The 219,040-nt window shown below is 46.0% G+C and overlaps 27 protein-coding genes, 1 long non-coding RNA gene and 2 other non-coding genes across 48 annotated transcripts in view; 11 read left to right on the forward strand and 19 right to left on the reverse strand.

Annotated features, from left to right (window-relative positions):
- The window catches only part of LOC124476333 (epithelial discoidin domain-containing receptor 1-like), an 11,768-nt gene extending 9,857 nt beyond the window's left edge, over positions 1–1,911 (reverse strand). Inside the window, 5 exon segments of the mRNA XM_047033428.1 lie at positions 8–199; positions 497–548; positions 551–630; positions 1,106–1,216; positions 1,500–1,911. Coding sequence (XP_046889384.1) covers positions 8–199; positions 497–548; positions 551–630; positions 1,106–1,216; positions 1,500–1,560 — 496 coding nt within the window. The 5' untranslated portion in view covers positions 1,561–1,911.
- Positions 1,912–2,489: 578 nt separating this feature from the next.
- Positions 2,490–3,246, reverse strand: LOC124476746. Its single transcript, XR_006957059.1, has 2 exons — positions 3,202–3,246; positions 2,490–3,147 (listed from the first exon to the last, which is right to left on the reverse strand). It is a non-coding gene; the product is annotated as an uncharacterized LOC124476746 (long non-coding RNA).
- A 9-nt stretch (positions 3,247–3,255) lies between these two features.
- Positions 3,256–17,914, reverse strand: cd4-1 (CD4-1 molecule). Its single transcript, XM_047034023.1, has 11 exons — positions 17,807–17,914; positions 10,559–10,665; positions 8,426–8,496; positions 7,904–8,056; positions 7,576–7,722; positions 7,172–7,432; positions 6,652–7,035; positions 5,601–5,870; positions 4,509–4,615; positions 4,311–4,360; positions 3,256–3,778 (listed from the first exon to the last, which is right to left on the reverse strand). Exons 3-11 carry the CDS (start codon positions 8,481–8,483, stop codon positions 3,748–3,750), a joined length of 1,461 nt encoding a protein of 486 aa, XP_046889979.1. The 5' UTR covers positions 8,484–8,496; positions 10,559–10,665; positions 17,807–17,914; the 3' UTR covers positions 3,256–3,747.
- Positions 17,915–18,895: 981 nt separating this feature from the next.
- LOC124476737 (peroxidasin-like) lies at positions 18,896–22,901 on the reverse strand. Its single transcript, XM_047034057.1, has 9 exons — positions 22,814–22,901; positions 21,709–21,743; positions 21,426–21,605; positions 21,074–21,208; positions 20,317–20,550; positions 20,125–20,187; positions 19,859–20,040; positions 19,458–19,525; positions 18,896–19,280 (listed from the first exon to the last, which is right to left on the reverse strand). The coding sequence occupies exons 2-9, from the start codon at positions 21,731–21,733 to the stop codon at positions 19,175–19,177; spliced, it is 993 nt and encodes a 330-aa protein (XP_046890013.1). The 5' UTR covers positions 21,734–21,743; positions 22,814–22,901; the 3' UTR covers positions 18,896–19,174.
- Positions 22,902–23,246: 345 nt separating this feature from the next.
- On the reverse strand, positions 23,247–33,992 carry usp5 (ubiquitin specific peptidase 5 (isopeptidase T)). 4 transcript variants are annotated; one of them, XM_047033933.1, is made up of 20 exons: positions 33,733–33,992; positions 32,942–33,070; positions 32,684–32,750; positions 32,463–32,590; positions 32,145–32,290; positions 31,571–31,755; positions 31,299–31,393; positions 30,241–30,434; positions 29,803–29,874; positions 28,612–28,702; positions 28,389–28,514; positions 28,131–28,284; positions 27,239–27,413; positions 26,933–27,021; positions 26,613–26,741; positions 26,051–26,194; positions 25,636–25,781; positions 24,937–25,087; positions 24,641–24,725; positions 23,247–24,022 (listed from the first exon to the last, which is right to left on the reverse strand). In XM_047033933.1, exons 1-20 carry the CDS (start codon positions 33,838–33,840, stop codon positions 23,929–23,931), a joined length of 2,508 nt encoding a protein of 835 aa, XP_046889889.1. In that variant the 5' UTR covers positions 33,841–33,992; the 3' UTR covers positions 23,247–23,928. The 4 variants fall into 4 exon arrangements, with proteins under 4 accessions (XP_046889889.1, XP_046889872.1, XP_046889881.1 ...); XM_047033916.1 differs by having other exon boundaries at positions 26,556–26,741; XM_047033925.1 differs by having other exon boundaries at positions 26,556–26,741; positions 32,684–32,747; positions 33,733–33,974.
- Positions 33,993–34,102: 110 nt separating this feature from the next.
- p3h3 (prolyl 3-hydroxylase 3) lies at positions 34,103–40,175 on the forward strand. The gene is made up of 16 exons (XM_047033954.1): positions 34,103–34,888; positions 35,036–35,220; positions 35,401–35,559; positions 35,958–36,150; positions 36,321–36,452; positions 36,605–36,738; positions 36,918–37,007; positions 37,183–37,235; positions 37,319–37,398; positions 37,671–37,798; positions 37,892–37,987; positions 38,160–38,310; positions 38,478–38,595; positions 38,975–39,050; positions 39,214–39,354; positions 39,650–40,175. The coding sequence occupies exons 1-16, from the start codon at positions 34,588–34,590 to the stop codon at positions 39,815–39,817; spliced, it is 2,205 nt and encodes a 734-aa protein (XP_046889910.1). The 5' UTR covers positions 34,103–34,587; the 3' UTR covers positions 39,818–40,175.
- Positions 40,176–42,650: 2,475 nt separating this feature from the next.
- On the forward strand, positions 42,651–48,758 carry gnb3a (guanine nucleotide binding protein (G protein), beta polypeptide 3a). 2 transcript variants are annotated; one of them, XM_047034045.1, is made up of 9 exons: positions 42,651–42,690; positions 45,080–45,202; positions 45,422–45,567; positions 46,285–46,348; positions 46,460–46,622; positions 46,795–46,861; positions 47,124–47,325; positions 47,641–47,857; positions 48,382–48,758. In XM_047034045.1, the coding sequence occupies exons 2-9, from the start codon at positions 45,146–45,148 to the stop codon at positions 48,486–48,488; spliced, it is 1,023 nt and encodes a 340-aa protein (XP_046890001.1). In that variant the 5' UTR covers positions 42,651–42,690; positions 45,080–45,145; the 3' UTR covers positions 48,489–48,758. The 2 variants fall into 2 exon arrangements, with proteins under 2 accessions (XP_046890001.1, XP_046889991.1); XM_047034035.1 differs by lacking the exon at positions 42,651–42,690 and adding an exon at positions 44,158–44,308.
- Positions 48,759–50,121: 1,363 nt separating this feature from the next.
- Positions 50,122–53,016, reverse strand: cdca3 (cell division cycle associated 3). The gene is made up of 6 exons (XM_047034011.1): positions 52,931–53,016; positions 52,286–52,457; positions 52,085–52,190; positions 50,762–51,976; positions 50,596–50,672; positions 50,122–50,463 (listed from the first exon to the last, which is right to left on the reverse strand). The coding sequence occupies exons 2-6, from the start codon at positions 52,439–52,441 to the stop codon at positions 50,365–50,367; spliced, it is 1,653 nt and encodes a 550-aa protein (XP_046889967.1). The 5' UTR covers positions 52,442–52,457; positions 52,931–53,016; the 3' UTR covers positions 50,122–50,364.
- A 1,803-nt stretch (positions 53,017–54,819) lies between these two features.
- pex5 (peroxisomal biogenesis factor 5) lies at positions 54,820–62,796 on the reverse strand. 5 transcript variants are annotated; one of them, XM_047033975.1, is made up of 17 exons: positions 62,580–62,796; positions 60,792–60,949; positions 60,573–60,611; positions 60,329–60,446; positions 60,072–60,218; positions 59,848–59,932; positions 59,345–59,435; positions 58,884–59,006; positions 57,997–58,110; positions 57,505–57,588; positions 57,277–57,396; positions 56,997–57,140; positions 56,727–56,797; positions 56,392–56,613; positions 55,937–56,102; positions 55,558–55,715; positions 54,820–55,081 (listed from the first exon to the last, which is right to left on the reverse strand). In XM_047033975.1, exons 2-17 carry the CDS (start codon positions 60,903–60,905, stop codon positions 54,835–54,837), a joined length of 2,043 nt encoding a protein of 680 aa, XP_046889931.1. In that variant the 5' UTR covers positions 60,906–60,949; positions 62,580–62,796; the 3' UTR covers positions 54,820–54,834. The 5 variants fall into 5 exon arrangements, with proteins under 5 accessions (XP_046889931.1, XP_046889922.1, XP_046889941.1 ...); XM_047033966.1 differs by having other exon boundaries at positions 62,577–62,796; XM_047033985.1 differs by lacking the exon at positions 62,580–62,796 and adding an exon at positions 61,811–61,868.
- A 101-nt stretch (positions 62,797–62,897) lies between these two features.
- LOC124476341 (GTPase IMAP family member 4-like) lies at positions 62,898–66,841 on the forward strand. Its single transcript, XM_047033440.1, has 4 exons — positions 62,898–63,141; positions 65,316–65,420; positions 65,759–66,090; positions 66,212–66,841. Exons 1-4 carry the CDS (start codon positions 63,108–63,110, stop codon positions 66,659–66,661), a joined length of 921 nt encoding a protein of 306 aa, XP_046889396.1. The 5' UTR covers positions 62,898–63,107; the 3' UTR covers positions 66,662–66,841.
- A 318-nt stretch (positions 66,842–67,159) lies between these two features.
- On the reverse strand, positions 67,160–87,637 carry clstn3 (calsyntenin 3). Of its 2 annotated transcripts, XM_047033896.1 has the most exons (19): positions 87,371–87,637; positions 86,333–86,393; positions 84,469–84,591; positions 83,429–83,639; positions 83,002–83,210; positions 81,354–81,503; positions 80,886–81,071; positions 80,256–80,543; positions 79,293–79,405; positions 78,082–78,241; positions 77,161–77,220; positions 76,875–77,023; positions 76,214–76,362; positions 74,927–75,153; positions 74,024–74,185; positions 71,678–71,823; positions 71,150–71,285; positions 69,594–69,778; positions 67,160–69,388 (listed from the first exon to the last, which is right to left on the reverse strand). In XM_047033896.1, the coding sequence occupies exons 2-19, from the start codon at positions 86,391–86,393 to the stop codon at positions 69,248–69,250; spliced, it is 2,856 nt and encodes a 951-aa protein (XP_046889852.1). In that variant the 5' UTR covers positions 87,371–87,637; the 3' UTR covers positions 67,160–69,247. The 2 variants fall into 2 exon arrangements, with proteins under 2 accessions (XP_046889852.1, XP_046889860.1); XM_047033904.1 differs by lacking the exon at positions 86,333–86,393.
- A 369-nt stretch (positions 87,638–88,006) lies between these two features.
- On the reverse strand, positions 88,007–98,293 carry lpcat3 (lysophosphatidylcholine acyltransferase 3). The gene is made up of 13 exons (XM_047039763.1): positions 98,143–98,293; positions 97,174–97,281; positions 96,063–96,169; positions 95,571–95,664; positions 95,173–95,210; positions 94,090–94,268; positions 93,627–93,735; positions 93,190–93,276; positions 92,748–92,914; positions 91,998–92,145; positions 89,822–89,977; positions 89,566–89,696; positions 88,007–89,351 (listed from the first exon to the last, which is right to left on the reverse strand). Exons 1-12 carry the CDS (start codon positions 98,225–98,227, stop codon positions 89,577–89,579), a joined length of 1,398 nt encoding a protein of 465 aa, XP_046895719.1. The 5' UTR covers positions 98,228–98,293; the 3' UTR covers positions 88,007–89,351; positions 89,566–89,576.
- Positions 98,294–99,683: 1,390 nt separating this feature from the next.
- On the reverse strand, positions 99,684–99,739 carry LOC124483764. Its single transcript, XR_006957901.1, has one exon. It is a non-coding gene; the product is annotated as a U7 small nuclear RNA (small nuclear RNA).
- Positions 99,740–100,510: 771 nt separating this feature from the next.
- On the reverse strand, positions 100,511–100,566 carry LOC124483801. The gene has a single exon (XR_006957917.1). It is a non-coding gene; the product is annotated as a U7 small nuclear RNA (small nuclear RNA).
- Positions 100,567–101,095: 529 nt separating this feature from the next.
- tpi1b (triosephosphate isomerase 1b) lies at positions 101,096–104,640 on the forward strand. Its single transcript, XM_047043039.1, has 7 exons — positions 101,096–101,279; positions 102,639–102,762; positions 102,962–103,046; positions 103,307–103,439; positions 103,525–103,610; positions 103,747–103,834; positions 103,943–104,640. Exons 1-7 carry the CDS (start codon positions 101,171–101,173, stop codon positions 104,059–104,061), a joined length of 744 nt encoding a protein of 247 aa, XP_046898995.1. The 5' UTR covers positions 101,096–101,170; the 3' UTR covers positions 104,062–104,640.
- A 139-nt stretch (positions 104,641–104,779) lies between these two features.
- LOC124481200 (low affinity immunoglobulin epsilon Fc receptor-like) lies at positions 104,780–106,749 on the reverse strand. Its single transcript, XM_047041073.1, has 4 exons — positions 106,132–106,749; positions 105,823–105,974; positions 105,435–105,556; positions 104,780–105,351 (listed from the first exon to the last, which is right to left on the reverse strand). The coding sequence occupies exons 1-4, from the start codon at positions 106,610–106,612 to the stop codon at positions 105,192–105,194; spliced, it is 915 nt and encodes a 304-aa protein (XP_046897029.1). The 5' UTR covers positions 106,613–106,749; the 3' UTR covers positions 104,780–105,191.
- Positions 106,750–111,602: 4,853 nt separating this feature from the next.
- atn1 (atrophin 1) lies at positions 111,603–122,847 on the reverse strand. Of its 2 annotated transcripts, none has more exons than XM_047042958.1 (10): positions 122,564–122,847; positions 120,664–120,790; positions 120,049–120,150; positions 119,571–119,690; positions 116,477–119,337; positions 115,871–116,087; positions 114,139–115,672; positions 113,768–113,911; positions 113,292–113,472; positions 111,603–112,283 (listed from the first exon to the last, which is right to left on the reverse strand). In XM_047042958.1, the coding sequence occupies exons 2-10, from the start codon at positions 120,688–120,690 to the stop codon at positions 112,250–112,252; spliced, it is 5,220 nt and encodes a 1,739-aa protein (XP_046898914.1). In that variant the 5' UTR covers positions 120,691–120,790; positions 122,564–122,847; the 3' UTR covers positions 111,603–112,249. The 2 variants fall into 2 exon arrangements, with proteins under 2 accessions (XP_046898914.1, XP_046898922.1); XM_047042966.1 differs by lacking the exon at positions 122,564–122,847 and adding an exon at positions 122,114–122,544.
- Positions 122,848–124,342: 1,495 nt separating this feature from the next.
- Positions 124,343–130,137, reverse strand: LOC124478270 (gamma-enolase-like). The gene is made up of 13 exons (XM_047036506.1): positions 130,022–130,137; positions 129,185–129,270; positions 128,968–129,063; positions 128,816–128,874; positions 128,649–128,718; positions 128,419–128,552; positions 128,040–128,262; positions 127,055–127,252; positions 126,350–126,426; positions 126,054–126,178; positions 125,480–125,588; positions 125,047–125,105; positions 124,343–124,749 (listed from the first exon to the last, which is right to left on the reverse strand). Exons 2-13 carry the CDS (start codon positions 129,267–129,269, stop codon positions 124,680–124,682), a joined length of 1,305 nt encoding a protein of 434 aa, XP_046892462.1. The 5' UTR covers position 129,270; positions 130,022–130,137; the 3' UTR covers positions 124,343–124,679.
- Positions 130,138–131,678: 1,541 nt separating this feature from the next.
- Positions 131,679–135,924, reverse strand: mlf2 (myeloid leukemia factor 2). 4 transcript variants are annotated; one of them, XM_047029607.1, is made up of 8 exons: positions 135,389–135,924; positions 134,710–134,821; positions 134,589–134,624; positions 134,377–134,430; positions 133,701–133,829; positions 133,076–133,235; positions 132,476–132,683; positions 131,679–132,200 (listed from the first exon to the last, which is right to left on the reverse strand). In XM_047029607.1, the coding sequence occupies exons 1-8, from the start codon at positions 135,430–135,432 to the stop codon at positions 132,188–132,190; spliced, it is 756 nt and encodes a 251-aa protein (XP_046885563.1). In that variant the 5' UTR covers positions 135,433–135,924; the 3' UTR covers positions 131,679–132,187. The 4 variants fall into 4 exon arrangements, with proteins under 4 accessions (XP_046885563.1, XP_046885579.1, XP_046885555.1 ...); XM_047029623.1 differs by having other exon boundaries at positions 132,469–132,683; XM_047029599.1 differs by having other exon boundaries at positions 133,701–133,832.
- A 711-nt stretch (positions 135,925–136,635) lies between these two features.
- Positions 136,636–141,290, forward strand: cdc42l (cell division cycle 42, like). Its single transcript, XM_047029637.1, has 6 exons — positions 136,636–136,719; positions 137,931–138,035; positions 138,245–138,317; positions 139,621–139,730; positions 139,933–140,130; positions 140,243–141,290. The coding sequence occupies exons 2-6, from the start codon at positions 137,931–137,933 to the stop codon at positions 140,330–140,332; spliced, it is 576 nt and encodes a 191-aa protein (XP_046885593.1). The 5' UTR covers positions 136,636–136,719; the 3' UTR covers positions 140,333–141,290.
- wnt4b (wingless-type MMTV integration site family, member 4b) lies at positions 141,012–146,995 on the reverse strand. The gene is made up of 9 exons (XM_047029559.1): positions 146,402–146,995; positions 145,851–146,098; positions 145,267–145,420; positions 144,823–144,907; positions 144,503–144,634; positions 144,107–144,249; positions 143,793–143,933; positions 143,195–143,357; positions 141,012–142,516 (listed from the first exon to the last, which is right to left on the reverse strand). Exons 2-9 carry the CDS (start codon positions 145,937–145,939, stop codon positions 142,347–142,349), a joined length of 1,077 nt encoding a protein of 358 aa, XP_046885515.1. The 5' UTR covers positions 145,940–146,098; positions 146,402–146,995; the 3' UTR covers positions 141,012–142,346.
- A 4,237-nt stretch (positions 146,996–151,232) lies between these two features.
- On the forward strand, positions 151,233–169,694 carry chd4b (chromodomain helicase DNA binding protein 4b). The gene is given in 41 exon segments (XM_047029536.1): positions 151,233–151,562; positions 151,883–152,099; positions 152,689–152,804; positions 152,981–153,253; positions 153,375–153,490; positions 153,585–153,684; positions 153,963–154,173; positions 154,283–154,404; positions 154,576–154,696; positions 154,965–155,137; positions 155,799–155,996; positions 155,998–156,048; positions 156,704–156,907; positions 157,231–157,442; positions 157,551–157,682; positions 157,784–157,883; positions 158,335–158,526; positions 158,814–159,014; positions 159,466–159,603; positions 159,847–159,968; positions 160,294–160,467; positions 160,586–160,727; positions 160,842–160,973; positions 161,108–161,225; positions 161,350–161,474; positions 161,634–161,868; positions 162,059–162,228; positions 162,630–162,807; positions 163,878–163,964; positions 164,410–164,501; positions 164,609–164,742; positions 164,920–165,064; positions 165,165–165,321; positions 165,596–165,675; positions 165,759–166,008; positions 166,105–166,161; positions 166,254–166,418; positions 166,668–166,776; positions 167,342–167,474; positions 167,897–168,092; positions 168,320–169,694. Coding segments are annotated over 40 exon segments (5,928 nt in total). The 5' UTR covers positions 151,233–151,562; positions 151,883–152,035; the 3' UTR covers positions 168,523–169,694.
- A 94-nt stretch (positions 169,695–169,788) lies between these two features.
- On the forward strand, positions 169,789–184,563 carry ptpn6 (protein tyrosine phosphatase non-receptor type 6). Its single transcript, XM_047029661.1, is given in 22 exon segments — positions 169,789–170,275; positions 172,159–172,183; positions 173,847–173,969; positions 174,290–174,484; positions 177,162–177,351; positions 178,233–178,349; positions 178,438–178,563; positions 179,454–179,550; positions 179,735–179,760; positions 179,762–179,808; positions 179,995–180,076; positions 180,078–180,149; positions 180,288–180,335; positions 180,337–180,357; positions 180,359–180,435; positions 180,837–180,879; positions 180,881–180,981; positions 181,740–181,807; positions 182,472–182,539; positions 182,541–182,624; positions 183,085–183,149; positions 184,359–184,563. Coding segments are annotated over 22 exon segments (2,055 nt in total). The 5' UTR covers positions 169,789–169,998; the 3' UTR covers positions 184,462–184,563.
- Positions 184,564–185,072: 509 nt separating this feature from the next.
- Positions 185,073–188,455, forward strand: rbp5 (retinol binding protein 1a, cellular). Its single transcript, XM_047029648.1, has 4 exons — positions 185,073–185,651; positions 186,087–186,271; positions 186,896–186,997; positions 188,011–188,455. The coding sequence occupies exons 1-4, from the start codon at positions 185,576–185,578 to the stop codon at positions 188,062–188,064; spliced, it is 417 nt and encodes a 138-aa protein (XP_046885604.1). The 5' UTR covers positions 185,073–185,575; the 3' UTR covers positions 188,065–188,455.
- Positions 188,364–194,119, reverse strand: LOC124473865 (tumor necrosis factor receptor superfamily member 14). 3 transcript variants are annotated; one of them, XM_047029579.1, is made up of 8 exons: positions 193,388–194,119; positions 192,943–193,071; positions 192,417–192,563; positions 192,213–192,303; positions 191,919–191,995; positions 191,655–191,768; positions 189,684–189,818; positions 188,364–189,047 (listed from the first exon to the last, which is right to left on the reverse strand). In XM_047029579.1, the coding sequence occupies exons 1-8, from the start codon at positions 193,464–193,466 to the stop codon at positions 188,869–188,871; spliced, it is 951 nt and encodes a 316-aa protein (XP_046885535.1). In that variant the 5' UTR covers positions 193,467–194,119; the 3' UTR covers positions 188,364–188,868. The 3 variants fall into 3 exon arrangements, with proteins under 3 accessions (XP_046885535.1, XP_046885526.1, XP_046885544.1); XM_047029570.1 differs by having other exon boundaries at positions 189,684–189,821; XM_047029588.1 differs by lacking the exon at positions 192,943–193,071 and having other exon boundaries at positions 189,684–189,821.
- A 94-nt stretch (positions 194,120–194,213) lies between these two features.
- Positions 194,214–199,762, forward strand: c1s.2 (complement component 1, s subcomponent .2). The gene is made up of 11 exons (XM_047029546.1): positions 194,214–194,345; positions 194,597–194,795; positions 195,023–195,203; positions 195,329–195,454; positions 196,045–196,238; positions 196,556–196,703; positions 196,918–197,039; positions 197,401–197,482; positions 197,686–197,817; positions 198,490–198,564; positions 198,659–199,762. The coding sequence occupies exons 1-11, from the start codon at positions 194,293–194,295 to the stop codon at positions 199,459–199,461; spliced, it is 2,115 nt and encodes a 704-aa protein (XP_046885502.1). The 5' UTR covers positions 194,214–194,292; the 3' UTR covers positions 199,462–199,762.
- Positions 199,763–201,366: 1,604 nt separating this feature from the next.
- Positions 201,367–205,095, forward strand: c1r (complement component 1, r subcomponent). Its single transcript, XM_047033453.1, is given in 15 exon segments — positions 201,367–201,382; positions 201,471–201,685; positions 201,880–201,945; positions 201,947–202,064; positions 202,426–202,566; positions 202,866–202,909; positions 202,911–203,009; positions 203,011–203,073; positions 203,166–203,314; positions 203,579–203,697; positions 203,838–203,916; positions 204,203–204,337; positions 204,458–204,532; positions 204,695–204,903; positions 205,003–205,095. Coding segments are annotated over 10 exon segments (1,008 nt in total). The 3' UTR covers positions 203,676–203,697; positions 203,838–203,916; positions 204,203–204,337; positions 204,458–204,532; positions 204,695–204,903; positions 205,003–205,095.
- A 797-nt stretch (positions 205,096–205,892) lies between these two features.
- Positions 205,893–209,295, forward strand: tapbpl (TAP binding protein like). 4 transcript variants are annotated; one of them, XM_047040859.1, is made up of 9 exons: positions 205,893–206,293; positions 206,456–206,668; positions 206,758–207,036; positions 207,280–207,480; positions 207,760–207,927; positions 208,149–208,252; positions 208,660–208,888; positions 209,021–209,084; positions 209,119–209,295. In XM_047040859.1, the coding sequence occupies exons 1-9, from the start codon at positions 206,167–206,169 to the stop codon at positions 209,120–209,122; spliced, it is 1,389 nt and encodes a 462-aa protein (XP_046896815.1). In that variant the 5' UTR covers positions 205,893–206,166; the 3' UTR covers positions 209,123–209,295. The 4 variants fall into 4 exon arrangements, with proteins under 4 accessions (XP_046896815.1, XP_046896807.1, XP_046896831.1 ...); XM_047040875.1 differs by having other exon boundaries at positions 205,903–205,972; positions 206,184–206,293; positions 209,021–209,295; XM_047040867.1 differs by having other exon boundaries at positions 205,914–205,993; positions 206,184–206,293; positions 209,021–209,295.
- Positions 209,296–210,796: 1,501 nt separating this feature from the next.
- On the reverse strand, positions 210,797–216,869 carry vamp1b (vesicle associated membrane protein 1b). Its single transcript, XM_047040886.1, has 6 exons — positions 216,675–216,869; positions 216,102–216,412; positions 214,859–214,997; positions 213,387–213,545; positions 212,683–212,734; positions 210,797–211,854 (listed from the first exon to the last, which is right to left on the reverse strand). Coding segments are annotated over exons 2-6 (369 nt in total). The 5' UTR covers positions 216,104–216,412; positions 216,675–216,869; the 3' UTR covers positions 210,797–211,837.
- A 556-nt stretch (positions 216,870–217,425) lies between these two features.
- Positions 217,426–219,034, reverse strand: mrpl51 (mitochondrial ribosomal protein L51). Its single transcript, XM_047036561.1, has 3 exons — positions 218,977–219,034; positions 218,695–218,802; positions 217,426–217,816 (listed from the first exon to the last, which is right to left on the reverse strand). Exons 2-3 carry the CDS (start codon positions 218,780–218,782, stop codon positions 217,620–217,622), a joined length of 285 nt encoding a protein of 94 aa, XP_046892517.1. The 5' UTR covers positions 218,783–218,802; positions 218,977–219,034; the 3' UTR covers positions 217,426–217,619.
- Positions 219,035–219,040: the final 6 nt, after the last annotated feature.

Consider the following 219,040-nt stretch of genomic DNA (forward strand, 5'->3'; position numbering starts at 1 on the left):
ATATAACTGAAACACGGACAGAGGCACACACATACACACATACTTACATGTTGTTCTTTGCTGTGCAGTATAGTCAGATGGCTTCCCATAGTTGTGCAACTTTGGCTGCTACTCAACCAGTCCAGCTTTTTATTACTGAACTTGTAGCATTTGTCTGCTAAATGTGTCCATTCTTCAGGGCACTCTCGACACTTCTTCACTGTTCTTAAAGAGAAAACATTATTTAAAGGATGGAGGTGATAGTTAATCTGAAAATTTGTCATGTGAACTAAAGTGAAACTGAAGTGAATTCAGTTCACTAAAAGTAAACTGAATTTGGCCTACTTCTTGGGGCTAAACCACACATCAAGAACACATTGTGGACTGCAAGGGCATTGGTTTGGTTTTGAACATTTGTGGAAACATTTAATGCTCTCTTGATACAGGGAAGGACATGTCTAAATGAATAAATGTAAATGTCTAAATCTAGGCCTATTGTGGATAGGCCTGTTCTGACCTGTCTTGGAGCAGCTTTGTCCCAGCATGGTGTAGGTCTTCACAGAGGCTGAGGGTACCGGCTCTGTACAGAGTTTAACCTCAGGGTCATGGCTGTAGTCTCTTGAGGAACATTGGCCGAGAGCCTGGTGAAAACTGAACAGAAGAAAAACTGAAGAGAAGCTGTGCACGGGGTAAATAAACCTGACATTGTGCAAGAAGAGATGACGTTGAACGAGACGTTAAACGAGGACAAACTGGTGTTTGTTTTAGGGTTAGGGAACACGATCAGCTTGTTCTCATCAAACACCAGGAGTTCTGTGAGGCCTGACATTTCACAGTAATGGAGATTAATGGCCATTAGTGACATTGTTTCAATGGGAGAGAGAAGAAGAGTGATCAAGCAGGGGAGGAGTAGGAGAAGTCTGACACAGACAGACAGATAGGCAAGCAGACAGAGACAGACAGGCACAGGCACAGACACAGAAACAGACAAGCAGGCAGACAGGCAGGTATGAAGTGGCACTGCCCATTGTCTTTGATCAACATCATCATGAAGAGGGAAAGGAGGATGGAAAGTACACAAACTGACATATAAGCAGTAGTATCGTCATGTACATCATTTACTTACGAAGCACGCTCAGTACAATGTTGGCACAGACAGAGACCAGGAGGCCAATGAGCACAAATAGTGCAGTTTCCCTCCGTAAACACTCAGACCCCCTTTTCAGTCCCTGTGTGCCTGAGGGGATTGATAATGACTCAGGTCAAATAATCAATTTAGAAAGAAACTTAAAAGTTGTATTTTGTGTGTCAAAAAATCATGTCAAATGTGTCAAATTACAGCAATTTACAGTTTCTGTAGACTAGGTGCCACAGGCAAAGACAGACAGATTGACTATAAATCACATTGATTTTTCTTTCAAAATAACATGTCCTTTAAAAGCAGGTCGAACATTCTTCATGGCTGAACACACAAACACACACGTACTTACTGTTGTTGAGGTACAAAATAGGTTTGTTACCTCTGGAGGACAAGTCTTCAGTAAACTCCTGCAGACTGGTGTAGTCCTCTGCGTTTTCCATAATTGCCAATCTTTTCAAAACAATTGAATAAATCTTCACAGCTTAGGCTACTGATTTGAAATCGTTTTTTCTTGGTCTAATATTCAATCGAAATACTTGTCCTTTGGTGTGTTTGCCGCACCTGTTGCATTCAGCTCTGAGTTACTCCAGGATCCTCGTTTAAGCTTTATGCTCGGGCAGCTCCCTAAGTATTGCACAAAATGGGCAGATTAAAACTTACTAAAAACTTTCATGCTCTGTTTTACTTTCCCTTTCTCACTCTCTTTCTCTGGCGTTCACTGTGTGTTTGGAAAAGGTACTGATCTGATATTATGAGGAGGAGGTGCGTGTGTGTGTGAATGTGTGTGTGTGTGTATTTGTGTGTGAATGTTTGTGTGTGTGTATTTGTGTGTGAATGTTTGTGTGTGTGTATTTGTGTGTGAATGTTTGTGTGTGTGTGTTTGTGTGTGTGTGTGCAAGCGGGGAGACACAGCATAGCTCAGGGAAACATGACTCAGGAAAATGCAATCCATTTCAACACAACTCTCTACAACAACAAGTTGAATTCTGGCAGGAACACAGTTTGGATGCTGTTAGTGTGTGATCATCAAAACATATGGGAACACTGATGGTCTGACTGTTCCAGGAAGGTGGGGGCGGTCATTGTGAGTGTGTGTCTCTGTGTGATGCAGCTCCTCGTGGAGTATAAGACTTAACAAGTCAAGCTGTAGAAGGTTCCAGCACAAAGTGTCCTGAAAACGCAGTCATGGTTTCTTGGTAGCTCTAAAGTGTGATCAAACTGTGTGATAAAACTGCCAGATCATGCTTAGGATTTGAGAGAGGACTCTGATCCGTCAGCCATAAGTAAATAATGATCAAACGTAACATCTCCCCACAATCCCAATTAAACAGAGGGTGATGCAATATTAGGACATTCAATCCAAGTTTCGTTTTTCAATCAAAGTTTCCTTTATTTGCTCACATAGCTTCCCATTCCAGCCTCCTGTCTCTGATCCAGTAAGTTTCTGAAATCTGTACTTTCCAATGTCCTCGCTACATAAACACTCTCAGAGCTGAATAATATGTTCAGCCTAGCAACACCGGACCTGGCCGACCTTGGAACCTCGGATGCCTTCACATCTGTCAGATGGCGTCCGTCCAAGCCAGGGAGCCAAGCTGTTCCCAGCACCACGGACCAAGGAGGAACCCCAGAGCTACTGTGTTGTCTCCCCATGGTGTTCTCACCCTTCTGGTGTGCACTACTTACAGTAACTTTACACAATATTCAGAAGTTTCCAGACATAAATCAAATAACCTTTTGAACTCTTACACTGCTTGTTTTTTTTTTCTCATTTGAGGTCGTGAAGGTACTGTCGGTAATATCTTCTTCGAGTGTTTATTTAATTTGGCAAAATATTAAAAAATGTAATGGGGTCTATAAGTTCTATATGGATACACTGATATGTACATATACGTCCTTAAAGATATATGTATATGTGTATATACGCTGCAGTAACCATGGAGCTCACAGGCTTGGACTCGGCCAGTGAGCGGGAAACTGTGATACTTCCCCTGGATCACCTGACCCCAGGCTCCAGGGTCAATCACCTGACCCCAGGCTCCAGGGTCGATCACCTGACCCCAGGCTCCAGGGTCGATCACCTGACCCCAGGCTCCAGGGTCGATCACCTGACCCCAGGCTCCAGGGTTGATCACCTGACCTCAGTGTCCAGGTTTGCCAAAACACATATACTTCTATGTATATAAGATAAAAAGCACAAAAACATGTTTTGTATGTCTTTCTGGCATTATTCAAAGTCAGAGGAAAGAAACTTTGTAAAAAATTAATGGTTTTTGCATCTCAGCAGGCGGCCATTTTAATTCATGATTAAATTAAAGCTTGTAGCCTAAAACCCTTATTAATCTCTGTGAAAACACCACGAAAACAGCAAAATAAAATTATATGCAATTCAATAAAATCAGTAGAACAAGAATATATACAATACAAACTGTGTGTCCAGATGATTTACATAGTATGCTCTCATGAATAATTCATCCCCAAACATCCATATCCGTTCTATTTTCTCTCTCTTGACCCGTCTTTCATTAAAATCGTATTTCACATGTGTAGACCTGATGGCAATGTCATCTTGAACTTGTGAGCACTTGTTCCTTTGCGGTGGTGTTCTAGAATCTCTGTTAGACGCTCTAGGTCCTGTAGAATCCCTTGGGCTTCGGCCTGTATCAGAATCAAAACAGTTTCAGTCAGCAGAGCAAGACAGAAAAACCTTCCTCTCGCCTCCCCAGGGGGGCGCTTTGGAGCCAGTGGCAAAAAAAAAAAAAGTGATTACAAAATTGCATTAAAATTCAGGCTAACTTGTTTAATTATTCATTTTGTTTTAAGGGACTAAAATCATGAAAACATGGTCTGTTCTGATCCAGTCTTCTGACGTCAATATCTAAGTACTTAAATGAAATCCACTAAAGTCAACATTTGAAATTAAGAATGTATTAACGGTTTTGCTGGCGAAGGGGCCAGCCTTGTCTATGGACTAAACCTAATCATATGCAGTGAGGATCAACAAAAATGGGATGAAAAGGGATAGCTAGAAATGCAGGGAGGAAGGCAACACAAGGGAACTAGATTTTGTGGCTTTATTGAGACCGAAGGCTGACCTATGTAGGACAGACTAGATATGCAGTACATCTTTCAGAAACCGCATCACCTTCAAGGTCATTGGCCAGCTTTAAAACAAGAAATGACTACTCACTCTTTGCAGCGGCAGAATTTGTGCTTCCTTCGCCTTGGCATCGTCCCTCGCTAGAGACCGACACACACACACACCAACACACACATTTATGTGTACAGTATATATACTGTATGTGTATACGTGAGTGTATATAAATAAAGACAGAAAGAAAGATGAACATTTTTCATGTCTTGAGTCAAATATATCTGACAACTTTACCTGTTGCCGCCGCCGGAACAGAATGACGGTGAGGATGAGGAGGAGGATGAAGATGACAGTGGCAGCACAGATCGTCACCAGCAGCCACACGTCCATGGGGGCTCGCTCTGTCAACAACAGACACTCGTCATCATCACACAACACAGACTAACGTTTTGGCTACACATCTGAATTCATTTTCTCGGTCAGGCACACACACAAAGTATACATGCGTATTTAAAGCAGTGGTATAGTGGCTCAGTCACATTCTACTAGAAAAAACACCTTTGCAAAGAAAAAATAGTTTATATATATTTCTGCCTTAAATATTTATGGTAGAGACAGTTTGTTTTGGAGAGGACAGGAAATGTGGGGAGAGGGAGGATGGGCTAGTAAGGGTCTGGATTCAAACCCAGGCCACCATGAGGCCTCAGTCTACATGAGGCCTCAGTCTACATGGTGCCTCAGTCTACATGAGGCCTCAGTCTACATGGTGCCTCAGTCTACATGAGGCCTCAGTCTACATGAGGCCTCAGTCTACATGAGGCCTCAGCCTACATGAGGCCTCAGTCTACATGAGGCCTCAGTCTACATGGTGCCTCAGTCTACATGAGGCCTCAGCCTACATGAGGCCTCAGTCTACATGAGGCCAATCTACATGAGGCCTCAGCCTACATGAGGCCTCAGTCTACATGAGGCCTCAGTCTACATGAGGCCTCAGTCTACATGAGGCCTCAGTCTACATGAGGCCTCAGCCTACATGAGGCCTCAGTCTACATGAGGCCTCAGTCTACATGAGGCCTCAGCCTACATGAGGCCTCAGTCTACATGAGGCCTCAGTCTACATGAGGCCTCAATCTACATGAGGCCTCAGTCTACATGAGGCCTCAGTCTACATGAGGCCTCAGCCTACATGAGGCCTCAGTCTACATGAGGCCTCAGTTTACATGAGGCCTCAGTCTACATGGTGCGCACATTGGTCTGGTGAGACATCTGGGCGCCCCACCTTGGCAACACATTTACGACCACACAGCACCACGCCCTGGCCGCATGGAGAACGTGAAACACAATAACGCGGTTCTCTCTCCTTCCGCTTCCACTTCCTGAGCTCACCGATCTTCAGCATGATCTCGGCTGTCGTCAGCTTCTCCTCCTTCCTCCACAGCTCGCACTTCCATCTGCCGCAATCACCACTGCCCACTTCCTGGATGGCGAGGTGGGTGGTGTTGAGGGCAGGCCTCTGAGAGTGCGAGGAGGTTGGGCTTCCTCTTTGAGTCGGACGAATCCACTTGACGCTCAGATCAGCGGACATGGGACGGCCCAGGCTGCAAGTGAGGTTGACATCCTGACCAATCAGAAGCTGTGGCCCACGAGAGGATATAACTGTCACCGGGAGAGAGAGAGGGGGGGGGAGAGAGAGAGAGAGAGAGAGAGAGAGAGAGAGAGAGAGAGAGAGAGAGAGAGAGAGAGAGAGAAAGAGAGAGAGAGAGAAAAACAGAGAGAGAAAAAGAGAGAGAGAGAGAGAGAGAGAGAGAAAGAGAGAGAAAGAGAGAGAAAGAGAGAGAAAGAGAGAGAAAGAGGGAAAAAAAAGAGAAAACAAGATGATTGAAATGGGACATAAAACAGGCAAATACATGAAAAAGATCAGGTTAGCATTCTTTCTGTTCTAGTTAGCAGAGACGAAAGAACTGGCAAGGTGCAACAAACAGAATCAACAGACACTTAGGGAATGACTAGTACCACAAGCCTGATCCAATACTAGATCATGAAGAACAGTGCAGGAGATTACAGAAGAAAAGAATAGGTAAGAGTAGAAAAAGTAGTGGTGGGCATAGCTACTTTTTTTAAATCTAGATTAATCTCACTATAATCTTGGCGTTAATCTAGATTAAAATGGCTCATTTGAATTCCGCCGATCATCATAGATTGCGTAGTATAGACCCAGCTCCCAACCCAGCTTTAAGAATAGATTAACGGCAATATTTTTGTTATCTCCCAATAAGAGTCTCACGTTGACGCAGCACGTTAACGCTGATAACGGCCCACCACTAAGAAAAAGACAAAACACGCAAATGCGTGACAAAACATGATTGCGGATCACTGATTGTGGGTTAGGGTGAGATTTTACAAGGTGTCTACAGAACTTTCACATCAGCTCACTCACCTTGCAGGACCTCCAAATGTATCACCCTCTTCAGCGTTTTGTCGCCTTTGAATTCCAGAGCACAGGTGTACTCGCCCCTGTCTCCCTCGGTCACCCCACTCCACTGGAGGGAGAAGTTGTGGTTGTTCTTCTGCAGAGCTGGGAGTTTTTTATCACTCTTCAGGAGAGACTCCCAGGCTGGAGGGGGCCCCAGGGCAAGGAGCTTCTTCGGCTCCCTCGAGGGGAGGCCCGAGGCTCGGTCCGGGGTGAAACTCCAGTAGGCTCCCTTGGTGTCTTTGGCCTTAAGCTCTTCCAAGGTCACGTAAGACGGGATTGAGCAGGGGATGAGGGGAGAGAGGGAGGAGGTAGAGGAGTAGATAGGTTGTTTTGGTGCAAGGGAGAGATCTGATGAGCACGGGGGGAGGAAAAAAGAAAGAAAAAGAGAGAAAGAGAGAGAGAGAGGATAAGAGAACTGGTAAAATACGATAGCATGGTATAAGTGTGTCCTGCCATTACAGTTAGAGGCAGATCCAATACTCACCCACCACCACTACCGGGGCACTAGCACTGTACTCCTGGCTGCCAGATGTGACCACACAGAGCCACTGCCCATGGTCCTTTCCACTGACGTTCTTCACAGTCAGACTGATCCCATTGGCTCCCTGGACCCTGTTGTCCATGGATAGGTCTCTTGTCTGGGGACCCGACCATCTCACTGGCAGCTTGTTAGAACCCTGCAGATCACAGCGTAGAGAGAGAGTCTCCCCAGCCAATAGGGACGAGGCGGGCGGCCGCACACTCACTGAGGGAGGAAGAGGGGGCAGGGGGAGGGGAACACATCACATGGTCAGTACACTGTATCTGATCAATGAGCAGTTTTTATAACATGATGGCACATGATCGTACACTCTGTTCATTTATATTTGATCTTTCTTTGACTCTTACTGGTGCGGAGAGAGTATGTGGTTGTGGAGATGAGTATGTTCCCCATCTTCAGTTCACAGGTGAATGACTTGGTGAAGTCCTCCTTTCTGAGTTGTGAGATGCTCAGGGAGTATCTATCCAGAGACACGCGGTCTTTCCACTTGTCATCTGACAGGAAGGAATTCATAATTCTATTATAATTGTTTTAGATGTAATTATAAATATGTATGTATATGTTTTATTATATCTAGCTGCATTTTCTGAACAGTTTTTTTTAACAATTTGATAAACAAAATACCAAGAGCTACCACCCAATTGAAGAATACATCAAATTGACCATGTTCCTCACCCTTTTTCTCAACACCATGCGTGTTTTTAGATATTAGATCCTGTCCGTCCGAGGACCAGTATACGTACAAATTGGTCTTAGGATTGATGCCATTGAGAGTGATCTGTCCTCCAACCTCACCATACGCCACAACGTTCACTGCATCCACAGCCCCTGCAAGCAAATCATATCAAATGTATGTGTAGCCATTTTTACACGCAAGCATGTCACAGAGGGCTTTACATACGCCCATAGAACTGCTACTCAACCAACCTAAACCCTCAAGGGGTTTAGCACCGGACAAACAGAACATGGGTCATTTCATCTCCTGTCCTAATTGACATTTACATTTATTGAGGTTACATTTATAAAATATTGAAGCATAGCATTGCTTACATTTACTACAAACTGTGTCTAAACTATTCGTTGTCAGATAATAAAATGATTAGGGGTAGGATACAAATTTAACATATATTGACAAATCTCATTGTTTTTCTGCCTTTACCCAAGTGAAGAGGGACAATATAATCCTTATAATCTCACCTGTTGTTGAGATGAACAAAACTATGAGCATAGGAAGACGGCCCGAAAAATCCTTCATTTTGATCGCTGCACTATAAAACAAAAAACAACAAATCCAGATTTAGAGAGCCATGTAACATTTGATATCTGCTCATAATCATTGGAACACAACCGTAATTTAAGCCTATAGACAAAAGAAAATCATATATTTAAATCAATCCATTATGTAATCTGTATTGAGAAGCTATCAAAAAATATAAATCGCTGAGACGGTGTTCATCTTTATTTTATGCAGTAATTTTTTACTTTTAACAATTTAAAATGTGTTTTACATATATATATATATATGTTTTTTTAAGATTACACAAAAGAAGTAGCGGTCATGTGTACAGTCTGCTTATCTTTACGATGACGTTGATGACGAGGGTAAAAATAACGAGAGAGGAAGGGGTTTGTGGTGGTCTCTGATTTCAAGAGATTGTCAGAAAGAAACAGAAGAGGAAGAGCTGAGAAATACAAGAAAAAAGGCAGTAGCTTTTGTGGTGGGCTTCGGTTGAAAGATGTAAGGGGATAGAGAGTGTGTAGAGGGCGTGGGTTGTGGTGGGCCCTGATTTGGTGAGGTGTAAATTCCTACGCTTGTTTTACATCTCGTCTTCTCCCCCTCTAATTTACACCCCCTTCTTCCTCCTTTATTCCACGAAATGCGGATTTCTCCACGCTTGAGTTGTGAAAAAAAGAGACCACACTGCCGGTAGTGTAACAGGAGTGTGGTAAAGTGCGTTTTTTTAATGCATGTTTTGTACGTTTGAGTGATGCTTGTGGGTATGTAAAATTCTAGAGTATCAGAGTTCAGACAGACTAAATGTGATTTACCCAGATAAGAAAAGATTTACTGAGATGTTATTTGATGCTATTGGCATGATATTTTAAATAAGTAGAGATCCTGGATATTAGGAAGAGTAAGGACCATTCAGACTGGCAGTTCAAACACTTGAGTAGGGCCAAGCACAGAATAGTGCTTAAGTGAAAGAAGAGGAAGCAACAAAAAAAGAAAGAGAAGAGAGAAAGAGAGAGAGGGGGGGAGAGAGAGATCACAGCTGAAGAGCTAACCCAGAAAAGCACGATCAAGTCTGTGGTCAGGGCAGAGGTTCAGTAGCAGACAAGAAGAAGTGAGGGAGGGGGGAGGAGGGGAGAGGAGGGAGGACAGGGAGGATGAAGGGAGGGCAGGGGAGGGGAGGATGAAGGGAGGGGAGGGGAGGGGAGGGGAGGGGAGGGGAGGGGGAGGGGAGGGGAGGGGAGGGGAGGGGAGGGGAGGGGAGGGGGGGAAGAGGGGAGAGGAGGGAGGGCAGGGAGGATGAAGGGAGGGGAGGGGAGTGGAGGGGGGAAGAGGGGAGGATGAAGGGAGGGGAGGGGAGGGGAGGGGGAGGGGAGGGGGAGGGGAGGGGAGGGGAGGGGAGGGGAGGGGAGGGGAGGATGAAGGGAGGGGAGGGGAGGGGGAGGGGAGGGGAGGGGAGGGGGAGGGGGAGGGCAGGGGAGGGGAGGGGGAGGGAGGGGGGGAAGAGGGGAGAGAGGGAGGGCAGGGAGGATGAAGGAGGGGAGGGGAGGGGAGGGGAGGGGAGGGGAGGGGAGGGGAGGGGAGGGAGGGGAGGGGAGGGAGAGGGGAGGGGGGGGAGGGGAGGGGAGGGGGGAAGAGGGGAGAGAGGGAGGGCAGGGAGGATGAAGGGAGGGGAGGGGAGGGGAGTGGAGGGGGGAAGAGGGGAGAGAGGGAGGGCAGGGAGGATGAAGGGAGGGGAGGGGAGGGGAGAGGGGAGGGGAGGGGAGGGGAGGGGAGGGGAGGGGAGAGGGGAGGGGAGGGGAGGGGAGGGGAGGGGAGGTATACTGTAAAGAGAGAGGTGAATAGGAGGAGGCTGGAGAGACAGGGATGATTAGTCTGTAATCCCCTACGGATAAAACAATTGTTCTAATACATTGTACAATTTAGCTAACTTACAGATATTTTTCTGAAATGACGAATGAGTATCAGAAAACAATATTTCAGTTACATTCATTTCAATTTACAGATTCAAATCATTAACTACATTTATAGGAGAGGGTGGCAGCGCACCAACATAAAACAGACTAGTTAAAAAGACTGTTTAAAAGGTGTATACTCACAAGAAATCGTGGAATGTCACTTGCTGATGATTAAGATGCTAGTGTTGATCATCAGTGTAAAGACTCTGCTTTTATACCTTGTAGCGCTTCCGTCACAGCTGATTGGTCTATAACGTATCAGGAAACACACAATTATTGGTTAAGAACATTCGGATTCATAAATTACCTTATTGATTGGATGATGAGTTGGAACGGATGTATGTTAGTTGAATGTAAGTTTTCCTCTACCATAAAGCACCATCCGACCAAAACTAAAAGTACAATGTATGTTAATTTATTAACGTATTTTCACACTAACAGCAAATATTTAGGAAGAAATGTTTGCCAAATTGTCATGTTAATCAAATATATGCCATAAGTGCAGTACATGTTAACGCAGAGTCTAGCTGACATGGCGCATTATTACAAGGCATTACAAGGTCTTTTTAGCTTCAATTTATAAAAAGAATACATAATTTGGTACAAATGGCTATTATACAACAAAATGAATTATTAAAAATTTGTATAATGATTTAAAGGAGTGTACAGGTTATCAATTTACATGTGGTCATTACAATGTCTTGACATAATTGCAAAAGTAATTGTATACTTAATTACAACAGTTTGATACGTAATAATGATTTGATATGTAACTAACTACACAACAACAAATATGTAATGGCTGTTGAATGCATACAAACGTTGCATGAACACTTTGGATCCATTCAAAGCCAATTGTTTCAATAAAGACTATGGTTCCTAAAAGATGAGACAACCACCTGTCCAAGAGAAGGTTTTTATGAATTGTTTCCCAGGCAACTACTGACACAGCACATACCCAAATGCTTCCCCAAACTGTATGTACTTTTAAATGGTTGTCCGTTAATCGAATTGTTTCCACGGTAATGCTTTCATAGCCAACAAAACGTTCTACCAACAATCCAATTTTTTATCATAATATTAAAATGCTAAATTCTGATAATTAATCAATGAGCATTCCAGACAAAAGGTTTTTGACCAAATAATCAAATATGTAATAATAATACTGACATAATAAATTACATCAATTAATCAATGACAATTCCAGACAAAGGGTAACTTGCTATTGAGATGAAATTAAAAGTCAAATCCAAAGATTACTATATATTTTCACCTTCAAGGTAGAGTAATATTAATAGTAATGATCAAATTACTGTATGCAATAAGACGTCATATCAAAGTAACTGTCTCTAACGCTCCACCAACGTCTTTACTGCATTCAATTTTACGTTCCATTCCAAATCAAGCATATATTTATAAATACATGGAAATCAACTTGAATTTGGTCAGCAACAAAGCTTCTGTAGAACTTTTCAATTGTTTCAGGGAGCGTCGTCCACTGGATGGATTGACTTTCTCACACAATTAAGTTAATAGACTCTAAGATTCACCAGGATAAATAACTCTTATTAAGTTAATTAAAGCACACGACATGTACACTGCTGTCCACTGTATGTCGAGAGACACCTGCACATCTTCTTGACTCTCAAACTGAGGGTCCGGTTCACTCTCTGTACAACAGAAGCCTGCAACTTCTCTTCTTAAGCCTGCAACACGCTCCACCTGTGTTCCTCTGAGTTCTCACTGTAGTTACTTTCAGAGTTATCCACTTAAAGGCGAACTTCAGAAGTTCACAACAGAATTGTTACATTTGCTTTGGTCTGTATAGGTGTTGTTTTAAAACAGTGTGATGTTCTTTAGGGCTCTAGGCTTTTGTTCAGCTGCAGGGTCGCATGGTCCACATGACTACGGTCTATAGCGCATACACAGAGAGATGGTACAGAAAATGAAGAGATAGAGAGACACTACACCAATGTAGTCTCCAGCAAACTCCCATCTACGGTTTGCCCCATTTGCAAGCAAGGACAAAGGAGTTGCAGACTAGGGTGATATTCATTTTGGTTCAAAACTGATCGTTTCATGTTCTGTTTATGCATTTCTCAAGAGACTCAAACCAAGTTGGGTTTAAATTTGTAGTTTAAATGACTTTACGAAGTGCATTTCTGAGCATGCATTCCTAGTGTTGCCTGTCAGTGAGAACCTATGAATGTTCAGCAGATTAGAGGGTCTGTGTTCTGTGCTGTTCTGTTGAGACGGGACGCTCAAGCAGGTGGTTTAGCGACGTCAACCACAACAAGGACCGAACAAACATGTCAGTCGCGTCTCATCCATCTCACTGAGGTTTATACTCTTTTCATGCTCTACCTCTCTGCCTCGCTCTGTTCTGTGTTAAACAAAAAGAAGAAAAAAAAAGGTTGTGAACTTTCAACTGTCTCTCTCTCTCTCTTTCTCTCTCTCTCTCGCTCTCTCTCTCTCTCTCTCTCTCTCTCTCTCTCTCTCTCTCTCTCTCTCTCTCTCTCTCTCTCTCTCTCTCTCTCTCTCTCTGTCTCTCTTTCGACCTCTCCGTTTCAACAAGCTACCATGCATCAATTTTTCGGTTCAATGAAACAGAGCAAGGTTGTCGTAAAGGTTCTCGGCAGACGGCATGGTTTTTGTCAGATGTGCTGTGAACTGTCCTGTGAGCTAATTACCTTACAGAACACACACAGAGCATTCAGCTCCGATCAGCATCTCAGGTGCTGATCGATCTAAAGCAGAATGAGTCTGAGCTTGCTCATTTTCGGTTCGATGGAAAATACCTGAGAGTTGAGGACTCCCTGGTTAGTCAGGGCCCCAACGAAGTTGGCGTACACCACACAGAGTCATTACTGAAAAAGAAAAAGACTGATAGCGTGGGCTAGGGGAGAGAAAGAGGAGGTGATTCACTTTTTCGAGATGTCCCTGCTTCCTCACCATGACCTCCCACAGTCTTTCCTACATTGGGTCTCCCCTTGTTTTGCAATTGTTCGGTCTCCAGACATCTACACGTTTTAAACTTCCAAAAGCTCTCTCTCTTTCTCTCTCACTTTTAAAATGGCTATCTGGGGGGTCCACTGATGTTGGAACTGGAGTGTGTCTGTTCATCAAAAAGAACGAAAGAAACTTGAGAGATCTACAGACACAATTTGGTAAGCTTGTCTGTCTCTGGTTCAGTGATAGCTTGTGCTTCTCTAAATAGCTAAATGTCAGTGGAAACACAGGTTAAGGATCATAAACAAGTGACATTTTGGTCCAAATGATTGTGAAAACATTTTTTGTCTGTTGATTTTTAAGTGGAAGTTTATCATCAAGTGTTGTGCAAGAGAAGACAAATACAGACTGAGTGTTCCTTTCACGCTTTTTGGAACTAGTTGTGAGTTATTATGGATTATAAACTGTTCTAGTTACAGATAAACAAAAGGTAATGATTGTAGGCACATACCAACCAGGAAGACACTAAATAGATGTAATTAAGATGATGTGGCATCATATTTTGTCTTCTAACACACAAATGTTAACGCAAGTGGAAACACTGGAGGATGGAACAAACGTCAAACAAACCATCTCAGTTTCTGTTTGAATGGAGACTAATGGAGATGAAGGTTAAGAGAGAAAAGGGTGGAGAGGGGTGTATTTGTGTTCTTTGTGAAATTATGAAAAAGGGAATCCTTATGTCATATGCAATAAACACTCCCTCGCTCACCTAGTTTTGGAAAAACGAGAACATGTTTAGAGTGAGAGGAAGCACCTGGCTCAGCTCGACAAAAACTGGTGTGGCCATGTAGGGGGACTCCAGAACCATGCTTTTGTTTATGTAATGATAGTAACATATTTGATAGAGAGTAAGCTAATACTGTTATGAGAATAGTTCAAAGTAATTGGAATGATGAATGTGTGTGAATGTGAGTAATGTGTTATTAAATGGCCATGCCAATCTCCAATCCTAAAAGAAACAAGTTTTAAACCACTCGTTTGTTTACAGATTACTGAATTGGTTTACTTCCCACTACACGACAAGGTTGAAGAGATCGCATTGATTGGTAACTTTCAAGATGCAACCACATTATCTACTGTACATCCATGTTTACATTTGTTGTTAAAGTAATCCATGAGATACATGAGACCGATGCAACTGAAATATCTCAGAATCCCCCAAACGACACTTCTCATCAGATGCACATATATAGGTGTCATGTGGTGATTTTACAGAAGTCGTATTTGTGACACAATTCTTAATTAAAGAGAGCGCAGTGAATTCATTGGCCTGCCCAGGTCAAGGGTCAATTATTTATTTTTTTATCCTGATTTTTACTGCAATAAAGAAATACTAACAGAATATCTTTCTTTTATGAAAGTAGAAACTGTAGAACCCAGTCGCATTAAAAGTCCCTAACAAAAGGATTGTTGTTGATCTTACTTTGTAGAATGTATTATCGAAGAACTTCAGCTGTGAAAGCTCTTAATATGAGTTCTGTTTGCATTGATAATCCTATCTCTATGGTTAAACATTCCAAGAGGGATTATTTCAGTATACATGTAGAGGATGAGTCTAAATCTGGGTCCAGGTTAACAGGGTCGGACAGAGGGCCCATCTCATTCTGCAGAGCACAGTGTTGCGCGTATGTTTAGTTCCTGATGGGCATGTGAACCCTCCAAACTGGACAAATTCACATCTTGATGATTCACTAACACGTCATGAGTATCTCTGTGGGAATTTAGTTTATGTAGCAGATCGAATTCCCACAGAGATACTCATGACGATTTAGACTCATCCTCTACATGTATACTGAAATAATCCCTCTTGGAATGTTTAACCATAGAGATAGGATTATCAATGCAAACAGAACTCATATTAAGAGCTTTCACAGCTGAAGTTCTTCGATAATACATTCTACAAAGTAAGATCAACAACAATCCTTTTGTTAGGGACTTTTAATGCGACTGGGTTCTACAGTTTCTACTTTCATAAAAGAAAGATATTCTGTTAGTATTTCTTTATTGCAGTAAAAATCAGGATAAAAAAATAAATAATTGACCCTTGACCTGGGCAGGCCAATGAATTCACTGCGCTCTCTTTAATTAAGAATTGTGTCACAAATACACATCTTAATGGTTCACTAACACGTCATGAGTATCTCTGTGGGAATTCGATCTGCTACATAAACTGTTAAAAGTTTCAGTTGGCAAATTACAAAAAAAAAATTCAGGAACGTATTTGATTGCCTATCGAGTTTATCACCTCAGGTAGGACACAGACAAGTTAGTTATAACTGAGCTGTCAAACATTCTTGAAGTACGCGTTCAATGAGAGGTTGACGGTCACTAGTGCCTTTATTTAATTGAATTAAAATAATGTTGTTGACTGGTGTTGCTGTGGAGATCTGAACATGAAAAGTATAAAATATATATATTTTCTTTTTTAGTGTAGCCATGGCAGCCAAAACAGAAGGCGAACTGTAGCTTATCACAGAACATATTATGTGAAATTGTGTTGTACTTGATGAAAATCCTGTGAATCTCTGTATGAACAAACAAATGTGTTATTTATGCATTCATTTCAGTTAACAATGCTATCTTAAAAAAATATATATTTTTTTCAATTGAACGATAACCTTACCATTTTAGTAATCTTGTAGAATCCTTGAGTAGGATCTTGACTGCTACAGGTCAGTTACTAGCTTCAATATAGGTCATATTGAACATTGGCTATTGATGATGGTTGCATCATGATGTCAGAATTACTATAGAAAGGGTTTGGGAACATCTCTCAAAACCTCGATAAAAAATAAAATTCTAAAACTAAATTTCATTGCGAGTATCCACCATAGTACAGGAAGAGAATTATTACATAATATGTAAGAAAGAATTTTGAAAGAATTGTAATAACACCTATTTCTGTCTATATAAAGACTTGTACAGTATTATATTGTGTGGCGGTGAACGTATAAAATCAAGTATTTAAATAGTACTGGCAAAATAATATGCAGAGACACACCAACAAAGGAAATGTGTCTCTATTTTAAAGTTATTATAAGTCATGAAGTTTATAAAAGTCCAAATTAAAGATATTTTTTAAATGCAACGTGGCAAAGGGCGCAAACAAGCAACGAGCTCCACACATTCACAGAAAGAGTGCCAATGTACAAAAATACACATAAAAGTTTGCTTATGACAGTCCCTGGCATGTGGCCCCACAGCATGTCATCTGGGGCCCACAGCATGTGATCTGGGGCCCACAGCATGTGATCTGGGGCCCACAGCATGTGATCTGGGGCCCACAGCATGTGATCTGGGGCCCACAGCATGTCATCTGGACACTACAACAACTGGGTTCATTTCCAGCGTCCCCCATTTTCCCCCTCTTCCCCCAATCTTGCTCATCTGTCTAAACTAAAATACAAAATCCAGACTCCGACAAGAGCATGCGAGTGTCGTTCTCTCAGTTCTTGGACGTTCTACGGCGAGAGCCAAAGGTCAGCGGCCAGATTCAGAAGGATGCTGAACATGAATCCCGGATCTTGCTGCTCAGTCTCTGGAACTAACCCAACAACTGGGAGCTGTCTGATCTCACATCCTTACCCCCAACTCTGAATGTTTTATGATAAGACGACTAACCCAGTCAGTATCTGTTTACTTAGATCAATAGGAGAAATAGATCAAATAATCAGCAAAATTATAATTTCCTTCATGCCATACTTTCACTCATCCCACTTCCGCATGAGTGTTTTAGATTTGTGTGCCGTAAGCACAAGATTGTTTGGCGTAATGTGGATCAAATACATTTTTACAAATGAATGTTCTGCTGGAGCAACCAACTACAACTACTACAACAACTGCACATCCACCAGATCCAAAACATTGTGTTAGGACCTGCAGTATGTACACGGCAGCGTGTTTTCAATTTCCCTCTAAAGAATGGTAAGTAAATTAACAAGTTCAGTGACTAAACCCACATCTAATTTACTGGTATATACGTAGAATATGTGTTTAAGTATACAAGTTAGAACTCTGTACAGTATCATTCCATACCAACATAGACAATTGCGAAATCATCCACTTTTGCATGGCAGTTATTACACAAGTTCGTTTTGAGCTCTTCTCTACGTCCCCTGTAACAAAGTTCCCGGTTCCATCCTTTAAACTTCTCAGCTTTTTTGTCAGGCATTTAGGACCACAATCGTTAAAACCCAGAATTACCTCTAAAGCTCACCAGTGGCCAACAGGTAAGATATAACTAGACCATGTTCATGGCACTTATGCTTTATCAGTTCATTTATGAAAAGTCAATAGATGATGAAGGCCTATTACTGCCATGTCGGCAGTTGGACAAGTTTATCATCAAATGTGTGTATGTGTTAGAGCCGTACTCACCGCTGAGGTGTGTTCAGTGATGAGATATGTTCAGTGCTGAGATGTGTTCAGTGCTGAGATACGTTCAGTGCTGAAATGAATTCTGGTCTGACATCAGACTGTACACACACTGTAGTCACACAAACACACTCACTTAGAGACAGGAAGCTAGACTGTGCTGCGATCCTTTCCCTGTACCGAGGCTCTCTGCGTCACACACACACACACACACACACAGACACACACACACAGGCACACACACACACACACACACAGACACACACACACACAGGCACACACACACAGACACACACACACACACACACGGGCACACACACACAGGCACACACACACACACACAGACACACACACACAGGCACACACACACACACACACAGGCACACACACACACACAGGCACACACACACACACACACACACAGGCACACACACACACACACACACACAGGTACACACACACACATAGGCACACACACACATTCTTGCTCTAAAAACCTGATATCATACCAACTTATGTCTAGAACTGAACCATGCTAGAGGTTTCCTGGAGGAGCAGGCATTGTAGCGTTTCTACATAAATGAGGATCTGAATGAACATCGGAATCAGAATCTAAATTAGCTTTATTCGCCAAGTGAGTTTACAAAAACAAGGACTTCACTGTGGCAGGAAGGTGCATACAATAAACATATAAGAATCTTAAATATAAAAGTAGAAAAGGGTTAGGGTTAGGGAACTGAAGATCCAAAGTAGAGAAACAGGGAATGGATGTATCACCACAAATTCCAGAAAGTCTTCCTTGTCTTCGGTGTTTACTGTAACACACAGACCAGTGTGTTGTGTTCTGTTTGTCACAGGTGTTTGTGACTTTCTTTGTGTGTGTGTGTGTGTGTATGGTCGTGTGACCACTGTTACAAGCACCTGTCTGCATTTAACTGCACCAGTTAGCGATAGAAGGTATCTGTATAAAGGATAAAATGCTTGTTGTTGAAAGCAGACTGTGTTAAGGCAAAGAACAACAACCTTGTGAAACGTAAAAACAAAAACAAATATGTCGTCAACATTTATTGACCAGAAGAAAAAACATTCGGACACAATTATGATTCCTTTTATTTTATGTAAAGTTACACATTTAAAACATTGTCTAAATCTTCCAGCCAGTCCTGATACAGCGGTAATGTACTATATGAGCAGTATATTTCTTTTATGAAAACAAGTTACAAAAAAAAAATCTTTATTATGGACAGTTGTAAGGAATTTTGACCACATTCTCTCTCTCAACGTTTTTTTACACTTCATCCTTCCGCTTCAGTCTCTCTCTCTCTGACTCTCCCGTTCTCGCTCTCTTTTTCTGTCTCCTTCCAAGTCGATCTACCTTCCACTACCTACATTTGATCTACCTGTTGAGTGCTGTTGCTTGGCAACAGGAGATGGCTTCTCTCTTGGTCTTCCTTTTGGAGGGGGACCCACTGCCCTGCTAAACAAAAACAAAAAACACAGCAAACAAGTTTTAAAACTTTCCTCAATTTACAGTTCCTGTTGTACACAACGTACTTTTATTAACGGGTCACTTTCTCATCTACCATTACTACAAGTCCGTCTTGTCAGTTATATGGAATCTGAATTGGTTTAGGAAGTAATTTGGAGTATTTACTTGGTGCAGTGGCAGTATTCATTGGGCTTCAAAGGTTGTCGTACGGTTCTCAGCTTGTGGCCTCTCCTCTGCACACCAAGAAAAAAGGATTATAAAACAATACAAGCAAGTATTCGATTTCTTTATTTCTCAATTCCCTAAATACATTTGTCAATCAAGCATATGATCAAGCTTCAGGACTCCAATTGCTCGGTATTCCACTTTCCCGGATGCAGGGGCACCTCTAGGGCGTCTGGGCCCCCTGGCTAATTTGTACTCCGAGCCCCCAAAATTAAAACGATACAGTAAAGTATGGGGTTCCACTTTGCCCCCTGTGTGACCAGGGCCCTCATCTTGATCTTGCCCCCCGCTACGGCGCCCCTGCCTGGAGGTGAAGTGTTCGCACCCTGGCTTCACCCTACCTTCATCCTTCTGTTTCTGCGCTGCATGAGGACCACCAACACCACCAGCAGGATCAGCACCAGGCCTCCGGCCCCCACTGCTATCCACACCCACAGGCTCAACCCCCACAGGGACAGTCCCCCATGGCCGTGTACAACCACCTCCCCCCCTTCAGTCTCTCCAGGCTGGAGGACAGTGCTACCTGGGAGACACAGACACATAAAGGGTTTGTTATCATGGTATAGATTGAGGAAATTCGTTATGTGGTTCAGCCAGAGTTACTTACAGTTGGAGCATCGAGTCACTGAGACATCTTTTGGTCCAGAGGGTGGGACTGTGGGTTTGGAACCTGAGAAAGCACAGTCACTGTGTTATCAGCTACACTTTATATCGACAAAGAACCTTAGGTCTTACATATGACACCTGCAAATCAAAACCTGTTAGGAGTGGGGGTTTAGAAGTACTGAGACAACCGTACTTTGCACACGAACGTTCACGATCTCTTGATGGGTCTCCCCATCCTTAGAGATCCGACAGGTCCAGTCCCCAGCGTCTTTCAGGGTCACATCGCTGAGCTGGACCTGCCCAGAAGACTCAGTGAGCCCTCCGCCCGGACGCAGCCACTCCACCTTGGGCTTGGGCTCCCCGGTCACCTGGCAGTGGAGAGAGGCAGCAGTGCCCAGAAGGACATCACTAGAGGGGGTCACTGAGGCTGGAGTCAGCAGGGGGAGAATTGGGGGGAGGGGATGAAAAACAAAGTGTAAAGAAGCAAAGGAAGAGAGGAAAGAAAACAAGAGATGACTCTATAGCTATAACAAAGTTAAGTCTTGTACTCGTTGTGAAATATTTTACTTCTGATTGTTTCTTCTACAGGTACAGTCCTGCACTTTTTGTGGTTCATGTTGTTTTAATTTCTAACTTGTATAACTGCATGCTCTTATGGGTCTTCCCTTTTGGCACTTGTTTAGTTTTTTCACAATGTATGCTTCATGTTTTGGCTGCTTGCAATGTTTGGGACTACCTCGTTGTTATGATCAGTGACCTATGCTCTTTTGTAAAGCTCTCTCTTGGAAGTCGCTTTGGATAAAAGCGTCTGCTAAATGCATAAATGTAAATGTAAGTGAGAACCCAGAAATATCCCACGTCCAGTTAGCTGTCCCTTAGTCGTTTCCCGTGAGAGGGCGAGATGCAGGCGGTGGCATCCGTATAGACGTGACCCGTGAGAGGACTAGTACCTGTAACAATGTAGAGTCTGTGTTTATGCTCTGCTGAGTCCACCTTGCAGGTGTACAGTCCCACATCTCCACCTCCTACACTCGGGATCTCAAGATGTTCTCCCGAACGCTTTACCTGGATGTTGGGGATGTTGCCTAACATGGGGAAAAGACAAGGGCCATGACCACATCAATGAGAAGGGCAGAAAAGATGACCCTGCACAGATTTATCTTACCTATAAGTCTATTTATATTCCTTAATCTATATATTGTATATTTGGAAAGAACATGTGATATTGAAAGGTGTAACCTGCACAATTAGCAATATGCAATTTTGAATATGATTTTGAATAAGTCGTTCCTCATGGTTTACCTTTAGTCTGTTTTCCAGATCTCCCATTGATCCGTACGATCAAAGATTTCTGGTCTCCATATGTCCACTCTACATTCTGGTTTTTGATTTTGACCCCACAGTTGATTTGGGCGGACGCCCCTTGTTTCACAAACAAAATGATCCCTTCTAATGGAACTAGACCGAGAGCTGAAAGGAAGGCTGTGACACCAATGTAAAGTCGAGTTATTGTTATTGTGTCCAACACAGTGAAAATCTACTACAGTAATTGTACGTCAAAACAGTGGGTTATATTTTCACTCACCACAAAATAAAAACACGGTCTTCATTTTCTTCTTTCTGAAAGAAATTATGAGCAGAGATTTGAGAAACAACGATGCATCAGATCAAACTGTACGTCAGTGCTGTTGAAGTATCCATACTTCCAGGGTGAGAAGCTGCAACATTGTCACCACACACAGCTTCTGTTCTGTAGAATCAACATTTGAGGTGTCTGACCACATAGCGACTTCCTCTCTCCAGCTCTTTTACTCTCTTTATCTCTAGGTGAATGCATTTTGAAGAAATTAAGAAGAACATAATATTTTTGAGAGAAGTATATTTGTTTGTATAAATGACATGGCACGACACGTGGCATTGAAGCGGCCTATAACGAATAAATTACTAATACATTTTAAACTCGTTTGATAGGTTACATTGAAGGTAAAATGAACATTGTAATGGATTGATATTAAGCCTAATCCTAGAGTATCATAATACTGGTGATCGTAATGAATAAAATACGATTTCAATATTGGAAAAAGTCCCAGCAACATAGCAACATCTCAAACCTAAATAGGGCCAACTGAATTCTTTCAGTTAACAAACGTGGGTGAAGTTCGTTAAACTTTTAATAAGTGTACATGTTAATGAGTTATTGGTCAAATTGAGTAGGCACATTTGGCTGGAAACGATACATGTAAATCGTATGGAATATTTAAATAACCTATAAACATTTGATAAAATCGTAGGCTGTAAAAGCGTACAATAACTGCTCTCCGCGAGTAAACTGTAAAACAAACTAGAAATGGTCTAATGAAACCATCCATGACTTTTGTATATATTTTTGCCAACAATGTGAAACTCGAAAAAAACGTAATTTTCTATTGAAAATCGTGGTTTGGCATGACCACAGTTTTCCTCAATTTGCGTTTTGTTACCTATAGCCTACCTCGGAAAACCCATTCAAATTCAAACTTATACAAACATGAAAAATAATTAGGCCTTGTCTTCTTTTACAACCACTTTATTATGTGTGTATGTCTTAATGACAATTTTATCAGCTGATCATTCCAACTCTACAACATTGTCAGATCATCACAAAAATAGTAATTTATTTATGGTGATAAGTCTAGTTTGATATTTCTTACCTGCTACTGCAGCTGATCTTTTATTTCTTGCTCTGTTCGACACAACGCACTGATTAAGAAGACAGGGTAGAGGATTGAGGAGGTGAATATAGCGGAAGAGATCTGAGGAAACTGCAACTTGGAAAGCTGCAGCAGGAGATGCACAAACGAAACAGGGTCTATACTTTACTGCAAATGACAGGAATCCTTCCTTAACACATTGAAATGTAACGCAATTACACGCTACAAGCCTACAAGTAGGCTACAAGTAGGCTTGTGAGTAGGCACAGAAACTGCGTCTTTGTTTACGTCCTTTACTGAAAATACATTTAGATTTACTCGTAATTATTGTGGGTGTCAAAACCCAGAAAATTACAATAAAAACAGATGCGATCTGTAATAACGTAGTCTCTACCTTTCAAAAACGTTTCCAAAAAGTGAAGCAAGAGACAAGGACGGCAGAAAGACAAGTCTTTATTCGTCAGAGCAGAAGTAACAAAGGAATTCATTTATGCAAAATAAACAAAATAAAATGAAACCACCTTGCTAAATTACCATCACCCCACACTTCAAAGAACAACCAGTTCGGTTTGGTGTTTATTGAACTTTTTATTACAGTTTATTTTAAATACACATTTGAACTGTTTTTATCCTTTGTTTAATAGATATTTGGGATAGTGAATGTCCAACTGTTTCTTGTAACCAGGTGAAGCAGAGGAGGTGGTGTTTGGCTGAAGAAGCGATAACATCACAATGGCAGCTATCCAATAAGGGAGGAGATGAGAGTGTCTAGAGAAGTTTAGAGCAGGAAGGGGCAGTGTTCACCAGCCACAGATATACAATATCAACAGCCGCTTGAGTCAACAGAGGGGATGAATTTGTATTTGAAATGAACCAAAAGCCTGGCACCAAGACCTACGCTAACCCTTTGCGAAAGAGCACCCCTTGCAACACCGCCGAGAAGCGTATTTACAACCTAATTTTGTCAGTTCAGAAGCCTGTGTGAAGCGTTTTCTTAGCGGCCCGTTAAGAGTGAGAGAGTGCTTGCTTTGTGTGGGTTTCGGTGCTCTGCTGCTCTGGCCCCCCTCCCCCTCTCGCCCCCCCCCCACGAAAAACTTCCTTCCTCCCTCCTACGTTCACTCTGCCACTCTTCGGTAGAAGTACAGGTAACCCAGGTCCTTGGGAGGCTTCTCTGAGGCACACACCTTCTGATCGTTGAAGATAACCCACCTGGGAGAGGAAGAAGGAAGGACACAGAAGGAAAAGAAGAAGGAAGACCAGCAGATCAGTAACAGACAGGGTCAAAAGACAGCCAGTCTCTTGGATTTCTGTCTACCTCGCAAGTAACCATCGATCCTTAAGTAGGCTACCAACAGTTGTGCCCTTGCTTGCCTCCTACGTAGGACTCTTGTGAGGGTCTAAAGCTCTAAATCAGTGGTTCTCAACTCTAGTCCTCAGAGACCCACCGTCTGGCATGTTTTAGATGTTTCCCTGATTCACATGAATGGGTAGTTACGAAGCTCAGCAGAAGACTGATGACGAACATTCGTTTGAATCGGGTGTGTTACAAACTGCTCTGCATGATTAAGAGATTGTCATCGACAGGAAGGAGAGAGACACAGAGAGAGAGACACAAAGCGAGAGAGAGAGAGAGAGAAAGAAACAGAGACTAAGCGAGAGGAACAGAGAGAGACAAAGCGAGAGAGAGAGAGAGCAAGAGAGAGAGAGATAGATGAGAGAGAGAACAACAGCAACAGAGAGCATCAAGGTTGCATATGAATGAGTGTTCTCCCTCTGGCTCTACGGGAGGGTTTCCTCCTCCGGTCGTAACAGGAAGCAGTTACTCACTGCTGGTCCTTCTTGATGTGGCAGACGTAGTGGCCACACATGGTGCTGGTGCCCATGTGACTGACGAAGGCAAACAACTCGTACTCTAGAGACAGAACGAGAGATGGGTGAAGAAAAAAAAGATGGTGTGAGAGAGAGAGAGATAGAAAGATAGAGGAGAGAGAGAGAGAACAATAGCAACAGTGAGCATCAAAGTTGCATATGACTGAGTGTTCTCCCTCTGGTAAACTCCACACGATAGGGATCGAAACAATGCAGTGCTGTATCAACACTACAAGCAAACACACAGGACTTACTGCCAGGACCGTCTCTGACGCGTGGCCCAGGAGGAGGGTCCCTGCTGGCCTCGCTCTCAGCCGCAGAGCGCCCCCCTTCCGACACCTCCATGGACTCGAGGTCGTCCAGGTGGGAGAAGATCCAGTCAACTGCCCTCTCCAGAACATTACTCTGGCAGGAAAAAGAGAGAGAGCGAGAGAGAGAGGGTTAAGGTTCTTAGGGGTCTCTGTAGGTCACATGTTACTCCAAATGGTTGAACTGGGTGTGTAATAAAAACAAAACGGTTTTGTGTGGTGTGAGTAAACAAAGTTTTAGAGCACAGTTGCTATTCTGGGGTCAAGCACTCTAGTTATAAAGATTGCTTGGGTCGACAACATAAACTTTATGTTTAAAGCCAGTTTTTCTTCAGAAATGTGTTCCATCTTCCTTTTTTCCCTTCCCCTCTTCCTCTTTATTGTCCTTTCTCTTCCCCAAATCACACAGACGAGACTGAAAGAAAATTCTGCACACCTCGAATATGCGCGAATTTTCGGACATGGTTTACGATGAAAAAAGAACGGAAAAGTACAAAAAAAGAACTAGCGATCAGCGCTAATATACACAAATGAACGCAAGGCGAATATTCGCTTCATTCGCGCAAATAATTCGCTTGGCGTTTGGTGTGAGCACAGACCCCTTCTATCTCAGGCTGCTGGTTAGTTTGGTGTCCCGTGTCTCACCGTGGCCCTCAGCGCCCGTGTCGCCTGGTCTCTGCTGAAGCCCATGGATACGATGGTCGCCAGGTGCTCCTCGGGTACACTCTCAGCAGTGGGAGTGGTCCCGGGGGCGGAGCTGCAGCCTGGCAACACCAGGGGGGCGGAGAAATCTGGGGCCAATCACAAGAAGGAAAAAATATTTTATATTCAAAAAATATATATATTATATTACATTTACATTCAGCCATTTAGCAGGCGACTTACAGTAAGTACAGGGACATTCCCTCCGAGGCAAGTAGGGTGAAGTGCCTTGCCCAAGGACATGTCATTTGGCACGGCCAGGAATCGAACCAGCAACCTTCTGATTACTAGCCCCGATTCCCTAACCGCGCAGACACCTGACTCTACTTATATACATATATACGACTTAGTTACCCACCTGGGTCATCCATGTGGCCCATGACCCAGTTCATGGCGGCGTCGATCCCAGTGTTCCCAGTGTAGTACACAGCCTTCCTGCAGGCCTCCAAGGGGAATCCCATCTCACATAACTGGGACACAGTGGAGTCGTCCAGGACTGGGGCTGAGGCCAGAGGGAGCACATTTAAAACAAGAGGCAACAACTGGACACACAAAACTATACTTGATAAATAACTGAACCATTCTGAAAACTGAGTAATACTAAGAAAACGATATGTAACTAAAAAATGATATTAAAACAAATGTAACTAAATATAAATAAATGTCAACTTGAATGGCCTCCTTTGGTGCAAACTTAAGACAAATAATTTGAGGACGCTAACAGAGTCACAGACGAAATCCAGACAGAGAACAAGGAAACAGAAAAAGGCGGGAAAAAAGACAGCTAGAAAAAGATGGTGACGAACGACACGCGAGTCAGGAGGAGAAGGAAGGAAAGTAGCAGAAACGACAGACAAACTGACACAGCAGTGGAGAGTAGAGAGAGTCGTCCTCCTCGTTGCCGTGGAAACCCAGGATACCTTTGACCTCCACGTCAGGGGTCATGAGCGGAGGCGGGGCCACCTCCGGCAGAAGCTCCTCCCCCGGCTGCTGGCCGGTCCCACGGAGCGCGCTCAGATCCAACATGTCGGGAACATCGATGCTCACGTCTGTCAACACATCAGCAACACAACATGAGTCATTACAACCATCAGTTTGAGACCATCAGTAATTTTACTGTGGCAGGAAGGTGCATACAATAAACATATACGAATCTTAAATGTAAAAATAAAAAGTTGAAAATTAATTCACACAGTGTTTTCATTCAGGCACATTGTCAAGGGAAACGGCCACTGCCTACCCAGTTTCTTAGGGACCCAGTCCAACCCGAAGGTAAACTTCTTTATCTGGATCACCAAGTGATCAGGGAAGGAAGCGAAGCGCGTCGTTCTGTCGGAAGAAGACAGAAAATAGGTCATTATTATTTTATTTTTTTAATATATATTTTTTTAATGGCATTTATGCATTTATTATTATTCTCAATAGAGACAGTGTTTTTAAGGAGAGGACAGGAAATGTGTGGAGAGAGAGAGATGCAGTAAAAGGCCTGGGCCGGATTCGAACCCAGACTGCCCGCGAGGAGCACACAACGTGAGCGTGTCCCTACTTGGTGGCGCTGGTCTTGGCCTGCACGGCGGAGCTCCAGAAGTCTGTAAGCGTCTCCGGTTCGCTGAGGGCCGCCATGCACGCCGTGAAGGGGATCCGGGCACGCACGCTCGCCGGGGGCGGGGCGCCCGACGAGTCAGCCGCCTCGCGCTGCCTCTCGGCCTCATGCAGCTCCTCTGGTGACGGAGGGGGGGGGGGGGGGGGGGGGGGGGGGAAGAGTTAAGAGAGAGACCATCCATCGTTACTCCAACATCCTACTAGGGACGCCATTTCAGACGTATGTATATCTACAAATCTCCCCCCCCCCCCCCCCCCAGGTGATAGGTAACAGGCCAGGTGTGGACCCCCTGGGGCCAGGTGTGGACCCCCTGGGGGCAGGTGTGGACCCCCTGGGGGCAGGTGTGGACCCCCTGGGGCCAGGTGTGGACCCCCTGGGGGCAGGTGTGGACCCCCTGGGGCCAGGTGTGGACCCCCTGGGGGCAGGTGTGGACCCCCTGGGGCCAGGTGTGGACCCCCTGGGGGCAGGTGTGGACCCCCTGGGGACAGGTGTGGACCCCTGGGGGCAGGTGTGGACCCCCTGGGGCCAGGTGTGGACCCCCTGGGGGCAGGTGTGGACCCCCTGGGGACAGGTGTGGACCCCCTGGGGGCAGGTGTGGACCCCCTGGGGGCAGGTGTGGACCCCCTGGGGGCAGGTGTGGACCCCCTGGGGACAGGTGTGGACCCCCTGGGGGCAGGTGTGGACCCCCTGGGGGCAGGTGTGGACCCCCTGGGGACAGGTGTGGACCCCTGGGGGCAGGTGTGGACCCCCTGGGGCCAGGTGTGGACCCCCTGGGGGCAGGTGTGGACCCCCTGGGGACAGGTGTGGACCCCCTGGGGGCAGTGCCGGCCCTCACCTGTGTTGGTGGCCTGCTCCATGGGCACGGGCAGCTGCAGCATGTAGTCTACCCTCTGGGTGTACTTGGCTTTCTGGGACTGCTGGCACATGATCCGCTCCTCCACCAGGAAGCGAAAGGCTTCGGAAGGGTTCGCTCCTGAACGGCAGTTTCTCTACAGGAGAAAAAGCAAGAGAGAGAGAGAGAGAGAGTAAGAGAGAGTGAGAGAAGCAGGCGGCAGGTCGAGGGAGAGAGGATGGCGCGAGAGGAAGGGCTCACCTCGACCATGTTAATGAAGTGCAATAAGAACTCCTGTGCGTCTTGTTGCCGATTGGTGGAGAACTCGGGGTGGCCCCGCCCCACAAGTGCTTTGAACATGCGTGGCGCAATGCCAACCTGGTCGCCCTGGAAACAAAGAACGATTGCGATCAGCCACGGCAACAGCAAAAAAAACTAAACATCCAAGCCGTGTAGTAAGTTGATGACGCAGGGTCACGCCTACCCTGGGTTCAGAAGAGGCATTGGTCTCATCCCCAGGATCAAGGGCTGGCTTGGAGTACTCTCCTGACAACAGACCATAGCCCAGCTTAGCTCTGAGGGGACACAGAAGGCATCATTTTGTTTACGGGTAAACGACTGAGATAGTGTCTTGAATTGAATCTTGAATTAGTAATGAAGATGTAATTGTGAGCGTGTGAAGGATGACAGTGAGAACGGGTGCAGCGCTGGATGTTCCTCTGAAGCCATCATGTCCCACTTCTTAATAGAAGGTACCAAAGGATCAAGTGTGAGCCTGTGTATGTGTTGCTTGTGGGAGGGGTTAGAGTGTGCATTGCCATTTAAATAAAGATTTGGCATCGTTTTCAGTGTGTGAGCGATTAGTGACATCTACTGGTGAAACAGACAGCTACAACATTGCCGGAATGAGCATCAGCCTCAGATCAGTGGTTAGGAAGGTGTGTTGAACAGTCAGACCTCAGATCAGTGGTTAGGAAGGTGTGTTGAACAGTCAGACCTCAGATCAGTGGTTAGGAATGTGTGTTGAACAGTCAGACCTCAGATCAGTGGTTAGGAAGGTGTGTTGAACAGTCAGACCTCAGATCAATGGTTAGGAAGGTGTGTTGAACAGTCAGACCTCAGATCAGTGGTTAGGAAGGTGTGTTGAACAGTCAGACCTCAGATCAGTGGTTAGGAAGGTGTGTTGAACAGTCAGACCTCAGATCAGTGGTTAGGAATGTGTGTTGAACAGTCAGACCTCAGATCAGTGGTTAGGAAGGTGTGTTGAACAGTCAGACCTCAGATCAGTGGTTAGGAATGTGTGTTGAACAGTCAGACCTCAGATCAGTGGTTAGGAAGGTGTGTTGAACAGTCAGACCTCAGATCAGTGGTTAGGAAGGTGTGTTGAACAGTCAGACATCAGATCAGTGGTTAGGAAGGTGTGTTGAACAGTCAGACCTCAGATCAGTGGTTAGGAAGGTGTGTTGAACAGTCAGACCTCAGATCAGTGGTTAGGAAGGTGTGTTGAACAGTCAGACCTCAGATCAGTGGTTAGGAAGGTGTGTTGAACAGTCAGACCTCAGATCAGTGGTTAGGAAGGTGTGTTGAACAGTCAGACCTCAGATCAGTGGTTAGGAAGGTGTGTTGAACAGTCAGACCTCAGATCAGTGGTTAGGAAGGTGTGTTGAACACTTACACTTGAGTTTTAAAGTCCTGGGTGGGATCGCTGGGGGCTTCAGCGAAGATCTTTTCGATGTTGGAGACATACCTACGGCAAGGTAACATTACAGTTGGGTCACTTGGAAAACAAATTTGTTTCTACTGTTTTCTATCTGTCTTTTTTCAATATTGTCTTCTAATAAAAATCTGTCCAGCTCAGTGCTCTGAAGCCTGGGGAGGAGGGGGACGGTGAGGTACTGCCAGGGGGGTCAGATGGCTGAGCAGTTAGGGAATCAAGCTATTAATCAGAAGGTTGCCGGTTAGATTCCCGGCCGTGCATATGACGTTGTGTCCTTGGGCAAGGCGCTTCACCCTACTTGCCTCAGGGAGAATGTCCCTGTACATACTGCAAGTTGCTCTGGATAAGAGTGTCTGCTAAATGACTAAAATGTAAAAGTAAAATGTAAATACTGACTTGCTCTGGAAGTCTGGGACGGTGAAGAGGACTTGCATGACGGAGTTGAGGTAGCAGCTGTTGCCCAGGTTCTTCATCCCTGTCAGGCCAGGGCCGGACAGAGGCCTCAGGGTGGTGCCAGACTCCTGGATCATCTCCCACTCCCCCACGCGCTGGTTCACCGCTATCTCCAGCTCAGTCATCGTCCTTTCCGTCTGCAGGGCAGAGAGGAAACAAAGCCAATAAAAAGTATGAATAAAATCAATAAAAACTGGTGGTAGAGACAACGAGCGAATGGAAGAGAATTTTATTCTCCGGTTGCAGGAAATCAGGGAGGAAGAGGGTGAGAGACAGACACAGAGAGACACAAAGAGAGAGAGACAGAGAGAGACAGAGAGAGAGAGTCAAAGAGAGAGAGAGAAACAGAGAGAGAAACAGAGAGAGACACAGAGAGAGACACAGAGAGAGACACAGAGAGAGACACAGAGAGAGACACAGAGAGAGAGAGGAGACTCAGGTGGTGAAAGAGGAGGGATGAGCGAGCGAGAAGGTAAGAGAGACGTGCGAAGGAGATTGTGGGAGGGGAGTTGGGGAGAGAACAGGTGGATGTGATAATGGAGGACTGGGAATAGCAGCGGAGAAGGACAAAGGAAGAAGGGAGGGAAAGAGAACGAGGTAATAAGAAATGATCTGGAGTTTTTCTGAATGCTGTCCTCCCCCAGTGCAGTGTTCCAGCCTGCTGTTAGAACACAAATGCAGCTTTGAATCAAGGCCAGCTCTGGCACTATGGCAGACTGCCAACAAGGAACTGGCAAATGTATCTGTGTCACTGTCGCACACCAACCGACGTCGCAAAAAGCAGAAGGCTGGCTCTGTCCTCGCAAAAGATGGAATCATGATCAAAGCGAATCACAGCTAAGGGGGCTTAAGGTCAATTTCAACACACATTTAAGCCAGCCTGGTTTTTCAAGGTGATCAAACTAGCTCATTTGACAACGACTGACATTCCTGTCAGAGAGGCACAGCGAGCCGCTCTCTCCAGAGGGGGGAGACGTGCTGGCGGGCGTGCGAGATCCTACCTTCTCCATGGTCATCATGTCGATGCCGAAGTGGGCGAGGTGTTCCGGAAGCTTGGGGTCCAGCACCATGTCGTCTTCATCGTACGAATACACATCTGGAGACAAAACGGATGTTCAGCTCACAGGGCAGTGCTAAGAACGTCCCACCCGGAGGCCACGGGGGGAGACCGCGTCTGTGCTCCACCTCAGGCACACCGCTGCACGGCGTCTGTGCGACTTCCTCTTTTAATCCGGCGGGACAAGCGGCTGTGCGCGGTCCCTGGGGCTCTCACCTGCTCCGTCGGGGGTGATAGTGCCCAGTTTGACGGCAATCGGGTGTCCCGTCTGCTGGAAGTGCAGGAGGGCGTGGTTGTTCCCCCCCGTGCCGTCGAAATACCTCCGCCCACACAACACCATCCCGTCCGTCAGGTTCATCCACAAATTCTCTTGCAGGTCACACACCTCACAACGCCAGCCACTGCCACAGTCAGAGAGGAAGAGGGCGAGAGAGAGGGCAAGAGAGAAAATATTTGTTTTCATAGATCAGATGAGACAGTAATAACCTTAAAAAAGCTGTGAACACCACGAGCAGACCTCTACTGTCTAGTAAGTGAGCATCTCAAGTAAGTGAGATAAAAGCCAGGTGAGTCTGTAGAGGGGGTCAGATGGCTGAGTGGTTAGGGAAGCGGGCTATTAATCAGAAGGTTGCTGGTTCGATTCCCGACCGTGCAAAAATGATGTTGTGTCCTTGGGCACTTGACCCTACTCGCCTTGGGGGGAATGTCCCTGTACTTACTGTAACTCCCTCTGGATAAAAGCGTCTGCTAAATGACTAAATGTAAATGTAACGGAGCTCCCGGGTCCCACCTGGGGAGGATCTTGATGCCGTTGTCAAGCTGTTTGAGGCCGGCAGCGTGTCGGGACTCCTGTCTCACCTCCCCGTCCCACTGCTGCACCTGCAGGGCGTGAGACACTGAGTCTGCCGCCATCAGCCCAGCCATGGAGAGAGACACCTGCACCGATGTAACACAGACAGGTTATCACACTACTACCACCCAGTAATATGAAGACCTCTTCTGTGACGGTCGGAAGGTTCCGGATAAAGTTCTGACAGAAACTCTGAGCAGTTTGATTTTCACTGCTCAGCTCTGCCGCAGTGAGGTGTTTACAAATGCTGAGCCTCACCCGCTCTCTCACAACATCAGGCATTCTGCCGATGTCCTCAGCTGTCACTTCCTGTCTGTCAGGTAAGAGGACCACCTTCACTTCCTCCTCACACTGCTCCTGTTCCACATCGAACCCTCCTTCGATCCCTGACAGAGAGAGAGAGACCTAGATCAGTAGGAGAGGGGAAAAAAACATACTCATACCGCAGACTGTTTGTCTAAACTAAACACTTCTCTCACCTATGGCCAATCTGGTGGGTTTTTTCTTGGGTGGGTCTCCAGATCCAGAATTGTTGTCCTCTTCCTTCTAGAGAAAACCACAAATACTAATCAATATGTAGCCACTGTTGAATCAACAAATGTTGCGTCTCAGTAGCATCATACTTACATATCTACAACTCCCGATATCATTTGTAAAAATAACAACATGCAAGCAATATTTGCAATTCTCAGTGGACATAAAAAGATGACGGTAGTCAGCGAAAGAGCAATGGTTACCTGTGCTTTACGCGTCCGGGTGATGTGCAGGTACGCCCGCTGTCCAGTCCGGGTGTGGTGTCTGTCTACATACTGGCTGCCAAAGCCAAGGAAACTGTTCATGCACACGTACAGGCCTCCCTCACTCTCCTGAGAATAAAAAAATGGGTAAGGGACAAGTTGCTTACCTGTTCTGGCAACTTGGGTCAGTTTGGAACCACGTTAAGTGTTAATGTGACATTGCTACACTGGCCACCTGACATCATTAATATGCAAAAGATTATGGAAAAAGTGATCATCATATAAAATTAAACTTCTGTGTGGATGGCAAGCAATGTAACTAACTGAACACACTAGTTAGACAGCTATTCATTATATTAATGTGGTGTAGATAGCTTAGTTAGCTAATGTTTCTGCTAGAAGTTGGGCTAGCAAGCGTTCTAACACATGGGTATGAGTGAACTGAAAACAGTACTGTCATCCTGCAGTTAGTCTTACTAACGAGACAATTTGGCAACAACCGCTAGCATTAGCCACGCAGCTAACATTAGCTAGGAAGCTTAGCTAGCTAACTTTGCCTTCATTAGCCTACCGGCCACTACGTTCACTTGCATTAGCAAGCTATCTAGCAAGGCTAAACTAGCTAGCTAGCAAAACTAGCTAGGTATCGAACCAATATTATAACGTATAAATTGGATAGGATAGGGTAAGATCGGATAATAGGATAGACATATGCATTAACAATCACTGCATAACATCGGATATTTAAAGAGACAGTTTAAACGGAAATAACAGGATGATGGGTTGCTCACCGGAGAGGAAAATGACAAGGCGCATTCGTCTTTGTGAACACGGTCCCCGGGCCTCGGTACCCGAATTGTGGACAGAACTGACATCAGAATATCACTAACCTCCGCCATGTCAATCTATGTAAGTCAGCCTTTGAGTAGGACACTTGTTATTTTAGTTTAGACCCCAGCTTTGGATTCCTCAGCTCAAACGGCGTGTCTGGCGTTGGAATCGTTCGTATCCCCACTCACTGTCTGTCAAGCTGGCTAGCTAGCTATCCACTTTCGAATGAATAACTCACTGATGGACCTGTTCTGGGTTTCGTGCGCCGTCTGTCGACGCAAGGCCGAACGTGCACACAACATTCGCAAGTGATAACAAGTCCGCAGTCTTATGTAGCATGGAGTAGCTTAACATAAGATTGGTTAAATTCAATTTATCGCACATAACATTGGAGATCAAGGTCTTTGAGTTCAGTACAAGTAGCTATACGCAATGAAATTCTTAATTAATCAGAATTGTAGGCCTATGCTAGTTTAACAGCTTTGCGTGACAGTTTGAACTGTGAGAATGCCAAATATCGTCTGGCTAGGCAAATAAAAAATCTGCCTACAATTAAAGAATTTAACGGTAAAGGAGAGGTCAATCTGCCATAGCAAAAAAAAAAATATGCAACAATAAGTGTAATTCGAAACGTCAATTAATCGTTCCTGTCCATAGTGCATGCGGCATTGGGGAAAGAAGCAGATATATCGAGTTAACTTTACAGCCCACACCGTCGAGATGTTGGGACGTTTGATGATGCACGTCTTTCCTTCACTTGCTTTCCCACTTTCTTCGGTTCCTCCTCCCACTCCCTTCCAAAATAACTTGGGACGATGGCGCTGGACTCAAATGATTTCACTGTGTACGTGGCGCTGCACGTATCATTTCTTTCATTTTTACATTTAACTTCTCCTGCTGCAGGCAGTGGGGTCACGACAGGATCTGTGTCTGGACTATTATCCCCGTACGATGTCATATATTACAGCGGCGTTCGTGCATACTTTAACGAGCAGTGGGAGAAAGCTGCGGAACAGTTCGAGAAGTCGATATCAACACGAGAGGCACTTTTCCGAATCCGAAGGCAATGTCATGACGAATGTATAGGAGCGGGCAAAGACAGGCTGAACAAACTAGGTACTGGAATTTAATAAGACTTCGATAAAGTGTGTAAGGAGAGAGCTATACGTAGACTACCCGAGTGTGTGTGGAGGGGGGTGGGTGATTTCAGGGGTCTTTTCATGTGTAACTTCGCAACTATAAACGGTGTGGGTATATTTCCAGATTCGGAGGAGGGGGTTCTATGGGACTTGTGGGCACAGGACTGGGTGCAGCGGCGGGCGGAGTGTGTGCGCTTCTGCCTGGGAAGATATGTTACCCCCGCAGGACAGCTTCCTGTTTCCCTGGATATTGAATATGAGTTCAGCTCCAGGAACCCCTACAACTTCCTACAAGTCACCTACTATAAGGTATCACATATTCTGTACTGACCATATAAGCTTTTCGTAAAAACAAAACAAAAAATCCTCAAGGCAGGAGGCGACTACCGTACTTCTGCCTGACCGTTCTTCTCATTCATTGACCTTCATCTCCTCGTTCCTGGATTCTCTCTTCATCACGCACCCCTTCCCCCCCCTCCTCTTCCTCAGTTGGGGAAGATGCAGAAAGCTGCGTCTGCCGCACACACGTTCTTCGTGGCTAACCCCAGTCACCTGGAGATGAGGAACAACATTGAGAAGTACAGAAGGATGGAGGGAATGACGGAGGAGGCCTTCCAGGATAGAGAGACGGAGGCTGAGAAACACTGGGTAAGAGAGAGGGGGGGGGGGGGCTTGGCCTGTTTGCTGTAGTGATCATTTCAGTGGTGTTTTGATTGTGGCATCCATCCAGCTTTAGCGTTCAGGAACCTTTTGTGTGAAGATGTTTCTGTAGGTGGTGAAATTAAGGAGGCACTCCCACATGGCCTGGGGAGCCACATTCCTTCCTGTTTCCTTTACCTTCACTCTCCTAAATCTCACTCTGATAGCCACAATTGGAAACACACACACACACTATGTAACCTCTGCCTAGTATTCTTCTACTGGGCAATGAAATGTATATTGATACACTGTATATATGTATATATATTTGTTTTTACTCCTTCAGCTTTTTCTTCTGCATCCTTTTCTAATGTCCTCCTTTTCCTCTCCCTCTCCATCCACCACAGGTCTTCTATGACTCTGCGCTGCTCTCTGAGTCCTCGTCTGACTGGGTGCGTGCGGTGGAGAGGTGGGCGGGCTGTGTGGACCAGACCCTGAGGCAGACAGCGGAGTGCAGGGTGCAGTGCGAGGTGGCTTCTCAGCTGCTTCCGGAGAACCGAGGAGAGGATGGGGCGGAGGGAGTGTTTGAGAAGGCTGCAGGTACCAGCGGGGACGGCGAAGATGGTCAGAGAAGAAGGGCTGGTCGTGGGTTGCGATCGAGAAAAGTGACGAGGCATTTTGTGTCTTGATTGTGAAATGCTCTCTCGCGTATTGATTTCTCTCCTCCTTTTCTTCTTCTTCTTCTTCTTCTTCTTCTTCCATCCATCCAGCACTCTCTCTCTCCCTGCTGTCCTGCCAGCAGTCTTGTGTGACCCAGGTGGCGACGAGGCCAGGAAGGATCTCAGCTCAGGAGGACTTCTTGCCCATGCAGCTGGAGCATCTACACATCGCACAGTTCAAAGGTCAGAGAGGACCAGTTCACCTCTGGGTCAGAGGAAGATGTCATGAGATTCAATTTGTCTGTCTCGCTCACAGCTCACTTGGGGGTTTGTCCAGAATGAAACTGTGTCAAGCTAACGGCTCCTGTCTCTCTCTCTTACTGGCATTCCCACAGCGGGGGATATCCCAGGAGCTGTGCAAACCCTTCGTTCTCTCCTCCTCTTTTACCCCTCCGACACCGACTCCCTCAGCAACCTGCAGCTCTACTATGAGACACTAGGGGGAGACACAGAGATACAGCCCTCCCGGGTAACAGTGACTCAGGGCTAACGAGGACCCAGTCCTTTTGTCTCAATAGTCTAGTCTCAATATAGTCTCTACTATTATCATGCTTCTCTCTGTATCTGAGGCTATGAAGGAGAAATGACGGGAATTTATAGGCCTTTGTGTCTTTCCTTCTGTCCGCCTGTCTGTCTCTCTGCTCACAGGAGATCTCGAGGTATGTGAGTCGCTCATTGCAAGAAAAAAAGCTCCTCTACTTTGGGATGGAAAACCTGAACTTAAATTTCATTGACCCGGTGAGGAATAAATCTGTCTGGCTTTCTCACTGTCAAATGTTTGTTCCATAACTTTCAACGACCACATTTTCAAGTCATAACACCACATTGACATTAATGTGGAATGAATGTTAGCTCCGTGTGTTCCATGTGTTTTTCTGAAGATTCTTCTCTTGGTTTTTCTACCCACCTGTAGGATCTGTGGACACCAGAAGAAATTGTACCCGAGTCGCTCAGGGAAACATGGAGGTAAGAGTCAAGACGTGTCCAAACTAAGCTTTTGAAATGGTTTTGGTGGATAAATGAACAACTTCCCCGTCTTGTGTTTCCAGAGCTGAGAAACAGAAGCTGAATGAGAAAATGAAGGAGGGGGAGAAGATTTTGGAGACAGACGACAGTGGATTTTATGCAGGTAGTTATGTCTAAAGTTTGTCATGTATTTACTTGAATTTTTAAGTTCCAGACACTGGGTGTGTACATTGCTGTACAAGTCTTTGGCACAATAGTCCATAAAAAAAAAGAACAAATTTGAAAAAGGTTTTTAAAAAGAATCTATAAAATAATTTTTCAAAAATGCTGGGAGAAATAAGAATTAAAAAAACGAAAATAACGTTTGTCAACATTGCACTTTTGTGTCCTCCTTAGACTACGCTCCCTACTCACTTTTCAATGTTGTACTCTCAGGCGGGCCTGTTCCTCAGGTTGGCGTGACGATCACCATGGATGACGAGGCTTTGAACGGGACTAATCGGGTGGTACTGGATGGAGTCCTGTCTCAGAGAGAGTGTGACACAATACTCAACCTAGCAACTGTGAGTTCATGTTGGCATTTTATTCAATTCAATGAGACGACGATGATGATGATGATGATGATGAAATGAGCTGGTTTTGTGGCTCACTGATAGGTTGCTGCGTCAGTTGGAGATGGTTACCGGGGCAGACGTTCTCCACACACGCCTCACGAGAAGTTTGAAGGCCTGACTGTTCTCAGAGCTGTAAAAGTAAGAGAAACCCGGAAGAGAAAACCCCAAGAGGAACCTGGACTTGGACTGCAATTAAGCCTTTACTTTTACGAATCTTAGTTAATCTCTCTATTGTCTCTCCATCTTTTTCTCCCTCTCTTTTTCTACCTGTCGTCCTCCTTCTCCCCCCCCCCCCCCCCCCTCCTTCCAGTTGTCCCAGGATGGCTTGGTGAACCAGACAGACGCACGGCTGCTCCACGAGATGGGGGAGAGGGTGAGGAACCTGCTGCACTCCTACTTCCGAAGCCCTTCCGGACTATTCTTCTCCTACACACACCTGGTGTGTCGCAGCGCAATCACAGGTAACAGAGACCCTCTTAGGAACCCTCAGAGATACAGAGCCTCTCAGAGCTGTTGATAGTTCATATGTGCTTGTCAGGTACACCCGAAGCTCAATTAGATAGATAATCGAGCAGTTGGCATAACCTGTTGGTATAGCTGTGCCGACAGTGTTTTTCTGTCTTCTCAGGGGACCAGGAAGGAAGACTGGATCTGTCTCATCCTGTCCACGTGGACAACTGTCTCCTGGAACCAGACACCAGGCAGTGCTGGAGAGAACCACCAGCGTTCACACACAGAGACTTGAGGTACACACACACACACACACACACACACACAGAGACTTGAGGTACACAGACACACGCACAAGCACACGCACACACACACACACACACACACACAGACTTGAGGTACACACACACACACACACGCAGACACACACACGCACACACACACACACACACACAGACTTGAGGTACACACACGCACACACGCAGACACACACATTCACATGCAGGATTAAAAGGTACATTTCCAGTGTTGGTGTGCAGGTAGAAGTAATGTTTACTTGATTTTCAGCTTGAGAGGACAGGAATGGCATTTATTTGCCCCCTGAAACTTACGCTGTCAAACAACTTGCATAAACTGTCTCGAGTAGACCTGTGCTTATTGCTGGTTCCATTGCAGTGCCGTGCTCTACCTGAACGACAATTTTGACGGAGGAGAGTTCTTCTTCACAGACAGGGATGCCAAGACTGTAACGGTCAGTTGTATTTTACCCTGAAACGCCGTTACACCATTTGAACTGAAGTCTTGTGACAACTTCAATGATGGCCATGTAAACCATAGAGTCATGTCATGGACACCCAACTGTCAAATCATGTCCTCATCAATGCCCGACGACCCCTGACCTTTTCGCCCTCTAGGCCCGGGTGAAGCCCAGCTGTGGTCGTCTGGTCGGCTTCTCTTCGGGTCCAGTCAACCCCCACGGCGTTACCGCGGTTACCGCCGGCCGTCGATGTGCTCTGGCCCTCTGGTTCACCAAGGAGCAGCACCACAGAGACATGGTGAGGCTTATTATGGGATGTGGATCCCGTAGAAGGTTGTATCATATCATTAATAAAAGCAATATTCCGTCAGTATGACACATGAAGGAGACGGATAAGGAGCAGCATGTGATGATGATGTGTTCCCCACATGCGTAATAATTCTTAATATTGACACCATCCCCCCTCTCCCCAGAATCGCCCCTCGGGTAACACTTATGAAACCCCAGTGGTGCATGCGAAAAGCCGACAGCCAATTGGCTGGTGAGAGCCTTCTTTCTACATCCCTCTTTCCTGTCTGCCTTCTGTCCTTTAGGAGCGAGAGGAGGCGGAGGCCGCGTGGGCCGTGGATGGACAGAGTGGGACCAAAGAGCTGAAGGAGGAGGGAGAGCGTGCCCCCACGGCCCGGAGCAGCAGACGTCAGGGCTCCAGGGAAGGTGCCCAGGGGAGGGGCAGGGTGACCGGGGGCAAGGACGAGCTGTGAGATGGATTCATCCATCCGACGGGGGTACTCCTCTTCACACACAACCCATGCAGACCACAACCCTCCTCACTCCTCCTCCTCCGGCGAAAATACCATGAACTTCTCTATTTTTACACCAGGATTTTCGATCGCCACCTACGCAATCTCCCCCCCCCCCCCACCTCACCCCGGCTATCCTCTTCAGTGTGTCACTGTATTATGTGTGTATTTGTGGGATAGAAATGATCTCCCCTCTGTGTGTCTGTGTGAATTTCTCACTCCCACTGTGTGTGTTATTGCGTGTTGTCATAACTGGTATGTTTCGTCTGAAGGTAAAAGGGAATGGATTTTAAATGTGAATAAATATGTGGCCCTACAACGATGTGAGTGTTTTATGGCAGACCTAAACTCCAGCGAAACCGGGAGGGAAAGAGAAAAAGAGAGGATTCTGTATGAGAGACGGGATCGTGGAGGTTCAGAAAGTGTAGCAGTCCATTAACTGATTACCTCCATACTTCTCTAACCACGTAGACAAGCTGTCGATAAACAATGGGTTAACTGATGAGTGTGTGTCGAGTGGTGGGTGAACGTTTTTGTACGTTAAAAGGCATGTACTGTGTCAAAAGCAGGAGTGCATGGAAGGAAGAGGGGGTTTGTTAGTGGGGGTGCGAGAGAGATTGAGGTACGCAGGGGTGAAAACATGGATAGAATGAGAGATTACCGTTAATCCCGCATAAATGAGTGCATTTGTTTATGACGCTTAGAAAATCTCCCATTTAGAATATGGAATAGTAATCCAGCGAGAAATCATTTAATCATTCACATCCAGCACCACACGCACGGCTGCTTGCCCTCTCACACTCTCAACCACTACTTCCCATTTTCCCTCTCCCATTAAAACCAGCCACCCCCCCACACGCACACACACACACACACAGTTGCATTATCATGTCACAGCCAGTTAAACTGTGTATACGGCCCCTATTAACCCTCTCCCTCCGCCCCGTGTCATAACCATGATCACACCAGAGCCTGCAGAACTGGGTCACCAGGCCTGATAATGGAGGCCAGGATTTAACCTTCTTCCTTTCTCACACTCTCCTTACAGTCCTGCTCCCTAAAACACAGCCTTAATCACTGCCTTAATCGCAGTTTAGCAAGGCGTTACATGTATATAATTCATATAGGCACACATACTTACACTAAGTTGTCTCAAAATGTTCTCGTTCAAGTCCAGCTGGATCTAGGTATTTTTCTACGCCGTATTATTCTTTCCCAAAACTCACCAGACGAGCAGTTTATGCCGTGCAGGCAGATACAGAAGGATAAACTTTGCATTGCAATATTGTTGTTTTTATGTGTGTGATGCTTAGTGTCAAGCAGTTTCTGAGGTAAAGAGGATGTGGGGCCTGCTAGTTATTTAAACCACATGATTAGTCTAGAACCTAGACTGTCCATGTACATCATCCACATCTTCTTTGTTCTCAAACTGAGGGATCCACTCGTTTCCCCAAGTTTTGAAAAAAAAAACAACCTCACACAGTGACATTTCCATCTTTAAACGAGAGGTTGTATGTGAATTCCCCGCGCTGTTTGTGACATGTAATCCAGCTTCCCCCCTGACTCCACTCTCCATGAGAGACTGGGCTGGAGGGTCGCTAATGGATGGGCTGAACTCTACCCCAGCAGGAAGGCGGGCAGAAGGCCCAGGCCCGCTGCCGGCCCTGCTGGTCAAAGCTGCTTCGCTCACTAGGCTCCTGCTGCTGCTGACGTGGGGAGCGGAATATGCCGTCAGTCACAGACGACCACACAAAGCCTAATAGATGTTAATCCCCTGGCCTCGCTCTCTGTCTTTCCATTCCTCTCCCTCTTTACCGCCCTCCCCCCCCTTACCCTGTTTTTCTCACTTGCTCATTTTACTCATTTTCACTCGGTCATTCACTCACTTATTTCCTCACTCTGTCACTCACTCACTCTCCCATCTATCTCCTTTCATCCCACTGCCCTCACAAAGAGTTCAGTACAGCAACGAAATTACATCTCTGATCCATCCACAAACCTGAATTCAACTACTAAATTTAGCCTTATTCTCAACCCTTCATTCCCAAATTATGGTTGTGTAAAGGGTCACAATCATATTTACTGGATGAACACTATTGTTCAAAGCCACCTTGCGCCATGTCTGCGGAGGGAAAGTCTGGAGAGTATTTCTCCAGTGATATCTTTTTCTCTCACTGCCCACCTTCTCCCTCCAGCCACGATCTGTTCGGTCTACCCGTGTGTGCCATTTGGACTTTCTAAGATTAGACTATTCTCCCGTTTACAAAACACGACACCCCCTGCCTGGCAGTCAGTCACAGGCTTTTCCAGGACCATAAAAAGCCATGGCTTCAAGTCTTTTATTTACCTTTTTCTGGAGGAAAAATCGCCCCTTCCCACTCACTTTCCAATCCAGGGATTTCCATCCCTTAGTAATTTTTGTTTGGCACCCTTCTTTTAACCCTGTGGGCAGACACCGTTTGGTATACCCCCCTTCGTCAAACCTGTCTGTCTCTCTCTGTCTCTCTCTGTGTCTCTCTCTGTCTCTCTCTGTCTCTCTCTCTGTCTCTCTTTCCCTGTCTCTCTCTCTCTGTCCCCCTCGCTCACCCCCACCACCACCACTCTCTCTGCCCATCACAGGGTTTATCCCCTCATCCCTGATCTCCCTTCATCCCTCCAATCCTCATCTGTTTCCCGCAGGAGCACTGGAGAGAGTGTGTGTCTGACAGGACCACCCCGGCCGTGGATGAGACACGGAAAGTCTTGGACCAGAAGTGGTTGTGAACGTACCACAGCAGAGGAGAGAGACCCCTGGAAGAAGTGTGAACGCGGCCCCAGAACTCATCCGTACTTTGGTGAGCAGAGTCATATGTTATCAGTTATGTTTAAAATGTCAGTTGCTGTGTTTCATTCATCCTGTCGGTCGTTTGACTGATGTCTTAAACTTTCATAAAAATACGATGGAAATCATTTCCGTCCTTTAAAATGTAATAGGTGTGTCTGATTGCACAAAATCAGACACACCTATGTGGTGGCGAAGATTGGGGAGCATGCTTTTGTATTATGGTAGCAGCATGGCAGGTTTTGGCAGGGAGAAATGACAAAGATGAAATGCATGTAATTTCGTTTTATGGTATATCCCAAAGAATGTTTACATGGGATTTATATCATGATGTTACGTGATGTTGGTATAGTAGTACTAGCATCCAGCAATGCAACTAGATTATCTTCAAAGGGTCGCATTTTCTAACATTTACATGATTATGTCATTTGTTTAAGTGTTTTTTTTTACTCAGGATAAAAAAAGCACGTGATAATGATGATCATACTGACAAACTCTCTCTCTGTGATACTCTAGAAGAAGGGGAAACTTAGTGTCTGCGGTAAAAAACTCAAAAATAATATAAAAAATATAAATATTTGTGGAGTGTCCGTTTTCAACCTAATTAAAGAAGACAACATGCACAAGAGTCCTGGGTTACATGAGCTTGTGTCTTGTCAGGTTTTGACACATATCGGTTTCTTTTTTAACGCAAAAAGGTCATTACCACAGCAAGCCAAGTGGTGTCAAATATTCCTAGGATCGGTAGTCACACTCGAGTTCATTGGCCGTGTCACACGCTTCTGTCTGTCCATCATTCTCCTCCCCTCCCCCTTCCCTCCCCCATCTGCCCCCTCCCTCGTTTTCATCCCCCCTCCCTCCCTACGACTCTTATCCAGATGCAAAGAGCAGTCAGTAATCGGATGAGAGCAGATTTGATTCAAAAGGCTTCCCTTAAAATCTCAGCCACTAGGATTTAAACCCTCTCTCTCCTGTACTCCACCCTCATACATCTCCTCTCTCTCTCTCTCTCTTTCTCTCTCTCTCTCTCTCTCTCTCTCTCTCCCTCTCTCACTCTCTCTCTCTCTCCCCCTCCCTCTCTCCCCCTCCCTCTCTCTCTCTTGCTCTCTTCCTCTATCTGTGTTAATGCACTTCGCCGACCACCATTAGCAGCCATTTAATCACATGGAACCAAGTCAGGCTGCCAGACACAGAGACAAAAGGCCAATGGCACAGTAACACTCGGCTTAAGTTCTCCATATTTCAATGAAAGCAACTGAGCATGAGCGCTCCATCAGGTGTAAGGCCAGAATGTTTATTAAAGCAGGTGGTGTTGTTTTGTGTGAGGCAGGATTGGTTGTATATTATTGGCTTCCTATAGTAGTACCCATCCTTTATGGAGGGGAGAACATGGCGGTTTAACACAGCGAAAGCACAGATCAAGACAAACCACCGACAAACCACAATTGTGAGCTGATCTTTTTCTCTCATAGTCACTCCCTCTTCCTCCTCTTTTCTCTTTAAACAAATGAGAGTCAAATTAGTTTGGTCATGAGTTTTGGCACACACGGACACATTCAAATAGAGAGAGATTGCAGCAGAATCAAGTTGAATAATATCAAGAAAAGGATTCCATCTTACCATCTTTCAAGGTAAGATTAATTAAATATAATTTAACATGACTCTGTAAACAGAGTTTTAACAACTTTTTAAATGTAATTTTAACTACTGCATTTGTGATAGTAATTGGTCAATTGCTGCGTTTTACTATAACTACATAACAAAATAAGGATGCTTATACATATGTATAAAAAAAAATAAGCTTATGAGGATGACATAGCATTTATGACATAGTATGAATGTTATGTGGCAAACTGTAGTTTACACAATATTTGTCTTAAATTAGTTTTCCGAACACAAGGTGAGGATGGCATAACATGATGACAGCCTGGACAGGTTAGGGTTTGCTGACAGGGTGCGGATGTGTGTCATTAACAGTTTTAAGTTAATTTGAACAGCTTGTACATTTAAGTTGCATACATTTTTATTTACTTTGTGTACTTTTGAATGACAGTGTTTTGTGAAAGTTTGTGTGTTTCTGTGTGTGTGTGGTTGTTTGACTATGGATGTGGTCCTCTGTATATACAGGCACTTGTGTGCCTGTGTGTTCAAATACCTGTGCGTGCCGGCATTTGAAGGTTTGCAAAGTAGTCGAGGGAAGTTTGAATTGCAAAACAGATGCTGCTTTGACAACAGAAGACTAAGTCACAACTGACAAGCATGCTTCATACATTCTTAATAAATGTAAAGATGCTACATCAACTGCCTTATTATTTTCTTAATATCCATTGCCTCATTTTTTGCCATTTAATTAAAATGTTTCAATGTTACCCCTCCCTTGTCCTCTGCTCATCTGCCTGCAGGAGAATCTCTGCTCACCAGATTTCTCCTCACGTCTCCACCGGTGACAGTGCCTAACAACCGTTGCCATGGGTGAAATGGAGCAACTGCGAAAGGAGGCAGACAACTTGAAAGATCAGATAACCGTCAGTTACTCAAACAACCAGTGAATCGATTGAAGGCCCACTTGATTTTTGACAGATTGTCACAGAGATCTGATCCTGAAAGAATAGCACTTACCACCTTAAGACAAAAAAAGTGTTTATGACATTGTCCATAACCTTAACATGACATGTCCTGATTTTATAAAAAAAAAGAAAATGAAAGAAAAAATGAAAACGTGATTGTGTGTGTGTTCTCCATAGGCGGCAAGGAAGGCGGTGCAAGACACCACCCTGGAGGAGGCAGCGTCCGGCACGGCGGTGGTGAGCCGTGTGCAGCTGAAGACCAGGAAGACTCTGAGGGGACACCTGGCCAAGATCTACGCCATGCACTGGGGAGCTGAATCCACGTAAACACCCAGGCCTGATCACTGCAAACACACGTACACACGTACACACACGTACACACACACACCCTGGAGACTCCTGTACACTCACATGTACAAACTTTCAACGAGTTCTCACAAAAAACTCCTGAAGATGAACGGGCCTCGTCGAGATATCTCCAAGTGAACGCCATCTCACTCGAACGCTTTCGTCCCATCTTTTTCCTTTTAACAAGAAAACTGGAGCGGTCCTGTGTGAAGGAAGTCCATAAAGACAGTTTCCTGTTGACACTTTAAATAGTTGTGTGCACAGTTAGTGTGCTAATTGCTTGATTGGATTGGCGTAGAAATCTTATTGAGTGTTTTAATGGGATGAATTAGGATAAGCAACTAGAGAAGGATATCTGCTTGCCAGCAGTAGCATTACATTCTAGACTCGACACTTGTGTGACTGGAGTTGATTACCGTAGGTTTCACCAACACGCTGTCCATCTCCTCCCCTCTCTCTCACTCACTCTCTCTCACCCTCTCTCTGACTCTTTCTCATCCTCTCTCTCTCACTCTCACTCTCTCTCTCTTTCTCACCCTCTCTCTCTCTCTCTCTCTCTCTCTCTCACCCTCTCTTTCACTCTCTCTCTCTCTCTCTCTCTCTCTCTCTCTCTCACCTTCTCTCTCACTCTATCTCTCTCTATCTCTCTCTCCCTCTCTCTCCTCCACTTTCCTAATTTCCTCTGTCTTTAGGCTATGCGTCAGTGCCTCCCAGGATGGAAAGCTCATTGTGTGGGACACCATAACGACCAACAAGGTACATAACCACAACCCAACATTTCCCTGGTACACTACGACTTCAGTTGAGTAGAGTACAGTGTTGGACCAGAATGTAAAAAGGCTTCCTCTCTCCAACACTGCCACCCAGGTGAACGCCATTCCTCTGAAGTCATCGTGGGTGATGACATGTTCGTACGCGCCCTCAGGGAACATGGTGGCATGCGGAGGACTGGATAACATGTGCTCCATTTACAACCTCAAAGGCAAAGATGGAAACGTCAAGGTCATGCGTGAGCTGGCCGCGCACACGGGTAGGACACGCAAAACACTAGTGTAGTCCCTTCAGCTCACCTTGGCAGGAAAAGATACCAAATATTACAATCATCCCAAATCTGTAGTCATTCAGTTTATTAGAATGGGTCCATGATGTTTATGCTGTTTAGTCAATGATGTGGCTATAACATTGTGACTGTTGTTGCCTAGGTTATTTGTCCTGCTGTCGTTTCCTTAGCGACAGTGAGATCATCACCAGCTCTGGAGACTGTACCTGGTAAGGTCATGCACATAGGATGAAACACCCCTCTCACCTTGAGCTGTTAACTCAATCTACCAAACTATAACATTCCTACAATACCGTAATTGCTTGAATAGATACAAATTCTTTAGGAATGAGTCTGTCTAAATTCGTAAAATTTCTTGATTTATTTAATAAACCCCGGTATAATTTGACCCTCCTCATTCTCCTCTTTTTTCTCCTCCTCCTTCTCCTCCATCCAACCCCTTTCCTAACCCCCCCCCCCTCCTCTCTGTAGTGTGCTGTGGGACATAGAGACAGGGACACAGAAGACCATCTTCGCTGGTCACCTAGGAGACTGCATGTCCCTGGCCGTGTCACCTGACTTCAAGATGTTCATCTCGGGGGCGTGTGACTTCACGGCTAAGCTGTGGGACATCAGGGAGGGCGCCTGCAGACAGACCTTCGGAGGACACGAGAGCGACATCAACGCCATCGGGGTGAGAACGAGGAGAAGGACAATAAAAACATTGTTAAAACACTGAGCGGTTTGCTTGTAACAATCACACAAAGCATTTACATTTAGTGGACACTCTTATCCAAAGCGACTTACAGAAAGTACAGGGACATTCCCCCCGAGGCAAGTGCCTTGCCCAAAGACTCAACATCATTTGACACAGCTGGGATTCGAACCGGCGACCTTCTGATTAACAGACCAATTCCCTAACCGCTTAGCCATCTGACTCCCATTTATCTTTATCTTCACGTCTCTCTCTCTCTCTCTTTCTTTCTTGTCTCTGAATGTCTTCCTGTAGTTCTTCCCTAACGGCAACGCGGTGATAACAGGCTCAGACGACGCCACCTGCAAGCTGTATGACCTTAGGGCAGACCAGGAGCTTATCACCTACCAAGACTCCAGCATCATGTGTGGCGTGACCTCCCTGGCACCCTCCCTCTCCGGTCGCCTCATCCTGGCAGGGTACGACGACTTCAACGTCAACATCTGGGACTCGCTGAAGAACGAGAGAGTGGGTGAGTGCAGGACGGAAGGTTACAGTGTAAAAGTAGGTGAGACGGAGCACGTGGAAGAGAGCGAGTTACAGAACTCGCAGTGACAGGAAGGTAAAACTGTGGCTGCGAATGTAGATTGTTTAACATTTACATATTTAGCAGACGCTTTTATCCAAAGCGACTTCCAAGAGAGTTTTACAAAAGTGCAAAGGTCACTGATCAAACAACGTCTAGCCCCAAACATTGTGGGTAGCCAAACATGAAGCATACATTGTGAAACCAATTAAGTCCCAAAGGGAAGAACAATAAGAGCATGTAATTAGACGAGTTACAATTAAACAGCAAGAACCTCAAAAGTGCAAGAGTGTACCTGTGGAAAAAGCAAGCGACAATAATATATTTCACAGCAAGTACAATCATTTTAAGACAGTTATAACAAACCAAACAAGAGCAGCAAGTCTCTCAATAAGAGTCATTGTGATCCTGGGGGATCAATGATGTATGAACCGTATGTAAACGCCGTCGGTCTCTGCCTTCTGTTTCAGGAGTCTTGGCTGGTCACGACAACAGAGTGAGTTGTATTGGCGTAAGTTCTGACGGCATGGCCTGCTGCACAGGATCCTGGGATAGCTTCCTGAAGATATGGAACTGAGTCTGTCCCGACAGAGAGGAAGTTGAGAGAGGGACGGAGAGGGGGAGAGGATGTAGAGACAGGATATGAAAAACCTCCATGTGAGGGAGATGATTGGTAGAGAGAGAGAGGCTTGGAAGAGGAATTGGGGGGAAAACACATGGGATGAGAGGAGTGTATTTTTGCTGTGCCAAGTCATATCTAAAATTGAAGAGAGGGATAGTGATAAAAGGGAGACATTCTCTCCTCTTCTCACTTATCTCTCTTCTTTATTGAAACTCAAGTTGGGGGGGAGGGGGGGGTCAGACACAAAATGTTATCAATGATGATTTTGTGTTTTCATGGTTCAAACTGAAATTCAATCATTTCATTGTCATTAGATAATATGCATATTTATTCCTGCATCGAAAAAATTACCCATGTCATAAGAGCAGTTGCCAAATGGAAATGGTAGAGATTGAATGGAAATAGGATAAAATAACCAATAACAGCCTATGTAGGTTTACAATAATGATGTTGTTACATTTTATATAACAGGTAGATATGTTTGTTGAATGAATTTGTCTGCGTTGCTCTTTCGTTTTAAAAATATGTTTTTGGTTTTGTTAGAATCCCCTTAGTCGATGTTCCATGTTTGTTTGTTTGTTTAATTGGGTTACTTCTTTTTTCTTTTTTTAAGATTAGAATGGATTAGTTAGCCAGCTCATTTTTACTTTAGTGTCAGCGAGATGTGTGTATGTATGTGTTTCATAGAAGATATTTTTTCAAAAGTTTGGGCTGAATCTCTCGGTCTACTCCACAATAGTTAGATATGAAAAGATACTAGCGCTTGCAGCGAACCCTTAGGCTGACAGATGGGATGTTAAAATGTATCTCAAGGTTCACTTAGCACTTCCAAAAAAATGGGGATCTTTCAAATGTAAAGACACGACCCGTGTGTTTATGAGGTACCACGTCAGAGTTCTGGAGGAGTTCCAAGTTCATGGGTTGAATTAGTCTTAATTGATTTGGCAAATTAAAATCTAAATGAGTCTGTTCTGATGCTTATGTTTTGAGATCCTGGAAAAAAAATCTGAGAAATATGCCTAAACAGTCAAGAAAAGTTGGACAACTGAGTGAACAGCCTTTCAACATAAGGAAACACGCTATGCTTAATAAAGCCATATTATCTTTCTAGAAACTTTCTAATAAAATGTGAATCTGCTTTGGACTTATCTTAATTTTTTCTTATTGGAATATTTACATTTCACCATTTAACAGACGCTCTTATCCAGAGTGTACAGTAAGTACAAGGACATTCCCCCCCGAGGTAAGTCGGGGCCTTGTCCAAAGACGTCAATTGCACAGCTGGGAATTAAACCAGCAACCTTCTGATTTATAGCTCAATTCCCTAACCGCTCATCCATCTGACTTCCCTCTGAATATAGCAGAATAAATCCACTCTAGCATGTATGAAGTCTGAATGTCATGCAACTAATTTGCCTGGTCCATCATCAGAAACCAGTTTCTAAATACAAAACATCAAATTGTCCGGAAACCAAGATTACGAACGGCCTACCAAATGCAGCCAACCAGGACGTGAACACTGAATAAATAGCTTACCTAACTAGAACACTGACGTTAGGTAATGAAATCACAGCCAGAAAGCCACCAGGAAAATCAAATATTTATTTGTATTTACATAAAACAAAACCCTGATAGGAAGACCATATGGATATTTGCATAAAAACAACTCACAATTCATGTACACAAAAATACATCTCAACAGCTTTCACAAAAGGCTGTTATACATAAAAATAATTTTTCAAGAGTTAAAAGTGAAGACAGGAAAAATAATTTTTAGAGTTAAATGTTTAGACGGAAAAGAATGGCAGGTTTCTCAACAAATACGCGATGTCTATCTGTTCTCCTTATCCATGGTCATGGTCGTGGTCAGGACCCTGCGGTCCAGGTGGCTAGGTCTCTGCCTGTCTGGGGTAGACACCTTTAACTTGGTCTGGGGAGCAGGAGGACAAGGGAACATTCACTTAGACCAGCTGAGAACACAGACAGACAAGAACTCAGTGGTGAGAGCATGGGGGGAGGGGGATAAGGGAGAGCAGACACCTGGTCACACACACACACACACCTGTGAATGATGGTCCCTGGGAGAGTTGGTCGCCTTAAGGATTTGCAGTGGGGAGCGTCCTTCAGCCAGTGTCTTGCCTGTTGAAATTAGAGGATAAAACATAGAAGTTTTTTTTTATTTTTATAAAAAATCGTTACCCCTCTCCCACCAGGAACGTGTTACACACCTCTCTGCTTCTGCTTGGATGATGCCCTGTTCTCATTGGCTGCCTTCTTGGTTGCCACGCGAACCGAGAGGGGGGAGGAAGACGAAGCCCCCTTTCCTCCTCTCCCTCTGGCTCGGACTCCTGCGGTCCCAAACCCTTTACCCAACCACTGGGGCTTGAACACAACCTGACTAGGGCTCTTGGCGTCAAAGACGGGACAGCGGATCCCAGTTTGAGGCTGCAAGGTCAAGCCTGGGCTTGGACTACTAGCTTGGGTCCCCTCAATTGGCTCCGCCTCTACCGACGTCACTTCTACAGGCTCCGCCTCCACTGAGACAACTTCTACAGGCTCCGCCTCCACTGAGACAACTTCTACAGGCTCCGCCTCCACTGAGGCAACTTCTACAGGCTCTGCCTCCACCAAGACCACTCCTACAGGCTCCGCCTCCACTGGGACAACTTCTACAGGATCCGCCTCCACTGGGGCAACTTCTACAGGCTCTGCCTCCACCGGGGCAACGTCTACTGGCTCTGCCTCCACTGGGGCAACTTCTACATGCTCTGCCTCCACTGGGGCAACGTCTACATGCTCTGCCTCCACTGGGGCAACTTCTACATGCTCTGCCTCCACTGGGGCAACTTCTACATGCTCCGCCTCCACCAGTTCCTCAGGCCCTTGAGTAACATTTGCAACCACTACAACAGTATGTTGGCTAGGGGTCACATGGCTCATGAGGTCAAAGGTGATGGACGGGAGGGCATACGAGTGCTCAGGTCCGTCTGTGTGTGATTTGGTGTCAGCATAAGACAGAGGAGAAGGAGGATAGGCGTGGTGGACATCGGCAAAGACCTGGGCTGGGACGGTGCCTTCGAGGCAGGTTATCAAACTCATGCTCAGCCTCTTGTGGAGAGGAGACTCCCTGGCTTCTTCCGCTTCCTCGTACGTGAAGTCGGCCTCCATCTCTGCATCTGCCTCGGCATCTGCTAGGTGGACTAAGTGGCTTTGAACTAACGGGGTGTCACTACACACACTCTGAAGAGAAGGCAGCACAGGGCTGGAGGAGTCATCAGTCCTGGTGGCCTGGGAGGTAAGAAGGGCCTCACTGGAACCTTGCTCTCCATCTCCCAGCACCTCCACCTCTTCCACCTTGAGGTTGGACGGTGCAGAGGGCTTGGAGGGTAGAGAGTCTCCGAGGAAGAGCATACCCAGGCGACGAGCCAAGGAACCAACAGTCCCTGGAGGAGAGAGAGCAAGAAAATGTGATTCCGTTTTGTTGCCATGCGTCAAATGCTAATTAATAATTTGTAAGATAGCAGCATTTTTTCCAATCATTTGTAAGTTACCTTTTATTGGAGTGCGGGTAAAAACAACTGAAGGTGAACGCGGGTCACTGGTGGACAAGGTACACACACGATCCTCAATTGAAGTACGGATTACAGAACCACCAATCTGCAAGGAATGTAAAAGCACTTGTTTTAGTAAAGTTCCCAATCCAAAAGTTATGTCAGGGATAGTCTGAATGTATACGGCTAAAAATGGGTTACCTGTATGGGTGTGCGATCAATGTTCGTGGACGGCGAACGTGGGTCAAGTGGTCGATTGACCCGTTCATTTCTCAGACGCTGGATCTGGGTAGGATCTGGTTTGGGCGTGGAAGCCTCTTTAGGCTCCACGGCAATCTTGCTCTCACTGGATCCCATGTTCAATACTTAAAGTCTGTGAAACAAAATAAATCCCACCCAAATGGATTTCGTTATAGCGAGCAGAAAACATCCTTGCCTAGAGACAGAATATTATTTTTGTATTAAAATATTCACGTCAAACTATATCGTTTTCTAGTCAGCGTGAGCCAGCTGATATACAATTGAAAATAAATACATCAATGTTGCTTTAAAGAAATAGCCAACTCATACATATATTCCAGACCATTTTCATTGAAACAAAGAAACGAAATTTCAGTGCAACATTTGTTAGAGCTAGCTAACCCAGTTGCTAGCATGCCAGGCATTGGAGCTAACGCTAGTTACACCATTCATAAAAGTACACATTTATAAATGAAATAACTATTGTTCAAAACTAAGATAGCTTTACAGCCTGGGACTCTTTGGTTTAAACTTTCTTAAAGTTACGATTTAAGTATTTAGACGTGATGTGTGCAAAGATAACTTGCAAGCTAGTTTTTAACTTACCTTCCTATGTTGAGTTGAAAATGAATTGAAGTTCCCCACCACGTTCACGCAACAAAACATCAGCATTTAAATGTGGAAAAGCACGCATCCAGTTATTTTCAAACCAACCAATCGGCGAACTCAAAGATCCCGCCTCCTCGAATCGGATTGGCTCGTTGAACTCATCCATTGGAAGCGGGTATGGCGCCTGACCATAACAATTTTGAAATTTGAGTCATGTTTGTCATGTGTCAGAAACGTTGGCCATAATTACCAGTTTACAACCAGCTGTACCAGACACAAAGGATTTATAAAAATGTGTACTAGCCGTAAACTTCTACCTGCTATGTATATGTGGCCGTATAATTCTGTATGAATGAAAACAATTAAATGACAATTTCTTCTACCTTAAAAAATAAGTCTTTGAATGAACAAAAATGTATTTCTGGCCATGTGCTTCAACAGAAAGCAGATAAATAATTTGTAAGGAGATTCAGAGAATTTATACATAGTAATTATAGCAAAAAAGAAAGAAAAAAAAACTACATGTACAGAATCAAGAGTTTATTGCTGAAATATTACACAAACAACCATTACAGTTGGGATAACTATTTTTAAAACAGATAGGCCTATAGTGCAATAATTATAGTACAATACACAGTATGGCAGATAGCATTATTTTACAATTAAGCAAATTATTTTACAACAGAGCAATTGTTTACAGAGAAGAGGCTGGGGAGGTAGACAGCTGAGAGCACAGGGCTGTCCTTTTAGTGCCGTTAATATGACATGGTCTCAAAACAACCTCAGTGCATCACCTTCAGTCCTGCTGGTCGTCACTTGTCACTCTGGGGCTTTAAGGACTTAACAAATATGATCGATATTACCTTGTCGTCCATGTATCCGTCCGTCACTGAATAAAAACAAACCGAAAAATTCTCCTGCCATCTGAACATGGTGGACATGTATTGTGCATCAGGGCCCAGACCCAAAACAAACTGCTCCAAGCAGCATTTGTACTTTTTCTGATCAAGCACTCTTGATTTACTATGGGTGCCCTTTTACAGAGACACTGCAACAGTATCGTAGCTTCTGACTGGACTAACTACAGCATAGCTGGGAGAACCGAATGGGTAGTGTGGTACATGCCACGGCCCCTCGGAACAGTCAGAACATTCTGTAGTTCCACTGCAGAACTGTTCTGTCATTGGTTACTGACCACAGTGGGTGCATCTTTGTCGCCCGAAGAGGGCGTCCACATATATGATACACTATCTCTATGGTCTTCCCCAGTACATCCTTTCACATGCGTTCATCTGAATCAAATACTAAAAAGTGAAAGTACATTCACCACCCTGTTTCTTCAGATCAGATGGTCAAACTGAAGATAAAGAGATGAGCGTATGTGGAGATGGAGACACTGTGGTGAATATAACCAGAAGCTGATAGCTGTCAACAGGACATTGTCACAGAGATCGCCGGTCAGTCTACAGCCTCCAGGGAGAGAACGATACATACAAATAATAGTAGATGAAAGTCATAATGCGCATTAAGTGTACACTGTATGTAGCATAAAGTCCCTTATTTTACTGGATTAACAACGTCTCACTCCTCACACCTGTGTCTCTAGCGTTCCTCTCCTGTTCTCTTTCCCTGAAACCGTCCTCCAGCCAATAGTCACTGACAATGTCCCTGTCGGGTGTCCGACCACTACTCTCACTGTCTGCTCTCTCTCTTTCCCCCTCTCCTAATCTGTCTTCCTCCCCCCCCTCTCTCTCCCTCTCTCTCTTTCTTCCCCTCTCCTAATCTGTCTTCTTCCCCCCCCTCTCTTTCTGTCTCTCTCTCTCTGCCTCTCCCAAACACCTCCCTCCGCTCAACGCACACTCGCACTCTATCAGCACCCCCCCTTCCTCGGCCCCCCTCCCTCATTCGCCCCCCCCCTCCACGTCTCTCTGGCAGAAGTGCGTCAGCAGGGTGTCCAGGTCGCGGCGGTCGGCAGCCGTGTACAGCGAGCTCTCTCCCATCATGCTCAGCGCCATGCGCAGCGTGGACCAGATGTTGTCAGACATCATGGTGGCCGCCACTCCTCCGGGCCCCTTGGAGGCTCCGGCCCCCTCGCCAGAGGCCTGCCGCTGGAGAGACAAGGCCTCCAGGAAGTGCTCCACTGCCTCCCTGTCAGGGAGACAAGGACAGCATGCTGGATGGGTTATTTTGCATTCCTGCTGTGAAAATATGAACAATTATGAAAATATGTTGAATGAAAAAGCACGGTAAAGCCCAGTAGATACATAGACACAAGTAGATTAACCAACATGTAGGTTATCCTCCTAGTAGGTTATCCTACTAGTAGGTTATCCTACATGTAGGTTATTTTCCTAGTAGGTAATCCTACATGTAGGTAATCCTACATATAGGTAATCCTACTACTAGTGTGTTATCCTACATGTAGGTAATCCTTCTAGTGGGTAATCCTACTTCTAATAGGTAATCCTACATGTGGGTTATTTTACTGGTAGGTCATCCTACTTCTAATAGGTAATACTACATGTAAATAATTTTACTAGTAGCTAATCCTACATGTAGGTTATCCTACATGTAGCTAATCCTACATGTAGGTTATCCTACTAGTGGGTAATCCTTTCTCTGACCTGTGTGCTCCAAGGTTGACACAGCTGATTCCCAGATTGTATCGACTACGAATAAATCCTGGCTGAAGTTCCAGAGCTCTCCTGTAGGCGGCGACAGCCTCTTCCGAGCGGCTCCCATTGGCCAGAGTGGCTCCCAGTTTGTTCCACAGCAGATAGTCCTGTGGGGGGGGGCAGGGGGAGGGAGAGAAGAAGAGAAATTAAATATAAATAGACAAAAGAACAAATCAAAAGAGGGAAAAAAGAAAAAAGAAGACAGGGAGAAAGAGAGAGAATGGCTCAAATGTCACAACCGAAAACAGACAGGTCTTTTGCTACCGGGGGTGCAAAGGGGATGGAATCCTCAACGTTACATGGTCATGACTTAGGGTCGCTAAGTTACCTGTGGCGTGACGGAGAGGGCAGCAGTGAAGCAGTCCACGGCCTTGTCGTACTCCCCGCTCAGGTTGAAGATGACTCCCAGACCGCACTGCAGCTGAGGGTCCACACGGGCAGGGTCCGAGTTGGCCGCGCTCAGGAACATAGACTGCACCTCTGTAAACAGGGACCTGTGAAAGAGGCGGAGTTAGAGAGGGGAGAGAGAGCATGGTGCAGAATGACGAGGGGTAGGATTAGTATTTACGCATTTGGAATTTCCGATTTAGAACCACCACATAGGACTAACAGGTTAGAGTGCTATGGAACTGGAAAGAGGAGCAAAACAAAAGAGTTCCAGTGTTCCTGTACTTATTGGCAAACAACAAACAAACAAAATTGCTCATGAAGCTACATATCGTTGTTGAACCAGAGTTTCGGGACAAATAGCAGATGGAAGTATGCACGTGGTGCTTCACTCACTCTGGCAACAGCGACCCAAATCTCTCCCTCTCCTTGTCTCGTTCCCTGGCCCCGTCCTGCTCACGCTCCTGTTCGCTCTGCCCCAGGACTGGCTGGTACTTAGGATTGTGCCTGAGCCAATCACGAAGGGTCTCACAGGCCTGCCTGTGCAGTGATTCGTTGGTGAAGCTGACAGCCAGGGCCATCAGAGCGGTGAGGTTGTCTTTCTTCAGCTCTATGCATCTGATGGAGGGGACAAGGGAGGAAAATGGAGGATTTACAAAACAGTAGGGAAGAGGAGACGGAAAAAAAACGCGCTGTTGGGCTGATGCGCTGTTGCTATTCCCTGTACTCACTTCCGTAGGGCGCTAATAGCTGCAAATTCTTGTTCGTTTTCTGCCTGACAGGTGCCAAGGTATTGCCAAGCCTAGAAGAGAGCCAATACAAAACCCCTAAGTAACAGCCTGACATAGGCAGGAAGAGTTCCCGTGCGCAAAATTCATGGCAAGAAACATAGTCCACAAGGAAATTTTACTCTCAATTTAAGCTCTTGGATAACCGTGGTTTGAGATAACCGTGGTTTGAGATAACCGGGGTTTGAGATAACCGGGGTTTGAGATCCTCACCAGCTGGTTCTCTGGTTCTCTCTGCACGGCGCTCTCAAAGAGACGCACAGCTCCAGGGATGTCTCCCGCCTCCATCCTCCTTACGCCCTCCGCCAGTGGGTCCTGGTGGGCCAGATAGGGGTTGTCCTCCTCAAACTGGTACCCCTGAGGGGAGGAAGATAGAAGGAGGGAGATGATGTCAAGGCTCTCAAGAAGTATCGCCAAAACCGTCAACGAGAGGCACTGTTTACACACTTTACAAACAGAGGTTTGAGACGGTTTGGGACTCCAGGAGAGGTACCTTGTCGTAGGAGGTGGTGAGGAGCTGGTCAAAGTCTGACAGCCAGGGGTGACTCTCAGCATCTCGTTTGGCCATTTCTTCCCATTCCTGCTGCAGCTTCTCCCAGAAGTCTACGTCACTCTGACACACACACACAAGACACACACACAAGACACACACACACAATCAGTCTAAACCTATACACATAAATTCTTAACTTTGTCATTTTCCGTTAGGTCGTCACCTCACCTCCACTGCAGCTTTGGCCTGCTGAAAGTCTGGGCCAGACGCAGCAAACTCATCTACCCAGGATTCAGCTGACTCAACGGACACCTAGACCGGGAAGTGACAGCAAAGGTTCATGGGTACTCGTGTGTTTCACTCTATCGTACTGATAACTGATGAAACTGAGGTTGTGACGACACGTAAGCAGAGGAGGAAAATATGAGGAGAAGCAATGGAAAAGGCTGAAGGAAGAAAATATCAAAGCGGTAGGCAGCAAAACAGAGGACCTCTCCCATTCTCCCTTCCCACTCTTGGAGGAACAAGCACTCTACATACCTGTAGACTAAATTATTTCTTCCAGGGGTTTACGCAAGCACAAAAAAAAAAACTGCCTGTAACTAAACCCTGCAGTTCTATACAGCAAAATAAGTGGCATCGTAAACTCAGTTGCAACTGAGAAGCTTGTTGCAGCAGGGCCACAGGGTGGCGCTGTCGTGACGCCACGGGAGGTCGTACCTGCCTGGCGACAGTCGCCCACTGCCGGGCCTGTTTGGCCTTAGCTTTGTCAATCTTCTTATTGAACTCGTGGGATTCCAGAGGTAGACTCCCTCCCCCCGTCTTGACCAGGAACTATGGCAACCAGGGAGGTGGGAGGAGTTTATGGAGGGTTGGGTGCAGAGGGGAAGGGTGTTCAGGGAGATTTGTTTTGGGTGGTTGCGGTAGGATGGATTTCATGATGTATAAATGAATTGGGTTGTTAATAGAGGGAGAGGGTAAGCCAAGAATCCATAAGGGGGTCAGAGAGGGAGAAAGTAAATATCAGAGGTCTACCAGTGGCTACAGCACCACAGCCATGAACACACACTGAAAGGAAGAATATGCACTTGGTGGGATCCAATCCCTTAACTCAGCCAAATCAGGACAATTCCGTGAAACTCAGGTTTTTCATGACGTGAAATTCCTAAATTCACTTGACTGACATGACTGAAATTAAACGGAATTAGTCCAAGCCGCTAAGCAAAAACATGATTTCACAAAGGAAAGTGGGCGTGTCTTGAGATGAGAACATCTAAGACAGGCCCTTCAGACACAACATTGCGGACAGAAAGACTAAATAAACAGTAGAAAGACGAAGTAGAATTCATCTTAACATTCTTTCATAAATCCCAGTGAAACTTCTACCCGCAATGTTGCACGGCTTGGCCAAACACTCACATGACAGTGAGGGGGGGGGGTGGCCACAAACGACAAGTTAGCTCTGCTCGCAGGGAAACCTGTAACGCTACATAAAGGCCAAGGGGAACCAAATACAGGGGAAGGTGCGTTTCACAGGTCACGACATGAGGAAGGCGGAGCCTAGACGCGCCCTTCCTCCTGAGTGGCCGCAGCGAAGAGGCTCGTACCTGGTTGAGGTTGGAGGCCCAGTTCTGAGCCTCCTGGGTCTGTGCTCTATCTGTGTCCTGTTTGCCTGCTCTGTCCTCCACTGTGACACTGCCCTCGCCAATTTGCCTAATGAACCGCAGGAACTACACAACAAAAACAATAACACACATACAAATAGAAATTACTATGACTACGACGAATGGATCAAAACGATACAATGATCCATCGTGTCGATGAAAGAAAGAAGCTAAGGTACATTTGTAAACTCTAACTACAGGAGAGCCCAACACTCTGCAGCATGTCAGCAGAGCTGCTAGGTCCATGCTACCGCATGACTGCCCTTCTCAAGGCTAACACATTTAAAAGAATGAGGAGAGGGCAATGGAAATAGATATGTAAAAACAAAGAGTGTGAACGGGCCATACTGACGAGGCCCAGAAACCAGGGAACAAACACACACAGGGCAAACACACACGCTCACCTCTGTGTTCTGTAACTTGGGGTCGTCAACCTTTGAGACAAGCTCATTGGCTGTTTGCTTCAGCTCGTCTCCTGGTTGGTACTCCTTTGTCCTGTTGGATTTCCGAGTGCAATATTAACATCCTGCTACACAGTAACTTCTCTCTGTGGGCTATCCCGTCCTCCTTCTCCCCCCCTCTCCCTCCTTCTCCCTCCCTCTTTCCTTCTTCTTCTCTCCCTCTCTCCTTCTCTCCTTTTCTCCCCCCCCCTCTCCCTCCTTCTCCCTCCCTCTTTCCCTCTTCTTCTCTCCCTCTCTCCTTCTCTCCCCCCCCTCTCCCTCCTTCTCCCACCCTCTTTCCCTCGTCTTCTCTCCCTCTCTCCCTCTCCCTCTCTCTCCCCCCCCTCTCCCTCCCTCTTTCCTTCTTCTTCTCTCCCTCTCTCTTTCACTTTTCTTCTCTCCCTCCCTCCCTCCCTCCCTCTCTTATCTCCCTCTGTCCCTCTCTCTTCTTCTCTCTCCCTCCTCACCACTCATGCTCCTTCTCTCCGAGGTCTCCCAGCCACAGCTTCTCCTCCGACTGCTCCAGATACTCCTCTGCCCAGCGCCCTGGATCTGAGGGGGAAGGAGAGAGGACAACACACACAAACATAAACAGAGGAAGAAAATGAAGTAGGACAGGCGCCACTTTTAAAGATAGAGGAGAGGAAACAAAAGAGGGGTCAAGGGTCAAGGGAAGGAACACCAGACGCACCCGTGGCATCGGTGATGAACTCTTTGGTCCAATCAGCATCGGCCGTGTCACCGAGGCCCGCCTGCCCCGACGAAGAGGCGGAGTCTGCTCCTGACAGGAACTCGGACGCCCAATCGCCAGACAGCGCCAACGCAGCGACGCCCGGAGCTGCGGCGAATAGATATGATTCAATCCCACCGTCTGAGCCAATCACAGAGCAGACACATCCTGTACCCACTGAGACGTGTTGAAGTGTGTGTGTGCGTGCGCGTGCGTACCTCTCTGTGGAGCCGGTCTGTAGTTCTGCTGGTCGATCTGCTGCATTTCCTCCAGTAGCTGACCCATGTCAAAGCTGTGGGGGGGGCGGGCAGGGGACTGCAGAAACTCATTCACCAACTACAAAACGAAATCTCTCTTAGCTGATAAAACACACTCTCACACGCAACACCTTATGGAGAGTGCCAGTATGGAGGGTATCAGAGAGAGAGAGAGAACACTGTGAATAGAAAGCAGAACTCATACCTCCTCTTCAGTTGCAATTTCGATTGATGTTGGAGGAATCTTGGGAAGGGAAAATAGATTAGATTGATATCCTAAAAGATGCTTGTAATATATACCTGTATATTGCAGTTCTATCACCCAGTGGAGCTAATATGTCCTTGGACGTGCAGTTAAAAGGCCCACTGCAAAATTTACCCAATGGCATCAAAAATCAATTACTTATTTCAATTAATTACTTACCGTGGGCGTAGACCGGTGTCTCCAAGCCCCTCCCTCCTGGGTCATGTGACTGGTCAGCTTCATGAGGGGATTGGCTCCCCCACATTCCGCATCCACAAGCTCCCGCATCGCCATGGCAACAGTGGGCAGCACTCGGTCCGGATTGGGCCACCAAAGAGCTGAAGACAACACAGAGAAGTTGCATGAAAAAAAACATGTACTTGAAGAAGAAACAAATATTAAACCAAGCAGATGGCGAGTAGCAGAGATAAACCAGCCTAAGGCTACTTATGGTCCCGAAAGAGTCAAGGAAGTCGACAACAACTGGCCTGAGTAAAGTTCGACAGAGCTGCAGAGAGAGATACGGTGGTCTATTTGAGGCCGGGGGAGTCAGCCGGGCCAAGCTGAAATCTCTTCATGGGTGCCAAGTCACAGAGCCCCGAGCTGTCCTACACAATCACACACACACACACACACAATCACAGACACACACACACACAATCACAGACACACACACGATCACAAACAAGTCCACAAATCCACCCATGCACACACTCTCCATTCAGACACGAACACACCTGATGCCCTAACCCTCCAAGGAATGCCGATGCAAACGTCAGACAAACTGGCTCCAGATGGGTCGATTTGGACCGGGTTTGACTTTTAGTTTCCCTCAGCAAGGAAGCAAAGCAGGAAAGGAAACCAATAGACACCACGTACGTCTTTATCGATATCTTTAGATTGCCTCACCTCAATCCCCCTCGCCAATAAAGAGGGCTGGTGCCAATGCTGTCGAACGGAGACAACTCTTAACGCTCAAATAGCCTGACCTACATCTAGGTTAACAGATGCTCAAACTACAAATTGTTATGCCCACTGTCGGAACCTCTGAGGCACCCCCCAAAAAAAAGAATGAACATTTCCATAATGCACATTCCCAAAAAATAGATTTTCAGCTCTTGACATTTCGCTGACATTAACTGTTACCATAAATGCTAAGCACCTGCAAACAAATACATGAAATAAGACCACTCTCTCACCGAACGTCCAGAGCAAGTTGGACAACAATGCCGTCCTGACCACAGGTGTTTGGCTAACGTGTATCTCAGCTTTGATAAACGTTAAGGATATTTGTTCCACTGACCAAACAGCTTCTGTATGATTAGGGTCACACTAAGAGGATTATAGAAAGATATTAATAAACACACAACAACACTCAACTGATAGACAACAGACCAAGATGACATCACCCGTTGGTGCATTCACATGTATACAACCGTGTTGGTTGGGTGCAGATCACTGAGGATTACTGGAAAAGGCTTTGGTGATACTCCAACAATGACCAACACACTCATAGTCCTTCACAACATATCTGGGTATTGTGGCAGTGGTGTACCACCTATTAACACCAATTGTTAAGAGTAGAAGACTTTTCCACCTATTAAACACTAGGCTACCTCACAATAATCCCAGTGTGTGCATGCTGTTTTCATACCACTGTTAGACTGAAATATGCACTTACATTGTAAGCACTGTCTTCCAAGAATCCCTTCAGAGATACTAGGAAACACAATCCAGATAATAAGCTATGTGGTGCTACAGTACCGAACTGCTAAGTTGCTAGCGGTAGCCTTTAGTGTTGAGGAAAGCAGTGGACAAGAATCCAGTTATCTGAGCGATTCAAGTTCGGAAATTCAGTAAGGTTACATACCTTACAAGATGCGCATCATGACATGACGGAGAGCTAAAATTATGAGTAGATAGTATATAGACGGATTGATAGCATAATATTAATGTTTGTCTCACCACCTCCTGCTGGTGTCTCTCCTCCGCTTTCTTCTTTTACAGTACTGTCAGATTTGAAGCTCCGGTTGCTAAGACTAGATTCATGCGCATTAGAGTCGCTTGACTCTCCAGCAAATAAAAAGTAAAGGTTTAGTTAACGTTTGGTAAAGCCTTGTTTATTTACGCGTGTCTCTTTATTTACCTCCTTCCCCCATGACCCACAAAATCTACACACTGAGCACGGATACGCTTGCTAATCGTGTGCATTGTATTCTCAAACAGAGTTTACGTGCACGTTGAATGACGAAGATACGACGGTTTTGGTGTTCGGAATGCTGTCGGCTTTTAGCGGTTTGTGAGAACAAGAAGGAACTGGCGGCGATACAAAAAAGAAGATGGCTATCCAGTATTTTTAAATACAATACAACACATGCAGTTATGATACTTATGCCAGCCTACATCTGACAAATGAAACAAAAGAGGCGTAACACTGACCTTGATTGACGGTTTCGAACTACGTAAAATGTTTTGCGTGTTTTGCGTAAGGATTGAATGCCAAGTCCAAGAATGAAGTCGGTGGCCTACAGTAAACATAATTTTCTGTCTGTTAAAATTTTATTTTTATTTTTTTAATTGAAGTGTTTACAGCAGAATATCACACAATACATAATAATGTAACTGTTAGCATCAAGTGTGTGCTACGTTCACATGCAAGTAGATAAATTGTGACCTTTTTTTCTGTTTGGGGGGTATCTAATGCCAGGGATCTCCGTCTGTCTGTCTGCTGTCTGTGTATCTGTTTATCTGTTTGAGTGGGCAGCGAGTTTCCAACGACTCTATCTCGAGAACCGGGCACTCTGCAAAGTTATTTTTAAAGTTATTTTGCAAAGTCCTTTTCATAATCCAATGGACCTTGGTACCAAAACCACTGAGAATAACTGTCAACACTAACTGCATCACGGCACTGCACTCTCTATCTATAACCTTCAGGGCCGTAACTACCATTGAGGACACCGAGGTCGTGTCCTCTGTATTTTTTTTTCGTATTTCTGTATTTTTTTTTTGCTTAAATTGTGGTATATAAACTCAAAATAAAGTACACGTGAAACTGACTGCAGGACGATGATCTTGGTCTCCCACAAACCGTAACGTGATTTTATACTTAAAGAGCCGAGTAGCTCAAGAGTTTGGACATACGTGCTGGGCGTCATCAACAAAACGTACTGTCGTTATGGTAACCACCAAACACAAGTCGGACGCTGATGTTACCGCCATAGACATACCGCTACTGTTAGTGAATAGCCTATGTTAGTTAAAGTCACTGGAAGAGGAGCGCAGCAAACTAAACATGTAGGTTAAGAGAAGTTTAAGTGGCAGATGACTGTGAGAAGAAAGATTCATTTTCATGTGGAAATATTTGTATTGCAGCAGCGTACTACTCAGATAAGGAAACATCAAATCAAAGTTTGGTTAACTCCGTCAGTACCGGTTGTCAATCAATTTCCACCGGTTGAATCAACATTCATTTTGCGATTAATATGTCATTGATGTGATTGATTGAAAATGAAATTCTGTGGCAATTGGGAAATATCAAACTGACTCGCTATCGCTCGGTCGATACGTTCCAGCCTCAGTTTGATATTTCCCGGCATGACCGAACGGTCGAGGTTAGTAAGTAGTTTATTATATGGCAATTTTAGATTATTTTCATTTTGTAAACGAAAATAAATGGTACCTTTAGGCTAATTGTAGCTAGCTCTCAAGTCTTCTCACGGTGTGTTTCATGTGTTGCCAAGCAACTCATTGCTTTTGATAGAAAGCGGACAACATGGTTCTGCTAAAATGGCTTTAATTTCATCACAAAATAACGACACAAGTGATTCAAAGAGTCTGGTCTTCATCCTCACTTTCGATGACAAAGCTTTTCAGCATCATCTGGATAGTCAAACTCAGCAGCTGACTCGTCGATATCGCTCATTTTGAAGCTGACGTCAGAGGGCAATACGGATCCGTATTGACCGGCGAGGAGGGCAATACGCGGCTGGGGTGACTACCCATTATCCAATCAGAACGCTCGTACCGTCGTTGCCATATAATAATAATTTAAAAAAAATTGTGGTAACTTGCCCTTACTTCATGAGTCCCATAAAGGTCCTTCAAAAAGCCTCAGAATGCCCCATGTTTACCTCAAAATTTAAAAAGCTCCACACCGCCCCATATTAAAAAGTCATAATGATGATGTTTTTGCTCCTTAAGACTCAATAAGAGAAAATGGCCATATTTAAATAATGTAATTTAAAAAAATTCCGGGGGAGCATGCCCCCGAACCCGCCAAGAAGTTCTGACTCATAACCTCAGTATTTTTTGGGCCCTGCGTACGGCCCTGATAACCTTATTTATAATTCCAGGCATCTTTGTGTGTGCCACCAATTTTATCACAGGCACTGTGCATCTATTATCTATTGTTCAAGTAATCTGCATTTGTGTGTTTGACTGGCATCTTAATCACCAACTGCATCATGGTCATCTCATGTCAAACTTGAGAGCCCTGCAGTATCATAGATAAACAGTCCGGAGGTTACTGGAAGTGAGATCTGACTCATCAGGGTTTTCAAGATCAAAGTTGTCACTCACAGTGGAGACTGAGTACTAATGATGAACATATTTACATCTCTGCCAAACCTGAAACTGGTTCCTCCAGGACTGTGGCCACCTCTTATTGTCTCTTCTTCATTCCTCCACTACTCCTCCTTTTATCAGATGATTTCCTGCAATCAACCAGACATTTACCTGAGAAGAAGAGTAAGACGGACTGTTCTGATCAACTGTCTCATTCTGACTCTAACATGGCCATGTCCAATGAAGGTAAGAGCTACAGTATTCTGCTGATTTGCTGTTCAATTACACAGGTTATTTATGTGAAACATACTGATTGAATAATTTATAAAAACTATGGAAATAGTTTGGTGGATCGTTTTAATCCCACTTTAGAGTGCGGCTCGGCGGAGTAAGTAGAATGTGTAGGATAGAAAAACATAAGACAAACACTGCCATAAACATAGTCTGAGTCTTTATAAAAATAAACTTGTGATGACATGTGATCGACATACCATCGATTTACGACTGGACTGTAAATAGTGTTGTACAATACTAAATATCACTAGTTGTTTACATGTAATGCAGTACATTTTGGAATCCAACAGCTGATGACCTGAGGGTCATTCTGGTGGGTAAGACAGGATCAGGGAAGAGTGCAACAGGAAACACCATCCTGGGGAGACCTGGGGCCTTCAAAACTGAACTCTCTAGAAACTCTGTGACCACAAAGTGTAAGAAGCAGAGTGGGGATATGGATTGCAAGAACATTGATGTCATTGACACTCCAGGGATTGGTGATGGGTTATTGTCCGAACAGAAAGTAAAGGAAGTTAAATCTGAGTTAGTTAAGTGTCTAGGGTTGTCCCTCCCAGGACCTCATGCCTTCCTGCTGGTCATCAGTCTGAGGGACAGACTCACACATTTACATTTAGTCATTTAGCAGACGCTCTTATCCAGAGCGACTTACAGTAAGTACAGGGACATTCCCCCCGAGGCAAGTAGGGTGAAGTGCCTTGCCCAAGGACACAACATCATGTGGCACGGCGGGGAATCGATCCGGCAACCTTCTGATTACTAGCCCGACTCCCTCACCGCTCACCCATCTGACTCCCACACAAGAGCAGAGGAACTGTGAGAGGTGGATCCAGGATAACTTTGGAGACGAGGCTGCAGGTTTCACTATCCTGCTGTTTACTCATGGGGACGCTCTATGCGGAGAAACAGTAGAGAACTCTCTTCTAGAGAATGAGGATCTCACCAAACTATATCACTGCTATGGCCGCAGATATCATGTCCTTGATAACAACGCCAGAGGTAACACCACCCAGGTCCCAGAGCTGCTGGAGAAGATAAGGAGGATGATGCTGGAGAATGGACAAGGTCACTACACCATCAACATGAACAGGAAGGCCCAGGAAGCATTGAAAGTGCCATTTGAATTAATGTGTGCAACAGTACTACTAGCAGCAGGTTTATTCATGATTAAATTGGTTTCCCAGAATTCCTGATTGATCCTCTCTCCTGCGATTCTCATCATTTGGACTTTTACATTTAATTGAACATCATTTTACATGTTCAGTTTTTTTTTCAATGTCACATGGAGGAATCCTCATGTTAATCTTCACAATAATGTAAAATGACCTAAATCATCTAAATTATCATAGATTAATACCAGAATAAAAATAAATACAAATATAATGAGCATTTGCTAAATGTCAGTTACTTTGATTACATATGTTGTAATAGGTTTTTAATGATGTTACATGTTAGTGTTTTATTTACTCTCCTTGTATGTGTATTTACTTGTGATTCTTAGACTAAAGCGCAAAATAATTAACTTAAAATTTGACCGCTTTCTCAGAAGGTATTGTTCACTAAAAGTCAAGATAAGACATTGAAAGTTACAGGAAAGTTAATAGGAATATTATGGAACTGATTAAGGAATGTTTGTACATGAATGACCTTTTGGCTTTTGACCCGAAGGTAATAAAGACAGGACAGAATACTGACGTCATCTGAGTGTTTTTATTATGAATTTTGTAATGTTTTAGACGGTTATAACAATCAATCATCATAATAGTATAATTGTATCAATAATTACAGTCCATGTCCCAATAGTAACCATAGTAATAATATAAGTTAATGCATTTTGTATCCATTCTTAACATTACATTTAAAAACAACAGGCTTTTATTTACTGACAGATTTATCACTGCACATTGATACACAGACAGACAGCAAGAGACACAGAGGAAAGTAGAAGTGGGGAGGAGGAATAAAGAAGGGATTGTAGGATGAGAGTAAGCTTGCAGCTGTACATTCATTGAACAAAAGTGATGGACAAGACCGGACTGGAATGAAGGGAAAATATGGTGGGCGAGGGGGGGGGGGGGGTGAAAGGAGTGAACGAGAGAGATTGTAAAAAGAGTGAAAGAGGAATAGGGGTGAAAGACAGAGACGACCGAGTAGCTTCATCACAACAATGCACCCTCCATTTATGTGAAGTTTTTTTTTTAATTACAACAATATAACACGCAAATTAATTGACACTCATCAAGCCAGGAATCATCGTCCTTATTACTACTACTACTATTATCATTATTCTGTTTTCAGATTTGACAATCTTAGAAATATGTGACAGTTCAGATGGAAAACTATACCAATGGTACTAATAAATAACCAAGTGTTTATGCTGCCCCTCTTTTCAAGTACAGACAAAGAGCAACGTGGAACTGCAATAATAGTAATAATAATAATAATAATAATAAGTAATTGTATGTACATAAAGTTCAATACAATCAATACAGTCAAACTGCCCAAGCTGAGCTGACATTCTGGTTACAGCAGGGGTAGTGTGTGTGTGTGTGTGTATACATATCTGTGTTTGTGTGTCCTGAAGTTACAATAGCAGTGTGCCAACGGTGTCACGAGGAGCACTCTGATTACAGGTGTCATAGAGGGGTAAGAGGTACATTGGGCGACTAGAGATGATTCTTCTGTGGTCTTCTGGCTGATCTAGGGACAATTTAGACACGCTCAGAATGAGAGGGCTTTGCCTTCTTCCCCGTAGAATCGCATCCAGGTTTTGTATGCCAAAATTAAAGCTGGCTTCAATTTCTAAGAGCTGTGCAAGCAAATTCTCAAATCTATCCAACGTCACTGCAAAACCGAGCACATCGAAGCAAGTTGCAATAGTGAGGTAAAACATACAGACAGCACGTATAAAAGTATCTAGCAAGATATGATGTCATTAAATAACAAGTTAAAGGTCCCTGGACTAATTCAATTTTTTGGGGGGTAATTTAGTGCAGAGTATTCTAATTATATGATTTTCCGTAGGCTGTCTATAGATTTAACAAGGACAGAGTCACCAGAGTGAGACTCTACAAGGTCAAACTAACCTTGTCATGGGTCACATGACCAGCTGGGCGCAGCCCTACCATCTACCCTCTGGGATGGTGTTTCTCTGTAGTCAAGGAATGTGTAGAGAGGGAAAGGAAGGAGAGAGATTGTGCAGCGAAAAGACAACTATATAGTATAGTCTAGAGATGTGTGGAGATGAGATAGGGTCGGGGCTTGTGTGTCTTTAGCTAAAGACCTATACAAGGCCAATATCATGTTAATCACATTGCTTGAATATTAACGTGTGTGTTGCAACCCTTTGATGAGTGACACAGGTAATTCACAATATACAATCTGGCTTCAAAACAAGTGTTCTTCCAACCTGCAATTTAACCATTTAAATTATATCGACGTATGATACCTTATTATGGAGAATTGGTGAACCACGTACGATTTTTGTGGGTGGTTTTAGTCAGGCAATAAGTTTATACTGTATACATTGTGCCATAGAACATTTACGTGAATAACGTATGCCTGCGTTGTCATTGGCTAACAGCTGACAGATGGTCTTGTGTAGTGCTGGGTCACGGTGGGACCCAGGAAGATCACTGTATGTGTTGTGCATTGTGTTTGTAAGCGTACATTCCATAGACTAGAAGTGTCAGCAGTTGTTGATGTTTCGACACGCCGTGAGCGCGTGCGGAGAGCCCCCCCCCCCCTGTGTGGTTCCCGCGGTAACGGGCGAAAGGGGCTCAGTAGCGGCGGGGGTTGCCGTCCCTCCCCTCCTTCTTGATGATGATTCGCTGGTCGTCGCTCGCATCGTCGGGGGACTCTGCCACCTCCTCCTCCTCTTCTTCAGCATCAGCTGAGATGCCCATACGAGACTCGTAGGACTGGACACACAGATGGGGAGAGACGGACAGACAGACAGTTTCAGAATAACCCTTCTGATGGAGGGATTGACAGCACATGCCTTGAAACAAGATGTGCTCCTTTTTTTTCGTGAAGCAGAACCAAGTTCTGACCCAAGAACCAAGAGCCGAGTTTTGCTTCCAGTATCTCACTCGTATCCCCCCGAACCCCCACACAGATCCTTACCTCCATAGGGTTGACAATGATGGTGAGGGCAGAGTCGTCCCATTGGCCACTGCCCTCTTTAGCCCCGCCCCTGGCGCCCTCGCCACGGCGATGTATGGAGCGGATCCTGAACACACCCAGGATCACCATGACAACCAGGAAGCCAACGCAGACCATAATGATGACTGTGGCAGCGCCAGGCACCACTGAGGAGAAGAAAAAGGAGTTAATAAACAACCAAAGGTCACAACTGAGAAGCCTCTCTTTGGTCCTAACTTTATTTATAAAGATCTTAAAAAAATTGCTGACCCTGATTCAGTGCTTACTACAGTTACTAAGTCACACATTTTCTTGAGGTAGGTAACCATCTTAGATTTGGTATAAGCCTTGCCAAAACAGAACTTCTCATCATCCCGGCCAAACCCTCCATCTCCCATGACTTCTCAATCACCCTGGGATCTGCGACGGTGACCCCCTCATCCTCTGCCAGGAACCTTGGGGTGACCATGGACAACGAGCTCTCCCTCACGGCCCACATTGCTGCGGTCTCCCGGTCGTGTAGATTCACCCTCTACAACATCCGGAAGATCAGGAGATACCTGTCTGAGCACTCCACCCAGCTGCTTGTCCAAGCACTTGTCCTCTCCAAGTTGGACTACTGCAACTCGCTGCTCGCCGGTCTCCCATCATGCGCAACCCGCCCTCTTCAGAGAATTCAGAACGCAGCGGCCCGTCTGGTCTACAATCTACCCAGACGCTCCCACGTTACCCCGCTCCTCATCTCCCTCCACTGGCTACCCATAACGGCCCGCATCAGATTCAAGACCCTGGTACTGACCTTCCGAGCAGTGAATGGAACTGCGCCCGACTACATCAAGTCTCTCCTGCAGCCTTACACCCCCACCCGCCACCTACGGTCTTCTTCAGACAACCGCCTGGTGGTCCCACCTCTCAAGACCGCCCGGTCCCAGCACAAGCTCTTCTCCTGCCTGGCACCCCAGTGGTGGAATCGACTCCCCACCTCCATCAGAGACACGGACTGTCTCTCCACCTTCAAGAGAAGGCTCAAGACGCACTTGTTCCGGGAGTACAATGGTACTTAGGAATGGTTTGCTGAATCCAACGCTAGTTTCCTCAAGGTTCACAATGACTCTTGCTTAGACTGTTGCTCTTGTTGGTTAGTGGTAGCTGATTTAAACTGTTGTATTCTTCTTTTTTTAGTTAATCCTATTTTTATTGCTTTCCTACAGGTACACCTGCACTTAGAGATCAATGTTGTGTAATTTTAACTTGTTTAACTACATGCTCTTATGGTTTCTTCCCTTAAGCACTATTTTTTGGTTGTCCACAATATGTACTTCTTGTTTTTGACTACCCGCAATGCTGTGGGGCTATCTTGTTGTTATTATCAGTGACCTATGCACTTTGTGAAGCTCTCTCTTGGAAGTCGCTTTGGACAAAAGCGTCTGCTAAATGAATAAATGTAAATGTAAATGTATAAACGCTGCAGTTTTGATGACGTTGCCACCTTGTGGTGGGAGGGGAGTATAACGTCTGGATGACGGGATGAGATGCACCTGAGTTGCGGTGGGGGCTGGGCAGGGTGTGTCCGCTCAGCTCCCCAGAGTGGTGGGACGGGTGGAGGAACTGCTGCTGGGAGGCCAGCAGGTGGGACGGGTGGTACAGGCTGTCCAGAGAATGCAGGAAGTTTACCTGCGGGACAGAGAGAAATAAAGACAGAGAGACAAGGAGAAAGAGAGAGAGAGAGAGAGAGAGGGAGAGAGAGAGAGAGAGAGAGAGGGGGGGGGAGAGAGAGGGGGGAGAGAGAGAGACAGAGAGAGAGATAGGGAGAGAGAGGGGAGGAGAGAGAGAGGGGGGAGAGAGAGCGAGACAGAGAGAGAGAGATAGGGAGAGAGACAGAGGGAGAGACAGAGAGACAGAGAGAGAGAGAGAGAGAGAGAGAGAGACAGAGAGAGAAAGGGAGAGTGAAATCCAATGGGTCTTCAACCCAAAACCCTTCACTAGATTGGCCTAAGTTTCCCCAGTGTACACCCAGACTACAGAGCTGTGCTAAGCCAGGCAGACAGCCTAGCGTTCAGCTTCACCTCCAGCGTGAGCTCATTGCTGGTGTAGCGTCCGTTCATCTCCGAGCAGGACAGTCGGAAGCGCCTCTCAAAGCGGGCGGAGCCTTTGGCGAGCCGGTAACGCACTGAGCGCAGGACGTCCTCATACACGGAGATGGACTCGGCTCCTGGGGGAACGGAGAGGAGGACAGGAATGTTTTAGAGACTCTGCCAGGTCAAACTAACCTTGTTATGAGTCACATGACCGGCTGGGCAGTCACATGACAGGCTGGGCGCAGCCCTACCATCTACCCTCTGGGATGGTGTTTCTCTGTAGTCAAGGAATGTGTAGAGAGGGAAAGGAAGGAGAGAGATTGTGCAGCGAAAAGACAACTATATAGTATAGTCTAGAGATGTGTGAAGATGAGATAGGATTGGGGCTTGTGTGTCTTTACCTAAAGACCTACAGTGCCCTCCAAAAGTATTGGAACAGTGAGGCGAATTCCTTTATTTTTGCTGTAGACTGAAAACATTTGGGCTTGACATCAAATAATGAACGTGAGACCAGAGATCAACCTTTCAGCTTTTATTTCCAGGTATTTACATCAGGATCTGATGCACAACTAAGAAAATATCACATTTTGTTTGAATCCACCCATTTGTCATGTGATCAAAAGTATTGGAACAGATATACTTAAAACATATTGAAGTGAATAAGACTTAATATTTAGTTGCAAATCCTTTGCTTTCAATAACTGCAGCAAGTCTGTGACCCATTGACGTCACCAAACTTTTGCATTCTTCCTTTTTGATGCTTTCCCAGGCTTTCACTGCAGCCTCTTTCAGTTGTTGTTTGTTTTGTGGGGTTCCTCCCTTCAGTCTCCTCTTAAGCAGGTAAAATGCATGCTCTATAGGGTTTAAGTCTGGAGATTGACTTGGCCAGTCTAATACCTTCCATTTCTTGCCCCTGATGAACTCCTTTGTTGTTTTGGCAGTGTGTTTTGGGTCGTTATCTTGCTGCATGATGAAGGCTCTGCCAATCAGTTTGGTTGCATCTTTCCTTAAATTGGCAGACAAAATGTTTCTGTAGACTTCCGAGTTCATTTTGCTGCTGCCATCATGTGTTACATCCTCAATGAAGATTAATGAGCCCGTCCCAGAAGAAGCCATGCAAGCCCAAGCCATGACATTACCTCCACCGTGTTTCACAGATGAGCTTGTGTGTTTGGGATCATGAGCAGTTCCTTTCTTTCTCCAAACTTTAGCCTTTCCATCACTTTGGTAAAAGTTAATCTTTTTCTCATCAGTCCATAAAACTTTGTCCCAGAATTTTTGAGGTTCATCTCTGTACTTTTTGGCAAATTCCAGCCTGGCCTTCCTATTCTTCTTGCTAATGAGTGGTTTGCATCTTCTGGTGTAGCCCTTGTACTTTTGTTCATGAAGTCTTCTGCGAACAGTAGATAGTGATACCTTCACTCCTGCCATCTGGAGGTTGTTGCTGATCTCACTAACAGTTGTTTTAGGGTCTTTCTTTACAGCTCTTACAATGTTTCTGTCATCAACTGCTGATGTTTTCCTTGGTCTACCTGTTCGACGTCTGTTACTTAGTACACCAGTAGTTTTCTTCTTCTTCAGGACATTCCAAATGGTTGTACTGGCTATGGCCAATGTTTCTGCAATGGCTCTGATTGATTTTCCATCTTCTCTAAGACTCACAATTGCTTGTTTTTCACCCAAAGACAGCGCTCTGGTTTTCATGTTGTTTTCACCTCTGAATACAGTCTGCATTGACAAAACCTATCTTACCCAATCTGAACCTGAGTGTAGACATTCAGTGGTATTTATTGATTGAATAATGTATGTAATAGGACACACCTGGGCAACAAAACACACCTGTCAGTCACATGTTCCAATACTTTTGCTCACGTGACAAATGGGTGGGTTCGAACAAAAAGGTGATATTTTCTAATTTGTGCATCAGATCCTGATGTAAATACCTGGAAATAAAAGCTGAAACGTTGATCTCTGGTTTCACATTCATCGTTTGATGTCAAGCCCAAATGTTTTCAGTCTACAGCAAAAATAAAGGAATTGGCCTCACTGTTCCAATACTTTTGGAGGGCACTGTATACAAGGCCAATATCATGTTAATCACATTGCTTGAATGTTAACAGAGAGGAACATTTATTCCTTGACTACACGAAAGTGGACGGACCTCTTTCAAAACCATCCCTTCAACCCTACCACCACACACATGGGCAGGACTTATTCTCTGAGTGGGTGGTTGTGATAACCTCCATATCTCTTTAACCTATCCAGCTGCAAGATCGCTATCAGATTTGCTGCAAGGCCATAAGCTGTACCAGGGGCCCTGAGATATAGCTGTACCTGTGATGGCAATGTAGGCGGTGGTGTTGATGATCTCTAGACCTCTTTCTCTCAGAGCATCCAAGTCCACCAGAAGCTCCTCCCTCTCCGGGTTAAGCTCCTCCCCCAGGGGCTGGACCTCACAGCCGTCCAGAGTGTGGGCCACAGCATCAGACATCAGAGCTGGGGCGAGAGAGAGAGAGAGAGACAGAGGGAGAGAGAGAGAGAGAGAGAGAGAGAGAGAGAGAGAGAGAGAGAGAGAGAGAGAGAGAGAGAGAGAGAGAGAGAGAGAGAGAGAGAGAGAGAGAGAGAGAGAGAGAGAGAGGGAGACAGAAAGAGGGAGAGAGAGGGTGAGAGAGAGACAGAAAGAGGGAGAGGGAGAGAGTGAGGGAGGGAGAAAGACAGAACAAGAAGACAAAAAGGAAAAGCAGTGTTGAAACCTGAGATGAGATCGACAAAGGTGGTCAGGGATTGGTGGAGGGGGTTAAGAGAACCTGGAAGGATTAGCCGGATAAAACGAGACTATCCCATTTAAGAGCTACAGAGTAAAGTACGCACACTATTAAGTGCTGACAGAGCCCGCAGATAAAGCACTGCAAGGCCTCCGCAGACTGGGTGGGTCTCCTGTCTGTCCTATCATGCTCCACAACGCAAGAAGTTACGCAATCATCATCATCCCCATCATCACAAAAACACATGTGATGTGAAACACAGATGCCATTCTCTTCCCTCACTCTGTACAGGCCCATGCCGTTCGCTCGGTCTGATCCCAGACAGGAAGCGTTGTGAGCTGCCAGTGGGTCTGGTCCCGGGGTGGATCCAGGATATCACCCCCACATGAAGAGACTTAGAGGGGCTTGATGCATGTTTGAGGGGGGGTGGTGGGGGGGGGGGGGGGGGGGGGTAGGGGGTATTCTGACTCACCTCCACCTTCCATGCCCTGTGCAGCTGTGTTGACAGCGTGGGACAGGGAGCAGACGATCCTCAGCTCAGGGAACAGAGGGACGCCGCGAGGACCCTCGAACTCAGGTGCCGGGCGGGCCAGGTGGGGGCCGACGCCTGAGAGGGAGATCTGAGGGGCGTCGGGCTGGAGGACCACCAGGTAACCCTCCAGCTGCTTCAGGGACAAGCAGCTCTCCTCGTTGAAACACCTAGAGAGAGGACAGGGAAGAAGGGAGGAAGAGAGATGTTTATTAGCAGATTTTCAGTACAAGAGTACAAGTCAGATTAAATAGCAACAATTACAGAATTATTTTGTTATCTGTCGTGTGTGTGTGTGTGTAAATGAGAGAGAGAGGGGGAGAGAGAGAGGGGGGAGAGACAGAGAGAAATAGACACTGTGTAACTTCTTTAATACTATCTGTGGAACTGAGCAGCTGCTTGTATGAGTCTCTCCAGAAGGGCCTGCTGTTCAGCCATCTGGAGGAACTGTTGACCTGGAATCCGACTAATCTTAAAAATACTCTGAACAGTGTAAATAACAGCAACTCTCCTGCACTGAAATCCAGTTAGAAACCTGGTAAATACACATAACCTCTAGAGCTTCAAATCGGACAGAACCATACAAATAATAAAAATACAAAATACCTGAGGGGAAAATAAGAATTATTTTTGTATTGCAAACGTACAGGACACGCAAAGCAAATGAATATTTTATCAATAAAGTGGATAAAGAAGTCATGTGCATTGACCCACATATTTCCTTCCTACAGTGTTAGATTTGTGCTCTTCCACCAAGTCTCCACCAACACAAGGCAGCAACGTTCACGTTACGTAAGATTAGATCTCGATTAAATCCACAAAACTCACTCACAGCTAAACTTTTTTCTGCATTATGTGTCATTTAAATAATCAGCTTTAGCTAACTTGACGCAAATTCAGAAAATCACACCTTGAAGTGGTCTATACAAGTTAATAATATTAGGAAGTATTTAAGGAGTGGCTTCCCATTTATGAAGTCACTATTGGTCAATGGTCAAAATACTGACCAAAAGATAAACCAAAGATAAGATAGCCAGAGTTTATCTTTACTGTGACTCACATGTAAATGCATGATACACATTTAAAAGTCCTTTTTATAAAGCTATTAAGTCCACGTCTGATGAGTTCAAATGTCCAACAAAAATCTCCAAGCAAATGAATCTGCTGCAAATGTGTCTGTGTGTGTGTGTGTGTGTGTGTGTGTGCATTTGTTTGTGTGTGTGTGTGTACCTGAGGGAGGTGGTGAGTTTCAGTGGCCTGATTCCAGGGGTGGCAAACCGTAGAGAGTTCCTGTAGGTGACCTGCTGCACGGCGCGGTTAAAGCTCTCTATGTCGTCTCCCTCCAGCACCAGAACTGACTGACTGGGATTGACATGTACCTAGGACACAAAAAGGTATATGCACTGAGGTCACATATTTATTCACTTATTATTTATTTCCTGATGCTGATGTTGACAGTGACTGTCAATTTGAATCCTGCACACGACACCTCATCCGTTCATTTATTCAATTTGTATTTCCTTTGCAATATTTGTATCGTCTACCACTTGACTTGTATATAAAGATTGTTATTTTTATTGAATTGTATGTTGTTTTACCTTTTTGCTCAGCCTATTATTTCTGTGTAATACATTGTCTAATTCCTTGTCTGTATGTGTACGCATACCTGGCCAATAAAGCTGATTCTGATGGGATCACCACAAATAAGACACCACAAACAGGCATGAACTACAAATGACACCACAAACAGGCATGAACTACAAATGACACCACAAACAGGCCATGAACTACAAATGATCATATTCCTGTTCCGATGACAAATTAAGGAAGTGCTTTTCACAAGCGCGCTGAGGCTGAAGGTTAAAATGAACAAGGTCAAATTGAAGTTTACCTTCATGCCTGAGCCCAGAGTTTCAAGATCTCCAAAGTCCAGGCCCTCCCTGCAGGCGTAAAGACATTCCACCACACTGTGGGGCTCGACACTTCCTGGTCTCACCGTCACCCCTGACAACAGGCCTCGATACCCTCCAACATACTTCCCTGAGGATCATACAACCAGACAGTGAATACACTTAACACCAGAATTTACGTATGGATGAACACGCGCTAACACTCAAAACACAATTCCACACCCAACACAGACTCTCACACACTCATGACAACAGCAATGTAACCACCGGTGTCTTTGTTCTCAGGGATCGTGTTGTTAACGATGTCCTTCTGTTTCTCCTCTGGCTCTGTGGAGAAAGCCAAGGGGTTAGAGTGTGGGTACAATGGGTGAGAAATATAAATGAGGAAACAAACAAAACAGAGTTAAGCAATGAAGATCAGACAATAGGAATGTTGAACGAGGGGAGGGGGGGGGGGGGCGGGTGGAATTGTTCGAAAATAGGTGTACCATCTCCTCATTAAAACTAGCATCTGGTACCATACAGTCATATATGTGTCTCTGTAATTGGAGGACTCTGTGTCCCATTTTAGTGATCATCTCTGGTGTAGCTGGCAAACTAACAGTCTGGCATGCCTGTTGTTTTGTTTCTATAAATAATTGATAAAGTCAAGTGATATTAATAGCTTGACAAGATGCAGAGCATATCAGGAAAATATAACTGGGTAGATGATGTGGAGAAGTCAAAGACACCGAGAGCAAATTAGAGTAGCTGAATGAGGCTTTAACCTGCTGTTGCTTATGTTAACGGTGTTTCCCACAGAATGTGATTATACTTGTGGCAGTAGGCAGGAGCGGAGCCAGACGCTGTAACAATGTGGGGCTCAGCCCAAACCTATGTCCTAGTATCGGTTAGATGTGAGTGAAGATATAGACGTCAAGTGATTTGAGCTAAATAGAAAAAAAAAAAAATACATTGACATAAATTCATAGTTCAATTTTAAAAATTTTAATTCAAAACCAACAAATTCGGTGGTGTTTAAATTTCTATATTAATATTCAAAACATTATGTCACTGATTTGCTTCCATAGCGTTCCACCACAAATACATCAATGTATGGGAAACACTGTGTTACGCCTGTGAAATGTTGAGTAGGACTGTTTCCGATTGTTTGACAGGCAAGTGGTTATACATTATACCAGTCCTCACCCCAGCAAGCGCCGATAACCATTCGCTGATGGGGGGCGGGGTTGGGAATGGCACCGTTGTCGTGGATGAGGGCGGGGTCGAAGGTCACCCCGTCTACGTACAGGGTCACCGAGGGGAACTGGACGCTGAGAGACAAGTGATGCCACTCACTGTCACACACCTGCCGAGGATACAGGTCAAGGGTCAAGGGTCAGAATACAGGGGATACGTTCTATGACTTTCTGAGAATGTTCAGAGTTCCTTTCTTGTAGCAACAGGTAGATAAAACCAGAGAAAATTGAGGCAGAAGGATTTGAGATAAAGATATCAAGTCTGAGGGATAGACACACAAAGGGATAGAAAAACAGGGGGAAAGACAGACAGCAAGATAGAGAGACAAAAGGGATTTGCCAAATCCTGTCTGTGTCAGCTTGCCCCCATCCCAGATGAATCTGTCTGGGACCAGTCGCTCCACCCAAAACCACTTATCCCCCCCCTTCCAACCCCAACCCCCACGCATCCCCTCCCAACGACCCCAGACCCCCTGTAACCATCCCGTATTATCTTCAATCCCCTGAATCTCTCAATCTGCAGAGGTACAGTTTCCTTAGAACATACAAACACTGCATCCTATAGCATTCACTCACAGGAGAATGTGTGATAGTATGTGTGCTCTCCAAATATCCTAAACTCCGATTAAATTGTTCTGTACGAGGTTCTAATCAATGAACGGAAGTTATGCAAGCAATGCAAAAAATAATTGGGTGGAGGGGATGAGTACAGCTCAGTGGTGGAGCATTCGACTGCAGACCGACCACCAGATTGGAGGTTCTGAACTAAATTTGAAGAGTTTCCCTCTGGTAAGTATTAAGCTTCTGCTAAGTTCTTGCGAGAATATAGACCCTCTGTGGAGAACTGGCCTTTTTTAAATCTCAAGGTCCACCGTGGGTTAATACCTGAACTAGATAGCAGGGGCCGGCAGAGGCTGTTTCTAAGAGATAACAGCAGACCACATTTGGACCTGAGGACACAGTACCTGGGGTCAGATGGCTGAGCGGTTAGGGAAACGGGCTATCAATCAGAAGGTTGCCGGTTCAATTCCCGGCCATGACAAACGACGTTGTGTCCTTGGGCAGACACTTCACCCTACTTGCCTCGGGGGGGAATGTCCCTGTACTTACTGTAAGTCGCTCTGGATAAGAGCATCTGCTAAATGACTCAAAGTACTGTACCTGCTCCAGCTTCCAGAGAAACTTGACGGGCCGGGCAGCAGAAACGTCGGGCCAGTAGAAGAGAGAGAGACGACACCCGTGGACGGAGAGGGAGTAGTGGGAGAAGGAGTCGTCTGCAGGACCGTGAGAGGGGTTTGGAGGGGGGTTAGAAGGAGGATGGAGTCAGGCAGACATGGGGAGAGTTAGGGAGACAGCACAGGACATTTCATTCAAAGTGTTCATTTAACACTGGGGGTGAGGCATTTAACACTGGGAGTGTTTATTATCTGTCTCGCGAGAGTGGTCCTACAGTATGCAGACGGTCAACGAGAAAACCGAAAACTCCTGGGTGTGCAACTAACACGCTGAAGTTTGCTGTCTCCCAGCCTGTGGTTTCTGCACCTAAGCTCAGACACTGAGATGTGGAGGACAACTGAGGTAAACTGAGGCTGCTGAGACACGCACACACACACACACACACACATTAGCTGTGGCCCTCATGATGAGCTACCCCTCATTACAAGCCCCAGATCTGCATATGTGTCAAACCACTACAACACAGCTCACAGCTGGGTACACACTTGTCCCGTCACTCACACCAAATCTGAGCTCATGTGGTGTTCTTATTCTTTTATGCTACAGTCACATAACACGGAGAGTTTTACCGACAGTTGGAGCAAATTAATAAAGACAGGTTGTTCTGCGCGTGTGCAGTGGGAGGTGACTTTCTGGCTGCTAGGCAACACAACGATGAGTGATTTCTCCATGGCAACACGGCAAACTAACTTAGCCACCTGGATTATGATCCTGTTTGATACAAGTATAGATTGACAGTTATTAAATAAACAGCTAAAATGCGAATTGCTGCTCAAAAACATGATTACAAATATGCCACCTGATGAGGAGAGGAAAGGTTGGACTATTTGATTTAACTAAACTAGCATCAACTGTGGTCTAAAAAGATGTATCTTTGCAGTTACTGACCATTCTTCACAGTGCTACAGACAATAGTTTCTTCCTCCTTGCGATTCCCTCGGGCCTGATTGGCTGGAGGCTGTGCATTGGCCCCTCCTCTTCGCATCCACAGCTGGAGGGTAAAGTGGTCACCAGACACCGCCGCGGCAACCGAGTCAGGTACCACGGCAACATGGGTGGAGCCATTGAAGGAGAACACCAGTGACGAATCAGAAGAGGGTAGAGTTGGCAGGGCTGAAGTCCAATTGGCTGCTGGGGAAGGAGGCGGGAGCAGATCCACCTCACCCCTGACAGCACCTGAGGAAGACATGAGACAGGAATTTTAAATGTGTTTCATACTACCCATTCCACTTCATATACTAAATGAACTGCATCTTCAAACAGTGTTTGTTTTGCTAAGATTCAGCACACGATGCAACCTGAACGAGGGGGTAAGATGGCAGAGCGGTTAGAGGATCGGGCTATTAATCAGAAGTTTGCCGGTTCGATTCCTGGCAGTGCCAAATAACGTTGTGCAACTTGCGCAAGGCACTTCACCCTACTTGCCTGTACTTACTGTAAGTCGCTAGAAGAGCGACTGCTAAATGACTAAATGACCCAAATGAACAAACAGCTCATTAAACAAAATGTGACCCCTACCGCACAGCCGTCGCACTGATCTGTCGGAATAGCTGTCTCTGTCGCAGCCCTTCCCGATGTGGCCAGTCTGGAGATCTACGGTGGCCTGGATGTTCCACACTGTCTCCTCGCAGGTCTCCAGGTGCAGGGAGGGGAACAGGGGGATGCTTCCCGAGCCGGGGGAGTACTCCACCCTCTTGGACCATCCTAGCAACAGGACAACAACACACACACACATATACTCTCCTTGCTCAAACAGCACAGACATCGTTTTCAATAAATATGAGGCCGAGAGTGATCTGAATTATACACAGTCAAAATCATTTGGCTGTTAGTAATTCAGATATGGCCAAGCACATGGACATGAAAAGGCTTATTATGCAGCCCAGGCCATGGTAGCAATGGTGGGGGGGTGGTGGGGCGGTGGTGGGGGTTGAATCGGAAGCTGTGAATAAAGAGTGAGAGGACGTGTTCAGGGTTATTGATTACCGATCCAGCCAGGTTTGCAGGATGGTTTGACCGTGACGATGACCTGGGCGTCGACCTGAGCGCGGTTCTTTCCACAGTCGAAAGCGGTCACCCAGAAGGTGTGTACATGCTGGTGCTTGGAGTCCAGCGGCTCCGTGTTCTTAATGTTACCTAGGAGACGGGGGAGGGAGAGACAGGGAGAGAGACACAGAGAAAGTAAGAGAGAGAGAGAGACAGAAAAAGAGAGTGAGAGAGACAGAAAAAGAGAGAGAGAGAGAGAGACAGGTCAGTCTGCAAACATGCACACATTCAAAAGCACAGCATGACAAATATTCTCCATGGTTCCATAAAGTGCATTCTAATTGCAGGGTGACAAAAGAGATATAAAAATGAATACGACTAAGACTCAAACACAAACCAAATGTTCTCCAGCTATCTCCAAAGACAAAGGGAGGGTTTTTTAGCCTTAATATAGCCGGCAGTTCATCCAAAAACACAGCCCACTGATTATGACTCAGCAACAGAGGAAACAAAACCGCAGAAGAAGAGGAAGGAAAGAAAGAAGAATGTCAGATGTAGAACTTTGTGGAAAGAAAAGAGACAGAGAGAGACAGTGGGCAGGCCAAAGATGTCTGAACCCAGACGAAACCTAAGATCTCCTGTGCAGCCCTTCAGTGGAGTCTGACCCAAATTAGAGAGAGTAGCTTCTAAGGCCTCACAGCCTCCTAACCAGGGGCCGATATACAGATTTTTATTCGGGGTGGCAGAAGGAAGTTGTTGGGTGGCCTCCTGGAGGCGAATCAAAACCCAAAGTAGGGGGGTACAGTAATCCCTATGGTAAATGATTAGGCTATAACATTGTAGTTTAAATTAAACAGTAACATTAATATTATTTATTGAAATGTTCTGTAATGTACAAATTATATTTTTCCATGGGAAGATTTAAGTTCATGTTGTTTAATTGTAAATTGTTTCACTACATTTTCTTATGGTTCTTCCCTTTGGGACGTTTTTTCACAATGTATGTTTCATGTTTTGGCTACCCGCAATGTTTGGGGCTATCTCGTTATGATCAGTGACCTATCCACTCGTAAAGCTCTCTCTTGAAAGTCGCTTTGGATAAAAGCATCTGCTAACTGCCTAAAAAAAAAGATTAATAAATAAATATAAGATTGGCAGTATTTATTGGGGTGGCAGCTGTCACCCTTTGCCACCCCTTAGATCCGCCAATGCTTCCAACCACAGGCAATAATGCAAAGTCATGCTAAAGAAGGGAGTCTCCGTCTTCCTCGCTGTCACATTACAAAATGTCCCCTATCGATCTCCCACTGGCCGGTCAATGGCCTGAGATGTAAGACTTATGGACTGAAACAAAAGCCTTTTTTTTCCTCTGAGAAGCCAAACATTTGTATAATTCGACTCAGAACAACGCTTCTCCGCTAATCCTAACTAAACTCTTGCTGCACTGTTCATAAAACAGTCACCACTGCCCGCCTACACAATTTCTATTTTGAAGACCTGTACCTATACACCATCAGCTCTTTTATAATCAAAAACCAACGCAGGCTTGCAATGCGCCATGACCACTTGTATTAAACTGTGGCTTTTGTGCCTAGCGCGGTGTAGTGTCGTGGACATGCGACGAGACAAACAGCCACCAGTCACTCACCATCATTGTCGATGGCAAAGGGTATGTTGGGGGTGATGATGTCATAGAAGCATATCTGGCTGTACTGGGGGGAACAGTCTGCATCGAGAGCCTCCACACGCACGATGCGGTCGAACAGGCGGCCTTCTGGGACGGACGCTTCGTAGCGACGCTCCACAAACACGGGGGAGAATTCGTTGACGTCGTTCACACGCACATGGACCGTGGCCCTGGGGGGAGGGAGGGAGGGGACAGAGAGAAGGGTTGAGAGGAAAATATAGTGAACATACTGTAACGGTTGACAGGATTATCAAACACATGATGTAAGTCTATACTAAGTTCTGTTACTAACTAATACCTTAAAAGCCTGTATTGCAAATCCATTTAACTAAATGACAGGGGGAGATTTTTCGGAAAAGAGGTGCGGGGTGATGTCGTTTTTACTAACTTGTGGGACTTCTTGCTGTTGACTCCATCGGGTCCCTCTCCACAGTCGTAGGCCTGGATGGTGAAGCTGTGTTCCCTCTGGCTCTCACAGTCCAGGGGCTCCTTGGACCTGACCAATCCCTCCCCTGTGGAGCGGTCCAGCACCACTGCTTCAAACTGGACTGAACCGGATCCTGAGGGCCCATTGTGCACCCGGAAACCACAGATCTCACCTGGAAGAGTTAGGGTCACGAGCATGCAACACGGTTATTTTTAATAGATTCAACGCGTGGTTAATCTCTTACCTTCAAAATCTAGACTGATAAACGTACATTTAAACAGACTCTGTCGTCTCCTTTCAAGACTTAAATAAACCAAATTAATTTCACTGAAGCCAGAACTATGTAATGAATCCCCTTGAGTGATTTTAGTGGACCATTATTATTTCAGGGAACACTAAATGATCTCCAAAGGTTTCCAATAATATGGAATAATTTCATTTATTTTCCACTGTAGAGTAGAACCCTGCTGGCTCTGTTCTGAACGCTGGGATAGAGTTACACTCTCGCACTAGGATGTCCTATAAATAGTACACAGAACCAACATCGATTTTCCTCCCTTTTAATATGTGCACTGCTTATGGGAATGCCCTGCAATCATCTGGGAGCGTCTTAATACTCAGCCTCCACTGTTGCAGAGAGAACGTTTCAATGCTTTACAGCGCTGCTGTCTCGTGGGCTCCTTCATGCACGGAGGACACAGGAGAACAGCTTGACCCGATGCTTAAGACTGGGCTAAGACATCGCCAGAGTGACCCTATCAGTGCAGTGGATGGTGCGCAGGCAGAAGACTGCGGAGATGCCCCCTGACGTGGCTGAGCGGTTAGGGAATCGGGCTAGTAATCTGAAGGTCGCTAGTTCGATTCCCGACTGAGCCAAATGATGTTGTGTCCTTGGGCAAGGCACTTCACCCTACTTGCCTCGGGGGAATGTCCCTGTACTTACTGTAAGTCGCTCTGGATAAGAGCGTCTGCTAAATAACTAAATGTAAATGTCATGTTACCTGCATAGTGCAGCGGGGCATCTTTGTCCAGGGCGAAGAGGGGCGGGTTGAGCAGGACCGTGTTGTCGTTCTCCATGACGATGCCCTGGTACTCGGTCTCGATCCATGGCTTGTGCTTGTTGGCTGAACGGCACACGGACGTTGGGTTAAATGAAGCGATTAAAATGAATAAACGTGTCTATTTTTAAAGCTCTGGTAAGGAAGGAGATATTTTGGGTGTGTGTGTTTGTGTGTAAGTGTACACGTACACGTCACTCCACACCTTGCGCTGGTTGGCTGTATAATTAAACCCAGACATTTTTCACCTTATCACACAAGGAGAGGTATATTGCACATATCAATCACAGAAGCCAGAGCAGCTTCAGGCTCCGTATACGGAAAAACACTCTTGTCAAAATAAAACCGAACGTTTGCTATGAATTCACCTCTAATTGCAAATTAATTATTCATCTTTCCACTCCATGTTCATCCATATCAATCAAAGGCAGAGTTAATAAGCTAGTATGGTAACATTTGTATACCTGAACACCAAAACAAAGAGGTTTTGTTTATCTGATCTCTCCAACATTGGTACTTTGGTGTTAAAATCCCAGAAATATTGTCACAGCATTATGTTTAGCGGTTCCCTTTTGTCTCACAACAAATTGGACTCTGGGACATCAGTTTGTGAATCTACTGAGATGAAACCTCCGTGTCATCTGTCCTGACCCTTTCAATCAAAAAACGACATTTATTTTCTCTCCCAAAGGTTCGGTCTGATACTAACACTGTGCTACTCCTCCTCCATGACTTCATGCTCTCTCCCTCTTTTGGTCTTTTATATCTATCCCTCTCTCTCTCTCTGCCCCCCCCCCTGCACGCTCTTCCTTCCTTCCTTCCTTCCTTCCCTCCCTCCCTCCCTCCCTCCTCGCTGTCCCTCCGCAATATAGCATTAATCTGAGCATCAGGGCCATGGATTACACCCTGGATTACAGATTGAGAGACATCACATTCCATCTCTCTCTCCCTGGCACTCTTCCTCCCTCTGTCACTCCGTCTCTCCACAACAACCCCTCGCACTCAGCCTCACTCCCCCTCCCTTTCTTTCTCACACACTGCTATCTCTCCCACAACCTTTGCCTCTCTCTCTCTCACTCTCTCTCTAACACACTCCTATCTCCTCGCACTCCTTTTTTTCACCCTGTTCACTTGATCTCACGTACCTATCTCTGCCTCACCAGCTCTCTCGACTTATCTTACTGCCTCTGTGTCACCCAATGTTTGTCTCTGTATCGCGTCCTTGGGACTGACTCTCCTTCCTTCCTTCCCTATCAATGCCTCCACCCGCCTCTTCTCTCTTCCTGTCTTCTTGTCATTTCTTCTCTCCCCCTGGCTCCCTTGTCTGTCTGTATCTCTCCCTCCTGTTCTCTTTCTTCCTTCTCAGATACTCTCACCAAAGTGTCTCATTTGCTTCCTCTCCACAGTCCACAGCATGATTATAGCTGGAACACCGATAAAAAAAAAAAATCTGTCACAGTTATCCAAAATGATCAATCATCCACAGAGAATATTATTAAAAATACCGACACAAGCAAACACACACAACACGATTCATGTCTATTTGAATACACATATATGCGCAGTATTCATATACATTCTCAATATAATGTACATATTACTGATTAAAATATATCTAAAAAAAGAGGATTTTGTTTGTACCCAACCGAAAAAGACGTACATATACACAGCCAAAACAGACAGCAGAGAGGTATGGTGAGGAAAGCCAGGTGACTCCATGGCCCTGGGCCAACTGTCTATATGTATGTTAACTGATCTTCCATTATGCCTGCACTCACGTTTAACAGTCAAAAGGAAAGGAACTGACCTTTGTTGCCATTGGCAACCGAAGTCAAGCAAAGGAGGAGGAAGGAGAGAAAACTGTCCATCTGAGGAAGGGAAAGGTAGACAGATAGGAAACAGGCAGGAATACAGTTCATGCATTATTGTTAAGTAGCCTAACTATATAGAGAGATTGAGGACGAGAAGGTGGATAGGGGGGACAGACAGGCAGGCAGACCAAGCAGAAGACAATACCTATCACTGTTTCTTTCGAATAAGATGCAGAAATGTCAAAAAGGCCAAATAATCAGATTAGGAATTAACCGTGTTTGTTTTGCGACCTTAGATTCCATGACATTTTCCATTAGACTCATTAAGTCCATGGATGGCAGCGATATAGCAGGCTGAAACTGGGACATTAGATTTAATTAAAACAAACTGACATCAATATTTTAACAGAAATGTGTTTGTGTGACCTAGTATGTCGACTTACTATTACTGTTACTGACGATTATTAGCAATCGTTTTGAAAATAACATGGTGATGATAGCCGTTGCTTTCTGGCTATATCCTACACGGCTGTTTGCATCATAGCGGTAGGCCTGCGTGAGTGAGTGGGTGTGTTTATGCGTGTTTAAGTTGCAGTGGGAATAAACACAGCCAACCGGTATCCGTGGCAGACAGTCGGTCGAAACGGAATATATTACGCTGGGATGCCTACTGAGTTCCTTAGTTGGTAACGCATAACTTTGCCCTTTAGCTCATTGCATGCGTAAAATCTTATAAATAAAAGTAAGACCTTATCCCACATCTGGCGGATATTTTACAAAATATGCGAGTTATGCAGTTAAGGCCACGGCACAGGTTGTCCTAGGTTACACGAAAAGGCTATCACAGCGGTGGCTATCCTACACACAAAACAGACATTCGTGTATGCGACAGTCAATTGATTTTTACACACTCGATATACGTTAGCATGTCATTTATGCCCGCATACCAACATTCCTAACACTAACGATTGCCGCAGTCATGGATGCTGACTATTTATTTAAAAGAAAAACAGAAGCAAACGATTTCTCATTACCGTGGTCAGTATGAGGTGCTTTTGGTACCCAACGCTACCCTCGCAGCATCCGTTTCTCACGCCTCTGCCGCACGTCTATATGCACCGCAGATTGAAACTGAAACTACAGGGCAACAGAGGTTGTTGCTACCGCTCCCCTTCTCTTGATTTTGCGCAAAAATATGTCTCCGAATGATACTAGACTGTGATGTGAACGGAGAATATGTGGAGACCGATGTCCTTGTTTTCAGCAGACGTCGTATGAGTGGCAAAACGATGGGAATTTTACGCTGACGTCCCCTCCCTCGCGGTGTATCTTAACCCGCCCACACTGCGTACTTCGTCTATCTCGCGCTCTGCCTTTCCCGGCCCGGTGCCAGCTCAGTCCCTGTCTCAGGACTGCTCTGTTTATTTCGTGCACTGACTGAGACAGGAACAACGTCGAGTAGGCAATGATTACTTAATCACGTCCAGTTTTATATCATATTATTTTGTTAAGCACATTCTAAGGGGTCTTGATCCACAGTCACTGTACCTTTCACCCGAATCCCTGTCCGCCCAACTCCCCGCCCCGACTGCAAAATTACGTCATATTGCCCATTTTGCCATATAGGTTACTTCTGAAAGGACCTCAAGACATCAAACTATTTTTTTTATCCAGCATTTTAATGAACATTACAAAAAAGTTTATTTAAAATTATTTTTTCATTTTCTCTTTTCCTTTGTACATTTGGTAGCGGTAAGGCAAAAAAGTAGTCTCTGGAATAATAACAATTAATTGACATAAATTAATTATTACTGCAAGTATAAATATTATTAAAATCTGGGTTGATGCTACAGTGAATCGCTGCTCTCTTGTTGATGCTTTCCCGCTCTTTGAAGGGCCGAAGGTGGCGGGTGCGCACCTTCCCAATGATCTAGGATCAGACGCATGCGTCTAAACCTCCGGCTCTGGTGAGATGGCATATTTTTTCGCGTAGCCAGGTCAGTCTTCTGCCAACTTATCATCAGAGGAGACTATTGATGATGCCTACATGAGAATGGTGATGTCTCTAAGTACAAAAGTGGTGGTTTTAAGCTCCAGTTTTAACGGAATTAAACTTTTCATCAACACAGGAGGTAGGGATTGACTCAGTGGAGTGCAAGGGGCATGGATAGCACAAGAGATGTCAAAAAATGGACACAGAGCATGAAAAGACAAGTGCCATAAAATCCTTCCAATGGAACGTTACCCCGAACTACAAAATTGTATTTTCAGAACTTCCTAGAACAGCTATAAAATCTAGTCATCCATCACAAAAAAAAATCGAAATTTCAACCAAAAATGTAAAAACATTCATTGATAATACAAGGCCATTTCGAGTCATGTGTGTACATACAGTGTGGTTTACAGTGTTTCATGTGAGTGATGGGCAAACCATGTTTATGACACCCAGTCACACCCTCCTCCACAGTCTGATGGCATCATCCCTATCAGAGCAGCAATCACTTACACACAAATTTCATAAAGTGAAATGCATTTTGTAGTATTAAATCTGAAAAGTGACAAATGCATTTTCAGGTGCGGCCGAACCATGGTCCTGCACAGGTTCAGTTAGTCTGGGTGGTGAGGGTTGAAAAAGGACGCGATAATAAAACAGAGCCATCGGCAAAACCGAAACCCACGAATGGCGAGTGCAATTCTGTGTACACAATGCTGCAGTCTCTCAAGTTCAGTGTAATCCCTCCAACATGTCAAAAAAAAAAAAAAAAAACTAATAAAATAAAAATTCACAGGAAGTCCCTGATCGGCTCACATTTACCCATGTGACACAACGATCATTTCCTGCATCCTTTTGTCCTTCGATTCCTAAAATGCCCCTCTCGTCCAAAGCACAAAAATATATCAAAAGAAAACATTTGTACACGAACATATAATATATATTACTAAAGGCCTTAAAATATGTTCAGATCTGTTCCCTTCTGTCACATCATGAGGGTGTGGTTATTCATTCATATAAACCTAGGAGAAACGGAAAAAGCATTCCACCTTATAAATACAGACGTCATCAACAGTTAAAATCGATTATTGCTACACTGCTTTCACATCTGTACATAATACATGTAGCTAGTAAACACAACGAGGTATATAAAACATCTATAGAAAAAAAAAAATGTATTAACTACAGTGACAATGCCCAAAAACGTAACCAAAATCTGGTCGGCAGGTCGTTTACCATATCAACTTTTAGTCCTCCTTTTTCTCAGTCTGTTCTTTTCTCGGCACCAGCAGCTTGCGCAGGTATGGCAAGGCCATGTAGATTAAGAAGAAGAACACATGACCACAGAAATACACGGACGAGTACACCTGACAAAGAAAAGAAAGGGGGGGAGGGGGGGACACACACAATGAAGATGTGGTAGCGTCAGTTGCTCAACATGCCATTGCCAAGACAACCTTATGAGTTTTAGGATGATGTACTGCATGCTTACCTTGAGCCATTTGTCGTATGTAAAGAGGCAGAATGCCACCAGAGGATAGCCCATGAACAGCCAGTGGATGAACTGCTGAGCGACGTAGAACAGCGGGTAAAAGGGGCCTTGAGCCAGTTTAGTGAGCAGGGGGCTGTCCTTCACCAGGGCTTGGTACTGTACGCCAGAGAAACAGGGTTACACATGCATCTACAGCAGGGCCTTGATCATGATATGGTATATATATATATATATATATATATTAGGGGGGACATATCCCACTTAATATAAATTTAATCATATTTATATCTAAATGTAAGATGTTTTCAGGGGGGGGACCCTCAGACTCCCCTGCAGATTTCGTCCCCCCCAATGTTGACTGCGTCTTTGATCCACAGACACAGAAAAACTAAAGAAAAAAAGGTGAGCTTTAAAGGCATCCTTTGGTTTTGCTTAAAAAAGGTGCTGTAAAGCAAATTCCATGATTTGCTTCTCAGTACATTAGACACGTGTAAAATGAGTTGCTGAAAGGATGTGCAAAGTGCGAAAACGTTGTCGCACTGAAATGTGGAGTTAGACAGTTGAACAGTTCTTCACCCGTTTTCAGCTCAGGTTTTGTTAAGGCGGGGCAAAACCCAACCTATCTATGTCACAGCAACCTATCTACGTCAGATCACAAACGGTTGCATTCTGTTACTCAGCTGGTACGATGCAAAGACAAAGTAATGAACACATAAAACACTCACAGACTGGTAAGTCTGTTCTGATATCTGCAATTGATTTAGCTAGTTGTTGCTAAATTCAATTTCTAAAACTGGTTGTTCCCATCCTTGATTGTGATTGGCTATATCGCATTCCATGCCGTTGTAAAACCCAGCATAACCTCACAGGTTGTCCTCATAACATTCTTTAACATTCCATATGACTGCGCATCGAATATTTCAAATTGAAAAAGACGGCAAAGAAGTCCGTCTGGCTGTTGCGTGGCAACGATTTATGTAGGAACTATACTTTGTAGTAGCGGAAGAATGACGGTTTATTATTAAACTATTTTGTTTCTAATTGTTTTTATTGATTAAACCATATCAAATATTTGTAATAACAGTTTTAGAAAAGCAATAAGCCCCAAGAGGCCGTGGTTTACGCTGATTTTAGAACAGGTAAGGGGGTTTTCGGCACTCCGCTTCGCGTCGTGCCTAACAACTCCCCTTACCTGTTCTAAAATCAGCGTAAACCACGGCCTCTTGGGGCTTATTGCTTAAAAATCTGAGGGAGCGAGGGTTCAGCTCCTTCAGGCGACACGCCCCTTCAGTATCAAGCTGAGAAGAACACCGATTTTAAAGCCTAATTTAACATACTTGTCAGTCTTTATTTCCATTCGAATTTGGATGGGTGGTTAACAACACATTCTTAAGTGGTGTGATGAAATGGTGTCATTTTCAGTTCTGCTTTACAGCCACTTTAACCTTAACCTTTGCCCATGTTCATTATCTCCAGTGGATAAGCCTAGCTCTGATTGTCGACACATTTAATAAGTTAACAGATGTCTACAGCCCTCCTAGACCATTACAAACTTCCATCATCACCTTATCTCCACCCTTCCCCCCTCACTACTGCTTGCCTTCCTACACTAACATGCTTCTCTACTGTTTCCCTCTTCTCTTTCCCCCTGCCTCCTCTCCAGTCTGGTTTCAAGTTTTTTTATTGTCAGGTGCACAGAACAACACAAGGTCAGAATGGGCACTGAAATTCTTGGGACAAGGCAACGCAAGCAAGCTGGCATAACATAACATATAAGTACTAAGAACATAGATTACATCTATGATAGACTAAAACAGAATAGAAATAAAATAATAATAAACCTCCTAAATATAAAATAGAGTATGCAATATACAATACATTACCCTGACCTTTAATACACATCATGACCTATACTAACCTTATAGACCTAACTAACCTAAGACAAGACCTATACTAACCTTATAGACCTAACTAACCTAAGACAATACCTATACTAACCTTATAGACCTAACTAACCTAAGACAAGACCTATACTAACCTTATAGACCTAACTAACCTAAGACAAGACCTATACTAACCTTATAGACCTAACTAACCTAAGACAAGACCTATACTAACCTTAGACAAGTGGGGTAAGTTAGTACAACAGCGCGATAATGAACCGTCCTCTCTTTACCTTTCTTTCCACGTTAACGATGATGAACTCCATGGAGAAACAGAGGATGTACCCCGAGTGGAGGCCGTGCCACAGGGCAAGGAAGAGCAGGGTAGCCATCTGAGACATGACCTTGTTTCCCAGGAACTTCAACCGCTTGAAAATGTGCCTGTGAACGTCGCAGGGCAACAGTCAGTCACAAACACACAAACACACACACAAACACCACTGACAGGTCCCCTGTAACGCTGGCATGTCTGATGTGTACACCCCTCAGTAGTGTTATTCAATGACTACATTGTTACAGACTGCTAATCTGTCTGGTTGGAGAGTAACCCCAGACAGGCAAGGTTTGGCAGACTGAATTATAGGAGGATTCAGCAGATGGCATCACGCTCTCCTGTTCTTAAACTGCGTAAAACGGTGTGCCCCAAGGGGATTATAACCCAACTCAAGTACACACTTGACTATTAATATACAGACCTCATGAGCATGTAGGTCACCTAATGAGAGCATGGTTAAAGCCACTTCCTCTGGGTGTAGCCATGCTCTGCACAGCTACATGAGCTCCTGTTGTATTTCAGGACAGTCAATGATTGACGCTTCACCAATCATTACTGTGAGATAGACACTAACGTTGGTAAAAAATATACATAGGTACAGCTATCTTATCTATTTAACTGATTACTATTAACTGTGTACGTACTGCTCAACACTGCACCAGCAGCTCAGGAAAACGTAAAGAACTGTTTTGGTGCGCGTGTCACTAACCTGGCAACCCAGGCGTTAGTGTTGATGTTGAACGATGCAATGGTGCCCGTGAAAAGGGGCGTGGTCTCGAACTGCCACACCTTCATGTTAGCGCAGGCGTCCCACGTGTGCTCCCCGTTCGAACCAAGCCCGTTGTAGCCGAGTCCCGACAGCACGCACACCCCTTCCTGAACGACAGAAACCACACACCTTCACACACTAACACCTGGATTACAATAAAAACCTGAATAACGGGGCGATGAGGTTCAACCTGGTCTGCATCTACAGAGTCACAGGTGTGGTTGGACAGGTGTGGTCGGACACACTAAAGACTGAATACATCACAAGTATGAGGATATTGGTGGTTGACTGCTTGCGGTGACTGAAAGACATTATGGTCTGTAGGAGCGAGGCAGATTGGAATGCCTTTCATCCAACCAATGCCGTAACCATGGCTACTCACCGCGATGACCCAGCAGCTGACATATTTGTAGAGGATGACTTTAGCCCAGAGCAGGATGAACACGCAGCGATACCAGAAGGGCTGAGCCTACGGAGCAGCAGAGTACCACACATGAGAGAAAACCCTTCACTTTTGACCTCCTTGACCCTGACATTGAACTCGGTTTACGCCATAGAAGCTTAGAGCAGTGGTTCTCAACCCTGGTCCTCAAGTACCCCCTGTCCTGCACGTTTTTGATGTTTCCCTGCTCCAACACACCTGATTCAAATGAATGGATCGTTATCCAGCTTTGCAGAAGCCTGCTTATGACCATTCATTTGAATCAGGTGTGTTGGAGCAGGGAAACATCAAAAACGTGCAGGACAGGGGGTACTTGAGGACCAGGGTTGAGAACCACTGGCTTAGAGAGAGCAGAACCACACAGCCCCTGTCCTCACCTCGTATTCGTCTTCCAGGAAGTAGCTATCGGAGTAGTACGGGCTGAATATCATGTAGATGCCCAGGCAGAGGAGGCCCAAGGAAAATCTCTTCATAGCAGGTAAAATGCTAAGACACATGGGAGAGAAAGAACGTTACAAAGAAGTGGATGGGTGTCGCCATCGCCCACCCCCCCCAAAAAGGCAGTTATTCATATGACTACTGCAAATGTGTATAACAGACACAGAGGCATGCGGGCCACTATTCGCCCCCACCGGGAGTCGGTCCTACCACCTCTGACTTCCCAAGCGCCACCACTACTAACTACGCCAACGAAAAGTTAGCAATTCGTTGACGCGGGTGGCCCGCTACATACTTGAGTGAGTTTCACCACACACCGGCTATATGTGCATACATTCCTTCACCTTTGTCATTCCACCTTGTGACTAAGTCTCTCCACCCCTCCCCACCTCCACCCTATACCTGTTGGGGGGCTGTCCAGGGCAGTCAGTCAGCTCCCCTGCCACCAGCCTCTGGTAGCTGCGCAGCGTGAACTGGGGCCCCACCAGGAAGCCTCCGTAGAAGTAGGCGAAGCCGTACATCTCTAGCAGGGAGGGGACGGAGGACAGGGACGACTTCTGCTGCTCTGGATTCAGCTCGGACTGGGGGGGGGGGGGGGGGGGGGCGAACGGATACAGAAAGCACGAGGGAGGAGGGTGACGGTCAGGCACAGGTCAAAGGGAAGAAAGGATAAAGATAGGACAGAGGGTCAAAAGGAAGGAAGGAGGGATGGGGGGGGGAGAGAGAGAGAGAAAATTAAAAGCAGGCACATTCACTGACTGGCATGGGATGAGCTCACAGAATATCCAGTTTCACCAGGTTCTTATTGACAGACTTAACTGCTTTTGAGGGCGAGCACAAACCAAACTCAATTAGACCATGGATGTACTAAAAGGGCATTTAACTAGTGGTCATAAACCAGATTTTCTTTCTGCGAGTGGGAGGTTAGCAACCACTGATATGCAAAGGAAACAATCAATATTCTGTTTAATAAAAATAATCTAGGAATCATCTAGTGGACACTGAAAAGTGCAGAACACAATACTAACACAGAGCTTGTCACTGAAAGACCTTCAGCATTGAAATGCCAAGTCAGCCTTTCCTGCTGTGTGAAAGGAAATTTAAGCATTATGTTTTTGTTACAATACAGGGACATCCAGTAACTGAACCAATACAAAACAGACAGGCTAAGCAACAGTGTCAGAATGACACATGTATCTAGCCTTCACATTTGCCTTTTTGTACTCAAATGATTAGCAGTCTATAACCCTCGCTCGTTATCTCTGAAAGAGTGCATGAACAATGTTCATGTATACCATCCCTCCAGATCTTTATCACTATATTTTTAAATCAGTGTGTGTGTGTTGTTCTACAGTCTACACGAACACACACAACGTTAAGGAGGAAACCAAAACACACACTGACACACACCGCAAAACAACTGTCGACAAATAAAACAAAGTTTGACCAATTATCTAAATATGCAAGAGAGATTAATCAACTCACTGGTTCTTTCCCACCGTCATAGTAATCAAATGACAAACCTGAAATCAGAGAATGCAATTGGCATCAGTCACTATGTTAGGACAGCTAGGAGCGCCAAGATTATGGTAAAGTGAAAAGCCCATTTATTTAGTATAGGCAACAGAAAGACTACTTTTTATATAACAGCAGAACCAGAGAACTGTCTACTCAGTTTACTGGTCGACCGTGCACTGAGCTACAGATATAAAGCACATGAAAACATTGGCTATTGCAAAGCTGTCTGTAGCAACACTACTTGCAAGACCAGAAAGAAATGTGACTAAATACCGTTAGTAGTTGGATAAAGGGGAAGTGGAAGAGTGAGAGTGGCATGTAGGAGAAAACAATACCGTGAGGTAGAAGTTAGCAGAAAAACGTACCAATGAGTTTGAGCGCGAGAACACAATGGGGCATGGTCCATTTGATGTCGTACTCCTCTGTTGCAGTGTAGTAATAACCAGCCAGCAGGTAAACCTACAGAACAGGAGGTAGGGTGAGAGATACATGGGATAGAAACAAACGAAACAATGACGTTCTCTAGTATCTCATTACAGTGGGTTGGAAGAGGAGGGGGGGGGGGCATTTGAAGCATAACTGTTACACTGTGAAGGGCACAGACATCTCACAGTATAGACATAAAAGCACAGGCTCAAAACACCTATTTCTAGTGCAGTTACCAAGCCACTGCGTCAGAGTGTGACAGTTGATAGACACAAGGGTGTGGATGGTGGTGGTGGTGGTGGTGGTGGGGGGGGGGGGGGGGGGGGGGGAACTATCGAGACTGACTGAGTCACTAGAGACATAGACAGACAGAGAGAATAATGGAAAACAAAAGGAGGGCGAGAGAGCGTGTGAGAGGGAGGGGTCCTCACCATTTGAAACACAAAGCTGCTGAGGATGGCTGTTATTGTCCTTCCCATGAGCCTCAGCATCAGGAACTGGACTAAGATGCATACTGCAGAGTGATAGAGCTGAGGGCCTGTGAGAGGGAGGAACAAACCAGGGGGGGAGGGGGGGGGTGTTTTAGAGCATTCAAAGTGTGTGACCACATCAGACATGACACCAGCAAATTTCCTCATCTGAGAGAGCGAGACAGAGAGCGAGACAGAGAGCGAGACAGAGAGCGAGACAGAGAGCGAGACAGAGAGCGAGACAGAGAGCGAGACAGAGAGCGAGACAGAGAGCGAGACAGAGAGCGAGACAGAGAGCGAGACAGAGAGCGAGACAGAGAGCGAGACAGAGAGCGAGACAGAGAGCGAGACAGAGAGCGAGACAGAGAGCGAGAGAAAGAGTAGAGTAAAGTTGAGTAAACAAGATGAACATCTCAGGGGATACAGGCTCTTATGGGGAAAGGATTCATAGGAGCAGATTCCACAGAGAGGAAGGAAGAGCAACAGACCTGCTGTAAATCCAACGGGCAGCGACAACAAGGAAGAAGGAACAGGTGATCAGTATTTGGAGTCCCGGGCAGGCCGAAACCACCCCGACAGGGATCAAACGTGTCCATTCTGCCCCCATTCTGTCTACCTTTCCAAAGATCTAACCAGTGACGCCAGTGTAGTCTTCATCCCACCTCCTCATTCTTTCAAGACTACATTGTGGTTAGTCTGACAAACTGAACCCAATCTGCTTCAACTGAATATCCATCATTTCTAACAGATGGGTCTTATCCACCTCCAGGATGTCACCAATGTCAATACAGTACCAACATATCAGACCTTTTGAAATGATTTGTTTTGAATGTTATTTGAATGATGATGGAAAATTTACTTTGATGCAATGCTTTGTCATTCCATCCCATCGCCTAACCATTTCCTTTTCAAACACTAAAAACTCCCAGCACACCATAACACTCACTAATACTGTGATGTCATTTCTAAGTGACCAAATCTTCATCCCTTTTAACTTTGTCTTGATCTATTTTTGTAATGTATTCATTTTCAAAATTTCAACAGTGGGTTTGTTTAGACCTGCGCTCCTCACCAAAGTTAAAAGCTGCAAATCCAAGTCCAGATACCGTGTGGAACAAGTGAAGAACAAAGGGGGACTGGTAGAAGAGGAACCGTCGATATAAGAGGGCGCAGGGGTACCCTGAAACAGAGGAGAGGGTATTAGTCAAATCGTTTCCCACAAACACTCTCAAGAGCTCAGAACAGAACAGTTCAAGATTCCAGCAAGTCAACAACAAGATAGAACAGGGAGGTCGCTATGCACCATTTAGCTGTACTAAAAACACAGAAGGGTGAAGGGGTAGGGGCAGCTAGTATTGCCTTGCATTTGGAAGTGTTTGTGTTCCCTCGAGCACTTTAAGCTTGATCACAGAAAGAAAAAAAAACTATGTTAAAGCATTGTTTCAAACTTCATTTTAATCAATCGTCAATATGAGCTCTACATAGAGTCAGGGGGGGAGGGGGGGCTGACGTGTTGACGTGTCAGATCAAAGTTCAGAGGGAGACCCAGTAGTTTTTATATCTCACACGTTACAACCTCTCTGGTGAAACCGATCGACTGCTCTTGGTTCTAACAGTTTAACGACTACATTACTAAAACATAAACGTACTCACAGCGGCAGGTTTACGCTATCACATCGGTAACAAAAAGCTAAATAACGCTTAATAACGAGAATCACATTCAAACAGCCGTTTTAGTATATACAGCTGTACCGCTGGCAGTGATACCGTGATTCGACCTTGCAGCGCTTCTTTCTCCTATGTCAACCTGTCAAGTCACAGGGCATTTGACTGGTTTTGCAATGCATGATGTTTGCTTGCTGTCCGTTGACTAGCTAACAGGCTGTCTATGCAGACTCAGCTTTGAGCTTGAGCAGCTATCTGGCTGAGCTAGCACTAGCGGTGTGTCTTTGCAGATATACTTATTTATAGAATAACACATAACAAACTTTAAGGACATAGATACAATAAACGTTCTCAAAGCTGATGACATGAAACTCACCACTTAAAACGGACAGAATGAGTCGAAGCGCTGGTTCTGTGGAACCTAAAGATTCCGATATTTTCTCCATCAAGGGAGCCGCCATTTTTCGTGTGGGCGGAAGTGGCTCCTTGCCGCGAGTCCGTTACTGTGTGTACTTCTGATGCGCTCCACAATCTCCTTTATCTGCCCTTTACTCGGTTTGGCGGCTCTCCACCCCTTTTTCCTCCCCCTTTCTTCTTAGTATCTTCCCCTTTGGCAGTTTGTTACGACCGACCTTGAATTTCTCGTCTCCTGACAGAGTTTCACAATAGACTTTATTCTTCTGGCGATGAATCACCAAGTAAATATATTGTTCCGCATGATAACATTTATTATTTAATATAAAATATATTCATAAACATATTCTGGAAGTATACTTGAATGTTTTGATTACACCTACAATTTCAGAATATGGTTATTTACACTGACCAAAATTATAAACAACACCAATTTTTGCCCCCATTGTTCATGTTCATTGTTAATGAGGTTTTTAATTCAAATGAAAATGTATTTGTATAGCCCTTTTTACACGCAAACATGTCACAGAGGGCTATACAAATACATTTTGATTTGAATTGATGAGCTGAACTCAAAGATCTAAGACGTTTTCAATGTACTCAAAGGCCTATCTCTGTTGAATATTGTTCACAAATCTGTCTAAATCTGTGTTAGTGAGCACTTCTCCTTTGCCGAGATAATCCATCCACCTCACAGGTGATATCAGGTTAGGGTTAGGGTTCAACATACCACAGGCCACAATCAACAACCTGATCAACTCTATGCGAAGGAGATGTGTTGCACTGCATGAGGCAAAAGGTGGTCAGATACTGACTGGTTTTCAGACCAGTTATTTTTTCGGGATTATCAATCTAAATTAATGCATTGACTAATAAAGTAAATTGTGAAAACTCACAGCAGATTGGCACGTGCCCCAGTAAAAAGGGTCTAACGACGCCCCTGACCATAACCCTAATTTAGACAGATTTGTGAACAATATTTGAGAGAATTACGCATTTTGTTTAGATAGAAAAAGTATTAGATCTTTGAGTTCCATGAAAAATGGGGGCAAAAACTAGTGTGTTGCCTTTATAATTTGGGTCAGTATAGAATAAACAGACAGCCCTGAACCGATTTGACGGCTTTCAGTGATGTAGGCCTGCTAGTCCCCCCATGATGCAATAAAATATATGGACAATCCAAGTAAAACACTGCCACCTAGCGATAGAAACAAATTCCACGGTTTTGCGTGAACTGTAGGCCCTAAAATCAAGATGGGTATACTCTTGCTAAAATCCGCAATTTCCTTTCCAAATATTAACTCTGACTTAACCCCCTTTTTGGGGGGGGATCAGTCGATCAATCTACCTTGATACCTTTTCTTGTCATTGTACAACTATACAGCAGAAGAAACCTATCTCAGCGGTACTAACATGATATGAGAGTGTGTGATCCTATAACAGATATTGTGACTACTATATGTACTACTATGAAAGTATAGTTATATTCTTTTGACACATTATGGGGGCTTCTTCTATAGAAGATGCCTACTAGACAAATACTAAAAGAGCAAATTTTCCATCCCGATTGTCTGACGTCACCAACATTATATCTTTCTCACATGCAACACCAAGCTAGAGTGTGAAAACATTATGTCGCATGATGGCTGTTCTAATATTCATATTATTAGTCTAATTAATTATATATTTATTTAATATAGGTTGAAATGCATTTGTGTTCGTTTTAATTAGTAAACATAGTTTTCGTAGGTGAAATGCATGCCGGTTATGCAAATATACCATGTAAAACCTTCCTATCAGCCCCCTTCGCTTTATCAGGGCCTGCGGAAATTCACATGGTGAAAAATAAACTTTCTGGGTATTACTCATTTGGAAACTTCAAACTCTCCTGAATACAAATCTGTTAAAATATCTTTATCACAACTTCAGTTACATCATTTTAAAGTTGACCTGCGTCAAGAGTGATAAGGGAGAAAACTGCATTCAAAGATTCCACTCGTTTCAAAATTCGATTGGACGTGGCTTAAAAATCTTGCTAGCTCACATGTACAAAACCCGTTTGAATGAACAGTTTTTATAAGTAATCATATTCTTTTTGTACATTACATTTGAGTTTAGGGTGTTAACTATACAAAACATAAAAAATCCAAATTTTGACAGAAAAGGATTTTAGATCTTTTAGGTCTTATAGCCAACAATAAGCGGCCGCGACATTTGACATTTGCACAACCCGCCACACAAAGGTAGCCCTACGGAACAGAATGTGACAATATAGGTGTAGTAATGAGATAGGCACTAGATATTGATAATGATTTCTTTGAACACAATGTGGGGGCTTCTTCTATAGAAGATGCCTACTAGAAAAATACTAAAAGAGCAAATATTCCATTACTATCAAATAATTTCACCAATTACTTGTCTTTCCCACATGCAATACTAACCTAGAGTGTTAAAAAAATATTTTACGTGAAGGCTGTTATAATATTCATATTGTTAGTATAATAAATGCTCTCTTTATTTAATATTGTTTGAATTACATTTGTGTTCGTTTTAATACGTAAAAATTGGTTTATAGGCGAAATGCATGCCGGTTATGCAAATATACCATGAAAAACCTTCCAATCAGCACAATGCATTCCCTTCCCTTTTTCATTGGAAGACGTGCACATCCATCTGTGCGTAGTGCGAGGATCACGCCCGTAGCTTTGAATGAATTCACTTAAATTCAATATTTTAATATCTGCTATTTCGATCCGTTCTATTCGTTCTGTAAAACCGAACAAATATTTGAGGATGTTTGGCTTTTCCCTCCTTAAAATAAGGAAACGCTATTCTGCAGGCGTGTCATCGTGAACCAATAGGACACACTGAGAGGTGGGGTTACGTGGCCCATGGTAATAAATACAGCAAGTTTCAATAGTCAGGTTGCTCTTCTTCCTCAACAAGGTGCACCCAGCAGCGATCAAAAGCCGAAAACTCAAGCCGCAGACATGAGCAGGAAATTCTTTGTAGGTGGTAACTGGAAGATGAATGGCGACAAGAAGAGTCTTGGTGAACTTATCCAGACACTGAACTCCGCCAAACTGGACTCTAACACCGGTACGTGAATCCCTTGTTAGATGTTAAAATAAAATGGCAAGCAAGTGAATTCGATTTTTACGTAGCTTGAGCGATAAAATGAATAACCTTTGACGCATGTAGTGTCTGGACCATTCCAACAAAGGAGATTTTCCAGGATGATGAAAAAATATAAATGGACATTCCCAAATGATGGCGGATAGTATAGTTTCCGATTTTAAGTTTACTAGAAAGCCTGGGCATTTTCCCAATATGGTCAACAGCAACACCCACTTGCACAGTATATAACTCAATTAGCAGCAGCTGGGCAACTAGAATGTATGAACCATTGTCTTGATTGGTACTTTTTTAAATAATTGGTCAATGATTATCATGATGGCTAAAATGGATGCAAGTGCTGCACAGAAGCGAACCGTGCCGTGACAGGGATTTCAATGTCGGTGGGCTTTAGCGTTTCAAACAGCACGTAGCCACACAGGGCTACAGTCTTTTGGGCAGACATGTCAAATTTGCTGTGTGACGCTGTTGGTGCAAAACTACATTCACCGCGTGCCTGTGCCTGTTGCATTCCTCATTTTATAACTACTGAAACGCTACGTTGCATGCCTCGCATTCAATGTATAGCGAGAAGAAGCAATGGAGTAAATCGGATCAAAAATCACCTTTCAGCGTTGTATGACTTTTACCCTACCCTTCGTGCATACGCATGCGCAACTAGCAATAGCGACTGACACAACAAAACTGTATGTGGCCGCTAACATTTAGTCATTTAGCAGACGCTCCTATCCAAAGCGGTGAATGCAAATGAGTTAATTATGTTCTGCGTAAAACCAAACAGCTTGGACTTTACACTTTTGGAACATACAACGCACACATCCACTCCAAGCAGAATATTCGATGTGGCAGCACCCAATGAAACTGGAGAAGATCTTTTTTCCGATTGCCTTTTCTGTAGAGATTTAAAGTCAAAGTTCATCTATCTCTTCCCATGCTTGCTTAGCGTCAGTAACGTAGTTTATTTTAAAACGGAGTCATCTTCTCATGTGAACTTTGGCTTATGTTCGACCCCTGCAGAATGCGACCAATCAAATGACCTTTTGGGGGGTTCAACTTCGACCTTTCTGTGTGGAGACACAAGGCTGGAAGTGACCTTTAGCAGCGCACCATGACTGTCGATGTTTAATATAGACTCAGTTAACCCCCAGATGCAGTTACAGTGTGAATGTCAGTGTCTGGACCACAGTACTGTTTTCTTTGATTTTTTTCTTTCTGAGGGGGCTAATGTAGACTGGCAGGCAGATAAAGTCACCTAACTTGGTGTGAGTCATAGCCTATTTGTTGGACAATGTTTTCTGAATTACTGGTTTTTCTTTTGTTTAGAGGTGGTGTGCGGAGCCCCAGCAATCTACCTCGACTTTGTCAGGTCCAAGCTGGACCAAAAGCTTGGTGTTGCCGCCCAGAACTGCTACAAGGTTGCTAAGGGAGCCTTTACAGGGGAGATAAGGTAGCTCCATCTACCCCTATCCACAGTGCAATTGACAAAACTGCAGTCATTAGCTCATGAAATGTGTGTGTATATAGTGCAGTGAAAACGATAGTTGTGTATTTACAATATGCTCTTTGTATTGTGGTGTGAATACTGAACAGGAGAACATGCCTGATGTTCATGAGTTTGGTTTTTCGTCTCTGCTTTCCACTTGCAGCCCTGCGATGATCAAGGACTGTGGCGTGCACTGGGTGATCCTCGGACACTCAGAGAGACGCCACGTCTTTGGAGAGAGTGACGAGGTGACTGGGCATCGCTTGAGCTATTTTTAGCTCTTTACACTGATGATCAGTCTCCATGAAGTCTCTTCACGTTGTAGTACCATCCACAGTAGAGTGCAGAATACAATCAATTTGAGGATAAACTGTAACGTGATGTCTTGAGAAAAGTTTCAACACTTGCCGTCTGGGTCAGAATTTATGATTATGATGCAGCACATTGTGCTTCCTGGACTTCATGTTATCTGTCTTCTGATTGGATGCCTGTGTATGTATTCCAACAGCTCATTGGTCAGAAGACTGCCCACGCCCTGGAGAACGGCCTGTGTGTGATCGCCTGCATTGGAGAGAAGCTGGACGAGAGAGAGGCTGGCATCACAGAGAAGGTGGTCTTTGCACAGACCAAGGTCATCGCAGGTACACAACATAACTGGTTTCCCTTGTCATATGGTGTGGTGGGACCATGCTTGGTGCTGTTATAATGTGAACTCTCCGTTTCCAGACAACGTAAAGGACTGGAGCAAGGTTGTCCTCGCCTACGAGCCTGTGTGGGCCATCGGCACTGGCAAGACTGCATCCCCACAGCAGGTGAGGACTGAAAATGGGACTAGGTGCACAACTGACAACTGACTGTATTGCGCAAATAAAAAAAGAAATCGGTTTCCTCAGAGTTCAAACCTTGTGCGTTTTTTGTCACCCCCTCTTAACTCTTACTCTGCCCCAGGCCCAGGAGGTGCATGATAAACTAAGGCAGTGGATGAAGGCCAACGTGTCTGAAGACGTCGCCAAATCAGTCAGGATAATCTACGGGGGTATGCCATCCAGATTCCACTGACATACTCGCATGCACACGGTTCTTTATTATTCTCTTCAATCCTCTTTGTTTCCTGGTTCTGATCATGTGTTCTGTCTCATCTCAGGTTCCGTGACCGGCGGCACCTGCAAGGAGCTGGCTTCCCAGAAGGACGTTGATGGCTTCTTGGTGGGCGGAGCTGCCCTCAAGCCAGAGTTTGTTGACATCATCAACGCCAAGGCGTAAAAACCAGGAAGTGTTGACGAGACCACACCCAGATCTGAGGCCAGCTCTATTCAGATGACCACCCAATTCTTTATCCCTACTACTCATCACGTAGCACCTATCCCCCCCCCACCCCTTTTTTATTGAAAGATTTGTGTGATGTCATTTCCTGTTTCTTTTGTTATTTCTGTTGTTGAAAGAAAAGGGACAGATTGACATAAGCACTGTACAGCACTAAAATGCTAACGGCTCTGAGTTGGTGTGTGCACTAACATCCACATTAGCCCTAAATCAGAAAAATCGGTCTGAGAACAGCCCAGGGTAAAAGAACAATCCATGCCTTTACTTGAAAGTTTACAAACTTTTTTGTATGCCGTGTCAAAGTTCTTGTCAATCAGATTCACTTGTCTTTTTAACGAAGCTTTGTGTAATGATGTTTTGTGGCTCATCCCTTCCTGTAGAAGTGCATGATCCGATCCCTCATTGGCTACTCAGTCAGTAGGAGGTGTCCATTACATGTCAATCATGTTGTGTCATGGCCAATGGTAAGAAAGGAAAAAGGTTCTAGAGAAAACGTTGTAATAAATGGTTTAGAGGCTGGTTTAGTGTGTCCTGTCTTGATTTAATCAAAATTGACTAACTTCCTACATAGAGACCTTTTGGAAAACCAAGAAATCAAATAGAACTTTCCCACCTTGAGTTGTCAGGAAGTGTATTCCACCCTTATGAAAGTGCTGTGGCTACAATTTCCAGTATGTGTAAGACTGGGGAGGGAAAGTATCTTGTTTCACGGGCAAGATCTGGTCAATACAATATCATGCAGACTGCAGCAGCATCAGACTTCTATATTTATCTAGACACTGAACTGAAACTACAAAGCTAGCTCCTAGCATGTCACAGTTGCCAGGAAGGGGCCTGGATATTCCCCCATTTAAGGCTCTTGTGTTTTGTGGACTATAAACTACATCGATCTGCTGTTACCACTGCTATTTATAGGATTCTTTTTTTGTTATGTTTTTTGTATATCATCCTTATACAATATAGTTTTGGTCATTTAGTATCGTAAAATAACACTTGCAAAGTATAAGCGCCACTGTTTGTGCTGCAGCAGACCTGTTATAGATACGCAGTATCCCTTCTGCTGTGTGTATCTATGCTGACAGTATGAGGGCTGGACCTTCACAGATCCACCTGAACCTGCTACTGCAGAGCTCCTCCCTCCAGCTCCGAGCAGGGCTGGTTTCTCTGAGGGTCGACACGCACTCTTTATCTCGACTCGCGTGGACACTGCTGGACTCGTTCAGCCAGTACCTGCCATCAAAGACGGGGACATGTTTTTATGCCAGTTCATAAAGAGTATATATTCCAGTGAGTGTGTCTGTAGTTGGACCTACCCCTCATTAAGCCGGGTGTTGTCGACCCAGACCCAGCTGCCTCGAGTCTCCTGAGAGTCCAGACCTATCCAGTACCGCTCTGCTGGACTGTGGTACTGAGGGGTGTGTTTGCGTACAAAGTCCTGTTCACACCGTGTCAGCAAGACATCAGAAAGATGTTGACATAAATGTAAAATACTCAAGAAAATTGAATTAAGTTGCATACATTATCATTACAGAATCAAAGACAGATATGCAATCGACCACCTAATTTACAATTCCGAATGTGTCACCAACAGTTATTTAGTAGTGTGAGAGATGTGTGTGTGTGGGGGGGAGGGTTACACTGAAAACAATCTTAATGTATATCCATGGTGTCTTTTCACCAATTCCTGTGAAATATATGTACCTGTTCCTCTGGACTGTCTATAATGACCAGGTCGCCTCCCTGTTTGACACAGTCCACCCTACTCCTGCTCCAGCCCTGCTTCTCAGTGGAGAAGAAGTAACACTTAGAGGAGAAGAGCTTCCAACCTTTCAGGCACGGACTGCAAACTCTCTCTGTGGAAGGTCATAAAAACATACACAAGGGTACATAATAAATAAGCAAATATACACATGAAAGAATCTCAACAGAGGCAGGAATGGAATTATATTTAAACACGTAGAGCAGATAATAAGCTTACAAAAGCGTTTATCCACAACTGACTTTACTGACCTTGTGTAACAGGGTCTCTGATTGGACAGTGTTTGTCTACAGGCAGGAAATTGACCAGTTCAGTGAGCGTCTTCTTGAGGTGGTCTCTCTCCCTTACCATGGCAACAAGATCTTTGTTTACAATAGCTTTCATTTCGGAAAGACTAACGACATCGGCAAACAGTTTGTTTTTTGTCTCTGCGAGCCTAAGGTATACTCTCTTAAGATGAGCATGAGCTCTGCTAATGTTCAAGATTTCTCTTGATAACTGTTCTCTCACTGAGACCATGTTCTGCAACTCTCCTTGGAGGCGATTCATCAAAAAAGTTTGGTCTGAATGTTTTGTTTCTAATTCGCTGTTTGAAGTTGTGAGATCTTTGTACTCTGCTTGTAATTGACTGTAAGATGTAGTAAGTTGCTGGTGCTCTCTCCGTAAATCCTGATTGGATGTTATGAGCTTCAAGTAGTCTTTCTCCAACTGTTCCTTGGTCAAAGTCATCATGGTGTTTCGTTGCTGAAGTTCAGCTTGTGAAGAGGTCAAGACGCCATTCAGGATCTGGAGGTGGCTCCTAGCTGTGTTGAAGCTGTCCCTCTGAAGCTGCGATTCTGTCTTCAGTAAACTGCAAATAAAAGAGGCTTTGTAATCTGTTGAAATAAGGGTAGGGGAATATCTGACATTAGTTTTTTGCACGTTATTAAGCATCTCTCCAGACCATAACCAACCATCTACAACAACAATTGTACAATTGTACTGTCGACAGCCTATAGGTTAAAAGATGAATGTAGATTTGGCCTAAAACTGAATTTTTAAAGAGCCAAAATGTCTGCTGTCACCGCCTTGAGAACTTCCCATCCAGCAGGTGGCGATAGTGGTGCATTCTCTATCATGTTGAACGTGGCAGCTGTGTTTACAAGCGTGAAGCATCTCCAATGAACGCAAAACCAGCTGCTTTCTTCATAGCCAACTGTTTTAACATGAACCGCCAAGAAATGTCCAAGATGCAGTCTTTGAGAGTTTTTTTCAACGAGCGACTAACCGCGGCTGCTGAAGAAATATTCGGGGTGGTAGAAAAAACGATTGCGGAGTACCAAGAAGAAATTACCCGTTCAAAAGAGGAGATATGTCACCTACGGATGCTGTTGAGGTGTCAAGGAACAGGTTAGCTATCTTGCTAACGCGTTAGCTTCTTGCGGTCAAATCTAGGGGTCTTGCTTTTGGAAGACTATTTATTACTGTGCACAATTTCACAAAATATGGTGACTGTGCATGACACAGCTGTTTATAATTTTACTGACGAATGGGTTTTGTTTTCTGTCCAAATGTCTCTCTTCCTTCAGTTTCCCAGCAACACGAAACCTCTCTCCCTGTCGCTGTGCGGAGAGAGGAGACTCCTATCAAAGCTGTTCCCCACGGGGAACCCCAGCAGCACTGTGAACTGGACTGGAACCCCAGCGTGAGCCCAAAGGATGTGGAGGAACCCTCTCATTCACAGGTCAAAGAAGAGGAGCGGAAGGAACGGGAGGATCTGTGGAGTGGTCAAGAGGAAGAGCAAGACGAGCCGTTTGACAGGATCCCATCTGATTCCAAAGAGTTCACTTTATCTCCTACCTGTATGCAAAGTCACTATGACCAGGACTCGGCTTTACCGTTGCATCTTTACCGAACAAATACTGAAGGAAATAGAGAAAAGCAATTTTCCTGCTCCGTTTGTGAGAAAAGTTTTAGCAATGGTTCTCATCTGATGGCGCATGTCAGGATTCACACGGGAGAAAGACCGTACAGGTGCAATGTATGTAGGAAGCGATTTGTCACAACTAGTGCATTAAATAGACACCAGACTATTCACACTGAGGGTAAACGGTTCATGTGCAACTATTGTGGAAAAAGTTTCAAGTGGATGGAGTCGCTTGGCCGGCACATGAGAAGCACTCATAAGATGGAGAATAGGCCTATATGACGATGTGTGTGCTTAAACTACATATCCCCGCCTGGTGATTAAGAACGTGTATTAACGTTCAAAAACGTTGTCCCTTTGTTATTCACTGTCTGTATGCTAAAATAATTATATACATGCCAAAAGAATTGTACAGATTGGATTCTGTGTATCTCAAAAACGTCTGTGTCTTCCACATTATGGTAATACCATTATAATATCAGTGATTGATGCCGAGAAATTGACTATATGAATAAATTCCATGTGATGTATTCAGTCTATTGACTTGACATTTGTTAATCAAAGCTTATATAGTACACTGTTATTGCGGCATGCTTATGATTGAAATGCTATGATAAACTTGGCACTAAAATGTTTGTAATCTTTTCTCCTCTAATGAGTTTTCTGGGAGTTTTTCTTTGAGGGTTTAGGTTGGTTGAGAGGCAGTTCTATGGGCGCATGTGAAGGCCTCTGTGACATTGCTTGTAAAAAGGGCAATATAAATACATTTGATTTGATTTCAATCAGACTAGTGTATTTACCATGCCGTGATCTTAATTCGGAAGGATGCAAATGACATTTGCCCTTTTGAAAATATTGTTCTGTCACAATTTTGCTTGTGTTTTGGTGTTGTCGTTTTTGAGCAGTCTGCTTGAGTCATCGTGAGGCTGGTGTTCCAACCATCCTGTCTATAAGGACACGCCACTGGAGACAGTATCAATGAATCTAAATTGAGAATTCTGTCCAATCATACCCTAAGAATGGTGACTCATCAAGGAAATCAAATTACTAGGAAAAGCCAAGTTTTTACGTGAGCGTTCCTGGAGAAGCCATGGAGGGTGTACTCACAGTGAACACAGATGGTCACTAGGGTGGTCAGAAGAACAGTGCACAGCAGCCCCAGAGACACCACTGCATGTTTGTACAGAGGACGACTGGATTCTGGGTCTCTTTCAGTGCCACTGCAACCTGGGGCACCACACGCAACACAGAGGATTTTAAACGTCATAGGCATGATAACGTAAATATACACTGAATATACCATATAAAAACGAGTCATGTATCTCAAGAAAACATGCTTGATATTTGATATGTAACAAAATTTACTATGCATACTAATCTAGCATAGACTATGATGAACGGACTATGATTATATTTTAAGATTACATTTCAATCATCATTTCTACTCTTCAAGCTTCAAATCAGGGTGGTTGGGTTTTGTTTAAGCTTTGACTGCAATAAACTGTTTTTGCACATGGACTATACCTGTGCTCATAAGGCTGAAAACATCTAATTTCTATGAATTCCAACCTCTGCTCACAGATCAAAGACCCATCTCGCGTCGAAGCATCGTCTTGTCAAATAGGAGCCATGCAGGGACTATGGTTGCCGTGTCGACACCTTACCACTGCTCCCTCCGCTGTGAATGCGGCCCGTCTGAGAGAGTTTGTGCCCTCCTGTCGATGTGATGGAGATCATCTCCTCTGAGAGCTTCCCATGTGACGGTTCCCCTCGTTGATCCATGTCAACAGCGGTTCTGTCTTTGAATTACTTCCTTGTGGAGGTCGGTGTATTTGAAGGACACTCCCAAGACTTCTGCGGCCGGCAGAGAAAGGAAGGGAAGGTGTTTCTGTTGGTTTCTCTCTCCAGCCACGCCACCCGGGTCGTTAGGTCTCTGATGCCGGGCAGGGTGTCTCCTTCCTGGGCTCAAACTCTGTCCCCGTGGGCTGTCTGTCTGGGCTGAGAATCTAGAATCTAGGATTCTACTGACAAAGATTCCGCTGTGTGAGTTTATGAGGTTGTGTGTCTGTGTGCGCTACATTCCTGTTGCCTATGCTTGGATGTGCAAGTGCATGTGAGAGGGGGTGAGTTAAGTGTCCTTAATTACCCAATGATGCAGAAGTTGAAGCATTTTCAATGAAGCAACTTCAGTCTGTGTGTTTGTGAGTATGTGTGTGTATGTGTGCGAGTGTATTCACGTGTCTTTTTGTATGTGAGAGTAGTTATTAGATTTTGTGACCTTGTGCGCCATACAAACCCTCCCCTCTTGACCAGCACAGAGAAGACTTAACACAAGCAGATCAACAAGCTTCTCCTTATTGGCTCTGAGCCTGTGACTCCAATTAGAAGAAAGGAGGTGTTTCAGTTTGTTAGTTTATGACACCACCGTCACAAAGAAACAATCATAAACAGCAATTGCTGCGCGATGGGAAACAGTGAAGAGTGAATGGTTTCTGAGAGCAGTCCATTCTTTTACTGGACAATTCTCTGTACCTTCGACATTGTCCTCCTCATCCATCCAGATGAAGGACTTCTGGGGTGGGGGGGGGGTTCTAAGAATATCTCCTCTGATGTGATGTCATCAGAGGAGAATGTCAGAGTTGTCCTGCTTAGAAGGCATTTCAACATTAGTTGACACACTTATTCAAGGTGACTTGAAACACGACACAACCTACTTACTGTATCACCTTGGTGTGCGGTACAGCATGTACGGCATATATCTTAATATACTGTGATACACGGCTCATGTTCACTATCAATACCAGTGCCGTGCCTTTATTCTTTCATTTCTGTTGATGAAAAGGGGCCCGCACTAGACAATTTTTGTCCACAATTTTGTTTACTAAGCAGATACTATTTGTAGGGAGCAGGTAGGGTGTGTATCTAAAGGGAGAGATCTGGGGCCACATCTCTGGAGTCTCTCCAAGGTCTGTTTTCTGGTCTCAATTCTTATGAAATAAAACCCAAGAGAAGCAATATTGTTCTCGCCTACTATTTAACCCTATAGGAAGCACATTGCAATAAAAACAACTGAACAAGATGTGAGGACCAGGCCACACACACACGCATGCACACACACATGCACACACACACAACCCTGAGCAGCATCAGTAAATCACATTCTCGTCTCCTACACTTTTCTTCTCTTTTACTTTCTTTTACAGTGTGGTATGGAATGCTAGCTCAGGGTGGCTAGTGTTCACTGGAGCAGCCTCTCTAGCAAGACTCTCACTCATCCCATGTGTCTCCTATTAGCTACAGTCTACCAGAGAGAGAGAGAGAGAAAAAGGGGGGGGGGATAGAGGAATAGGGAGAGAGGAATAGGGAGAGAGAGAGAGAGAGGGGATAGAGGAATAGGGAGAGAGAGAGAGGGGGGATAGAGGAATAGGGAGAGAGAGAACGAGAGAGGGGGGATAGAGGAATAGGGAGAGAGAGAACGAGAGGGGGGATAGAGGAATAGGGAGAGAGAGAACGAGAGAGGGGGGATAAAGGAATAGGGAGAGTGAGAGATTGAGGGGAGAAATGAGAGGGGGTGGAGAGAGGAATTTGATAGTCTTTGTGTGGGTGTCTTCTATAAAACATTTTTTTGGGGGGGACCCAGCCAGTACTCTATGTAGGCTTACAGATGTGTTCTTACAGTCTCGATTGTGTCGAGGCAAGACGTACAACGTTAGCAAAAAAAGAAGTAATTTATTTTCAGACTGTTTTTTCCTTCATTCGTTTCACAGGGGGGGGGGGGGGGGGGGAATTGAAAATAAAAAGCTAAAAACGAACCAGCATACCATGAAAATGTAAAAAAATAATAGAAAATAATATGTATATATAATTATATAATTATCATGAAACAGACAACACATCAACAATAATTATAACAATACTATTGATCATAAACATAACACGACTCTAAGTCGTTGGGCTCATGCATACTCATAGAACACCTCAGGTACAAAGGGGTTCGTTACTAAAAATAGATTAAAGGTTCCACCAGTTCAGAAGAAGCGCCTAGCTACATGCAATGACAGAAAAGAAAGACTCATGTACACATTCGTTCTGGCATAAAGGTATTTTACACATACTGTACTGCACTATATTGCTGCCCCCGCCTAATATACAGAGCACATTACAAAACAGACTGGAGTTGAACAACATACGCTAAGAAGCGCCGGAGTCTGGATCTAGGACACCGTACAGTAAACACAAGGACTGTGCGCAACATTTTCACTCCTCGCTCTCCCTCCCTCCATTCTTTAACCCCTTCCTCGCAGTCAGGTCAGTCCTATGATGTGTCCTGTCCATGTTTTTCTTTAAAATCTTTCTTCATTGTTCAGTGCTTTCGTTCATTGTTTTGTTTTCCTTTTTGCACATTATTCTCTCCTGTCTTCCGCTTGTCATCCTTGGACACGTCCCCCCTCTCTTTCCTTCCCTCACAAAGTCTTGTCACTCTCTTTCTTCAAGTGGCTGAAAAGAAAGAAAAGTACAAAGAATTGCACATGGCCGTCTCGTGCAACATGGCAGGCACACACACAGACAGACAGACAGACAGACAGACAGACAGACAGACAGACAGACAGACAGACAGACAGACAGACAGACAGACAGACAGACAGACACACACACACACACACACACAGACAGACAGACAGACAGACAGACAGACAGACAGACAGACAGACAGACAGACAGACAGACAGACACAGACAGACAGACAGACAGACAGACAGACAGACAGACAGACAGACAGACACACACACACACACACAGACAGACAGACAGACAGACAGACAGACAGACAGACAGACAGACACACACACACACAGACAGACAGACAGACAGACAGACACACCCACACACACACACACACACACAGACAGACAGACACAGACAGACACACACACACACACACACAGACAGACAGACAGACAGACAGACAGACAGACAGACAGACAGACAGACACACACACACACACACACACACACACACACAGACAGACAGACAGACAGACAGACAGACAGACAGACAGACACACACACACACAGACAGACAGACACACACACACACACAGACACACACACACACACACACACAGACAAGCTAGTACACACCCCTAAACAGATGCCTCAGCTCCACCCCCCTCCCCCTCCCCCTCCCCCCTCCCCCCACCCCCTCCCCCTCCCCCACCCCCTCCCCCACACCCTCCCCCCACCCCCTCCCCCACCCCCTCCCCCCTCCCCCTCCCCCACCCTATTCCAACATCCAGGGGAGTCAGGTGGCTGAGCGGTTAGGGAATCGGGCTAGTAATCAGAAGGTTGCCGGATCGATTCCCCACCGTGCCAGATGACGTTGTGTCCTTGGGCAAGGCACTTCACCCTACTTGCCTCGGGGGGAATGTCCCTGTACTTACTGTAAGTCGCTCTGGATAAGAGCGTCTGCTAAATGACTAAATGTAATGTAAACATCCAAAGTACCTGTAGTACTCGTCCTGGGTGAGGGAGTGGTGGTGATGGTGGTGGATCCACTGCTGTTCCAGGGCCAGCCTCTGAATCTGCAGCTCAGCGCTCTGGGCCTGCTGCATGGCCTGTAGCTGATGGGCCGCGGACATGGGGCCAGAGAGAGAGGAGGGCTGGGGAAGCTCGCGGAACGGAGCGCCTGGGGGCCAGAGGAGAGGAGAGGGGGGAAAGGACGGGGGAAGGGCCGAGACAGGATGGAGGAGAGGTGAAGAGAAAAAGTGAATTGACGATAGAAAGAGAGACAAGGGAGGTCAGCCATGAGAGGGAGTTTGGTTGGAAAGAAGAGAGAAGAAGCGGGAAACGAAAGAGGGAAAGAAAATATTAAATGTCAACTCTTCGGACATTCCATTCTTTCAACAATTACTACAAAATACAATAACAGTTAACAGTGTGAATTCCTGGATCTGCAGATTCACATTTCACATTCTTCTTACCGAAGAGCTGCTGGCGTAGCACCTCGCTATCAGTGAGGGGGTGTGCCAGGATGGGGGTGCCCAGGGAGGCTCCGGGGTAGGGCAGGCGTGCCAGGGGAGACCCCGATGCTAGCGGGTCCATCAGGGGGTGCACCCCGCCCGCCGCTGGCGGCCAATGATGTAAGAGGAAATACAGGAAATATTTAATAGGAGTCACCATGGAAACGTGTCAAAAGAACGGGGGGCGGATTCATATGGGCAAATCCCTGTGTCACCGTCTGATGGATTGGTAATCGATTGCTTTGATAAGATATGGGTACTGGATGACTTGAGTACTTTATACAATGCTATGTGTAGTGTATGGGTGGAGTGGTTGTCTCAGCAGTGGGTACCTGTGTCTTGCTGGTGCAGGTGTAGGTGGGAGTGGATGTGTGAGTGCTGGTGATGGTGTGGCGTAACGTTCAACATCTGGAGACGCCCCAGATTCTCCCCTCCTCCTCCTCCGCCTCCTCCTCCTCCACCACCACCTCCTCCTCCTGTTCCTCCTCCGCTTCCTCCTCCTCCTCCACCACTTGCCCCTCTTTCTCTCTCCCTCTCTTGTTCTCTCTCCCCACTGGCTGGCAGCCCCACTCTGTCTCTCTCCCTCTCTCTCTCTCTCTCCCTCTCCCCGCTCCTCTCTCTCTCCGAGGAGGCGGGCGAGCGAGTGGGAGTGGGGTAGGTCTCAGCGGGGGCGGCTGGACCCAGGGTGGGGGCGGGTGGGGGGTGAGAGTGGAGGGAGCTGGGGAAGGAAGGGTGGGGGGAGGGATGATGGTGGGATGAAGCGGGGTTAGAGGAGGAGGGCGGAGGGGGAGGAGCTGGAGGAGGGGCGGCGGGGGCTGGGGGAGGAGGAGCAGCGGTGGGTGTGGTTACGGGGTGGGTGGGGAGTGGGGGAGGGACTATGGAGGATGGGGGTGGGTTGGAGAGGGGCCGGGGGGCGGAGGGGTTGGGGGGTCGGCTCACAGGGGCTAGCCCCGGGTTCTGGAGAGGGGGTGGGGCTTGAGGGGCTGAAGGAGGGGGCGTGCCATAGAGTGACACCTCGCCACCCCCCCCTCCTCCACCCCCTAACAGGAGGGAGTGGGCGTGTGCGTGGGCATGGGCGTGGGCGTGCGAGTGGGAGTGAGCGAGGGCAAGAGCCGTTTGGTCTGCCATGGAGACCGGCGGATACATCCTCTCCTCACTCTTAAACTCAAAGCCCGGCTTCATGCGGTCCCTGTGGGCTGCCATCGCATGAGGGAAGCCCATCCCTGCACCGCCCATCCCCCCTGGCCCCGGCCCCCCAGGTACTCCCCCATGACCCCCCTCCAGACTACCCCCGTACAGGAACCCCAAGATGGCGGCTGCCGTGGCAGCGTCGGCGGGGAGGTGGTGAGGGTGGCCCAAGCCGTGGTTTTGGAACTGGGGGAGGAAGAAGGAAGGGTGGACGTGGGGGTGGGCGTGGGGGTGGGCGTGGTGGTGAACGTGAGGGTGGTGGGCCTGCGCTCGGCTGGCCGCGCCTAGGGGAGACATGGCGTGCGGCCGCGCGTACTCGCTCAGAGTTCTCAGAGCAGGTGTGTCAGGACCCAGGTAGGGACCCCCTAACCCGATCCCTAGGGCCCCCTGGGGACCCCCAACTACTGCTGATGCCCCTCCCATGGACGGGAGGAGGAGGGAGTGGGGGATGGAGTGAGAGAGGGAAGGGTGAAGAGGGTGGGAGGGGTGCAGGTGAGCGTGGGGGTGGGGGTGGTGGTGCTGGGGGTGAGGGGGAGGGTGGGAGGCAGGGTTGCCAGAGGAAGAGGAGGAGGAGGATGAAGGGTCGAGGAGGATGGAGGAAGACGAGGGGAAGAAGAGGGAGGAGCCTTGGCGTAGCCCTCCTCCTACGGCGTTGTTGTTGTTGTTGTCCTTCTGTTGCTGCAGAGGGAGAGGGGGAGAGAAGGGGGGAGAAATAGAGAAGGGAGAGAAAAAGAGAAGGGAGACAAAGAGAGAAGAGAGGGAAAGAAAAATATTATCAATGCACACACATGTCTGGTTATCATCATAATCAGCATCCTCATCATCATTACTTTTGTTCTCCTAAAATATACAAACTCTGATCCACAACAGGCTTACTTGTAGGTGTCTCTCCAGTTCCCTCTCTCTTTCCCGTTCTCGCTCTCGTTCTCTCTCTTTCTCTCGCAGGTCTCTGGCTCTCTGCTCCACCTCTCGACGGGCCCTCTCGATCACCTCGTTCCTCTTCTTCCACAGTTTGGATCCATCCAGCGGGACGAACAGAACATCGCTGCGAGCGCACGAGTTCCCACTGCCCCGGTCTAGAACCCTGTGGAACCTGACAACAGCACACACACACACGTCAGCGAGGAACACTTAACACTCATGGTCATTGTCATGAAGGAGAGACAGATTTGGTTTCTAATAATCTATATCAGGCGCCCAGAAGATTTCTTCTGTTTCTGGCATTTTTTTACTGTCTGGTTTAACGTATCGCGTGACAAGACATCCGTGTGGGGAACAGGTCCAGACAGAAGCTATGCTGTTATGACCAGACAGAAGCTATGCTGTTACGACCAGACAGAAGCTATGCTGTTACGACCAGACAGAAGCTATGCTGTTACGACCAGACAGAAGCTATGCTGTTACGACCAGACAGAAGCTATGCTGTTACCACCAGACAGAAGCTATGCTGTTACGACCAGACTAACGTTCATCCCGTCTCACCTCGCGGACTGGCTGGCGTGGATTGGAACGTCGACAAGTTTGGGCTCAGGGGACGGGCTTCTCAACACCGGGGGCGGGCTCTCGCTCTCCTCCCGTTCCTCTATTGGTTCCTCCTTGATGACGGGCGGAGGGAGAGGGCCAGTAGACGAATCCGAATGCCCGTCTCCAGGAAGTGTGGAGCTGGAGCTGGGGGTTGAAGTGCCGTTGTTGTTGCCAGGGTTGCCAAGAGGTCCCTTGGAGGCGTTAGGGGGCGAGAGAGAGTGGGAGTTCGAGTTGCTATTGCTGTTGTTGTTGGGTATGCCACTGCTACTATTGCTGTGGGCCGGGTTACTGCCACTGTTCCCATTGGGGTGGTAGGGGCCACTGAAGGGGGGGTGGCTGTTTAAGGTGCCGTGGTAGGAGGAGGGCCTACACCCTGGGGAACAGGTAGAAGACACGCCCGAACCAGGAAGTGGCATGTTTGCTCCGGAGGAGGCACCAGGAGGGAAAGATGGAAACCCTCCCATCTGATTGGTTGCCGTGCTGGACAAGGGCGAATGGGGGGTGGAAGGAGTCTGATTGGACGAGGGGTACTGCACCGGACGTGTGTGGTTTGGTCCCAGGCCCGAGGTGGGCGGCTGGGGTAGAGAGGTCTGGGGGGGAGGGAGAGGAGGGGGGGGAGGTGGAGGGGGATAGGGAGCGTTGGGAGGATGGGAGTAGTGCGAGGAGGAAGAGGAGGAGGAAGGAGAGTGGGAGGGGGGTTGGGCGGGGCCTCCGCGGCTCTGATAAAGAGCTGCCTCTCGCAGGTTCGAGTCCCTCTCTCGGCCCCTGGCTGACTGGACCTGGTAGTGGGGTTGGGAGGGGTGGGAAGGGTGGGAGGAATGGGGTCCACCAGGGTAGTCCCTCCCCAGGTTGGGGGTCATCCCGGGGGGGCTGGGGTACTCCCGTGGGGTGCCAGTGGAGGAGGCTGCGCCAGGTGGGTAGTCTTTCCCTCCTGGAGGGGCGTATTCCCTGTGGAAGTGCTCTCCGCCGGAGGAAGGGGGCGGGGCCTGGTCTATCGAGGGGGGGTATTCCCGGTTGGAGGGGTTTGGAGGATGGGGGTGAGAATGAGGTGGCAGGGAGGAGAGGGAGGGGTGAGTGGTGGTGCTTTGGGGTGAAGACGGGGGGTCTCGGGTTAGGATGGGTGTCACAGGTAACCCGCCAGCCGAGCCCGGAGGGTTGCTCGGGGGCATGGGGTTGTTGTTAGAGTTGCTGTTCCCCCCCACCTCTCTTGTCTGCCCCCCATATTCGCCCCACCTGCCCGCTTCCTTGTCTCTGGAGTGACCTCCCCCAGGTCCCGTCCCATTTGCTCCAAAGTCTCGACTCTGGTTCTGATTGGGCAGAGAGAAATCCCTTCCTCCCTCTCTCTCCCTGTCCCTGTCCCTCTCTCTATCTCTGTCCCTAAACCCTGACCCAAATTCTCTCCCCCCAGGACCAATGGGTCCGTCTCTCCCAGGGGCCTGTGCTACCAGACCTGGGTACTCGCGGTTCTGACTCCCCGACAGAGAGCCAAACTCTCTGGCCTGCAGACCATTGGGCCCCCCCATCCCCCCGCTAGTGTTGTTGTTGTTTCCACCCCCACCGCTGCTGCTTACACTGGCAGAGAACTCCCTGCTCATCTCCCTCCCTCCAAACTCGCCTCTGCCTCCCCTCTCCCGCTCTCCCGTCGCCCCCCTCTCTCTGTCCCCTCCCCCACCAGTGTACCTGGGCAGGTACTCCCTGTGGGGGTGGGGGTGGGGGAGGTAGGGGGGGCGCGAGGCGGAGGAGAGGCGGGAGGAGGGGGGGTTGTAGACGGATGGCAGTTGCTGCTGCTGCACTGGGGGTTGGTGCTGCGGCTGGTGCGGGTGGTGGTTACCGGGGTAACGGGCGTAACCCCAGCTACCCTGGCAACCGGTTGCCGTGCCACCCTGCCAGCTGGTGGGGCTATAGTGATGGGGGTGGGGTGAAGGCTGAGGCTGGGGCAAGGGGCTAGTTTGTGGTAACAGGGAAGGGGGCGTGGATTGGGTCTTGTCCATGAGTTTCTCAGCCTTCTCCAGCTTGTCTCTTTCTGCCTTGGCCTCGACTGGGAGGTTCGGACCCCCCAGCTCCAGCGGCTTCAGGGCGGGTGGAGGGGGCAGCGGTGGGGGAGGGGCGTGCGGAATATTGGGGTTGGCGTGGGGATAGTCTCCCCCAGAGACGGTTGTCTTGGTCACGCACTGAGTGTTGGCTTTGGCGTTCATCCGACTGCCGCCATGTCCTCCGTCTCCGCCGGCGGCTCCTCCGTACTCCACCTTCACCAGCTTGGAGTCCAAGGAGAAGTAGGACTTCCTGCCACTGTTGCCCTCGGCGACGCTGGAGTCAGCCCCTCCACGGACGGAGGGAGTGAGGGCAGAGGAAGGGCAAGGGGCGGTAGGTGGCTTCAAAGCAGGACTGTCGTCCATCCTCCCATCGCCATCTCTCCTCTCCGCCTCTCCGCAAGACTCCTCCCCTCTCGCCTCTCTCGCAGTTCTTCTGTCCTCCCCCCCTGACTTCCCCACTCCTCCCCCTTTCCCCTTTTCACGTTCCCTCTCTCCTTGCTTGGGCGAATCAGGGCTGTCGGAGTCTGAGTCCAGGCTGGCCAATGGGGAGGCGGAGAGACTCGGAGAGGAGGACCGGTTGTCCTGGTCTATGTCCCGCCCACTGCTTAGACTACTGCTGCTATTGGCCAGGCTCCCTACAACCGAGCTCCTGCTACCTTGGGATTGTCCATCCTCATTGTCACTCTCCCGTGATTGGCTTACAGCCGGGGGTGGGGGTGGGACAGTGGAGGGGGTATTCTCGGTAGAATTAGTTGAAGCAGGGGGGGCTGTGGTTGGGGCGGGATCCTGTGAGGAAGGTGAAAATGTGTTTTATTTGACACACGCCTGTACAAATGTGCGGTACAGTCTGTTACAACTATAGAGCATCGCTGTAGTAAATATGTGCAGTGCTCAAACAGTATCCAGTTGAATCACACCTTAGAGGAGTGATTACATTGAACTTGATGTACTTGACAGTGTACTTGAGTAGACGCAGTTCTTTTTCCCTTCATGAGATTATATATTTCTGTTAAACTGACCTGGACTTTCTGCCTCTTCGGTGGAGGCCCATGTTCCTCCCCTTCGCTCTCTGATGAGTCGTGACCTTGCGAACGCCGATTGAAGCGGTTTGCAGCCAATTCTTCACCGGTGGCTCTTTGCTGAAAACACAAAACGGGTTTTTAATTCTGCCGCAGTTCTGCTCCTAAGTCTGTTTTTAGAACAAAGAGGCCCACAGAAGACATCAAAGTACGACAAAGATGCAATACGATACAAAGATGACACGCAAAGTGCACAAACGTGTTAAACACGGAAACAAACATCGTCGGCAGTGCAAGGGTACGCCAATTGTGGCGATGACTCACACACACACACACACGCACACCACACGGGCCTTCATTAGGGCTTTGATCGATGAGCAGTGATTGACAGACCCTTCTCTGTCTTAACTAAACGAGACACTGAGTTATAAGGGGTGAACGCAGGAGAGAGAGAGACACAGAGGCGGTGGAGTCTAACCGTTTGCCTGTCGTTGCGTTCGGCTCGAGACGGGCTGGGGTGCGGGCGTCTACCCCTCCTCTCCTCACTGCCCCCCCTCCTCCGCCCACTGCGCATGGGCATCTGAACCGACCGGGGGTGAAGGAGGAGGAGGAGGAGAAGGGGGGGGGGGGGGGGGTAAAGATTAGGTGAGATTAGTGAGATGATATAAAAAGATGATCAGAACATAACATGAATCAATACATGATGAAACAGAGAAATTAGGGCGTTGGAGTTATGGAAGGTAGAGAGAACACGAGAAGAGATCATTAGAAAGAGGAACGTTGGGTCAAAATAAAAAACGTTAGAGGGCAGGTAAAACAATAAGACATAAGGGAGACATTGTACATGGAGGTAGGCAGGAAAGTGTAAAAGGAAGGAGAGAAGAAGATCTTCACAGTAACGGCATTGGTAGTCATATCACACAGAATTATTGTTTTCATTCACCTCTGATATATAATAGGCTACTTATCAACTTGAGATAATCTAATTCATATAATTTCAAAACCATCCATGATTTCACATTTAATAACGCCTTATGAGAAGAGCAGGCAATTTCTTTGACACACACACACAAATGATGATAACAGTTCTTACTGATTCTTTGTGAGTTCTTGTCTTCATGGTCTTTCCTCTGCAATGTCCATTTCACCTCGCAGGCAACGGCAGAGGAAGTATCAGTCTCTGTTCAGTCTGGGGATCACCACATCCGAGCTACCCAGACCTGCAGAGACAACAGCACAACCACGTCAAATCAAACTCTTCCTCCAAGGTTTGTTCCAAGGTTGGTAAGGGCGCCTCCCAACCAAGAGGCAGAATCATGAACGTGAAGCTTTCATCCCAAGATATGACAAAGATGCAACAAAAACACCACATCATATTTTCTAACTGTTGTTATCAGACAAGGTACAAAGCCTAGACACCATGCGAGTGCCATACCCCCCCTTCCACCTCCATGACCACAAATCAAAACCTTCAGCCACATGTGGTTATCCTACAATCCCTGCGTATGGCCAGCCAGCACACCCACATTAACTCAGTCCCAAGCCTCCTCATGCATTCATAAGGTCGACCGACTACGACATAGCGATGGAAAGGTGTTCATGTCTTGCTCAGCCATTCATAAGAGTAACTGACATTAAAAACAGGAACTACAAAGGCCTCGTTAATCCATTCATTCATGTTCCACTAAGAAACCTCATTCATATTAAATGAGGTTATAAATAGTACAGTTACACACAGGAAGAAATTAAAAGATATATTTAGATGAGTAGTCGCAAAGTAGTGGCACTGTTCGTGTACGGTACAAGCACGTTCAACTAAGTGGGCAGTAAACAACACATTCATTTTCAAGTTTATGTGTACGTGTGTTTGATTCATCACACACTCTCTACAGTAAATCCCACAGCGCTACCTTGTGCAGTACATACAGATATGCATTAATCATTACTGAGGAGAGCATGCATTGACTTATTCATACACTCACAGCATTTATACCCTACATCTACATACTGTGCACATTAAGTGATTAATGGCTGATGGGTGCTTGGGCTTTACATTGAACACAAGGAGATAACCACAAGGAGGCTGCAAATTGAAAAATACAGCGCGTGCAATGTGCACTACGGGCCTGTGGTCCAAACAGTCAGTAATGAATTGTGCAGGCTACGGTCTCATGAAATTTGTGGATCAACTCGTATTCCCGGGTTACAGTTCCCGTAGACAGAGTATATTTACAGCGTGCAATGTCACAGGTGGCTGCTTCTCATTCATGTGTTCATTTGCAGGTTCCTGGCCAAGGTCTATAAACAACTACATTAGCAAACAGCAACTTACACAGCAGAATAGGGTATACTAATGGCATCAGATGGTCTCTCCCACTGTCTCGCTCTCTAACACACGACCTAAACTCACTCACTCCTATGTGTTTTGCTTGTGTCTCTGTCAAACACATGTACGTCAATAAAAAATAAATACTACTAGGAATGCATAGCGGGCATAGCATGCCTCAAGCCACAGTTTGAGCAGACACAGTTGCACAGCTTACATCACCGTCAAACAGGCACCGCAACCTTCTTTCTTCTTTCTTCTCCTGCGAATGTTATTGATACACATGCAGAAGCGACCGGGTACAGCTTTTCTACCTTCATCGAGAGAGCTACAACGGAATCGCCCGAAACGAGAGAATGAGCAACAGCTACACCGATAAAGCAGAAAGATTCACATATCCATGCGTTTTGTCGCGCACTCTATATTTTCATCCCCTGGATAAAGAAAACGGTTGAATAGAATGGCGATAGGCATTTTGCACCGCCTGTTCTCGTTGGAATGTGAGTGCGTGTGTTGACCGTTCTAACACACATATACCGGGGCATAAATTAGCCATAACGCACGAGCATGATCATTAACGCACAAAGGAAGGGGAGGGAGGACACAAGCGTGGCCAACAAGAAAAGCTAAAAATATAGACTGTGCATCCATTTTCCCCTCTCCTTACCTATAATATCCAGCGATGCGTGTCCCCTTTTTTCACTCTCCCTTTCTTTCTCTCTGCCTCACGTTTCACATTGTACGTGGACCTACATAGGCTACACAGTGGCACAAGCTCCTATAAACAGAGCCCGGCGCTGGATCATTTTGAAACGGTTCCGCAAAATAATGCAGAAATTCTCTCTCAAGTCGTTGCAGGAAAAACGGGGTGCTGCTGAAGACTGTACAAATTGATGCGTACGCTTGGCTTACCCACCCCCTTCGCCCCTTTTCCTTTCTCCCCACTCCCCCTTCCTCCGTCAAGACGACTTGCACTTTTTTTTTGCCGTCGGTACAGTCACAATTTTAACGGAGGGGCGAACAGGGGATGCACGTCGGGTAAGAGAAAGAGAGCGAGAGAGAGCGAGAGAGAGAGAGGGAGCTGAAGGAGGGCGTGATTTGCATATTCCTAAGGAAAGGGGGAGCGAGGACAGGGGAGAAGGAGGGAGGGAGAAGGAAGAGGCGCAGAGAAGGCCAAAACTCTGAAGAGGGAGGGGAGACAGGGAGAGAAAGGTCTCTCTATTCTACCTCAACCCAAAACACGTTCACCTACACTGTGGTATACAGACCAACCTTCCTGTGAATAGCTACATCCACACATTCTCACGAGCTCTATATATAAAGAACAAGGAATATGATGAAATTTTCCAAAGCTATCCTTTGTTCGCGTAGGCGAGGCCTAGACTATTTCTTATCCTAACAATATCACACCGTGCAACATCAAGGCCTTTATAATAAGCATATGGGCAACTCATTTAATGACAGATAACCCTAACTTTGTGTAGACCATATACATCCGCCCATTTAGGGCCATTCCAACGTAGCAGTTTTTCTTTAAAAAAGGCTCTATATTTTAGGCAAAGCATCTCCTTAAAAATGTTCCCTTTCCAACAAATGACTCCCTCCCCCCTACCCTCTGTCTAGTCTATCCTGACAGTCGGGGAAAGCTTGCAACCGTGTGGCCAGTCAAGCGGCTCTGCAAAGCTCCCCTCTCTCCCCATGTCGCTCCCTCGCCCCTTCACCCAGCCCCCTGTCCCGTCTCCTATTGTGTAGTAACCATAGTAACCGTGTTGGGGATCGGCAGAGTGCGCCTGCGCGCAGGGAACGGTTCAGGAAACCCTTCTCCTCCACTATCTGTGCGCGAGCGTGTAGCTTCACTCGACAACCACCGCAGCTCGCGCTCCCTCTGCTGCTACATTTGTAATTTGCAGTTGACAAAACTGCAACAGTGTATTTTCATGCAGCAACATATCACAAATGAATATGTGCATGGTGTAGGTAGGCTAAATGAATTAATAATTAGGTGAATATTACAATCTGAATAATACAACAAGCCTACCCCGGTCACAACAGAAATATCATACAAAATAGAATGCTATTTAATCAACGTTGCATTTAAACCTTGGATTGATTCAGACGCAAACAACAGGTACCTATATTGACAAAGTAAATAGCTATAGAACAGCACATGGCAAGGTACTTATCTCTAAAATGCAGGAATAAATAGGCAGTTGCGGTTTAAGTGAACATTGTAGTTGCTCAGCTTTTTATTGAGTGCATGGCTTATATTAAGGTAACAGACATGATTATATAGCAAGCTATCAAGTCTGGTGAAGATATGCTTCTGATTTCCGGAACAGAACAAGAGAGGAGAAGCAGGATTGGAGCACTGTGGTGAAGAAATAGTTAAAAATGAGGGATGGAGGAATCGTGGAGAGAAGAGATAGAGAGAGATAAGGAACAAGTGAAGAGAAGGATGCTAGTTTGCGTAAAAAACATACGCGGTTTCTGTTTTCTTTGTACAAGTCTTCTTGCAATCAGCTCAAACCGTGGAGTCAACCATCAGAGCATCTAAGTGATTTTTAAAGCTGATTGTTCTGAATCTGTTTCTTAAAGCATCTGCGTGTATCCTTGTGGGCCTCTAATGTGTGCTTAGGAGGTTTGAAAGTGATTATTTATCGCTGTCAGCTGTGTGTCAGTAAGTCTGTCTGCCTGCTAGTCTGTCTGTTCCTGTGTCTGTGCTGCCCACTGATGCGGTGCGTGTCTGTGATGCAGTGGCGGTGGCGGTCCATGCCCCCTAGGTCTCAGAGGGCGCTGGGGTTCCGGAAGTTGTGACCAGCGAAACGGGCCTGGTCACCCAACTCCTCCTCAATCCTGACAGTGGGGGGGGGGGAGGGGGTGAGAGGAGGAGAAGGACCGGGGGAGGAGGAACAGAGGTGGAGGAGGGGGGGAGGAGGAACAGAGGTGGAGGAGGGGGGGAGGAGGAACAGAGGTGGAGGAGGGGGGGAGGAGGAACAGAGGTGGAGGAGGGGGGGAGGAGGAACAGAGGTGGAGGAGGGGGGGAGGAGGGCAGCAGAGAGACACAGGGAGACGGGATGAAGGAAAGAAAACATTGTCAGATAAACATTTCACAATTTTCCTGACACACAAACGGACTAGATGGACACTGACCTCATGAGCTGGTTGTATTTAGCCAGACGTTCAGATCTACAGGGAGCTCCAGTCTTGATCTGACAGAACAGACACAAACAATATTGTGACACAAACACCCATACTCATTGTACAAACATTGGAAAGGTTTAGAGAAAATGTGTGTGTGTGTAAGTCTGTGTGTATGGGTATGTCTGTGTGTGTGTGTGTGTAAGTCTGTGTGTGTGTGTGTGTGTGTGAAAGTCTGTGTGTGTGTGTGTGTGTAAGTCTGTGTGTATGTGTGTGTGTGTAAGTCTGTGTGTATGTGTCTGTGTGAAAGTCTGTGTGCGTGTGTGTGTAAGTCTGTGTGCGTGTGTGTGTAAGTCTGTGTGCGTGTGTGTGTGTGTGTAAGTCTGTGTGCGTGTGTGTGTGTGTGTAAGTCTGTATGTGTGTGTGTAAGTCTGTGTGTGTCTACCTGTCCAGTACAGAGCCCGACCACCAGGTCAGCGATGAAGGTGTCTTCTGTCTCTCCTGAGCGATGACTGACCATCACCCCCCAGCCGTTCTCCTGGGCCAGCTTACACCTGGGACACACAGGGAACAGGCTACGCTCACGCAACAGCAGCGAGTCGGCCTGATCGTCAGTCCGACAGATCTTTCCCCTCACTGGTACCCAATCCCGAGACCTCTGACTCGCAAGGTGACTCCTTACCCCCTGCGCCAACGAATATCTACGAATATCCTGTTTACATACTTGAGGACAGGGGCGTAGCCACAGGTAGGCCTGGGTAGGCACAAGCCCACCCAATTGTTCTAAAGCCTACCCAAAAACGAAAATATCTCCGAAAAATTATGCACCGGGTGCACATCGCAAAGTAAATAAGTAAAAAAAAAAAATGAAAAGATGCCTATCCATATTTTTCTAGGCCTACCCAAAAACATTTTTCTGGCTACGCCCCTGCTCGAGGAGTGAGTTCATCAATCCACATCGGTTACACTTAATCACACACACACGATTTTCGCGCACGGTTTTCACATGGCTTACTCACGCCTTTATGGATTCTGTGACTGTGCCTATCTGATTGACTTTGAGCAGCAGACAGTTGCAGGCCCTCTCCTCCAGGGCGCGCTCTATCCTGCGAGGGTTGGTGACGGTCAGATCGTCTCCCACCACCTAGATAAACCACAGAACAACACACACACGTCGTCCTTTGAGATACTGGGCTGCCAAAGGGATGGCAGGCGATATCGCCCACGGCACTGAAGACCGGCCAATCGAACGGAAGGATTGATGGAGAGGGCGTGGCTGACGGAGGGGTGGGGGGGGGGCTGACTTCTGTCTCACCTGGATGCCCACTGAGGCTGTGAGCTGGGTCCAAGCTGGCCAGTCATCCTGGTCGAAAGGATCCTCAATGGACACGACTGGGGTAAGGAAAAGCGGGGGTTATGTGAGGTTTGTGTAGCAGTAAATTGTTAATAGTTTAATGATGTGTTTGACTTCTCACCCCTCTCTTTGACCGCTGGCCAGCAGTTCAAACACACACACAAGTGGTAAGCACCAGTGATAGCAAAAGAACTACGTGGAAGGAGCGCCCGTCTTGCCAAATGTGCACTGTAGCGCATAATTAAAATCTCCTTAACGGGCCCCAAGTGTCGGAAGGTGGAAATGGGGATTGAGGAGGAGCAGTCCAGCTCTCTCTTTCTCCATCCCTCTCTCTCTCTCCATCCCTCTCCAGCTCCTTCTCTCTCTCCATCCCTCTTCATCTCCCCCCCCCTCTCTCTCTCTCTGTCTCTCTCACTTTCTGTGAGAGAAGTGATAGCAGATATGTGATAGGACGGCACGTCCATTCAGAGGTAATAACTGAAACACCTATTAACACAGTCACCCTGTCCCTCTGAGCCCATCTCCTCTGAGCCCATCTCCTGGGACCAGCAGAGTGTGCCCTGCACTAATCAGGACACACACACACACACAGACATGTGCACACCCACATACACACACACACACACACACACACACACACAGACATGTGCACACCCACATACACACCTGGGTAGTTGTTGACGAAGCCCTGGTAGATGTCAGACAGCTCCTGAGCACTGATGAGGCGTTGGGCGTCGGGCGGCGACTTGAAGTCCAGGTCGTACTTCCCCTCGATGAAGAACTCGGAGGCGGCCACGTCCATCCCGATCACCACCTTGTCTGTGAAGCCGGCCTTCTCTATGGCCGTCTTGATGAGCTCCAGGGCTACAGGGCAAGGGGCGATTCTAGGATCAGACCTTTAGGGGTGCTCAGCCCCCAATGAGAATGTGACATGAATACAGTGCCTTGCAAAAGTGATCAACCCCCTTGCTAATATAAATCCCTAATTTCACTTTATAATGTATTACTATGCAAAATATTGAATGAATAAAAAAAAGAAAAAAAAAAGGGAGGAAGTCCCTTTCTTCATGAACTACCAGCATCAAATTATAATACACAATATCATTTTTATTATTATTATTTTTAGGGGTGCTGAGATGAAATGTAGGGGTGCTTGAGCACCCCTAAAAAGGGTCTAAAATGGTCACTGCTACAGGGTAAAGACAGGGCCCCGGAGGAGGGCTCTCAATATGCCGTAACCTGACTCTGAACTGACAGCCTGTCAACGATGTGTACATACCTCCCTACAACCATACAGCCTATGTCTTGAACTGCATTAGCTATGGCGTGGATACGGTTACTCACAGTATAGTGGTGATTTCTTTACTGACATGTCTTCAAGAATTCAGGTGTCTACATGGGGGTTGGATGGCTGAGCGTTTATGGAATCAGGCTATTAATCAGAAGGTTGCCGGTTTGATTCCAGGCTGAGCAAAATGACATGGTGTCCTTGGGCAAGGCACTTCACCCTACTTGCCTCAGGGGGAATGTCCCTGTACTTACTGTTAGTCGCTCTGGAAAAGACTTATGGGATATGTGACTACGAATGACTCTGGAATAAATGACTAAATGTCCAAAGTGGCATAGGTGTGTCTACCGCTCAGTCCATTACCTTCACTGTTCTCCAGGATGTTGGGTGCAAAACCCCCCTCGTCCCCCACGTTGGTCGCATCCTGGCCGTACTTCTCTTTGATGACACCCCTGAGCGTTTGGTAAAGCTCCGCCCCCACACGCAAGGCATCACGGAAAGACTCCGCCCCAACAGGAAGTACCATAAATTCCTGCATGGCCAGTTTATTACCAGCATGGGAGCCTCCGTTGATCACATTAAATGCCTGAAGGAGAGAAAGATGAGTGGAACCAGAAAGAGACTCCACTCAATACTAAAATGGGAAAATACAAAATACTTGTATATATAAATACAAAATACTTGTATATATGAATACAAAAATAATGATGAAAGGGTGCAGATTCGATGCTTGGGAACTTACAGGAACAGGAAGAACTAACTCTGTGTTTCCTGCCAGATCGGCAATATGACGGTACAGGGGCACACCTTTCTCTGAGGCACCAGCTTTGCATATGGCCAGGGACACACCAAGAATAGCGTTGGCTCCAAACTGAGCTGTGGGGAGAATATCACAAACAAATTGCGCATTTGACACAAAGTTGTGCACTTTTGTGGTTTACATGGATCACCGACGTGACTGTAGTTACCTACATTTGTTCTCAGTGCCGTCCATCTCGATCATCATGTTGTCCAGTTTCTCTTGCTCCATGACATTAATACCCTGGAACACACAACATTTCAGAGAATGGCGAAGACAGACACACATATCTCTCTCTCTCTCTCTTGCACACCCACACACTCACAAGCGAAACACTTACTGACTGGATGAGGGCAGGCCCAATGGTGTCATTGACGTGTCCAACAGCCTTGAGCACACCTGAGAATGATAGACGAGGCAAAGTGTGGGTAGAGTAGCACCCCACCACACACATACACACTCACACACACACACACCTTCCTCATGCCTCACCTTTGCCCTTGTAGCGGTTCTTGTCTCCGTCTCTCAGCTCCAAGGCCTCATAGATGCCGGTGGAGGCGCCGCTGGGAACAGCTGCCCTGAACACGCCTGCAGGAGCCACATTTAGGGGTCGGTACACCAGTATTCATAAAGAGTACCACACACACATATACTGTGCACAAAGAGTCAATAGACACATCCACAAATGTGTGTGTCCGCAAAATCAAACCTTTTTCTGTATGCAAATCCACTTCTACTGTAGGGTTTCCCCTGGAATCCAGGATTTCCCTAGCAACAATGTTCAATATCGACATCCTGAAAGGAGCGCAAACGCAAACGCATTTATTGACATTAAAAACAGAGACACGACCCTGAAGCATCGTTTGAATGTTGACAAACATGCACAAGCTTATTTCTCTCTGTTTCGGATCTAACACATCGCTGACTTATTCTGACATGGCTAACAACGTTAACTGCTAATATCATAGAAATAATGGAGGGACTTCGAAAGGAATTGTAGCAAATTACTGAATAATTTAAACCTTGAGAAATGTTGAATATTCTGGGATGGCGATGAGAGAGAGACAGAGCAAAATGACCTCTACTGTGTGTCCTAAACATCAAATGAGATACCAGCAGTTTAGGGAAGTGGACATGGCACACTGGTAAAAAAAAAACAAATTCCAAAGGACCTCTACTACTCTCTTTTAGAAACACACACAGAGCCTGAAAACAGTGACGCATCCTTGTGGAGGAAAAGCTTTGAAGCCGATGCACTCTAAGCACATGCCATGACATGCAAACATACACACACTCGTACACACACAAGAAACCTCTAACACAGTGCCAAGATTTGACATAGCATACTGTACATGAATGTAAAATGCAGTCAGTCCTTGATAAATAGCACAGGCTGATGTAATCCAGGCCGTTACCTGTTTCGCTCTGAACATGGACCAATGCAGAGATTAGATGATGACAGACCACAGAGCAAGACAAAGACAGGAGGAGGTAGAGTAAGAAGGATGGAGAGGTGAAATAATAAATTGTTCTTTTTAATCATTACCTGCAGCCTGTGTGAAGCCTGGTAGGGAAAGTGAGAGAGTTTGAGCGAATGAGAGAGGGAGAGAGAGAGAAGAGAGGGAGAGGGGGGTGAAAATGTGTGACAGGCGGGGGAGGGGGAACGTGTGAGTCATTGGAAGATGCAGAGAAAAGGGGAGGGAGCGAGACTGGGTCAAGGAGACAAAAAGATGAGAGGAAAAAAGGATGCAGCAAAATAGCAAAGAGGAGTGAAATCAAGGGTCCGTAGTACTGGTTTTTGGCCCCGGACCTGCATGATAATGGAAATAGCACATCTGAAAAGCTGAGCTAAGCTTGACATACAAAAAAACAGTCCCCCTGCTCATTCCGTTACAACAGCAAACAAACTGCAGCAGTCGAGCCATAGGCAGCACCGCTGAGCTTCGTCAAACAACAAAATTACATATTCATATATGCACAATTTGCAGGGGACAACATTTTCACAGATGTCATGAATACTAGTCAGCAGTGATGTAAGCACTGATTAACCGGTGTGCACACAGCAAGCAAGGGCAAACAGACGTCAGGATTGGCAGGAACCCAGTAACATACTGTTGGATGCAGAGGCTTAGCATAGCATTTTGGCTAACAGAGGGATAGGGCAAACACAGGCTTGGAATAGCGTTCAGCTGAGAAGTAGGCTTTGATAGCATAGCTTTCACACTGTTAAATATAATAGGACACGCGCCCACGCTAAAAAGCCATTGAGGGCCGTGAGGTTATACTGTATGGATGGGTCCAGCCGTGTGACCTCAGGGGGTCGGAAGGACAAGAGAAGCTTGATTAAAAGTCACGAAGCACGAGAGACCTGAAGGACAGAAGACAAACCAGATGTCCCTCTGGAGGGATCTGTGGGACTGAAACAGGGTAGTCCAAGCTCTGGTCTCCCAGAAGGTACAGGAAAGTGGGGTCAGATGGTTGAGCGGTTAGGGAGTCGGTTTATTAATCAGATTTTTGGTTCGATTCCCGGCCGTGCAAAATGACGTTGTGTCCTTGGGCAAGGCACTTCACCCTACTTGCCTCAGGGAGAATGTCCCTGTACTTACTGTAAGTCACTCTGGATAAGAGCGTCTGCTAACTGACTAAATGTCAAGTGGAGGACAGCAGCGTGTTTGTTGAGAGACGTGTTGAAAAGAGGAAAGGCTGATGCAATTAACAAGGGCACTGGTGAGGCGTAAAGACATTTGAGAACGAACTGAGAAATACAGATGTGAAAATATGTAGTCAGGGAGAGAAAAATAGAGAGAGCACCGGAGGGAACGTGCCAGGGGAGAGGGGGGGAGGGAGGAGCATTCTGATTGGCTATCTCACTGGTGTGTTCCATCTGGTAGTCACATGACCATCTGCAGCTACTCTGACATGGGGAAAGCGTGCATACAGTTGTGCACACGAGAGAAAACCTGATGTGTGATTTCTGCATATCCGAGTGTGAATCTGCATGGCGGTAATGTGTGTGAGTATTCACGGAATGTCAGCAGAAATTTGTATTTACAATGGCAAAAACACATTTCTAAAAAAAAAGCACCCTGTATGCACATTATAATACAATGATTGGTCAAGCTACTACACAACAGTAGAAGACAACATTCAAATCGTTATCTAGTTCTAAACATAAGTGCGTCCATTTAAAAACAGTCTCAAGACCATATGCAATTATCTAACAATGTTTAATGGTTTTTCAATCAATTAGTTTAATTAGTCAACAGTATACAATTCAATCCACAGACACTAGTGTCTACACAAACATATATGGACTGTACAGCAAATGTATGCACTGTAGTGTAGCCATGTACGTTTACTTATGTAGTGCGGTGGGCAAAAAACGCATGTAAAGTTTGATAATGTGTTTCTATTTACAAAGTGAGAGTGTGTGTGTGTCATGTGTGAGTATGCACTCCTGTACGTGTGTGCGTGTGTATGTGTGTGTTTATGGTAACAGCAGAGAAGTTGAACCAGAAATGCAACTACGGAATGTGCTGGGTTCTGACATGTGTTTGTGTATTTGTAAAATGTATAGTTTATATATATAGACAGTCCAATCATCCTATCAGACATCTCTGATGGTCAGTCGAGATGACCCACTTCCCTATTCATCCTCATTCACAGCATCAGGTAGATCTCCTTCTCTCCTCCTTCTGCTTGGCTTGCCTCCTCAGCCTTGACCCCTGGGAGTAGAAAACACATATTTATCAACGGGTGCATCTCCATAGTCCTAGAAGACATCTCCCCGTCTTCCGACTTGAAGGCAAAATCTTGTAAAAGGAAACAGCATGTGGGTACTACTCCAAACACAAGCACTCAACACATACACAACCATTCCCATCACTCTGCAAACATGAAACAACGCACGGTATGTCTAATCCACATCGCAAAGGGTGCCCATTCCAAACACACACGCGTCCACACACACTTCCAACAGTTGCTCCTTCCTACCTCTCACCAGTCGTAACGGGGGCGGGTCGGGGGCGGGGGGTGTCGGGGGGAGTCGTGGCGGGGTGTGGTCGGAGGCGAGGAGCTGGGAGGGGCGGTGAGAGCTAGCTGTTGACCTCCTGCCCTCCGGTCTCGGCCGTAGTCCAGCCCTCGCGCACTGGGGGGAGGGTACCGCCCCGCCTCCCTCCTCCACTCTTCGTTGAAGGCTGCGGCCTCGCCTGAGAAAGGCAGGACAAGAGGGGGTGACGGGTCAGAACGTAACAAGCATGCCACGTCAACGCTCAGACAGCTGGCACAGCCCTTAGACACTCCCAACTCAAACCAGGTGTACTCAGATGGGGGGTCAGATGGCTGAGCGGTTAGGGAGTTGGGCTATTAATCAGAAGGTTGTTGGTTTGATTCCCGGCCATGCCAAAATGATGTTGTGTCCTTGGGCAAGGCACTTCACCCTACTTGCCTCGGGGGGAATGTCCCTGTACTTAGCGTCTGCCAAAATGTAAATGTACTCGCAGATAACACAGGAACACACCCTACCCGGTAACCCCTTTGACGATGTCGGGGTAATCTCGTGACTAGATGGCTGGTGTGGTGCGCCGGGCGCTGTACTCACTCTCCTCGAGGTTGATGTAGTCTTCGCGTTCCTCGCGGTCTCCAGTGCGCCGGTTTCGGGAGCGCTCCATCACATGTCCGCGGTCCCAGATGTGGTGGCCGATGGCCAGTCGCTCCAGGCCGCTCTCGCTGTCACGCATCGACTGGCGTGTCTCACGGATCTGGAGGGCGGTAGGGGGTTCAGATTAGATCGGATGGATTAGATCAGTGATTCTCAACCCTGGTCCTCAGGGACCCCCTGTCCTGCATGTTTTAGATGTTTCCCTCCTCCAACACACCTGATTCAAATAAAAGAGTCGTTATCTAGCTCTGTAGAAGCCTGATAACGAACATGCATTTGAATCAGGTGTGTTGGAGGAGGGAAACATCTAAAACAAGCAGGACAGGTGGTCCCTGAGGACCAGGGTTGAGAACCACTGGATTCGTTTTTTTGTTTTTTTTACGCAATCCTCACAACACAAGACTGCTAACGTCGACTACATCTAAAAGATCACACACACCACAGCGGGCAACAATTGCAAAAGCATAAAACAATCACCGTTAAGTGCTGAGGCCTACATTTGAACTAACCCTTTTAATATTACTGATTTCTGACAGGTCTGAAGTTAGGACGGGAGCCCTCTTACCCCGCCAGGCGCAGTCCTCAGTTCACTCGTCTGCTGGTAGACTTTGGGAGCACCGCAGTCCGAGGAGGAGTAGGAGATCACCGTGGAGGAGGAGTACGTCTGACAGCTCGGGGAACCGGACATCCTCTCCTGCTACGCACACCGAAACATCAGAGCAGAGACCAAATCATCAGAATAGGGACCGAATCATCAGAGCAGAGACCGAATCATCAGAGCAGAGACCGAATCATCAGAGTAGGGACCGAATCATCAGAGTAGGGACCGAATCATCAGAGCAGAGACCCAATCATCAGAGCAGAGACCGAATCATCAGAGTAAAGACCGAATCATCAGAGTAGAGACCGAATCATCAGAGTAGACACCGAATCATCAGAGTAGAGCCATTACGATGGTATGGTTGTTCGAAGGCTACGTCGCCCCTTTGACGTTTCGTTATTGTCAATTCAGAAAAGGGGGTCAGATGGCTGAGCGGTTAGGGAAGCGGGCTATTAATCAGAAGGTTGCCGGTTCGATTCCAGACCGTGCAATGACGTTGTGTCCTTGGGCAAGGCACTTCATCCTACTTGCCTCGGGGGGAATGTCCCTGTACTTACTGTAAGTCGCTCTTGATAAGAGCATCTGCTAAATGACTAAATGTAAACAAAGTGATGAGGTACTTGTCTGTTGAAATGCTTACCATGTTCTCCATCATTCCTCCCATCATCCCAAACATGTCCATGAACCCTCCACCCTGGATAATGGAGAGGTGAACAGAAAACGCCATTACAAATGAAGAATTACAGTAAAATACATATTGATGGTATTCCTAGGTGGAAGTTCAGAAGTGGATGTAGAGACTGAACATTTATAAAAATTATATTATATATTATATTTAGAGAGATTACGCACCATTCCCATCATTCCATAAGGGGCCAGGGCACCAGCCTTCAAAGGAGAAATAGATGCGTCAGAAACATCTGATGACACAGAGGCAAACGTAAACTGAAAGATACAGGGAGAGATGACATACCTGTATATGAGGTGCACGTGGTGGCTGAATCTGGGGACTGAGGGGGAAAGGTTCAAAACCAAACGAACCAAACAGACTTCTCATCTGCTGCCGGTGGGCGGCGAACGGATCCCTGAAGGTAAAAATCAACCATGAATATAACTAGCCTACCTGCGTGAGAATGCTGCATTTAATCACAAACACACATCCATGAACTAGTTCATGATACATTGGCCGGGTTTCCCAGATTCGTTAAGAAGCTCTTAACGCTCAGAGCTTCTTAGGAGCGTTCTAAAAACGCTCTAGAACGCTCTTAGAACGTTCTTAAGAAGCTCTGAGCGTTAAGAGCTTCTTAACGAATCTGGGAAACCCGGCCATTATAAGCAATCACAATTCAATGACACGACGGTAATTTACAAAAATGACCTGATTATTTAACAAATATGGTAATATGTACTGGTAAAACGAGATTATTTGTATGAGTCAATGAGAGTGAAGCTTAAACACTAGCTAGACACAACAAGGCCTTAGCTTGAGGACGGCTCAGGAGGACACAGCGGCAACAATTGCAGCTATTAGCAAGCTAGTGCTAACATTTCTACACACCCAATTATAAAAGTAAAACCATTTAGATGACACTAGTCAGCTATTTCGTAACATATGGCATTACGTCATTACGTTAACGTTAAGTAATACTCACATCATGTAAGGATTGTCATCCACGTCGTTTAAATACCGAAACATGTTACTTCAAAAAGCTAATTTAGCTAGCCGTTGCTAGCTAAAAAGTCGGTTCTCTGGCCTCAGTGCACCTTCGATGGTATCCTTTAAAAACAGTTAGCTGTTTGAAATAGATGTGCTTGAAGGCACACCAAAATACCTATGTAAATCGTACTTTGTTCACGCCTTAGTAGAGCCTAAATCATTTGACAGCCAGGTAGGTTTTTCCCCTGCAAGTTATTTTTCCACTGTTGATTGCACATGAAAACGGAAGTCAGGCTGACAAAGGAAGCAAAAACGTCAGGAAGCCAAAACAAGAAAGATGTTGATATTTCCACAATAAATCAGCAGGCCGTCCGATTCAAATGTGTCTCCTTTAAACACGGCATTAAACAATCCGTTCAAAAGTCGTGGTGGTATATGTCAACCTTTTAAATATCAAATGACCCCGTACACGCCTGCAGCCCTCAAGATAGAATTAAGCGAAATGTCAATAAAAAGGGGGAGGCAACATCCGGAAGTGACGCAGACTGAATGCTGAAATGGCGTTGATACGTGCCTGTGTGATCTGCGTCATGCACCTGCCCTTGTGCAAAACTGCATGCAAAATACCTGTGGCCAAATTGGGTAACTTTAAAAACATATATGTTTTACCCTCACTATTGGGAGTTAACGGAGGAAAAGCGTACACTATTATCATTGATGCAAACACTATGAGTATATACTATTATGCCAAGAGGTTGACAATTAGATTTCTGAAGATTGGGAGAAAAGATAACAGTGTAGGTTTCCATGACACCCCAAATAATCCTGGTTATGGTGCTAATGCACTTGATCAGAAAAGCCCATTCAAAACCATAGCAATAGGGTTTGAGATCAATTGGAGACAACTGGAAGAGATCATTCATAAATTAAGAGGGGGACCGTGTTTCCTTTGTAGATACAGATGTGCTGGATTGCATTTTTCTATGGGGTCTCTGACCGGGCCCCTAAATTCTCTCAACGTTTTCAAAGCGATTTAATTAAGGGTCGATTCATTATGTTGCTTGGATGTGGCTTGTAAATTATGAGGCCATGACAGTACTGTACATAGGTACAGTCAGTTCATGCAAATGTTTCTATATCTCAGAATGACTTTTCGGTTTTCCCAACACAACTGGCAAAAATGTCGCACTCTGTCTTTAGATGGCAGCACTGTAAATAATTTGTGTTAACTACTGCAAAATACAGAAAAGGAAGAACAGGACTAGACTTGCGCAGTAGTTTGACGCAAACCCGGATGTAACCAACGCCTAATTGCCGGAGAGAACGGTGAGTGCTTCTACGAAATATAAAGATGTTTAACTTAGTCATGTCTATAAGGGTAGATTTGGACATGTTAGTTCCCTTGTTAACCTGTACAAACAGTAACTTGACATAGTAAGGCTGTCAATTTTACGTTACCGCTGTCTATGCCCATGCCATGGACATCTGAAAATACCGAGCGAGCAAGTTTAGAGCTAGCTCGTTTACTTTAGCTTGTGCGGTGGGGCCAGCTAGCTTGTCGTCTTGCCTGCTTGCTACAGCCAATTAAAACATTTCTGCGGAATAACACAGTCTTGTTTATCTGGGATCCATTACTTTAGAAGTGGTCAGATGGTTTGATGCAAATTCGTTTTTTTTTGTTAGCCTTGTGTGCTAACTAACTTCTGAAAGTGTTCAGAGCTAGGCTAACATCATGGTGTTGAGGCCCCGGTACACGTTTGATGATGTTAATTACATCTAGATAGCCTGCTTGCAACACCCTTCTAATAATACATTGTTAACTTGTAAAATTGCCTGTAAATTAGCAGTAGAAATGTATCTTATAATCATTTGTATTATCTTGGCTGGTTGCCAAGAAACGATTGCCGGTTCTGCTAGAATGCAGGCAACTTAATGACGATTGTAAACCACGTCAATAATATTTGGAATGCAAGAATGCGGAAGAATGAATGGAAGAACGAATTTCCACTCAGACTTTTTAATACTTTCAATACAGTGTGTAACGTTTAATACATTACATACTTTAATTGAGTTTCTCAATGTGGCTTAGTGTCACCATTCGATGTGGCAATGGCTGTTTTACGGCTATCCCGGCCAAAGCTAAGATAGTCTATATTATAGCTGTTTACATTAACGTCCTTGTAAAGTTTGGGCCATACTTGTAGTATCAGCATTTTTGCTTTATATTGATGTCAGTGTCATTACAAAATATAACGATTTAGAGGGGCAGGTTAATACAAAAGTGAAACAAGGTACGATATGGGGGAGGAGTTAAGGGTTGTTGGCCCCTCCTTCTTCATACCAAATTTTTCCGTGTAATAAAATATACCACGTAATATGTTGCCACACAGCAGTACCTATGTACCTGTTATCAATGTTAATGGTCACTTACAGTAACCTATTTCCCAGGTCTTTAATGTGTCCTGTGTAGATAATGTTACACACTATGTACATCATCCTATGTACATCATCCTAATGCACTCTGTTTCTCCTTGTAGATGCAGACTATAAAGTGTGTAGTGGTGGGGGATGGTGCCGTAGGAAAGACCTGTCTACTCATTTCCTACACAACCAACAAATTCCCCTCAGAATATGTGCCCACGGTAAGAGGAGGATTGGGAGGAGTAGTGGTTGGAGAACGTGAACTGATAGGTGCCCTATTTCTAAGGAGTCACTTGTCGAATGCGATATGCAGTAATTATGTTAATCGTGGTTATTCTTGGGTTTGTTCATTTTTTAATTGAAGTGAATGTATAAAGGAGAACCCTTAATTGCTGGTTCATTCGTCCTCTAACTTGTGATGTTTCTGCAGGTGTTTGATAACTATGCTGTGACAGTGATGATTGGAGGGGAACCGTACACACTTGGTCTGTTTGACACAGCAGGTACAGCATCTCTCCTCCATTTCTAAAGGTCTTAATGCATTAAACAACTAATTCCCTTTTTCCTTTACTGTACCATTATTCAGTCTGGCTCTGGGATAACCGATTAGACGTTTGATGAACACCAACTAACTTGATGGCTTAACTGGTTTCAGTGTTTCCCATAGAATGTGATTATATTTGAGTGTAGTAAGGCTGTCCCCACTTAGTCGACTAGTCGATTTTCTGGGCGATATGCTCTTGGTCAACTAAGATTTTTTTTAGTCGAGCTGCCAAATGGCAGCATTTTATTGAAGTACATTTACAGAGTACCGGGTGTCTCAAAAAACTTTGAATGCAAACTCAGCCAACAACGGCAGAGTTTTCATAGTTTGAGGTTGAATATGATGTAGCCTACCACCTGAAAAACATAAGTTGGTCTAGCCCTACTTCGCTCATGCTAACGCGCTGGGTTGAAGAATGAATATGCCTATTATAAGAATCACATCCAAATCGGATGACATTATCTTCTCCGGCCAAGACAACAAAATCTTTATCTTTTGCAACGTTCCCCACTCAACTACTACGCAAGTTCGCATGCTGCAAGTTTTCAGGCAGTGATAACAGCGCTCTGATGATTTGCATATTAAACAAACAATATTTTTAATTTGTAGTACATTGTAAGAGATACTAAATACCATCGGCATTCGGTTACAACAGGACTGGTGATACGAGTCTTATTATTAGTAGGCAATTAGCTGCTGAATCTGCAATGTCCAGCAGCCATTGAGTCAGATAGCGAAAATGTTTGTCCTTTTTTTATTTATTTTTTAAACGTTTCAAAGTTCGATTAGTCGATTTTCAGACGTTTTAGTCGAATCTTGGTCGACCAAAGCAAATCTTAGTCGGGGACAGCCCTAGAGTGTACATTGGAACTTCAACAAGTAATGCGAGTGCGCGTCTGATGTTGCAATCAGAATTTTATTATTATTTCGGCTTGGTTGATCAGGAATGTCTCTATCCTCTCAGTCATTTACATTTAGTCATTTAGCAGACGCTCTTATCCATAGCAACTTACAGTAAGTACAGGGACAAGGCAAGTAGGGTGAAGTGCCTTGCCCAGGGACACAACGTCATTTTGCATGACCGGGAATCAACCAACAACCTTCTGATTAATAGCCTGACTGCCTAACCGCTCAGCCATCTGACCCCCCTAGTCATGCAGTCATCGCTAATTCTCATATTTTTATTGTGGCGGGCCGCCGATAAAGGGAAACACTGGGTTTAGGGACATCATCAATTGAATCTTGTTTCTGATTGGCTCCAGGTCAGGAGGATTACGACAGGCTCCGCCCTCTCAGCTACCCACAGACGGATGTCTTCCTGGTCTGTTTCTCTGTCGTCTCTCCTTCCTCTTTTGAGAATGTCCGTGAGAAGGTCAGTATCGCTTGCCCTTCATGTGGGTTGCAAAAAGGTTGCATTTTGAAATGTTTTTCCAAATTGGGGGTGTTTAGGGCCATTGTGTTTTGTTTGTTGACATGAAAAGTTTGATCATGATTAAAATTACTTCAATATTGCTTGACTTCTAACCATGTTATGATTCTGACCCCCCCCCCCCCCCGTCTCTCCACACACACAGTGGGTTCCTGAGATCTCCCACCACTGCCCCCGCACCCCCTTCCTGCTGGTAGGCACCCAGATGGACCTGCGAGACGACAGCAACACGGTGGAAAAGCTTGCCAAAAATAAACAGCGCCCCCTGTCTCCCGAGAGTGGAGACAAGCTAGCCCGTGACCTCCGGGCGGTCAAATACGTGGAGTGTTCCGCCCTCACTCAGGTAAGGGGCCATTGTGTATATACTGCATCTTTTATTTAAACATGTATTTCTACATATGGTTTTGTATTTTTTTAACCAACCTTTTTGCTCTGGATGTGTGTCTTTCTCTCAGAGGGGGTTGAAAAATGTTTTTGACGAGGCCATCCTTGCTGCTTTGGAACCTCCAGAGACTAAACCAAAGAAACGCTGCGTCCTGCTATAGACGGGGCAGAGAACTGGTTGAGGTCGCAAGGAAACTGTTTAGGAGTGGAAGACAACTAACTTGAGAAGCAGATCAATGGCCAGCATGACAGGACAAAAACAGTGAGCTGGGTTTGAGGTGACATGACTTGTGAGTCACATTCCATACATGCATACAATAATTGTGCCTTCTGACTATGTGTGGACAGAGGGGGACAGAACCAGGATTCCTTTTAAGCAGTAGATGCAAATAAAACTGAACTTTAATCTCCATTCTGCCCCCCCCCCTTCTGTAGATACTCTTTTAAAAATTGCAGTGTTTCCCCAACCCTTACATAGATGGGACAGGCCCCCCTCCGCTTAGCACCATTGTACCCCCCCACTCCAAAACCAATATTTACATTCAAGGGCTGCAGCTGGTTACAATTGAAAACAAGGATGTTTTCAGCCTTAATTGTTACCCTTAGGGGACATTTGTGCCTAGCTGTGGAAAGTACTGAGGGGGGAAGTCACTCAATCAACTTAATTTTCTCTTGTAGTCACTTTGAGTTGCGAACACACAATATATTTGATCCACTCCAGCCCAGGTAAGCAAGCTATAATGGTCACCTTCCTCCTTAGCGAACTTTGAGAACACCATGTGCATTTTGGCCTCAGATTCCATAGCCTTATGCAGGTGACGCATTGAACTGAATTTATTATATTTTATTCCTCCTTATTTGTGTATGTTGTATTAATTGTCTGCCTGTTTGTTCTTACGGGGAAATTATAGTGGTTCTTCAGTTTAAAACTTGAGTTTTTTGACTAGGCTTACAACTTGATTAGAATTGATAATATAATGAGATGTGCTGTAATATTTTTCATAGTTGATTTTAATCTTGATAGCAGTGGTAATTATTACAGATGATAACATTTTCATAGTAAACGCCTAGGTGTTTGTAATCACGTTTGTAATAAAACGGTCTAACTGACAAACTGTATTTCCCAAGTAGCCTTATTCTTTAAAAAAAAAATATATAAATGTTTTATGTCATGTGGTATTTAAAAGTTCGAACTTCCACACACTGCTGAAGACCTTTTGGGCGTTTCATACACACGACAGGAAATGATAGTTGAAAATACCTTTATTTGACCAAGCCAACTGTGCAGAACACATGCAGCAGCAACATCGTGAGTGTTTGTCATGAGGCAGATGAACTAGGTAACTGTTTAGGGGTTTCTGATGGTGTATGAAAGCTATGAGGGACACAGATATACAAATAAATAAAGACAGAATTAAGGCCAAAGACATAAATACAGGTAAATGTACAAAGACTGTTGCTAACCTATTGAATGATATCAAACCATAGTTATGAAGATGGATAAAAGAAAAAGTAGGTGCTGTAGTTTCCCCCGTTAGTTATGGTTAATTTCAGCTTTAAAAGCTTTGTCAGTTAGAGTTAATATTAACTGTGTGGGTTTGTGCATGCGCGTGCCTCTGAAGGATAAAAGTCAAGTGTGAATTACCTAACAGATGCCACCTCTTACTGCCCCATACAAGGTTAATGGTCCCTCGTTTTTTGTGGAAAACTCTGGACTAAAAGGGCGCACCTTTTGTGTGTTGAAAAGACTTGGAATGAAGATTAATGCAGTAACTATCCTTCTTTCCATAGGGGTTAGTCTAACTCTACAGTCTGCCACTAGAGGTCATGTGAGAGGTCACTTGGCCTTCTCAGGCTAGCCCTGACAGAGGTCATTGTCCTCACTCTTTCAGTACAGCAGTACTTCCCTCACCACTGCCTTCTGGAACGTCTGGTCAGGTCTATAGTTATATCTAAGCAGTGCTCTAGAATGTCTGGGCAGTGTCGTGGATTAAAATGTCTGGTTTGCGTTGTGTTCTAGAATGCCTAGCTGACCTCACGTTCTAGAACGCTCGATGTATGTTGTGTCCTAAGGGCATCTGTGTTGTTTAACGTGTTTGAAATGTGCTGGCATTACGTTTCAAAGCATGTTCCTCCTGACCAATGCTTTGGGTTCTGCATAGCTGGGGTTCTCCCTCATTCTCTGCAGGTGTGGATCAGGACCGTGTTCTTGCACTGCTGGCAGCGGACGGAGCAACACCAGGAGAACTTGCAGGAGCAGCGTTGGACGACCTCCGCCCTGCCGGCCCTGTACCCTGGCCCACAGCACACCAGCTCGCACCCGTCTGGGGCCAGTCTGGAGGTACCTGGAGTTGGGAGAAGAGGCACAAGGAAATACTTTAATTCTGTCCAAGACAAAAAAACAATTTCCTTACGGCAGTGTTTTCCAACCCTAGTTTTATTGGGGTGGCAGCTGCCACCCCAATAAAAAATACTGCCACCCCAACATTTGTATTTTTATTTGTTTATGCATTTAGCAGATGCTTTTATCCAAAGCGACTTCCAAAAGCGAGCTATACAAAAGTGCGTAGGTCTCTGATCATAACAACGAGATAGCCCCAAACATTGCGGGTAGCCAAAACATGAAGCATACATTGTGAAAAAACAGTCCCAAAGGGAAGAACCATAAGAGTATGTAGTGAAACAAGTTACAATTTAACAACGTGAACCTCAATCTTCCCATGGAAAAATATTATTTGTACATTACAGAACATTTCAATAAATAATATTAATGTTACTGTTTAATTTAAACTACAATGTTCTAGCCTAATCATTTACCATAGGGAGTACTGTACCCCCTACCTTGGGTTTGATTTGCCTCCAGAAGGCCACCCAACAATTTCCTTCTGCCACCCCATTGCCACCCCGAATGAAAATCTCTATATCCGCCCCTGCTGATGATAACGCTCCATTCATTTGAATCAGTTGTGTTAAAAGCTGGAGCAGATAAACATGCATTCACTAAGTTTGAGTGTGTCTCTCACCGTTACAGCGCCTGCCAGCGGTACCCGGGATGCCGTTGTCGGGGTCGAGACGGCAAAAGTCCGGAGAAGCTGAGAGGTACACTAAGTCTCTGGCGGCGGGCGGCTTGACCTGGGGATCACGGGGCAGTAGGGCCGTCCTGGAGCCTATGCGGGAGAGACGAACCTGATGAGAGGGCAGAGGGAGAGGAGGAAGTGAGGAGGGGATGACCTCGTTAGACTTCTTCTGTTAAGGCCCGTTCACACCAACGGACGATAACGAAAACTTGAACTTTAAAGATAGTTTTAAGAATCGTTTTATATTTAAAACAATAGCTAAGTCCACACCACAACTATAACAACGACTATATAGCGGAACGATATAGTTCAGAGATCACTTTCAGAACAATTCTGTCCAGCTGATGAACTATAAAACACTAAACCAATCAGAATCATCCGAATTGAAAGCGCTCGCCCATTTAAAATGAAATTGCAGAGAAGCTAATCGCCGATGTAGGTGCGAAACGCTAATAAAGTAAACGTTATAGTTAGGCCTATAGTTCTCGTTATCGTCCTTAGTGTGAACTGGCCTGACAAAAGTGGGAGAAGAAAGGTAAGCTACCTCTGTTGCTCCGTCGAAACGCTCCTTCAGCACAGCGCCAACACGACGGAAAGGAGGCATGACCTTCCAGCAGGTTCTCAACTCGCAGGAGCCCGAGACGCCGTGACACTTACACTCCACCTGCATGTTGTGGAGGATGGCCTGGAGAAGAGAGATGATATTAGCCAACAGTCAATCCAAATGACTGGGAGTCAGATGGCTGAGCGGTGAGGGAGTCGGGCTAGTAATCAAAATGTTATGTGGTTATAAGGTTAAATGACTAAATGTAAATGCGTTGGTCAAGATGGGGATAAATCTTGGGATGGGGGACGGACCTTTCGCCCCGCCTCGTTGTTATGGATGTTCATGAGTGGACGTCCTGCTGACAGCCCTTTGGCACGCTCGGGCTCATCTGCGAATGTCTGGGAGAAGGCCACACCGTAAGAGAGGTTGTCGCTGCAGCCTGACCACTGGAACCCTGTAAAGCAGATTCAAAGTGACAACACACCGTTCAATATTGTGTTTCGTGTATTTACTTGTATTACAATTTTGACAAAGCAGGGCTTCCGTTAAAAAAGGACTCCCTGAGTGACCAAAGAAAGGCTGCTCGGAAAAGCTTGACATCCTTCTACTTTGCCATCTTCCAGGGAGACGGGTGCCAAGTCTCTCTCTGTGAAACAGAGCCGAGGAGGTTTCTCTGTAGAGGATTCCAGATGGCTCCTTTGACTCACCCTCAGGGCTGACACCTCTGACCTTCCTGTCACAGCCACATCTCTCTAGCTCCCCTCGGCTGCAACCTCGCGTTACCGCCATCGCCACCGCCGCAGAGGACAGGGCGTGCACAAAAGCTGCCTCACGCGTGCCTGGTTGACAAGATTAAAGAAAGAAAAAAACTGATGGCTTTCGATAACTTGTGGTTCTGTACAAGTAAAGGTTATTAATGCAAACCACTGATTTCACGTTTAGACGTAAAAATACAGGTGATAGCTTTCTGGACTTACAGGGAAGAGTTAATACTTTATCAGCTTGTTTGGACAACATGGAAGTTTACCTTGGTTCATGACTCGGCCAAACACGTTGAGTCCGCGAGGCGTGGTGGAGCAGTTCCACCTGCGATTCCTGAACTGGTGCTGGCACTGAGGAAGACAAAGTAAAGTCAGACAGAGCTTGGTGTTTACCAGACACAACAGAACATCAGAATTTGGGAAGAAAAACAGCCAGAATCGAAGATGGTGTCAATAATGAAGACCCTACTTCCGTTTCTGACACTAAGAACATTACATTTAGCCATTTAGCAGACGCTCTTATCCAGAGCGACTTACAGTAAGTACAGGGACATTCCCCCCGAGGCAAGTAGGGTGAAGTGCCTTGCCCAAGGACACAACGTCATTTGGCACGGTGGGGAATCGATCCGGCAACCTTCTGATTACTAGCCCGACTCCCTCACCCCTCAGCCATCTGACTCCCTGATGAAGAAACACTCCCTAATCAGTACCTCTTCTATGACCATCTCGGCAGCCTTGCGTACGGACTCCATGACCTCCCCCCGTGCCCTGCACACCCCCACCTGCCCTGCCGTCAGGCCTTTCAGTCGTCCGCAGGGGGCAACACCTGACACAGGCCGCGAGCGAGGCAGCCTCGCCAGGGAGCTAGGAGAGAGGAGGGGGGGGAGACAAACATGGGGGACAGTGGTGTGTGTGTGTGTGTATGTTGGGGGGTGTAGTATGGGGAGAGGAGACAGAAGGGGAGGGTCGGGAAAGCACAGGAAGGCGAATGTGGGGAGAGAAGGGAGGAGAAGAGGGGAGTGGGGGGGTGGGGGTAGGGTGTGATAAAGAGAAGAGGGCATGGATGGAAAGAGGGTTTTAGGGAGAGAGGAAGACCACCAAACAAAAGCAACAGAGAGTGCACAGTGAAGGGAGGGAGAGAGAGCAAAAGAAAGAGAAAAGGTCAGTGAGAAAGAGACAAAGAGAGAAAGGGGAGAGACAGAAAGAGATTTAGAGACACGTCACCATCTTTTAAAAGTTATAGCATGACAAACAAACTCCCTCTTTTTCTTTCTCTCCCGAACGCCAGACTTACAGCCAGTTGGTTGCCATGGTTGGGTGGGTTTCCCATAGCAACAGCAGGAGGAGTTGTGCCGTGAGATTGACAGCGAAGACAGTTGGCATCAGACTGTCTGTCTGTCTGTCTCCGTGTGTCAGTCGGTGTCCTTGGGCGGCAATCTGCCCGTTTCCACGGTTACGCCGCGTTGTCCCCGAGACGATGGGATCTGTTCTAGTTTTGTTATTCTGTTCCTGCTTCTCTGCTTGGGGATGATCCCCTCATATCTGTTGATGCAAAAACACAACTCTATTTTAAGGTTAAGGACCGTTTTGTCACCTTTATTTGAATGATTTCAATTTCTACTGTTTCACGGTTTTTCCACTGTGACAGAAGTAGCCTGCGAGTGCAATTGATTTAAATACAAAACATATTGAATTAACACTCTTCAAAACTGTTATTTTTATATACATACAGCAGAGGGAGCTATCCAATTTGTAATTCACTTTTCTACATCACAATCTTGTCAACGCTGACACTGAAACACCAGACCCATTTCCAGAAGTCAGGCAATGGATTTAGTCACTTACCAGTTCATGTCCAGTTGTCATTCAAAAGTTGTCTTTTTTTTGAGACACGTTTAAAGTAGAAAATTATTCCAGATTCTCAGTGAACAGTAGTGGTAATGTTGTCACAGTGCTTTCCACACTGTTGTAAAAACAGAACCATGCTTCTAAGTAGTTATCGTCATACACTTTAAGTCATCCAGATACAGGTTAAGAAAGATGTGCCCAGATATCCAATGCCTTAGACCAAACAAATCACTTACATTTATGACAAAATTATCTTTTTTTTGTTCTATTTTGTTTTGGAGAGAAATATTTTGATCTTCACGCCAAAAGAAAAACGGCTAAAAAATTCTGCAAATATGCCACTACTAAAACTCAACAGAATCCAATATAGTCACTCAAAGGTGAGGTGGTGAATATGCAAAAAAAGAAAATAAAAAATAAGCATTGTGGCTGTGCCTTGTTGCTTCCTCGGTTCCTTGCCCTGGTTAAGGAAACAAATGTGTCCAGTGCTGTAAAAGACAGAAAGGAAGAGTGAGAATGGTGGGAATGGAGTGATGGGTTATAAAGGAGGTAGAGAGCGAGGGATGGGAGAGAGAGAGAGAACAGGAGTGATGTAGGGTGACAGGGAGGGAGGGAGGGGTAATGGTTACACTACAGTACATTAACATTGACACTGAGCAATGGTGTGGTTTCCATTGTGCATGTTTAGCACAGGACATAATATGTGACCCGGACCGGAGATAGTCAGAATTCTGCTGAATGGTTAATTCAACTGTGTGTATGTGTGTTTGTGTGTGTGTGTGTCTTTTAATGTGTGTGTCCGCGCCTAAGCCTGTTCCTATGCATCCACTTGTGAGTGTGTGTGTGTTTTTTGCGTGTCTGTGTGCTCAGCATCTGTTTCCAAGAAGTTTAAGAGACCCAGTGAGACCCTGTTAGACCATGTCCCTGTTAATTGTGTGGTACAATAGCAATACCAGGTTCCCATTGCAGGAACACTATGTATTTGACTTAGATCGACAACAGAAACAGAAACCACGGCTCGTGAGACCATCCTAGCCAGTCTTCATTCAAGAATCGCAACTCAAAGCATTTTCCTGTATATATGTATGTGAGAAAGTGTCTTACCTAATGTTTAATTTTCCCAAACTTTGTTGCTCTTTTTACGAGTTGCCCCACCCCCTTTTCAATCTCCCCCCCCATTTGCCCTCTCGTTCTCTCTTTCTTTCCCTTTCTATATTGTCTTAGAAGAAGGGGTGACATTTAAACAAGAGGAAGAAAACTCACCAACGACAAATATTGGAACTGAGGGAAATAAATCACGAGATGGAAGGAGGGAGGGAAGGAAGGAGAGGTGTGGAAGGAGACTACTGGGGTGTTAAAGGAAAGCTAGGAACAAAAAACTGTAAAAGGCGAAGCGCATTTCAGATATGTTTATTTGATATGAATTAATATTTTCTTAGGGTTAGAGTAGAAGAGAAGATAGATAACCAAAGTACAGAACGTAGTACCTGTCAGGTACTATTCACAGGTGTAAGGGTACAGTTTTCATTACATGACTACAAACTACGACTACTTTATCTTAAGTCTTTATCTTAAGTCATTGTTCCGTTTATCTTGCTTGAATCCCTCAAGTTTCTCAGAATAACTTGTGAATGGGAACAGTGATGTCATCGACTATCATAAACTTCACAACTCCTGAAGACGTGCTGTCAATTGGTCAGTACCAGATCCAAGCATCGTCTCAGCTTTGCAGCCAGTTAATGCTCTGCTGAATCAATCTCAGAATGGACACAAAGCTCTTCTGCCTGCAGGCTAGCACCACGGTTAGCATCTCGTCCACCTGAATCCTATGAAGCCCAGTGGATCATGAACAAATTAATAAATAACCCTCCCCTCGTCCACCATCCCACGTTTCCCTCTCTTGATTCATTCCCTCTCCCACCCTCAATACTCCCTAGCCCATCCTCCTCCTCCTCTCTCTTCCACGTCGCATTGCTCTTTTGTGTCTCAGTGACGTCTTCCTCCGTATCCCCCGGCAACACCATGGCGATGAGCTTGCCGCTGTCATGTCCGGCGCCTCCGTTGTGCTTGTGCCTTCGTCCCTTCGCCCCTCTCTCGTAAATAACTCCTCTTGTTCTTTATCTCTATCCAGCCCCTCTGTTTGCGTTCGTTTTATCATGCCAAGATGGCTTAGCTCTCCGAATGACCAAAACCAGGTGGCAGGTGGGTAGAACGTGCTGTACAAGCAAACCTGGTGGTTGTGCCTTTGAGGAAACCTGTGCATACACCTGCTATTTGGTACTCCCTCAATGGCTAACTTTACTGTGCTGCAAGGGTTCCATGTGTTGTTTTTCTGATGATAGGAAGACTCTTTCTTTGTGAAGATATTAGTGAGTGATGTAGGGGCACGGCTATTTCAGATGAATTGTACGACTCTGCTGAACCCAGGCTAACCCACCCCTGTATCTCCACACTGGAAGTGCATGGGGGGGATGATGGTTATTATTGGATGGCCAGTTGACCTCGTTCTGAAACCGCTGCCTCGGCTAACTATGAACTGCACGAGGACAAGCCCTCCTAAGGCATTATGGGATAGGAATGTGATCCTTCTTGTCCCTCTATATCCCCATGGGAACAAAACAACAGCCTTCCCTAGGTGAGAAAGAATGAAATAGCCACATATGGCCCAGACTCGGTACTCAGCCATGCAGGAAAGGCACACGTCAGAGCTGAGGCAGAATGCACTGCCAGTCGCCTGTGTGCGCGCGTGCATGCGTATGAATATTTTGGGTTGGAGGTGTTGTCAGGGGGATAGGGGTGGAGAGGAAGCGCTGAGCAGCGTGCACATTGGTGATGGTGGTGGAGGGGGAGGGGGGGGAGAGAGAGAGAGAGAGAGAGAGGAGGAGAGGGGGGCGTGATAAGGGAAGGGAGGGGGGGCTCTGAATATTATGGGATGTATGCTGTTACGCAGGAGGTGGAGGGGAGAATGCTGCCAGTATGGAAAGAGTGCACGTCCTCTTCTTTGTGTGCTTGCGTGTGAGAGGAGGAGGCATAGCATCCACCAGATGATAACAGACAATGGCCTGCTAGGGGCTTTTGGTGCCTCACAGTGTGAGGTAAGATACTGGGGGGTGTCCATCTGCTAATATGAGGGGAAACACCAAAAAACCCAACCTCTAAATGACTTGACTTGTCAATGTCTCGAGTCTCCCTATGGTTTTGATCATCCGGTAACAGCAGGTGGAGATAAATACTTATTTGCAGACCGCCTGAGCTTTCTCAACTCGAAATTCCTCGTGTGGCCAACAGTTTATACTCCTCCAGACCACTGTCACTGGTGACCTGTAGAGGGAGTCCAGAACACAGCGTCCAGAAAGAAAACAACTGTCTTGGATAGAACGACTTTGAGCGTGTTCCATCTGCAGATGGGCAACTTCCCGAATGGCACGTTAATATATCTGCACCACAGTCTGCATGTCTCTTCGTCTGCCTACCTGTTGGTGAAAGAATGGAGAAAATACAAATTCAACTTATAAAACAAATTTAAATCGATTTTATGAGTTTATTTGAACTAAACCCTCATTCCGATGAGACTTTCACCCCTCTCTCCTCGTGTGGTTGAAAGCCACCTGTTTACAGCTTACAATGTGCTTTTAGGATTCTATCAACAATTCTTCCTAGAAAGGTGTGTGTTTACATTCTTAGCTGTCGTCACCTGTCTGTCTACCTGTCAGCCTATAGGTTTAATCCTGTGCCCTTGCTGAATGACAACACATTAGAGCGTGACAGTTTCAAGGCCTGTGTCTGTGTGTGTCTGTGTGTGTCTGTGTGTGTCTGTGTGTGTCTGTGTGTGTCTGTGTGTGTCTGTGTGTGTATGTGTGTGTCTGTGTGTGTCTGTGTGTGTTGCTGCCTTCACCCACTTCCACTGCACCAGCTGCTAATCCACGATGCCAACAAATATCTCAAGTCTCCTCATATAAGGAGAAGAATATTATGGGATGTCCTGGGTGGGGCTTTGACACCTCACCCCCCCCTCCCCCTTCCAAACTCATTGTGATTGGTCAATCCTGAGAGCCTGGATTACCATAACATAGAGCACAGTGGTACCAAGTGGTGAGAAAGAGATATGTTGTGTCAAAGTTTTCACCTGTTACTTAAAGAGAGGACCTTTCACAAACAAAGCCCAGAGTCCTGGTATAATACTGTCAAAGCTGACCAGGTTCATACTGAGACATAGGAGTTGCAAGGCACTGTCGAGGGATTGTACCTGGTATGCTGCTGCTGTAGGTACTGAACATCCAGCCTCTGTGTGTGTCTAGGGTCCAGTTCACTAAGAGAAAACTCAGCTCTCCTGGGTGCCCTTTTGTTAAAGAGTAGTTAGTTAGTTCGGAAGCAGGTGCATCCCCGATAGGAACAACTGTAACAGTACAGAACTCCCAGTTTGCGGCACTCACAAGTTCTGCAACTGTGCTGTGTCTTGGTCCAGCATGTTGTAGTAAGACACTCTGTGTGTACAGCACAGGCTAAATGCGTAGGCTCCCTGGTACATGTGGGCTGTTTAAGGTCTTCTGGGTACAATCCTGAACATGCCAGGTGGACAGTCTGTGAATATTATGGTCTGTCGCCAGTGGCCTAGAGTTTCCCTAGAGACCATGTGACTGGTATTTTTTTCCCTGTCTTTTTAGGAGTTGTGTTTATTATGGGATGTATGCCGCTGAAGTATTATGGTCTGTCGAGAGGGCGGGAGGAGGAGTGTCTCCATGACAACGGGGTTGCTAAGGGGCTGGGACTAGTGGAAAGGGGATGGGTGTGTGCGTGTAGTAGAAGTGTATGTGCATGCGTGCGTGTGAGTGTGGTGGAGAGGGTGGGGGCAGGCTGAGTATTATGGTCTGTCCGTTGCGAGGTAACTATGCAGAGTTCTGTGAGTGTTATAGAACGGAGGGGTGGAATATTATGGGATGTCTGCCCCCTTTGTGTGTTTGTGTGGATGTTAGCTAAGCTGTGCTAGCCACTGAGGTTGGGGGAGAGAAGGGGAGGACGGTGAGAGCAACGTGTTTAGCGGGACAATTAACTGCACCTTTTTTTCTCGATGATTTTACAGTATTTTTTAATATCATTAGTACCACTAAGGTACACTTGTTATCAAACCAAGAGAACCATCTAAATTCGGGACAACACAGTAAGTTTGTCACAAGTGCAGGGGGATTTAGTTGCAGTACTTTAAATGACATAATGCAAGCTTTAAATGACATAATATTTTAGGTCGCGAGTGGGGCAGTATCTTACGTCTGTCACAATGTAACTATTCAGTTCACCATGATTGACTGGTGTCCATTTTTTGCAGTGACACATGCAAATCGAAAACAATAAAGACGTAATTCTAATTTACTATTTAAATAGTTGAGACAGCACACAGTTGCTGAACATGCAGACTAGTTATTGTTTCGCTATCGTAGGCAATTGATCGTTCATTCTATGTTCTTTTTTTATTCCTTACAGCCCCACCGCCCCCCTCCCCCCTTTCCTGGACACCCCCGTTCCATTCTCCACCACCCACACGTCATTTTCCCTCCTCCCTCGCCGACAAGATCAGGCAAGGGGGGTGTCGACGAGAGGGATTAATTGTATTAATAAACTCTTAAATATTTAAATATGTCGGGAAGTGAGGATGAAAGGGAAGACTTTGGACCTACGGAGAGCCATTCACTTGTACATGGTAAGATAGAAGACAGTTTGTAGTTAAACCTACAGTAGGCTACCTAGCTTGCTAGCTAGCTAACATGATTAGTCGGCTTGTGTCAGCTATCTGGTTAGCTAGGCCACTAAGTGCGTGCAGTAACTACACCCAGCTGGCACGTTATTTTTCTCGAAGCTTTTCTTCAGCTGTCAAACTTACTCGAATGAAACACAGTGAACAAGTAGCTAGCCAACACCGGCGGAAGCTCGCTGTCAGCAGTGCTGGGTGGTTTATGTAGTTTAATGTTTGCGTTATTGCCAAGTAGCTAGCGAGTAAGCTTCTTCGCGTGCACGATCACATGCAATGTCGTGCGTGATCACATGCAATGTCGTGCGTGTCAAACATGGTTGCAAACAACTTAGCAAGATCCAGAGCTCACAACGTGACTAGCTTTCAGACTTGTTTTACCCATACAACAACTGAATGCCGCCCTCTGTGTCAAATACCATTTAAATATCGGCTACTAAACGTCGCTAGCGTTTATTTTTTAGTCATATCTAACTAGCTACTTCTCTTTGACAGTATGACATATCCTGCATTCATTTACCACGTTGCCTTTAACCTGCAGATGAAGAGCTCGAAGAGGTTATGTCAGACGTCGATCTGCCCAAGTCAAAGAAGAAAAAGAAAGCCAAAAAGAGCCGCGAGAGTCGGAGCAGCAAGAGGCAAAGAGCCGCTCGAGAGGTAATGATATCTGACGTTGTAGATGATGAAACCGTGAATAAATACACCTTTAGTTCACATTCCCTTCCCTTTCAAGACATCAAAACACAATTCGCGGGTATGAAATGCGATATTCTAATATTGTTTATTAAGTCAATAGGAAATAGACCATGTGTATTTTAATTGCTGTCTTTCAGGAGATACCCGTCAGCTCCCCAGAGCCCATGATGGGGTCAGAGGCGGTAGAGATGGAGGGCGGGGAGGAAGGAGCAGGTGTGAGGTCAGAGAGTGAAGGAAGCGACTACGCCCCCGGGAGGAAGAAGAAGAAACGGTCCAGTTCAGCCAAAGAGAAGAAGAAAGGAGGAGGCGCGGGTGGAGACAGGGAGAAAGGTGGAGGGACTTCGTCCAGCTCAAAGAGTAAGCGGAAAGACCCGGAACCTGAGGAAGACGAGGATGATGACGATAGCCAGGTACAGACTGAGGTTCAACAGACACCCAAAGACAGTACATACCTTTCACTTCACCTAAATACTACATTTTCAAATGGGTCATAGTGACGTTCCTAACCATACCCGACCTTGTTTTGCTCAGCCCAAGAGCTCCACCCAGTTGTTGGATGACTGGGGCATGAAGGACATCGACCATGGGTTTACTCAAGAAGACTACAGCTCCCTCACTAACTACAAGGCTTTCAGCCAGTTTGTCAGGTATTCCACTCACATCAGCCTACACTGACATACAAGCTTGTTGCTCCTTTGATTGCGTGTTGGATGCATCAGTCTGTGTATATCCTCTCCACAGGCCCCTCATAGCAGCCAAGAACCCCAAGATTGCCGTGTCCAAGATGATGACCTTGATGATGGCCAAGTGGAGAGAGTTCAGCACCAACAACCCTCTGAAGGTCAGAGCCCCCAAAGTCCTTAAAACAAATCTGTCGTCATTGAATGTATCCTACGACATACCTAATCCTCAAGGCTGTTGACAGTAGACCGTGTGACCACTACATACGCGTTGACACTCGCTTCTCACGATTGAGCGTCACTGCGTGCTCGTGAACCCTGAACGGACAGCTCGACCGCACGCTGTGTCTATCTGCACCGATGCGTTTGGCCCTGGCAGAGCATCGCCTCTCACCCTGGTTCTCTCTCTCTCTTTGTCTCTCTCTCTCTCTCTCTCTAGGGCTGTGCCAGCGCCAATGCAGCCCTGGCAGCTGCCAGCGTGGCTGCGGCCGTAGAGAGCATGGTGGTGGTGGCAGAGGGAGTCGTGGAGCCGGCGGCAGCCCCCTCGCCCGTGCCGGCCCCCACCCCGGTGGTAGTGGTGCCCCCAGCCCCCGTTGTTCCCCCACCCCCCGCACCCCCGCTCCGCAAGGCCAAGACCAAAGAGGGCAAAGGTGAGGTCGATCGGGCGCTCGGGATTCTTGTGAAAGCTGACCGATTTGAACGGTTAACGTCTCTGTGTGACCCTGTGTTTAACGGTTGTCTGTCCGTGGTCACCTGCAGGTCCCAACGCACGCCGAAAGACCAAACCCACACCCAAGGCCCCGCCCAAGCCCAAGCTCAAAAAGGTGGCTCCGCTCAAGATCAAACTAGGAGGCTTCAACAGCAAGAGGAAGCGTTCTTCTGTAAGGGGTTAGGGGCCTCCACTCCTCTCTGTTCTGAGTATGACCTCAGCCCTCGTTCTTTGTCAGTGTTACCTATTTGTGACACTCTCTGTCTCTGTCTCTCTCTCTCTCTCTCTCTCTCTCTCTCTCTCTGTATCTCTCTCTCTCTCTTGTCGTGCGTCATGGTGGCAGAGTGAGGAGGACGAGCCGGATGTGGACAGCGACTTTGAGGAGTTTGCCGTGTCAGACGGCTCCAACAGCCGAAGCAGCCGCTCCAAGAAGAAGGCCAAGAGCTCCAAGAAGAAGAAGAAAGGTTGGCATGGAAAACTTTTCAGCCCTCTGTCACTTCCTGTCTGGAACCTGGGGTTGCTGGCTGAACAAGCCAACTACATTTGTGGTCTCATTAATGATTTAGTAATGTAATATTTCTGGTTAGTTAGTAGCCACGCTATTCCAGTTTGAACATGGAGGGTTTTGACTGTAAAAGTTCTGTGTTTGAAGGTCGAAGTAAGTTCAGTTAATACGTATGGTTTACCGATATGCTCCTGCCCCCCCTCCTGCCCCCCCTCCTGGTGTCCCAGTGGAGACAGAGGACGGGGACGGCTATGAGACGGACCACCAGGACTACTGTGAGGTGTGTCAGCAGGGCGGAGAGATCATCCTGTGTGACACCTGTCCCAGGGCCTACCACATGGTCTGCCTGGACCCCGACATGGAGAAGGCCCCTGAGGGCAAGTGGAGCTGTCCTCACTGTGTGAGTACACACACACACACACCCACACACACACACACACTGGACCGGACCAGACCGGACTGCCATTTCAATGTTAGACAGTTTTGTGGTCATCTGTTGGGTGAAGAAAGGACAGTTTTGAGAGCACTTGTTTCCCCTGCCCGTGCGTAGACGTTTTACAATGTGGATGGAATGATATCTGGGTCTAAAAATACCAGCCTGACATTAAGCCTTGTTGCTAATCTGCAAAGCGCTAGTTCAGACACGGGCAAAATCTGGCTAGACGGACTGGGGCGGCCCCCGTGGTCAGTGTTGCTCACACCTGTACTGAGTCTGTGCGGTCAGAGGTGTGGGCAGGAGAGCTTGCTTAGCGCTGTGATTTTGACCATTTTCTGTCCATGTCCTTCTACATGCTGTTCTTTTCCTCTCCCCTTCCCTTTGTCCTTCACTGCGCCCCCCCCCCCCACCCCCTCCCTCCCCTTTCCCTCCCACACTCCACCACACATGCATGCTCCCTCCCCCCCACCCACCATTTCCTCTCCTCCTCCCACCCCCCACTTAACCCCCCCCCTCTCTTGGCAATCTTGATCCCCCGCTCCCCCTCCCTTTCACATACCTCCCACCCCCCACCCACACACATTTTCTTCTCTCCCTCCTGCTGCCTCTCTTGCTCCCCCCGCAGGAGAAAGAGGGGATCCAGTGGGAGGCCAGGGAGGAGCTGTCGGAGGGGGAGGCGGAGGACGAGGAGGAGCGGAGGGAGGAGGCGGGGGTGGAAGAGGAGGACGACCACCACATTGAGTTTTGCAGGGTGTGCAAGGACGGAGGGGAGCTGCTGTGCTGTGACACCTGCCCCTCCTCCTACCACCTCCACTGCCTAAACCCCCCCCCTGCCTGAGATCCCCAACGGGGAGTGGATCTGCCCCCGCTGCACGGTGAGGCCTGCCTGCCTGCCTGCCTGCGTGCCTGCGTGCCTGAGAGAGAACATGCTGTGTGTGTGAGAGAGTGAGTGACAAAACGCTGGTGTTTTGCTGTACGTGTGGGTGGGAAAAACAGTTGCATCACATTTGCAGGATAGTTAATTCCATCATACCATCGTTGTGATAAGATGACATGTGTTGGTCCCCTGTTGGGAAGTTGGTTTGCAGCTCCAACACGAGGCATCTTGTCTCAACATCAGTCACCAATTTACGTACTCGCGCACACACATATACACACATTTCCTGTGCCTCAGTTGAAGATGATGCTGAATACCAAAATATGTGCAATAAATATAACTACAATTTTTAATACCACTTTTCTTATTTTGCACAACAGTATTTGTCATAACCAAGTAGAGTTTTTATTCAGACTGTCAATGCAATTAGCATATTTAAGTAGCCCTTGTAATTTGTTTGCGGCAATTTTGATGGATTAATCACAATTTCCCTTCGAACCCGTTAAGTGATAATTAGTTATTTTTGTGTTTCCGTGACGTATTCATGAATTGAGCTCAGTTTCCCCCTGAAATGTATAATTCAATAAAACATGTACTTTTACTACGTTTATGTCAGTTGATGGCATGATCCTATCTACCAACCCATTTCCCAGTGCCCCGGAATGAAGGGTAAAGTCCAGAAGGTTCTGACGTGGCGCTGGGGGGATGCCCCAGCCCCCACGCCCGTGCCCCGCCCCGAGGACCTAGCGGCCGACGCCCCTGACCCCCCTCCGCTGGCTGGGCGCAGGGAGAGGGAGTTCTTTGTGAAGTGGTGCAACATGTCCTACTGGCACTGCTCCTGGGTGCAGGAGCTTCAGGTACACACACACACATACACACAACCCCCCTCCCCCCACACACACACCCACGCAACCCCCCCCACACACACACACACACACAACCCCCCCCTCCCCACACACACCCACGCAACCCCCCTCCCCCACACACACACACACAACCCCCCCCCCTACCCACACACACACAACCCCCCCCCCCCCCCCCCCCACACACACACACACACACAACCCCCTTCCCCCCCCCCCCCACACACACACACACACCAACCCACACACACAAACACACATCCCTCCCTTTACCTTGAAGTCATCTCTCCCCCTCCTTCTCTCTCCCTTCTCTGCAGCTGGAGTTGAACTGCCAGGTGATGTTCCGTAACTACCAGAGGAAGACGGACATGGACGAGCCCCCTGCGGTGGACTTTGGGCTGGAGGGAGATGACGACAAGAGCAGCAAGAGGAAGAACAAGGATCCACTCTACATCCACATGGAGGAGGAATTCTACCGCTACGGCGTCAAGATGGAGTGGCTCATGATCCATCGCGTGCTCAACCACAGGTAGCATACACACACACACACACACTGTGTCACGATACAGCGGTCTGACGGTATACCACTGTTCCTGTGGCGCTACATAACCCTTCTCCTCCGTGTGGATGTGTTCAGTGTGGATAAGAAGGGCAACGTCCACTACCTGATCAAGTGGAGAGACCTGGCCTACGACCAGGCCTCCTGGGAGAATGAAGAGATGGACATCCCAGAGTTTGACGTATACAAGCAGACCTACTGGAACCACAGGTACACACACACACACACACACACACACACACAGCATCAGATTCCTAAGACATTGGCCATCTATGTTTCTCTTCATCTCTCTCTCCTCCCCCCTCTCTCAGAGAGTTGATGGTGGGGGATGAGGGCCGGCCTGGGAAGAAGCTCAAGAAGACAGCTAAGGTGAAGAAGACTGAGAGGCCCCCTGCTAACCCAGTGGTCGACGTAAGAAATGACTACACACACACACATCACTTTCTCAATGGCACGTAAGAAATGACTCTCTACACACACACACACACACATCACTTTCTCAATGGCACGTAAGAAATGGGAGTCAGGTGGCTGAGCGGTTAGGAGTCGGACTAGTAATTAGAAGGTCACCGGTTCGAAATCCAGGCCGTGCCAAATGACGCTGTGTCCTTGGGCAAGGCACTTCACCCTACTTGTCTCGGGGGGAATGTCCCTGTACTTACTGTAAGTCGCTCTGGATAAGAGCGTCTGCTAAATGACTCCATGTAAATGGCTCGCCTTTTTTCCCCCCTCAGAAAGGCGTTCCAGTCTTAACTCCCCTCACAATAGCCTCGGCATGTCAGTAGTGACCTCGTACCGTCGATCGATCCCCGATGTCCTCCAGTGACAGATTGTAATAGGGTTGTGTTCCTCCGCCTTGCAGCCCACCATCAAGTTTGACCGTCAGCCAGAGTACCTGGAGACCACGGGGGGCACCCTGCACCCCTACCAGCTGGAGGGCCTCAACTGGCTGAGGTTCTCCTGGGCTCAGGCTACAGACACCATCCTGGCCGACGAGATGGGCCTGGGCAAGACCGTGCAGACCGCCGTGTTCCTCTACTCACTCTACAAGGAGGTGTGTGTGTGTGTGTGTGTGGGTCTCTGCCTGTTTGTCACTTTCGTCCAGTCAGCCCTCCCCTGTCAGTCAGTGTCAGTGGGCGGGGCTTTAGACATGTGACGCACAGTAACTCCGCCCATTACAGGGGACGAGTCCAAAGTGAGGAACTCTGTCCTAAAGGCAGGGCGGGACAACTCAGTAACGTGTCTGTTCTGGTCAAGTCACTTTTGATTAGTTGGAAAGTAGGAGTTGCATTTCACAGCAACGTTCCCATACCTCTTACCCCCCCCCCCCCCCCCCTCCAGGGTCACTCCAAGGGCCCGTTCCTGGTCAGCGCCCCCCTCTCCACCATCATCAACTGGGAGCGAGAGTTTGAGATGTGGGCTCCGGACATGTACGTGGTGACGTACGTCGGTGACAAGGACAGCAGGGCCGTCATCAGGGAGAACGAGTTCTCCTTCGAGGGCAACGCCATCAGAGGAGGGAAGAAGGCCTCCAAGATGAAGGTGGGAGGAGGAGGAGGGGGAGGGGGGGAGGGGAAGGAGAAGGAGGAGGAGGGGGAGGGGGGGGGGGAGGGGGAGGGGGGGAGGGGAAGGAGGAGGAGGGGGAGGGGGGGAGGGGAAGGAGAGAAGGGGGAGGAGAGGAGGGGGAGGGGAAGGGGAGGGGGAGGGGAGGGGAGGAGCAGAGGAGGGGGAGAGGAGGAGGAGGGAGGAAGGAGGGGAGGGGAGGAGGAGCAGGCGGTGGGACCGCTGGAACGGAGGACTGTAGGTTAAAGCCAGAGTAAGTGGTGTTGTTGAAGCCCTTTTTGTCATATCTCGCTGAAAAAAAGACTTCACATCCAGACAGCAACCGATGAATGGAAATGTTTGACGGTGGTGTTAGAGGGAGCATGTGCAGTCCTCAGGGGTGGCTTCCAAGCCTGCTAACCTCCCTCCTTCCCTCCCTCCCTCCCTGCAGAAAGATTCAACGGTCAAGTTCCACGTCCTGCTGACGTCGTATGAGCTGATCACCATCGACCAGGCCATCCTGGGCTCCATCGACTGGGCCTGCCTGGTGGTGGACGAGGCCCACAGGCTCAAGAACAACCAGTCTAAGGTGAGACGCTCCTGTTAGACTCATCAGTGAGACGACCCAGTTAGACTTGTCTGTTTGACTCAAACAGTCCCCAGATGAACAGACTGATCTGTTAACTGTTAAACACGATTTTGAAAGCGAGATGCACACCACAATATCGATTTGAATCGATCCGCGAGGAGATGTATCATTTCCCTGCATGTTTAAATGTTACTCTCCTCCTCTCTCTCTCTGTCTCTCCTCTCACTCTGTCTCTCTGTGCAGTTCTTCCGTGTGCTGAATAACTACCCCCTGCAGCACAAGCTGCTGTTGACAGGCACTCCTCTGCAGAACAATCTAGAAGAGCTCTTCCACCTTCTCAACTTTCTCACCCCGGAGAGATTCAAGTCAGTACACTCCACAGACTCACTGTGTGTGTGTGTGTGTGTGTGTGTGTGTGTGTGTGTGTGTGTGTGTGTGTGTGTGTGTGTGTGTGTGTGTGTGTGTGTGTGTGTGTGTGTGTGTGTGTGTGTGTGTGTGTGTGTGTGTGTGTGTGTGTGTGTGTGTGTGTGTGTGTGTGTGTGTGTGTGTGTGTGTGTGTGTGGAAAGGGTGTAGGAAGCCTTTAATCACTTTAATCACACAGCGCAAAGCAGCCATAGTCATCAATGTTCACGCTAACGTCAACCATAAACATACTTAAACAAATGCATACCTGTCCCCCGTTGCCACAGTAACCTGGAGGGCTTCCTGGAGGAGTTTGCAGACATCGCCAAGGAGGACCAGATCAAGAAGCTCCACGAGATGCTGGGGCCTCACATGCTGAGGAGGCTGAAGGCCGACGTGTTCAAGCACATGCCTTCCAAGACCGAGCTCATCGTCCGCGTGGAGCTCAGCCCCATGCAGAAGTGAGTGGTGAGGGGGGCGGGGCAGAGACGCCATGTGACTGGACGCTCAACCTTCCAGGTGTGACTTGGCGTCTTTTGGGCTGCTTTAACGTGCATCTTCTTGTTTTGCGTGAGCCAGGAAGTACTACAAGTTCATTCTGACGCGCAACTTTGAGGCCCTAAACACCCGCGGAGGAGGGAACCAAGTCTCTCTGCTCAACGTGGTGATGGACCTCAAGAAATGCTGCAACCACCCCTATCTCTTCCCCGGAGCTGCGATGGTACGACCCAACCATCTTCACTGACTCATAACGAGCCGTACCATATTTGTTAGGATAGGGACGTTCATTCTGAGGTCGCGTGTCTAAGTAAATGGGTGTTTTTATCGGTTGCAGGAGGCGCCAAAGATTCCGAACGGAATGTATGAGGGCAGCGCTCTCACAAAGGCTTCTGGGAAACTGACGCTGTTGCAAAAGATGATGAAGAAACTGAAGGAAGGAGGACATAGGGTGCTCGTGTTCTCTCAGGTACACACACAACAACACACGCACACATAAATATCCCAGGCTCTTCTATCGAATTGCTGTGCCCCTTATCTTCTTTCGCAGACACACTCACACACACACAAATACATCCTGGATAATCTCTCCTTTCCTATCAGATGACAAAGATGCTGGATCTGTTGGAGGATTTCCTGGAGAACGAGGGTTACAAGTATGAGAGGATCGATGGTGGGGTGACCGGGGGGATGAGGCAGGAGGCTATCGACCGCTTTAACGGTGAGGCCTGCGCGCACACACACACACACACACACACACACACACACACACACCACCTGCTTGTCTCATCCTTGTTCATATACATTTTGTAAAAAAAAAAAAATAATATTATTTTTTTTCACAGCTCCTGGTGCTCCTCAGTTTGCCTTCCTCCTCTCCACCAGAGCTGGGGGTTTGGGCATCAACCTGGCAACCGCTGACACCGTCGTCATCTATGACTCAGATTGGAACCCTCACAACGACATCCAGGTATGCAGTGAACCTCAACAGGAAATGCAGTAACTGTGTGTCTTTTTGAAACCCATAAAAAAAATTATTCACTCCCTCTATCCACCTCTATCTCCCTCTCTTCCTTACTCACCCAATCGCTCGTTTTTCCATCTCCCTCCCTTCCCCCTCCCCTCCCAGGCGTTCAGCAGAGCCCATCGTATCGGCCAGAACAAGAAGGTGATGATCTACCGCTTCGTCACCAAGGCGTCAGTGGAGGAGCGCATCACCCAGGTGGCCAAGAAGAAGATGATGCTGACCCACCTGGTGGTGAGGCCAGGCCTGGGCTCCAAGACGGGCTCCATGTCCAAACAGGAGCTGGACGACATCCTCAAGTTCGGCACCGAGGAGCTCTTCAAGGACGAGCTGGGGGAAGGTTAGTTACACCTGGTCAGCGCTCTCACCTGGTGTTTATAGGTCATCGTTTACCGTACACAATGAAGATGTTGACCCTCCCTTCCTCGCTCCCTCGCTCGCTCCCTCGCTCCCTCCCTCGCTCCCTCCCTCCCTCCCTCCCTCCCTCCCTCCCTCCCTCCCTCCCTCCCTCCCTCGCTCCCTCCCTCCAGGTGACAACAAGGAGGATGACAGCAGCGTGATCCACTATGACGACAAGGCCATCGACCGCCTGCTGGATCGCGACCAGAGCGCCACGGAGGACACGGAGATCCAGAGCATGAACGAGTACCTGAGCTCCTTCAAGGTGGCCCAGTACGTGGTCAAAGACGAGGAGGAAGAGGTGCGTGGGCCGGGGCGTGCCAGGAGGAAGAGACTGGGATGGGAAAGAGGGAGAGGGGGTGGTGCTGGTCTGTGGAAGCCGGGTAATGACCATTCATTTGAATCAGGTGTGCTGGAACAGGGAAACATCTAGAACATGCAGGACAGGGGGTCCCTGAGGACCAGGATTGCCCTCCCCTGGTCTAGATCGTAGTTCAAACTGTATGGGCGAGAGAGCCTGTTTTGCATCCAAGATAAATCTAGCGGTCCCATGCCATTTGAGGATGTTTACTACGTGCCTACAGCCTGTGTGTGTGTGTGTGTGTGTGTGTGTGTGTGTGTGTGTGTGTGTGTGTGTGTGTGTGTGTGTGTGTGTGTGTGTGTGTGTGTGTGTGTGTGTGTGTGTGTGTGTGTGGGGTCCAGGAGGAGGAGGTGCAGCGCGAGGTGATCAAGCAGGAGGAGAGCGTGGACCCAGACTACTGGGAGAAGCTGCTGAGGCACCACTATGAGCAGCAGCAGGAGGACCTGGCCCGCAACCTGGGCAAGGGCAAGAGGACGCGCAAGCCCGTCAACTACAACGACGGCTCCCAAGAGGACCGAGGTAGTAGACGGGGTACAGAACAACGCACAACGCAACCTTATTACCTACTCTCTGTCTGTCTGTGTGTGTGTGTTGGTAGATGAGGATATTTTGTTGTGGGATAGTGTGTGGTTTATGTGTGTGGAGGGGGGGAGGAGGGCAAGGTGTAGTGGTGTGTATGTGTGTTTGTCTTGTGTGTGTTGGAAACTCTGGTCATAGTCTTGTAGTCTTGTGTGTGGACGATGGGGGGGGGGGGGGGGGGGGTGGTTATTGTCTCTCTCACCTCAGTCTGTACCTGGGGCAGCGTGCATGATACAGGGCAAGCCGTCTCTCTCATTCTTCAGAAAAAAAGACAACCAGGCTGGACTCTAGATTGACCGAATTATTAATATCCAGACTCCTCCACTGGCAATTTACATTTTGTAATTTACAATTTACGCTCTTATCCAGAGCGACTTGCAGTAAGTACAGGGACATTCCCTCCCCCGAGGCAAGTAGGGTGAAGTGCCTTGCCCAAGGCACTTCACAACGACACAACATCATTTGGCTCGACGGGGAATCGATGCAGCAACCTTCTGATTACTAGCCCGACTCCCTCACCGCTCAGCCATCTGACTCCTATTTACTTTTTGGGATGTAGGGTTCTGCACATCATAAACAACACCAGAACCAAACAGAACAACAAAACGAAAACGTATTGAGCACCAGAGAGCTGGCTGGACCTACTTGATTGGCGGCTACAGCAACACGGGAGTTCAATCCCAGTTGTTTTGCTGCTGCTCAACAACGAAAACAGAGATTGCCGAAGTCGCTAGATTTGAGCTACTCACAACTTCTTTTTTTTGTTACTACAGAATGTAAAAACTTGCTCAATCTAGTGACATTGTTTGTTAAATTGACAACACTGTAAACATTCATATTGTCAGTTAACGGTTAGGTCAGAGCTAATTATGAGCATCCTTACTTCTCAATTTGAGTTCCATGGCAGGACTTGTCACGTTCTCCTCTCCGTTTGTGTCCGAATTCCGAGTTGCTTTCTGATTGGCTAACCGATGTGTCTGTCACCATTTCTCCTCGCATCAACTTCTCAGATTGGCAAGAGGATCAGTCCGACAACCAATCAGACTACTCGGTGGCTTCGGAGGAGGGAGATGAGGACTTTGATGAACGTTCCGAAGGTAAGGATCTGTATAAACAGGGCTCTCAAGTTTAATCGAAAGTTTGGTGTGATATTACCATACTAGTCAACGTTTGGGTACTAAAATCCTGGATAGATGTGTGTGTGTGTGTGTGTGTGGGGGCATTTAACTGTATAATTTGAGACAGCTCTCAACTCGGCAGAACACTCACCTCCTTATGCCTGCGCCTCGTCCATTAATTGTATACAGCGGGACAAGTTATCTCATTGTTTCCACCCTTCATTCTCAGCGTGAGAAAAATACTTGGTGTTGCGTGAAAGTGTGAGAAATGGTTAAAATGTGAGTCTCACGGCGAATGTGTGACCTTGAGAGCCCTGGTATAACCACTTACCAGAGGAGAACGTGTGTGACAGAGAGTTTCTCTACACATGGGTTAGTCACTCCGACTGACAAAACTGCTCCCCCCCCCCCTCTCTCTCTTCAGCTAACGCCCGCAGACCCAACCGTAAGGGGCTCAGGAACGACAGGGACAAGCCACTGCCCCCCCTGCTGGCCAGAGTGGGAGGCAACATCGAGGTCAGTCTGCAGCCGGGAGCCTTGTACACCCCAGCCTCAGAAAGTCTGACCTTTAACCTTCTTCAAGGCTGTGTTGTTTATCGAGCGTGTGACACGCCCCCCTGCAGGTGCTGGGCTTCAACGCGCGCCAGAGGAAGGCCTTCCTGAACGCAGTGATGCGTTATGGGATGCCCCCACAAGACGCCTTCACCACCCAGTGGCTGGTCAGAGACCTGCGAGGGAAGTCTGAGAAAGAGTTCAAGTGAGTTGTGTGTGTGCGGGGGCGGGGGGGCTGCTGCACGGTGACCTGAAGGTTCAATGCAAAGGTTATTTATTTTTGCACACACGAGATTATGAAGAACTATGCTGATGTCTGCATAACACGCATCTCTCTCCCCCCCCCTCCTCCCCCCTCCCCTCTCTCCCCCCCCCTCCCCAGGGCGTACGTCTCTCTCTTCATGCGGCATCTCTGCGAGCCCGGGGCCGACGGAGCGGAGACCTTTGCCGACGGCGTTCCCCGCGAAGGGTTGTCGCGGCAACACGTTCTCACGCGCATCGGCGTGATGTCACTGATCAGGAAGAAGGTGGGTCGTCGTCAACATGGAGGGGCAGCGTGCGCTGGTCACGCACGATTCCCTCCGTCTTGAGTTGTGATTTGAGCCGTTTGGTGTGTGGTTGTGACAGGTGCAGGAGTTTGAGCATGTGAACGGCCAGTGGTCCATGCCCTGGATGATGGAGCTGGAGGAGACCAAGAGGGCAGCAGCACTGGCCGCAGGAGAAGATCCCAAGACCCCCTCTACTGGGACCCCCGCAGACACACAGCCCAACACCCCCGCCCCAGGTACACACACACACACACACACACACCAGGTACACACACACACACACACACACACACACCAGGTACACACACACACCATGCTGTTACTGGCATGAAAAGCCAGCAAATACTTTATCTGCTCTGTATGACCATTAACCTCTTGTTTCATTTACGTTATCTCTGTGTCTGTCTCGTTGTCTCTCTCTCTCTCTCTCTCTCTCTCTCTCTCTCTCTCTCTCTCTCTCTCTCTCTCTCTCTCTCTCTCTCTCTCTCTCTCTCTCTCTCTCTCTCTCAGAGGATATCAGCAAGGCTGAGGACCCCAAGGAAGCAGAGGGAGACAAGGAGGCCAGAGGAAACAAGTCAGATGATCCAGAGGTAAGATCCTCCTTTCAGAGACCACACACACACGGTTCTCTAATTCCAAATCTGATCTACCCCACCCCTCTTCTTCTGACCAGATTATCGAAATCCCGGACGAGTCAGAGAAGTCTCCGTCGCCCGAGAACAAGGCCGGCGCCGGAGACTCCCCTGCGGTGAAGGAGGAGCAGGAGAAGGAGGCGGGCGTGGGCGAGGCCGACAGGGAGAAGGAGCCCCAAGACAAGGACAAGGACAAGGAGGAGAAGCCTTCAGAGCCAGCGGAGGACAAGAGCGAGTCCCCGGAGGTCAAGGGTGAAGGCTCCGAGGGCACAGCGGGGTCAGAGGGCAAAGGTCAGTCTTGAGGGTCAGAGTGTCACATTTTCTAGAATTGCAAGTCCTCCTCCTTCATCCTTGGGATTGATGTCAGCAATGTTGGCTCTATTTCAGTGGAAGAGAGCAAAGAGGAGAAGATGGACACCAGTCCCCCCGCTGAACAAAAGAAAGGTACACACACACACACACACGCACACACACACTCTCTCTTACTCTTTCACTCAGTCTCCGCAGGCCTAACACTGCGTTGTGTCTCGCTGCAGCAGAACAAAAGGAGGAGAAGGAGGGGGTGAAGACGGAGGAGTGCAGCAAGCTGGCCAACGGAGAGAAGGCCAGAGAGGGCGGAGCCACGGTCAACATCAGCGAGGAGAAGAAGAAGGCCACCAAGCAGAGGTTCATGTTCAACATCGCAGACGGAGGGTTCACAGGTACACACACACACACACACTAACACACTCCTCAGTCAAGGTCGTTTTCAGTTGTTGTTTTTGTTTTGCTTGTTTGTACTCCAGTACCTGTGTGTCAGACTCAGCCAGGTGTCCAGCTGAAACAGGGAAACACCTGGGCTAGCTGTTCAAGCTGGATTGTTTTTGGTTCATGGCAGCAGTAGTCATACCTTGTGTTCTTTCTTTGTGCTCTCTCTCTCGCTCTCGCTCTCGCTCTCGCTCTCGCTCCAGAACTTCACTCTCTGTGGCAGAACGAGGAGAGGGCGGCCACAGTGACCAAAAAGACCTTTGAAATCTGGCACCGTCGTCATGACTACTGGCTGCTGGCTGGCATCATACAGTATCCTTCCCTTGGATGAGCAGCCTTGTGGCTGCTGACACGAGCCCTTACACAGGAGGCTCCTGGAGACACCCAGCAGCACACTGCTACTGGACACACTGCCTCTCTTCCCCCACTGGCTTACATGCTCTACTGAAGACCAATGAACTAGCAACTGACACACACACACACGTGTGCAGGGAGTGGCGACACCAGAACACACACGTGTCACATTTTACGGCCAGTCCACTGGCCAAGGGTCAGAGTGTGGCGTAAGATTGTTTAGCCTTTTTCTGCGAGAGTTTACCAGCCTGTAGGTTTTTGCTCCAATCATAATCCACCGGATTTTAATGGTTAGCCGGTGGAGAAGCGGAACGGGGGTTGTTTGTAACGGAGGCTGAAGGAGAACCCTGTGGGGAGGGTAGCTCTTCAGCAACGTGGGTCAGACAGCCCTGGTGCTGGGTGACCCCACAGGTCATGTACCCCTCCCCTCGAACAGGCTCATCTCCAGGCTTTTGTAACGAGGACTCCATCCCCCCCTCTTCTATCATGGCTGTTCTGACCTTTGACCCCAGCGTCCCCTCAGACATGGGTACGCGCGCTGGCAGGACGTGCAGAACGACGTGAAGTACGCCATCCTCAACGAGCCCTTCAAAGGGGAGATGAGCCGGGGAAACTTCCTGGAGATCAAGAACAAATTCCTGGCCCGCAGGTTCAAGGTACGACTACTGTACAAGTCTGTTGTGGGCCACTACAACACAGGCCTGCCTTTTAAACGGTTAAACCAGCTCTAGTGTTTGTGTGTCGTCCATCACTTAAGGCAACCATCAAGTCACTCTTTCCCCTTTTCATTTTCTGACTCCCTCTTTGTCGTTCTCGGTTTTGTGTCTCCTGCTCTCTCTGTCTCTCTCTGTCTGTCTGTCTCCTGCTCTCTCTCTCTCTGTCTCTTTGTTTCTCTCTCTCTCTCCATCTGTCTCTCTGTCTCCTGCTCTGCCTTCTCTCTCTGTCTCCTGCTCTCTCTCTCTCTCTCTGTCTCCTGCTCTCTCTCTCTGTCTCCTGCTTTCTCTCTCTGTCTCCTGCTCTCTCTGTCTCTCTCTCTGTCTCCTGCTCTCTCTCTCTCTCCCCCTGTTTGTGTGTGCAGCTCCTGGAGCAGGCCCTGGTGATAGAGGAGCAGCTGCGCAGGGCAGCCTACCTCAACATGTCGGAGGACCCCGCCCACCCCTCCATGGCCCTCAACACGCGCTTCAGCGAGGTGGAGTGCCTGGCCGAGTCCCACCAGCACCTCAGCAAAGAGTCCATGTCCGGGAACAAGCCCGCCAACGCCGTGCTGCACAAGGGTAAAGGTCACCATGACTACGGCAGAAAAATTGTCTTCTTTTGATGTATCGAGAGATTATCTGCTGATACACTAACAAACACAAACTGAAATGTATCTCCTGTGTTTTAAATGAGACCTGTATGACCACATACATTTCTTCCTTGTTGGATAATAATGTTTACCTTAACCTTATATGTGGAGAATGGTCTGTTATGATGATGATGTTGTTGTTTCTACGTCCTCCAGTGCTCAAACAGCTCGAAGAGCTCCTTAGCGACATGAAGGCTGACGTCACACGCCTCCCGGCAACCATCGCCAGGATACCTCCCGTTGCCGTGCGGCTGCAGATGTCCGAGAGGAACATCCTCAGCCGATTGGCGAGCCGCGGCCCGGAGGTCACAGGCCAGAGCCAATCACAGGCCGCACAGCAGATGCAGGTGCCACGCTGACCCGGTCCAGCCCCGTCCGATGTTACTCAGATGTACCTACTCCCTGTTTCATCCCATGTAGCACTAGTGTCCCCCAGACCCTTACCTTGTACAGCACCGTACGATATGTCTACCTCTGTAGCCCCTCCCACCCACCCGCCCTTATTAAAGCCCAGCCCAGTCACCTACACCCCCCACGGCCTCAACAGATCCCCCTCCGTACTGGCTCCTTGTCACTGGAAAGACACTCAGACCCAGTCCTCTGTCCCTCCTATTGGAACAGCAGGTCCTCCTTCTGTGCGGCTGGCCTGTTCTGTCTCTGTGGAAGCCAGTCCTCTGTCCCTCCTATTGGAACAGCAGGTCCTCCTTCTGTGCGGCTGGCCTGTTCTGTCTCTGTGGAAGAGTCAGGTGTGGGGGTGCAAAAACTAGAATAGAAACAGGAATCATTCTTTTTGAGTACGGGTCGTGGAGTGTTTTGCTGAAATGTAGACGTTGCTGGGGTCATGTGTAATCATGTGGACGTTAAAACCATGGATGTTCAATCCCATTTCCTTTGTACGTCTGGATCTGCGCTACAAGAGTGTGTGTGTACGCGGGCGTGCGTGTGCGTGTGTTTGTGTGTACGCGTGCGGGCGTGCGTGTGTTTGCGTGTGTGCGTGCGTGGAGTGTGACAGGGTATTCTAATGTGCATCTCTACTGCAGACGGATCCAGACCCTCAGTGTGTTCATGTTTTACCAGAGAGACTGTTATTAACTATGAAGTTCTGATTATGTTGTAGAATAATAACACTGTTTGGTCCTTCAGTGCTCTCCCCTTCAACCCTGACCCCCCCACCCCCATTCCTCACCAGAGAACCCATGTGACTTAACACTGTCCGGTGATTGGTTATCCCCTCCCCCTCTTGTCACGTCCCATCTTGCACCTCTACATTCCTGATTGGTTTCTAGGTGACTTGTTCCTGAGGCGTCTCCCTTTTACTTTTTTCTTTGTTTTGCTCAGATAAGAACATGCAATAGCTCCACATGTTCAGAGACATGGGATGTCTTTGAGACTGACAACCTAAGTTAAGTTAATTTCTTACAGTCTAACGTTTTTGTTGTTTTAAAAGTTAAACTATTTTATGGTTACCACCTTGTTGTTTTTATCGTTACAGTTTCTTTATGAGAACTACAATAAAAAAAGGGTAACAGTTTGTGAAGCTTTCGAGTTTTTCCATGCGTTTTGTGACTGAACGAGCGGAGAAGGATTTAAGGTTAAAAAGTTTTTAAGTTGCATCAATCCAATAAAGGAGAGAGACTACAGCAAGTAGGCGATGAGATTAGCAGGAGGGGAAAGGGTGACAGGAACTGGCTCGCGTTATCACAAAGACAGACAGACAAGAAATGATGATAATTGGGAGTAAATTGCAGGGTGGAAGAAAATACTGGGATGGTCATAGCAGCTGATTTCTTATCAGGAGACCGAGAGAGGAAGAGGGATGAAAAGGAAGTGAATAAATGAGGAAAACTGGAACTGTGCAGGGAGAGAGGTGGGAGGAGAGTGGAACCAAAATTGTTTGTAAATGTTTCCTGGATTGTCAGACAGTGCATGTCAGACAACCTGCCAGATATCATCTCAACCTCCAGTCCTACGAACCCAGCGCTAACAAGACTCACTACACTATACTGGAGTATCTACAAAAGTGTCTCGCTTACAACTCCAACTGGCATCCTTACAGTGACCACTTGCAGGCCTGTTTGAGTCCCGCCTGTCCAGGAGTCCAGAGTCCTGTGGGTAAGTGTTTTTTTGTAGATGAGAAGAACAGAATATTTCTGGGGGGGTTGACACAATGGAAAAACGGTTAAAAAAAAGGTGATAGAAACGTTTCTCACGTTGAGCCTGGCTGGCTGGGTTTGACTGTGAAACTGGCAGGTGTAGAACGGGAAGGGAGACTAAGCCCTCCAGCTGAGAGTAAGTGCAGCCTCTGCAGTCGCTGGTGTTAACCACCACGTCTCTGAGAGATCATTAACACCTGCAGGGTTGTAGTACTGGGGGTGTGTGTTTGTGTCTTGTCCTCACGCATGCAGTGTTCGGTGTCGACACCGAAAAGCGAAGCGTGCGTGTTGCTCTTCTAAACGGCACGGTCTGTTTTGCATAAATTCAAACTCGGTTTTTGGCCCAGAAAAAAAGGAATATGATTTGCAAGTCAAAGTGTTGATCTGTGCTTCTAAAGGTAATGTAACTGAACACTAGACACAAGTTTGGGTTGTCAAGCCGTTGTTGTCTTTTCATAGCTGCGGCATGGCTGCTAGAGAAATGCTGCATCATGGGAAATGAAGTCCTCTTTAAGATTTTGCTTGATGTGTCTTACACTGTCAGCAAGTACAACCACTTTTTCCAGCTGACCTGCTCAGAAAAATCTTAGTGTTTTCTGTTTCTCATTCATTCACATATACTGTATTGTGGATATTTCCTGTATTGTGCATATTTCCTGCATTGAGTAATGTGTTTGGGTGTGTTCTGTTTCAATGCTTAATATTTAGTTTTATAACCTTTTGGGGAATGATGGTGGTGCTGGCAGTCATCTTAATCAGTGACTGGCACATACAGTGTCAAAGGTGGAAGGTTACATTACAAATAAGGAAGTGTACAGTGAGTTTGACCTTTGAGCCTCAGACATGATCTCTCACTCTCTCCCACCAAACACACACACACACCTAGCCACAGGAAACAGACTTCGGCAGTGAACAAGAGGAGAAGTAGAGAACAGGTGGATTAGAGGAGAGGACAGATAAGACAAAGGTAAAATAAATAAGTGATCTTGAGCAATGTTGGAAACTAAGTTATTTTGTATTCCTTCCTGTTATTGTGTCAGAAATGTAAAGTGCCTTTGTTGACATTTCTCTTTTTCTTTATACATAGAGGAACAGGTGTGTGACTGGAAGTACACAGCCTAAAAGATCACTTACCACCAGGAGAGAGGGAGGGAGGAAAAGAGTGAGGGAGAGAGAGACCTTAAGTCACAGGTAATATATATAAGGCGAGTTGTTGATTTGTGTTTTCTTGTTTTAAATATATCTACTTGACAGGAATTCCGTCCTGTCAGCTGTAATAGTTCTTGCCTGTCTTGCTTTCACTATTTTGTGAAAGAAGCCGCAAAAAGGAAGGAAGAAGTGATAGAACGAGAGAGAAATGAGGGGAGGGACAGTGGTGCAAGACTTAAAGATGCCGTAAGCGGAATTATCATTTGCTTTCAGAAGGAGCTGATAAACAGTAAGAGTGTTTTCTTACCTTTGTAGTGCGTTGTTATAGATAGAGGTGAAAAAGAGGGTTGGATAGACGGGTGCGTGGGAGAAAAAGAGGAAGAAGAGACTTTTTCAGGAGGGGTAGTCGGCGTGGAAAGTGAGAGGGCTGAAGAGTGGCGAAACGTTAAAGACGAAAGCATGAGAATAAGAGACAGGAAAGTATGATAATTAAAAGTTACGGTATGAACATTTTTAAAAGATGGAGTTTCATCACGTCAATTGCTGTGAGACATTGAAGTCTTCACTAGAGAAAATGGATAGGTTGACTGTTAGGTATCTGTTGCAGGAAAGTAGCTGTCTCGTTTTCTTACTGATTTTGTGCTCGCACTGGAATCATAGCTCATTCTCCTATTTTCTATCCTCTCATCCCAGAAGGTCTGAAGGTGAAAATGGTTCGGTAAGTTTTGTTTTTCTCTCGGTTGTTTCTCTCTGTTGCCCAACTGCAGCTGCAGTCCTCAGACTTCTGTTTCTTTTCCTGCTTCCTTCTCCTTTTCTAACGGAGAAAAGAAAGCAACACATTCTGATGTGCTGCCTTTTGTGTTTTTCTTCATTCACATTTTGAAAAGCATACAGTAAATACTAATTCTTCCAAGTATATTTATTGTAGATTTGTCATCTTTTAAATCTTTGATGGCAGTATGTCATGCAATATGCTATATTGGTGATATAGCTACTAAAATATTACTATTTATCACAAAAAAAGACATTTACATTTAGTCAATTAGCAGACGCTCTTATCCAGAGCGACTTACAGTAAGTACAGGGACATTCCCCCGAGGCAAGTAGGGTGAAGTGCCTTGCCCAAGGACACAACGCCATTTGGCACGGCCGGGAATCGAACCAACAACCGTCTGATTAACAGCCCGACTCCCTAACCTCTCAGCCATCTGACCCCCCACATGAGTATAAGATCAAGCATTTTTCTGGGTCACTGTCACTGAGGTAATGTCAACGATTCAGGATGGTCTTAAAACGAATGACCAGTTTCCTCCTCTGCTTTCACATTACGTATTAGAAAAAAATACTCTCTCTTTCATTGTCTTGACGGCGTGTCAATATACGGCCCATGTCAAGTCGATATCACCGTAGACTTAAAGCCTGAACCGATATGCAGAGTTCTTACAGGTCGTTGTATCTTAACTACGTACACTGCAGGACCTGCGCTTCATCATTATTTTTACATTTGAAAGGATTTGAACCATAAAGTTGAATGCTGTATATCCACATATAAAGATATAGACCATGAGCTTCACCTTCTATATCTGCCCTCAAGTCATTTGAATCTGTTCCACAGCGATGCATCAAACAGATTGTACTCAAAACTTAATTTTTTTCCTCATAATGCTACTTTTTTAAAGTCAATGTTAAAATACAGCTTTCCATCCATCCATATCCGTTCAGTATTGCTATTGGTGGAAAAACTCAAAATCTTAGAATAATCTCTGTTATACTGTATCTGTTGCTGTTCTGTGTTGCTTGGCGGGAGGGTTCACAACTAATCATGATGTAAAAGTAGTTCTTACTACTACAGAGCCAGACTGAACATATTTAAAACAGCGTGTTTGAGTGTGCATCACGTATGTGTGTGTGCAGGTATGTTTGTCTACAGAGCCGTTATCCAGGCGTGTGTTTCTCTGCATTCACTGTTTCTCTGTCCGTTTTTTTTTGGCTTTTCAACAGAAACCCACCTTACTGTGTCTGTGTCTGTGTGTGCATTAGAATCACAATGTGTTTTTATTGCCATGTAAGTGTAAACAAACACAGAATTTACTGTGGCAGGAAGGTGCAAACAATAAACATATATGGATTTGATTTTATTTATTTTTTTTAAGTAGAAAACTTTGTATGAATAAGATTTTTTCTAATACTAAGCTAAACGATATACTAAAGAGCTAAACAATGTACTAAAGAGCTAAAGAATGAGCTATAAATAGATACAAAATATAGAATATAAAGTACAAGATAGAAAATTATATGAATCGGGCAGCATAGTGAAAATAGGTGGTGGATGGATGCCTAGTGTGATCACACGAGTGCGGTGTGTGTGTGTGTTTCTCCAGGTGGTTCCACAGAGATGTGTCTGGCCTGGAAGCTGAGAACCTGCTCAAGACGAAGGGTTCCCATGGCAGCTTCCTGGCAAGACCCAGTAAGAAGAATCCTGGGGATTTCTCTCTCTCTGTCAGGTAGATACACTGATGTATTCCATTCATTCATCCTCTCATTCTTTCATCTTTTCATTCTTCATTAACTATTTAGCAGTGTTTTTCAGGTGTCATGCTTTAATATCTGCTTTGGCCATTTCTATTTCCCCTTCTCCAATGCATCTGTCTCATCCTCTTAGTGGTGTCTGTGTTACCTTGGGAAGGAACCCACAAAACAGCCCAGTCCTAAGCATACTGATAATTGTGTTTTTTTTGCAATAATCTCCTGGCATTAATAACACTTTCAAACACCATTTAATGACTCTTTTCATCTGTCACCTTCTCTGTCCCTTGTCTTGCAGAGTGGGAGATCTCGTGACCCACATTCGTATCCAGAACACGGGCGACTACTATGACTTGTATGGAGGGGAGAAGTTTGCCTCGCTGTCTGAACTTGTGGAGTATTACACTGCAGATGTCGGCGTCCTACAGGACAGGGATGGCACCCTCATAGAGCTCAAATACCCCCTCAACTGCTCCGACCCCACCACAGAAAGGTATGTATGTTGTCGTTGAACAAACTAACTGAAATAATGGGTTCCAAGGTGGCAACTTCCAGCCTGTCTCTAACTGTTTAAACTAGACTGGAGCATTCATAGGTGTGCTACCTTGCCTCCAAAGGTCTCATTTCAGGGGTTGACTGTATGTTTTATCTGTCACCTTTACATGGTTCTCTGGAACTACGAGACGGCCGGTTTATCTGCATCTCTGTGTGTGTGTCAAACACAAGTGAAGACCCAGGGCCTCATTTACTAACAGGCCATGCGCCCATTTCAGGCGTGAAATAGCGGTCAAAGACAACACCGTATTTACAAAGGCAGTGCACTTGAGTAAAAACGCAGATTACCGCTGCTGGGAGGGTATAAGGGAGTGGCTGTGTATATTTCTAGCTCCTGTTTGCTGAACTTTTTTTTTCTCTGATTGTCCTCGAATCACCCATGGTGGCAGTAACATGCAGGCAATTTTTCCCGTCTTTTAACGGTGCGCTAATTAACACTAATGGGCGCTGATTGCCCGACGACGATTTGGTTTGATAAATGCCACGCGAAATGAGGCAATACACCGTCCGCTATTTGCGGTTGGGCAAAGGAGCAGATTAAGCTGTGGTCGCAATGTTAGTAAATTAAGCCCTCAGTGTTGATTTGAAACTCACAAGTCTGTCTGTCTCCTTGTCTGTCTGTTTATCTGTCTGTCTGTTTTTCTGTTTGTCTGTCTGTCTGTCTGTCTGTCTCTGTCTGTCTGTCTGTTTGTCTGTTTGTCTGTCTGTCTGTTTATCTGTCTGTCTGTCTGTTTATCTGTCTGTTTCTGGAGAATCAAAGTTTAATAACAATAAATAACATTCAAAAGATCAAGGTCAATAAATAATTAAAAGCAAAACCTATAAAACACATTTAGTGAAAAGCTTTTTTTTTAAGATATGCTTTTAGGTTTCCTTTCCAAACATCTGTCGTCTGAGGGGCCCCAAGATGGACAGGCAGGGCGTTCCGCAGACGCAAAAGCCCTATTTATGTATCGTGTATGATCGTCACAAACCGTGTTCCATCATGATATTAGAAAACTATCTATTGTAGGCATAAGAATGCGTCTACATTCGAAATGCTTCTAAATTCTAAATGCTTATTTACGGCTGGTTATTTTGGGCTGGTGGTTGTAGTGTTTTTCACTGTGTGCGTGTTTGTGTGTAAATCACTCTGTTGTACCCTCTCACCCCCCCCCCCCCCTCCCCATGTCAGTTGTTTAACTTCCCCTAAATGCTGCGGTTGGAAACTTGAAGTTTTGACACATCTGAAAGCAGTGACCAGACCCTTCGTCTTCCTCTCTTGCAGTCCTCCACCATCCCCCCCCCCCCCTCTCTCTCTCTCTCTCTCTCTCTCTCTCTCTCTCTCTCTCTCTCTCAGTTCTTCGGATCTCTCCTTCTTTCACTTCTTCTAAATCAATTTTAGTTTATCTGTGGACAGTCCATGCTCCAGAGTGTACAAAAATGAGAGTGTTCTCTAGTCAGTATTAACAAAAGAGAGAGCATGTTTACTGTACAGAGATATCAAGATAAGCTACATATCAGAGGTACTTCAACAGAAGTCAGTTTAATTCTGTGGTTAGGAGGTTTCAAGTTCAGATTTCCTATTTGATATGATGTCCTTGATGCTTGCATGGATAAAGTAGAGTGTACTGATGTGTCATTTTGTGTGTTGATGCTTGTCATGGCTAGTTCAGCATTTTGAAACTCAAAGTACAATGATTGGTCTTTTTCTTCATAAACTACAAGGTCAATCAAGCAATTATGCATATTGTATATCCCATCCGTACGACCACTTGATTAACTCGTGTGCAAGACATGGTGACCAGCCTGACCAAGGGTGAAGTCAAAGGGAAACAGTGTTTGAAAGAGAGGGAGAGAGAAGTGTATCTTGAGATGTCTGTGTGTGTGTGTGTGTGTTTGTGTGTGTTTGTGTGTGTTTGTGTGTGTGTGGTGATGGGGGGGGGTGGTTGTAGTTGGGCGCTTAGGTTATAAATACGCATGTTGTCTAGAGCCACGAAATCTTGTCATCAGAATTTTCCGACCGCAATGCAGGAAGTTCAGATGAAGAAATTGAGAAGTGCACCTAAATTTAAAACAACACTGCAATAGGCTCTCAAATTGAGGCTCACCCGCCACAACGCACACGCGTGTACACACGCACACGCACGCACACATCTGTACTGTACTTACAGGAGACATTAATACCTCAGTTGCACTTTCAACAGTCTATATTGGTCATCCTTCAAATAACATGATATAATTTACTACATTCAGTGCTTTCAACTTCAACGTTGACATTCAAATTAGACATTAAAATTGTGAACCTTTGACATATGGAATAGAATGTATGATGTTGTTGTAATGTCTCTTAACAGTCTGTTCCTCGGCATGGAACCTCTGTGATACTTGTAGAACGTCTCGTCCTTAAACATCTGCTGCCCTCGGTTTATCAACCATTCTATGTGCAAAATTAATCAATGTTAGCGTATGCATGACTGTATGTGTGCTGCACCGTGTGCTTCTGTACAGTAGCTTTGTAGAACGCGTTTCTCTGGCCCAACTTGTGCTCAGTGTTGAGACTCTCAAGGATTTTGCCGACTGTAGTTTGTGTCTTATTGATTCCGACCGTAACGTGTGTATCTGTCACCTTCTAGGTGGTTCCATGGACACCTGTCAGGCTCGAACGCGGAGAAGTTTCTATGGGAACGGGACGAGCCGGGGACCTTTTTGGTGCGCGAGTCTCTGTCCAAGCCGGGAGACTTTGTCCTGTCCGTTCTGACGGAGGAGAAAAGCAAAACGGCCAACGGAGGGAGGAGGGTGTCCCACATCAAGCTCATGTGCCAGGTGCAAGCTTCTGTCTTGGACTGTGTGTGTGTGTGTGTGTGGACTCCCGAAGTTATGGAGAAATGTGAACCTAGCATCACTCTTGAGTTGTGTGTCACCATTTTAGGGGACATTCCTAAACATGCACACATCTTCTTATGAAACAAGATGAAGTCCAGCTTCCCTTAAATGTCTGTGGCAATAATAATATACAGATCATATCAAACGTATTTTCACACACACGACATGTATCCCTGAACCTACTTCCTTTAACAGGTAAAATTTCAGGTTGTTCTGAATGCAAATTCGTTACTCAGATCGATGAGCTGTTAAGTTATGGCGTGTCGCCGTTGGTCTAGTTTTCATAGACGATGGACCTATCTGTGTCAGCAGGCTCAGCTAGTTATTTTAGGTTGCGGTTTGTCTCATGTTCAGTACTTCTCAGCAGTCTTTTGTGAATGAGTTTCTTTGTTTAACCGTGGATTACAGAGGCAGTTAATAAGGCCTTGCACAACCCTCAACAAGGACAAGGGTTAGGACTGTTAACTACAGTGACAGACTGTGGCTAGCTGAACAGGATTACATCAGATTAGTGTAGATAATATTTGTCTCGTGTATTTCACCCCCCCACAGCTAATCCAGGTACTATTCACAATGTTAGTGTCACACCAAACAAATGATCACCAAACATGTCTGTTTTATCAGTCCTGTGCAGTGAAAGTTCCCTGTCTGAACGTGTCGAACATTTGCAGCCAGTTGAATTTCACAAGATGTTATCTAAGGACCAATTGCTAATGGTCTTCGTGAACTGAAGTGGTTTAATGTGTGTCTGATAACAACGTTTATTCTTCTGACACAGAATTTGATAAGGTGTGTTTGTTGTGTGTGTCGGTGTATCCCAGAATGACAGGTACACTATGGGGGGCTCGGAGATGTTTGACACCCTGGCTGATCTTGTGGAGTTTTACAAACGCAAGGGCGTTGAGGAGATCTCTGGAAACTGGGTTTACCTCAAACAGGTATGAGAACTCACCCAGGGTTCAAATCCCACACATGACATTGTTATCAGTATCATTTTGATCGATGGTGGATTGGATTCTCTCCTAGCCTTACTACTCCACCCGCGTGAACGCGGCCGACATCGACAGGAGGGTGAAGCTGTTGGATCAGACGGCTGAGAACCCAGATGAGGGAGAGAAGAAGAGCAAGGCCGGATTCTGGGAGGAGTTTGACGTACGTTTTCTTTCACACTTTTTTTTTTTTAAAAATCTGAGTTTATTTTTATTTTTATACAGCGCTTTGCAAAAGTCTTGGCCACAATTTTTTTTACGCAAACATGCACAATCTAGCATGTTCAATTGTGGTTGGAAACTGATCATGTTTCGAAATGAGCCCAGCTAACCACTTAAAAGGTCACATGGTCATGTTCTTGTTGGTAAGTTTTCCTCAATTGTAAAAACAGAGTCATGACACACTTCTAATTTGGCTTGATTTAGGGTCACAGGGGAGAATGAATTGAAAAAGATGCTTCCTTTAAATATCCAACATGCAAGGCCAGATAAGAACCCCAAAGGGCCCGTGGGCACTGAAGTCTGCCCCCCCCCCCCCCCCCCCCCATCATACTTTTCTTTTTAAAACTACTTTTATTTTATTCTGATTGGATAATTATCAAGATCAAGGGCCAAGCAAGCCTTGTGTAGACTGTTTGTATGTAGCACAAAACAAACATTTTAAACAAAAATACTAATTGTCTGATCCTGGCCTAAGGGCCCTGGGCACGTGTCTAGATTGCCCATGTGGCCAATACGCCCTTGTCAAGATGACAGCTACTTCCTGTGCTATCAATCTTGTGAATGTGGTTTTGATAAAACTCCACACAGGACTGCAATGTTGTTAAATGAAACCATAGCAAATGTCATAGAGGGCCTAGTTTGCAGGTCATTTTCTTCTTTAACAGTTGTAGATTATTTGTATTGTTTGCTAAATTAACATGTGGCTTACAGTTAGGTGGCATTTCCCCTTACCTCAAGACTCACGGTTATACCGCCCCCATGTGGTCAGAGACGGTATAGCAGCAGCTAATCCTTGTTCCCCTTCTTGATTTTCTTTCTCTCTTTTTTTAGGCCCTACAAAAGTTGGAGGCGAAGCTAAAGAAGAGCAGGGAAGAAGGAATGAGGCCAGAAAACAAAAGCAAAAACAGATACAAGAACATTCTTCCCTGTAAGAACCTCTTCTAATTCCAGTTCTTTCTCTCATCTGATCTCACTCTGGGTTACTGCAGTAGCGCTAAATCAATAAGTAACGGCACTCACAGTTTTCTCTTCTTTTTCGACCTCTTGGACATACGACTTCTCCACCCCTCTTTCATCCCTCCATCCCTTCCTCCCTCCATCCCCTTGATCAGTCAATGAGAGCAGAGTCATCTTGGAAGGGGGGAGATCCCAATGTTGTTGGCTCAGACTACATCAACGCCAACTAATGTTAAGGTAAAGACATGAAGCTACACTCACTCTGTTACACATTTCCACTGCCTCTTTGTTGTTTCAGCTGTCATCTTGTCTCAGTCTGATGTTCTTGATCTTAAACTGTAACATGTGCCGGGGGGCCACTGTCTGTGTGTGTGTGTGTGTGTCTGTGTGTGTCTGTGTGTGTGTCTGTGTGTGTTGTGCGCAGAACACGCTGCGGGGAGCAGGACCAGAAGGTGTACATCGCCACCCAGGGCTGTCTCACATCAACCGTCAACGATTTTCTGGCAGATGGTGTGGCAGGAAAAGACGACGGTGATCGTCATGACGACGAGGGAGGTCGAGAAGGGTCGGGTCAGTGACTGTGCCGCCTCCCGCTTGTTTCAACCCCAACTCATCATCACCATCCACACGGTGTGAGAATGAGAAAGACAGAAGAGAGATCTCACTTCCTGTTGTGACACACTCTCTCCTCTCCCCTGTTGTGCGCAGAATAAATGTTTCCCATACTGGCCGGAGCTTCAAAGCTCGAAGGAGGTCGGGGAGGTATGTGGTGACGTCCCACGTCAGAGAGAGATGCCAGCGACTACAAGATCCGCATCCTGGAGATCTCACCTCTAGACCAGGTACCTACACACAGGAATACACTCATGTACACACACACCAGTTCTCACACCCAAGCACAGAGAGACATCTCACGTGGATAAAAGTGTCTCCTTGTGGTTTTCTTAGTTTTCGTCACAGAAATGCTTTTGGTTTTGAATGACGTCTCACGGTATGCGAACCGTGTCATTGCCATAAAATAACATGCCGTATTTAGGCAAGTGAAACAACCCTTGGTGGAATGATCTCTGTGATCTCTGTGATCTCTGTGATCTCTTTGATCTCTGTGATCTCTGTGATCTCTGTGATCTCTTTGATCTCTGATCTCTGTGATCTCTGTGATCTCTTTGATCTCTTTGATCTCTGTGATCTCTGTGATCTCTGTGATCTCTGTGATCTCTGTGATCTCTTTGATCTCTGTGTCAGTCGGGGGTCTCCCCGGACCATCTGGCACTACCAGTACCTGAGCTGGCCCGACCACGGGGGTCCCTGAGGAGCCGGGCTGTGTTCTCAGTTTCCTCTCCGAGGTTAACAGCAAGCAGGACGAATTCCCTGGTGCCGGACCAATGATCATCCATTGCAGGTAACGAACAGCTGGCTCAGCCAATGGGGGTACAAGGGGCCGGAGAGGGGGGAGGGAGACCGTGATGACACACAGCTGCGATAGTACAGAATGTACGAAACACGTTCCTCAAACTGGGGTTTTGAGACAGTGACTTACACCGAAGTATAGTATTGATCAATAGATATGCTAGAGCAGTTGAAGTGAAAGTTTTAGTCTTCTCCATTACTAGTGTCGAATTTGAAGACATTTTAAGATTAAGATTTTTCTTGTTGTTTAGGATTAAGATTAGTGGACTTGAAATCAACCGATAGTAGTTTATCCTATATTTAAATTATTTATAATTTTTCTAATTTTTCTCTTTTTTAATCAAGAATAGCGAGGTTACTTGTGCAATTTTTTAAGATGGTCATGTGACTATTTTGTGTGCAAAATGCTTTATGTCTTAGACTGTGTTTTCACTCTTAAAAATACAGCTAAACCACAAACACAACTACATTCAGATGGCAACCCATTAGTAGCAAAATAGTACCCATCCAGTCTGCTACGAGAGTTTGTGCTATGCCACCCAATTCTTTGTGTTTTATTTGCTAATAATGTTAGAAACAATCCCATAGTGCATCGATGATGAAGCATTACAATAGATGACGGGGGGGTTATGGTGTGTTGGGAATATTTAGATCAGATTAAGCAACAGAGAGGGGTAAAAAATATACCATTTTGCCAGACTTGTGTGTTTCAGAACATAACTGACCATGTTTTCGTCCGTCCTTATTCAGTGCTGGGATTGGTCGGACGGGCACTTTTGTGGTGGTTGACATGATTATCAAGACCATTGACACTAAAGGTGAGTTCCAGTTGATAAAAATGTTTTCTTTTAAACAGCCATTAATCTCCCGATTTATTCCCTCAGTTATCTCTCCTGATCCACCATCTCTATGTTTCCCTCCTCTTTCTCTCGCCTCATCTCTCCCTCTTTCACTCTCTCTCCCTCTTTAACTCTCTCTCACTCTCTCCCTTTTTCTCTCTCTCCCTCTTTCACTCTCTCCCTTTTTTTTTCTCTCTCTCTCCTTTTCTCTCTCTCTCTCTCTCTCTCTCTCTCTCTCTCTCTCTCTCTCTCTCTCCTCTCTCTCTCTCTCTCCTCTCTCCTCTCTCTCTCTCTCTCTCTTTTTGTCCCTCCCTCTCTCCCTCTTTCTCTCTCTCTTTTTGTCCCTCCCTCTCTCCCTCTCTCTCTTTCCCTCTCTCTCTCTCTCTCTCTCTCTCTCTCTCTCTCTCTCTCTCTCCTCTCTCTCTCTCTCTCTCTCTCTCTCTCTCTCTCTCTCTCTCTCTCTTTCTTTGTCCCTCTCTCCCTCTCTTTGTCCCTCTCTCTCTCTTTCCCTCTCCCTCTCTTTGTCCCTCCCTCTTTCCCTCTCTTTGTCCCTCTCTCCCTCTCTTTGTCCCTCTCTCTCTCTCTTTGTCTCTCTCTCTCTCTCTTTGTCTCTCTCTCTCTTTGTCTCTCTCTCTCTCTCCAGGTCTGGACTGTGATATTGATATCCAGAAGAGCATCCAGATGGTGCGTGAGCAGCGTTCTGGCATGGTTGCAGACTGAGGCCCAGTACAAGTTCATCTACCACGCCGTCTCCTACTACATAGATGCTGAAAAGGCCAAGCTTCAGGCGTCCAAGGTGGGGCAGGGAGAGGTGGAGGAGAAGGGAGGAAAGGGGGAAGGGTGGAGGACAGAAGGGGGGAGGAGTTGGGGAACAATATGAGAGGTAGGGAGGAGAGAGACAGAGAAATGTGTGTGTGTGTGGCCAGGTGGGCGGCCGGGAGTGTGTGTGTGTACAGCTATCTATGTTATTTTTTTTCGGGAAAAAAACAGACTAGGCAGAAAAACAAGATCTGGAAAGGAGAGAAGTGTCCAGAGTCATAGGTCAATGATCGAGGTCAGTGTTGTTTCCATGGGTTTTCGGCTGTGCTGATCGAGGTTTACTTCTGCAGGAAACGGTCCTAATCAGTAGCTGCGTTGTGAAATGTGAACATTGAAACAGAAAAAAGAGCGAGACACTACACACAATGTCTAGGCAGATACCGTGACCTCATTGTCCATGTGACTCATCCACCTAATCTTCTTCCCATCCATTCCAGGAAACTGAACCAGAATATGGAAACCTGAGGCCCATGCATCAGATAGCAAGCCGAAAAGTCTCAAAGTGAGTGTTTACATGTTCATGTGTGGATGCAGTATGTATGTGTGCACCTGATTCCAAAGGAAGCCAACAGTTCTGTACACATCCTCCCCTTCCCCTTCGGGTCAAGGTTCCCTCAGTCACAGTCCAAAGCTTATATAAGTGAGGCTCTGAGGACAAGCAGGGTTGTGCAATATCTTGATTCGGACAGAGGGGAGTTTCTGAGAAAGAACCGGACAACTCTTACAAGCCCTACAATCTCTCAAGCCCTAATGACTGTAAGCCTCCCTGAAAATGGGACCATTGTTTGTGGCTAACTCTGCTGCTCTATCCACTCTCTACAACCCTTTATGGTCATGAAAAATGGGCTTGTTTGTGTAACCAGTGGAGGTTATACAATTGGCCCCACTGTACCTGCTGGCTGAGGGTGGAATTGATCAATTACAAAAGACAACCAGTGTTTCCCCTAGTTTACAGCTTTTAGGGGGGGGGGGCAGCGGGCGGGGGGGGGGGGGGGGGGGGGGGGGGGCGAAAATGTAGAGACAGAAATGACATGCCGTTGTGTAAATAAGATAAATAACATAAGGCCATTTAGTTTGTTTAATAAAAGAGCAAGCTATAGACCTGTAATATAGGAAAGGTAACCTTAAATGAATTATTTTGTGATCTGGCGCTATAAAATAAAAAACATTTTACAAAATTAACTTGACCTTGGTAGAGGGGGTGCTGGGGGGGGGGGCCTAAAGGTAGGGAAAACACTGACAACCCTGAACATTCACTTGCCGACCAGCACATGCAGTCAGAAAACGTGGAGGTATCACGGTCCGTGTATGTAGAATGAAACTGTCGTTTTGTCACGCTAGATCACGTTTCACTTCTGATTCCACTCAGTCATTGACTCCCTGCCATCATGTCGTACCCGTCCGTCAGAAACATACACAGATTGAAAGCCCAGCTCTCTCCCCTGGGCATCGTGTCATTTAAACTGGGTGTCAAACACAGGTCAACACAGTGTGAAATTGGCACAGCCAAACATAGATGGCATGCTGCCCTCTGGGAGTTGGACGGCTTGTCATTGGTTCATGTTGGGTAGATCCATCTAATTACGGGACTGTGCTCTCTCTTTCTAATGGATTTGAGTACACAAGCTCTCAGATAAACAAACTAGCGCACAACAGGTGTTGAACTGTCCCTCAACTGGTGTTTAACTGTCCCTGTTCTCTTGTCTTTCAGAAACAAGGAGGAACTGTATGAAAATACGTCAGTAAAAGGGAAGAAAGACGTGAAGAAGCAAAAGTCTGAGGAAAAAAAAAGTGGTTCAGTAAGGAAGAGATAGAACTGAAAATTAGGAGACATTTTCATTTACGTTTAGTCATTTAGCAGGCGCGCTTATCCAGAGCGACTTGCAGTAAGTACAGGGACATTCCCCCGAGGCAAGTAGGGTGAGGTGCCTTGCCCAAGGACACAACGTCATTTGGCACGGCCGGGAATCGAACCGCCAACCTTCTGATTGGTTTCCACCAATGATGTTCTACATTGAATTTGATATTTTTCTAAACTTTTGTTAGTTCAGGATTCATAATTTTTTATATATACATATATATATATATTTAGAATACAGTTATGGTGATTTTCCATTAAAACGAATGTACCCTATATAGTGTAGATTAAATGAAAACGGTAAATGCTTTATGGGAATGTTTTTATGTACATTGAGATTTTAGTGACAATAAAGACTGAGGAGAGAATAATCCTTTATTTTTCTTCCTTTCTCTCTGTATTGTCCATATTTTGTAATTTACATTTAATAAGATGTCACTTGTAGTGTAATATTATAATATTAAGATGGACATTGCGTGTGTTGATCATTGCTTGCGCGTAACAAAGTCGACAACAAGCCTCTAACCACGCTGAGCGAGAGGAAAACATTTGGCGAGATGAATGAACTTTCCTTCTCCTCCCCCTCTCCTTCTCTACATGGGGCTACAAAAGTAGCTGGTTCTACAAAGGAAGTATAAACTGACAGGGTAGAGAGGGAATGCCTATTAATTAACGCGGAAAGGGCACCGTCGACGTTCCCAAGCTGAGAAGAGGATTAATTTAAAAACGTTTGCATAAAAGCCCTGTGGGACTGACCAGGGAGGAGTTAAACTGATTTCTCTCAGAGGACAGCAAATAGGAAACTTATAAAGGTTGTGTAACGTGCGATCGGAGAACACAGAAATCTGAGTGGCGTGGACGCTGCAAAATCGAAGCGTTTCGTGGAAGTACCGTTGAAGACCGAAATACAAAGTTGCATAGGTGCTATTAAAATAAAAATGCGGTAGCGCTTCAGCGATTTCAATAATAACTGGTTCAGTGGCACAGACTAAACGATTAATCGTAGAGAGACGAAAAAGGGGTATAGATTTGTATTACTATAGTAATTCACTGTAATTAAATAAGCGAAAATGGCTAAACCAAATTACACCGGGACGTTTCATTTGGTTACTCAAGAAAACATGGATTCTTACCTCGCAGCTTTGGGTAAGTAAGTTTTTAGGTACAATTGTATGACAACTTTGCAACATAATATCAATTTAATGTGAAACAAAGTACAAAATCTGAGGGGTTGTTTGGCTATAGTATTTCTCTATGTACATATCTTTACGTGTAGCAGTCAGTATCATATTTTGTGCAGACAGTACTGTTGGCTGAACAGCGTACAGCAGTATTATACCAGAGGAGGCTGGTTTTCATTCCCTCTCAAACCACACCCTCAAGCCACATCTATGGCTTCATCACTTAATGACAGATTGACCTGCACATGACCTCGGATACTCAAATTACATGTGAAAAATGTGTTCAAGCTCAAGGCACACAAGGTCACACTGTTAAGGCTTAGCGACGCCTCATTAATCTTGTGGCAATATATTGATGAATTTTGATTTTGTGTCTCCTCTCGCTCGCTCTCTTCACCAGATATCAACTTTGCTTTGCGCAAGATTGTGTGTTTGCTGAAACCCACCAAACAAATCTGTCACGATCCTGCGACCGGGGACGTCAAGATCCGCACCATCACCACCTTCAAGAACTTTGACATGGATTTCAAACTGGGCCAGCCCTTCACAGAGGACCTGGGCCCCGTGGATGGACGTGTGTGTCAGGTGTGTGTGTGTGCCAGGTGTGTGTGTGTGTGTGTCAGCTGTGTGTGTGTGTGTGCGTGTGTGTGTGTGTGTCAGGTGTGTGTGTGTGCCAATTGTGTGTGTGTGTGTGTGTGTGCGCGTGTGTGTGTGTGTGTCAGGTGTGTGTGTGTGTGTCAGGTGTGTGTGTGTGTGTGCCAGGTGTGTGTGTGTGTGTGTGTGTGTGTGTGAGTGTGTGTGTCAGGTGTGTGTGTGTGTGTCAGGTGTGTGTGTGTGCCAGGTGTGTGTGTGTCAGCTGTGTGTGTGTGTGCGTGTGTGTCAGGTGTGCGTGTGTGTGTTTGTGAGGCTTTTAGTTTATTGCTACTGGTCTCATGTTTTTCTAGTTCCTTTGTCATCTGTTAGAGATCATGTTAAATGTACGACACCTAATTACGTTTACTGGTAAAACACGTTTTTTTGTTTGGCTGTAGTACAGTGGTTAACGTGTGTAGACAAGAAAAAAAATAAGTGTGTAAATACTGTATGTGGCTAATATGTTCTGAGAGAATTCCCTGTTGTGATTTGGGGTCAAAACCACCCCCAGTGGTTTGGGTTTCTCAGAACAGAAGTATGTTATTGTGGACTAACTGCTTGGCTTTGTACTGACAGACTACAGTGGACTGGCAAGGAGACAAGCTGTTGTGTGTGCAGAAAGGAGAGAAAGAGGGGAGAGGATGGACACACTGGCTGGAGGGCAACATGCTGCATCTGGTGAGGATGAAGGGATGAAGGGGTGTATGGAGGGATGCAGGGAGAGGTGTAGAGAGGTGCTAGAGGCAGGTAAACTGCGGAAAAGGAGAAAGGAGGAACATAACGTTCGGAAGCAGAAGAGGATATGCAAATGACACTAGAGTAGCGTGGAGGTTATTCACCGGCTTGTTTGTGCAATCTTACATTTGGGGATAATTAGGTTGGGATGTTTTTTCTTCATCCCTTTTTGTTGCCTGTCGAAAAAAAGGGGGGGGGGGGGATTGGGGCCTAGAGAAGGAAGACAAAGACGGGAAAAGGACTGCTTGTATAAAGAACTCGACAAAGTTCAAACAAGTCTTATAAAACAAACGACCTGTCTTCTCTGTCTCTGGTTAAACGCGATTAAGATTGGAAACAAACAGTCAGCATTGTTCCACTGAAGATTTAACTCTCAAATATGCATAATACCTTTGTCATGGAGTAGCTTGACAAAACAATAACCTGTTGGTGCTACGTTCAAATTCGAAAAGACAATTAGCTGAGAAATACCATGGAGGATCAGGCAACAAGGGGTGGATTTCACAAGTTGCACAAGGTGGGTGAATAAGGACTAACATGGAACCGGAGGGAGGGAGGGATATGAGTCGTTAAAAGGGTGGCAGAACGGATTATGGGGTCAAGAAAAAAGAGGAAGGAGAGAGAAACTGGGGAACATTTAGTGTTTTGAATACAGGCCTTGTGTTGGGTGATGTCATTAAATGTTGTGATGATGTGTAAATGATCTGTCTATGTTATCTAAGTCTGTGTCAATCACCTCTCTCTCCCTCTCCCCCCTCCCCCTCCCCCTCCCCCTCCCTCTCCCTCTCCCTCTCCCTCTCCCTCTCCCTCTCCCTCTCCCTCTCCCTCTCCCTCTCCCTCTCCCTCCCTCCCTCCCTCCCTCCCTCCCTCCCTCTCCCCCTCCCCCCCCCCTCTCTCTCTCTCTCTCTCTCTCTCTCTCTCTCTCTCTCTCTCTGTGTTTGTTCTCTCCTCTGCAGGAGATGAGAGTTCAAGATGTGATTGCCAAGCAAGTCTTCAAGAAAGCTGAGTAAAGTGGTTTGAAACAGTTACATTAAACTCTAATGTTTCTGTACTCTGTAAGTGCCATTGTTTCTTTAATAGAATCATTTTCAAACATAACTTGGACAGAATGACACTAAATTGAAGACTTACGAGTTAAAATCTTGTGTATCAAAAACAGTACTTTCCATGACATGTTATTTCACGTATGTAAAGTTAGTTACTTACTCAGAATATTGTATGTTTATGTAACAGATGGGTGAGAGCGATAGGTACAAAGCAGAATACAGTGTATAAACATTACCAATGCATGTACTGCAATTGCACTATAATGGTTCCAATGGTGAATGTCTTCTTGTTGTACTGGATGTGTACCAGTTGTACATTAAAATAAACCATATCTTGCTCGATGCTTGAAAGCAATTATAGTTTTCTAAGTTGAAGTTATTTATCCATTTGATTGTACACTCATTTTCACTAACAGTGAAATCAGTTTCTCACATTAAATATTATCTACATAGATAACGGAATAAATATTGCGCAATAAATATTGCGCAAGTTTCAATTGCAATAAGTTGACGCAATACAAGATTTGTCAAAAAGCTTTTGTCTTCCTACAGATGAACAAACACTTGAAAGAAGTTGCCATCAATTAAATAAATACTTTTGAGTAACTATTGATACAGTACTGCAGTGCAACTTTTATGTTGCCAACAGGGGGTGATAGACAACATAAAAATGTGGGACAGTCCATGTGCCTACACAGGGTTTCATGTTATCAGCTTGTTTAGGAACAATGTCAATACTGGTAGCATTAGTCAATGTTGGATCTAAATTTATGTCCCGCCCCATTCATCTTCCTGTGGCTCTGATGTCATCCTGACTAAGGAAATCGTGGAATGTCCGTTCATGTCATTCACCGATTGGCCCGATCGATCCATCAATGGTATCCTTGAAGGGCCATCGCTTTCTATGTCACAATGTTGATGGCATAGATTCAGCACCGGAGACTTCCCTGAGGGGAACAGGACACGGGATTTCAAGACCTCAGCTAGACAGACATCCACACAGAGATGAACATAAAGAAGAGAGAGTCCCTGCAAATCACCATAGCTCATTAACACTTCCCTAAGATGGATCTGTTTCCCCATGGTGTGAACTCACTAATGAGCTTTGGAAAGGATTCAGCGCGTCAGTGGATAATGACTCACACTGGCGAGGTTAGGGTGGCCCTGAGCTAAGTACTTCATACCTTGCTGTCATACTTTAACCCTTGTGCTGCCTTCGGGTCACATGACCCGAAGGTTCACAACGAACCATCATTGTGTTGTGACAAATGTACCCAATACAAAAACAAATTAAAAGGATTTTCTTTTAACCTTCGCGATGTGGGGGGTCTGAGACAGCCCGACGGTTAAAAGAAAATGCTTCACTTTGGGTATGCTGTAAAGTTGTCGCAATACGACGGTGAGTCACAATGACTGATGGGTCAGAATGACCCGAAGATAACACAAGGGTAAAAATGGAAATGGTAACTGTAACATTAGGAACCAGCAATGACACTGGTCTTCAGATCGTTGATACAATCATATCTATCTAAAGGCATCAATGTTATCATTTGGCTGGCTAGTTTTTGGAATCGCTTGAGTACCTGAGTTGACAAAAACTGGCTTCAGACTTTTCTCTCCATCACAGGTCTCCTGGCAGTGTTTCCCTAACTCTGGGCATGGGCACAGTGGCTCTCTGATGACCACTGGCTCCACAGTCAAACGGCAGGGGCTGGAAGCTGCTGTCAAACAAGAAAGGACAAGTCAGCACATCTCACATTTGCATTTATTAATTTAGCAGACGCTTTTATCCAAAAGGGCATGTGATACGTGCATCAGACAGCCAAGCACAGGTTGAGAGAGAGAGAGAGAGAGACAGAGAGACAGAGAGAAAGAGACAGAGACAGAGACAGAGAGAGAGACAGACAGAGACAGAGAGAGAGAGAGAGAGAGAGAGAGACAGAGACAGAGACAGAGACAGAGAGAGAGAGAGAGAGAGAGAGAGACAGAGACAGAGACAGAGACAGAGAGAGAGAGAGAGAGAGAGAGAGAGAGAGAGAGAGAGAGAAAGAGACAGAGACAGAGAGACAGAGACAGAGAGAGAGACAGAGACAGAGAGAGAGAGAGAGAGAGAGACAGAGACAGAGACAGAGACAGAGACAGAGACAGAGAGAAATATTGCAATGGTTGATGCCCAAGGAACAGCCTGTGTTTCAAGACACTGCAACAACGTCACATCTCAAATACAGAATAACATATCTCTCGCTTTGCCTTTTTAAGACTATAGCTGCCAATACTTTTCTTTCTCCTGATGTGAAGGAAGTTAAGTCTACCACAATAGGCTGTTCTGTAACTCCTTCTTGCCCTCTCATGGTGGGTGGGATTGCTTTTTACAGTTAGATGAAACATATGAAGTATGTATGATGTCTGATCTGGGAGCTGGGGATCACAGGGTTGTCTCTGGGCATTTTCATGACCTCACTCATTGTCTATTAACCAGAAAATTGCGGTGGTTTAAGATGAAACATAAATTAAAAGGTGACTGATATTGTTTCAAGTCACCAACTGTTTCCTTGTACAGTAAGAACCACATCTGGTATGTGCGTCACATTCGTTCAAATAAATGTGTCAAGCTTGGATAAGAAAAGGATGTGGTTACGCTTGTTACATCTCTCATGCGTCTTACTCCTGACACAACTTAGAAATGTTCTCCAATCTTATTCAAGAACTTAACAGAGATGCCTGATCAAACCATAAATAATATACATATATTGTATCCTCTCTGTTTAGCATTTGTCTTCTTAGGGTAGTAGAGTGACACAAGTGTCACTTCTTAAGTGACACTTGTGTAAGTGACACTTGAATTGTCCTAAACTTTTCACTTCGTGACACTTGTGGTAGCATGACTGACATTACAGATATTCTACAAAACTTTATATCGTCATGGGGTATTTTTCTCCCTGCAGGGGTGCCGTATAGGTGGGAAAGTTTAGGACAATTCAAGGGCCTCTGACTGACAAAATTCCGCTAATTCCGCTCTGCTAATCTTTTCGAACAATTTAGTTGAGTGTTCTGTCTGCAAACTGTAAGCTTTAATGTATTATTAGGTATTACAAGTGAACTACTGGGAGCTACTTTCAGCCTAGCTTCTACAACGTCCGGCATAGCTCATTGTTGTCTTTGATCTTGTAACTGTAAAAAGCGCAGTGCGAAGCGCCAGCCTCCGCAAGACACCTCATGTTTCCTCCTGCCACAAGCTCGACATCTGACATCCACCTACGCATCCTTTTTCTTGCGTGCTTTCAACGCTTCTGACACGCACAAAGACCCCCCTATGAATAGATGCTGCCTTTGCCTGAAAGTCCTGACTTGCATTGACTGGAAGTAGGCACCAAACCAAAACCTGCGTACTGAAACAACATACAGACACCCACTGGGGACTATATAGGCCGCCAAGGGGCAGTTTGTTGTACAGCACAGAGCACATTAAAAACAAACGGAAGTAACAAAACAAACCAACTACAACAAAACAAAAGTGTGTCAGTGTGCAGTGGAGACACATGTAGGCTTCCGACCTGTATGGTAGGATTGGCGCTTCATCCTCCAGTAGATAATGCAGAACAGAATGATGAAGATCGACGTCACTACCACCCCTACCCAAAGGCCAGCTGGTAACATCCAGGAACAACCTGACAGAGCGATAGAGACAAGTCCATGTCATCAAATGAACTGATCACGTCCAATGCACTTAGTTATAAACATAGTTGCAGCATAACGTGAACGTAATAGTTTCTTTCGAAACCTGACCTATGAGGTAACAGGAAGTGATTGGGACGTACTTGGTATGATGAGATGGCACTTTGCATCGCTGGTATCAGTTCCTGCGGATTTCAACTCCTGTCCTAGTTTTTCACAACTGTGGAAGAAATGGAAAAAAGTGGAAAAAAGAAATCCAAATGATGAATGTTTGTTCACAAGTTCGTTCCATTTTCTCATATCTTAAAGAGAGGGGTATGTACGCTTGTGATGGTTGCCAATTAAACATGTCAATCACTGTGCAAACACATCTCAGCATTGAATGTCGTTTCTGTTCAATTACGATTTGACAAAGAATAGATTCTCAAATGTTTTACTTGGAGTGGGGTTTGCAGGGAGAAAGACCCTTTGTGGAGCTGAAGGTCCCAGGCATACATGGGGCACAGACGGTGTCATTTCCGATGGTAGCTGGTGGTCACAAAGGCAGGGTTACACCCAGGGTGAGATCTATCCTAGTCTGTGCTATGAAGGAGGATACAGATGTACTGGTCGATTATTTGGTGCTTACTTAGAACACTCACCGTTAACCTTAACCTCAGAACCTGGGTCACACTCGGTCACAGTGGCGCAGTGCGTCTTGTCTTTGTCTACAAAATAGTAACCAAACACGCACTCGCACTGTCTGTCCTGGTCTGCCTGGCATTCTCTGGCCGTCTTCATGTTGCTCTCTGGGAAGGGGGAGGGGCCAGAGCGAGGGACATGAACCAATGGCAGACAAGGGGGAGCAGGGAGGAAGAAGACATGGAAATGAGGAGAGGGAGAGAAGAGGAGGCAGACATTTTAAAGGAGGGAGAGAGAGAGGGGAGAGAGAGAGGGGAGAGGGAGAGAGTGTTTGGGGAGAGAGAGAGAGAGAGAGAGAGACAGAGAAAGAGACAGAGAGAGAGACAGAGAGAGAGAGAGTGTTTGGGGTTTCAGAGATTGTGAGTAGAGGATGAAAAAGGGGAGGCAAGATTGGGAAAACAGTCACTGTATTATAATACGGTAAATGAACCCAGGGTCAGAGAACAATGCAGTGAGGAAACAATGCAATGGGGAAACGGGACCTACTGGAATGGCAAAGGTCTCGACATGGCAAACACTGACGTAAGAAGTTCCTGTCAGCGGTATATTCATTGTGTTTGCATCTTTCACACATGGTCTGTTCAGTCTGTGTGCAGTCTTTGAAAACATGCTGGCCTGTGGTATGGTAGATTAAATATGGAGAGATGGGAGATAGAGAAGGAAAGGATGAGAGGATGAGAGCGAATGAAAACACAAACCCAGAGCATAAGCAGTATACGGTCTCTCCCACTCTATTTCAGGAAGCCTACTGTAGGTCTTGTAGGTTTTTTGCGCCCTAATTTGACAAGATTGTAATAATAAGCTGGTATTGTTAAAGTAACAAACGCAAGCTATGTTCAATACAGTATTGATGATTCTGTGATGAGAAAGTATACATAATGTACTAAACAACTTTGTCATGTCATTAAAATAAACAGCCGAAATGTCTCACCTTTTGGGCATTTGTCACAGCACCTATCCTCAGATAGGTGCTGATATTCCTCAGGTTTGCAGTTTTTCTTACCAGCCATCTCTAGTCCATTTGAGAATAATCTTCTCGCTGATCTGAGTGATTTTGAGGATGTTCTTGTCGATGTTGTCAATATCTTACCTTTAAAACGTTTTAAAGTCCTCTACAAATGGTTTGTCTGCTTCCTCTACCGATGTTCATACACCTGCCAATAAGCCTATCATCTCACAATCTGAAGCAAACATTTGATTTTTGCATTTCTCCCGTCTGTTCTGGTGACGCCGTTTTTTCTTTACTCTGCTGTCATCCTGTTCTCTCGGTTCTTCCTTTCAGAGAAGTGATCTGCCCCCTTCTGTGTGTCACCCAACTCCTGACGCTTTTCAAGTGGAAACCCCCTCTGTCCCTCATCGGACTTCACCTCGTCTCTTCCTCCCTCTTTCCTTCCGGTCCCCGCCTCTCAGCATTTGCCTGTCTGTATTGGATGGCATTTCATTTTTGGATCAGTTGCTCTCACGATCTGTTTTGTGATATGAAACAGGAAACAAAGCAAGACAATGTGACACTTCCTTTCTGTCCTCCGCCTCTTCCCCGTAGCCCGCCTGACGGAGTTTGTGTGGAACCTTCAGTCCGCTTGAAGTGTTCTTTCGTTCAGCCTCAACTGTGGAGACAGATATTCTTCAAATATTACAATTAATACAAAGACACATGCACACAGTCCTTCTATCCAATACCACTGTGACCCATGTAAAACAATGTTCAACAGATGATTTTGTTAGTCAAATAAAGTTTCAATAAAGAGAGAGCGCGGGGTGGGGTGGGGGGGAGTGGGGGGAGCAACGAAGAGAGCAAGCAAAATAAAAGGAAAAGAAGAAGTCGTTTTTGTTGTCATGTGTTCAGATAGATTTGATCGCCATCGGATGACCACCATGCAGAGACTGAGGTATGTTAAAGCTTCCCTCGTTCAGCTACAACTGCTCTCTCAAGCAGTTAAAACACATACTTTTGGTAGATTGTATCATTGTAATCATAAATGTTGCTTTTGCAGTCTTGTCCTCGACCACCATTGACTTAGATTGCTATGGATTTCCTTTTTTGTGCGTCTAGTTTTGTTGTTTCTCCGTTCTTATGATGCCCCCCCCCCCCCCCCTTCCCTCCTACCCCCCTTACCCACCGCCACCCTCGTCCCCCCAGCCTCTGTCTCATCCTCCTGCCTCACTATGCCTTCTCGGTGCTCTTGGGGTGGGTGGAGTCTCCAGGTTATCCCCGTGGTTACCCACCCTTTGCCAGTACCAATTGGAGCAGGTGTGCTCCACCTGGCCACATCATCTCCCTCAGGTTGATTCACCTCAACCTGGAGGACAGCTCTGACTGTGACCACGATGCCTTGGAGGTCAGTAGCGTCGCAGGTCAGAGGGATGAGAATATTATAGACATCCTAAAGAATAGTAATTTTCTATTACAAGGGTTAAGTCACCACCTCTAGACACATTGTTGTGCTCGTGTGACTGAAGACCACTGTGGTGTTCCGTTTTCGTGAAATCGACAACTGATCAGGCAAAGAAACGTGTCTGTTGTTAAAGCTAAGCCGATATGTGTCGCTGTCTGTCCTCCTTTCAGATCTTTGCAGATGGAAACCGTCTAGAAAAACTGTGTGGTATAATGTCGCCTGACGAGCTGGATGCTTCCGTCAATCCCCTGCTCTCCTCCACCACGGGTGGGTGTCTATCTCTCTCGTTCCGCTCAGACTACTCCAACACCAAGAGACACACTGGATTCAGAGGCTTCTACACTCTGCAAGGTGAGGAGGAAGAACCAGAAGCGGGAGGGGGGAGAGAAGAGAGAAAAAGAAGAAGGTGGCAAATGCCACGCTTCAAAAGAATCTCATTGCTCGACTTTGACATTTGAAATCTTGTCCGCCCTTAGACTTTGATGAATGCTACGACGACCCAGATAACGGCTGCACCCAGTTCTGCCACAACCACATCGGCGGTTACCGCTGTTCCTGTCGTCCCGGTTACTACCTCGACACAGACGAGCACACTTGCACAGGTACGCACTACGGCACAGATGGGTCCCAACCCAGGTGCAATTAAGCGACTCGTACATGTGGGGGAAGGTCGAGTCACAGAAGAAATGAGGCAAAGAGGAAGTAAGTTCTAAATAAGAAGTGAGAGCAAAAACAGAGATTGACAAATTAAGTGGGAACAAACAGTAGAAGGGAAAAGCAGAAATGAAAACGAAGATGAGGAGGGAGAAAAAATGTTGATGAAGATGATGTCACTGTCCGTTTACATTTTACATTTTAACATTTAGTCATTTAGCAGACGCTCTTATCCAGAGCGACTTACAGTAAGTACAGGGACATTCCCCCCGAGGCAAGTAGGGTGAAGTGCCTTGCCCAAGTATACAACGTTATTTGGCACGGCGGGGAATCGATCCGGCAACCTTCTGATTACTAACCCAACTCCCTGACTCCCGTTTAGCAGACGCTTTCACCCAAAGCGATGCGCAGAGGGCAAATCCCACCTGCCACTTGTTGATCTGCAGTCTAAATGTTCTGACCCTGAGTTACACCCACCCACGACCCACCTGGTGATGGTGTTACTGGTTACCCCCCCCTGACCCCCCCCCCCACACAGTGAGCTGCTCTGAGGACCTGTCTGGTGCGCTGCGGGGTGTGATCTCCACCCCCTCTAGACCCGGCCCGTATGCTGAGAACGCCCAGTGCTCCTACACTCTCTCTGTGGAGGAGCACCTGCAGCTGGTGCTGGAGTTCATGGGGGAGTTTGACGTGGAGCAGGGGCCCGAGGGCCAGTGTGTGGACACCCTGACGGTAGGTGGTTGTCTGGCAAAGAGGCCTTCTCTGTACATCCATTTTTTTTCTTTCCCATAATTGTAGACCAACGGACACACAAACATCCTAAGTGTTTCGTTGTTGGTACATGGTGAGATCGAATGATGGCGTTGTATTGACATTTAGCCAACTTTAGGTCCAAGGTTGCCAGATGTGCTGATGCAGGCTGAATTAACCCTCTCTCGGTGCCTAGTGGTTCCTGAGCCACATCCGTTCCAGTTAGTCTTCCTGTGACCCTCCATCCTGTCTTCTCTTCAACCCCGTGACCATGTGATCATGTGACCTGTCACTTTCAGATTAAGACTCCCTCGAAGGTTGTGGGCACATACTGCGGCCACGTGGCTCCGCCCCCTGTCCACACAGGGTCACACCACGCCCACATTCTATTCTCCTCTGATGGCTACGGCACCAACACTGGCTTCACAATCCACTACTCTACCAAAGGTAAGCCTTTTGCCGCTCCGTGCCAAATAAAGGAAGCAAGTCGTGCCACACAAACTATTTTGTTCTCACAGTCATTTGCATGGTAATGAAATCTCGTGTGTTTATACATAAGTATGGATCATGATAGTAGAATTACGCTGTTCATTTTGGTTTCAGTTTATGGAAGACTGACTGAAGGTTGATTTAGCAAATAATTCATACTGTACTTTTGCAGCAAAGACATGTCCAGGGTTTGTGACTTCCGGTGCTACGATGACCCCTGAACTTCCTGAATATGAACATGGCAACAAAGTCACTGTCCACTGTGAGCTCGGGAAAATCTTGAATTCTGATGCTGTGAGTTCTGTTCTAAACTGCAGTGCACTGTTCTAAACTGCAGTGCACTGTTCTAAACAGCAGTGCACTGTTCTAAACAGCAGTGCACTGTTCTAAACTGCAGTGCACTCCACACTTCAGAATCATACTCTACTTCATCATCGTCTGTAGGCCTACATTTTACATCAACAATTCAAATACTGTATATAAATCATGTCATCAAAGAGTGTGGTTTAATCGAGGATACTTACCTTTAATACCTTTTCATGATATACATTTGAATATTTGGTTGTGATATACACTGTAAATGTCACAAGGCACTTTCAAGATACACTGCATTAACAACGTGTGAGGTAGTACTGATCTCTTTCAACTTCGACAGCGCAAAAAGACCCATAGTGACGTGTGGTACGAGTCGATATGCCAGAGGACAGGCAAGTGGAGTCCAGCGTACCACTGTGAATGTGAGTAAAACAGAAACCTCAAACTTTATACCAGATTACATAATCCATGATTTAGCTCATTTTCAGATGACTAATTCAACAAGTACAAATGTAGGCTACCGGATTTACTTAATGTTAACCCCCCAGGGTTCCAAACGCCAACATGTTACCGTAAATTAGCTGTTGACTGTGATAAAATAACCACCGTCAATTATCTGTTGCAGCTGTGGACTGTGGAGAGCCAGATATCCCCAAAGACGACATTCTCCAGGTGACGGAGTCTGACCCGAGCACGTTGTACGGTGACAAGGTGCAGTTCAGGTGCAAGTCCAAGTACTACACACTAGAGGGAGAAGGTGAGCTAACAGCGGGGTTTTAAACATTTATTTATGTTATTCATTTATTTACATTTATTTCCAAAAAACATTAAACATTTCGAGAAATATAAACTGTTTAGCGTAAATAATTATATAACAAACTACAAAATGTATGACATTAATTAAGCTGACAACAGTTCAAACGGACAATCGGTTTTAATCAATGCATGAGAAACAAATATATGAAGAAAGACAATATATGGAATAAACAAGTGATTGGTCTTATTATATTGTATTATGGTTGAAAAATAAGGAAATCTAAAGCATAAGTGAATCCGCATGTTAGAATCCAGACTGATATGGTTCTCCAGGGGCGAATCTAGACTAGGGGGCTCTGGGGGCATGTACCCCCAGAATACATTTTAAAAATATATCCTTTTAAATAGTGTCCTCTAGTGGGTTTTAGGACGAAAAATTAAGAAATTAAGATTTAAAATCTGAAAAAACTTTTTTTAACGTTTTTTATTTTTTATAAAAAAAATATTTGGGGGGCTAATGAAACTTTTGGGAGGGCTCCAGCCCCCCCAAAATAGGGCTAGATACGCCCATGTGGTTCTCCCCTCACTGCCGCTGCACTGCAGTCCTGCCCACCCTCCATCCTTCCTGTATTAATCTGACAGTTTGACTTAAATTCCTCTCTTCTCCTGTCAGATGAATACACCTGCAATGTCAGTGGACATTGGATATCAGAGACAGGCCAGGGCAAGTTTCCAAAATGCATTGAAGGTATGACAAACTTTAACATTTATACAAAAGGTTATCACTTTATCCTTTAGCATTATTTAGCATTCCGCAGCATTAACTTCTTTGTTCCTCTTAGTGTGTGGGAAGACGGAGAACGAGCTTGAAAGCACTGGGAGGATTTGGGGAGGTGATGTTGCGAAGCTACGCGACATACCGTGGCAACTTTTGATGCTGCATCCAACTAGAGCAGGGGCGACACTGATCAACGATCGCTGGGCCATCACAGCTGCTCACGTCGTGGAGAAAAATGAGGAACTAACAAAAACTATCTATGGTGGAGTGATAGATGGACAAAAGGCAAGACAAAGTCACCCTGAAGTAGCTGTCTTACAAGTTAAAAAGGTTATCATTCATCCCGGCTACGCAAAAAGTTTGGACAATTCTGTACGCACAAACTTCGACAACGACATCGCCCTTATCCAACTGACCGAGAGAGTGACGCTCGGGCCCGCTATCCTGCCTATCTGCCTGCCTGAGCCCGATGAAGAGCTGGAGGCCGATACTTTAGGCACTGTTTCAGGGTGGGGAGCAACTGAAAAAAGGGAGCAAAGCAGAATGTTACGTCATACTGATGTGGCTGTATACACTACTAGTAAGTGTGAAGACACACCTCGTATTGAAGAAAATCCCTTGGTCTTCACTGGCAACATGTTCTGCGCTGGAAAGGATGGGCATGATAGCTGTAGGGGAGACAGCGGAGGTCCATTTGTCGTACCCAGATTAGGGAACCAGAACAAACCGCACCGTCTAATGGGGGTCGTGTCGTGGGGCTCCAAATGTGAAGAGCATGGAGACTTTAAGGGGTATTACACCAAGGTGTCTAAGTATTTAGGCTGGATCAAGGAGACAATAGAGAAAGAGGAGAGTGACGAAGAATAACCCAACTGTACCTAGTTAGTCAAAGAGTTACTCTTAACAGCAGATATAATCTCATGCATAACTTCAGCAGATATTATCTCATGCCTTTGATTTCTAGCTACTGTCCTAATATGTTTTACTGAATGATTGTAAAAACCTTTATAGAAATACTGATTTAGCACTACTAAATACTGGGGGTGTGTAAACAATCTTTGTGCTTAAGCCGAGTCTGTTCTGTTTTTATAAAATGTTTGTGTTTGTAAAATGAATGGGCTTGATTCAACTTGTCCTGAATTCAATAAAATCATAGTTTTGTGTCACACATGGAAACATTTGCTAAATGTTATGAACTCATGATGGCATTTGACCTGAAAACATATACACACAGTTCAGAACTGAATCCAAACAATAAACTGGAATGTGACACTGTTCCACGTTCTACCTACCATCATCTTCCACATAGTTTGGTCTCCCTGCAGTATCAGACACAGACCAGTTTGAGTGACTACTTGGGGGGCCCGCGTTCCTGGGGGGCCCACGCTCCTGGGGGCCCACGCTCATCTTCAGACACCTGGACATCAGAGCCTCAGATAAACATGATCACGACTCACCGACAGAGCAATCACTACATCGTTCTTGTTTTCAAACATTCACAATGACTATTATTGTACATTTGCAATGATAACAATTCGACTCCTAAGGTTCAGCATAAACAACGGAAAACCCTTTATTCACATACATAGTGTCCCAGTTTGGCACACCATGACAAATGAACAAATAAAATAAAACACATAAACAAATACCTCTAACGTGGAGTTTGTCCTATTTGCAAAACCAAAACAAACTGATCAAACAAGTCTTTACGGGAAGATTACTGAACACACAGCCAAACGTTAGCTCCCCCTTCCTCTCCCCTTCCTCTCCCCTTCCTCTCCCCCTTCCTCTTCCCTTCCTCTCCCCTTCCTCTCCCCCTTCCTCTCCCCTTCCTCTCCCCTTCCTCTCCCCCTTCCTCTCCCCCTTCCTCCCCCCTTCCTCTCCCCTCTCTCTCCCCTTCCTCTCCCCTCTCTCTCCCCTTCCTCTCCCCTCTCTTTCCCCTTCCTCTCCCCTTCCTCTCCCCTCTCTTTCCCCTTCCTCTCCCCTTCCTCTCCCCCTTCCTCTCCCCTTCCTCTCCCCTCTCTCTCCCCTTCCTCTCCCCTTCCTCTCCCCTTCCTCTCCCCTCTCTCTCCCCTTCCTCTCCCCTTCCTCTCCCCTTCCTCTCCCCTCTCTCTCCCCTTCCTCTCCCCTTCCTCTCCCCTTTCTCTCCCCTTTCTCTCTCCATCTGCTCCACAGCAGTCCCCCTCACAGTCATAAGCTGAGGCAGAGGATTGGGACGTCCTGATAAGGCTTGGACAGAGAGTCAAATGATCAAGATCTAGGACACAGTTCACAAACAGCAAAGCCAATACAGTTTTTCTTTGAATTTTCTACAGTTCCATCTTAGAACAAGCACAGTATAAGCATTAAATAAAATACAGTTTTGTAACAATTTCACGAAAATTACTTCCCCTCCCCCCCCCCTCATTATCTCTTTCCTCATCATTCCATTTTTCACAATCGTACGCTCACTCTACGTCTATAGCAGTTTTAGCCAAGACAAACAAGAATCGCTGTCTGACTTTTAGACTTTCAGCCCAGTCTCAACCAAGATCCACACACAGTGAAAGTCTGCTGTCATTTACGTACGGCGGCTTGGTCATTGTATCAGTGACAGTGCTTGTGTTCTCCTAACGTCCAACACTGTACAGTAAACATGGACTGGACACATCGCTTCATATGGTGAGATATTTCTTTGTAACGTCAAACTCTTGACAAAAAGTTGCAGTCTAGATTTATCTAGTTGTACCTGGATAATGACCTAATTAGGAATATATTATTTACTTTGAAATGATGGCTTACTATCTTAGTAATATTTGTAAAAAAAAATAAAAAATAATATTAAGGGTACTGTTTATTGACATGTTAACATCCCCCCCCCCCCTTCTCTGTCCCAGGTTGTTGTGTTTACCCCGTGTTTGAGTGCTGGCGTCTTCCTCGGTCGGATCCTACCCTGTACGGAGAGCTGCAATCACCCCAGTACCCTCAGCCGTACCCCGGGGGTCTGACAGAGACTTGGGACCTCCAGGTGCCCGAGGGCTTCCAGATTCAGCTCACCTTCACACACTTGGACATCGAGCCTTCCGCAAACTGTTACTACGACGCCGTGACGGTGAGTGAACGTCGAGTGGAGCTCACAGACTTTCTCTCAGCTTCCGCGTTAGGGGTAACCCTGGGCAACTGTGATCCCCTCTGTAAAAAACGCTTTTAAGAAGTGCTTTGCGAATGGTTATATACGTTTTAATTTGTAGTGTGATTACTCCGCTTGTGGAGGTTCCTTTCCGTGTCCTTACCTTGCTGTTCTAGGTTCTGCACGACCAGAAGATCCTGGGGAGGTTCTGCGGCCAGGAAAACTCTGCTGATGGCCATCACCCCCGGCAACCAGCCTATCTTGTCTCCGGGCAACAGGCTCACCCTTGTTTTTCAGTCAGACGAAACTAACCCTGAGCTGCACCAGCCGATTGGCTTCTCTGCTCACTACCAGGCCAAAGGTGCCACTGCTCTCTGTAACAATGCACCTCAAATCCAACATACACTGCAAAAGTGTCTAAAACTTTGAGCAAAATTCCTCCCTCCCTCCCCCCTCCCTCCCCTCCCTCCCTCCCTTCCTCCCTTCCTCCTTCCCTTCCCTCTCTCTCTCTCTCCCCCTCTCTCTCCCCCCTCTCTCTCTCTCTCTCTCTCTCTCTCTCCCCCCTCTCTCTCTCTCTCTCTCTCTCCCCCTCTCTCTCTCTCTCTCTCTCCCTCCTCTCTCTCTCTCTCTCTCTCTCTCCTCTCTCTCTCTCTCTCTCTCCTCTCTCTCTCTCTCTCTCTCTCTCTCTCTCTCTCTCTCTCTCTCTCTCCCTCCCCTCCCAGACATAGATGAGTGTTCAGCTCCCGCCCCTGAGGACGGGACAGGTCCACTCTGCTCTCAGCTCTGCCACAACACCCTGGGCTCCTACCTCTGCTCCTGTCACCATGGCTACAACCTCAGACCTGACCAGCGCACCTGTGTGTGTGAGTAAGCTCCAGCCACACGTTTGGCTGCATGAGAGCAGTCAGGTGGCTGAGCGGCTAGGGAATCGGGTTAGTAATCTATAGGTTGCCAGTTCGATTCCTGGCCGTGCAAAATGCCGTTGTGTCCTTGGGCAAGGCACTTTACCCTTCTTGCCTCGGGGGAATGTCCCTGTACTTACTGTAAGTTGTTTTGGATAAGAGCGTCTGCTAAATGTAAATGTTGAATCTTCATTTGAATGTGTCCAATTAATTTTAGAGCATCCGTGCTCGTTTTTTCCCCTTTCTCCCCCCATGCACAGTATCCTGTGGCGGGGGTATTTTCGATGAGCCTGAGGGGGGCGTTCACCAGTCCGGGGTACCCTGAGCCTTCCCCCCTCGGAATGTCCTGTCAGTATGTCATCTCTGTGGAGCTTGGCTTTACCGTGACCCTCAACTTCACCAGCGGACTTTCACATAGAGAGCATAGACACCCAACAAGGACACAACTGTATGTACCACTGGCTTCAGGTAACCGTGGAAACCTTAACCCTTGACCCCTCTGCTCTGCCGACCTGCCCTGAACCTGCACCGGCACGCTTTTAATCATCTCTCGTCTCCAGGTGACTATCCCTGGCAGGGAGACCCAGAAGTTATGTGGGGAGCAGAGTCCAGGACTGGTGCTGACCAACTCCAATAATGTCAAGCTGGACTACCGAACAGACTGGGCTGGGCTGAGCAGAGGCTGGAGGCCTGCAGTACAGCACCCAGAGTGAGGAAGGGAAGAGGGGAAAAGGAAGGGCCTAAATCAGGTGGTACCTGATTAATCGTAGAAAGGAATGATGCCAGGCCATCACTGAAAAGAAGAATTTGTTCTTCATGATTCTGCCTGGTTGAATAAAGGTTAAAAGAGTGCGAATGACAGATCGAGATTAAGAATATAGGGAGAATGTTACGGTGGGAAAACACCTGATGATCAACACGTTGGTTTGAGGTGACTGTGGAGTGTGTGTTTGTGTGTCGTTGTCATCCCTAGGGGTTCAGTGCGACCCCCCCAGTGCTGTGGTCCATGGTCGAGTAACTCCAGTCTTCAAAGAATACTTCTACAGAGATTACATCCAAGTGCGCTGTGACCAGGGCTATAAACTCATGAGGGTAAATCTAATTAAATCTCTCAATCTCAAACCCATCATGTCCATATTAACTATTAGCTGCAGTATCAAATAAACGTTCTAACATCTCTCTCTCTCTTGCTCTCTCTCTCTATCATCCATCTATCTATACGTCTCTCTCAGGATGGTAAAGAGATCCACAGTTATTCATCCATGTGTCAGAACAACGGACAGTGGCACCTCTCTCTTCCAGAGTGCCAAAGTGAGTCAAGGAACTTGTGTAGTCGTATAGTCACTGCCCTGATGACCAGGGCCGGCCCAAGCCTTTAAGGGGCCTTAAGAAGAATTGATTTGAGGGCCCCTCGGTGAAGCTGTATATATATATAATATCTATATAATTTTTACAATTACAGCAAGATGTAATTTCATGTGCTCTTGGGCGCCTTCTGGTGGCCATGGGGGCCCTAAACAGCCGCTTAGTTTGTTTATGCATTGGGCCAGCTCTGCCAAGAACATTTGATGACAAGCCAGCATTCCTTCTCCTGTAGTACTGGACTGTGGGAGGCCTGAGCCGTTACTGAACGGAGGGGTGACGTTCATATCTGGAGCCGATAACCAGTACCTCTCAGTCATCCAGTACCACTGTAACGAGCCACACTACGCCTTTCTGGAGGCCGCAACAGGTGACGAACCCCAGCAGAGACTGAACTGGGACCCGTTTCAATTAAGGGATGATTAGGTTCTGTTCAAAAGGATCCATCTGTCCATCCAGTTAACGCACGTCTGTTTCCTATCTGTCTCAGTGAGCTATACGTGTGCAGCGGACAGGAAGTGGAGACACGGCCAGGGCAGCCCCGTCATCCCTACGTGCATACCAGGTAGACTCACCGAGACATGCCAAGCATTCAGTCCTTCCTTGGAAAGTCGACTTTATGAACATAAGGGTTGTTCTCGTGTGAGGAATGGTGCCGCCCTCCATTAGAGTTGCCTGTCTGGGGAGTTTTGAGTTCAGTGTTTCTCCCTCTCGCTGTGTCCCTCAGTGTGTGGACGGCCCTCTGAGTCCCTCTCAAAGACTCACGGCCGGATCCTAGGAGGCAATGAGGCCCCTGAAGGCTCCATCCCTTGGCAGGTGTTGCTGAGTGTGGACGGCAATAGAGGAGGGGGGATGGTGGTTGGAGACCGCTGGGTCATGACTGCGGCGCATAACTTATTCAAAGAAAATGGTGCTCCAATGCTAAATGAAGTTAAGGTATGAAGGCTACGTAATAACCACATAATCTACTCTTTGATAGAGTGTTTCATAGAGATCGAGAGCATTAAATAAAATGTCCCATTGTTTCTGCTACAGGTTTTCATGGGAGGTAATAATGCTGTAGAAATCAGTAAACACCCTCCAGCTGCTGTAAGTTCTCTTCACCTGCACCCAGACTACCACAACCCCAACAAAGATAACTACAATCATGACATTGCTTTGATCAAACTTCAACAAGCAATCACTTTCCAAGATTCCATCATGCCAATTTGTTTGACAGTTGAAAATGCTACGTACCAAAGTACCCAGATTGGGTAAGAAACACATTTTCCAATCATTTCCATTCCATTTATGTTTTTTTATTTTTTAGGTTCATCTCCAAGTCTTCCTTTTTCCCTTTGGAACGACCCGCACTAACCTCCCTCATCTCTATTCAGATTTGCTTCAGGGTTCGGCATCACAGAAGATAAAATTTCCAATAAACTGCGATTCATAGGCCTTCCTGTGGTTGAACAAGAAACTTGTCAAGATTCTATCAAAAAGGCCAAAACAACCGTAAATTTCTCAGAGAACATGTTCTGCGCTGGATTTCCTGAGGGCAAAAAGGACTCCTGCCAGGGGGACAGTGGTGGACCCTTCTCCCTGAGGAAGGGGGATCGGTTTTGGGCAGCCGGTATCATCAGTTGGGGAATTGGTTGTGGAGAAGCAGGAAAATATGGAGTTTACACCCGTGTTGGGAACTACTTAGACTGGATCCAGAAGACCATGCAGGAAAACTGACCCTTCACCATTTTGGGGAATCTTCGGTCATTAAATTAGGGAGAAAATAAATGTCGTTAGCCGTGGTCTTTCACTGGTCCAAATTATGTTTTTAGAGGAAATAAAGACGTATTGTTGTATTGTCTGCGAATGTTCTTCGATGTCTTGATGGATAGGCTGCATTGAAAAGTCGATCATGACAACCAATGACCAAGGATGCTGGCGTTCTGTCATTGGAGGAGAAACGCTAGCAATTTGCAGGTTTCATTTTCATTCAGCACAATCAACGGATACACAGATATACAACGTACAATGACTACAATATATGGCAAATATATATTATTATTAAAACAACCAGCATAATACGTTATTTTAGTTATTGAAATGTGTAGATGGCTCCATGTATTATGGCCTTAGCCTAATGAATTCTCCGTCAAAGTAAAAGTGAAAGTAGAGAACGTATTTATTTCCGCACGTATTTATAACTTTCATTACATTTTCATGCCTACGTTGTATAGCCCTGCTGTGTTTATGGACACTATAGTTGAGAACCGTTTCAGACTGAACGCGCTGGGGTTCAAAATGCTTGGCATTCTACTTATTGGGTTCTTGACGACATGCGTTTCTGGTAAGAAGAGAGCATCGTTTCAGTTTGAAGATAATAAATCAACTGAATTTTTCTTGCTTAAATATGCTCCCTTCCTGATAACAAAAAGGTATTTATCACCTTTTACCCTCTTTACCCTACCTTGACCTACTTTTGTCTCCCACTCTTCCACCCTTCTCTCAGCTGACGGAGGTGCAGATGTGGTGCTGTCCTGTTCTCTGGTGGAGGAGGGTGGGGGGTTGGGGGGAATGGGAGGGGGTGGGATGTTTACCCGCACCCCAGCCACCCTGGTACTGAGAGACTTGGCTGTGACTCCTGATCTGTCCCCTGAAACACTGACTCCATTCGTCCCTAATCCAATCCCTAATGCCGATGACATCATCATTGAAGCTAAAGGTTGGTTTATCGGTTTCTTTTTCAATGGCGACCGTGTTCATGTGGAGATACACAGTCGTTTCAGTTCAACGGTTCTCTCTCCGTGACAGTGACCTCTCCTGAGATCCCAGAGGCTGACCTGCTGCTCCATGCTGACTGCAACGAGCAGGAAGTGACATGTGAGATCAGCCGTTACTACCCCCGTGGTTCCCAGGACGACAGCGAGCCAGCCTACTTCATCGGCTCCCTGCAAGTGGAGGGAGGAGGGCTTGGCCTCACGCTGATCCTGCAGACAGCGGCAGTTGAGACTGACCAATCCGATCCGCCAGCTCTCGTGCAAAACAAACTGGAGCTTCCTCTCAGCCAATCAGGGACGTTGCTGACAGAGGGTGAGATCACAAGGTCGCTGTCAAACTTTTGAGGATATAACTTCTGCTCTATAGGAAACAGATATTTTTGAATAAATCTACTTCCCTGCATCGGTAAATTTATTTTGTTTGCCTTCTTCCTCCTCCTCCTCCTCCTCCACCTCTTCCTCATCCTCCACCTCCTCCTCATCCTCCTCATCCCCCTTATCCTCCTCATCCTCCTCATCCTCCTCATCATCCTCCTCCTCCTCCTCTGTTTCCCAGTGGTGTATTTGGTGTTCTCTCGCTTGCAGTCAGTGTCTGCTCCTCTAGGGGGCGTAGTCCTGCTGGACTGTGGGTTCAGACAGCAGGCTCCACCCCCAGGGCCGGACCTGGGGCTTGAGTGGCGGCTGCAGCATCAAGGAACAGGAAGGAGAGTACTCGAGTTGAAGGTCGGGCAGACAGGAAGTGAGGTGGAACCAGTCGGTTAGTAGAGGCAGACTACAGTATACGTACAGCCTTTCTACTGTAACAGCACCTGATCAACTCCCTGTCTCCCAATGGAAGTCATGTCATCACAAAATGTCTTCATTGCATAACATGACATGGGTTTCGCTTCTCTGTCGAATCCATAAAGATTATTGTTTGCAAAAGGGCACGTTTACAAGGGAAAGCTTCTCTAACTTAGTAGACTGGTCTGGTGACATATTCAACGTATGCTAACCTTGCAAACTCCCTGTCCCGTTCTATCCACGCTCGCCGCAGCACACGTGGAAAGGCAAGGCTCCGTTGTGGACGCCGCCCTGCTGGTGGGTGAGGGGAATGCATCCGTGAGTCTGTCCACGTTGAAGGTGTCAGACGAGGGGACCTACATCTGCACAGTCAGCACCGGGGTCTTCCAGGCTCAGCAGGTCATCCAGCTGCACGTCATCCGTGAGTCTCCCCTTCTGTGGTAGTCTGGTCGATCACAATCGACCCCCTGACAGGATTGTAGCAGCTAGATTGTCTTCAGCTTGTGTTTATTTTCTTGTGAGAGTGAACAGTCTTTTTATTGAGGTGACAGTTTTAGTGAGAAGACAGTCTGCAGTTTGAGGGTTTTTTGTGTGAGAGGATCGTTTTTTAAAGACTCTCTTCCTTTGCCTCTCTTTCTTCAGAGCCTCCACGTGTCACTCTCTCTAAAGACAAGCTGGTATTTCTGGATACGTCGCCCCAGAAATTGAGCTGCCACTGCAAACATTACTACCCTCTGGATGCTCAGGTGTGTCTCTCCCCTGCACTGAGATCAGGCCTCTGACCCCTCCAAATATCAGCCCGTCAGACACACATTGAAAAACATGATCATGCAAGTTACTGCAGTCGCACAGAGCTACAGTAATCCGTTTAAAGTTTATTGTATGTTTTTGTGGATCAGGATATTTACATTTACATTACATTTACTCATTTAGCAGACGCTTTTATCGAAAGCGACTTCCAAGAGAGAGCTTTACAAAGTGCATAGGTCACTGATAATGACAACAAGATAGCCCCAAATGATATAGTGTTCTAGTAGTGTTTGCATTATGCTGTATGTGCATTGGCACACTACAAATATCCCACAAACAAAAGAATACGTCACGTTAGATAAACGTCTCGTCTTTTCCCCCTCCCGTTCTCCTCCTCTCTCAGGTAGAGTGGTTGTCTCTCTCTCCCTCAGGCACAGAGCCGGTCCTCATGGCGGACCAAGGCTCTCTCTCCAGCCACAGACAGCACAGTGACGGGACCCTCTCCATCTCCTCCCACCTCATCCTAGCCCCCTCCAGCCTGCCCGCTGGGACCACAGTCACCTGCAGGGTGTCCCACCACGCCCTGGCCTCGCCCCTGTCCATCAGCCTGACCGTGGAGGCACCCGAGCCAGGTAGCTACGGAACATCGTCACCGATTGCATATTTGTTTAAAGTTAGATCCCACGGCAACGCATAGGAACTCGCTTCCCTTCCCGACGTCTGTGATTGGTCCACTGATCTGTGATCTGTTTTCCTCCCGGTAGATTCTTATTGGATGTTCCTGGGCTTCCTGGTCATCACCGGGCTCTTCTTCTACCAAGTTATGAGATAGAACAGAGCTCTTCTTCTACCAAGTTATGAGATAGAACAGAGCTCTTCTTCTACCAAGTTATGAGATAGAACAGATCTCCTCCTCCTCCAGTCTGCTGAGCGACCATCGATGCTCATGGAGTTCACAACAACTGCATTGGTGTAGCTAACGGGAGTTAATATGTAACTGTGAAAGGATTTTATTTTCTAAATAAATGATTTAAATGACTTTTAGGCGTGTTTGATTTGATGCACGTGTATAGGTGGTTGTGAGACAGTTAAGACCAGTTTTTTCCTTACTTTGTTTTTACCTGTAGTGAAACAGGTGTGTTATTTAGTGCCTACATATGTTCATGGCATGTTCATGGCATGTTCATGGCATGTTCATGGCATGTGAATGGCATGTTCATGTCATGTGAATGACACAGTCTGTTTGAATGTTTTCCTCTTTGATAAGATGTCAATGAGTAGCAGTTAGACATAGAATCATGTTCAGGATTTCTTTATTGGCATCAGCAAAAGTGGTAAGCATGCGGTTTTAAGAATTCTATGATCCAGTTGCATCTCCTGCAGTATTATAATGTTGTTTCCATTAATTACCCAATGGTATCATTGCAAAATACCATTAGATGATTCAGAGTAATCACCATGATCTCCATTCATAAATGCAGTTAAATTTTTTTATCTTCACAATGTTCAAACAACCTCTTACACAATCTTGGAAAGGAAACCACATTTTCTGTAATAACCAACAACACCGTTCCAAAAAACTAAAGGAACTCAAAATCTTTTTTCCAGTAGCATTAGTCTGGTAAAGGTGTATTATGGCACTACTTGTATAGTACTACTTGTTTTTGATGTAGCTATAATCGTTCTCTTCATAAGTATTCTTTTTCCGCAAGTGATCAACACAATTTTGTCTAACTCTTGAGTTTCATTGCATTGCATACGCATGAGTTATCAGGTCAGAAATACATTATACACAGGTCCTTAAAACCACTAATAAAAGAAAATATACAATCGGCAGTTAGTTTCAGAAATGGCAGATACATAGGTCACACAAAAAGGCAAAACTACGGACACCGTTTGCCATGCAAGTCAAGTTTGAAATAAACACTTAAATTTGGCCTAAACTGTACTGTGGGTAATGATGTTTGTGTTTCTTTAGGTTTGTATAAATGGTTGTGGTGTAGTAGGGCACATGGATGGGATTACATACATGTCCTTGTTTCAGGAACTAACTTCCGGATCATGGATCATTCCAGTCCAAAGCCAGGCCTTACAGGACACGTTAGGAAGGAGGTGAACATGTCTCTTTAAATTCATTGTGAGTTTATAATGGGCCTGTCTGCTTCGTCTTTGTCAAAGTCAGATCAAGGGCTTTCTGCACTGACAGAATAGTCCATTCACACGTACAGATAGTCTATTTCCTACCCATTCTATGAGCATCCTTCTGCCTGTACGCATGTTAGACTATTTGTATCCTACAACTGGTTTTCTGTTACGCACAGACGAGGGGGTTTATGGACACAGGTTTTAGTCAAAAGTCAAAGATAAAACTCTGGCAAAAGGCGTCTGTTAACAATATTTCTAGTCAGAGTTCAGGCTTCCGTTTACATTTAGTCATTTAGCAGACGCTCTTATCCAGAGCGACTTACAGTAATTACAGGGACATTCCCCCCGAGGCAAGTAGGGTGAAGTGCCTTGCCCAAGGACACAACATCATGTGGCACGGCGGGGAATCGATCCGGCAACCTTCTGATTACTAGCCCGACTCCCTCACCGCTCAGCCATCTGACTCCCCTAGTTTAGTCCAGGAAGCTTCAACCTTGTACCAATAAGCTGTTGTCTGGTTTTATCTCATCCTCACAACCTGTTTCTTTTCCACCCCTTTTTTTCCACTTCTCTCTCCACAGCTATTCCTAATAAACAGAGATATGAAATATCAAAATGAAGCGAGTTAGAGAGGAACAGACAGGATGACCAAAGCCCATCAGCTAAACTTGGAAAAGCTACTGGCTACAATGCTTTGGATCACAAGTACACACAATCACACACAACAAAAATATCATATTCTTAATCTTAACATGACCTTGTATTAGTAAATAGTGATGATCAGGAGCAGAATGGGTAGGAGTTAGAAGGGGAGGGATCTTGTTAGAGATGTCAGTATCAATCTACACATGTGGGACCCTCTTAGACAGGTAAAACGATAGTATGTGTCTGCCTGGGATTTAAAAAAAGAACTGTTCTGTCTGTTTAGTATCCCTGCACACACGCTCTCTATTTATTTATTATCTTCCTTTGGCTCCATCTCTTGCTCCATCTATCTTTCACCTTCTCCCCTTTTCCTTCCCACGTTCCAGTCATCTCTGTCTCTCTGTTACGAAGACTTCTTATCTCCTACCTACCTCCTTCCCTCTTGTTCCCTCTCCTGTCCTCTCTCTCTCTCTTTGCTGCGCACTTCAATAATGTACGAGTAGCAGAGATGGGAGAGGATGGGTGAGGCACCATGCCAAAATAGTGGACGAAAGAGAGAGGGAAAGAAAGGGAGGGAGGGGTAGAAGGACAAAGAGCACAGGCATCTAAACACTACAGTCATGTATAAGTGCAAGATGGTTTAATGGAAGACCGTGGGGAGAGAGGGAGGGGGAGAGGGAGAAAGAGGGAGAGGGAGAGGGAGAAAGAGGGAGGAGTGGAGGTTGTGTCTTTTTTTTTTTTTTTTCACTCCAATTCTCATGTCTGTTTCCTTCTGCCACGATGGGGTGAGCTCAATAGAAGAAGTACACTGAGAGAGGGAGAGGGACAGAGAGAGAGAGAGAAAGAGGGAGAGGGAGAGGGAGAGGGAGAGGGAGAGGGAGGGGGAGGGGGAGGGGGAGGGGGAGGGGGAGGGGGAGAGGGAGACGGAGAGGGAGAGGGAGAGGGAGAGGGAGAGAAAGAGAAAGAGAAAGAGAAAGAGAAAGAGAAAGAGAAAGAGAAAGAGAAAGAGAAAGAGAAAGAGAAAGAGAAAGAGAAAGAGAAAGAGAAAGAGAAAGAGAAAGAGAGAGAGGGAGAGGGAGAGAAAGAGGGAGAGAAAGAGGGAGAGAAAGAGGGAGAGAAAGAGGGAGAGAAAGAGGGAGAGGGTACATTTAATTGAGTCAGCAAATTGCTTTCTTATACACATGACTTTGTGACAGACTTTGGTAAACAATTTCCGTGTTATTTCATTCAGTTCTTGTTTTAACCGAAAGGCTGGTAACAGAGGAATTATGTAAATAATTTACTGTAATATGCTGCCATGAATAATTGAGATTTGAGGCAGCAGCAGGTGATCCAGACCTGGGTCTGTTGTGACACAGCACATGCAGTACGCAACTGATTATGCTAGTGTTGCCTTCTGATGTGTGCTAATGTGTCATTTCACTATCTTGGTTCATTAAGAACCAGAAATTACAATCTTCCATAAACGTAAACTGACCCATCAAATCAATCACAGCTGTATAGTAAACAGTTATAAAACTGCGACAACAGAACATTCTAAAAGCAAGGAATATCTAGAGTGGGACAAATGTCAATGTCAATGAATCGTTTTAACTGTGTGAGTAATATCTGAAAACGAGAGACTTTATGTACTCACAGAAAATGATTCCAACCACAATGACTCCAATGATGCCCATCATGATCATCATCTAGAACGAAGCAAAACAAAGCTCAGTTAAAGGCTTTTCATAAAACTTTAGAAAACTGACACGACAGTGACAAATACGCAGTGAGCTGGGAGAATCACCCCTCTCACAGGCATTTTGGTGTGTGTGTGTGCTGAAGTTACACAATGCCTCAGCGGGCTTAGTAAGAACATTTCTGCAGTGAGAAGCTCAGTGTACCGACCCCCTCCTTCCTTCCTCCCCTCCTCTCTCCTCCCCTCCTCCCCTCTCCCCTCTCTCCCTGAAGCGTCACTCTGCTCATCCACAGACGCTCATTAAGGGGTTGGTGAGCGTAGGAGGAGGAAAGCGGCATTCCCAGGACAGACGCTCCACGCTCGCTTCAGCGCTCCTCACCTTCTTGACTCGGCTGGTTGGAGCAGAGTGACGCTCGTAACACTAAATTTGTGGTGTCGATTCACACTCGATTGAACGTGAACTACACGAGTGTGCGGTGGATTGTCAGTCATTTAGAGAGAATGCAAGCTATTACTCGTCATCAATGTTTTTTTTGTTTTATCTGTCATTCCTTGTATGGATCTACCCTTTTTTTTTTTTTTACAATTCTATGTTTCAAACCATTGGTAGTACCTACAGTGAACCAGCAACTGGAGGTCCTGATGAAAGACATTGTGCTTACCTTGCAGTTCTTCCACCAGTACTTGTTCTTAAGCTTTGCTGCACAACTCTCAAACTGAGAGGCCCCAGCCTGTAGTGCATCTGCCCTGTCATCCAACTCTGACAGCTTTGAGTCCCTCTCCAACACCTTGTCCACGTTCACCCGCATGATGTCCACAACCTGGAGGTGACAGAGAGGAGGAGAGAGGAGGACAGAGGAGGAGAGAGGAGGAGAGAGGAGGAGAGAGGAGGACAGAGGAGGAGAGAGGAGGACAGAGGAGGAGAGAGGAGGACAGAGGAGGAGAGAGGAGGACAGAGGAGGACAGAGGAGGACAGAGGAGGACAGAGGAGGAGAGAGGAGGACAGAGGAGGACAGAGGAGGAGAGAGGAGGACAGAGGAGGACAGAGGAGGACAGAGGAGGAGAGAGGAGGACAGAGGAGGACAGAGGAGGAGAGAGGAGGACAGAGGAGGACAGAGGAGGACAGAGGAGGAGAGAGGAGGACAGAGGAGGACAGAGGAGGAGAGAGGAGGACAGAGGTGGAGAGAGGAGGACAGAGGAGGAGAGAGGAGGACAGAGGAGGACAGAGGAGGACAGAGGAGGAGAGAGGAGGACAGAGGAGGAGAGAGGAGGACAGAGGTGGAGAGAGGAGGACAGAGGATGAGAGAGGAGGACAGAGGAGGAGAGAGGAGGACAGAGGAGGAGAGAGGAGGACAGAGGAGGACAGAGGAAGAGAGAGGAGGACAGAGGAGGAGAGAGGAGGACAGAGGAGGAGAGAGGAGGACAGAGGAGGACAGAGGAGGAGAGAGGAGGACAGAGGAGGACAGAGGAGGAGAGAGGAGGACAGAGGAGGACAGAGGAGGACAGGAGGACAGAGGAGGAGAGAGGAGGACAGAGGAGGACAGAGGAGGACAGAGGAGGAGAGAGGAGGACAGAGGAGGAGAGAGGAGGACAGAGGAGGAGAGAGGAGGACAGAGGAGGAGAGAGGAGGACAGAGGAGGAGAGAGGAGGACAGAGGAGGACAGAGGAGGACAGAGGAGGACAGAGGTGGAGAGAGCAGAGGAAGGGCAAGGAGAGTGTGGTGTTTAGGCAGAAGAGAACAGAAGGATGGCATTGTTAGTCATGAGAATATAGCATCTGAATGTAAAGACATTACAGTCACTCAAATCTAAAATAGCCCTGCAACTGGGAGGAAACATGGATACTTTCGATGGCCTCCCTCCAGTTCCAGAGTCACGATCGTGACTATTCCCTTACTCACTTTGCCCCTCTCGGATTAAACCAGATTGGGCAAAAATGTGTGGCAGTGACTAGGTGGCGCTGTTTCCTTCAATACTATAATTGCATCGCTCTCCCAGATCCAGCAGGATGCACAAATGTAGGCCTACATCTGGGGAGGTAACTCCTGGAATGAACACGACACACTTTCTGTACACGCTAGCGTTCTAACATTGTACATATTTCCCTCATTCCCTTTCCTGGCTGCCAGGCTCACCTCTTCTACTTGGGCTTGTGATTGCTGAAGTCTGCGGTTGCTGGAGGTGTTGGGGGGGCCGGGTGGGGCCCCTCCCTCAGCTCCGGGTGCCCCTGGGGCACCAGGGGCTCCAGCGGGGGCAGCAGCATCTGGGGCAGACCTGGGAGGACACAGAGTGGACAGCCAAAAATGAAGTACTTCAAATACCTTTAAGTACAGTCATAAGGCCAAAACAATTGAAAAAAACAGTTAAAAACAATTAAGTTTAGAAAACACAAAAAGGAAGATGAAAATGTAATGAGGGGTTAAAGGGAAATTAAGAGGTGGAAAAAGGAGGGATGTAGAGATGTGTGTTTGGAAAACAGTGGGTCAAATAAAGAAAAGGGGAAAAGAACATATTAATATATTTTAGAGAAAATATATGGAGTCAAATTGGCCTTTGGGAGTGTATGTGTGTTGTGGAGGGTGAGAAGATGACAAAAGTAAGGCAAGAGGGCTTCTGGATAGAGGAGAGGAGAATGGGAAGATGGAGAAGGGGGGGGGGTGAGAATGGGTTTTATAGAAAGGGGTGAGGGGGGGGGGGAACGGATGAATGTAAGAAGAAAAGCAAAGCCTGAACATCTCCTCGGGAACCATGCTCAGACTCAGACAGTTATAGGAGTCAACTCACTCTTCCATAGCCGTAATTTCCTAGACGTCGAAAAAAAACGACCCCATAATTGTTTTGATTAAATTCGGGACATAGAGTGCACCAGTCGCACTTGTGAAGATTACAGGCTCACTGCAGATGCCTGGACAAGGCCAGCAGGCTATATACCGTAATAGATTATTAAGACAGGACGCCCTCAGACAAATCAATTCAGTCACGTTGATAAGATATTCATCCGATATTTGATAACCTGAGTCCCCATGAACCACCATATGTCTAAGAGACTATTTTCTGCAAACTCAGCATTTCTCTAAGTAAGCTACGCTTTTCTTAAAACATTGTTTGATTAAAAAAAAACTACTGTTTCAAAGGCTTCAGGCACTCAATGCACTCCAAAACATCAGGTCCAGAATACATTATTCAGTGATGCTGCGAAGGGGAAATGACTTACGTCAGCAAAAACCATCAAGCTCAAACAAATCAATAGAGGGGAGTCTAGAAAGGAACATCATAAAACTGAATCCATGCACATATTAGAAGTAGCTATTACATTAAGCTAAACATGATCAAAATCAAAGACCAAAAAAACACAGAGAAATATGCATTTATACTCACATCGCCTGTACAGCTGTTTAGAACTGACTCAAGAGGACAGGGGGGAATTGGAGTGAATGAGAGGCGAGGGGGGGAAGGGTCTGAAGTCGAAAAAGCGAGATCACGAAAAAGACACGAAATTTCGGCTGACGTCCAATGAAGTCCCAAATCTCGGTAGACAACTGATTGAAGTGCCGTGTTGATAACAGAGGTTGGTGCAGTAGGCTAATCTTGAAGCGATGTTTTTGCACCCCAAGTCATCACTGAAGTACCGCAATACCAAGGCACGCGTCGGGTAATAATTCACTCAGGGCAGCGGTGAAAAAAAGGGTCTGAAAGTGAATGCAGATTCTTAATTTCAACAGAAATCCGTTATGTCCTATAGCTACTCCATGAATGATTTTTTTTTTGTGGAGTAATTTTATTAAAGATACTGGTCCAGGTATTCCAATGATGCTGAGTTGAGATGCTAAGAACTGGAAAAGAAAAAAAACTAGCAATGTTGCAAGTAGCCTATCAAAGCTAAATACAACTCAGTATTACAAATTCCTTAAAACGACGGAATAATTTTAATCATCATACATAATAACTTACGTATCATAAATACCGCCGCTATCCCCCCTTACCCAGCGAGAGTAGCCTCCGTCTACAAGCCAATCGGTGTGTGTCGTTTTGTGGGTTAGTGCGGTAGTTTCGCTCGTGTGTGTGTATGTGATGATCCTATACTGCAATAATGCGTCGCTCGCTACCCTTCCCCTCTCCAGTTGGACTCACAGTGATGGTGCGGTACCTCTTTGCCCCCCCCTCCCTCACTTCTCTTTCTCCACACTTTGCAGTACTGCAGATTTCTCTGTGCCGGATAGGGCGGCAGGACGACACTGCGGTACACTGCTCAGTGCAGAATGTTGACTCGACTCTTTGCCGTCATCACGCTCTGGACCTTTTTATGTGTTTTAATTAAACCTACATTATTTTGCCCCAAGTAGGTAGAGCAAATGTATGTGCATAAATATTGTATTTATTCTGGGTTTTTCCTGAAACCACCCTAACAATTCCCAGTCTGCCCCCCCCCCCCCCCCCCCTATTTTCGATATCTACATGTTACGTTAGAAGAACGTAACCGTCGAAAAAAAAAAAAAAAAACGAGCTGGGAATAAGAAAAAAAGAAAAGGAAAATCTAAACCTGTTTAAATAAGCATGTTTTTATTGTAGTTTTTGTTTGCAATTACCCCCTGGGACTTCAAAAAGTTGCATTGTATCATAACCCCTTACAAACACACCGATGACTAAACCAACCTGGCTACTTATGACCTTAACACAAGGCAGAAAAAAAACAGCAGCCTACTTTTAATAATTGAACAGAATTTATTGACAATACAATATCAGTCTGTCTTTCTGTGAGTCAATTTGTTTACAAATCAATCACAATATTACATAAATAACAAAAAACAATATTGTGGATTTCCACCATCAGTCTGATGACTCATCAGACAGAAAGCCAATTTTCTGGTCGACCATGTCTGCATGGTGTGTTTCAGACTAGCGGTGTTTGCCGTAACGGTTGAAGTGTTTGTAAAGGTAGCGGATTCTCTTCTCCATGTTGTGTCTGTCGAGTGTCAACATCCTGTCTCCCACCATCTTCTTCTTTCTCATGAGGCGTTGGAGCTCGTGGCCTCGAAAGCCCTTCAGCCACACAGGGGCCACAATCAGGTCCTTGGGATGGGCTTTGAAGTCACCTAAAGAAACATGGCACAGAGATCAATACTCCGCAGTGTATTGGCATATTAGACTAGTGTTTACATTTACATTTAGTCATTTAGCAGACGCTCTTATCCAGAGCGACTTACAGTAAGTACAGGGACATTCCCACTGAGGAAAGTAGGGTGAAGTGCCTTGCCCATGGACACAACGTCATTTAGCACGGCCGGGAATTGAACCAGCGACCTTCTGATTACTAGCCCGATTCCTTAACCGCTCAGCCATCTGACTCCCAGTCAGGAGTCTAGTGTTTGATGTATTGGTGTATTAGAACCGAGGTTCTCAATCTTTTGTAAGCCCCGCCCCCCAGCCAATTAATTTGGTCAACTCAAGCAAGCAGTCACTTGAGAAGGTCGGTTATCTTCGCGGCACCAAAGAGTTATTATCAGGCAATTATTTTATGACTTTTAATATACACCTCGAGAAAAATATACAGATCCGGACCTTGATGTTCTCGATGGTGGATACGGCCCTGCTCAAACAGAAACCCTAACTATGTTTTTTTTTCTTGAAAATAATTTGCGCCCCCCCTTCTATTTCTTTCCCCCTGTTGAGAACACTGTATTAGACACATGTAAGCATTGTATTAAACAAATGTAGCATTTGTCCAAATACTGATGAACGAAAGTTCAACAGTTTAACAAAAGTGTAGTAACTTTATAAAAACAGTGTAACAACAGTGTAATGACAGAGTAACAACATTGCAGAGATGGCACACATCCTTCACTCAAGTAGACGTACAGATATTCATGTTTAAATACTCTAGACTACTTCCTTACAGTCCCCATCTCTGGGGACTGTGATTAATACCGTTTACTACAACTAATTGCATTTGTCTAGAAAGGGTGTTACTCACCTAGAATTCCAATGTTGTCATAAACCCCAAACATACTCCTCTTCTCAGTCCATCTGTCCACCTTTCTCAGCTCAGGAATGGCATGCATACGAATTGGACGACACACCCCTACAGACAAAACACGGCACAGTAAATTAAGTATGAATAACAAAGTTGAACCATTCGTTATCAGCAATTATCAGAGAATGGACTGTATTCCGCAAACAATCAAAGAGAAAAAACGAAAACATGCTAGAAGAGAAAGCAACGTGAAATTTTTGGCTACCATCGTGTATGCTTTACCTGTAGATATATGCCTGGTTGTCTGGAGGGTGGAATAGCATATCGACAATCCAGCTCTAAAAAA

Source organism: Hypomesus transpacificus, chromosome 2 (assembly GCF_021917145.1).
Source record: "Hypomesus transpacificus isolate Combined female chromosome 2, fHypTra1, whole genome shotgun sequence".
Taxonomy (NCBI): Eukaryota; Metazoa; Chordata; class Actinopteri; order Osmeriformes; family Osmeridae; genus Hypomesus; species Hypomesus transpacificus.

Coding starts and splice junctions, on each gene's coding strand:
- cd4-1 (XM_047034023.1), bottom strand. CDS start 8,483: ATGAAGGATTTTTCGGGCCGTCTTCCTATGCTCATAGTTTTGTTCATC. Junction 7,433..7,575: donor CACATACTCTCTCCGCACCA/GTAAGAGTCAAA, acceptor TTCCTCCCTCAG/TGAGTGTGCGGCCGCCCGCC. Junction 4,361..4,508: donor TGTTCCGGCGGCGGCAACAG/GTAAAGTTGTCA, acceptor GTCGGTCTCTAG/CGAGGGACGATGCCAAGGCG.
- LOC124476737 (XM_047034057.1), bottom strand. CDS start 21,733: ATGAAGACCGTGTTTTTATTTTGTG. Junction 19,526..19,858: donor GCAGAAACAGAAGGATGAAG/GTAGGGTGAAGC, acceptor CTTGGTGTGCAG/AGGAGAGGCCACAAGCTGAG. Junction 19,281..19,457: donor GAATACTGCCACTGCACCAA/GTAAATACTCCA, acceptor GTTTTTGTTTAG/CAGGGCAGTGGGTCCCCCTC.
- usp5 (XM_047033916.1), bottom strand. CDS start 33,840: ATGGCGGAGGTTAGTGATATTCTGATGTCAGTTCTGTCCACAATTCGG. Junction 28,285..28,388: donor ACTTCATTAACATGGTCGAG/GTGAGCCCTTCC, acceptor TTTCTCCTGTAG/AGAAACTGCCGTTCAGGAGC. Junction 25,782..26,050: donor GGGCCACATGGATGACCCAG/GTGGGTAACTAA, acceptor GATTGGCCCCAG/ATTTCTCCGCCCCCCTGGTG.
- p3h3 (XM_047033954.1), top strand. CDS start 34,588: ATGGCGCTGGACTCAAATGATTTCACTGTGTACGTGGCGCTGCACGTA. Junction 37,799..37,891: donor CAATACTCAACCTAGCAACT/GTGAGTTCATGT, acceptor GCTCACTGATAG/GTTGCTGCGTCAGTTGGAGA. Junction 38,596..38,974: donor TTCACACACAGAGACTTGAG/GTACACACACAC, acceptor GTTCCATTGCAG/TGCCGTGCTCTACCTGAACG.
- gnb3a (XM_047034045.1), top strand. CDS start 45,146: ATGGGTGAAATGGAGCAACTGCGAAAGGAGGCAGACAACTTGAAAGAT. Junction 46,862..47,123: donor AGCTCTGGAGACTGTACCTG/GTAAGGTCATGC, acceptor TCCTCTCTGTAG/TGTGCTGTGGGACATAGAGA. Junction 47,858..48,381: donor GCTGAAGAACGAGAGAGTGG/GTGAGTGCAGGA, acceptor CTTCTGTTTCAG/GAGTCTTGGCTGGTCACGAC.
- cdca3 (XM_047034011.1), bottom strand. CDS start 52,441: ATGGGATCCAGTGAGAGCAAGATTGCCGTGGAGCCTAAAGAGGCTTCC. Junction 52,191..52,285: donor TTGATCGCACACCCATACAG/GTAACCCATTTT, acceptor CATTCCTTGCAG/ATTGGTGGTTCTGTAATCCG. Junction 50,464..50,595: donor CCAGGGACCATCATTCACAG/GTGTGTGTGTGT, acceptor CCTGCTCCCCAG/ACCAAGTTAAAGGTGTCTAC.
- pex5 (XM_047033975.1), bottom strand. CDS start 60,905: ATGGCGATGCGGGAGCTTGTGGATGCGGAATGTGGGGGAGCCAATCCC. Junction 57,589..57,996: donor GGGCGACTGTCGCCAGGCAG/GTACGACCTCCC, acceptor TTCCCGGTCTAG/GTGTCCGTTGAGTCAGCTGA. Junction 55,716..55,936: donor CCCTCTCCGTCACGCCACAG/GTAACTTAGCGA, acceptor CCCCCCCCACAG/GACTATCTGCTGTGGAACAA.
- LOC124476341 (XM_047033440.1), top strand. CDS start 63,108: ATGCCAAGTCCAAGAATGAAGTCGGTGGCCTACA. Junction 65,421..65,758: donor CATGGCCATGTCCAATGAAG/GTAAGAGCTACA, acceptor GGAATCCAACAG/CTGATGACCTGAGGGTCATT. Junction 66,091..66,211: donor CACATTTACATTTAGTCATT/TAGCAGACGCTC, acceptor GGGAATCGATCC/GGCAACCTTCTGATTACTAG.
- clstn3 (XM_047033896.1), bottom strand. CDS start 86,393: ATGGACAGTTTTCTCTCCTTCCTCCTCCTTTGCTTGACTTCGGTTGCC. Junction 77,221..78,081: donor GGTTATCGGCGCTTGCTGGG/GTGAGGACTGGT, acceptor CTTTCTCCACAG/AGCCAGAGGAGAAACAGAAG. Junction 76,363..76,874: donor CTCTGGGCTCAGGCATGAAG/GTAAACTTCAAT, acceptor TTTGTGTCCTAG/GTACATGTCAATCCCAGTCA.
- lpcat3 (XM_047039763.1), bottom strand. CDS start 98,227: ATGGCGGCTCCCTTGATGGAGAAAATATCGGAATCTTTAGGTTCCACA. Junction 92,915..93,189: donor TCAGCTGCTGGGTCATCGCG/GTGAGTAGCCAT, acceptor TCTGTCGTTCAG/GAAGGGGTGTGCGTGCTGTC. Junction 89,978..91,997: donor TCGTTAACGTGGAAAGAAAG/GTAAAGAGAGGA, acceptor TCTGGCGTACAG/TACCAAGCCCTGGTGAAGGA.
- tpi1b (XM_047043039.1), top strand. CDS start 101,171: ATGAGCAGGAAATTCTTTGTAGGTGGTAACTGGAAGATGAATGGCGAC. Junction 102,763..102,961: donor GCCTTTACAGGGGAGATAAG/GTAGCTCCATCT, acceptor TTCCACTTGCAG/CCCTGCGATGATCAAGGACT. Junction 103,611..103,746: donor AGACTGCATCCCCACAGCAG/GTGAGGACTGAA, acceptor ACTCTGCCCCAG/GCCCAGGAGGTGCATGATAA.
- LOC124481200 (XM_047041073.1), bottom strand. CDS start 106,612: ATGATGACTTTGACCAAGGAACAGTTGGAGAAAGACTACTTGAAGCTC. Junction 105,557..105,822: donor TAGACAGTCCAGAGGAACAG/GTACATATATTT, acceptor CGGTGTGAACAG/GACTTTGTACGCAAACACAC. Junction 105,352..105,434: donor AACACCCGGCTTAATGAGGG/GTAGGTCCAACT, acceptor CTTTGATGGCAG/GTACTGGCTGAACGAGTCCA.
- atn1 (XM_047042958.1), bottom strand. CDS start 120,690: ATGAAGACAAGAACTCACAAAGAATCA. Junction 120,151..120,663: donor CAAGAACTCACAAAGAATCA/GTAAGAACTGTT, acceptor CGGTCGGTTCAG/ATGCCCATGCGCAGTGGGCG. Junction 115,673..115,870: donor AACTGGAGAGACACCTACAA/GTAAGCCTGTTG, acceptor CTCCCTCTGCAG/CAACAGAAGGACAACAACAA.
- LOC124478270 (XM_047036506.1), bottom strand. CDS start 129,269: ATGTCGATATTGAACATTGTTGCTAGGGAAATCCTGGATTCCAGGGGA. Junction 128,553..128,648: donor GGACGGCACTGAGAACAAAT/GTAGGTAACTAC, acceptor TTCTCCCCACAG/CTCAGTTTGGAGCCAACGCT. Junction 125,106..125,479: donor TCGGGCTCTGTACTGGACAG/GTAGACACACAC, acceptor CTGTTCTGTCAG/ATCAAGACTGGAGCTCCCTG.
- mlf2 (XM_047029599.1), bottom strand. CDS start 135,432: ATGTTTCGGTATTTAAACGACGTGGATGACAATCCTTACATGAT. Junction 133,833..134,376: donor GAGGAATGATGGAGAACATG/GTAAGCATTTCA, acceptor CGGTGTGCGTAG/CAGGAGAGGATGTCCGGTTC. Junction 133,236..133,700: donor TGAGGACTGCGCCTGGCGGG/GTAAGAGGGCTC, acceptor ACCGCCCTCCAG/ATCCGTGAGACACGCCAGTC.
- cdc42l (XM_047029637.1), top strand. CDS start 137,931: ATGCAGACTATAAAGTGTGTAGTGGTGGGGGATGGTGCCGTAGGAAAG. Junction 138,036..138,244: donor CCTCAGAATATGTGCCCACG/GTAAGAGGAGGA, acceptor ATGTTTCTGCAG/GTGTTTGATAACTATGCTGT. Junction 140,131..140,242: donor AGTGTTCCGCCCTCACTCAG/GTAAGGGGCCAT, acceptor TCTTTCTCTCAG/AGGGGGTTGAAAAATGTTTT.
- wnt4b (XM_047029559.1), bottom strand. CDS start 145,939: ATGCCAACTGTCTTCGCTGTCAATCTCACGGCACAACTCCTCCTGCTG. Junction 143,358..143,792: donor GTTTCGACGGAGCAACAGAG/GTAGCTTACCTT, acceptor CCCTCTCATCAG/GTTCGTCTCTCCCGCATAGG. Junction 142,517..143,194: donor CGCTGGCAGGCGCTGTAACG/GTGAGAGACACA, acceptor TCCCAACTCCAG/GTACCTCCAGACTGGCCCCA.
- rbp5 (XM_047029648.1), top strand. CDS start 185,576: ATGGCTAAACCAAATTACACCGGGACGTTTCATTTGGTTACTCAAGAA. Junction 185,652..186,086: donor TTCTTACCTCGCAGCTTTGG/GTAAGTAAGTTT, acceptor TCTCTTCACCAG/ATATCAACTTTGCTTTGCGC. Junction 186,998..188,010: donor AGGGCAACATGCTGCATCTG/GTGAGGATGAAG, acceptor TCTCCTCTGCAG/GAGATGAGAGTTCAAGATGT.
- LOC124473865 (XM_047029570.1), bottom strand. CDS start 193,466: ATGGCTGGTAAGAAAAACTGCAAACCTGAGGAATATCAGCACCTATCT. Junction 192,564..192,942: donor TCGAGACCTTTGCCATTCCA/GTAGGTCCCGTT, acceptor CCCCCTTCCCAG/AGAGCAACATGAAGACGGCC. Junction 191,996..192,212: donor CCCTGCAAACCCCACTCCAA/GTAAAACATTTG, acceptor TTTCTTCCACAG/TTGTGAAAAACTAGGACAGG.
- c1s.2 (XM_047029546.1), top strand. CDS start 194,293: ATGTGTTCAGATAGATTTGATCGCCATCGGATGACCACCATGCAGAGA. Junction 195,204..195,328: donor AGGCTTCTACACTCTGCAAG/GTGAGGAGGAAG, acceptor GTCCGCCCTTAG/ACTTTGATGAATGCTACGAC. Junction 196,704..196,917: donor AATCCACTACTCTACCAAAG/GTAAGCCTTTTG, acceptor GTACTTTTGCAG/CAAAGACATGTCCAGGGTTT.
- tapbpl (XM_047040851.1), top strand. CDS start 206,167: ATGCCTACGTTGTATAGCCCTGCTGTGTTTATGGACACTATAGTTGAG. Junction 206,669..206,757: donor CATCATCATTGAAGCTAAAG/GTTGGTTTATCG, acceptor TCTCCGTGACAG/TGACCTCTCCTGAGATCCCA. Junction 208,889..209,020: donor CGTGGAGGCACCCGAGCCAG/GTAGCTACGGAA, acceptor TCCTCCCGGTAG/ATTCTTATTGGATGTTCCTG.
- vamp1b (XM_047040886.1), bottom strand. Junction 213,546..214,858: donor CACAAGCCCAAGTAGAAGAG/GTGAGCCTGGCA, acceptor TGTCACCTCCAG/GTTGTGGACATCATGCGGGT. Junction 212,735..213,386: donor ACTGGTGGAAGAACTGCAAG/GTAAGCACAATG, acceptor GCTTCGTTCTAG/ATGATGATCATGATGGGCAT.
- mrpl51 (XM_047036561.1), bottom strand. CDS start 218,782: ATGCATGCCATTCCTGAGCTGAGAAAGGTGGACAGATGGACTGAGAAG. Junction 217,817..218,694: donor TGACAACATTGGAATTCTAG/GTGAGTAACACC, acceptor ATGTTTCTTTAG/GTGACTTCAAAGCCCATCCC.